The 288,358-nt window shown below is 36.7% G+C and overlaps 2 protein-coding genes across 2 annotated transcripts; both read left to right on the forward strand.

The window, feature by feature from the left end:
• Positions 1–216: 216 nt before the first annotated feature.
• TDRD3 (tudor domain containing 3) lies at positions 217–224,098 on the forward strand. Its single transcript, XM_059902581.1, has 14 exons — positions 217–890; positions 91,846–91,930; positions 96,454–96,519; positions 117,845–118,005; positions 122,318–122,459; positions 137,764–137,835; positions 139,930–140,079; positions 145,021–145,161; positions 149,320–149,476; positions 150,259–150,384; positions 171,774–172,624; positions 178,619–178,744; positions 218,059–218,184; positions 223,846–224,098. The coding sequence occupies exons 1-13, from the start codon at positions 850–852 to the stop codon at positions 218,173–218,175; spliced, it is 2,235 nt and encodes a 744-aa protein (XP_059758564.1). The 5' UTR covers positions 217–849; the 3' UTR covers positions 218,176–218,184; positions 223,846–224,098.
• Positions 207,741–210,456, forward strand: LOC132352393 (trimethylguanosine synthase-like). Its single transcript, XM_059902851.1, is given in 6 exon segments — positions 207,741–208,118; positions 208,120–208,359; positions 208,362–209,587; positions 209,589–209,719; positions 209,722–210,098; positions 210,100–210,456. Coding segments are annotated over 6 exon segments (2,544 nt in total). The 3' UTR covers positions 210,292–210,456.
• Positions 224,099–288,358: the final 64,260 nt, after the last annotated feature.

The following is a 288,358-nucleotide window of genomic DNA, read 5'->3' on the forward strand; positions in this document are numbered from 1 at the left end:
TGCCGGGACCTGGACGGGCCCAGTGGGAGAGCTACAGGAAAAACTAGCACCGACAGAACTCCCCGATTTTCCCATATCCCTTAAGTGCAGGTTTTCCCTGGGTTGACCCGTTCACTTTTATTGTAGTGTGGGACCTGAACAGTCCGATTTAGCTGTGGGGAGTCGGAAAAAATCCGATTATATTTCTTTTCTTTGTATCCGGGCAGATCGAAAAAGGGAGCAAATGGAGCGAATTTTCATAAGAAAGTAAACTTTTCTCCTGTGTGGAGTGGACTGGGAACACCCTTCCTTTGACTTTCCCTGTACGAAATGTGGCCTTATTAGTGCTTAACTGGAAGCGCTTTTCCGCCACCGCCCGAGCGTCTCAGCTCTAGCGCTGTCCTGCCCTCTCGGAGGTGGCCGCCTGTGGGCGCTGGAAACGCGGCCTTACTTTCTGCTGTACAAAGAACCGCCCCACTAGTTTCCACGGTGTGCAACTCAGAAAAGTGACCCCGAACGAAAAGCAACCGGCCTTCGGCGGAGAGGCCGTGCCGTGCTCTTTACCGACAAACTTGACCCGACCTGCAGGCCTCTGCCTGTCCTACGCGGATCGCTGCTGTCGGCGCGCCACAGCCTCACAGCCTCACGCCAGGCCGGCCCCTGCGGCCGCTCGGAAAACGCGGCGAGCGGAACCCGCACGCGGAAGCGCCGGGCGCACTGAGCATGCCCAGTTGCAGAGCCGACCAGAGGAGTTTTTTTCTTTTCTTTTTTCTTTTTCTTTTTCTTTTTTTTTTTTTTTTGGTCTCAAGCAGCAGGCCTTCTCCCCACCCCCACCCGAGCCCCCCACCACCCCCGGCCTAAGCAGCTACCATGGCCGAGGTCCCCGGCGCGGTGTTGTCCCAGGCGGGTTGGTAAGTGGCGAGTCCCATCGGCCGCGGGCGCGGGCCGGGCCGGAGTAGGGTTGGGGTTGGGGCGGTGGGGTGCGTGTCGGGGTAGGCGGAGGCCGCCGCCCGCCCCCGGTCTCTCCCCGGGCCCTCCGGGCCGGCTCCGCCCCCGGCGCCACGCGGAGCCGAGCGAGTTCCCCAGCTGCCCTCGGCGTGGCGGCGCGGCCTGGGCCCCGGGAGGCGGGCGGCGCGCCGGGGAGAGGCCGGGGGCCGCGGGCAGGGCGGCGGGGCGGGCGGCGACGCAGGCCCGAGCCGAGCCGCGCGGGCGGACCCTCAGCGCCACCGCGCCGCTCCGGGGGTTGTTGCCGCGGCTGGACGAGGGGAGGCGAGGGCTGGAGAACGGAGTGCGGCGGAGAGGGACGAGCGCGGCCGGAGCCCGCGGGCCCGCGGGAAGTTGAGGGCAGAGCACAGCCCGGGTTGTTGCCGGCCGCGTCTCCGTCCTCCTTATTCCAAAGTACAGGACGGAGCAGGGGAAAGCCGCTCTCTGCGGCAGACACACAACTTCTGAAGCTGAGAATGACCACATTAACTCGTGTGGATGCTCCGTAGAACTTTTCTTGAAAGGATGACGGTGTTCGGATTTTTAAAGACATGTTAAGATTTTAGGATCTGAAAACAATAAAAAAATTATGCGAATTAAGCAGTTTCTGCAACTTCGGCCATTAGGGTTGTAAACATCCAGTTTAATTTACTAACGCTTTAACAGGCCTGCATGGGCACAGTCTGGGATGAAGGGTGGGAAGGAGGTTGAAAAAGATTTGCCCCTGCTCTCTGGAAGTTCACTATCTTAGCGAAAAGAGGGGAAGGAGGCATTAAAACAACAAACACAAAAACGGGAAATTGTGGTAAACTGTACAGAGGTGCAGGCAAATGTGGTATGGAATTGGAGAGGAAGGAGAGTTAATTTCCTAGAGAAGTGGGCTTTGGGAGATGGTGAGGAAAAGGCTTTGTAGATACAGAGCCGCTGGAGATGAGGCACAGAGGTAGGAAAGTGCCTATTGGTTTGCAGAATTGATACTAGATCCCTATGGTTCCTGGAAGTAGAAGGGTGTCCAATGAAGATTAAGACCTTAAAAGTTTGTGGCCAGGATATGGAGCCTACAAGTACCTAAAGGATGGATTTGATTTTGTGAATTAAATTTTTGATTAGAGGGCTGTAACACCTGTGTTTTGAAGACGCTGTTCCTGGCTCTACTGGCACCTCATTTTACAGGTGAAGAGATTGAGGCACAAAATTGTTAAGTAACTTTCCAAAAAAAATGACATAACTGGAAAGTGGTGGAGTTGAATGGTGAGCACAGAGGGGCTGGTTCCAGCTCTGGTGCTTTTAACTGTTACTGTTCTGACAGTTTTTGCTTAGAACACTCTTGGCATAACAAACTGTAGCGTTAAAAACTCCTTTTTCAGTTTTATTTTTGTTCTTCTAACTGGAATTTCTACATTCAGTTTCTTTACCTCACAACGCTGTCTTGAAAAATCTTGGATCACTCTTTCTGAGTTTTTCCCCATTCTTCGTTTGATTAAGCCTTAGTTCTTCAAACTAGTTGTATGAATTCGTTTACAGTCTTTTACTGCTTTCCAACATGATCCCACCTGTGTTAGAAAGGCCAGTCTCAATATTTTGATTCCAAACACATACTAAATTGTTCTTTGGACTCTAAGATCCTTAAGGGTGGGTAAACTGCATCTTATGTTTCTGTATATCTGTAATGCCAGGGAGCTCACTACCTTGTAGGTTCTTTTTTTTTTTTTTTGAATTTTTGAATTTTATTTAATTTATTTTTTTATACAGCAGGTTCTTATTAGTTATCCATTTTATACATATTAGTGTATATATGTCAATCCCAATCTCCCAATTCATCCCACCACCGCACCCCCGCCCCTGCCACTTTCCCCCTTGGTGTCCATACATTTGTTCTCTACATCTGTGTCTCTATTTCTGTCCTGCAAACCAGTCCATCTGTACCATTTTTCTAGGTTCCACATATATGCATTAATATACGATATTTGTTTTTCTCTTTCTGACTTATTTCATTCTGTATGACAGTCTCTAGATCCATCCACGTACCTGCAAATGACCCAGTTTCGTTCCTTTTTATGGCTGAGTAATATTCCATTGTATATATGTACCACATCTTTATCCATTCATCTGTCCATGGGCATTTAGATTCTTTCCATGGCCTAACTATTGTAAATAGTGCTGCAGTGAACATTGGGGTGCATGTGTCTTTTTGAATTATGGTTTTCTCTGGGTATATGCCCAGTAGTGGGATTGCTGGGTCATATGGTAATTCTATTTTTAGTTTTTTAAGGAACCTCCATACTGTTCTCCATAGTGGCTGTATCAATTTACATTCCCACCAACAGTGCAAGAGGGTTCCCTTTTCTTCACATCCTCTCCAGAATTTGTTGTTTGTAGATTTTCGGATGATGACCATTCTAACTGGTGTGAGGTGATACCTCATTGTAGTTTTGATTTGCATTTCTCTAATAATTAGTGATGTTGAGCAGCTTTTCATGTGCCTCTTGGCCATCTGTATGTCTTCTTTGGAGAAAGGTGTATTTAGGTTTTCTGCCCATTTTTGGATTGGGTTCTTTGTTTTTTTAATATTGAGCTGCAGGTGCTGTTTATATGTTTTGGAGATTAATCCTTTGTCCATTGATTCCTTTGCAAATATTTTCTGCCATTCTGAGGGTTGTCTTTTCGTCTGGTTTGTAGTTTGCTTTGCAAAAGCTTTGAAGTTTCATTAGGTCCCATTTGTTTATTTTTGTTTTTATTTCCATTACTCTAGGAGGTGGATCAAAAAAGATCTTGCTGTGATTTATGTCAAAGACTGTTCTGCCTAAGTTTTCCTCTAAGAGCTTTATAGTGTTCAGTCTTACATTTAGGTCTGTAATCCATTTTGAGTTTATTTTTATGTATGGTGTTAGGGAGTGTTCTGATTTCATTCTTTTACATGTAGCTGTCCAGTTTTCCCAGCACCACTTATTGAAGAGACTGTCTTTTCTCCATTGTATATCCTTGCCTCCTTTGTCATAGATTAGTTGACCATAGGTGAGTGAGTTTATCTCTGGGCTTTCTATCCTGTTCCATTGATCTATATTTCTGTTTTTCTGCCAGTACCATATTGTCTTGATTACTGTAGGTTTGTAGTACAGTCTGAAGTCAGGGAGTCTTGATTCCTCCAGCTCTGTTTTTTTTCCATAAGACTGCTTTGGCTATTCAGGGTCATTTGTGTCTCCATACAAATTTTAAGGTGTTTTTGTTCTAGTTCTGTAAAAAATGCCATTGGTAATTTGATAGGGATTGCATTGAATCTGTAGATTGTTTTGGGTAGTATAGTCATTTTCACACTATTGATTCTTCCAATCCAGGAACATGGTATATCTCTTCATCTGTTGGTATCACCTTTAATTTCTTTCATCACAGTCTTTTTTTTTTTTTTTGAAAGGGGTCTGGAAGGAAGCCACCTGTTTGTTGATGATGGTTACTTGCAGGGAGGCTCTGGGAGCTGGGCAGGGGAGGTAATGGTGCAGGGGACTTCATGTTCTGTTCTGGATTGTCTGAATCTTTTTTTTTTTTTTTAATTTTTATTTATTTATTTATGGCTGTGTTGGGTCTTCGTTTCTGTGCGAGGGCTTTCTCTAGTTGCGGCAAGCGGGGGCCACTCTTCATCATGGTGCGCGGGCCTCTCACTATCGCGGCCTCTCTTGTTGTGGAGCACAGGCTCCAGACGCGCAGGCTCAGTAATTGTGGCTCACGGGCCTAGTTGCTGCGCGGCATGTGGGATCTTCCCAGACCAGGGCTCGAACCCGTGTCCCCTGCATTGGCAGGCAGATTCTCAACCACTGCGCCACCAGGGAAGCCCTCATCACTGTCTTATAGTTTTCTGCATACAGGTCTTTTGTCTCCCTAGGTAGGTTTATTCCTAGGTATTTTATTCTTTTTGTTGCAATGGTAAATAGGAGTGTTTCCTAAATTTCTCTTTCAGATTTTTCATCATTAGTGTATAGGAATGCAAGAGATTTCTGTGCATTAATTTTGTATCCTGCAACTTTACCAGATTCATTGATTAGCCCTAGTAGTTTTCTGGTGGCATGTTTAGGATTCTCTATGTATAGTATTATGTCATCTGCAAACAGTGACAGTTTTACTTCTTTTCCAATTTGTATTCTTTTTATTTATTTTTCTGCTCTGATTGCTGTGGCTAGGACTTCCAAAACTATGTTGAATAATAGTCGCGAGAGTGGACATCCTTGTCTTGTTCCTGATCTTAGAGAAAATGGTTTCAGTTTTTCACCATTGAGAATGATGTTTGCTGTGGGTTTGTCGTATGTGGCCTTTATTATGTTGAGGTAGGTTCCCTCTGTGCCCACTTTCTGGAGAGTTTTTATCATAAATGGGTGTTGAATTTTGTCAAAAGCTTTCTCTGCATCTATTGAGATGATCATATGGTTTTTATTCTTCAGTTTGTTAATATGGTGTATCACATGGATTGATTTGCGTATATTGAAGAATCCTTGCATCCCTGGGTTAAATCCCACTTGATCATGGTGTTGTATGATCCTTTTAATGTGTTGTTGGATTCTGTTTGCTAGTATTTTGTTGAGGATTTTTACATCTATATTCATCAGTGATATTGGTCTGTAATTTTCTTTTTTTTTTAGTATCTTTGTCTGGTTTTGGTATCAGGGTGATGGTGGCCTCATAGAATGAGTTTGGGGGTGTTCCTTCCTCTGCAATTTTTTGGAAGAGTTTGAGAAGGACGGGTTTAACTCTTCTCTAAATGTTTGATAGAATTCACCTGTGAAGCCATCTGGTCCTGGACTTTTCTTCGTTGGAAGATTTTTAATCACAGTTTCAATTTCATTACTTGTGATTGGTCTGTTCATAATTTCTTTTTCTTCATGGTTCAGTCTTGGAAGTTTATACCTTTCTAAGAATTTGTCCATTTCTTCCAGGTTGTCCATTTTATTGGCAAAGAGTTGCTTGTAGTAGTCTCTTAGGATGCTTTGTATTTCTGCAGTGTCCATTGTAACTTCTTTTTCATTTTTAATTTTATTGATTTGAGTCCTCTCCCTCTTTTTCTTAATGAGTCTGGCTAATGGTTTATCAATTTTGGTTATCTTCTCAAAGAACCAGCTTTTAGTTTTATTGATCTTTGCTGTTGTTTTCTTTGTTTCTATTTCATTTATTTCTGCTCTGATCTTCATGATTTCTTTCATTCTACTAATTTTGGGTTTTGTTTGTCCTTTCTCTAGTTCCTTTAGGTGTAAGGTTAGGTTGCTTATTTGAAATTTTTCTTGTTTCTTGAGGTAGGCTTGTATAGCTATAAACTTCCGTCTTAGATCTGCTTTTGCTGCATCCAGTAGGTTTTGGATCGTCGTGTTTTCATTGTCATTTGTCTCTAGGTATTTTTTTATTTCCTCTTTGATTTCTTCAGTGATCTTTTGGTTATTTAGTAACGTATTGTTTAGCCTCCATGTGTTTTTGTTTTTTACGTTTTTTTCCCCTGTAATTGATTTCTAATCTCATAGCATTATGGTCAGAAAAGAAGATGCTTGATATGATTTCAGTTCTCTTAAATTTACTGAGGCTTGATTTCTGACCCAAGATGTGATCTGTCCTGGAGAATGTTCCGTGTGCACTTGAGAAGAAAGTGTAGTCTGTTGTTTTTGGATGGAATGTCCTATAAATATCAATTAAATCTATCTGGTCTATTGTGTCATTTAAAGTTTCTGTTTCCTTATTCGTTTTCTGTTTGGATGATCTGTCCATTGGTGTAAGTGAGGTGTTACAGTTCCCCACTATTATTGTGTTACTGTCCATTTCTTCTTTTACAGCTGTTAGCAGTTGCCTTATGTACTGAGCTGCTCCTATGTCGGGTGCATATGTATTTACAATTGTTATATCTTCTTCTTGGATTGATCCCTTGATCATTATGTAGTGTCCTTCCTTGTCTCTTGTAACATTCTTTATTTTTAAGTCTATTTTATCTGATATGAGTATTGCTACTCCAGCTTTCTTTTGATTTCCATTTGCATGGAATATATTTTTCCATCCCCTCAGTTTCAGTCTGTATGTGTCCCTGGGTCTGAAGTGGGTCTTTTGTGGACAGCATATATATGGATCTTGTTTTTGTACCCATTCAACGAACCTGTGTCTTTTGGTTGGAGCATTTAATCCGTTTATGTTTAAGATAATTATCGACATGTATGTTCCTATTACCATTTTTTAATTGTTATGGGTTTGTGTTTTGTAGGTCCTTTTCTTCTCTTGTGTTTCCCACTTAGAGAAGTTCCTTTAGCATTTGTTGTAGAGCTGATTTGGTGGTGCTGAATTCTCTTAGCTTTTGCTTGTCTGTAATGCTTTTGGTTTCTCTGTTGGATCTGACTGAGATCCTTGCCGGGTCGAGTAATCTTGGTTGTAGGTTCTTCCCTTTCATCAGTTTAAATATATCCTGCCACTCCCTTCTGGCTTGTAGAGTTTCTTCTGAGAAATCAGCTGTTAACCTTATGGGGAGTTGCCTTGTATGTTATTTGTCATTTTTCCCTTGCTGCTTTCAATAATTTTTCTTTGTCTTTAATTTTTGCCAATTTGATTACTATGTGTCTTGGCATGTTTCTCCTTGGGTTTATCCTGTATGGGACTCGCTGTGCTTCCTGGACTTGGGTGGCTATTTCCTTTCCCATGTTAGGGAAGTTTTGGAGTATAATCTGTTGAAATATTTTCTTGGGTCATTTCTCTCTCTCTTCTCCTTCTGGGACTCCTATAATGCGAATGTTGTTGTGTTTAATGTTGTCCCAGAGGTCTCTTAGGGTGTCTTCATTTCTTTTCATTCTTTTTTCTTTTTTCTGTTCCATGGCAGTGAATTCCACCATTCTGTCTTCCAGGTCACTTACCCGTTGTTCTGCCTCAGGTATTCTACTGTTGATTCCTTGTAGTGTATTTTTCAGTTCAGTTGTGTTGTTCATCTTTGTTTGCTCTTTAATTCTTCTAGTTCTTTACTAAACATTTCTTGCATCTTCTCGATCTTTGTCTCCATTCGTTTTCCGAGGTCCTGGATCATCTTCACTTATCATTACTCTGAATTATTTTTCTGGAAGGTTGCTTATCTCCACCTTATTTAGTTGTTTTTCTGGGGTTGTATCTTGTTCTTTCATCTGGTATATAGCCCTCTGCTTTTTCATCTTGTCTGTCTTTCTGTGAATGTGGTTTTTTTTCCCACAGGCTGCAGGATTGTAGTTCTTCTTGCTTCTGCTGTCTGTTCTCTGGTTGATGAGGCTACCTAAGAGGCTTGTGCAGGTTTCCTGATGGGAGGGACTGGTGGTGGGTAGAGCTAGGTGTTGCTCTGGTGGGCAGAGCTCAGTAAAACTTTAATCTGCTTGTCTGCTGATGGGTGGGGCTGGGTTCCCTCCCTGTTGGTGGTTTTGCCTGAGGTGACCCAACACTGGAGCCTACCTGGGCTCTTTGGTGGGGCTAATGGCGGACCCTGGGAGGGCTCACGCCAAGGGGTACTTCCCAGAACTTCTGCTGCCAGTGTCCTTGTCCTCACGGTGAGCCACAGCCACCCCCTGCCTCTGCAGGAGATCCTCCAGCACTAGCAGGAGGTCTGGTTCAGTCTCCTATGGGGTCACTGCTCCTTCACCTGGGTCCCGATGTGCACACTACTTTGTGTGTGCCCTCCAAGAGTGGAGTCTCCTTTTCCCCCCATCTTGTCGAAGTCCTGCAATCAAATCCCGCTAGCCTTCAAAGTCTGATTCTCTAGGAATTCCTCCTCCTGTTGCTGGACCCCCAGGTTGGGAAGACTGATGTGGGGCTCAGAACCTTCACTCTAGTGGGTCGACTTCTGTGGTATAAGTGTTCTCCAGTTCGTGAGTCACCCACCCAGCAGTTATGGGATTTAACTTTATTGTGATTGTGACCCTCCTACCGTCTCATTGTGCCTTCTCCTTTGTCTTTGTATGTCCGGTATCTTTTTTGGTGAGTTCCAGTGTCTTCCTGTCAATGATTGTTCAGCAGTTAGTTGTGATTCCGGTGCTCTCGCAAGAGGTTGTGAGTGCACGTCCTTCTACTCCGCCATCTTGAACCAATCTCCTACCTTGTATATTCTTAATAAAGTCTGATACAAATTGACCTTGGATGCCCCGTGCTCCTGCCAGTCAGAATTCTCTAACCAGGGTCTCTACCTGAGCTTAGTGTTCTTCCTGTCTTTGTTATTTTGTTATAAATCCTCAGCAATGTTACATTTTGACATTTGCCACTTTGTGTTGGAATTTATTTGTTTACATGTTTCTTACTCCAGACTGTTCTTTTTGTGTGGCAGGGACTCATAAAGGCAGGAAGAACCTGTGGGGCTAACAAGACTATATATCTACAAGTTTGGGAGTAATTCCTGATGAGTCTTGAACCCACTAGACTTGTGAAGAAAACAAGAGGATGTCCTAGTCTTATCGGTGACTTGTATTAGATCTTATATTTAAGTAGATATTTATTATGTTAACATACAGAATCTCAAAGGTGTATGCAGAGAAGAGTACTGGAAGGAGAATTTTTGACCATAGAGCAGCTTTGACCCACTCATTCCAGTTCTGACATCCTGGTTTTGACTCTTGGGATTCTCTTTTATTGTCACTGACAAAATCATTTTTCTTAGTACTTAGTACTCACTTAATTACTTGAAGGACCTCAAAAGAAATAGATGCTAAAGCACTTAAACTATTATTGTCTGTTCTGTCAGCTTCACCTAAAATAGCAGGTTAGGGAAATATTTAGTGCTGAAAAGCTTATGTTTATGAAAATGTGATCTTCATGGGGTGCAAATGATCTGTATAGACTGATCTATATTCTAGTTTATGTTATTTTTTGAGCTCATTATTTTCTTTTAAGTCTTTAATCTTCATTATAACCCCCACAAAAATCTATATATTAAAATGTAACTCTCAATAGTAGCCACCTTGGAAGACTTTACAATAATGTTTTTCCTTAGTAGCCAGTAGCACAGAAGGTGTTAGATTTGCTGATCTGAACTGAAAAGTTCTAGAAACTTTTCCAGTATAGTGATTATGTTTAAATATTGCAGAAAATTGTACATTGGTCCTTTGTAATGCTTACTTATGTGTATGGAATAACTACTTAGAGAAGATATTTGATTCTAGATTTGTCTGCATAACAGATTTACTTCACTCTTTGCCTTTTGTTTTTTCTCTTGAGATTTCCTTAAGGGTGAATTTTGTACTTCTACTAACCTTTTGGATTTTTTTTTTTCAAGCCTTTCAGAACTTTTTTTAATAGAAACATATTAAGGAAACATAATCAGCTGTGTTTAATTTTGAAAAAGTTTTTTTTTTTTTTTTTTTTAATAGAATTAGTGATTGTATAGCTTAACTCCCTCAGTGTGCAAATAAGGAAGCTGAAACACTGGTATCAACAGTTTACTCAGAGATACAAGCAGCAGAACCATGAATACAGTCCAAATGTCTGGAATAAAGATTCAGTACTGATTTCCACCGAGTCCTGGTGACCATGTTTAATTTAAATTGTTGGTCAAATAAAACACATTTGAAAATTGGAAATTGAAAATTGGATTAAAGCATTTTTTGTGATGTGTAAATTTCCTTTCATGCTTATACTGAAGAGTGATGCAGTTGGAATCAAAGAAACCTTTACCTTTTGGTGGTTCACCTAATTGCTGATTAGGCTTATCTAAAAATCTGTTTAATTCTGTATTTTTTGAAGTCTTAAGAATATCTGAAAAAATAAGGCACTATGTTGCATGTATTTGCCTTACCCAGCAGTTTTGAGTTGAAGACACCGTAAGGAAGCATTCGAAGTAGTGTGTTTCCATTTTATTCTGAAAGAACATATTTTCTTAGAAACCCTGGGTTTCTAACATCCGAAGTTTAACTTGGTTGTGCTTTGAGGTGGGTGTTTTTTTGTTTTTGTTTTTGTGGGTAGGGCGGAGTTGGAGGGGGAAGAGAGGGTGAACACAAAGGTCTGCTTCTTATCTTGTCCCCCTTGAATTTCACCTTCCCTTTTGGAGTTCTCTCTCCTTGATTACTGGTACTACCACCATACTGATATCCTCTGGCCCAAGTGTATACCAAACTTCATTCCCTTGGTTTCACCTTTGAACAGCTAAGAAAGGCTACAAGTATAAATGTCTTTATCAAAACACTAGTAGAGGAGAATATTTATTTATGGGATAAATAGAGAAAAACAGATGCACAATGGCAGCATAGATGATAAAGTGATGGTTCTCTTGTCTTGAGGAGCATGCCCTGTTATTCCACATATTGCCTTGAGATAGCTGCTCCAGAGAGGTGAGACAACTTCAGGACATTTTGCTGGAATTTCTAATTCTTAGCTCTTGACCTGTCCACAGATGGAGAGCTGTTTTTTACATCCCGTCACCTAGAAACTTCCTCCAAAACACATCAAGACCAAGAAAGTCAAATTCCTGTTCTGTAGCCACCCCTGCACTTTTCTTGTTTGTTTGTTTTTTTCTGAGAAGCACACCAATTCCCCAGGAGATTGCTGGTAAATGAGCTCAATCTTCAAGTGAGAAACGCTCTCTGTAGCATCATAAATATAACTATACCTTTATATAATATACTGTTGGTAATAGTCATGCGTAAGAGTTTATGCAAAGGGTATCAGAAGTTCTGTTCCCTCATATTATTCCAGCATAACTCTTAGGCATAAGTGTATTTGTAAAGAATTTTGGTAGTTGTTTATAAGGTTATGTGCTAAGTGCAGGATTCTTTTATTTTCTAGAATTATAAAATACTTCATCATTACCACTTTGATATACATGTATTCTTGGTACTCTCGTTTGGAAAGGATCAGAAACATTAAGACACTCTTTAGGTGAAACAGAATAATAGACTGTGCTGAAGAACACTAGAAGAAACCAGCTGCTTTATATTTGGTTTTTGGGAGAGCTTATTGGAGACATCTTTCCATTTTGAAATATTTCATGTTTTTTTAATGAGCATTTGTTATTGTATCTTTGGTTTATGTTGTTTGTGAAATTATAATGTTCAAATGTAATAAATGTTGTTGACCTTCTGTCTCAAAATATGTTACATATTACATGGTTGCTTCTGTTGATATTGTAAAATGTCATTAATACACAAAAATGACTGTGTATTCTGTTAAACTGTGCAAGTTTTCAGGTTCGAAGGTGCTACTTGCAGTATTTTTTTTGGTGAATAACCTATAAATCTAGTTTTAACTGCCTGTCTTTGACTGCCTCAAGCATAAAGGGGGTATAAAAAGAAATTTGCTACCTCAGCAAGTTGAAAATAATTTTCTCCTCATACAGCAGCATTTGCTAAATCAAGTAAAAATTGCATAGTAACATTTCAATAGCCATAGAAATATAACTATATATATATATTTTGACTTATGCTTTCTTCTTTTGACAAAACAACAATATTGGCATTTTGTCTTATCATGTTAAGTCCCATGTATCTAGAAATTCTGACTTTTTGAAAGGTATAGAATCTGGAACTAGCTGAAGAACACTTTATCTCCGTATAATTTTTAGAAGAAGCAGACTGCACTTTCAGAAATGCAAAATTTTTCTTGTAAAAGTTGAGAAAACATTGTGAAGTCATAGAATGACAAAGAAAAGCAGAGAGATAGCAGGAAATGTGTGGTGATAAAGTAATAAAGTGAGTCAAAGATACTCATAGCAGAAGCACATTGTGATGTAGAGAAAGAGGAAAGAACCACATTGTGCTCTGGGGCTGGACAGAGCCTACGTGTACCTTAGTACTGTAACCTCTGCATGTTTCACACCCCTGCTCGATGGGTGTGAGTCTGTGTGCAAATGTGAGTGCTTCTCACTCATTTTACAGTTTTACAGCCTTTAACGTGGAAGACAAGTAGCTACCTTCATCTCAGTATAGTGCTACTGAAGGTATGATATCTTTACAACAATAAGTAAGTCTTTGCAGTAATGCAGGGAAATATGTAATCCTATAGTAATGTGTATACTGAAATACAAGTAATAAATATTTATACCTCTTATACCCAAGGCACTGTGTTTGTTGTTAGGATGATGTACAAGACAGGCAGAATTTAAATGTTATACACTGGTATTTTGCTTCCAGGGTGTTGTTGAGAGCAGTTAACCCCCACTTGGGAAGTATGAAAGGCTTTCTAGAACTAGTGATGTATAAGAGCATGTATAATGATGTATAAGAGTATGTATAATGCTCTCCAGCATTTGTTGTTTGTAGATTTTCTGATGATGCCCATTCTAACTGGTGTGAGGTGATACCTCATTGTAGTTTTGATTTGCATTTCTCTAATAATCAGTGATGTTGAGCAGTTTTTCATGTGCTTCTTGGCCATCTATATGTCTTCTTTGGAGAAATGTCTATTTAGATTTTCTGCCCATTTTTAGATTGGGTTGTTTTTTTTTAATATTGAGCTGCATGAGCTGTTTATATATTTTGGAGATTAATCCTGTGTTAATTCATTGGCAAATATTTTCTTCCATTCTGAGGGTTGTCTTTTCGTCTTGTTTATGGTTTCCTTTGCTGTGCAAAAGCTTTGAAGTTTCATTAGGTCCCATTTGTTTATTTTTGTTTTTATTTCTATTACTCTAGGAGGTGGATGAAAAAAGATCTTGCTGTGATTTATGTCAAAGAGTGTTCTTCCTGTGTTTTCCTCTAAGAGTTTTATAGTGTGCAGTCTTATATTTAGGTTTCTAATTCATTTTGAGATTATTTTTGTGTATGGTGTGAGGGAGTGTTCTGATTTCATTCTTTTACATGTAGCTGTCCAGTTTTCCCAGCACCGCTTATTGAAGAGACTGTCTTTTCTCCATTGTATATCCTTGCCTCCTCTGTCATAGATTAGTTGACCATAGGGGCGTGGGTTTATCTCTGGGCTTTCTATCTTGTTCCATTGATCTATGTTTCTGTTTTTGTGCCAGTACCATATTATCTTGATTACTGTAGCTTTATAGTATCGTCTGAAGTCAGGGAGTCTGATTCCTCCAGCTCCGTTTTTTCCCCTCAAGACTGCTTTAGCTATTCGGGGTCTTTTATGTCTCCATCCAAATTTTAAGATTTTTTGTTCTAGTTCCGTAAAAAATGCCATTGGTAATTTGATAGGGATTGCATTGAATCTGTAGATTGCTTTGGGTAGTATAGTCATTTTCACAATGCTGATTTTTCCAATACAAGAACATGGTATATCTCTCCATCTGTTGGTATCATCTTTAATTTCTTTCATCAGTGTCTTATAGTTTTCTGCATACAGGTCTTTTGTTTTCCTAGGTAGGTTTACTCCTAGGTATTTTATTCTTTTTGTTGCAGTGGTAAATGGGAGTGTTTCCTTAATTTCTCTTTCAGATTTTTCATCATTAGTGTATAGGAACGCAAGATATTCCTGTGCATTAATTTTGTATCCTGCAACTTTATCAAATTCATTGATTAGCTCTAGTAGTTTTCTGGTGGCATGTTTAGGATTCTCTATGTATAGTATTATGTCATCTGCAAACAGTGACAGTTTTACTTCTTTTCCAATTTGTATTCCTTTTATTTCTTTTTCTGCTCTGATTGCTGTGGCTAGGACTTCCAAAACTATGTTGAATAATAGTCGCGAGAGTGGACATTCTTGTCTTGTTCCTGATCTTAGAGAAAATGGTTTCAGTTTTTCACCATTGAGAATGATGTTTGCTGTGGGTTTGTCGTATATGGCCTTTATTATGTTGAGGTAGGTTCCCTCTATGCCCACTTTCTGGAGAGTTTTTATCATAAATGGGTGTTGAATTTTGTCAAAAGCTTTCTCTGCATCTATTGAGATGATCATATGGTTTTTATTCTTCAGTTTGTTAATATGGTGTATCACATGGATTGATTTGTGTATATTGAAAATCCTTGCATCCCTGGGTTAAATCCCACTTGATCATGGTGTATGTTCCTTTTAATGTGTTGTTGGATTCTGTTTGCTAGCATTTTGTTGAGGATTTTTACATCTATATTCATCAGTGATATTGGTCTGTAATTTTCTTTTTTTGTAGTGTCTTTGTCTGGTTTTGGTATCCAGGTGATGATGGCCTCATAGAATGAGTTTGGGAGTGTTCCTTCCTCTGCAATTTTTTGGAAGAGTTTGAGAAGGATGGGTGTTAGCTCTTCTCTAAGTGTTTGATAGAATTCACCTGTGAAGCCATCTGGTTCTGGACTTTTGTTTGTTGGAAGATTTTAAATCACAGTTCTAATTTCATTGCTTGTGATTGGTCTGTTCATATTTTCTGTTTCTTCCTAGTTCAGTCTTGGACACTTAAAACGTTCTAAGGATTTGTCCATTTTTTCCAGGTTGTCCATTTTATTGGCATACAGTTGCTTGTAGTAGTCTCTTAGGATGCTTTGTATTTCTGTGGTGTCTGTTGTAACTTCTTTTTCATTTTTAATTTTATTGATTTGAGTCCTCTCTGTCTTTTTCTTGATGAGTCTGGCTAATATTTATCAATTTTGTTTATCTTCTCAAAGAACCACCTTTCAGTTTTATTGATCTTTGCTATTGTCTTCTTTGTTTCTATTTCATTTATTTTTGCTCTGATCTTTATGATTTCTTTCCTTCTGCTAACTTTGGGTTTTGTTTATTTTTCTTTCTCTAGTTCCTTTAGGCACAAGGTTAGATTGTTTATTTGAGATTTTTCTTGTTTCTTGAGGTAGGCTTGTATAGCTATAAACTTCCCTCTTAGAACTGTTTTTGCTGCATCCCAGAGATTTTGGATCATCATGTTTTCATTGTCATTTGTCTTTAGGTATTTTTTGATTTCCTCTTTGATTTCTTCAGTGATCTCTTGGTTATTTAGTAATGTATTGTTTAGCCTCTGTGTGTTTGTGTTTTTTACATTTTTTTCCCTGTCATTCATTTCTAATCTCATAGCGTTGTGGTCAGAAAAGATGCTTGATATGATTTCAATTCTTTTAGATTTACTGAGGCTTGATTTGTGACCCAAGATGTGATCTATCCTGGAGAATGTTTCATGCGCACTTGAGAAGAAAGTTTAATCTGCTGTTTTTGGATGGAATATCCTATAAATATTAGTTAAATCTATTTGGTCTATTGTGTCATTTAAAACTTCTGTTTCCTTATTTATTTTCATTTTAGATGATCTGTCCATTGGTGTAATTGAGGTGTTAAAGTCCCCTACTATTATTGTGTTACCGTTGATTTCCTCTTTTATGGCTGTTAGCAGTTGCCTTATGTATTGAGGTGCTTCTGTGTTGGGTGCATATATATTTATAATTGTTATATCTTCTTCTTGGATTGATCCCTTGATCATTATGTAGTGTCCTTCCTTGTCTCTTGTAACATTCTTTATTTTTAAGTCTACTTTATCTGATATGAGTATTGCTACTCCAGCTTTCTTTTGATTTCCATTTTCGTGGAATATCTTTTTCCATCCTCTCACTTTTAGTCTGTATGTGTCCATAGGTCTGAAGTGGGTCTCTTGTAGACAGCATATATATGGGTCTTGTTTTTGTATCCATTCAGCAAGCCTGTGTCTTTTGGTTGGAGTATTTAATCCAGTCACGTTTAAGGTAATTATCGATACGTATGTTCCTATTACCATTTTCTTAATTGTTGTATGTTTGTTTTTGTAGGTCCTTTTCTTCTCTTGTGTTTCCCACTTAGAGAAGTTCCTTTAGCATTTGTTGTAGAGCTGGTTTGGTGGTGTTGAATTCTCTTAGCTTTTGCTTGTCTGTAAAGCTTTTGATTTCTCCACTGAATCTGAATGAGATTCTTTGTTGTAGGTGCTTCCCTTTCATCACTTTAAGTATATCATGCCACTCCCTTCTGGCTTGTAGAGTTTCTTCTGAGAAATCAGCTGTTAACCTTATGGGAGTTCCCTTGCATGTTATTTGTCGTTTTTCCCTTGCTGCTTTTTTTTTTTTAAATTTATTTATTTATTTTTGGCTGTGTTGGGTCTTCGTTTCTGTGCGAGGGCTTTCTCCAGTTGCGGCAAGCGGGGCCCACTCTTCATCGTGGTGCGCGGGCCTCTCACTATCGCGGCCTCTCTTGTGGCAGAGCACAGGCTCCAGACGCGCAGGCTCAGTAATTGTGGCTCACGGGCCCAGTTGCTCCGCGGCATGTGGGATCTTCCCAGACCAGGGCTCGAACCCGTGTCCCCCGCATTGGCAGGCAGATTCTCAACCACTGCGCCACCAGGGAAGCCCTCCCTTGCTGCTTTTAATAATTTTTCTTTGTCTTTAATTTTTGCCAATTTGATTACTATGTGTCTCGGCGTGTTTCTCCTTGGGTTTATCCTGTATGGGATTCTCTGCACTTCCTGGACTTGGCTGGCTATTTCCTTTCCCATGTTAGGGAAGTTTTTGACTATAATCTCTTCAAATAGTTTCTCTGGTCCTTTCTCTCTCTCTTCTCCTTCTGGGACCCCTCTAATGCGAATATTGTTGCGTTTAATGTTGTCTCAGATGTCTTTTAGGCTGTCTTCATTTCTTTCATTCTTTTTTCTTTATTCTGTTCCACAGCAGTGAATTCCATCATTCTGTCTTCCAGGTCACTTATTCTTTTTTCTGCCTCAGTTATTCTGCTATTGATTCCTTCTAGTGTAGTTTTCATTTTAGTTGTTGTATTGTTCACCTTTGTTTGTTGTTTAATTCTTCTAGGTCTTTGTTAAACATTTCTTGCATCTTCTTGATCTTTGCCTCCATTCTTTTTCCGAGGTCCTGGATCATCTTCACTATCATTATTCTGAATTCGTTTTTTGGACAGTTGCTGATCTCCACTTCATTTAGTTGTTTTTCTGGGGTTTTATGTTGTTCCTTCATCTGGTACATAGCCCTCTGCGTTTACATCTTGTTTATCTTTCTGTGAATGTGGTTTTTGTTCCACAGGCTGCAGGATTGTAGTTCGTCTTGATTCTGCCCTCTGCCCTACAGGCATTTTCTTTTAGTATGATCAGGTGTAGTCTTAGGGGAGAAAGCCATTAATTATATATTCAAACATATTGCATTTGTAAAGTATACTAGAGAGGAGAAGGGACATGGCTCCATAAGAGCTTATAAAAGGGAAATTTGGTGTCTTCATGGTGGTCAGAGAATGCTTCTATGAGACCTGGAGGATAAGTGAGAATTACACCAAGTAGGGGAAAAACAGCATATGCAAAGATCATATGGCAGTAGGGAGCATGATTAGTACAAAGGACTGAAGTACCAGTATTAGTGGAGGGCAAGACAGAGAGGCAGTGTAGTAAGGTGGGACTCGGCGATACCCAGGGACTAGATCATGTAGCCTGGTCCTTGTAGGTCACGGTAAGTTTCATTTTTATTTTTAGGCAACAAATCAGTCGAAAAGTTTTATTAGGGGGTGGGAGGATTGAAGTAGGAACAACATCTTAGTTACATTTTGAGGTATCCTTGCCTTGAAGAAAATGGATTGGAGCTAGGTAGGAGTAGATGGATGGAATGGTGGTGATGATTGAGATAGAGAGCAGTAGATTGATTTGAGAGATATTTATGAGGTAAAATCGACAGAACTTTATGCGAGTAAGAGAGAAGGAATTGTCAAGGGTTTGATTTCTTGGTTTCTGGCTTGTATACCTGAACTGAATACAGTACAGTTAGACTATTAGAAGGAGACCACATTCTTGAGGGGTGGATCTTGAATCGAAGTTGGGCATTATTTGAGTGTGAAGTGTCTTTGAGTCATCTAAAATAAGATGCCAGTTGGGCATTAGGAAATATTGGGTTGGCCAAAAAGTTCATTTGGGTTTTTCCGTAACAGCTTAGAAGCGAACTTTTTGGCCAACTAAATACTAATCTTGCACTCAGCAGAGAAGACTGGGTTAGAGATATAAATCTGTGGTCATTTGAGTATAGTTGATGGTGAAGCAGAGCATGGATGAGATCATCTAAGGCTGTACTGTCCAATGTAGTAGACATTAGCCATATGTGGCTACTGAGCACTTGAAAGGGGTCTAGTCCAAATTCAGATGTGATGTAAATGTAAAATACACACTGATTTTGGAGACTTATTACAAAAAAGGAATGTAAATATCTCTCATTAAGTTTTATATTGTTTATAATATTGAAATAATATTCTCAATATATTGTGTTAAAACATATTATTAAATTAATTTCACCTGTTTACTATTTAAAATATGGTTACTAGAAAATTTTAAATTACATATGTGACTTGCATTATACTTCTGTTAGACAGCAGTGATCTATGATCTAAAGACCAGGCTTTGAGTAGGAAGAGGCTAGGTTCAAGCAATGACAAATTTCAGCATTTTTAGAAGAGAATTAGCCTTTAAGGAGCTGCCAGAGGGGGAAAAAGCGTATGAAGTCATTGACTTTTCTAAGAAGAGAAAACGGATATAATCTCTTAAGAGTTCTGTGACAAGATTATTTGATTAGGTCATCATTAGTTTATTGACTTGCTGGTATTATAGATTCAGAGCAGATTTTAAGACAGTCTTTATAAATTTAAGGTATCTGAAGGTCATTTAAAAAAAATTCTCCCCAAATCCCCCCAGAACTCCTGTAAATATAAAATGCAAGTGAAACTCAGTTGCAGCTTTTCAGAAGATGTGAACATGTTAAGAAAAAACATTTTTATTTTGCTAAATTTCTAAGCAGGACCTTGAGAAGTTTGATAAATACCTAATATGAAACACTAAACGTAAGTATTGATGGAAAAAGTTGCTAAATAAGTTAAGCCAACATTTTATAATGGATATTGGAATTGATTCCATTCAAGTATTGTTTTGAGAGAGAGAGAGATTGTTTTTTTTTTTTTGGCCGTGCTGAGCAAAATGTCTGATCTTAGTTCCCGGACCAGGGATAGAACCCACACCCCCTGCAGTGGAAGCGCAGAGTCCTAACCACTGGACAGCTAGGGAGTTACCAAGAAATAGTTGATGTATGTAAGTTTAAGTGTCCAGAAAGTTGATAGGTAATCATGATAAAGTTAATGAAATAATTTTACCTTTTTCTCTAAATATATTTTTGATTTTATATTCAAGCTAAATGAATATTTTTCTTTTCTTATTAGTTAAAATAGCTTGATTGATGCCTTGTTATTTTGTAAGCTCCTGTAAGGCAAGGATCGAGTCTTTTCATTTTTCTGTAGTATTCGTAGCATTTAGCAGGGTGTGAGGTATACAGTAGACACTTAAATGCTTGTGGAATGAATGCTAGTGTCATCTTAATTAGTCTTGGTATCTTTCATCATATTGTTTTTGTGTTTTCCAGGAACACAAAATTTCTTCAAGCTTTTTGTAGAGTAGAAAATTCTTATTTCTGAAATGAATGTTGTGAAATGAAAAAAAACCCAACAGTTTTATAAAGAACGTAATCTCAGAAATATAGGAAATAATCTTACACAAATATTTCTCTATTGATACTTATTTCTAACTGAATATAAAGACATATACTTACAAGTTTAGATGTAAATTTTGAAATATGTTGATAAAATTTCTTTGCTTGGGACAACCAACTGTTTCTGTAGGGGCTTTGAAATGTTCTTTCTCAAAGCAATGTTAATTAGAAACTTTTCAGAGGCTCATTAAGTTAGTATATGTTTGTCCTAGGCCCTAATTATTTCTTTTTTTTTTTAAACATCTTTATTGAAGTATAATTGCCTTACAATGGTGTGTTAGCTTCTGCTTTATAACAAAGTGAATCAGTTATACATATACAATATGTTCCCATTTCTCTTCCCTCTTGCATCTCCCTCCCTCCCACCCTCCCCATCCCACCCCTCTAGGTGGTCACAAAGCACCGAGCTGATCTCCCTGTGCTATGCGGCTGCTTCTCACTAGTTATCTATTTTACATTTGGTAGTGTATATATGTCCATGACACTCTCTTACCCTGTCACATCTCACCCCACCCCCTCCTCATATCCTCAAGTCCATTCTCTAGTAGGTCTGTGTCTTTATTCCCGTCTTGCCACTAGGTTCTTCATGGTCTTTTTTTTTTTTTCCCCTTAGATTCCGTATATATGTGTTAGCATACTGTATTTGTTTTTCTCTTTCTGACTTACTTCACTCTGTATGACAGACTCTAACTCCATCCACCTCATTACAAGTACCTCCATTTCATTTCTTTTCATGGCTGAGTAATATTCCATTGTATATATGTGCCACATCTTCTTTATCCATTCATCTGTCGATGGACATTTAGGTTGCTTCCATGTCCTGGCTATTGTAAATAGAGCTGCAATGAACATTTTGGTACATGACTCTTTTTGACCTATGGTTTTCTCAGGGTATATGCCCAGTAGTGGGATTGCTGGGTCGTATGGTAGTTCTATTTGTAGTTTTTTAAGGAACCTCCATACTGTTCTCCATAGCGGCTGTATCAATTTACATTCCCACCAACAGTGCAAGAGTGTTCCCTTTCCTCCACACCCTCTCCAGCATTTATTGTTTCTAGATTTTTTTGATGATAGCCATTCTGACCGGTGTGAGATGATATCTCATTGTAGTTTTGATTTGCATTTCTCTAATGATTAATGATGTTGAGCATTCTTTCATGTGTCTGTAGGCCATCTGTATATCTTCTTTGGAGAAATGTCTATTTAGGTCTTCTGCCCATTTTTGGATTGGGTTGTTCATTTTTTTGTTATTGAGCTGCATGAGCTGCTTGTAAATCTTGGAGATTAATCCTTTGTCAGTTGCTTCATTTGCAAATATTTTCTCCCATTCTGATTGTTGTCTTTTGGTCTTGTTTATGGTTTCCTTTGCTGTGCAAAAGCTTTTAAGTTTCATTAGGTCCCATTTGTTTATTTGTGTTCTTATTTCCATTTCTCTGGGAGCTGGGTCAAAAAGAATCTTGCTGTGATGTATGTCATAGAGTGTTCTGCCTATGTTTTCCTCTAAGAGTTTGATAGTGTCTGCCCTTACACTTAGGTCTTTAATCCATTTTGAGTTTATTTTTGTGCATGGTGTCAGGGAGTGTTCTAATTTCATACTTTTACATGTGTCTGTCCAATTTTCCCAGCACCACTTATTGAAGAGGCTGTCTTTTCTCCACTGTATATGCTTGCCTCCTTTATCAAAGATAAGGTGACCATATGTGTGTGGGTTTATCTCTGGGCTTTCTATCCTGTTCCATTGATCTATATTTCTGTTTTTGTGCCAGTACCAAACTGTCTTGATTACTGAAGCTTTGTAATATAGTCTGAAGTCAGGGAGCCTGATTCCCCCAGCTCCATTTTTCGTTCTCAAGATTGCTTTGGCTATTCGGAGTCTTTTGTGTTTCCATACAAATTGTGAAATTTTTTGTTCTAGTTCTGTGAAAAATGACAGTGGTAGTCTGATAGGGATTGCATTGAATCTGTAGATTGCTTTGGGTAGTAGAGTCATTTTCACAATGTTGATTCTTCCAATCCAGGAACATGGTATATCTCTCTATCTATTTGTATCATCTTTAATTTCTTTCATCAGTGTCTTATAATTTTCTGCATACAGGTCTTTTGTCTCCTTAGGTAGGTTTACTCCTAGATATTTTATTCTTTTTGTTGCAATGGTAAACGGGAGTGTTTTCTTAAGTTCACTTTCAGATTTTTCGTCATTAGTGTATAGAAATGCAAGAGATTTCTGTGCATTAATTTTGTATCCTGCTACTTTGCCAAATTCATTGATTAGCTCTAGGAGTTTTCTGGTAGCATCTTTAGGATTCTCTATGTATAGTATCATGTCATCTGCAAACAGTGACAGCTTTACTTCTTCTTTTCCGATTTGGATTCCTTTTATTTCTTTGTCTTCTCTGATTGCTGTGGCTAACACTTCCAAAACTATGTTGAATAATAGTGGTGAGAGTGGGCAACCTTGTCTTGTTCCTGATCTTAGTGGAAATGGTTTCAGTTTTTCACCATTGAGGACAATGTTGGCTGTGGGTTTGTCATATATGGCCTTTATTATGTTGAGGAAAGTTCCCTCTATTCCTACTTTCTGCAGGGCTTTTATCATAAATCGGTGTTGAATTTTGTCAAAAGCTTTCTCTGCATCTATTGAGATGATCATATGGTTTTTCTCCTTCAATTTGTTAATATGGTGTATCACATTGATTGATTTGCGTATGTTGAAGAATCCTTGCATTCCTGGGATAAACCCCACTTGATCATGGTATATGATCCTTTTAATGTGCTGTTGGATTCTGTTTGCTAGTATTTTGTTGAGGATTTTTGCATCTATGTTCATCAGTGATATTGGCCTGTAGTTTTCTTTCTTTGTGACGTCTTTGTCTGGTTTTGGTATCAGGGTGATGGTGGCCTCGTAGAATGAGTTTGGGAGTGTTCCTCCCTCTGCAATATTTTGGAAGATTTTGAGAAGGATAGGTGTTAGCTCTTCTCTAAATGTTTGATAGAATTCACCTGTGAAGCCATCTGGTCCTGGGCTTTTGTTTGTTGGAAGGTTTTTAATCACAGTTTCAATTTCAGTGCTTGTGATTGGTCTGTTCATATTTTCTATTTCTTCCTGGTTCAGTCTCGGCAGTTTGTGCGTTTCTAAGAATCTGTCCATTTCTTCCAGGTTGTCCATTTTATTGGCATAGAGTTGCTTGTAGTAATCTCTCATGATCTTTTGTATTTCTGCAGTGTCAGTGGTTACTTCTCCTTTTTCATTTCTAATTCTATTGATTTGAGTCTTCTCCCTTTTTGTCTTCATGAGTCTGGCTAATGGTTTATCAATTTTGTTTATCTTCTCAAAGAACCAGCTTTTAGTTTCATTGATTTTTCCTATTGTTTCCTTCATTTCTTTTTCATTTATTTCTGACCTAATCTTTATGATTTCTTTCCTTCTGCTGGCTTTGGGGTTTTTTTGTTCTTCTTTCTCTAATTGCTTTAGGTGCAAGGTTAGGTTGTTTATTCGAGATGTTTCCTGTTTCTTGATGTAGGCTTGTATTGCTATAAACTTCCCTCTTAGCACTGCTTTTGCTGCGTCCCATAGCTTTTGGGTCGTCGTATCTCCATGGTCATTTGTTTCTAGGTATTTTTTGATTTCCCCTTTGATTTCTTCAGTGATCACTTCGTTATTAAGTAGTGTATTGTGTAGCCTCCATGTGTTTGTATTTTTTACAGATCTTTTCCTGTAATTGATATCTAGTCTCATAGCGTTGTGGTCGGAAAAGATACTTGATACGATTTCAATTTTCTTAAATTTACCAAGGCTTGATTTGTGACCCAAGATATGATCTATCCTGGAGAATGTTCCATGAGCACTTGAGAAAAATGTGTATTCTGTTGTTTTTGGGTGGAATGTCCTATAAATATCAATTAAGTCCATATTGCTTAATGTATCATTTAAAGCTTGTGTTTCCTTATTTATTTTCATTTTGGATGATCTGTCCATTGGTGAAAGTGGGGTGTTAAAGCCCCCTACTATGATTGTATTGCTGTCGATTTCCCCTTTTATGGCTGTTAGTATTTGCCTTATGTATTGAGGTGCTCCTAGGTTGAGTGCATAAATATTTACAATTGTTATACCTTCCTCTTGGATCGATCCCTTGATCATTATATAGTGTCCTTCTTTGTCTCTTGTAATAGTCTTTATTTTAAAGTCTATTTTGTCTGATATGAGAATTGCTACTCCAGCTTTCTTTTGATTTCCATTTGCATGGAATATCTTTTTCCATCCCCTCACTTTCAGTCTGTATGTGTCTCTAGGTCTGAAGTGGGTCTCTTGTAGACAGCATATATATGGGTCTTGTTTTTGTATCCATTCAGCCAGCCTGTGTCTTTTGGTGGGAGCATTTAATCCATTTACATTCAAGGTAATTATCGATATGTATGTTCCTATTACCATTTTCTCAAATGTTTTGGGTTTGTTATTGTAGGTGTTTTCCATCTCTTGTGTTTCTTGCCTAGAGAAGTTCCTTTAGCATTTGTTGTAAAGTTGGTTTGGTGGTGCTGAACTCTCTCAGCTTTTGCTTGTCTGTAAAGGTTTTAATTTCTCCATCACATCTGAATGAGATCCTTGCTGGGTAGAGTAATCTTGGTTGTAGGTTTTTCTCCTTCATCACTTTAAGTATATCATGCCACTCCCTTCTGGCTTGCAGAGTTTCTGCTGAAAGATCAGATGTTAACCTTATGGGGATTCCCTTCTGTGTTATTTGTTGTTTTTACCTTGCTGCCTTTAATATGTTTTCCTTATATTTAATTTTTGACAGTTTGATTAATATGTGTCTTGGCGTGTTTCTCCTTGGGTTTATCCTGTATGGGACTCTCTGTGCTTCCAGCACTTGTTTAACTATTTCCTTTCCCATATTAGGGAAGTTTTCAACTATAATCTCTTCAAATATTTTCTCAGTCCCTTTCTTTTTCTCTTCTTCTTCTGGGACCCCTATAATTCGAATGTTGGTGCGTTTAATGTTGTCCCAGAGGTCTCTGAGACTGTCCTCAGTTCTTTTCATTCTTTGTTCTTTATCCTGCTCTGCAGTAGTTATTTCCACCATTTTATCTTCCAGGTCACTTATCCTTTCTTCTGCCTCAGTTATTCTGCTATTGATCCCATCTAGAGTATTTTTAATTTCATTTATTGTGTTTGTCATCATTGCTTGGTTCCTCTTTAGTTCTTCTACGTCCTTGTTAAATGTTTCTTGCATTTTGTCTATTCTATTTCCAAGATTTTGGATCATTCTTACTATCATTATTATGAATTCTTTTTCAGGTAGACTACCTATTTCCTCTTCATTTGTTAAGTCTGGTGTGTTTTGACCCTGCTCCTTCATCTGCTGTGTGTTTTTCTGTCGTCTCATTTTGCTTATCTTACTGTGTTTCGGGTCTCCTTTTCACAGGCTGCAGGTTCGTAGTTCCCGTTGTTTTTGGTATCTGTCCCCAGTGGCTAAGGTTGGTTCAGTGGGTTGTGTAGGCTTCCTGGTGGAAGGAACTAGTGCCTGAGTTCTGGTGGATGAGGCTGGATCTTGTCTTTCTGGTGGGCACGTCCACGTCTGGTGGTGTATTTTGGGGGTGTCTGTGGCCTTATTATGATTTTAGGCAGCCTCTCTGCTAATGGATGGGGCTGTGTTCCTGTCTTGCTAGTTGTTTGGCATAGGGTGTTCAGCACTGTAGCTTGCTGGTCATTGAGTGATGCTGGGTCTTGATGTTGAGATGGAGATCTCTGAGAGATTTTTGCCATTTGGTATTACATGGAGCTGGGAGGTCTCTTGTGGACCAGTGTCCTGAAGTTGGCTCTCCCACCTCAGAGGTACGGCCCTGATGCCTGGCTGGAGCACCAAGAGCCTTTCGTCCACACGGCTCAGAGTAAAAGGGAGAAAAAAATAGAAAGAAAGAAAGAAAGAAAAAGACTATATTATAGTGAAGTAAAATAAAGCTATTATAAAGCAACGCTATACAGACAAAATCTCACCCAGAAGCATATACATATACACTCACAAAAAAAGGAAAAGGGGAAAAATTAATATATCCTGCTCCCAAAGTCCACCTCCTGAATTTGGGATGATTCATTGTCTATTCAGGTATTCAACAGATGCAGGCACATCAAGTTGTTTGTGGAGTTTTAATCCGCTGCTTCTGAGGCTGCTGGGAGAGATTTCCCCTTCTCTTCTCTGTTCGCACAGCTCCTGGGGATCAACTTTGGATTTGGACCCGCCTCTGCGTGTAGGTCGCCTGAGGGTGTCTGTTCCCCGCCCAGGCAGGATGGGGTTAAAGGAGCAGCTGCTTCGGGGGCTCTGGCTCACCCAGGACGTGGGGAGGGAGGGGTACAGAGGAGGCGGGGCGAGCCTGTGGCTTCAGAGGCTGGCGTGACGTTGCACCAGCCTGAGGCATGCAGTGCATTCTCCCGGGGAAGTTGTCCCTGGATCACGGGACCCTGGCAGTGGCGGGCTGCACAGGCTCCCGAGAGGGGCGGTGTGGAGAGTGACCTGTGCTCGCACACAGGATTTTTGGAGGCGGCAGCAGCAGCCCCAGCGTCTCATGCCTGTCTCTGGGGTCTGTGCTGATAGCTGCGGCTCGCGCCCGTCTCTGAAGTTCGTTTAGGCGGCGCTCTGAATCCCCTCTCCTCGCGCACCAGGAAACAAAGAGGGAAGAAAAAGTCTCTTGCCTCTTTGGCAGCTGCAGACTTTTTCCCGGACTCCCTCCCGGCTAGCTGTGGTGCACTAACCCCTTCAGGCTGTGTTCACGCTGCCAACCCCAGTCCTCTCCCTGAGATCCTACCGAATCCCGAGCCTCAGCTCCCAGCCCCGCCCGCCCCGGCGGGTGAGCAGACAAGCCTCTTGGGCCGGTGAGTGCTGGTCGGCACTGATCCTCCGTGCGGGGATCTCTCCGCTTTGCCATCTGCACCCCTGTGGCTGCGCTCTCCTCCGTGGCTCCGAAGCTTCCCCCCTCTGCCACCCGCAGTCTCTGCCCGCGAAGGGGCTTCCTAGTGCGTGGAAATCTTTCCTCCTTCACAGCTCCCTCCCACTGGTGCAGGTGCCATCCCTATTCTTTTGTCTCTGTTATTTCTTTTTTCTTTTGCCCTACCCAAGTACGGGGGGAGTTTCTTGCCTTTTGGGAGGTCTGACGTTTTCTGCCAGCGTTCAGTGGGTGTTCTGTAGGAGCAGTTCCACGTGTAGATGTATTTCTACTGTATCTGTGGGAAGGAAGGTGATCTCCGCGTCTTACTCTTCTGCCATCTTCTCTCCTCCGCCCCCTAATTATTTCTTTATACATTAGATATTTTATGAGATATGCTACAAATTTTTGTCTTTTTGATATTTTAGGATTGTTAGCTTCGGGTCCCTGGTTAGAAAGGTGTTAGGATGACAAGATTGTAATTCATTCTAGGACCTTTGATGAGGCAAAGAAGTAGGCATTTAGGCACTTTGTAGTCTAGTAAGCTGGCATAGGCTCCCAATCCACCTGAAGACACTGCCAAGCACACGTTGCTCTTTTGTTATTTAAATTATGAACACCAAAAAGGATCATGTATATGTTACTAGTTAGAATACAAAGCATGTGAAATAGGCTCCTTCTCAGTATACTTTTTCAGTGGCCCTTTCTGCCTGAGCTGAGAGCCCAAGTTGGTATAAAGGGGCTCCTAGTCTTAGTGGTTTACCATGATCTTTTGTCCAGGCTGCCTGCTGATTTCTCAGTCTGTTTCACTGTCACCTATGAGTAATAGTGAGATTTCTTCAGGGCTGTGTTTATTTGACTTCTTTTCTCAGTTGAGCTTCTTGGGGAGGAATGGGGTAGATTAATACCCATGCTCCATCAGAATCTTCTTTCTTTGCTACATTTGGAAGTTTTACAGGACCGGCATGTACTGTTTCCTTATTTTGGTTGCTGATAAATTTTTTGACTTGCTTTTTCTGGTTGTGGTTGTTTTCTTTGTTTTTACTATTTTTTCCCTTGTTCACTTAATTAGTTACACATCCATTAGAAGTTCTTATGAGCATATATTAATTAGGTGTTTCTTTGATAGTTAAAAATTGATAAATAATAAAGTATTATGTATACCTAGTTAATTGCTATACCAATACAATGAAATTTCGGTGCCCTTTTTTGTGTCTTTGTTTACATCCTTGTTGTTACAAAGTGATCACCTAACATAACTTTTAACTTTGTTGGTAGACATACCTAGCTGCTCTTTGCTACCATTATACTCATTACATTTTCTACCAGTTACATAGACAAGGTTTGTTTTGTAGTGATAGTTCACAATTAACTTTTATCTTCATAAAATTAGATGTAATTTCTTAACAAATTGAGAGTTTAACAAATTGAAATTTTGATCTGACATCATGAAAAAGATAATCCAGTGTAGTGGTATAGACTTTAATGGGTACAGTGTAATGAGAAAGGACTTAATATTTGAGTGATACATGACAGAAATCATGTATACATACTGAAGTCTGATTGAAAACGCAATAGGGCCTCGAAGTTTTTGCCAGTTTATATTTATGTGAATAAACATTTACATTGATATTATTTTAATTAAAATGCAAGAACTGGCCCAAGATACACACTTCTAACATTTAGAAACCGCTCTGTATTAGTTAGATTGAAGGCTAGGCTGCTGTAATAGAGGCCCCGCATTACAGAGGGCTCAAGAATGTAGCCTCTTTTTCTTCTGTCACAAAACAAAGTGGTGGGAAATTCTGCTTTGTGCTGTCATTTAGGGACCTGGGTTCCTTCTATCTTACTGATTCATTGTCCTCTTACCCCTGCTACTTCAAGTGAGGTCCTCAGACCAACAGCATTGGCATTACCTCATAGTTTATTTGTAATGTAGAATCTCAGATCTCCACTACAGACTTAGTAAATCAGTACCTGCATTTTAACAGGATTTTCTCAGTGTTTCTTCTGTACATTAAAGTTTGAGAAGCACTGCTCTAGGGCCTTGTCATTGTCATCATGGTCAAAGCCTTATCTGAGTTTCAGGTAACAGGAAAAGGAAAGACAGCGGAGAGCCATAGAGTCATTGTTCCCTGTTGGGGAAGGTGGCACACATCATGTCCTTGGTTTCCAAGAACTTTCGTCTCAATCTGCCTGTAAGGGATTCTCAGAAATGTGGTTTAGTTCAGTGATTCTCAGACTATCTGCCAGTTTTAAAAATATCCAGTTTCTCACAGATCAGTAATTTTGTAAACTGTGAAATCTTTCAGCACTGTCAGATTGCTTCTAAATGCTTACCTCAGTTTCTGTACTTATCCCATCATGGTGCACTAACAAAGAGTTTGAGAATTGCACTGCACTGATGCATGGACACATGGGTCATGTATTCCACCTGGATACACTTTGAATTTTTCACTCAGTGATGCTGTTCAAATTATGGTAATGTTACGTGAATTGGTATGAATGAATGAGGCACTGTATTTTTGGCCTTTCATACTTTTTGATTTGATTTACTTGCTAATATTCTTCTACTTAAAAAATTATATTATTTTATTTATTTTTTGCCACTCTGTGCGGCTTGCAGGACCTTAGCTCCTGGACCAGGGATTGAACCCAGGTCCCGGCAGTGAAACCACTGGACCGCCAGGGAATTCCTGAAAAATTATATTTTTTTAAATGATAATCTTATGTTTGTAAAGGACTTCTCAGCTTGCAAAGCCCTCTTTCCCTAATTATGTGTCATTCCATAAAAAGAAGTAGTATGTATGTATTATATTTGCTTATAAAAGGGTATTGTAAGCTTTCCTAGTTTAATCATGTTGCTGATACCTAGTATGGCACGTCATAGAAGGATGTTCATGTTTGTTATGAGATACCTTTCTAATGTATTTTGTAACTTTCTTATACTTTTAGTTATGAATTAATACGAACTAATATTAATTTACAGTTGGTGTTATGAGACTTACCTGTGTCATTATCATATTGGCTTGACATGGTTTGAATTATTCCTGCCTCAACATGTTTTGTTTTGTTTTTTTTAACATTTTATTGGAGTATAATTGCTTTACAATGGTGTGTTAGTTTCTGCTTTATAACAAAGTGAATCAGTTATATATATACATATGTTCCCATATCTCTTCCCTCTTGTGTCTCCCTCCCTCCCACCCTCCCTATCCCACCCCTCTAGGTGGTCACAAAGCACCGAGCTGATCTCCCTGTGCTATGTGGCTGCTTCCCACTAACTATCTATTTTACATTTGGTAGTGTATATATGTTCATGCCACTCTCTCACCCTGTCACATCTTACCCCTCCCCCTCCCCATATCCTCAAGTCCATTCTCTAGTAGGTCCATGTCTTTATTACCGTCTTACCACTAGGTTCTTCATGACCTTTTTTTTCCCTTAGATTCCATATATATGTGTTAGCATACTGTATTTGTTTTTCTCTTTCTGACTTACTTCACTTATGGAAAATAAAATTGAATTGGACTGTTGGTAGTCTTGTAAAATGTTTTACCTTATCACAATAACTTTCATGTGTAAATTGAATTATTTATAGTTATTGGTAATGCTTTATGCAAAAGTATATTTTAAAAATGTATGATTATGTATTTCTACATATTAAAGACACATACTTTTAAAGTGGAAAGTAGCCTAATGTTTGACTAAATGTTTTTGTTATATTCAACATGCTTGTTGTTGTTTTGGCCTGCCCAGTGTTGTCCTGCAGCACCAATTTTTTTCCCCCTCTAAGTACCCAGTGTACATGAACTAATAGGTCAGCAGAAGGTCTGCATTGTGAAATTGCCTAGAGACAGGCTTGCAAGCTTGAATCAATTTGTGTTTGAAACTGAGATTAATAAATTACATGGTTTTGAATAGTTAAAAATCTATATTAGAATTATTAATTAGAATTAAATAAGTAGAATTATATCACAAAACTGGATTATCATGAGGGATTACTGAGGAAAAAATATTACAAAAACACTACTATGTTCCCTTGATCTTCAATTAGATTTTTACCTACTTCTTTTTTTTTTTTTTTTGGCTGTGCTCTTGCGACTTGTGGGATCTTAATTCCCCGACCAGAGATTGAACCCAGGCCCTCAGCAGTGAGAGTGCGGAGTCCTAATCACTGGACTGCCAAGGAATTTCCAAATTTATACCTATTTCCTGAGAAGCAGTATGGTTGGTGGTTAAGACAAGGGCTCTGAAGTCCAAGTCTCTTGAGCCAGGGTCAATCCTGGTTCTGCCACTGAGCAGCTGTAAGCCTGATCACATTAATTAACTGCTTGCTGCCTCAGTTTCCTCATCTGTTAAATGGTGTCAATTGTAGCACCTATCCCATAGTATAGTTATGAGGATTAGTGAGTTAAGACACACAAAGTGTTTAGAACATTGCTTGTCATATGCTAAATGCTCAGTAAATACTTGCAGTTCTTCCTGTTGTATGTTAAGCCTGGACTCTCATAACTTATGTGATTTGCACATATATGGATTTCTGATATTGTTTCACTTTTGGGAAAAGTTGTCCTTTACTCTGTTTTAGAATACGTTATATAGTCTCTAAAAGGGTTCCTTTGATAAAGAAAAAAATCTTTATGTCTTAAGGATTTTAAGTTTCATAAGTATATTCTTATCATTTGGTAATCTTATAAATAATTAGTGTTTCAAGTTAAAGATAAAATGGTACAGATAGAATATTTATTTCATATAATATTAATTATTTCATTTGTAAAGGAAGAATAGAAAGACATTTGAGAGAGGAAACGATCAATATGCAGTCTCTTATTATGGATTTGAATTTAGTAAGTATTTGCCTTTTATTTTTGTAAATAAGGTTTTTACTTAAGGAGTAATGAGATGTCCTCCTCAAAAATTAAATGTTTGGAACCAGCTATGTAATATGTAAATTTATGGGACAATATAATTTTTTTAAAATTAAATACATTTTGAGAGAGGTATCTTCTGAATCTAGTTTTTGAAGAAAGAAAGATTGTGTAGCTTTACCTTAAGTAGGAAGTTGGCAAACTATGGCCCGTGGGCCAAATTTGGCCTGCTGCTTGTTTCTGTAAAGTTTTATTGGAACACAACCAGACCATGCTTTTGGGCTGTGGGACAGATTTGAGCAGTTGTGACAGAGATCATATGGCCTCAAAAACCTACAATTTTGGGCTTCCCTGGTGGCGCAGTGGTTGAGAGTCTGCCTGCCAGTGCAGGGGACACGGGTTCGAGCCCTGCTCTGGGAGGATCCCACATGCCGCGGAGCAACTGGGCCCGTGAGCCACAACTACTGAGCCTGCGCGTCTGGAGCCTGTGCTCCGCAACAAGAGAGGCCACGATAGTGAGAGGACCGCGCACCCTGATGAAGGGTGGCCCCCGCTTGCCGCAACTAGAGAGGGCCCTCGCACAGAAATGAAGACCGAACACAGCCAAAAAAAAAAAAAAAAAAACCTACAATTTTTACTATATGACCCTTCATAGAAAAAGTTTGCTGGTCTCTGCCTTAAGTAATTAGTAAAATAGATTAGTCCATTATTACTTAGAAAACACTGAAGTTTGCACAACTAGTACATGTTACTTGTCCAATATTTGTCAAAAATAACTTTCCAAAACAACGTCAGTTCTTGTTCTTGTCCTCACTACTGATGATTGGTATGAATGGTGCTGGCTTACAGATTAGTAAATCCTCACTATTTGATAGGAATGTGCCAGTACTTGCAATGGGGCTTTCTATCAAATACAGAATTGTTAGGTGTTTTTGAAATGGTCTAATGATTTTAATAGACCTTTTCCGTTATGTCCTAGGACAGGTAGAAATCCTTCATTGGTTTCAACTGAGAATTTCTATCACAGCTGGACAACTTTTGGATTTTATAGAAAACCTAGAGCATGGGTAGTTTTTAATCAAATCAGTACTGCTTAAGGGAAGGAAACGGTGTGAGGTTGAAAAACCTCTCAAAACATATCAATCCTGAGTAAAATATAAAAGTTTGTCTTTAAATAACAAAATATATGTGGTAGCCAATCATTTAAATTAGCCTGATTTATCTGTAACAAGCTGATTATTTTAGGTTAGAAATTGAACTTACGAAAAAAATAACTCCATGCCTTGATTTCACAAAGTTGGTGAAGTTTTCTAACAGTGGTCCAGGGACTAGGCATGAAGGGTCTAATAAAATGCAGTTTTTCAATATCTGTTGCCACCCTCATTCATATTTTTCCTTTTTGGAAATGTGTCCTCACACTTGTAGAATTACCAGTCCCACCATGTAGAGATTCATATTTGCTGGGATCCAGTGCACAATATCCATTTTTTGACATTACTTTGATTACAGAAGTTACTGTTTCATCAGAACTTTTACATTTCATCTAACTACTTTGGTGTGCTGGGGCTATAACTAATGTGGTGATTATAAGCAAACATGCCGTTTAACAAATGTAACCACTAACAGGCAAATGCCATTATTGAGAAAACTGGGCCTTGAATTTTAGCTAAGTTAAACATACCAAGGCAATCTTTATAGCTCATCCACACCCTTAAATCATATAATTTTGAAGAATACATTAGTTTTTCTGTACAAATCATGATTAATTTTACATATCAAATTGTGAGATGTAAACAAATAAAATTGCTTCCTTTTCTCAAATGGCCAAACTTTGTTTGGATGACTTGATGGATCTCCTGGGAACCACCCTGGTTCAGAGACCCATGGAAAGTTTTAACTCAGGGCAATGAAAAGATCAGATTTGCTGGGTTTAAAAAGATCACTCTGGCTTTTATTTCAAGCATGGGTTAATTGTCAGGCAGGGACAATTTGAAGAAAAACAGTCTTTAGAGGTAAATGTCATCAATGAATTTTTCCTTAGTTCCCTTAAGAATTGAAGAAATGGAAAACTCTGGTTGGCTGTCAGTGTCTTTGACTTGTCTCCCTACCCTACTCTGCCCCAGTTTAAAACTAAAATCAGTTAATACTGTTTACTCTGTTAGTGTTAGTGCTGGTTGTTTCTTGGTGTCCTTTCATAAGAGTTTATAAGTTTGTTGGATGCCTAAAAAATTGTGCTTTGTAAGTTGATAAGTAGTGATGTAAGATTTAACATGGTGTGCTGTCAAGTCATAGCAAAAATGACCTACCTTATTTCAACTGATCCCTTCAATAAATAACATATCTCTCTAAGTGTAAAGGAAGATGAGGAAGTCCATAATATGGTTTTTAGATCTAAATTTCTGAAAAGTAGTAGGGACATTATTTTTCTTAACTGATCAACCACTAATTCCATTATTATTTTAGTGCTATTTCCAGGCCAATATGTGAGTGAGGCTATATTTAAAACATTCGTTTAATAAGTAGATATTTATTAAGCAAGACTTTTTTTTTTTCTTTCAAGATCTGAATTTCTTTTTTAAGAAATTATTTTGTGAATGCCTTTTCTGGTATTTTTCTTTGGTTTGAAAGTTGCTGTTTTAATGTTGAGCACATGTGTGATTGTGTTCATATGTAGAATTCTTTGAACCAGTCTTTATATTACTTTCTACCTTTTTACCTTTATTTACTGTTCCATCTGTTGTCTGCTGCAGTCTGGCTTGTGCTTCTTCCATGCTACTGAAATGCTTTTGCTGAGGTTACCAGGGACCTCCCAGTGAAGTACCTTTCAGGCCTTTCCTTACTGACCTCTGCTACATGGGATGGTATTGGTCAACCTACTTGAAATTCACTATTCCTTGTATCTCCTAACACTGCAGAATTCTTGTTCTCTTCATCCCTTCCTGATTATTCATTTGCTGTCTTTTTATGGTATTCTTGTCCTGCCCTTCTCTGCCTTTTCTTATCTTTCCTGTTGGTACTACCAAAATTATGTCTTTGTTCCACTTTCTCATTCTGTTTACTTTAACTGATAAATCTCATTTGTTTTCATATTGAAACTAATTTTTATATGCTAATGATTGCTACTGCCTAGGCCTGTATTTGAAAAGGCACCCTTGTATATGAAACACTTGCTACTTAACTAGGTATCACAGAGGCACTTCAAACTCCCCATGCCTCTAACTGTGCTTCTCTTTCCCACTTCTTCTCTTTACACTTTGTCTTAGTTTGTGGCACACTCATCTTACCAGTCACATGAGAGTCATTTTTGACTCATACCATTCTCTTATATTTAAATTAGGTATTGGTCCTGCCAGTTTACCTTCTAAATATTATTCCACTTCAGGCCTTCATTCTTGGGAACACATTAGTAGCCTCCTCACTGGTTTTTTTGTTTCCTCTTTTTTAAAAGTATTTTTTTTTTAAACGTTTCTTTAATTAATTAATTTATTTATATTTATTTTTGGCTGTGTTGGGTCTTCGTTTCTGTGCGAGGGCTTTCTCCAGTTGCGGCGAGCGGGGGCCACTCTTCATCGCGGTGCGCGGGCCTCTTTCCGTCGCGGCCTCTCTTGTTGCGGAGCACAGGCTCCAGATGCGCAGGCTCAGTAGTTGTGGCTCACGGGCTTAGTTGCTCCGCGGCATGTGGGATCTTCCCAGACCAGGGCTCGAACCCGTGTTCCCTGCATTGGCAGGCAGACTCTCAACCACTGCGCCACCAGGGAAGCCCCTGTTTCCTCTTTTAAATCCATCTTTTCTATGGCTGTTAGTATGAGTAACCTAAAATAGTTGTCTAATCTTCAGATCTCTTGTTACATACAGGATGAACACTGTCTTCCTTACACAGGTTTATATGGCCTCTTGTTGTTCTTTCTCTGGCTTCCTTTCTTGCTCCTCTCTTCCTGTAGTGTGTGCTGTAACAACATCAACCTGCTTGTGAACCTTTTGTGTACATGGTATCTTGTGTCCTGCCATTGTACCATTTCTCATAATGCTTTTCTCCATTTAAGTTCATTCTTGCCTATCATTTTAAGCTGTCACCTGTTACCGGACTTCTTTTCTGATGGGAGGTCCTTCCTCTGAGCTCTTGTAACATTCTGGCTCTAACTCATTGGGTTATAATTATTTATATGTGTCTCTTCAGGTCAACTAAACATCACTGGAACTGAACTTATTCGAGGTCAGTGACCATGTTCCTTTCATCTTTGAATTCCCAGGACTAGAACAATGTCTGTCACAGAGTAGGGAGTCAACAAATGTTTATTGAATAAAGTGATTAGATTTATATCATGTTATATCACTTATATGTGGAATCTAAAAAAAATGGTTCAAATGAACTTATTTGCAAAACAGAAATAGAGTCACAGAAGTAGAAAACAACTTATGGTTACCAGGGCCGTAATGGAGGCTAGGGGTAAGTTGGGAGATTGGGGTTGACATATTCACACTACTGTATATAAAATAGATAACTAATAAGGACCTACTATATAGCACAGGGAACTCTACTCAAGACTCTGTAATGACATGTATGGGGAAAGAATCTAAAAAAGAGCAGATATATGTATATGTATAACTGATTCACTTTGTTGTACAGCAGCAAAAACTAACACAACAGAAACTAACACAGCATTGTAAATCAACTGTACTCCAATAAAAATTAAAAAAAGATAAAGTGATCGGACTTTTCTTGTTAAATTTCAGCATGATTAACATACATTACAATGTGCAGCTTTGAAGTGTTTAGTGCAATAGGTTTTGATAGTTGTATACACTTATGCAACCACCATCCCAAACAAGAGACAAAACATTTCCATCACCCAAGAAAGCTTTCTCATGCTCTGTCCTTTCCACTGGCCTGTTGCCCCCAGGTCTTTTTCTGACGTCTGACATCCTGAATTAATTTCTCCTGTAATTGGACATCATAAAAATGGAGTAATTTTTGTCTGATTTCTTAGAAGCTTAACATAAGGTTTTTGAGATTCATTCATGCTCTTGCCTGTAGCAGTAGTTCATTATTTTTTATTGTTGAGTAGTACTACATGTTTGAGTATAGCATAATTTTTAAGTCATTTTCCTCTTGATAGACATTTTGGGCTGTTTCTAGATTCCGGTTATTAGGAATAAGACTGTGACCATTCTTGTACAAGTGTTTTTTTGTGGGCATGTGTTTTCATTTCTCTTGGATAAAATATCAAGGAGTGGAAATAGTTGCCCATAGGGTAGATTTATGTTTACCTTTATTTCCAAAGTGGCTGTGACATTTTACACTCCAGCCAACAATGTATGAGAGATTTGGTTTCTCTATTTCCTTACCAGTGTTTTCAGTCCTTTTAATTTTAGCCATTCATGCTTGAGTGAAATGATATCACATTGTGGTTTTAATGTGTGTTTGCTTGATGACTGAAGATGTTGAGTACCCTTTCATGTGCTTATTGGCCGTTTGTATACATTCTTTTTATTTTTATTTTATTTTATTTTTTTAACATCTTTATTGGAGTATAATTGCTTTACAATGGTGTGTTAGTTTCTACTTTATAACAAAGTGAATCAGTTATATGTATACATATGTTCCCATATCTCTTCCCTCTTGCATCTCCCTCCCTCCCACCCTCCCTATCCCACCCCTCTAGGTGGTCACAAAGCACTGAGCTGATCTCCCTGTGCTATGCGGTTGCTTCCCACTAGCTATCTATCTTACATTTGGTAGTGTATATATGTCCATGCCACTCTCTCACTTTGTCACAGCTTACCCTTCCCCCTTCCCATATCCTCAAGTCCATTCTCTAGTAGGTCTGTGTCTTTATTCCCATCTTGCCACTAGGTTCTTCATGACCTTTTTTTTTTTTCCTTAGATTCCATATATATGTGTTAGCATACTATACATTTTTTTCTCTTTCTGACTTACTTCACTCTGTATGACAGACTCTAACTCCATCCATCTCACTACAAATAACTCCATTTTGTTTCTTTTTATGGCTGAGTAATATTCCATTGTATATATGTGCCACATCTTCTTTATCCATTCATCCGATGATGGATACTTAGGTTGCTTCCATGTCCTGGCTATTGTAAATAAAGCTGCAATGAACATTTTGGTACATGACTCTTTTTGAATTATGGTTTTCTCAGGGTATATGCCCAGTAGTGGGATTGCTGGGTCATATGGTAGTTCTATTTTTAGTTTTTTAAGGAACCTCCATACTGTTCTCTATAGTGGCTGTATCAATTTACATTCCCATCAAAAAATCTAGAAACAATAAATGCTGGAGAGGGTGTGGAGAAAAGGGAACATTCTTGCACTGTTGGTGGGAATGTATACATTCTTTTTAAAAAATTTTATCGAAGTATAGTTGATTTATAATGTGTTAATTTCTGCTGTACAGCAAAGTGATTCAGCTATATATATATATATTTTTTTTTTTTTTTTTTTTTATTTTTTGTATTCTTTTCCATTATGGTTTATCACAGGATATTGAATATAGATCCCTGTGCTATACAATAGGACCTTGTTGTTTATCCATCCTGTATATACTAGTTTGCATCTGCTAATCGCAAACTCCCAATCCTTCCCTCTCTCACCCCCCTGCCCCCTCACCAGCAACCACAAATCTGTTCTCTATTTCTGTGAGTCTGTTTCATAAATATGTATATATATTCTCTTTTGAAGTATCTATTTGAGTCTTTTGCCTATTTTTTTAAAAATTGGATTGTTGGATTTTTAATATTGATTTGTAGAAGTTGTTTATATGTTCTAGATACAAATCTTTTGACTGATACACATACTACGAATACTTTTTCCATCTATGGGTTTTCAATTTATTTTTACTAATGTTATTTTTTGATATTAGAAATGTTTAGTTTTGGTAAAGATCAATTTTATCAGTTTTTTCTTTTATGATTATTGCATTTTATGTCCTGTCCAAGAATTGTTGCCTATCTCAAGTTTGTGAAAGTGCTCTAAAATTTGCTTGCAGAAGCTTTAGGGTTATATTTAGGTATATGACCAAATTAATTTTGGTATGTGGAGTGGGAAAGAGGCTGAGTTTTATTTATTTATTTTTTTATACAGGTATTCAGTTTTATCAGTAACATTTGTTAAAAAGATTTTCTTTCCCTATTGGATTGACTTGGCATTTTGGTTGAAGATCTATTGACCATATTTTGTGCATCTATATTTAGTTTCTATTCTGTGTCATTGTTCTGTCTGACTATCCTCATGCCAATATCACAGTCTTGGTTAATGAAGCTTTATAGTAGTATTGATATCAATTAGTGCAAGTTCTCATCTCTTCTTTCAGTATAATTTGCCTATTCTTTTTTTTTTTTTTTTAATATTTTATTTATTTATGGCTGTGTTGGGTCTTCGTTTCTGCGCGAGGGCTTTCTCCAGTTGCGGCAAGTGGGGGCCATTCTTCATCGCGGTGCGCGGGCCTCTCACTATCGCGGCCTCTCTTGTTGCTGAGCACAGGCTCCGGACGCGCAGGCTCAGTAATTGTGGCTCACGGGCCCAGTTGCTCCGCGGCATGTGGAATCCTCCCAGACCAGGGCTCGAACCCGTGTCCCCTGCATTGGCAGGCAGACTCTCAACCACTGCGCCACCAGGGAAGCCCAATTTGCCTATTCTTGATCCTTTGCATTTCCATATGAATTTTAGAATCAGCTTACCTATTTATTGAACAAAGCTTGCTGGAACATACGATAGTTAGAAAATGACAGTAGTGTGGCTAACAACCTCCAAAATCGCCTCTCAAACTATACATATGAAAATTCTATGTAAAAGCATTCTCTCAACATTATGTGAAGGTGGAGAATGCTGAAACTATCAAATAGCTGAGGGTAAAAAGAAAGTTAACAAACACCAGTACCATTGTTCCACACATTCCCACTTCAAACTTGTCCCACTGTGGGGCTTGATGATTCAGGGCTATAGGAAAAGCAGAGGAGAGATGCCAGTGGCTTGAGGGTGAAACCAGAAAGATGAAATCTACCCTAAAACTGAAAATACTAAAGTACCTTGACATGTCAGGAAGGTATTTCAAATTATGCATATATTAAAGGGACAGGTTCCAAATAAAGGGCCAGGTGGGAGATTTAAAGAGATAGTTGTTGTACAATGGGCCAGGCATGCAACTTAAAGAGATAGATAGCTATATAAAGGAACAGGTATGTGATTTAAAGGGATAGACTCTATTTAAAGGATTAAGATTGATTTCAAAGAGCATGCACTATTCAAATGCATAATCTTACAAATACATAGCTTCTGGGAGACAAAAAAGGCAAAAGTGTAGGAAGTAGTTTCCTTTGGCTTTTGGATAGTGAAGAGGAAAAAAATAAGGGAAAAGTTAGAATCTTACAAGAAAACTGAATCACAAATTGGAGGATTTACAAAAACTACTTTGGCCCCTCGCTCCCCACCACTTAAGGAAACAGACCAACCAACCACCCCATTATAGTACCTGGTATTGATAGGAAAGGGTGACATTGGACTAGAAATACTGTAAAACAGGTCAACAGCACAAAAAATGAAAGAAAAAGTTTCTAAATCAGGAAATAAATTTGTACACAAATTAACCAAGGAAAATTCCCCACAAATACACACCATGAAGTATTAAAAAAACTGTAAATTGATACTCCAAACAGAATTAAATTTACTCTAACAAGCACTTGAGAATATGAAAAATCATTTTAATCAGAAATTCAAAAACTGAAAACACAAATGGACAATAAACAGGGAGAAATTAAAAAAAAGAATTGATGGAGTTCAGAAAAGAAATAGAAGAAAATGTCAAAATTATTCCAGAAATGAGGAATATATTACAAGGTGCCAAAGGGATAATAGACTAATATGAAAATTTAATGAGCATCAAAAAAAAAACAAAACAGGAAAATAACCATTAGAATTAAAATGACATAAGGGAGTAAAAAATATCAGAGAAAAAGTAGTGGAAATGGAAGACTTAGTTAAGGAAGGAATAATATTTGTGTTCTTGGAATCTCTGAAGAAGAAAACCAAAACAATTGAAAAGAGCTAATACCTGAAACTGTAATTCAAGAAAACTTTCCAGATAGAAAAGATCTGAATCCACACATTGAAAGTATACCAAAAACCTGGAAAAATTAATCCACAACAAGTAACTCTAATATATGTTAGTAAAATTATTATATTAATATATCAAAGATAATAAAATCCTTAAGACTCCATGTAAAAAAACCCAAATAACTTAGAAAAGCAAAAAATTATATAGTTAACCTTTGAACAATGTGGGGGTTAGGGGTACCGACTCTCCATGTGGTTGAAAATCCATGTGTAACTCATGGTCAGCCCTCTATATCCACAGTTTTGCATCTGCAGATTCAACTAACCGCAGATAGTATAGTATTACTATAATATTCATTGAAAAAAATCTGTGTATAAGTGGACCTGTGTATAAGTAAGCAACAACCCATGTTGTTCAAGGGTCAACTGTACTTGCATCAAACTTTTCAAAACCAACATACAAAGCAAGGCAAAGTGGAACAGTGTTTTAAAAAAAGTCAATGAAAAAATGATTCCAGATTTTATATACAGTGAAGCTGGCCTTTAAATATGGTTATATAAACATAGTTTTCAGCAAACCAGAACTTAGGGAAATCTCTACCCCTCAGTCTTTCTTGAGGAATCTAGAAGTTGAGCTTCATCCAACCAGCTGATGATTGGGAAAAATTCACCAAAAGGACTGATGATGAGCATTTAAAAAATGTATAAATATACGTATAACACTAAAACAAAGATTGGTGTGAGAATGGACTACTAATATAAAAGTGTTATATATTGTGACAGCATTAGAAATAATATAACTGGAAAACAGGAGGGAAATGGAGAGGGGAGGGGGAAAATAGGGCAGTAGGTATTTAAGAATATCAACAGTACATGATAAATCGTACCTTAAAAAGTTAAATGAGAAAACGAGACTCAAGGGAATTAAAAAAAGCTATAAGTACAAAGGCACCATGAAAACAAAAATACAGACCTTTGTAGAAACCAAAAAAACTTTTTTTAACAAAATAGCAAAGAATACACATCCTGTGGATAAAGAAACATGCTAAAAATAACAAAATACACAATTTATAAACTATGATGATGAAATTGAGACCAAATATATCAGTCATAACGATCAACGTGAATGGGCTTTACTCAAAAATTAAAAAAAAAATTTGGTTCATGTAACAAAACCCAATATGCTGTTTATAAGAGACGTAATGTGATTTAGAATAGCTGAAAATAAAAGGATGGATAACAGTATACCAGACAAACGGAAACAATATGAGAGCAGAGATAGTGATTTTTATATCAGATATGGTAGAATTCAAGTCCAAGAACATTAAATGTGACAGAGAAGGTTAATGCTTAAACCCACACTCCACAGTTAAGATGTTATACTTATGAATATTTAGTTTATTTATCAACCACCTTTCAGAAATAAAACCCACAGGAGATGTAGGGACACATAGATAGAAACATACCAATAATAGATTTTAATATACCACTTTCATTAGTAGACAGACGAAGTGTACCAAAAAAAAAAAAAAAAAGGAGGTAGAAGATCTAAATAATAAAGTCATTAAGATTGGTATTTGGTGCATACAGAGCGCTACACCTTGAAAACAGAGAATACATGTTTCTATTGAGTGCCCATGACACATTGACAAAATTGGTTATATATTAGGTCTCAAGACAATAATTTCCATAAAGTAGAAGTATTACAAACAATTACTGATTACAATGCAATAAAACTAAGTTTTACTACCAAAAGCAAAAACAGCCTCTTTCACCTGGAAACTTAAAAATTGATTGAACAACTCCTTGGTAAAAGGGGAACTAGAACAGAAATAAACAGACTTCCTGTTTAGACACCAAACAATGGAAACTTAGTATATGGCAAAGGTAATGTATCAGTCTGGTTCCAGTAAGGAGAGTGAAACCAACATGGTAACTTGAACAGAGAAAATTTCATATAAAAATTATGAACTGTAACAGGTGATTGGAATAATGAGGAGTTCTAAGAAGCAAAGAGAATTAAAAAAAAATAGCAATAGAGGATATAAGGAGCAGCTACTACGCCTGAGGAGGAAGAACTTGCCTTGTTCTGGGGTCTGAGATTCATTCCTCATTGAAGAGGGTACTGAATGGAAGAGAAGTTGCCGTGGTCCTGCACTGGCAGAACCTGCTGGAAATCACTCCTTTGGAACTTCTAGGTGGAACTTCTAAATCTACCTTCTAAGGTGTCAGGGAAAGCTGGTCACAGGGAAAGCTGGTCATAGGTAGTTTAAAAAGATTTTCTGTATTTACCTACATGTTTACCATTTCAGATGCTTTTAATTCTTTCCTGTGGTTTCATCTTGTATCATTTTGCTTAAGACCAATAACCTCTTTTAGCATTTCTTGTATTGTGTGTCTTTTAGTGGTAACTTCTCTCAGCTTTTATCTAGGAATCTCTTATTTCATTTTCCTTTTTGAAGGATATTTTCTCTGGCTATAGATTTATAGGTTGTTATCTCTTTCAGTTATTTAAAGATACAGTTTTATTTTCTCCAGAATGAATTGTTAGTGGAAATTCTTATATTTTTTCTCAGTATATAATGTCTTAATTCTCTCACTTCTATTAAGATTTGTTCTTTATTATTTTTTCCCCCAGCAATTCAACTGAGATGTGCCTTGCTGTTGTTTTCTTTGTGTTTATTCACTGTGAACCCCACAGTGTTGAGCTTTTGCATCTTTGGTTTGGTATCTTTCATCAGTTTTAGAAATTATGCAGGTGTTATCTTTTCATACGTTTCTTCTGCCTCATTTTCACTTCTGTTTCTTTTCTAGGACTCCACTGGCACTTCATGTTAGACTCTGTTATCTTGGATTTTCCATTCTGTTAATTTTCTACCTTTTTTCTTTTTTTAGTTATCTACTTCCTTTTTAACCTATGTTCAAGTTCACTAATCCTTTCCTCTTTTGTGTCATGTTTACTGTAAAGCCTATCTATGAATTCTTTATTTCTAACTTGTATTTTTTATTTTTAGCATTTCTATTTTGTATAGTTTATATATCCTTTGAAAATTCTCAGCTCTTCCTGCTTACTGTTCAGTTTTTTCCATGAGATCTTTTTATTTTTATCATAGCTAGTTTCAAGTTCCTGCCAGTTTTGACATTTGCTTTATCTATGGTCTGTTTCTACTGCCTATTTCATCTCTTGATTGTTTTATATATATATATATTTGCTTTATGGTATGCCATATAATTTTTGATTGCAGGCTAGACTTTGTATAAAAGAACTGTAGAAAATGAAATAAATAGTATTCATTTCCATACCCTTCTTCTAGATTGGGGAGAGGGGTGGGATGGGGAAGCCTGAGGTAATGAGATTTGAGGTTACGATGGCTTTTTTTCAGTGTTAGTTTGAGTCAAGTCACCACTGGTTTCAGGTGCTTTGAGGATAGGATCACAATTTTCTCTTCAACAGGACCTGGGATCTTAGCAGTGTTAACTTCCAGAGTTCCGCTCTTGCTTCAGCTAAGCTGCCAGCTATGAAACTGTGGGAGATCTGTTTCTCTGTTTTGCTGCCCAGCTTTCAGATTCATGATTCATGTTCTACTTTCTATGGCTCTGTAAGCCCTGTTGCCTGTTTAGTCTCTTAAAGCCTGGAGAGCCTTGGAGTAGTTTCTTTCAGCTCTCCTATCTCACTGCCTGTAGTTTAAAGCTTGGAGTTCCTGGAGATGTGGGAGTGAGGAAGATAGGAGGAGATGAGAAGTTCTTGCTTCTCTCTTATCCTGCCCATAGTTATTTGCAGTTGAAAGCCTGAAGTGTTCAGAGGGTACCTCTCAGATACCCTGCTCTGGACCCAGCTTTCTGCCTTCTGTACCTAAAAGCCCAGATTGCCTCTGATGGACTTTCTCTCTCCACCACCCCCCCCGCCACCTCCAGCTTTTGGCATACAACTCTTGAGCACTTGGTAAAAACCTGTGTGAGAGTTGGCCATTAATTGCAGACTTGCTTGTGGCTGTAAATCCTTGGGATTCTTATCTGTGAAGCCAGACTGTATGTGGCTGTAAAAAGTTGAAAGTCTGGCCGATTTGTCTTTCTTCAAGTGTGGTAAATTCCTCTTTCTTCAGAAAGAATGGAACAATTTTGTGTCTCTTTTATGAAGGACTCACCACTCTCTAGAATTTAGTTCATGTAAATTTCTTTGTGTCCTCATTGCTCTGATGGGTTTAAAAACCTGTGATTTTGTAGTTTATTCAATTTGTTTTGTTCATTTGGTTGAGAGTGACGGTCTCTTGCTGCTTTGTGGAACACAGTGTTTCTCTTTATATTTCTAATTTTGTAGAACTTTCTTAATGGTAAAAGAATGTAGAATTAATAACCAATGAATCATCCTCTTAATTTTTATAATTTCCTTACAGTTTCCTTAAATGTTTCAAGTTTTGTACACTTGAAGCAGAATATTGACTGGGTCTACTCTTAATTTGAAAAAAACGAAGGCTAGCTCATTGCCCTAGAATATCACTGAGCAAAGCAATGTTATTTTGAATGTATCTCTTGATAATTGTGACATGGAGGTTCTGAACAGGAAGCTACTTGGTCATGTTGTCCAATCCCTTTATTTTACCCATGGGAAAATATCTTTATGTTCTAGCTGGTCATAATGAGTTTGAGTGTGTTATCTAGTTATCTATAGCCATTGCTTTTTTGTCTTTTAGCACAATGTTTATATGTTTTAGACTTCTACTTTGTAATTTTTATCTGTGGTGAATATTTTGTTTATTCAGACTTTAATTTGAATTTTTAAATGTTTAGAAAAGACAGATTATTCCTCTGGAGTATTAATTATTAGTGTTTGTCTCTTCTGTAATATAAATGGGATATACATATAAATGGATTTGTGTTACATAGATATTTACTAAAACAGTACATAATATTGTGAATGTAGTGGGTTATTAAAGTATAGATAGTAGTTATGAATAATATTTTCCTTTGAATTGTTTTATGCAGCAGAATATACTTTTTCACAAAAATTGGACTTTGATATTAATTTTTTTATTGAAGTATAATTGACATACCATAATAGGTTCAGGTATACATTGTAGTAATTTGATATTTATATGCATTTTGAAATGGTCACCATGATGAGTCTAGTTACCATCTGTAGTCATAAAAAGTTATCGTAATATTATTGACTATATTCCCTATGCTGCACATTACATCCCCATGACTTATTTACTTTATAACTGGAAGTTTGTACTTCTTAATCCCCTTCACTTATTTCACCTGCCCCCAGCAATACTTTACTCCACCTCCATGTTTTATGTTTTTTACATCACAATTTACATCTTTTTATTTTGTGTACCCCTTAACATATTGTAGTTATAATTGATTTTACTACTTTAGACTCTTAACTTTCATACTAACTTTATAAGTGGTTGATCTACTACATACTGTATACCTGCCTTTACCAGTGAGATTTTTTTCAGTGATATTAATTTTTGAGATATATGATTCCAATGCAAATAATTTTAATTTCTTTTAATTATAAGAATAAGCTAATCTTCATTTCAGATATGTAACAAGTAGTTAGGAGTGAGTGGCCACTTGTTTAGTCAGAGAAAGGTAAAAATATAAAGTGCAGTCTTTCAGGAATAGATGCCAGCACAAGTTTTGTTTGATAGTTTTATAAATGATTGAGAGTGTAAGACAGCAGAAAAATTTTTAGGTTGCCAGAAGCTTTTCTAACTGGTAAAATGCTAATAAATTCATGGGAATAAAGATAAGGAGGATCTTTCAATGAGCACATATTTGCAATTAAAGGCTAAATCTTATTAAATATAAGATAAATATATTTTATGTATTTATTTAAACAAGTTACAGGCCCAGTCTTTTTTCTTCACTCTTTTCTAAGAAATGTTGACTGAGTTATAAGTGGCCTTAGATAACTAGAGTCTCATGTACCTTTTACAGAGAACATTTCAGTACTGTGACTTTTTTTTCTTGTATCTGCCATAAATATACTTACAGAATTTAAAGTTTCCTTCCACTTTCCTTCTACCTTCAGTTAGCTCTGCTTATTTCCTTCTGCCTCAAAACCTTTATGGTATGAAGTGAGGTATGATTACTGGGTCAGTAACCAGATGATACAGTTCCTTAGGCTAATAGAATAGTGTTCAGCCCTCCCTTCCTCTCTCCCTTCCTTCCTTCCTGTTACTTTCCATTTACAGTTATTATAAAATATTTCTATATTCTCTGTGTTTTACAATACATCCTTGAGCCTATCTTACACCCAATAGTTTGCACCTTCTACTCTCCTCTATCCCTATGTTGCCCCTGACAACTCGGAACCACTAGTTTGTTCTGTTTTCTGTGAGTCTGCTTTTTGCTATATTCACTAGTTTGTTCTATTTTTTAGATTCTCCATATAAGTGATATCATGCAGTGTTTGTCTTTCTCTGACTTACTTCACTTAACACAGTGCCCTCCAAGTCCATCCATGTTGCTGCAAATGGCAAAATTTCATTCCTTTTTATGGCTGAGTAGTATTCCATTGTATATATATGCCACATCTTCTTTATTCATTCATCTGTCAGTGGATACTTAGGTTGCTTCCATGTCTTGGCTATTGTAAATAGTGCTGCTGTGAACATAGGGGTGCATGTAATTTTTAGAATTAGAGTCTTCTCTGGATATATGCCCAGGAGTGGGATTGCAGGATCATATGGTAACTCTATTTTTAGTTTTTTTAAGGAACCTCCATACTGTTCTCCATAGTGGTTGTACCAATTTACATTCCCACCAACAGTGTGGGAGGGTTCCCTTTTCTCCACACCCTCTCCAGCATTTGCTGTTTGTACATTTTTCGATGATGGCCGTTCTGACCAGTGTGAGGTGATACCTCATGGCAGTTTTGATTTGCATTTCTCTAATAATTAGCAATATTGAGCATCTTTTCATGTGCCTCTTGGCCATTTGTATGTCTTCTTTGGAGAAATGCCTGTTTAGATCTGCCCATTTTTTGATTGGGTTGTTTGTTTTTTGATATTAAGCTGTATGAGCTGATTTTATATTTAGGAAATTAATCCCTTGTCGGTCGTATCATTTGCAAATATTTTCTCCCATTCAATAGGTTGTCTTTTCGTTTTGTAGATGGTTTCCTTTGCTGTGCAAAAGCTTTTAAGTTTAATTAGGTCCCACTGGTTTATTTTTGTTTTTATTTTCACTACCCTAGGAGGTGGATCCAAAAAAATATTGCTGCACTTTATGTTGAAGAATGTTCTGCCTATGTTTTCCTGTAAGAGTTTTTTAGCATCTGGTCTTACATTTAGGTCTTTAATCCATTTTGAGTTTGTTTTTGTGTATGGTATTAGAGAATGTTCTAATTTCATTTTTCTACATGTGGCTGTCCATTTTTCCCAGCACCACTTATTGAAGAGACTATCTTTTCTCCATTGTATATTCTTGCCTCCTTTGCCATAGACTAACTGACCATAAGTGTGTGAGTTTTTTCTGGGCTTGTTCTCCTGTTCCATTGATCTATGTGTCTGTTTTTGTGCCAGTACCATACTGTTTTGATGACTGTAGCTTTGTAGTATAGTCTGAAGTCAGGGAGCCTGATTCCTCCAGCTCTGTTCTTTCTGAAGGCTGTTTTGGCTACTTGGAGTCTTTTGTGTTTACATGCAAATTTTAAAATTATTTGTTCTAGTTCTGTAAAAATGCCATTGGTATTTTGATAGGGATTACATTGAATCTGTGGATTGCTTTGGGTAGTATGGTCATTTTAACAATATTGATTCTTCCAATCCAAGAATACGGTATATCTTTCCATCTGTTTGTATCATCTTCAATTTCTTTCATCAGCGTCTTAAAAGTTTTAGTAATAATTCTTTAGCCATTCTTTTACTGAGTTTGCCATTTCTCTCAGATACCATATTATTATGGTATTATTATTTTCTTATTTTATAAATGGGAGTAAAACAGTACTTTCCTCACAGGGCTTTTATGACAATTAAATGACATAATACATGGCAAATGATTAGTGTGCTATCTGACATTTAAAAGCACAGTAAATACTTGCTGATATTATTGTCATCACAGTTGTTATCATCATTAGCATCATCATCATACCCACCCCATCATCATTTCCATTTGTCTGTTCTGACAATTACCATCATATTTTACACACTACTTCTTATCACATTGCATTTAAACTTGTGCAGTAGCCTCCTAACTGATACTGTTACCTCCAGTTTCTGTCCCATCCATGTGGTTTATTTACGCTTTTCAGACAAATCTACCTAAAATAGAATTTTTAATCAGGACACTGCCCAGTTCAAGAATATCTCTCCATTGCTCATAGACTTAAATCTTGCTTTGGTATTTAAATAACTCATTTTACTTATTTAAACTTTATAGTAGGTTTTTATTAAATATTTGTTGAATAAGTTGAATCAATGGTTCTATTATAGCACTTAAAAATTAAGTTACAGTGCAGTTTCAGTGTATCTGTGGTTGATGTTAGTATTCTGTTTTCATTTATGTAAATTTTTTCTTGTAAAAGGTAATCATTGATTTTTCTAAACGTAATTGTTTCTAAACATGATTGTTAGAACTTCTATCCAAGTAATGTATCTTTATAGTTTAAAGAAAAATAAAATGATACTGAAGGACTTGTAACGAAAAACAGTAGTTCCTGGCCTAACCATCTCTCTCCCCCTCCCCCATCCTACTTTAACTCTTAAATATTTCTGATGGTTGTTGTCTTCTTTTAATATAATATGCTTTTATCAAGTTGTCTTGACTTTATAAGTTTTAATTTTATTTATCTGCCATATATGAATATTTAGCCTTGTTCTATGATTTATCTGTCCTCTCTAATAAATTATATTATTATTTTTAGGAGCCCATTACTTGCTTCCCTTCTTACTTATCTGTATTTATATAGTATCAAGGTAGATGATATGTATATTTTGTCATGTAACTACAATTAAATCATTCTTATTTTCCTAACTGCTTGACACTGTAGCTGCAATTAAGTTTATAGTGTTTTTATTAATATGACTATAAATTTTCTTTTTAAAAAATCATGTAAATAAGCTCTGATTTTATATTCTTTCTTAAACAGCCTTTTGTATCTCCTGGAGTTTCTAATTCCCATTTTTTTTTTCCTTGCATTGCTTGGTATTATCATTTCCTTCAGTTCTTTTAAGATAATCGTTCTCAATTAACAGCAATTTCCCCAACTCTCCACCTCCTTCAGGACACTTGGTAATGTCTGGAAACATTTTTGGTTGTCCCAACTTGGGGAGTGCTACTAGCATCTAGTGTGTAGAGCCCAGGACTGCTGCTAAACATACTGCTCTGCACAGGGCAGCTTTCTTGGGTTGGGTCCATTTTCTGGTTTTGTTCACTTTCTTAGTTTATTTCATTTCCTCATTAGATTACAACCTTATGGAATTTAATTTCCTATGAATGGGTAAAGGTAAATTTCCTGAGGTATTCCATATCTGAAACTATATTTTGCCCACACACCTGAGTGATATTTTGGATAGCTATGGGGTTATAAGTGGAAATCATTTTCTTTCATCTTTTTGAGGACATTAATCAGAGTAAATTTGGTGTCAGCCTCACTCTTCTTCCTTCTTGCCTTTTTCCCCCTTCTTTTTATTTTGTCTGTAAGTTTTTTAGTATTCCCTCTCTATATCCCTTGCATTCTGAAAATTCATTTACATGTCTGGGGTTCCCCCCCCCCCACACTTATTGTATTGGGAATTCTCCTTTCTTACTGGGTTTTCTCAAGTCATTAATTATGTCTTATGTTTGCTTTGGGAAATTCTCTTATTTATTTTTTTCTTTGCTAGTTTCTTCAATACTGCTTTTTGTTTTTAGAACTTTTATTAGGTGGATATAGAATCCCCCTGGATTAGTCCTTTACGTTCTCTTCTTTCTGGAAATAAATAAAGCAGAGAGATTAATATACTAAAATCAGTGTTTTCAATACCCAAAATTGACTATTGTTAGCTGGTTCAATGACTTCTTTTTTTTTAAATTTTTAATAAAAAAGGAAAGTTTCAGATAGAAGTTCCCTTTACCCACATGTTCAGTCTGATCCCCTTCTTTCCCTTTCCAGAAGCAACCCTGTTATTTTTGCATGTATTCTCTAAGGTCATTAAAGAGTGTATTTATCTATATGTGTGTAAATAAATAACATGTAGGATTGCTTAGTAGATAATTTAAGAATTTATATAGTTACTGTTTTACAGCCTGTTTTTCTGTCTTCTGTCCATGCTGGTGTATATAGATCTATTTGTAAGCTCCCATGGACAGTGCCTTTGTCTTACTAACTGCGGAATCCCCAGCACCAAGAACAGTATCTGGCATATAGTAGGTATGATATATGTATTTCTTTTATTTTTTGTTAACTTTTTTTTACCCTTTTAAAAATTTAAAATAATTTCTTATTTTTCTTTATTTTTTTAACATCTTTATTGGAGTATAATTACTTTACAATGTTGTGTTAGTTTCTGCTGTATAACAAAGTGAATCAGCTATACGTATGCATATATCCCCGTATCCCCTCCCTCTTGTGTCTTCCTCCCACCCTCCCTATCCCACCCCTCTAGGTGGTCACAAAGCATGGAGCTGATCTTGTGCTATGCGGCTGCTTCCCACTAGCTAGCTATTTTACATTTGGTAGTGTATATATATCAACACCACTCTCACTTCATCTCAGCTTACCCTTCCCCCTCCCCATGTCCTCAAGTCCATTCTCTACGTCTGTGTCTTTATTCCTGTCCTGGCCCTAGGTTTGTCAGAACCATTTTTTTTTTTAGATTCCATATATATGTGTTAGGATATGGTATTTGTTTTTCTCTTTCTGACTTACTGCACTCTGTATGACAGACTCTAGGTCCATCCACCTCACTACAAATAACTCAATTTCGTTTCTTTTTATGGCTGAGTAATATTCCATTGTATATATGTGCCACATCTTCTTTATTCATTTATCTATTGATGGACATTTAGGTTGCTTCCATGTCCTGGCTATTGTAAATAGTGCTGCAATGAACATTGTGATACATGACTCTTTTTGAATTATGGTTTTCTCAGGGAATATGTCCAGTAGTGGGATTGCTGGGTTGTATGGTAATCTATTTTTAGTTTTTTAAGGAACCTCCATACTGTTCTCCATAGTGGCTGTATCAATTTACATTCTCACCAACAGTGCAAGAGTCTTCCCTTTTCTCCACACCCTCTCCAGCATTTATTGTTTCTAGATTTTTTGATGATGGCCATTCTGACCGGTGTGAGGTGATACCTCATTGTAGTTTTGATTTGCATTTCTCTAATGATTAGTGATGTTGAGCATCCTTTCATGTGTTTGTTGGCAATCTGTGTATCTTTTTTGGAGAAATGTCTATTTAATTCTATCACCCATTTTTGGGTTGGGTTGTTTGTCTTTTTGATATTGAGCTGTATGAGCTGCTTGTATATTTTGGAGATTAATCCTTTGTTAGTTGCTTCATTTGCAAATACTTTCTCCCATTCTTCAAAATGTTGATTCTTCCAATCCAGGAACATGGTATATCTCTCCATCTGTTTGTATCGTCTTTAATTTCGTTCATCAGTGTCTTATAGTTTTCTGCATACAGGTTTTATGTCTCTTAGGTAGGTTTATTTCTAGATATTTTACTCTTTTTGTTGCAATGGTAAATGGGAGTGTTTCCTTAATTTCTCTTTCACAGTTTTCATCAGTAGTGTATAGGAAAGCAAAAGATTCTTGTGCATTAATTTTGTATTCTGCAACCTTACCAGATTCATTGGTTAGTTCTAGTAGTTTTCTGGTGGCATCTTTAGGATTCTCTATGTATAGTATCATGTCATCTGCAAGCAGTGACAGTTTTACTTCTTCTTTTCTGATTTAGATTCCTTTTATTTCTTTTTCTTTGACTGCTGTGGCTAAAACTTCCAAAACTGTGTTGAATAATAGCGGTGAGAGTGGGCAACCTTGTCTTGTTCCTGATCTTAGTGGAAATGGTTTCAGTTTTTCACCATTGAGAATGATGTTGGCTGTGGGTTTGTCATAAATGGCCTTTATTATGTTGAGGTAAGTTCCCTCTATGCCTACTTTCTGGAGGGTTTTTATCATATATCTGTGTTGAATTTTGTCAACAGCTTTTTCTGCATCTGTTGAGATTATCATATGGTTTTTATCTTTCACTTTGTTAATATGATATATCACATTGATTTGTGTATATTGAAGAATCCTTGCATTCTTGGGGTAAAATCCACTTGATTACAGTGTATGATCCTTTTAATGTGCTGTTGGATTCTGTTTGATAGTATTTTGTTGAGGATTTTTGCATCAACGTTCATCAATGATACTGGCCGTAGTTTTCTTTTTTTGTGACATTTTTGTCTGGTTTTGGTGTCAGGGTAATGGTGGCCTAGTAGTATGAGGTTGGGAGTGTTCCTCTCTCTGCTCTATTTTGGAAGAGTTTGAGCAGGATAGGTGTTAGGTCTTCTCTAAATATTTGATAGAATTCACCTGTGAAGCCATCTGGTTGGGCTTTGGTTTGTTGGAAGATTTTTAATCACAGTTTTAATTTCAGTGCTTGTGATTGGTATGTGTATATTTTCTGTTTCTTCCTGGTTCAGTCTCAGAAGGTTGTGCTTTTCTAAGAATTTGTCCATTTCTTCCAGGTTGTCCATTTTATTGGCATACAGTGGCTTGTAGTAATGTCTCATGATCCTTTGTATTTCCACAGTGTCAGTTGTTACTTCTTTTTCATTTCTATTTCTGTTGATCTGAGTCTTTTCCCTTTTTATCTTGATGAGCCTGGCTCATGGTTTATCAATTTTGTTTATCTTCTCAAAGAACCAGCTTTTAGTTTTTTTGATCTTTGCTATTGTTTCCTTCATTTCTTTTTCATTTATTTCTGATCTGATCTTTATGATTTCTTTCCTTCTGCTAACTTTGGGGTTTTTTTGTTCTTCTTTCTCTAATTGGTTTAGGTGTAAGGTTAGGTTGTTTATTTGAGATATTTCTTGTTTCTTGAGGTAGGATTGTATTGCTATAAACTTCCCTCTTAGAACTCCTTTTGCTGCATCCCATAGATTTTGGATCGTCGTGCTTTCGTTGTCACTTGTTTCTAGGTACTTTTTGGTTTCCTCTTTGATTTTTTCAGTGATCTCTTGGTTATTTAGTTGTGTATTCTTTAGCCTCCATGTGTTTGTAATTTTTACAGGTTTTTTTCCTGTAATTGATATCTAGTCTCACAGTGTTGTGGTCGGAAAAGATACTTGATGTGATTTCAATTTCCTGAAATTTACCAAGGCTTGATTTGTGATACAAGATATGATCTATCCTGGAGAATGTTACATGAGCACTTAAGAAGAAAGTGTATTCTGTTGTTTTTGGATGGAATGTCCCATAAATATCAATTAAGTCCATCTTGTTTAATGTGTTATTTAAAGCTTGTGTTTCCTTATTTATTTTCATTTTGGATGATCTGTCCATTGGTGAAAGTGGAGTGTTAAAGTCGCCTACTATTATTGTGGTACTGTCGATTTCCCCTTTTATGGCTGTTAGCATTTGCCTTATATATTGAGGTGCTCCTGTGTTGAGTGCATATATATTTATAATTGTTACCTCCTCTTCTTGGATTTATCCCTTGATCATTATGTAGTGTCCGTCTTTGTCTCTTATGACAGTCTTAATTTTAAAGTCTATTTTGTGTGATAAGAGAATTGCTACTCCAGCTTTCTTTTGATTTCCATTTGCATGGAATATTTTTTTCCATCCCCTCAGTTTCAGTCTGTATGTGTCCCTAGGTCTGAAATGGGTCTCTTGTAGACAGCATATATACGGGTCTTGTTTTCATATCCATTCAGCCTATGTCTTTTGGTTGGGGCATTTAATCCCTTTACATTTAAGGTAATCATCGATATGTATGTTCCTATTCCCATTTTCTCAATAGTTTTGGGTTTGTTTTTGTAGGTCTTTCCCTTCTCTTGTGTTTCCTGCCTAGAGAAGTTCTTTTAGCATTTGTTGTAAAGGTGGTTTGGTGGTGCTGAGTTCTCTTAGCTTTTGCTTGTCTGTAAAGGTTTTAAATCCTCTGTCGAATCTGAATGAGATCCTTGCTGGGTAGAGTAACTTGTTTGTAGGTTTTTCCTTTTCATCACTTTAAATATGTCCTGCCACTCCCTTCTGGCTTGCAGAGTTTCTGCTGAAAGATCAGCTGTTAACCTTATGAGGATTCCCTTGTATGTTATTTGTTGCTTTTCCCTTGCTGCTTTTAATATTTTTTTCTTTGTATTTAATTTTTGATAGTTTGATTAATATGTGTCTTGACATGTTTCTCCTTGGATTTATCCTGTATGGGACTATCTACGCTCCTGCACTTGATTGACTATTTCTTTTCCCATATTAGGGAAGTTTTCAAGTATAATCTCTTCAAATAATTTCAGTCCCTTTCTTTCTCTCTTCTGCTGGGACTCCTATAATTCAAATTTTGGTGCATTTAATGTTGTCCCAGAGGTCTCTGAGACTGTCCTCAATTCTTTTCATTCTTTTTTCTTTTTTCTGCTCTGCGGTGGTTATTTCCATGATTTTATCTTACAGGTTACTTATCCATTCTTCTTTCTCAGTTATTCTGCTATTGATTCCTTCTAGAGAATTTTCAATTTCATTTATTGTGCTGTTCATCATTGTTTGTTTGCTCTGTAGTTCTTCCAGGTCCTTGTTAAACGTTTCTTGCATTTTCTCCATTCTGTTTTTAAGATTTTGGATCATCTTTACTGTCATTACTCTGAATTCTCTTTCAGGTAGATGGCCTATTTCTTCTTCATTTGTTTGGTCTGGTGGGTTTTTACTTTGCTCCTTCATCTGCTGAGTGTTTCTGTGTCTTCTCATTTTGTTTAACTTACTGTGTTTGGGGTTTCCTTTTTGTAGGCTGCAGGTTTGTAGTTGCTGTTGTTTTTTGTGTCTGCCCCCAGTGGGTAAAGTTGGTTCTATGGGTTGTGTAGGGTTCCTGGTGGAAGGGACTGGTGCTTGTGTTCTGGGAGATGAGGCTGGATCTTGTCTTTCTGGTGGGCAGGACCGTGTCCAGTAGTGTGTTTTGGGGTGTCTGTGAACTTATTATGATTTTAGGCAGCTTCTTTGCCAATGGGTGGGGTTGTGGTTCTGTGTTATTAGTTTTTGGCATGGGGTGTCCAGCACTGGAGCTTGCTGGTCGTCGAGTGGAGCTGGGTCTTAGTGTTGAGATGGAGATCTCTGGGAGAGCTCTCACCGATATTTCGTGGGGACAGGTGGTCTCTGGTGGTCCAATGTCCTGAACTTGGCTCTCCCACCTCAGAGGCTCTGTCCTGACAGCCGGCCAGAGCACCAAGGCCCTGTCAGCCACATGGCTCAGATGAAAAGGGAAAATAAGAAGAAAGAAAAAAGTAAAATAAAATAAAGTAAAATGAAATAAAGTTATTAAAATAAAAAAAATGGTATTAAAATAAAAAATAAAAATGTAATTAAAAAAAGCCACCAAACCAATAAACAAATCCACCAATGATAACAGACACTAAAAACTATGCTAAGATAAACATAAAAATCTGAAACTAGTTAGTCACATACAGCAAACCCTAAGTCTACAATTGCTCCCAGAGTCCACCGCCTTAATTTTGGGATGATTTGTTGCCTTTTCAGGTATTCCACAGATGCAGGGTACATAAGTTGATTTTGGAGATTTAATCCGCTGCTCCTGAGGCTGCACGGAGAAATTTCCCTTTCTCTTCTTTGTTTGTGCAGCTCCTGGTGTTCAGCTTTGTATTTGGCCCCGCCTCTGCATGTAGGTTGCCCTCTGTCTCTTGTTTTCCCAGACAGGAGGGGGTTAAAGGAGCAGGTGATTAGGGCACTCTGGCTCACTCAGGCTGGGGAGAGGGAGGGGTACAGAATGGGGGGCAAGCCTGTGGCGTCAAAGGCCAGTGTAATGTTCCAGTAGCCTGAGGCATGCCGTTTGTTCACCAGGTGAAGTTTTCCCTGGATCACGGGACCCTGGCAGTGGTGGGCTGCACAGTCTCCTGGGAGGAGAGATGTGGGTAGTGACCTGTGCTAGCATACAGGATTCTTGGTGCCTGCCACAGCAACCTTAGCATTTCATGCTTGTCTCTGATTTTTGCGCTGATAGCCGCGGCTCGTGCCTGTCTCTGAAGCTCGTTTAGGCGGTGTTCTGAATCTCCTCTCCTCTGCGCACCCTGAAACAATGGTCTCTTGACTCTTATGCAGTTCCAGACTTTTTCCCGGACTCTCTTCTCATTAGCTGTGGCCCTCTAACCCCCTTCAGGCTGTGTTCACGCAGCCAACCCCAGTCCTTTCCCTGGGTTCTGACCTCTGAAGCCTGAGCCTCAGCTCCCAGTCCCCACCCGCCCCAGCGGGTGAGCAAACAAGCCTCTCAGGCTAGTGAGTGCTGGTCCGCACCGATCCTCTGTGTGAGAATCTCTCTGCTTTGCCCTCTGCACCCTTGTTTCTATGCTGTCCTCCGTGGCTCCGAAGCTTCCCCCCTCTGCCATCCGCAGTCTCTGCCCGCAAAGGGGCTTCCTAGTGTGTAGAAACTTTTCCTTCTTCACAGTTCCCTTCCAGTGGTGCAGGTCCCATCCCTATTCTTTTGTCTCTGTTTTTTCTTTTTTCTTTTGCCCTACCCAGGTACGTGGGGATTCTCTTGCCTTTGGGGAAGTCTGAGGCCTTTCTGCCAGCGTTCAGTAGGTGTTCTGTAGGAGGTCTTCCACATGTAGATGTATTTCTGATGTATTTGTGGGGAGGAGGGTGATCACCACGTCTTACTCCTCCGCCATCTTGAAGATCCTCCCAATATATGTACTTCTTAGGTAGAGTAATATAGTTTATTTTTAACTGCTAAGTAGTAGTCAACTGTATGAATATACCCCATTTCACATTTTATTAATTTACTCCCCTAGAGATTGACAGTTTAGGTTGTTTCTAATTTCCATTTTTCTTATTACAAACACTGTTGTAGAACATCCTTATATGCGTCTCCTTGTACTTATGTTTGAGATTTTTATCAAGAGTGCTTATCTAGGGTTGGAGTTGCAGGGTTGTAGAAAATAAACTTTATATTTATCTAGATACAACGAAATTACTTTTCATAGTTTCTTGGTTTTAATAGAATCATTGTTTTAAAACAAGTTCTCTTCATATTTTTTTTTCTTCCTTTAAGTGCTCTGCACCCTGGAGCAATAGTTTTATCTTATTTTTCCTTTCAGATTATCAACTTTTCAAAATGATTATGTGAGGCATCAGGATCCATTCTTTTGAAATCCTTAGAAGAGTTAACCTTTGATTTTTAAGTTATATTGCCAGTTATTCCTCCCTTTAAAAAGTAACTTATTGAGGTAAAATATACATAACATTAACCATTTTAAAGTGGACAATTTAATAGTTCTCTTCCATTTTCTGCTTCTCTTTTTTCTTTTACTCCCTGAGAGTTTTCCTTGATGTTTTCCAAACTTACTATTGGGTTTTTGATTTTGGTAAGTATTTTTAATTTGTAGGAATCCTCTTTGTTCTTTAATGTTTTTCATAACATCCTATTCTTTTATTCATATTTCTTTTATAGATGCTTAATAATTTTCATGACACTCTGTTTTTATTTGATATCATTCTTGACTTTCTCTGAGGTAGGTAATCAGAGATCCTCTCCCTTTCTGAATTATTTCTGTTTCCTCTAGTGCCATTTTTTCTTTTTTTCTATTTTTTATTCTTGGTCTCTGTTTCATGTTACAGATTTTCCCCAATTATCCATGGTATTTGGTTATTAGTTCACATTTTAGAATGAATGAGGAGAAAAAGTCTTTATCACTGGGAGGGGCTTTTAGCCTGAAAGGCTTTGCTCTGGAGTGAACAAGTGGATCACTTAATAACTCACTTTAGGACCGGTAAAAGCTAGAATTGGGGTGGACTTATTTGTTCTGTGGTACCTGGTACTCATATTTGCTATCTTGTTTCTTCCCAGAGAGAGCATTCAGTTTCTTTAAAGAAAAACTCTGTGTGTGTATTTCTTTCTTTTTTTTTTTTAGTTTTTGTTTTTGTTTTTGTTTTATATTGACAAACACTTGGTTGCCAGAGTTTGTGAGTCTGCCCTTGAGTAATGGAGGGTGAGAGAATGTTGACCATTTTCGTTCTTTACTTTTTTCCCCTCTTATTCCTCTCCTCTCCCTACTTCTCTTTTGTTTCACATATAATCCCACCCTGAATCCATATTCCAGTCTACTAAATAATAGACGTTTTAAAAATTTCAAGAAGTTTCACCCCAGTGATGGGTAAAGCCCCAAACTGAAATATCATAAGGCAGTGTGACTGTCAAATGCATGAAACACAACAAAGTGTCAAGGATGTCTGGATTCCGCTCTGAATAAGGAAATTAATAATGGGATACCTTACAGGGTTCTGTATCAGGGCAGGCCTTAACATTTTGGAATTCATCTGGGAAAAGAGGCAAACTGAATGAAGGGTACTTAGGGACTTTATAATTTGATGCCAGACTTTCTCAGGCTTGATTTTATTTATTAATTTTTCAAGCTCATTTATTAAATTCTTCTGTGAAACAGGCACTGAAGTAAGCACTTTCCACGTGTTATGACATTTTTTCGTCAACCTTGTTGAAGAAGGTAGTACTATTTTCATTGTACAGATAATAAACAGAGGGAGGCTCAAGGAAATCAACTAGTTCCTTTAAAAAATTATTTCTTTACATATGCCCTTTCACAAAATGTGTTCCATTTATCAGATATTTATTAACTACTTCTTGTGAGGCAAGCGTGGTACTAAGGATACCTTACCTTAAGGAACTCTGAAGTGGAGAGGACTGGTCTTTTATACAAGTAACAAAATACAGTGACAAATTGTGAAAGAGCAGTGATTGAGCAAAATGTTCAGCTGAAGCCCAATCCTGATTGAAGAAAGGCAACAGAGGAGGAGACGTTTAAATTACATCTTGAGGAACGACTAAGGATTTGTTGGAGATGGGGGGACGGAAGGGGGAAAATAAAAGGAAGTGTAAAGGTGAATGACATGGTTTTGGAGTAGTTGGTAACTTAGTGTAGTCTAAGGTAACTTGTTGGTCAGGGCCCAGTGGTGACATGTCTGGGAATGAGGCTGGAATGGATGACTGGAGCCAAAGTGTATGTAGTTGTCTTCCTGTATGCCTTGTAGATGACTTTGCTGGCTTTTTTTCCTTTGTTGGTCTTCTTTTATTCACTCAATGAACATGTATTGAGGACCTAGTACATGCCAGAAGTTTCTATTCTAGAGGCTTCTCTCTTCTCACTTACATGCTTGCTCTGGGCTACGTAGTATCTTATTAAACCTTAATTGCCATTTTCATGCTGACAGTTCTCCATTGTTTCTCTCTAGCTGAGAATAGTCTCCTGAACATCAGCCATCTGCAGGACATTTCCATTTGACTGACTTGCAGACATATCAAATCAAACCTGCCCCAAACTGAAATCATCATCCTTCTCCCAAAACTGCTCCTCACCAATGATTCTCACTATCCATTCTCACTCTCCCTCATTTCCCCTGAGTCACCAAACGCTATAATTTTTTTTGTCTAAATGCCTCTTGCCTCTGTTAATCTACATCACCCCCCACCCCCATCACTGCCCTAATCTAGTCCACCATCATGTTTGATTTGGACTGATGCAGTAGCCTTCCAATTGGTGTCAGTCTCCAGTATTGCTTCCCTCCAGGCTGGTTTTCTGTTGTATGCAGCCAAAAACATTCCTAGTTGATTCACGTGGTAGTTTTAAAAAAAGAAAGAAGCCTCAGTGAGGAAAGGATTATTTCTCAAAAGAAAGATTTTTCTCAATATTATCCTGAATCTTAAAATTCAAGTTTTATAGTGGAATGATGAAGTGCTTTCAAGGAAATGATTGAAGAAACAGAAGGAAAAGGAACAGCAAGGCTAGGAGGTGAACCTATAGTTGTTGGAAGCTGCTAAGATATATTGTGACTTCAGAAAGCTTTAATCAGGCCAGATGGGACATTAAAGATCATGTCTTTAGCTCTCTTATTTTATTTTATTTTTTTAATATCTTTATTGGAGTATAATTGCTTTACAATGTTGTGTTAGTTTCTGTTGTACAACAAAGTGAATCATCTATAAGTATACATATATCCCAATATCCCCTCCCTCTTCAGCGTCCCTCCCATCCTCCCTATCCCACCCCTCTAGGTCGTCACAAAGCATCAGCTGATCTCCCTGTGGTATGCAGAGGCTTCCCACTAGCCATCCGTTTTAGATTTGGTAGTGTATATATGTCAGTGCTACTCTCTCACTTTGTCCCAGCTTCCTCTTCCCCCCCCTGTATTCTCAAGTCTGTTCTCTATGTCTGCATCTTTATTCCTGCCCTGCCACTAGGTTCATCAGTACCGTTTTTTTAGATTCCGTATATGTGTGTTAGCATATGGCATTTGTTTTTCTCTTTCTGACTTACTTCACTCTGTATGACAGATTTTAGGTCCATCCACCTCACTACAAATAACTCAATTTCATTCCTTTTTATGGCTTAGTACTATTCCATTGTATATATGTGCCACATCTTCTTTATCCATTCATCTGTCAGTGGACACTTAGGTTGCTTCCATGTCCTGGCAATTGTAAATAGTGCTGCAATGAACATTGTGGTATATGTATCGTTTTGAATTATGGTTTTCTAAGGGTATATGCCCAGTAGTGGGATTCGTGGGTCATATGGTAGTTCTATTTTTATTTTTTTAAGGACCCTCCATACTGTTCTCCATAGTATCAATTGTATCATATATATCAATTTACATTCTCACCAACAGTGCAAGAGGGTTCCCTTTTCTCCACATCCTCTCCAGCATTTGTTGTTTGTAGATTTTCTGATGATGGCCATTTTGGCCAGTGTGAGGTGATAACCTCATTGTGCTTTTGATTTGCATTTATCTAATGATTAGTGATGTTGAGCATTATTTCATGTGTTTGTTGGCAATCTGTATATCTTCTTTGGAGAAATGTCTATTTAGGTCTTCTGCCCATTTTTGGATAAGGTTGTTTTTTTAGTATTGAGCTGCATGAGCTGCTTATATATTTTGGAGATTAATCCTTTGTCTGTTGATTTGTTTGCAAATATTTTCTCCCATTCTGAGGGTTGTCTTGTTTATGGTTTCCTTTGCTCTACAAAAGCTTTTAAGTTTCATTAGGTCCCATTTGTTTATTTTTGTTTTTATTTCCATTACTCTAGGAGGTGGGTCAAAAAAGATCTTGCTGTGATTTATGTCAGAGTGTTTTGCTTGTTTTCATCTAAGGGATTTATAATGACTGGCCTTACATTTAGGTCTTTAACCCATTTTGAGTTTAGTTTTGTGTGTGGTGTTAAGAAGAGTTCTAATTTCATTCTTTTACATGTAGCTGTCCAGCTTTCCCAGCTCTATTTATTGAAGAGGCTGTCTTTTCTCCATTGTATATTCTTGCCTCCTTTGTCAAAGATAAGGTGACCATATGTCCATGGGTTTATCTCTGGGCTTTCTGTCCTGTTCCATTGATCTATGTTTCTGTTTTTGTGCCAGTACCATACTGTCTTGATGACTATAGCTTTGTAATATAGTCTAAAGTCAGGCAGCCTAATTCCTCTAGCTCTGTTTTTCTTTCTCAAGATTGCTTTGGCTCTTTGGGGTCTTTTTTGTTTCCATACAAATTGTGAAATTTTTTGTTTTAGTTCTGTGAAAATTGCTATTGGTAGTTTAATAGGGATTACACTGAATCTGTAGATTGCTTTGGGTAGTATAGTCATCTTACAATGTTGATTTTTCCAATCCAAGAACATGGTATATCTTTCCATCTTTTTGTATCGTCTTTAATTTCTTTCATCAGTGTCTTATAGTTTTCTGCATATAGGCCTTTTGCCTCCTTAGGTTTATTTGTCGGTATTTTATTCATTTTGTTGCAGTGATAAATGAGAGTGTTTCCTTGATTTATCTTTCTGATCTTCCGTTGTTAGTGTTTAGGAATGCAAGAGATTTCTGTGCATTAATTTTGTATCCTGCTACTTTACCAAATTCATTGATTAGCTCTAGTAGTTTTCTGGTGGCATCTTTAGGATTCTCTATGTATGGTATCATGTCATTTGCAAACATTGACCGTTTTACTTTTTCTTTTCCAATTTGTATTCCTTTTATTTCTTTTTATTCTCTGATTGCTGTGGCTAAAACTTCCGAAGTTATGTTGAATAATAGTGGTGAGAGTGGGCACCTTTGTCTTGTTCCTGATCTTAGAGGAAATGCTTTCAGTTTTTCACCACTGAGAATGATTTTGGCTGTGGGTTTGTCATATATGGCTTTTATTATGTTGAGGTAGTTTCCCTCTATGCCCACTTTCCGGAGGGTTTTTATCATAAATGGGTGTTGAATTTTGTCAAAAGTTTTTCTGCATTTATTGATATTATCATATTGTTTTTATTCTTCAGTTGGTTAATATGGTGTATCACATTGATTGATTTGCGTATATTGAAGAATCCTTGCATTCCTGCGATAAAACCCAGTTGATTATGTTGTATGATCCTATTAATGTGCTCTTGGATTCTGTTTGCTAGTATTTTGTTGAGAATGTTTGCATCCATGTTCATCAGTGATACTGGCCTGTAATTTTCTCTTCTTGTGACATCTTTGTCTGGTTTTGGTATCAGGGCGATGGTGGACTCATAGAATGAGTTTGGGAGTGTTTCTCCCTCTGCTGTATTTTTGAAGAGTTTGAGAAAGATAGGTGTTAGCTCTTCTCTAAATGTTTGATAGAATTCGCCTGTGAAGCCATCTGCCCCTGGGCTTTTGTTGGAAGATTTTCAATCACAGTTTCAGTTTCAGTCCTTGTGATTGGTCTGTTCACGTTTTCTGTTTCTTCATGTTGCAGTCTTGGAAGATTGTACTTTTCTAAGAATTTGTCCATTTCTTCCAGTTTGTCCATTTTATTGGCACATATTTGCTTGTAGTAGTCTCTCATGATCCTTTGTATCTCTGCAGTGTCAGTTGTTACTTCTCCTTTTTCGTTTCTAGTTCTGTTGATTTGAGTCTTCTCCCTTTTTTTCTTGATGAGTCTGGCTAATGGTTTATCAATTTTGTTTATCTTCTCAAAGAACCAGCTTTTAGCTTTATTGCTGTTTGCTATTGTTTTCTTCATTTCTTTTTCATTTATTTCTGATCTGATATTTATGATTTCTTTTCTTCTGCTAACTTTGGGGTGTTTTTTTGTTTGTTTGTTCTTCTTTCTCTAATTGGTTTAGGTTGTTTATTTGATATTTTTCTTCTTTCTTGAGGTAGGATTGTATTGCTATAAACTTCCATCTTAGAACTGCTTTTGCTTCATCCCATAGGTTTTGGGTCGTCATGTTTTCATTGTCATTTGTTACTAGGTAGTTTTTGAGTTCCTCTTTGAGTTTTTCAGTGATCTCTTGGTTGTTTAGTAGGTATTGTTTAGCCTCCATGTGTTTGTATTTTTTACAGTTTTTTTCTTGTGATTGATATTTAGTCTCAACGTTGTGGTTGGAAAAGATACTTGATACAATTTCAATTTTCTTAAATTTACTGAGGCTTGATTTATGACTCAAGATGTGATCTATCCTGGAGAATGTTCTGTGTGCACTTGAGAAGAAAGTGTATTCTGTTGTTTTTGGATGGAATGTCCTGTAAATATTAATTAAGTCTATCTGTTCTAATGTGTCATTTAAAGCTTTTGTTTCCTTACTTATTTTCTGTTTGTATGATGTGTCCTTTTGTGTAAGTGGGGTGGTAAAGTCCCCTACTATTATTGTGTTACTGTGGATTTCCCCTTTTATGGCTGTTTGCATTTGCCTTATGTTTTGAGGTTTTACTACGTTGGGTGCATAGATATTTACAATTGTTATATCTTTTTCGTGGATTTATCCTTTGATCATCATATAGTGTCCTTCCTTGTCTCTTGTAATAGTCTTTATTTAAAAATCTGTTTTGTCTGATATGCGTATTGCTACTCCAGCTTTCTTTTGATTTCCATTTGCATGGAATATCTTTTTCCATCCCCTCACTTTCAGTCTCTATGTGTCCCTAGGCATGAAGTGGGTCTGTTGTAGACACCATGTTTGGGTCTTGTTTTTGTATCTATTCAGCTAGTCTATTTTTTTTTGTTTGGGGCCTTTAATCCATTTACATTTAAGGTAATTATTGATATGCATGTTCCTATTACCATTTTCTTAGTTGTTTTGGGTTTGTTTTTGTATATCTTTTCCTTGCTTTGTGTTCCCTGCCTAGAGAATTTCCTTTAGCATTTGTTGTAAAGCTGGTTTGGTTATGCTGAATTCTCTTAACTTTTGCTTGTCTGTAAAGCTTTTGATTTCTCCATTGAATCTGAATGAGGTCCCTACTGGGTAAAATAATCTTGGTTGTAGGTTTTTCCTTTTCATCATTTTAAATATATCTTGCCCCTCTCTTCTGGCCTGTAGAGTTTCTGCTGAAAGATCAGCTGTTAACCTTATGGGCTTCCCTTGTATGTTATTTGCTGCTTTTCCCTTGTTGATTTTAATATGTTTTCTGTGTTTAATTTTTGTTAGTTTGATTAATATGTGTCTTGGCATGTTTCTTCTTGTGTTTATTCCTGTATGGGACTCTCTGAGCTTCCTGGACTTAATTGACTGTTTCCTTTTCCGTGTTTAGGAAGTTTTCAACTATAATCTTTTCAAATATTTTCTTATACCTTTTCTTTTCTTCTTCTTCTTCTGCAATGCTTATAGTTTGGAATGTTGGTGCACTTAATGTCCCAGAGTTCTCTGAGACTGTCCTCAAGTCTTTTCATTATTTTTTTCTTTTTTTCCTCTGTGGCAGTTATTTCCACCATTCTATTTTCCATCTCACTTATCTGTTCTTTGCCTCAGTTATTTTGCTATTGATTCCTTCTAGAGTATTTTTAATTTCAGTTGCGTTGTTCATTACTGTTTGTTTGCTCTTTAGTTCTCTAGGTCCTTGTTAAATGTTTCTTATATTTTCTCTATTCTATTTCCAAGATTTTGGATCATCTTTACTATCATTACTCTGAATTCTCTTTCAGGTAGTGTCCCTATTTCCTCTTCATTTATTTGGTTTTGTGGTTTTTTATCTTGCTCCTTTGTAAGATATTTGTCTGTCTTCTCATTTTTTCTAATTTGCGGTATTTTAGGTCTCCTTTCCCTAGGCTGCAGGGTCGTAGTTCCTCTTGCTTCTGTTTTTGCCACTGGTGGTGGGGTTGGTCCAGTGTCTCATGTAGGCTTCCTGATGGGAGGTGCTGGTGCCTGCGTTCTGGTGGGTGGAGCTGAGTCTTTTCCCTCTGATGAGCAGGGCCATGTTAAGTGGTGTGTTTTCGGGTGTTTGTGAGCTTAGTATGACTTTAGGTACTCTGTGTGCTGATGTGTGGGTTTGTGTTCTTGTTTGTTGTTTGGTGTGAGGTGTCCAGAACTGGGAGCTGCTGGCAGTTGGGTGGAGCTGGGTTTTGGATTCAGATAGAGGTCTCCGTGAGAGCTCTTGGCAATTAATCTTCCCTGGGGCTGGGAATTCTCTAGTGGTGCAGTGTCCTGGACTTAGTGCTCCCACTCCAGAGCCTCAGGCCCTACTTCTGAACCCCACAAGTCACTCTTCACGGCAATAAAGGGCATTAAAAAAAAGAAAAAAAGACTAAGAAAACCCCAGACCAATGGTTAAAAAGTAAAATCAATCAAACAGAAAGAAGGAAACAGGCACACACAGAAAAGAAACAAAAATAGAACCGAGTAAGGTAAATAGCAAGAGGTCCAGCAGGCAAACAAAAGAACCCAAGAACGAAATCAAACAAGTAAGGAGAAAGCTGACAAAAACCCAGAAACAAAAAACAAAACCAAAGCAGAGTTCCAACTGAAGAATGAAGCAAAGAAACCAAAAAACCAGCAAAAATGATGTATATATAAAAAAAATAGAGCAAGGGGAAAAAAGACAGAACAACAGAAAAACAACGTAGAAATAGAAATACATAAAAAAAAGTAAAATAGAGGGTGTATTAAAGAAAAAAAAATGACAAACAACCCTGGGGAAATGGTAAAAAACAAAATCAAACAAACAAAAACCGAGATGAGGAAACACGCACACACATAAAAGAAACAAAAATAGAGCCAAATAAAACAAAAAGCAAGAAAACAACAAGACAAATAGAAGAACTCAAAAATGAAATCATACAATTAGGATTAAAACTAACAAAAACACATAATCTTAAAACAAAACCAAAGTAGTGTACCAAGTGAAGAATAAAGCAATGAAACAGAAGAAATGGATAAAAATGATTTAGAAAATAATAGTAATAAAATAAAATAAAATGAAAAGGAAAAGCCCAGGACCTCAGAAAAGCAAAGTAGAAATGGAAATATAAAAAAAGAAACGCAAAGAAACAAAACTATATTGAAGAAAGGAAAATAAATATGGGAAAAGAACACAGAACAACAGAAAGGCAAAGTGAAAATAGAAATGCATAAAAAATTAAAATAAAAATGTTATAAAACACGGAGATCCCAAAAGACTAAAAAAATCCAAAAAAGCAAACAAACAAGAAACAACAACAAAAGAAAGAAAAAGAAACCAAGAAAAAAAAAGCTAGAATCAACAACAGAATGAATCAAAACATAATAAAATTAATAGTAATAATTATGTTTCCCTGGGTGTTTGCTGTGAGTGTCCTTGTACACGCTGTGAGCCACAGCCCACCTCCGCCTCCCCAAGAGGCCCTCCTCTGCCTCTGGGCTGGCCTCTGGACCTGCTGTGTGCCCTGTGGGGACCACTCTGACTCTGATCTGGCCCAGTTCCTGCATGTGCTTGCCCCCAAAAGCCACAGCTGCCAGAGATAGACAGTTTTCATTTGTGGGAACACTCATTGTCTACTCAGATATTCCATAGATGTAGGGTCTTCCTAGCTGATCACGGGGATTTTATCTGCAGCTTGTACAGCGGATGGAAAGATTTTCGATCTTCTTCCTTAGTCACCCCGTCCCTGGGGTTCAACTTTGGTTTTATCCCCACCTTTGTGTGGTCCACCCGTAGGAGTCTGGTCCTGAGGCGGCCTTGGACCTCTTGGGTCTGCCTCTGTGAGGGCTGGGTGCAGAGGTGGTATGACTGCTTGGATCGCGGGAGCACTAGTGGTGCCAAATGCACAGGGAATCCGGCAGCAATGTGCTCAAGAGATATGGCCCTAGTGAGGGCCTTTCCTGGTGCCCGGCATAAGGCATGTGAGGACCAGCTCTTGTCGGGGTTTTTCTGGCACCTGGCAGTAGGCATGTGAGGGCCAGCCCTGAGAGGGCTTTTTATTTTTATTTTTTTAAATTGCTCTGCAGCCAGTGCGGGAGGGCCAGCTCTGAGGGGGCTTTTTTTATTGTCGTCAGCAGGTGCCAGCGTGTGGGGAGAGAGAGGCTGCAATAGTGCCCCTTCCCTCTGCCTGTGATTCAGCAATAGCACCCTGCTTCCTTGGCAGTCCAGTCTTCCTCCATAGGCATTCCCTGCTGCAGATTTCCTCCCTCCTGTCCCCTCACTTCATCTCCCCACAGCCAACAGCAGTTATTGCTCCGGGCCTGTTCTTCATTCCCCACACACCAGCTCCCAGCCCCCTTGCACACCTGTGAACACACGTCCCAGTCCGGGGCACGTAGGGCCACAGTATGGACCGTCTGTGTAGTTTTCACTCTGTCCTGTCTGCCTCAGATGGGCCACTTTTTCTTCCAGCAGCCTCAAATGCTTCCCTTCTGTCCCAATCTGTTTCCCTGTCGGAGAGGGGGTTTCCCCAAATTCGGGAATCTCTCTTCTCCTTCAGCTCCCCCACCCCGGGGTGCAGGTTCCATCCTGCTTCCTCCTTCTCTCTTCTTTTTTTCCATCCTACCCAGTTATGCAGGGATCTTTATAGTCCTTTCTGGTGTCCAAGGTCTTCTGCTAGTTTTCAACCGGTGTTCTGTGAGAATTGTTGCATCTATAGATGTATTCCTGATGCATCCGTGGAGAGAGATGAACTGTCCATGTCCACCTACTCCTCCGCCATCTTGAATCCATCCAGTTCTCTTATTTTATATATGACTAACCTAAAGCACAGAAGTGTGAATTCCTTATGTCCCACTGATTTAGTGCAGAATCCAGGTTTCAGACTCTAAGCATTTTTTAAAACTCTGGGTTCAAGTGTCATTACCAAGAGTATAGACTGGAGCCAGACTCCTGGGGTTAGCATGCCAACTCTGTCATTTGCAAGCTGTGTGTCCATGAACAACTTAATTAAGCTCTTTGTGCCTGAGGTTCCTCATCTGTAAAATGAGTAATAATATTACCTACCTCATAAAGTTGTCGTGAGGATTAACTAAGTTAATATACATAAAGCACTTAGACCAGTGTCTAGCAAGCAGTGTCAGCTGTTGTTGTTGTTGTTACTGTAAGGCATCCTGAGTTGAGTTATATATGTGGCCTAATTTATATATTGTGTTACTTCATACTTTCATTTTGAAATATAGGGAAATAGCCATTGTGCTTATAATACAGTTTTTATATTTTATAGGAATTACAGTAGATATTGATATTAGTGAAGAATATGGCCTGATTTCTCTGTGACTACCATATAGAATACTGAAAAGCTGCACTGAGATGTGGATATCTGGTGGTTGGCTAAGTTCTTCTGTGACTCACTCCCCCAAAGCAGCCATTCAGCAGATGTGCTTAAAATTTGTGTTTTAGCAAAATTACACATTACTATGTTGAGTCTTGGGTTACTTACAAATAGTTAAATCCTCAAATACTAAAATGCTAATACAAAATATGTTCTGAGGCTGTTAAATGAGAAAGTAGGTTCCCTTATCTAATTAACTCTTCATTAAAAAAAATAGAAAACAGCTTGTTTATTTCAGGTTCCTCAGAGAATTTAATATGTTATATTATCCTATCTTGTGATTTTCTTAAAGGGCAGTAAGATTTGTAGCAAACTTACTGGTCCTGAGGCTGGTTGTTTTAGCATATGGTGATCTACTGGAGTTTGTAGAATAATAATCAACTGCCTTAGAATTGTTTTAATATGCCTCATTTATGAGTGAGATCTTCCTTTATTAGGGCAGAGGGTGTTCAGTTGAGGAAGGCATAAAATTCACAACTGATACCTTTCTTACTTATTGCAGACTTTATGATGCTATATCCAGTTTAACGTTGCAGGTATAGAATATATTACTGATGCTGCAGTTTGGACATAGAATATACTTTTGACTACTACAATTTGTATACCTATCTCACAGCCCTGAGCTTTTTTTTTATCATGCAAGGTTTATCATTCTCATGAATGACTGATAGTTTTGTTGCTAATGAGAAGGAAAACTGAGGATTACATTTTTGGTGTCCTAGTTGCAGGGTTGTGTTCTTTCTAATCTCAGGCCATTATACCGCTTCCTCCTTAGAGCCTACCCTGATCTTTCCACACAGACTTAGCTGCCCAATTCATCTTATTCATATAGGGTACCTTAGAACATTTTTCTTTTTATTATAGTGTCTTGTTTTCATGTCTACCAGTTCACTGGATCATAGACTTCTTGAAAGTGGGTCTGAGCTTTTAACTTGAATTGCTTTTGGTGCCAAGTAAGTCCCAAATAAAAGTTTTGTGGAAGGAAGGAGAAAAGAATTCATGAGACTGACTGAATTAAAGGAGACAAAAAAGAAAAAAAAATCCTTTGTTAAACTTTTTGGCCATGTAAAAGGCCAAATTCTTGTGCCCTAATTGACATATGAGTACCATTACACACACTAGAAATATATTTGCATCTATATCCATTGTCAATGAAATACCAGATTTTTTAACAGATAGAATAACAAGGTTTGTCTTTAAAATTACCTGCACGATAAATGTACTGCAAAAATATGGGTTTCATATTTTTCTAAATTATACAAGCTAAAAAAATGGATTCACAAAATACAGTTTTGTCAGCATATAGTTTTTGTATAAGCATGCTTTTAGAATAATACTTCCTCAAACAACCTGACCTCTTGCTAGTTTGACTTTATTCATTTTCGGATTGTCACTACCATAATTGTTTGATAGAAATACACATATTTAGTTATCTGTATTATTTGATTAAATATCATCTTTGTTCATATGTACAGCTTTAAAGTGAGAAAAATGTTTTCATTGGAAAATGGTGATGACTTTGTGCTTATAAAGGTTGAGACTTAATCCAGCCCCCACCCCCCTTCTCCAGGCTGAATAGCCAACTATGTGGGAACCCAGCCCCATCCACCAGTGGGCCAGCACCAGCCCTGACCCTGCACCAGCTGCCGCAGCACCAAACCTTGCCCAACAGCAGGCCAGCACCAGCCCCAGGCCCCCTGAGCCCCACAGCCAGCCATACCAGGACCTGGTTTGGCCAACCAGCAGTCTGGTACCAGCCACAAGACTTCCTCAGCCCTACTACCAGCTGTGTTAGGACCTCACCCTGCCCACCATTGGGTGGGCAGCATCTGCAAGAGGTAAGGCCAGGCAGTCAACCAGGCTCAGGGTCAGCCCCACCTACCAGTGCATCCACAGTATTCAGCCCCACCACTACAGAAGGGCCCACACAGGCCACATGGGGGGAACCCCTAGAACATATAGGTCTGGTGGCCAGAGGGGAGTATGTGACGGGGTCCCATAGGACATCTCCTACAAAAGGCCACTTCTCCAAGATTGGGAAATGTAACAGACCTATCTAATACATAGAAGTAAAAACAGAGAATTAGGCAAAATGAGGTGACAAAGGAAAATGTTCCCAATGAAGGAACAAGATAAAACCCCAGAAGAAGAACTAAGCAAAGTGGAGCTAAGCAATCTACCTGATAAAGAGTTCAGGATAATGATTTTAAAGATGCTCAACAAACTCAGGAGAAGAATGGATGAACACAGTGAGAAGTTCCAAAGTTAACAAAGAGTTAGAAAATGTAAAGAAAAACCAGAGCTGAAGAATACAATAACTTAAATAAAAAATACACTAGAGGGAATCAAGAGTAGATTAGATGATACAGAGGAACAGATCAGTGAACTGGAAAACAGAGTAGTGGAAACCACTCAAACTGAACAGAAAAATGTAAAAAGAATTAAAAAGAAACTGAGGATAGTTTAAGAGACCTCTTGGACAACATCAAGCATATTAACATTCAAATTGTAGGAGAAGAGTGAGAGAAGAGGGCAGAGAACTTATTTGAATAAGTAATATCTGAAAACTTACCTAACCTGGGAAAGGAAGCAGATGTTCAGGTCCAGGAAGCACAGAGTCCCAAACAGTATCAACCCAGAGAGGCCTACAACAAGACACATTGCAATTAATATGGCAAAAGTTAGACATAAAGAGAGACTCCTAAAAGCAGCAAGGGAAAAGCAACTATTTACATACAAGGAAACTCCCATAAAGCTATCAGCTGACTTTTCAGCAGAAACTTGGCACACCAGAAGGGTGTAGCATGATATATTTAAAGGGATGAAAGGAAAAAAACTACAATCAAGAATAATCTACCTGACAAGGCTGTCATTCAGATTTGGAAGAGCAATAAAAGTTTTATAGATAAGCAAAAGCTAAAAGAGATAAGCACCACTAACCTGGCTTTACAAGAAATTTTAAAGGGATTTTATTAGTGAAAAGAAAAGAGCACACTAGAAATATGACAATTATGAAAGGAAAAATATCTTCTTGGTAAAGGTAAATATGCAGTAATGGTAGTATATCAACTATTTATAAGGCTAGTAGGAAGGTTAAAAGACAAAAGTAGTAAAACCATCGATATCCACAGTAAGTATTTAAGAGGTACATAAAACTAAAAGATGTGAAATATTATGTCGTAACATTGAACGTTGTGAGAGGAATAAAAATTCAGGATGGTTAGAATGAGTCTGAACTTAAGAGATCATCAACTTAAAATAATCATGTATATATATAGGTTGTAATATATAACCCTCATGGTAGCCACAAACCAAATATCTATGATAAATAGACACATAAAGGAAGTAATCCAAACATAATACTAAAAATAGTCATCAAATTACAAGGGAAGAGAGCAAAAGAAGGAGAAAAAAAGCAAGAACTACAAAAATAACCCCAAACAATTAACGAAATGGCAATAAGTATATACTTATCAATAATTACTTTAAATGTAAATGGACTGAATACTCCAATCAAAAGACATAGAGTGGCTGAATGTATAAAAACAAAAAAACAAACAAGAAATGAGACCCATATATATGCCACCCACAGGATACTTCAGATGTAAAGACACACACTGAAAATGAGGGAATGGTCAAAGGTATTTCATGCAAATGGAAATGAAAGCTGGGGTAGCAATACTCATACCAGACTAAATAGACTTTAAAACAAAGACTGACAAAAGACAAAAGGGATGTTACATAATGACAAAGGGATCAGTCCAACAAGAACGTATCACAATTATAAATATGTATGTAGCCAACATAGGAGTATCTGAATAGATAAAGCAAATATTAACAAAATGAAGGGAGAAATTGACAGTAACACAATAATTGTAAGGGACTTTAACACCCCCACTTACATCAATGGACAGGGCATCCAGACAAAGTTAATAAAGAAACACTACCCTTAAACAACACATTAGACAGGATGGGATAAATATATATGTATAAAACCTTTGACCCAAAAGCAGCAGAATACACATTCTTTTCAGTGCACGTGGAACATTTTCCAGGATATATCACATGTTAGGCCACAAAACAAGTCTCAATAAATATAAGAATCATTTCAAGCATTTTTTCCAACCAATGATATGAGAGTACAAATCAACTACAAGAAAAAAAAAAAAAACTTCAAAAAATAGAAACATAGATTCGATCCCTGGTCTTGGGAGCTAAGATCCCGCCTGCCATGCGGTGCAGCCAACAACAACAACAACAACAACAACAACAACAACAAAAAGAAATGTGGAGGCTGAACAGTATGCTACTATACAACCAGTGGGCCACTGAAGAAATCAAAGAGGAAATTTAAAAATGCCTTGAGACAAATTAAAATGGAAACACAACAATCCAAAATCTATGGGACACAGCAAAAGCAGTTCTAAGAGGGAAGTTTATAATGATACAAGCCTACCTCAGGAAACAAGAAAAAGTCTCCAATAAACAACCTAACCTTACATCTAAAGGAACTAGAAAAAGAACAGTAAACAAAGCCCAAAGTTAGTAGAAGGAAGGAAATCCTAAAGATCAGAACAGAAACAAGTGAATGAAGAGTAAACAATAGAAAAGGTCAAGGAAACTAAGAGCTGGTTCTTTGAAAAGATAAACAAAATTGGTAAACCTTTAGCCAGACTCATCAAGGCAAAAAGGAGATTGCCCAAGTAAATGAAGTCAGAAATGAAAAAGTTACAACTGACACCACAGAAATATAATGGATCATAAGAGATTACTATGAACAATGATACACCAATAAAATGGACAATCTAGAAGAACTGGTTAAATTCCTAGAAATGTCTAATCTTCCAAAACTCAATCAGGAAGAATAAAAATTTGAACAGACCAATTACCAGTAATGAAATTGAATCAGTAATCAGAAAATGCCTAACAAAAGTCCAGGGCCAGTTGACTTCACAAATGCATACTGCCAAACATTTAAAGAAGATTTAACATCTATCCTTCTCAAACTATTCCACAAAATTTTGAAGGAAGGAAAACTTTTGAACTCATTCTGTGAAGCCAGCATTACTCTGATACCAAAACTAGTGAAAGATACCACACACACAAAAATTACAGGTCAATATCACTGATGAACGTAGATGCAAAACTCCTCAACAAAATCCTAGCAAACTGAATTCAACAATACAGTAAAAGGGTCATACACCATGATCAAGTGGGATTTATCCCAGGGATGCAAGGATGGTTTAATATCTGCAAATCAAGTAATGTGACACACCACATTAACAAATTGAACAATAAAAATTACATAATCGTCTCATAGGTGCAGAAAAAGCTTTTGACAAAATTCAACATCTATTTTAAAAACTCAACAAAGTGGGTGTAGAGAGAACATAACATAATAAAGGCTATATGTGACAAGCCCACAGCTAACATCATACTCAACAGTGAAAAGCCGAAAACGTTTCCTTTAAGATCAGGAGCAAGACAAGGATGCCCACTCTTGCCACTTATATTCAACATAGTATTGCAAGTCCTAGCCACAGCAGTCAGACAAGAAAAGGAAGTAAAAGGAATTCACATTAGAAAGGAAGAAGTAAAACTATCACTGCAGATGACATGATACCATGTATAGAAAATTCTAAAGATGCGACCAAAAAACTGTTAGAACTAGTAAATTAACTCAGTAAAGGTGCAGGTACAAAATTAATGTACAGAAATTTGTTGTGCTTCTATACACCAACAACAAACTATCAGAAAGAGAAGTTAATAATTTATTGACCGGAGAAGTATTAATACATCTTTTGCTACCCGAATGTTATTGACTGGAGACATATCAATACGTTTTTAGAGAGTGATACAATTAACATCACCATGTGAAGTTGTTAGCACTTAAAATTGATCAAGGTTTCATTATACAACTTATGATTATCCTTATCATTATCATTCACATTTTGCTCTGTTTTTTGTCCCTATCTTGTATATTATAAACACAAGTTAATTACCGTAAAATTTTCAAAAATGGCACATCACGAAATTGAGTGAAGAATTTTTTGGTGAATTTTGTGCAGATACTTTCTCTGATTGTCCAAGTGACATATATACTAGTGTCTCAGAAGATGATAGTTCTTCAGAATATAGTTCTGATTCAGATGATGTGAATATTAGACCAACAAAAAGACAAAAAACCTTAGTGATTGACTCTGATGCGGAAAGTGAAAATGAAACGGTGCTGGAGAATGCTCCTTTGCTTCTACGGAAGAGTGGATTGAAGACAACGTTTCACAGAAATTGGAAGACTTTACAGGTGTGTCAGGTGTAACTGCTGAATGTAATAACCCTCCAAGTGTTAATGAAATAACAGAATTAATTTTTGGTAACGACTTTTTCGAGTTGGTCGCTTCTCAAACAAACTTGTGTCACCAACAGAATGAAGAATCATATAAAAAGTATAAGGCTTTAAAGTGGACTGATGTAACCCATAGTGACATGAAGAAGTTTCTTGGATTAATAATTTTGATGGGACAAATAATGTCACACTGGAAAGAATATTGGTCGACTGATCCCTTACTTGAAACACCTGTCTTTCCAAAGATTATGATGAGGCAAGGTTTAAACGAATAATGACATGTCTTCACTTTAACGATATCCCAGAAACTCCACTTCCTGCAGACAGAATTTCAAAAATTAAACCTCTTTTGGATTATCTTCTACCAAAATTTCAATCGACCTATATGCCCAGAGAAGAGCTATCACTTGAGGAGGCAATGATAAAGTGGACAGGACGACTCAGATTCAAAACCTATAATCCTGGAAAACTTACAAATTATGGAATTTTGGTCAGAATGGTTAGCGAAAGTGAAACTAGATATATATGCAACCTTGAGATTCACATGGTTGAAGGAAAGAAACTGCAAGAAACAATATTATCAGTCCTACAACCTTATCTTGGTCATGGCACCATATTTACCAAGACAATTATTACAACAGTGTGTCCACATCTGAAATATTGTTGAAAAATAAAACCAGAGTTTATGGTACTGTAAGAGAGAATCATGGTCTACCAAACCAATTAAAGGAGAAATCTAAAAATCTACAGAGGGGAGAAATGACATTCTTATGGAAGGGAGAAGTGATTCTTCTTATATGGAAAGACAAGAGGCCTAGTCCGCCTGGTGACAACTATTCATGACACCTCCATAGCATCTCCAGGAAAGGAAGACAGGAGGACTGGCCATCAGATAACTAAGCCCACTTGTATATTAGAGTATAATAAATATATGAAAGGAGTTGATCGATCTGATCAATATCTTGCAAACTTCAATATCCTCTGGAAAACACAAAAATGGTATAAGAAAGCAGGTTTCTATTTGAGTAATTGCAGTTTATTTAATGAATTTAAAATTTATTGTAGCCTTAATGCACAGAATAAAATGACTTACAAACAATTTTTGTTAGCAGTAGCTAGAGAATAGGTAACTGACCATTCTGGTGAATGTAGTGGTGGTCCCGCACCTGGTCCTTCTTGTGACATTTCTAAAAGAGACCCCCACAAAGATCCACCTTGTCGACTATCAGGTAAAATAAAAGAACATATTCTAGAGGAAATAATACTCACAGGACTAAAAAAAAAAAATGCTGCCAGAAAGTGTAGAGTCTGCTCTTCCAGGGGAAAGCACAGTGAAACATAGTATATTTGTAATAGATGTTCTGTTCCCCTACACAGAGGTGCCTGCTATACTGCCTGTCACACTCTATATTAGAATGCTGTAGTAAGACATGTTCAAAGTATCAAATAAATACATTAAGTGCAAAAAAGTTGTTGATATTTACTCAAACGCGGGTGTTTCAATATTCACTTGTATAACAAATTGCCAGCCACAGGCATTAGTTTCTACAGAAATCCCCTGGTCAGTAATGTGTTAAGAAAACAATCCCATGTGTATTTGCATCAAAAAGGATGAAATACCTAGGAATAAAGACCTGTACTTGGAAAATTACAAGGCATTGATGAAAGAAATTGAAGATGACACAAACAAATGGAAAGATATATCATGCTCATGGATTGGAAGAATTAATATTGTTAAAACGACTGTACTCCTCAAAGCAGTTCAGATTCAGTGTATTCCCTATCAAAATACCAATGGCCTTTTTTTTTTTTTTTTTAACAAAAATGGAGCAAATAATTCTAAAGTTTGTATGGAAACAGAAAAGACCCCGAATAGCCAAATCAATCTTGAGAATGAAGAACAAAGCTGGAGGTATCACATGCCCTGATTGGAAACTATACTTCAAAGCTACAGTCATTGAAACAGTATGGTACTGGCACAAAACAAGACATATAGGTCAATGGAATAGAATAAAGGAGCCCGGAAATGAACCCACACTTATATGGTCAATTAATCTATGGCAAAGGATGCAAGAATATACGATGGAGGAAAAAAACTGCCTCTTCAATAAATGGTTTTGGGAAAACTGAACTGCTACATGCAGAAGGCTCAAACTGGACTACTTTCTCATAACATATATGAAAATAAACTCAAAATGGATTAAAGACATAGATATAAGACCTGAAACTGTAAAACTCCTAGAAGAAAACATAGGCATTATGCTGTTTGACATTGGTCTTAGCAATTTTTTTCAGACCAGTCTTCTCAAGCAAGGGAAACAAAAGCAGAAATCAACAAATGGGACTGCATCAAACTAGCTTTTGCAGAGCGAAGGAAACTCTCAACAAAACACATAGCTAGCCTACTAAATGGGAGAATGTATTTGCAAACATTATATCCAAAACATACAAAGAATTCATACAACTCAATGTCAAAAAAAAAACCTGATTAAAAAATGAGCAGAGGATCTGAATAGACATGTTTCCAAGGAAGACATCAAGTGGTCAACAGACACATGAAAAGATGCTGAACGTCACTAATTATCAGGAAATTGGAAATCAAAATCGCAATGAGATATCATCTTACATCTGTCAGAATGACTGTTATCAAAGACAGTAATAAAGTGTTGCCAAGAATATGGAGAAAAGTGTACCTTCATCCACTGTTGTTGGGAATGTAAATTGGTATAGCTACTATGGAAAAAAATACGGAGGCTCCTCAAAAAATTAAAAACAGAACTATCATACAATCCAGCAATTCCACTTTTGGGTATTTTTCTGAAGAATAAAAAACACTAATTGGAAAAGATATATGCAGTCGTATGTTCACTGCAGCATTATTTACAGTAGCCAAGATATGGAAGGATCCTAAGTGTCCATCAATAGATGAGTGGATAAAGAAGATGTGATTTATAGAATCAACAGAATATTACTCAGTCATAAAAAAAATAAAGTCTTGCCATTTGTGATAACGTGTATGGACCCAGTTGGTATTATGCTAAGTGAAATAAGTCAGACAGAGAAAGAGAAATACCATATGATTTCACTTATATGTGGAATCTAGAAAACAAACAATACAAGAGAGAAACAGACTAATAGATACAGAGGAGAAGCTGGTGGTCACCAGAGGAGAGGCGTATGGGGGTTTGGGCAAAATAGGTGAAGTGGATTGGTAGGTACAAACTTCCAGTTACAAAATAAATGAGTGATGCAGATGAAATATACAGCATGGGGAATACAGTCAGTAGCACTGTAATAACTTTGGTGACAGATGGCAACTAGACTTTATCTTGATCATTTTGTAATGTGTAGAAATATCGAATCACTGCATTGTGCACTTGGAACCAACATAGTGTTGTAAGTGAATTATACTTCAATTAAAAACATAAAGAACTCATATAAGTCAATTAAAAAGAAAACCAACTTCAGTAAAAACTGGGCAGGGGAGCTGAATAGACATTTTTCCAAAGAAGACATTCATATGGCCAACAGACATGTGAAAAGTTACTCAACATCACTAATCCAGCTTTCCCACTTCTGGGTCATCCGAAGAGTATGAGCAGTAATTTGAGAAAATATATGTACACCTCTGTTCATCATGGCATTATTCACCATATGCAAGATATGGAAACAGCAGAAGTGTCCATCAGGGGGTGGATGAATGGATAAAGAAGATGTGGTATGTATGTACAATGTAATACTACTTAGCCATTAAAAGGATGAAATCTTGCCATTTCTGAGAATATGTGTGGACCTTGAGGGTATTATGTTAAGTGAATTATGTCAGATGGAGAAAGACAAATATTGTATAGATCTCATTCCAATGTGGAATATACAACAAACAAACAAAACCCCCCAAATAAATAAACAAACCAAACCAAAGAAAAACAAGCATGTAGATGTAGAGAACAGATTTGTACTTACCAGGGAGGAAGGAACAGGTGGGATCAACTTTATGGTGAAGGAAGGAAACTAAATTTTTGGTGGTGAGCATGCTGTTAGGGTATACAGAAATAGAAATACAATGTATGCATGAAACGTATTATGTTATAAATCAATGTTACCTCAGTTTTTTAAAATTGAGATTTAATTAATCTGTAACATTTTCTAATGTATATATGTCAGATATTATAAAATAATGCTTTATTGCTCTTTTAAAATTAAAAGTTATACCAAGGCTTCTTTATGATTAGATTAATGAAGATACAACTATTACATGAGTCATGTGTTGTTTCTAGACAGTGCACACACATGAGAATGAATACATTGATATATAAATATAAAATCATGAGTTTATCCTGAAAGTTCTATTTCTAGATACCATTTTGAACATTGAACATCTGCCAGTTTTGGTTTCCACAGAGGTCCTCAAACCAATCCCCCTCGGATGTTGAGGGACAAGCAGCTATTGAACAGTATGAGATTGGGAAATCTATGTTTGAAATAGAAGTTGGCCATGATCTATTCTTAAGTGAAAAGATGTATTGCAGAAACTTTTACGTATATGAGTCTATTTTTATAAACAAGTATTTCCTTCTAAAATCCACCCCAATTTATGTGTATGTGTATTACAAGGATATTGTTATAACGTTGTTAATAACATTGTTAATAATGTTTATTTTTTGGAAGAATTGGGGAGGGACCACTTTCACTTTTTATTATACCTCTGTAAAGTTGTATTTTTATTATTTATAGGCTTAAACTGATCAAGTTCACTGAACTTGATCATTCAGGGAGAGTTAATGAATCAGGACATTTTAAATTGAATAGAGGATGTTTTTCATAGATTCTAATGTAAAGGATGGCTTTTCAAAAAATAGGTTTTTATTTAATTGAATGAGTACTTTCAAATTACTTAAATTCATAATAGGTGTATCAGTTTCCTGTGGATGCTGTACCAAATTACCACAAACCAGAGTGGTTAAAACAATAGAAACGTACTCTCTTACAGTTCTGGAGTCTAAAAGTCTGAAATAAAGGTGTGTGTAGAGGGTCTAGGGGAAAATCAGTTACTTGCCGCTTACAGCTTTCTGGTGGTTGCTGGCATTCCTTGGCTTGAGACCTCATCACTCCAATTTCTGTGTCCATCTGTGTCTCTCTCTTCTGTGTGTATGTCTCAAAATTCCCTCTGCTGTTCTCTTATAAGGACACTTGTCATTGCATTAAGGGCCCACCAGGCTAATCATCTCAAGATCTTTAATTTAATTACATCTGTTTAGATCATTTTTCCAAATAAAGTAATATTCAGTGGTCCCAGAGATTAGGACATGAACATATCATTCGGGGTACCACCATTCAGTCCACTGCAAAGAGATGGGTATACATTTAAATTATGTTTTCTAAGCTGGAAAAAGAAAACTTTTAATTTATTTGCAGCATTTCAATTTCAAAAATTTAATCAACACCAAGCATTTTATATTTTAAGTTGCATTTTAAAGAAATGAAAATTAGAATTATTCATATTTATTGACTAAGATATATGTATGAGGGGCTATTTCACTCTTTTGCAAAAAAATTCATTTATATTTACTTAATTAACTTAGTAGCATATTTAAGTGACTGCCGTTTTTTATTTTAGGCATTCTAGTTTCATTTTAATTTTTGGAGAATTGTTATGCTATTAAATGGTAAGATATATGATGACATGCAATAGAAATGTAGGTATTTGTCATAATTGCCTATGATAATTGAAGTAGTAGGTTTTCATTTTTAAAGTTTTGAATAGATGGTATTAGTTTAAATAAATTATGAGTGTAAATTATAAGATGTCTAATTTTAAAACAGATATTAAAATTGTAATTTTAATACAATATAATTCTGCTATAGAATATTAAACTTATTACTTCCCAGCTGTTTCTTGACATCATTTTTTAAAATTTTGACATAAATGGCAGATTGAGCAAAAATGATGACAATGTATGTTGCACTGAAAATTCTCTTTGAGGCAGAAATATTTGCACAGTCTCATGGAATAAGTTTTTTTCTTATTGTTAAAAACTGTCTATTCATCCAATATGTAAAATTGGAAAAAATTAAATAATAAAAATCTTTTCATCTTGCTGACACCTTCCTTCATTTCTCAGTGAGCTCTATATGAAGAGCATGTTGGAAATATGTAGTTTAGGCTTTCTAATAAGGAAGGTTATACACTTTTGATTATTAGCTGTAGCTTTCAAGTCAATTCCTTTTATTGGTAGGCAGATTTCATTCTTTTCCTCCCTTCATTTTTTTTTCTTTCTTTCTTTTTTTCTTTTTTAAATATAGGCTTTTCCCCATCAAAAGTGGAATCATACTTCATGTGTTACTATTTTTTAATTAGTTACCTATTTTATACATATTAGTGTATATATGTCAATCCCAATCTCCCAATTTATCCCACCACCCTCCTCCCTTCTAATAACCCAGAAGACTTTTTTTTTTAACTATAGTAGATTCAATTGTATTAGTTTCAGAAGAAGGCATTTTTTAAAAAAAATTTATTTATTTATTTATTTATTTATTTAATTTATGGCTGTGTTGGGTCTTCGTTTCTGTGCGAGGGCTTTCTCTAGTTGCGGCAAGTGGGGGCCACTCTTCATCGTGGTGCGCGGGCCTCTCACTGTCGCGGCCTCTCTGGTTGCCAAGCACAGGCTCCAGACGCGCAGCCTCAGCAATTGTGGCTCACGGGCCTAGTCGCTCTGCGGCATGTGGGATCCTCCCAGACCAGGGCTCGAACCCGTGTCCCCTGCATTGGCAGGCAGATTCTCAACCACTGTGCCACCAGGGAAGCCCGAAGGCATTTTTAAGTATCATTATGTTTTGGAAATATTTTCCAGAATAGACACAAAGGGTACAGCGTTTAAGAAGGAAGAAAACTAGTTTTTATTTAGTATCTAACTTCATATGAGGCATATGCCAGGTATTTCATTTATTCTTAGAACAACTCTTAAAGATTGGCATTTTTTTAGAACAACTCTATAGATTTTTTTTTCTTTTTTAAATAGGGGAGGAAACAGGCACAGAAAGATTGAATAAATTGCTTTGTATCCCACATTTATTAAATGGTGAGACTGAGATTTGCATCTAGTTCTGTCTCACTAAAAAGTACAGATCAGATGACAGTCTCTCCAAGCTATTCATAACATGCCTTCTAATATTTTTTATCATATCTTAGATTTTAAAGTAACAACTCATGTAAACCTAACTAGGTACATGGTCTGGGGTTAATCCTGGGAGGCCTTTGGCCTGGCCTCTACAGGCCCTGATTCTGTATTGCAGTTGTCAGCACACAGGCATTAGGCCTAAAGTGAGTCTTTCCACCTGATGTATGGTTTTATAGCTATCACCTTTGTGCTGGAGTAGAGATGACAGAAATATCAAATCACATATTTAAAATATGATTTATTAAAAACTAACTTCAACTCTGCTTCAGAATTTAAGTATGAAAATGTTGAATTAGAGGAAGGACATAAATTAATGAAAGTAAAAATATCCAGGCCTTCATTTATACTTTAAAAATATGTGAGGGTTTGGTTTACAAAAATGAATAATAACATAGGTTCCCATTGCCACTAATCCTTGTAGTATATCATTTATGGAATTTCAAAGGAAGTTTTACTTGCTCAGATGTTAAAATAATTACTTAATATCAAATAAGCATTCCAGGGCTAATGTCTTCATGGGTTGGATTATGTATAGGGAAAATATTTTAAATAGCTGAAAAAGGATCATAAAAAATAGAAGTTTGTGATTTGTTGTCACCTGTCTTCCTATAGTTATCTTAAAATTGTCATACTTATTTGTTTTGATGTCAGAGAAAAACAACTATTGAAATAATGTTGAAAATACTCTTTGTAACTCTTCCACAGCAAAAAAGCATTAATCTCTAGTAATTTATGTGTACTTTTTATAAGTTTCTATTTCCAAAGGATGAATAGGAGAGAATAAGAGAGAAAATTGTCTATTGATATGCTTCAGTTGTTTTTTCCATGTGAGATATCTCTTGAGTGTCTGCTAAATGAGTTTCTTTTTAAAATCCTGAGTGATCTTTATAGCAAACACAAATTCTAAAATTATAACAGTCTATTTTATTTTTGATATATCTACTCGCCACCAAAAAAACCCAATAAATGTTGGAAACCTTTATTTGAAAGCCAGTTTAGTACATCTTTGGAGTCTTAGCTTCCAGTAATGGGCTGATGATATTATGCTTGTGAAGCAAGGTTGTCATCTAGTGGTGTTTTCAAGTAGTACATTCTTCAGAATTAGCTCTCTAAAACATCTTCAACATTTTAAAGGAAATGCTTAACAAAAACAAATCTAGGTTTCAAATTTTCAGAATTTAAACACTTTTAAATATTTTACATTATATATGACTTTACAAAGGATTATCCCTAGAACCTTTTCTGATGTCCATATCTTAATCTTTAATATTGGGCCCCCAGATTTTTGTCTGGCCACTGAAATGTTGAAGTTTGAGTAATACGGATGTTAATCATGATGTATCAAGGCATTTCATAATGCTTCACGTCTCTATTGAAGTTACTTGCTTAGAAAAAAGATCTTATGTAGTACTAAGCAGATTTTTTTTTTTACTTTTTGCATATTTATCCTCTCCATTTTTTTGCAGGTTAATTTTTTGAAACATTTGCACATAAAATGTTAAGGTTTTAATGATGATTTCTTTGCTTTTGGTGTTTTTATTTTTGTAATATAAAAATTTGGAAAGTTAGCATAGAAGAAATTAAAATAGATTTTCCCATGTGTAGAAAAAATTTAATATCATATTAGCTAAATGGTGGAAGTAATATACATTTGTGCATGCAAAGAAATCATAAAAACTAAAAACTGAAAAAGAGATGCATTTTTAAAGATAGTTTATATTTGAATAAAATAAATCTTACATAGAAAATAGTTCACTCACTGATTAAGATGAACACTAATTACTTGTTACTTAGAGTTCCTTTATATAATACATATCTTTATTTGATCCATTTGTATATAAACCATAGAGAAAATTAAATTTTAAGCTAGTGTTGACTCAGGTCCTTATTGTAATTGTTGGAATAAAGATTGTGGTATTCATTTTGGCATGGTAGGTGGCCACTTAACCTAAAGAAGGAAAGAAAATGGTAGTGATAGAAGTGGTACTTTTTTTTAGGGAAATGAAAATATTTTTCCTTTTTTCCTTTTTTGCCATTTGGGTCATAGGACTCCCCCTTCTGAATTACTTTTAATAGATTCTGATCCTCCTGTTTGCTGTGCTTAATACCATAAATTCATTCAACTTAATGCTGGTGTACCAAGTTATATTCTGGTTGGTGACTCCCCCCCGCGCCCCCTCGCCAATGTATTTATAAATTGTATTTAGTATGTTCATTTAGTCTGTACCAGGTTATTTGAAGCAAATTTTGTGCCCCAGTTTTTAAAAAAAATATTTATTTATTTGGCTGCGTCAGGTCTTAGCTGCAGCACGTGGGATCTTTCTTGCCACGTACATGATCTTTAGTTGCGGCATGTGGGATATAGTTCCCTGACCAGGGATGAAGCCCGGGCCCCCTGCTTTGGGAGCGTGCTTAACCACTGGACCACCAGGGAAGTCCTTGTGCCCAAATTTTTATTAGCCTTGTTACCTTAACTAATCTTATTACTCTGTGGTTCATAAATAGGAGTTCATAGGCCATTTTCCTTTATCCTAACGGAGGGAATTAGCAAATTATTATTTCAGTGTTTTTGACTGGGTACAGCAAAAGCCTATAAGAATAATAGCAAAAACCAAAATTTTCAGCAGGCATGTTACAGACCACTTACACTGTGGGGCTGGAAACAGGATATGCAGAGTGAATAGAGAGACCTTTGTTTGGGTAGTTTTTAAAAATTATTTTTTAATGCCCTGGGAATTTGCAGTAGGTTGGCAATGTTCATATTTGCTAAGATGAAAGATACCTTTTAATATAAATGATTTAAGAAATTACCTGTCAGGTTTTATTCTCTCCTGTCCCTCTATTGGCTTGAGTAATTGGGAGTTAGTTATTATTTTCTTTGTAGCTAAGCAAGGATTCAGTTATAAAATTCCCATTTTGGTATTTGGATAACGTATGTGGGCTAGTAATCTCAGTGTAGCAGCAAATAATCATGTATAGATCAGAGACCCCAAAAACCACATGAGGCCATGCGATTTGGGTTTTCTTCAGAGACAGTTAAGACCATCCTGTAGCAGTCATTGTCCAGATATGTCCTTTATTTTTTGATTGAGTCCCTATCCATTTGGGAAGAATGTTTTCACTCTTGATTTTCTTATTGGCATTTTAAAGAATTTTCATGTGTCGTCAGCCTAATTTGTATGCGTGATAATAGATTCCGTTTTTGATTATCTTAGGAATTCAGGTCTCAGTTCAGACTTGAATGGGCATTCATTGCTTGGACAGGTACAGGTAGGTGGAGGGGAAGAAAAGTTCAGTGTGCTGTTTTAGTATTTCTGGTCAATTAGAACATTTTTCCCCCTAAAAAATATATGTAGTCTGGAAATCTAGGTAAGGATGAGTTATCATATGTGCAGTTTGAAGATAATTTAGGCCAAAGTAAATGATTTGATGATAAATCCGGTAAGAACACTATTTACATGCATAAATATGTTTATTGCTGTCCAGGAGTCATACAAAGTGACCTAAAAGACAGTTCTTTTCCTCTTTTGCTTGAAAAGGATGTCAGCCATGGATATTATATCATTTGAGAGACACTTAGGGCACAACCCTGCATGTCAAAGACAAGTTGAAAGTGTATAAGAGCAAACAAACAGATAACTGAAATAAACTAATACAATTAATACGTACAAAGTGTGTGTGCTACATGCAGACTGAAGCCTGTTTTGTTTGGCTTGTACATTGCTTTGCAAAAAACTAAAAGCTAAAAATGAGAAGATCTGACAATGGCTGCTTAACCTATCCTCATACAGATAGTCACTGGAGCTGCCCCCTTTAGATGGGCATGTACTCTTCAGTTTGTTGCTGCCCTCCTCATTATGTGTACATCACAGTCAGTAATTAAGTTAGACTCAAGGATTTTACCTACTTCCAGAGGAATGGATCAAAGGAAAATAGGCACTCTTTTCCCTTGCAGTTAGGAATCCACTTACTGGTAATAGTGATCCACTATCTGGATCTAACAAGTACTATTGAAACAATAGTATTTGTTTTTATCACAGTTTTCTGTCAGTTGAGATTCTTGAACTGTAGTTTGGGAATGTCTGTTTTATATGCCCAAGTAACTTTAGAACATGAGGTAAAGATGGTTTTAGCAGTGAGACCCTTCTTATTAAATATATATTCATTATTTATAATAGGAAACCACCTCTCCCCCAAATTGGTGGATAGTAATTAATTTTAAAGCTTTTACTTCTTAAGTAAGAAGAGTTGCTCAGGATTAAAATTAAATGACTCTGAGAAAGCCAGAATTTTAACATTTATTTATGAAAATAAGAAGCACTTTCCAAAATCTTTTAAAACAAATTTGAGTGTTTATTAAACTGTGATTTAAAATGGAATTATTTGAAGGTAAAACTAAAGAGAAATATTAGTCTATTCTGTGAGTATGATGCAGAAATTTAGCCCTTTAGTGCCTTGCTTGTCAATAAAATGTATTCCGATGTATTTTTAGTTCAGAATAGTAATGAGTGGTTTTATAATGTTACTGTTCTCAAATCTCCACCAGAGGAGAAAAAAAGTGTGTGCTTTTGGGGCTGTTGTAGTCAACAAGAGCTCTCTGGGGTTTATTTCTTCTTTAAGGTCCATGCCCTTGGGTTTGCATGCTCGAAGACGGCACATGGGAACTGATTATGACTCACTTCCCTTGAGGTCCATCGTGCAGATGTGCACAGGGATCAGATCTGACACGCCTGTGCCAATTTTCAATTCCTTTTTTTCCCAGTGACCACATTAAGGCTGGTGAATTTTGTGTTGTTTTGTTCTTTCAGTTGCTGTGTTCCTGTAGTGCATCTTGAAGCTGATTGGGACATAATACCTTAGTTTTATCACTTTTTTTAATTCATTGATGATATTGGAGTCTTAAATGTTTACAAAAACAAAAAGATTAATTTGTAAATCTCAAGTTACAGTTAATTTAGATTTAGTCCTGTGAAAATGGTCCAGTATTGACAGAAGGATCACCAAGATATTACTGGGGAGACCTGTGAATGGGTCTCCTGTTTCTTGATAATTACAAAGTAAAGCTGTGAGGCTCAAGTCCTTTGATTTTTTTTTTTTTTTTTTAATGTGAAGGGTGAGGAAGGGAGACTTGTAAAACTTGGAAATTGAGACTGAGCCATATTTTATAATTTCTTATATTCAGGAAGCCTTCTCCAGGCATCGTTTGGAAGAAATCACATGATATTTGATTTATACATGGATGAAGTCAAATTTACACCCCCTTATCTCTTCTGCTTTCAGAATTTTTGTTAGATAGATGTTTCCTTTTTATATTTTGCAGGATAGGTATTTTTATTGTTGTAACAATTTTTGAATCTCTTAATAGTAGTTAATATTAGTTTCCTGATCTTTTACTATGAAACTAGGCCTATTCTTATTTAATATACTTTGGAGACACTGATTGAATTTGCCTAGTTGTGCTTTTTGTGTGTGTTGGTAAAGTGTCTACTTGATTAAGAAATTGATTTGTATAGATGTTGACTTCTGTTTATGAGAAAAAAATCATATTCCTGATATTAGCATTAGTTGTTGATAAATAAAAATAGTGTGTTGTAATGAAAAGACTGCTAAACTGGGAATCAGGAGACATTTTTGTTTTAACTTTGCATAGCTTAAGTTTGTATTTTGGAGCAAGTTTAGGTTAACATCTTTGGGCATTCTTTTCTTCATCTGTAAAATTGAAGAGTTAAACTTTGATTATTTTTTAAGATCATTTCCAGTTCATCTGACATCCTATAATCTTTCAATTCTAAAGAGTTGCCTTTCTAGAAAACAAAAGTATTTTATTAGTCATTGCATATTATTTCCCCACTGTAGGAATTTTGAAAGTTGTGTTTTTGTAATTACTCAGTCAGCATTTAATATAGCACCCATATCCCTCTATGCACTGTTGCTTCCTACAGTAAATAAAATTCATCTCAACCTATACTGACCTCTCATCTCTTCCCCATTTTCCAGCCGTAACGTTCCAAGTTATTACCTCTAGAATGTGCTTTATACTTTTTTACTTCCATGTTGTTGGTCGTACTATTCCCTTTCTGTACACTCTTTTCCATTCCGCAGCCACTTTGAGCACCCATAACATTTTGTTTAGTTATTTTGGCATTGTATGATAGCTGTTTACATGTTGTATTATTCTTTATGTGAGACTGTAAACTCCTTGAAGAAAGATGTTTATTTTTCATCATTTTACTGATCTTATTACTGATTCACATAGTACTTTTCACATAAAGGGGGAGTTAATTAATATTTGTAGAACTGAATTTGTAAGATGGTTAGTGCTGGATACAGTCAATGGCTGTGAATAGTGAAAAATTATCAGGGTAATAAGGAAATGAACTTAGCCATTCTGAATTAAAGCAGTGTTTTAGCCATCTATGCTGACTGCAAACAAACATTGTATTCCATGGTCACTCATGTACTATTTATTCCTGCCTCCCATCCATTCATTCTTACTGACTCATCTACCTACTTAACACTTCTATTTTTCTCTGTAGCCCACTTAACTCCTTGCCTTCATTCATCATTGTAGTTTAACACTGCCATGGTCTTCAACTTTTAATAGTATCTAATTTTTTTAACACATTCTTGCTTTGATTTATATACACTTTCCTTTCTTTTACCTCCTTGATCTTATGCATAGGTTTATCAGCTTTAATTTTCTATTGCTTTTTGTACTCTCCTATTCACATTTCTTTTCACTTGCCCTTTTACTTTTGAGAAATCATTCATCCTATGTTTCTTAAAGGCAAATGCTCTTTGGTTGCTGTCTTCAGGTAAAGTTTACATTGACAAGTGTCTTAGAATCAGCCTAAGGTTGAGGGTTGATGGTGGAATTGCTGGCCATCAGGAAGAGCCGGAGTTAGCTCTGTCAGACTAGCACTCCTGTATCTTTTTTTTTTTTTTCATCTTTATTAGATTATAATTGCTTTCCAGTGTTGTGTTAGTTTCTCTTGTACAGCAAAGTGAGTCAACTATATGTATGCCTATATCCCCTCCCTCTTGGGCCTCCCTCCCACCCTCCCCATCCCACCCCTCTAGGTAATCACAAAGTACCAAGCTGATCTCCCTGTGCTATACAGCAGCTTCCCACTAGCTATCTGTTTTACACATGGTAGTGTATATATGTCAGTGTTACTCTCTGAGTTCATCTCACCCTCCCCTTACCCACCTGTGTCTACAAGTCCGTTCTCTAAGACTGCATCTCTGTTCCTGCCCCGCCACTAGGTTCATCAGTACCATTTTTCTAGATTCCATATATATGCGTTAATGTACGGTATTTACTTTTTTTCTTTCTGACTTCCTTCACTCTGTATGACGGACTCTAGGTCCATCCACATCACTACAGATGACTCAATTTCGTTCCTTTTTATGGCTGAGTAATATTCCATTGTGTATATATGTACCACATCTTTTTCATCCATTCATCTGTCTGTGGACATTTAGGTTGCTTCCATGTTCTGGCTATTGTAAGTAGTGCTGCAAGGAACATTGGGGTACATGTATCTTTTTGAATTATGGTTTTCTCAGGGTATATGCCCAGTAGTGGGATCTTTTTAGTGGGAGAATGTCTACAGTGGCAATGCTAGCATCAGACCTTTGGTTAAAGGAGTATCTGATACTGATTACAAAAGATGCTGAATGTTAATGGGCATTTTTACAGGTGGACTTTTGGGGGGATGATATCTGAATTGTAGAATTTATCAAAGAATTTCAAAATGACTGTATTGGGTGTGGGTGAATTGGTAGAGATGATTTTTCCCCCCTTTGGATTCAATAATCTTTTTACTCTTGAATTAATTATTGTCTGCTACAGATGTATGGTTGGTTTGGACTGAATAAAAAAAAACAGAGGACAATAAGACAATGAGTAAAAAAAAACTGAAAAGAGACAGGAAAAGTAAAAGATGTAAGATAAAAAGTTGCCTATCTTTGTGCTATTTGGAGTCAGTAGTATTTATTGAAAGATTCTTGGGAACATTATGTTAGAGAAAGGGGACTTGAGAAGATAATGTGAGAAAGTAGCCCAGAAGAAAGTTTGTTGGACTATATTTAAATCTATGTTGTTTTTAGTTCTATTTTTATAGCACATCTCAATCTCTTAAGAGTTTACTGTATTACTAAATATTTAAGTCGGATATTGTATTTGTATAATAGTAAAGAGGAGCTCATTCATTCCTTAAGAAGTATATTGATGGTTAAATAGCTTTTCTCGGAAAACATATGGATACTTTTATTAACACAGTATCCCTTTAAAGATATAAAAGAGGAAAAATACGCATTGTCTATCCTGTTCTATCAGATAGTAAATAAACAACAGGGAGTATCCAGGGCTCTTTTTGCCTAGTATTTGTAGTGAAAGCATTTTATAGTAGAGAACAAAATTGCATGTAGACTTAAGAAAATAATTTTGGTTAATTTTGATTTTAGAAAATATTAAGCCATTTATTTTATTTTAACAGGTATCTTTCAGATGAAGGCATTGAAGCGTGCACAAGTTCTCCTGACAAAGTCAATATAAATGACATCATCTTGATTGCTCTCAATGTAGGTTTTATTTATTAACTTATAAACGTTTTAAATCTGGAAGCTATATTTATGAAAATATCTCATAGAATAAACTGGATTTTATGATGAGAAAAAATCATAAATCATCTTGCATTTTTATTGTTCATTTTAAGTTGCAGGAATGTTTGTTGAATTTGGTAATCTCATATAAGCCAATTATTAGAAATATATATTTCTTTAACATCTATTATTCAGAATTCAATGAAAAAGGGAAAAATGCAATTAAAACTCCTTTTTTTTTCACCCTGTGATCAGTTACAGAATTTCATTACATTTACAGTAGCTATGTAATAACAGTAAAAACTGATCATATTCATGAAAACAAATTGACATTTAATGTACATAGAAACTCTAGCTAGGTTATAGCTTCTTGACAGTTGTATTTTTTCTTTCAAAGTAACTTTTCCTGTTGATAAAAGTAGCATATATGGTACCATACAACTACTTCATAAAATACAGAAAAGTAAAATAATAAAACCAAATAATTACCGTTAATGTTTTGGTGTATATTTCTTTCCAAGCTCTTTCCCTCTACCCATTTGTATAGTTGTATCTTTTCTATAATTGGGATTGACTTTTGGATTTTTTTGAAGAGTTATAAAAATTGTTTGAAGTACAGATGTAAGTAAATTAATATTCTTTTTTCAATCTTGCAGTTACCCCGTGGGAGTTTTTTTTGTATCGCCTTTGCAGTCACAGTCTATTAATCAACTTCATATACTATGATACATAATCAATGAAATTCAGAAGAGAATTACTGTCTGATAAATCCATTATGTCACTGCAAAGTATGTTTAGCATAAAGCAGAAAGGGTGACAACTGATAAGAATATGTGAAGTATAAATATGTAACTGTATAACTTTTCAAATTACTTAAATTTATATTTATATAATTAAACTTGGGTTTAAACATAAAATTTATATTTTGAAGCCTGTGATTTTTTTAGCTGCTTTGAAATTTTATTCAATAAGACCAACAGGTTTTTTAGAAATTATGTGTGTTATCTGTGACTACAAATGGGAATATTTGCTAGACACTTTAACTTTCTTTGATTTGCACCCAAATTAGTGAATTTTATTTTCAAAAAATGGTATAAAGAACCCTAGTTTCTTTGTTTATTAAAAAAAGTCCTAAAGATGATAGGAAAAAGGCTTTGTGATAATCTTCTTTTTTATTTTTCTTATTTATATACATAGGTAAATAGCATTGAGCTATGTATAAATTGGGTATGAAACTAAGTAAAGTAAGTCAACATGAAGTATTTGTCCTGTGTACATAAGAGGTACATGATGATTATTATCTTAGTGAATTAATTTGTCTTTATAATTTTCTTTAAAATATATAGTTGAATACTGCAGTCCAAAGCTATTATGCGATATAATAGGATAAAAAAAATACTTTTAATCGGGATGAAGTCTACACCAGACAAATAATCTAAGTTTCAAGTTTATAACCTTTAAATAAAATCAGGTATATACAGTATTTCTGTTGAATTATTTTAACTTTCAAGTGATTGTGGGATGTTAATCACTAATTGAGAAAGACTTGCATTATTAGTTCTTATATATAACTTATTACATATTGGGAGAATAATCCATGCATAAGCTTGCTAATGTTCTCTTCTATCAGTGGGAACACACTGAATTTGTTCCTTTATCTAGCAGTGAACAAAGCAATGGTATGTATATGGTTTTGCTGCCCAGGGAAGTCCATTAGGCTATTATTGGGCTGCTTAGGAAGGTACTCTCTGCTTAGCATGAAATAAAATTCCAGACTCCCCCCCTCAAAAAGCAGGTGTTTACCATAAATCACATTGTTAATACAAATAATTTAGGCAGTGAACCACATTTTCTGTTAGGGAATGGTTCAAGTGCCAAGTTCCCAGATGACACCTTCGGGCCAACTTTGTAAGCAGGCCCTTCTAAAGATAGCAGCCTCAGAGCTGCTATGTAACTCTTTTCTGCATGGGTTTTTATGTTGAAAGGAGGGAGGTTCTTAATTTTTTTCCTCTGTAGAATGAGGAGTAAGGATATTAAGAAATAACCTTGAAATTCAGCATATAGTTTTGCGTCCAAATTCCTGAATTATTCAGAAAAAAATTAAATGATAGCCTAGTCTTAAATTACTAAATAATATGTAACAGTAAAAGTTTTAAAAGATTATTTTAAAATTTCTTTTAAGATTCTGTATAATACAAAATGATTTGCCAAATAGATATTCTGCTGAACTTACTTGAAGAAATAGTCAGGAATCTTGTGTGTGTGTGCACACGTGCATGTTATAGGTTAAATATTTCTCCTGCATAATTGCTTATTCACTATAAATGTATTTTTGGACCCAGTTATCCTAGTGATCCTGATATAACAGTGTCTGAATCGTAGAATTGCCTTTGCAGAACTCATAAATTGACTTTGAATTTAGGATGTTTAAAGATTTGGTAGGTCATTTTCATCTTGCTAAAAGAACAGTGAAATAACATTCCTTATATGTGTGTACGGCACTTTGAATACATTGTCTCCTTTTAGCCTGACAACAGCTTTGGAAGATAGAATTGGTAATATGTTTTCCATGTTACAGAGGAATAAATTAACTGGATTTAGAGAATTTCTGACGTGTCCCAGGTCATATTAGTTAATTACAGTATGTAGTAAATCAAAGTTTAGGATTTTAGTCTAGTGCTCATTTCTCATTTATATTAATGCCTCATTTAATTTTAATTTTAATTTTATAATTAGTGATAAAAACCAGAAATGAAGGACCATGATGTATCATAAAATTTTTATATATTCTGTTTTTTATACATATTTAAATATTTCAGCTTTTGAGTGACTTCAAGATAATGCTTATGTTTTTATGAACTGTTAGTTGTATTATTGACTTGTACACGTTCAGATGATAACAATATGCATGTTTTATATTCGCTAAAGTAAACATGATAGCTAACATTCATTAAATGCTTACTGTTTGCAAGTCATTGTGCTGAATGCTTTACATGCATTATTTAATCTTCAAAACAATCCTAATATAGGAAATGCTAGTATAGGAAAGTATTTTTTTCCCCATATGTTGCTTAGTATTTTCAAAGTCAAAGCCATGCAACTTGAGGTATGGTTTATAGTTCTTTCACTCTGTTATTGGGTGGAGGCTGCAAAAAGGATAAACCTGAAAAATTGTTAAACAAGTATTTGGATTTGGGGCTTAGTTTACCTGGCAGTTCCATTCAGTGAGTTTTACTTTAGGAGTGATCCTTGCATTACATTGAGAAATAAATTATAAATCATTGTAGTAAAAGACTGGAAAGGATCTGTGAGGGTTATATAACATGTATGCTTGTTTCTTAAGCTGACCATATATGGATATTTCAAATAAGAGGATATTCTATTATTGTAGGTGTTCAAAGAAGACTGTCCTACTTCTCTGTATGTATCCTTTTGTGATACTGTAATTTTAATCATCTAGTATTTTCTCCTTAAGTCTAATATAAATTTCTCCCTTATAAATGTTGTGATTAAATGCACTCTAAGTCTGTTTTGTTTTGCTCTTGAGGCAATGAAGAGCTTCTCTTTACTATATTTAAGGAATAACAAAACAGTACACATTTAGTTATTAATCTAACCTCACTATCTCAAGCAGCAAGATAATTTCTTAGCTTAAATGATTAGGCCTTTTTCATGAGTAGTATTAGTTTTCTTCTGAACAAATTTCTTACTATTCCTTTAGTTTTCACTTCTTAAAGAAGACAAAATCCTGAAAATTTCTGTTTTTTTATGTAGACTGTGTAGTTGAAGTTCTGTTTTTATGTCAGAAATCCTACAACTTTATCTTAGTCCTATGTTGTCCTTTTTATGTTTTGCTTTGGTTTGCTGAATAATATGTACTTACGAATTTTCATGTGGTTAGTCACTTGTTCACCAACTTCTGTTTCTGTAATTTGTTTAAAAAGCAAATGAAATAAGTATTTACTACAGTATAGTCTTACGATTTCTTGCTGTTGCAGTGGTATTGTTCTCTGGGATATTTTTATGTTATGTAGCTTTGTTATGTCATAAGTATCACAGCCTATAGAGTAATGTGTTTTCATGTCTCTGCATATCAAGGTTATATAGAATTTAGTTGTCAAAAATATACTCTGTTTATATGTTCAAAGTAGTCATTTAGTTTTGGATTGTGGCATTAATTTTTTAGTAAGACTATATAGTTTCATAAAATCAAGTTTTAGATTTTAATAAAGAAGACTTAGTAAGTTAAAAGGTTATCTAGAGAAGTATGACCAGATATAAATAAGGCCTTTGACGTACTTTAAACAATGTATGTATGGGACTGTGTTATTAGAAAAGATTGATTTTATATATATATATATATCTCATAATCAGTTGAAAGACATTTATTTAAATTTTGTTCCACATACCTTAAGTAATTTTATCTTTTGTTTGTGAGTGAGATTAGATTTAGATTCACTTTTCTCTATAATTTTATTTTAATAATAATATTTTTATTTTAGACAGACTTGAGAACAATTGGCAAGAAATTCCTCCCCAGTGACATCAATGGTGGAAAGGTGGAAAAGGTAATGAAAAATGTTAAGTTCCTAAATTATGCTAAGTACAATAAATATGAACATCTACTAAATTACTGGAATTATTTTTTGTCAATGAAGACTGCAACTTCAAAATATTTTGGAGGTGAACAATTCACAGAGTTATCATTATAGTGACTTCCTATACACATGGAAAATTACTAAAGCTTAAACTTTTAAACTTTTGGTGACTTTTCAACATTTAAAAAAACTTTTTTTTCAGGAATTGTAACTATGACACACTTACTTTACATGTGAGACTTACCAGATATTATTGGTGCTCAGGAAAAGGACCTTTTTGTATCTTTTTATTTTAGTTACCTGTTAACCATATTTGTTTAATGAACTTATTAATATAAAATTATAAGATTGGGAGAGAGTGTTAGGAGCAATTTGGCAAAGCCATGCATTTTGTTACTGCTATCATTTTGTGTAACACATATATGTATTCATGTTATGAATTTTTTCAGTGATGTTTTTAAAATACAAGGATACAGTTTTTAGATACCAACTAGTCAATCTTTTACTTCTTATTCATTTGTATTCAATTTCTTCTTTTTATTTGAAAATACATGTAAATTGCGTCAACCAAGAATTTTATATGTGCTACTGCTCACTTTTTGAACTATTACGGAACATCATTATCTGTAGTTTAAAGAAATACTTTGAATATATATGTTTTGTGTTTGAATAAGTATTCTTATCATTTTAACACTCAGATATTTAAGATAGTTGCTGTACCTCAGATATTTTAAATTTTAGATAATTTTAAAAGGTCTGAAATGTAACAACATATTTTTCACATTTTCCCTAATGCAATAGATGGTAATCATTTAGCTGGAAAGAAAACAAGAGTTTATTTTATAATTTACAGTAGTTTTTGAAGCAGATACTCAGAGAAGAAAGTTCTACAAACTCCTCAGCAATTCATTTTAATGTTTAACAACACTCTGTGTCAGCAAACTTTAATTGTATTTTAACCTAAATTTCTTTTGATGCAACTTGAAGTCCGTAACGTCTTCTTTATCTTCCCTCAGGGGAAATGGAGAACATCTGGTTACCTTCCCTTGTGAATAATTCTTCATATACTTGAAGACTTGTAAATGTCAGTACCACAGGTTTCTTCTTGCTAAAGCCATCTATCTTGGTTCCTCTGTTTATTCTGTCCCAGGCATTCCATTCATCTTCATTGTTCTTCTCAGAGTCCTCTCCAGTTCCATACATTTCTTTTTCTGGTTGTGGTCGTAGTTCTCAGACTTCAGCATACATCAGAATCATCCTGAGGCCTGGCTAGAACACACATTGCCAGCCTCTAACCTCTCCCACTCCCACGCCTCTGTCTCCATTCAACTGGGATAGAGCCCTAGAATTTGTATTATGAACAAGTCTCTGTGGGATGTTGATTCTGCTGGTCTGGGAAGCATAATTAGAAAACTTCTGGGGTATAGAACTCCAAATTAGGCAGCAATCTTGGACAGGTCTGATGAATGCACAGTTCTTTACAGGAAAAGTAACTAATATCAAAGCAGTGGCTGCGCATCCTTATGCTAGTTGATTTAAGAAAACTAGCATTCTGGATTATTGATTTTCCATTGTTTCTTCATGTGTCTTTAGGGATTCTCAGCACCTATCTCTACTATAAGCTCATGGGGAAAGATACTGATAAGAGTTTCCTCTGCTTCCTCCAACTTCTCAGAGCATTTTTTTTTAAAATACTTTTTTATCAGTTATCTATTTTATACATATTACTGTATATATATCAATCCCAATCTCCCAATTCATCCCACCACTGCCCCCCAGCCCCACTTTCCCCCCTTGGTATCCATACGTTTGTTCTCTACATCTGTGTCTCTATTTCTGCCTTGCAAACTGGTTCATCTGTACCATTTTTCTAGATTCCACATATATGCGTTAATATAAGATATTTGTTTTTCTCTTTCTGACTTACTTCATTCTGTATGACAGTCTCTAGGTCCATCCACGTCTCTACAATGACCCAATTTCATTCCTTTTTATGGCTGAGTAATATTCTATTGTATATATGTACCACATCTTTATCCATTCATGTGTCGATGGACATTTACATTGCTTCCATGACCTGGCTATTGTAAATAGTGCTGCATTGAACATTGGGGTGCATGTGTATTTTTTTTTTAATTAATTTTATTTATTTATTTATTTTTGGCTGCGCTGGGTTTTTGTTGCTGTGCACGGGCTTTCTCTAGTGTTGAGTGAGGGCTACTCTTCATTGCGGTGCACAGGCTTCTCATTGCGGTGGCTTCTCTTGTGGAGCACGGGCTCTAGGCATGTGGGCTTCAGTAGTTGTGGCACACGGGCTCAGTAGTTATGGCTCACAGGCTGTGGAGTGCAGGCTCAGTAGTTGTGGCACACGGGCTTAGTTGCTCCGTGGCATGTGGGATCTTCCTGGACCAGGGCTGGAACCTATGTCCCCTGCATTGGCAGGTGGATTCTTAACCACTGCGCCACAAGGGAAGTCCAAGGGGTGCATGTGTCTTTTTGAATTATGGTTTTCTCTGGGTATATGCCCAGTAGTGGGATTGCTGGGTCATATGGTAATTCTACTTTTAGTTTTCTAAGGAACCTCCATACTGTTCTCCATAGTGACTGTATCAATTTACATTCCCACTAACAGTGCAAGAGGGTTCCCTTTTCTCCACACCCTCTCCAGCATTTGTTGTTTGTAGATATTCTGATGATGCCCACGCTAATCAGTGTGAGGTGATACCTCATTGTAGTTTTGATTTGCATTACTTTAATAATTAGTGATGTTGAGCAGCTTTTCATGTGCCTCTTCGCCATCTGTAAGCCTTCTTTGGAGAAATGTCTACCTAGGTCTTCTGCCGATTTTTTGATTGGGTTGTTTGTTTTTTTCAATATTGAGCTGCATGAGCTGTTTATATATTTTGGAGATTAATCCTTTGTCTGTTGATTCGTTTGCAAATATTTTCTCCTATTCTGAGGGTTGTCTTTTCATCTTGTTTATAGTTTCCTTTGCTGTGCAAAAGCTTTTATGTTTCATTAGGTCCCATTTGTTTATTTTTGTTTTTATTGCCATTACTCTAGGAGGTGGGTCAAAAAAGATCTTGCTGTGATTTATGTCAGAGAGTGTTCTTCATATGTTTACCTCTAAGAATTTTATAGTGTATTGTCTTACATTTAGGTCTTTAATCCATTTTGAATTTATTCTTGTGTATGGTGTTAAGGAGTGTTCTAATTTCATTCTTTTACATGTAGCTGCCGAGTTTTCCCACCACCACTTATTGAAGAGACTGTCTTTTCTCCATTGGATATCCCTGCCTCCTTTGTCATAGATTAGTTGACCATAGATGTGTGGGTTTATCTCTGGGCTTTCTATCCTGTTCCATTGTTCTATATTTCTGTTTTTCTGCCAGTACCATATTGTCTTGATTACTGTAGCTTTGTAGTATAGTCTGAAGTCAGGGAGTCTGATTCCTCCAGCTCCGTTTTTTTCCCTCAAGATTGCCTTGGCTGTTCTGGGTCTTTTGTGTCTCCACAAAAATTTTAAGATTTTTGTTCTAGTTCTGTAAAAAATGCCATTGGTAATTTGATAGGGATTGCATTGAATCTGTAGATTGCTTTGGGGGTAGTATAGTGTTTTTCACAGTATTGATTCTTCCATTCCAAGAACATGGTATATATCTCTCCATCTGTTTGTGTCATCTTTGATTTCTTTCACCAGTGTCTTATAGTTTTCTGAGTACAGGTCTTTTACCTCCTTATGTACATTTATTGCTAGGTAATGTATTCTTTTTGTTGCAAGGGTGAATGGGATTGTTTCCTTAATTTCTCTTTCTGATCTTTCGCTGTTAGTGTATAAGAATGCAAGAGATTTCTGTGCATTAATTTTGTATCCTGTAACTTTACCAAATTAATTGATTAGCTCTAGTAGTTGTCTGGCCGCATCTTTAGGATTATCTATATATAGTATCATGTCATCTGCAAACAGTGACAGTTTTACTTCTTCTTTTCCAATTTGTATTCCTTTTATTTCTTTTTCTTCTCTGATTGCCATGGTTAGGACTTCCAAAACTATGTTGAATAAGAGTAGTGAGAGTGGACATCCTTGTCTTGTTCCTTATCTTCGTGGAAATGCTTTCAGTTTTTCACCATTGAGAATGATGTTTGCTGTGGGTTTGTCATATATGGCCTTTAATATGTTGAGTTAGGTTCCCTTTCCTCTATGCCCACTTTCTGGAGATTTTTATCATAAATTGGTGTTGAATTTTGTCAAAAGCTTTTTCTACATCTATTGAGATGATCATATGGTTTTTCTTCTTCAGTTTGTTGATATGGTGTATCACATTGATTGATTTGCGTATATTGAAGAGTCCTTGCATCCCTGGGATAAATCCCACTTGATTGTGGTGTATGATCCTTTTAATGTGTTGTTGGATTCTGTTTGCTAGTATTTTGTTGAGGATTTTTGCATCTATATTCATCAGTGATATTGGTCTGTAATTTTCTTTTTTTGTAGTATCTTTGTCTGGTTTTGGTATCCGGGTGATGGTGACCTCATAGAATGAGTTTGGGAGTGTTCCTTCCTCTGCAATTTTTTGGAAGAGTTTGAGAAGGATGGGTGTTAGCTCTTCTCTAAATGTTTGATAGAATTCACCTGTGAAGCCATCTGGTCCTGGACTTTTGTTTGTTGGAAGATTTTTAATCACGGTTTCAATTTCATTACTTGTGATTGGTCTGTTCATATTTTCTATTTCTTCCTGGTTCAGTGTTGGAAGGTTATAGCTTTCTAAGAATTTGTCCATTTCTTCCAGGTTCTCCATTTTATTGGCATAGAGTTGCTTGTAGTAGTCTCTTATGGTGCTTCGTATTTCTGTGGTGTCTGTTATAATTTCTCCTTTTTCATTTCTAGTTTTATTGATTTGAGTCCTCTTCCTTTTTTTCTTGATGAGTCTGGCTAAAGGTTTCTCAATTTTGTTTATCTTCTCAAAGAATCAGCTTTCAGTTTTATTGATCTTTGCTATTGTTTTCTTTGTTTCTATTTCATTTATTTCTGCTCTGATTTATGAAATCTATCCTTCCACTAAGTTTGGGTTTTGTTTTTTCTTCTTTCTCCAGTTCCTTTAGGTGTAAAGTTAGATTGTTTATTTGAGATTTTTCTTGTTTCTTGCTATAAATTTCCCTCTTAGAACTGGTTTTGCTTCATCCCATAGATTTTGATCATTGTGTTTTCCTGGTCATTTGTCTCTAGGTAATTTTTGATTTCCTTGTTGATGTCTTCAGTGATCTCTTGGTAATTTAGTAACTTGTTGTTTAGCCTCCATGTGTTTGTGTTTATGTTTTTTCCCCTGTAATTTATTTCTTGTCTCATAGCATTGTGGTCTGAAAAGATGCTTGATACAATTACAATTTTCTTAAATTTACCAAGGCTTCATTTGTGACCCAAAATGTCATCTATCCTGTAGAATGTTCTGTGTGCACTTGAGAAGAAAGTGTAATCTGCTGTTTTTGGATGGAATATCCTGTAGATATCAATTAAATCTATCTGGTCTATTGTATCATTTAAAGCTTATGTTTCCTTTTTAATTTTCCATCTGGATGATCTGTCCATTGGTGTAAGTGAGGTGTTAAAGTCCCCCACTATTATTGTGTTACTGTCAATTTCCTCTTTTATAGCTGTTAGCATTTGCCTTATATATTGAGGTGCTCCTATGTTGGGTGCATATATATTTATAATTGTTATATCTTCTTCTTGGATTGATCCGTTGATCATTATGTAGTGTCCTTCCTTGTCTCTTCTAACATTCTTTATTTTAAAGTCTATTTTATCTGATATGAGTATTGCTACTCCAGCTTTCTTTTGATTTCCATTTGCTTGGGATATCTTTTTCCATCCCCTCACTTTCATTCTGTATGTGTTCCTAGGTCTGAAGTGTGTCTCTTGTAGACAGCATATATACGGGTCTTACGTTTGTATCCATTCAGCAAGCCTGTTTCTTTTGGTTGGAGCATTTAATCCATTCACATTTAAGGTTATTATTGATATGTATGTTCCTATTCCCATCTTCTTAATTGTTTTGGGTTTGTTTTTGTAGGTCCTTTTCTTCCCTTGTGTTTCCCAGTTAGAGAAGTTCCTTTAGCATTTGTTGTAGACCTGGTTTGGTGGTGCTAAATTCTCTTAGCTTTTGCTTGTCTGTAAAGCTTTTGATTTCTCCATCGAATCTGAATGAGATCCTTTTCTGGTCGAGTAATCTTGGTTGTAGGTTCTTCCCTTTAATCACTTTAAATATATTGTACCACTCCTTTCTGGCTTGTAGAGTTTCTACCGAGAAATCAGCTGTTAACCTTTTGGGAGTTCCCTTGTATGTTATTTGTTGCTTTTCCCTTGCTGCTTTTAATAATTTTTCTTTGTCTTTAATTTTTGTCAATTTGATTATTATGTATCTCGGTATGTTTCTCCTTGGGTTTACCCTGCCTGGGACTCTCTGTGCTTCCTGGACTTGGGGGGCTGTTCCCTTTCCCATGTTAGGGAAGTTTTCAACTATAATATCTTCAAATATTTTCTCAGGTCCTTTCTGTCTCTCTTCTCCTTTTGGGACACCCCTAATGTGAATGTTGGTGCATTTATTGTTGTCCCAGAGGTCTCTTAGGCTCTCTTCATTTGTTTTCATTCTTTTTTCTTTATTCTGTTCCACAGCAGTGAATTCCACCATTCTGTCTTCCAGGTCACTTATCTGTTCTTCTGCCTCAGTTATTCTGCTATTGATTCCTTCTAGTGTATTTTTCATTTCAGTTATTGTATTGTTCATCTTTGTTTGTATGTTCTTTAATTCTTCTAGGTGTTTGTTAAACATTTCTTGCATCTTCTCAATCTTTGCTGCCATTCTTTTTCTGAGGTCCTGGATCATCTTCACTATCATTATTCTGAATTCTTTTTCTGGAAGGTTGCCTATCTCCACTTCATTTAGTTGTTTTTCTGGGGTTTTATCTTGTTCCTTCATCTGGTACATAGTCCTCTGCCTTTTCATGTTGTCTTTCTTTCTATAAATGTGGTTTTCGTTGCACAGCCTGCAGGATTGTATTTCTTTTTGCTTTTGCTGCCTACCCTTTGGTGGATGAGGCTATCTAAGAGGCTTGTGCAAGGTTCCTAATGGAGGGACTGGTGGTGGGTAGAGCTGGGTGTTGCTCTGGTGGCAGAGCTCAGTAAAACTTTAATCCACTTGTCTGCTGATGGGTGGGGCTGAGTTCCCTCCCTGTTGGTTGTTTGGCCTGAGGTGACCCAGCACTGGAGCCAACAGGCTCTTTGGTGGGGCTAATGGTGTACTCTGGGAGGGCTCACACCAAGGAGTATTTCCCAGAACTTCTGCTGCCAGTGTCCTTTTCCCTGTGGTGAGCCACAGCCACCCCCTACCTCTGCAGGAGACCCTCCAACACTAGCAGGTAGGTCTGGTTCATTCTCCTATGGGTTCACTTCTCCTTCTCCCTGGGTCATTATGCACACACTACTTTGTGTGTGCCCTCCAAGAGTGGAGTCTCTTTTTCCCCCAGTCCTGTCGAAGTCCTGCAATAAAATTCCGCTAGCCTTCAAAATCTGGTTCTCTGGGAATTCCTTCTCCTGTTGCCGGACCCCCAGGTTGGGAAGACTGATGATGGGCTCAGAACCTTCACTCCAGTGGGTGGACTTCTGTGGTATAATTGTTCTCCAGTTTGTGAGTCACCCATCCAGTGGTAATAGGATTTGATTTTATTGTGATTGCGCCCATCCTACTGTCTTGTTGCGGCTTCTCCTTTGTCTTTGGATGTGGCATATCTTTTTTGGTGAGTTCCAGTGTCTTCCTGTCGATTTTGCAGCAGTTAGCTGTGATTCTGGTGCTCTTGCAAGGGAGAGTGAGCGCACACCCTTCTACTCTGCCATCTTCTCACAAAGTTTTATAAGTGGTCTCTTCAGAACTTCCTTTGAATGTAGCTAACAAAAATAAAATATAACTTAGAATATTTGAATCTAGAATTTTCTCTGCCAAATTTTATCCTTTGAAATATTTTTAATGCTGATGTAGATTTAGCTTATACATAAAATGGAAAGATAGAAAATAAGCTGTCTTCACGTGAAACAGAAGTAGAGTGGGATATCCCCTTTCTGCTCTTCCCATTTATATTTTTCCTTCAGACGCCAAATAAAACTCTCTTCACAGTATTCGTGAAAATGTTCTGAAAAATAATTTTAATAGAATTTTTAGAAGCCAACACACGGGAATTACTCATTTTATTTGCCTTTGGTTAAAACTTCATACGTTGTATAAAAATATAACTGCTTTCAGGCAAAAGTAAATGTTTAAGGAATGTATTTTTGACATGAATTAGTTGTGCGTCTTTGTCTGTAAAATAAGACTAATACAGTAAAAGTTGCTTTATTTGTGCCTTTATTGGAAAGCTTTATTACCCAGCACTTCATCATGTTAATGGTGACATAATCATTAAGACATGGGTCTGGACACTAAAATTATGTAATAGTTCTTATTTAAAATAAATTTTAAATAAAAAATTTTAAATAAATTTTATTTTAATCTGTGCATAAGATAAGCAGAGTATTTGAATAAGTAATCTTCCTGTTCCTTGAACATGTCAGATTTTGGTATAAAATAATATTATTTTCTGATTTTCTTTTAATAGTAAAAGAATAATGAATGAAAGAAAGAACTGTATTACCTAGTGATTTTCCAAATACATCATACTAGAAACTAGTTTTGCAAAAACTAATTTAGACAGAAAATTTAAAGTGTGAGATAGACTAGCTGTCCCAGGAAGCAGAGACATGGTTTTGATGTGCTTCAGATGCGATGTGGAGAGGGAGAATAAAACACTAGGGGCTGGTAACATCTTGGACAGATACAGATTTTAGAATTATTGGGCTGGATTTAAATCCTCATTCTTCTGCTTATTATGTTTCTGTGACTTCTGGTAGTTATTTAATCTTGCCAGATTTTAATTTTCTTATCATTCAAATATTATGTCCCTTATGACATTGAAGAATTAAATGATGTAATCTATGTGACATCTTAAATGTAGTGCAATGTGTATGGCAAGTATTGAGCATTATGAGACATTTAGGATGGTATTTTTGTCCTGGAGATCTAAGAGTGCATGTTTATTACCTCAGTTTGTTATCTTGTTACTTAGAGATCTCCAAGGGAATGCAGTAAATGAAGTAAGGCAAATGGATACTTCATTATTGACTGTGTTTTAGCCCCAGCCCCTAATGCAGAACTTTATCACTAGAGCTAGGTTGATCTTAGTATAATAGAATCAAAGTAGGTCAAAGTCCTGCTCTATTTCTACTAAGTTCCTTGCCTGCCTGTGATATTACCACTCCTAAGAGAGAAAGCCAAAGGAAAAAGAATTGGAGAGCATTTGCCCCAGTGTTTAAGAAGCAAATCCTTAATAAGCAAGAGAAGAGAGGAGGCTGTCTTTTTAGGAGCTACTTCCATTAGTTTTGTGTGGGTCCTTTAAAAGAGCTGTAGTCCTGGGTCTTCCATCCCCCTTGGAAGCTTATTCATTAGGCCCCAGGCTCCATTCAGTGTACTAGAGATTCTGCAAGACAGAGCAGTAATCCTCTTTAGAAGCAGATTAAAGGAATGTAGAGAGGAGTCTTCAAACTTCTTCTCCTGAGAGGCCAAAAGTAAATGCTTACATGCTGTGTATTGTTATTATCATAATTAATAAGGCTTAGATAACAGCATTTTCAGCATTTGGAAAGGAAGTGTGGAGAGAGCTATGATCAGGTTGGAGAGATGGTAGGTCTGCAGTTAGGAGAAGACAGTTAATCCTGGAACATTGTAGTTACATCTGTTTTGTCCTAAGACAAACTGGGACCTTCAGAAGGGCATTGTCATCTGAAGTTTGAAACTGAAGTCTTAATAATTCTATTAGTTATCACTGATTATTTTGTGAGGAAGTAGGATGTCCAAAAAAACGCAAGTAACTTTGTTAGTAATTAATGTAATAGTTTTGTTCACATTCTTTTCTCTTTCCTCCCATTCTGTTCTTAATATTATTTTGCAATTCCCATATTTTCTCCATAAGGTTGCTTGTAACCTTGATGCAAAGGTTTCAGACAAATTTAAAGAGTAGTGAGAGTGGGAAGATGACACTTTTCTCCAGGGTTCTAAGCCTAAGCTAGATTTTCCCATAAGCAGTTTATGTTTGATTTTTAGGCCATAAAGGTTTTTAGAGTGGAGCAATATGTGCCGAGGAAGCTATATGCTGCAGCTTCTGAGTTTTTCAGGGCAGGCTTTGTATATCTAGATATTACAAGGTCCTGGAATATTTAGCTTGTAAGGTAAAAATCATGGAAAGAAGTCATGACGAAATGGTAGTAAGACTTTGCTTCCTATAAAACTGTTTAATATTTTTCATATTCTTCTCCAAGTTTAATATTTTGTTGTAGTTATTTTCATAGCTTTAGCCTCTGAACCAAGGTGTAGAAGTTAATTATAAAATATAGGTTAATGTAAAAATACTTTATTACCAGTCCAGCTGTGTGAGGACTTTAATGCATTACTGTGAAGCCCTAACAGGAAAGGCTTTCCAGATCTGTGTTTATTTTTTTCATCTAAGTTTTAGGACTGACAGGTTATATATGCATTTTTAAATGTGAAACTGTGATTAAAGGCCTAATTTTTCCGGTTAGAAGTGACCTTCTCAAAGCCTCAGCAACACCAACATCAACCACAAGATGGCTTCACTGCCTTAAAATTCAAACTGAATGCCCTCTCACCCTCAGACAATACAGAACTTGGATGTTTTCAGAAAAAAAATAATTGAAAAATGTTTTAAGTTAAATAAATTGTGTCATGTTTTATATATGTTAATAAATAATACGATTTACCAGTGTTTCTTTTAGTGAGTTATTAAAATTAAACATGCACTTTTAATTTTAGAAAACTAGATTACTAAAATTCTGATATTACTGTGCTTTATTTACAAGTGCTTATTGGTAATTATTAGTAGGACTTCTGTGTAGTTTAAAAACAACTGTACAAATCAATATATAGAATATATATTAGACACTCTAATGATAATTAAAAAACAAACTGTTCACCATTTTTTTTTTTTTTTTCTAATTCTCCCAGAAAATGAAAAGCTATAGCTGCGAAGGATGGAAATAGGCAAATGACACATTGAAAGAAGTGTTACTTTTGACTGGAGTCCCACAATGTTTTTCTTATAATTGATTGGCTGTAATTGCCCTGATTGAATAAGAGCAAATTATCTGCTGTGCTGTTACTTTGATGTATAAATTGATGTTTTTTCAGGCGATCTCAAGTTTGGGAAAACCTATTCAATATTATGTTGTCTTTTTGTCTATTACTAGACATTTATAATACCCTGTTTTTAAAATTTCTAAGGGGTAGAAACTTTTAGATCTTCTAGTAGGTATACTACCATGTTTATGATTCAGAAAGTTTTTCTTTTATTATTATTTATTTATCCATTTAAACTCTCTTCGTGTATATGAATATCAATTGAAAAATTTGAGATCAGGATTAGGGACTACCTTCCCAAAGCTATTTCTTTCAGTGTTCCTCTTGCTTTTAACCTGCTTTCTTCTTGACCTTTATTGGTACAAGCCCCTAACTTACCTAGGAGAACCCTGGTTTTCAGTAAATACTTCTCTTTCTCTTTATTGAGAACCTGCTTTGTGCCAGGTCCCATGTTAAATAATCTGTGTAATCTTCAGAACAGCATTGAAAAATAGAATTCGTTACCAACCTCTGTTTTACTTTAGAGATGAGGGAGCTGCAGCTTTTCTAAAATCATAGGCTTTTGTTGCTACAGGACCTTAATAATTGCCATGTGAATGGAATGTTCTTCCCTCGGCTGTCAGGCAAACTGCTATTTAGTCTTCAAATTCCAACTTGAATGCCACTTCTCTTCTAATTTTCTTGACCTCTTTTGAACAGAATTAATTTTTAAGAGTTAATATTCCTACTGCTCTTTATACCTACATGTTTTTAGTATGTAACAAATTTTATCATAGTTTTAGAATGTATGAAACAAAGAAGACAGACTTTGGTGTGTGGCATATCTGAGTTTGAATTCTAGTTCTACCTCTTACTGGCTGGGTAACCTCTGTCAAAATACTTTATCCTCTGCTCTCAATTTTCTCATTTAAGACACACAGATGATCCTAATATACTTTTTAGTTCTGGAGGTAAATTAAATAACTTATGTAGGACTTCCCTGGTGGCGCAGTGGTTGAGAATCCACCTGTCAATGCAGGGGACATGGGTTCGAGCCCTGGTCCTGGAAGATCCCACATGCCGCGGAGCAACTAAGCCCGTGCACCACAACTGCTGAGCCTGCGCTCTAGAATCTGTGAGCCACAACTACTGAAACCCGTGCGCCTAGAGCCCGTGCTCTGCAACAAGGGAAACCACTGCAATGAGAAGCGTGTGCACCACAACGAAGAGTAGCCCCCGCTCGCTGCAACTAGAGAAAGCCCATGCGTAGCAACAAATACCCAACACAGCCAAAAATAAAATAAATAAGTAAATAAATTTATAAAAAAAAATAACATGTAAAAATCCTGCTGCATTTTCTGGTGTATCTAGTAAGTGCTAAATAAATTATAGTAAAAACACAAGGTAATTTCTTTATCAAGCAATTTTTGAATGTATACATGTGCTAAGTGCAGGGGCTGCAGAGATCAACAGGACAGCCCCTGCCTTCCTGAAGCATATACCCTAATAAGAGATCAAGGAACCAACAATGTCAGTGTAGTGGAACAAATGCTGTGTCAGAAGTACACACAAGGGAGGGGCAGCCATCTCAGCTTGTTAAGCTTAGTGAGATGAGGTGGAGAGGTTGCTTTTCCTGCTAGACTGTTAGTTTTTAGACTTGTCATTCTCAATAAGGGAATAATAGGTAAATCCCCATTTGGGGGCATATTTAACATCTTACGGTAGGAGAGTGTATCTGGTGTGTGTATAAACGTTATATATGTATACACATGCATACACACATACACGTATTATTTATATTTAGAAAATAAAGCTACCCCAAAAAAGGTATTTTACTATACAAACTATAGAAGATAGACGTTCACAAAATCTTCTTGCCTGATAATAATACATGGAAGATAAGTAAGTTAACATTTATACTTCCTAGAACCTGAATTCTCTTCCTTTGTTTGGGGGAATTTCCCATTTTCAAAGTCTTGGTGGTGGAGAAGAAAATGCCGGATACTTTTTCCCCAGCCTCCTTTGCACCTATGCTGTGCACATGTACCTCAGCTCTACTAGTTCAGGTATAGCTGCATAGGACATGGGTTAGTCACACAAAAAAGCAGGAACTGTGGTGAATCCTCTCTGGTAGTGGCAGAAGCTACAGCAGGATTGAGTTTCTAGGGTAATAGCTGCCAACAGTGCTGGGGTCAGTGTCCAGGGCAAGTAAGATTGATAGTACAAGGTGTAGAGCTAGATGCTTGAGTGTGCTGGATCTAGCTTGTTCCAACTCATGAAGGCTGAATGTCAGCATCTCTTCCCTGTTTAGAGGTGAGTAGTTGAAATCAGCCATGGAAATTGGCAAATGCTACAAATTAGGGCTTCTTCTCTACCCTTCCTATCCCAAACTGTTTCATCAACATACTAGTGCTATTAAACTAGTCTGTGGTTTGATTTTCACTGTTATTCTTGCTGTGAAGGCTACAGACTTAGTTCTCTAATACTCCTGACACTTCTGTGAACTACCCAATGTCTTAATTTCAAAATGTTATGTAAATTATTTGAGCAATTTTAATGTAATATTGGATATATACAAACATATCTCTTTTGAAGCTTAAAAATGAGGTGAGCATCTGTGAAGCCTCAGCCTGATGTAAGAACTAGAACGTTACAATACCATTCTGTCCTAGCTCTTCCTCTCCCAAACACCAAGAAATGATTGCTGTGAATTTTGACTTTAGCTTTTCTTGACTTTTAGAAGAAATATTTTAGTTACATATGTAGTTATTTCTGTATAATATGTTGGTTTGTTTTTAAAAAATTTTATTTATTTATTTATTTATTTTTGGCTGCGTTGGGTCTTGGCTGCTGCACATAGGCTTTTCTGTAGTTGCGGCGAATGGGGGCTACTCTTACTTGCGGTGTGCAGGCTTCTCATTGCAGTGGCTGCTCTTGTTGCGGAGCACGGGCTCTAGGCACGCGGGCTTCAGTAGTTGTGGCACGCAGGCTCTAGAGTGCAGACTCAGTAGTCGTGACGCATGGGCCTAGTTGCTCCGCGGCATGTGGGATCTTCCCGGACCAGGACTCGAACCCATGTTCTCTGCATTGGTAGGTGGATTCTTAACCACTGTGCCACCAGGGAGGTCCTACTGTTTCGTTTTTAAGCTTTACAAAATGTTAACAGATTGTCTGCTGTAACTTGCTTTTATCATTCAGTGTGATGGCTGTAACATATGTCCATGTTGTATATACCTAATATTCATTCATTTTCACTTTTATATAATATTAAGCTATCTAAATATACCATAATTTACTTATTCATTCTCCTGTTGATGGATATTTAGATGTGTTTCTTTTTCCCTTCTTTCTTTTTTTTTCTTTAAATAATAGATGACTACTACTACGTCTAGGAACAAACTTGTATATTTTTTCTGATGCATGTGTGTAAGAATTTCTTTAGGGAATATAACCAGGAATTGAATTATTGTATGCTAGAGTAAGCCAGTGTTCAACTTTACCAGATAATGCCAAATTATTTTTCAAAGTGGTTGTACCAATTTGTATTACCTTCAGTAGTGTATGTGAGATCCCATTGAGCCATGTCTTTTGTGGCACTTGATATTATCAAAGTTTTCTAATCTTTTGGTTGTAACATACATTATTCTTCCTCAGGCTATTCTGTCCCTGATGACCGCCTTCCCCAATATACATTTTAGAATCAAATGATCAAGTTTCTTAGAATGGGTCAGAGTTTTGAATGAAATTGCATTGAATCTGCGTATCAGCTTAAAGACAATTGACATCTTTATGATAACTAATTACAAGTGAAATGCTGGTAAGCTGCCTCTCTGAAGAGGAAAAAATAAAGCCCTAATGTGTAGTAGTTGCCACTATTTGTAGTATAAAAATTCCTGCAGTGGCTGATTATAAGCTATACTATGAAATCACCAAAGCTGAAATTGGGAAGAAGTGCTCATAACAGGCACTTGTGAACTGGCCTGAGCTGGCTTCAGCACACCCTTGGATGTATCTCTTCATTTATTTAGTTTTGTCCATAAAGTTTTATAATTTATTGAAAGTATATAGGTTGTATATCTATATGCAAGCTTTATGCTCGGAACTTCCTATTTTTGTTGTTGTAAATGGTGTTTTTTTAAAAAATTACTGTTTTTTTCTCTGTTAGGGGTACATAAAAAGGTAACCAATAGTTGTATGCTAATCTTAACTTTGCTATCTTGTACTTATTGTTCTTAATAATATATCTGTGTATTCTTTTACGTTTTCTCTATAAATATGCCTTTTGTTGACACTTCACATGAATGGGATCACACAATATATACTTTGTTGTATCTGGCTTCTTTCACTTACTGTCATGTTTTTGAGGTGAATCCATGATGTAGCATGTATCAGTAGTTTGTTACTATTTATTGCTGAGTAGTATTCCATTGTATGGACTTTACTTTTCCTTTCCATTCTCTAGTTGATGGACATTTAGACTGGTATGCATAGGTCTCTTATTGTTTTTTCATTGCTAGTGAAAGTATGTTTGTGTTTTTATTACTATTATTACTCCTTAGATTGTTTATTTGCATTATTACTCTTTGCTTCCTGGTCAGTCTTGCTCAGTATCAGTTTCATCAGTCTTTGCAAAGAACCAACGCTAGACTTTGTTAACACTCTTTATTGTATTTTTAGTTTGCTATTTCATTAATTTATCTTTATTTTCTTCTTTCTTGTACCTTGTTTGAACTCATTCTGTTGTTCTTTTCCCAACTTGTTAGTTCGACTCATTTATTTACTTTTTTTCTAATATAACCATCTCGAGGCTATTAATTTTTCTTCTACCATTGCTTTAACTATATCCCAAAGGTTTTATGCATGGTATTTTCATTATCATTCGGTCCTAAATATTTTTCAGTTTATATTAAGATTTCTTCTTTATTTTAATAATAGAACATTATCTCTTTTTTTTCTTTTTGTTACAGATTTCTAATTCAGTTATATTGTGGTCAGAGAATTTGGACTGAAAGATAGCTGTATTTGAAATTTTATAGAGGCTTACATTATGGCTTGATATGTTTATATGTCACATGCTTGCTTAAGGGGAATATTTTTTCCCTAGTTGTTAGGTTCACAGTTCTATATAAATTCTCTAGATTAGGCTTATTGTTTTATAGTCTGTGTTTGATAATTCCAAATTCTCAACTCCTTAGAGTCTTAAATTTTTTTAAAAAATTAATATTTTTATGATTCTCATATTTTGTAGCTTATTTCCTTGTATCATATTTTCTTGTAATTTTATATTTCTTTATCTTTCTGCATGGAAATCTTGGGCACCTGAATCAGGAAAGCTGATAGAAAGGATTATTGAGCTAGTGTGGTGCTAGTAACTGACAGTGAGTTGAGATTCTGGCTAAGGTTAACTTTGCTACTTTTCCACAGGCCAAAAGCTGAGGCTCTCAATTGCAGTGTTGTTTCGATCAGAAGCAAACATAGATTTTCTCTGGAGGAAAATGTCCTCCAAATTGAGGCTTACCATAGATGCCTGCATAGGTGACATGGAGAAAGTTCTGAAATTTCTAACATTATAATAAACAATTTTCTTTTGTCCCAGTTTTCTTGAGTCTGATACTATCCTTAGGATGGTACAGAGTGTGACAAATGATACTTTTTTCTGATTTCTTCCTGTCCCACCCCCATGTTTATTAATATCAAATTTTGTTAAAATGATATTGAGTTATTTCAACAGAGCAAAAAAGTAGATGAGAAAGAGGGCATCATAAAAATTTATCCTTCAGGCTTTTAAAGCAGCTGTAGGCAGAACCACTATTTCATATTCCAAGGCACTTGAATCATTACCCAGTTGCTTGGATCCTCAGGTAGAGATGTGAATAGTCCAGCAAAAACTTCTCTTGATATAAATATGAGTGGATGAAAAAATGAGCCCTAGAAAATCTCTACTGAAGCCACTGGAAATGCTTTTGGAAGTAGTAACAGAGTAAAGAAATAAATTATGATTTTAAGTACTTAAAAAGGACTGTGGAGAATGAAACTTTTTTATTCTCTTAATTTTAACCCACTTTGCAATAATGATGGAAGATTTATCAGAACTTACTCATAGATTCCTTATGAGTATATGGCCCCGTTGCTAGTGTTGATGGAAAATGTGATGCTTACGTTGTTAGGTATAGATAGAGTGAGAAATTTATTTCTCAAGGAAATTGATAAGATTATAAAAAGAAATAGCTGGCAGATTTTTCATAGTATCATAGAATGTCTAAATTTAGATCGTTTCTTGATTCCTCAAAAATTCTGTTTTAACCATTTATCTGGGTGTGATCAGACTATAGATAAGTGGTTCCACATCACCCAAACTTTGGAGAGTCTGATTGTAAACAAGAATGTTATTTAATATGATCAATAAATTAATAAACTAATACAGTCATTTAAATCTGACATTCCATATCAATTGATATGACTAGTTAGGAGTTCAGATAATAGAGAGGTCCATCTACCTAGGGAAAGGAAGGAATGAAGCCTGGATGACTTTTTTCTGGCCCCAGAGAATATCTCTGGTGTATACTTGATATTGTTTATTAGAATTAGAGGTCTTTCTTCTTACCTATTTAAATTTTTTACAGTAATTTCTTTTACTTGCTCCTTATTGCTCATGTAAAGGTGAAATTAATCTAGGATCTTAACATTTTATTCTACTATTTGTGTTTTATTTAGATCCAGTACTTCCCTTTTTTACTACAGAGGATAATAAACTGAATATTGTAAACATAATAATGAAAAAAATCGTTATATCTGCAATTTTACTTATAGAATCTTTCTGAATTGTGGAACTAGTCTTAAGGCCTGTTGATTCAAATTGAGAATTGATTATAAAAAGACTGTGTGTAATTTGGGAGTTTCTAAGGAGAGTCTAATAAATAGTACCTTCTTTTTTACTTTGGTTCTGAATCGATTGAGAAAGAAAGAAGTGGCAGATGTGGGCTAAAGTATCAACTTTACTACTGATAAAAATTAATTTGGGAGATGTGGCTTGGTGGGATAGCCAAATGGATGCATTAATTGAACCACAAACCTGACAGATTTGTACACTCACTTATTGCAGTGCTAATCCAGTGAAAAGGCTGAGTAGGTACCTCCTCCTCAGGGTCCCTACCTAGATCCCAAGAAAGGAAGGGTGAGGATGAGCCCAGAATATACAGTATATTCTTCCCAATCAGATAAGTCATTTCATAAATGGGTGTGTTAGTTTCCTGAGGCTTTTGTAACAAATTCCCACGAACTTGGTGGCATAAAACAACAGAAATTTATTCTTTCACAGTTCTGTGGGACAGAAGTCAAAAATCAAGGTGTCAGAAGGGTTGGTTCCTTTCGGAGGCTCTGAAGGAGAGTCTGTTTCATACCCCTCTCATAGCTTCCAGTAGCTGTGGGCAGTCTTTGGTGTTCCTTGGCTTGTAGATGTGTAACTCCAATTTCTGCTCCCATTTTTTTCTTCCCATGGCCTTTATACCCAGTGTCTTTGTGTTTATTTCCCCTTCTCTTCTAAAGGAGCTCATCATTGTATTTCTCCTAATCCAGGATCATCTCATCTTTAGATACTGATCTTAATTAGGTATGCCAAGTCCCTTTTCACAAATAGGGTTATGTTTACAGGTTCCAGGTGGACATATATCTTTTGGCAGGGCCACTATTTAATTCACTAAAAGGGATGGAGAGGCCAGGAGTTGGAGTAATTAAATAAGTAAACTTGCTGCTTGCTAGGAAACATCAAGATCTGGGAGCAGGTGTTCCTCCCTAGCATTCCTAGCTTTTTGTTCTCATGGTCAACCAGTTGTAGGAGATCAGCAAAAATGGTCCTGTTCCACCTCTGTGATTGTGTTGTTGGCATTATCTTCAATTTGTGTTTCTTTGGCAGAATCTTTTAAAGCCACTTGTCCATTTTGTGATCATTAATGGTTAAAACTAGGTAATATCTGTATATCCATTTAACTGCACACAAATAAATGTCAGTTTGTCATAATACATTGAAAGCAAACAAACCAGTGAAGTTGCCATGTCAACACCCTTGAGATGTAGATTTCCCCAAATTCTATAAAGATGCCTTGTGACCTGTATGTCATATGGACTGAATGAGAGTGCCTTTGTTGCTCTGATTATTAAGTATTAGGAACATTTAATTTCTTTCATACTAAGAATTAAATAGAGACAATTGTTTTCCTCCCACACTTCAATGGATGTGCACTCCCTAGTATCATTGTGGAACACATAAGTCTAGATCACCACTGATTGTCTAATAGAACTTTTTGCAGTGATGTAGGACAGTCTGTATATGTGTTGTGCAGATAATGGAACACTCAATGTGACCAGTGTGACTGAAGTATTGAATTTTTTTTTTTAATTAATTAATTTATTTATGGCTGTGTTGGGTCTTCATTTCTGTGCGAGGGCTTTCTCTAGTTGTGGCAAGCGGGGGCCACTCTTCATCGCGGTGCACGGGCCTCTCACTATCGGGGCCTCTCTTGTTGCGGAGCACAGGCTCCAGACGCGCAGGCTCAGTAATTGTGGCTCACGGGCCTAGTTGCTCCGCGGCATGTGGGATCCTCCCAGACCAGGGCTCGAACCCGTGTCCCCTGCATTGGCAGGCAGATTCTCAACCACTGCGCCACCAGGGAAGCCCTGAAGTATTGAATTTTTAATTTCACTCAGTTTTAATTAATTTAAATGTAAATTTAAATAGTTATATGTGGTTAGTAAAGCAAAGGCTAAATATTTGTCAGTGTCTAGGCTAAAAATATTGGGAGTAGTAGAATATAGAGAATGATGAACATTATAAGAACTGTAACATGCCTCTGGTTTAATTTAAATGTCTTTATTTTAATGGCATTAGCAAAAGTAAAAGAAAAAGTTTATCCTGAATTAGTAGCTTATCTACATCTGTTAAAGGTTTTAGACTTATTTCAACTTAGAATTTTTTTTTCATACTTGAAAATTAGATGTAAGTTTCGTCTCTTTTCTCTAATTATATTCTCTAGGGCTAAATTTATAACAAAATTACTCCCTTTCAGGAAAGATACTGGTAAATATGAAGTAGAAATTTGTCAACCTGGGAACATGCTTACTCAAGAAATTGTGTAAATGCCATTTCACATTTCTCTTTGCTGAAAATAAAAATTAAACTAATGCATACAGAAAGATTTTACTTAAAAGGCTATAACAAAAAGTTTTTTTTTCTTTGTAAGTATGATACTACTTAATGGATATAATATTTTATAATGTAGAAAGTGTTACTTTATGTTAAATTTATTTTTCAGACATGTAAGCAGATTTTGCTCTCATTCCCCAGTTACAACATAAGTGTTTTATTATATAAAAACTTTTAACTTAATATTCAATAGCTAGTTAGCCCATCAATTTTCTTTTTCTCTTTGATTAAAATATGGCTAGATAGGACATTTATTCTCCTTACTGCCAATGCATAACAACATAGCATTAAACTCATTTAAAAAGGAAATGTGACAATAAGTCAAGTATAGTTCACACTTCTTAGATTTTATATAGTTTAAATTTTGGAATATGTACTTTTTTTTTTTTAATGCCAGAAGAAGGTGTACTTTAAACTTGATGTTTTTGAACAGAAAACATTCCTTTCAAGTGCTGCTGTAAAGTTGATGTCCCTTAAAAAATTACCAAGTTCTTTAATTCTAGAATGTCTGTTAATGTACATGGGTGGAACGGGGGGGTATATGTGAACAATTTAGAGCACATAAGACTGAAAACATCTTTTAATATACCTTTAATTCAGAAAAATAACTTTTTCCCTGGAGTTTTTTCCTGTTATTTTCTGAAAATGAATTCAGAATTATATTAAAAATATTCTTCAGGAGACTTTTTTGAAGTTTTATCTTTAAATACAAAAGAAAAAAAAAACCACCCTGATGTATATAACAGTTTAAATTTTGAACTTATTTAATTGAAGTTATCATTATAAATAATAAAGTATAACCATTAAGGAAAAGAGAAACATTTTAAGTGAAAACAAAGCTATGGCTAAAAGTGATATTTATTCCTTTGTCTTTTGACAGCTTGAAGGTCCATGTGTTTTGCAAATTCAAAAAATTCGCAATATTGCTGCACCAAAGGATAATGAAGAATCTCAGGCTGCCCCAAGAATGCTGCGTTTGCAGATGACTGATGGTCATATAAGTTGTACAGCAGTAGAATTTAGTTACATGTCAAAAATAAGGTAATTGGCACTTTATGGTGTATATTTGTTATAAGTGTTTAAAGGTACTGTTCACATTGGATTTTATTTTTAAGACCTTTGAAAAGAAGGAATGAACTCTTAAGTGCATGTTACAGTTTTTCAGAATAAATTAAAGAGTTTGTATTTTTACTTTATCTGTAAAGAAAAATAGTTTAAAATGGAGTTAGTTGCTCCTTACTTTTAAAGTTAATAATTAAAAACAGAAATTTAAGGTGTTCTTACATGGAAAGTAAGCTTTTCAATTTTATCACTAAATTTTAGGTCATTAAAATTTTTTCAGAACAAAAATTTCTTTAAATATGTTACAGTTTCTTCCTTGACAGTTAGTTGTATCCATTACACTGTTTAGCAGTCTAGAAAAGTTTATAAGCAAATGAGTTTTCTTGGGGGAAATGATTGAAGCTAGAGAGGTTTGTATGCCACCCCACTTTCTAAGAGGAGGAAGAACTCCATAAGGAAACATTTTCCAAATCTTTGTTTTGGCTATTTTTCATAAGAGGTTTTTAGAGTCATGCCTGTTGGAATGGAGAAAAGCAGTGAGAAGCAAGAGAAAGTGTCACCTTTATTCTCAGTGTCCCCATTAGATCAGTTTAAACTCTGTTTTCTGAGATGGGAATTTTCATTGGATATTTGCAAACCCCGCCCCCCTTTTCTTAGTCATTTTATATGCTGTGTTTGCTGCTCAGGGTCCTTTGAGCTTTTTCATTTAGTGTAACTGCCTAGACCTTGCTTCTCTCCTGCCCAAGAATTTATTCCAGCCTCTTTATCCGGTGCTGGAAGGACAAAGGTATTTAAAAAGAATTTAGATTTTGTCTCCAAGTAGCTTATATGACAAGGTAAGCACACAGCATACAGATTATAATAAATATATCAACTGAAATGAATAGAAGTTCAGAAAATTACCTTTACCTGGGGGAGTCAGGAATGGGACTTAAAATATGAATAGGTGTTTTGAGAGAGATGAGGGGGGAATAGCACATGCAAAGATATGGTACCCTGATAGCAGATGAGTGAAAAGTTACACTTGGAGGAGCATAGGTGATTGGCATTGTAGTATGTGGGAGGAGATGTGGTAGGTTGAGGCCTTGTATGCCATGTTCAATGATTTCTTTTTTTTTTTTCCTTCAACTAGTGTCTGCCTTTAGTGAGGGAGGCTTCTTCCTTAGAAGATATATTTATTCGTCTAAAATGTTGATTTTCATATACAAGGGGGGGTATATTGACTTTGTGATTATGTTGTCTTTTTTCTGTTTTTTTTTTTGTTTTTTTTTTTAAAGATTTATTGATTGATTGATTAATTGATTGCTATGTTGAGTCTTCGTTTCTGTGCTAGGGCTTTCTCTAGTTGCGGCAAGTGGGGGCCACTCTTCATCGCTGTGCGCGGGCCTCTCACTATCATGGCCTCTCTTGTTGCGGAGCACAGGCTCCAGACGCGCAGGCTCAGTAGTTGTGGCTCACAGGCCTAGTTGCTCCGTGGCATGTGGGATCTTCCCAGACCAGGGCTTGAACCCGTGTCCCCTGCATTAGCAGGCAGATTCTTAACCACTGCACCACCAGGGAAGCCCATGTTGTCTTTTTTTTGAAGAGTAGGAAGAGTCCTACTTTTATGGAGAAACTTCCATAAAAGGAAATGCAGCCTTTCCTCCTTTGACAAATTTAATCAGATCCCCTCCAAGGGAGTTCACAGATGCCTGAGAAGAAAGACTTGCCATGTAATGGCTCATTCTCTCATTTTACTGCTGTATATTTCTCTGAGGTAAATGAAAACATAGGATCAACCCAGAGAGGAGGGTCCCTTACGCTGTTTTCTTTTGTTGAATTTATTACAGTTTGACTGTTGAAAAAAAAAAATGTTGCTACTTTCTCATTCACTCATCATTGAAGTAGCATGTCTACTTTTGGTGCTGTAAAAACAACAGCTTACAGAATTGTTCTCACATATGAACAATTTGGGAGACCATTTTCAAAATAAGTTTGGTTATTGGTTATCTTAGAAGGAAGGTAGAAGAACTCACTAGAGAGGATAAACCAGGAACTGGTGTAGAATGTGTTTTCTCCACTGGACATTGCATTTCTCTGGGGTGCTTCTTTCCATTCATCTATCCTACCTCCAGCCCCACTTCTCACTGTATTTTTGTTTTTGTTCTGTTTTTTTTTTTTAATTTCAATGAAGAGAGAATAAAGGAACTTTGGAGTGCGAATAAAGTATTAATTAAACCACAGTATGCTCTCTGAGTAAGAGTTAGTTATGGCCCTGAAGGTGATATAATAAAAACTATATTAAAATTTTAGCACCTATTTATTCTTTTGTGGGAATAGAACTATAATTTAATTTTGTGAATAGAACTCTCTATCAATTATCTTAATGAAATTGTATGTCCAACTTCAAGTAATTCACCATGTTTTCCTTCTTAACCTGTTAGAGAAAGAGTTTGGGGAAGGTACAGTTATTTTACATAAAAAATTAGCTCATTATCTGCTTTCAGATTAGCTTTTAGTTTTAAAAATCACAATTTAAATGCCCCTGTAATTTGCTTGCTATTTTTTAAGGTCTTTTGTAGTTTCTTATGTTGCTAATTTGTGTTTTTTACATTTTCATTTCATTTCCGATTTACTAATGTGTTAGAAATTATTGGCGAAAATGGTTTTAAAGAACACATATTGGTCTTATATAAATGATGTAATTCATTAATAATTTCTTTAGAGATAAAGAGTATAGCAGCCTGGTAGCCTTGGTGCTTAGTTTTTTTATTTATCCCTAAATGATGACTATAGAGTTAGAAAATCTGTATCTGCTGATTACCTGGAATTGGGAAAAACTTCACTTAGTGTAAGTGTATTCAGTTGTTGTTGATCTTGAAGTTTGATAGATATTGTAGTAAGTTTCCTACATTTACCACCACACAGCTCTCTACTTAAGAGTTAGGTTAGGCAAGGCTGTCCATGACCATTTGTTTTCTAAGTTACATAGGATGACTAAGAATGATTAAGCTTGGAGTCCTCAAAATAATTTTTACCAGATAATGTCTTACTCCATATGGGCTCTTTGAAACCTTAAAAATAGGCATATTCTATTTCTTCTTGTTAATAACTATTTTATCAACCGTCTTTCTTAAAAATAGACCAGAGATACCAGTGCTTTCATTGATTTGCTATTGCACTTATCAGCACATGGTGAATTTTATGAGCTTTTAAAAATGTGACAATGTGAAGTCTTTCAGCATGATTTTCTAATTTATCCTAAGTGTTTTATGACTATCTTTATTCCTATTTGGAGTTCTTTACCCCTTGCTGAATGTGTGAAGAGGTGCAGTGGGGCTTGGTATATGTGCTTTTACTTTAGAATAAACCTATGTGATGAAATGGATTTCTTCCACTGTTTCCTTTATTAAAAGATTGATAGGAGGGTAAACATCTTTTCTCTGGTTTTTGTAAAAAGGGTCATGGTGTTATAATGTTTGCCCCACATCTGATAATGTTAACCTATTATGAAAAAATACTTTTGAAGTCAGTATGCTTTAGAGCAAATAACTCTCATTTGATCTTTAACTGGATAGTTAGCCAAAAAGAGCATTGTTTCGTGTGGATTACAGTAACTCATATAGGTGTTAAATGTCTAAGATTATTACTGGTTTGATATCTCTTCTGTATTGAAATTTAATTTTATAACATAGTATATCTTTGCAATAATGCACAAAGCTCAGAAGCGGACAAAAAGGGCAAATCTTACATTTATACAACATGGCATGGTTGAGAAAGTACTTTCATATCTTTTATTCTATTTATCTTTACCATAAGTTTGTGAGCTGTGATTTTTATTATCCAGATATTTTTTTATTTATTTGTTTGTTTGTTTACTGACTTACTTATTTTTTATTTATTTATTTATTTTGGCTGCTCTGGGCCTAGTTGCAGCACGCGGGATCTTCATTGCAGCATGCAGGATCCTTAGTTCCGGCATGCATACGGGATCTAGTTCCCTGACCAGGGATCACACCTGGGCCCCCTGCATTGGGAGCACTGAGTCTTACCCACTGGACCACTGAGGGGGAAGTCCTTATCCATATTTTTTTACATGTAGAAAAAAATTAAGGTAGAAAATGACAGTCTTATACCTGGTCTTCTGACTTCCTTCCTGATGACCTATTCACGCTATATAGCCAGTCACCTGAAAAATAGTTTTCACATTCGTGCATTTTGAAGAATTTTACCAGGTCACAGTATAAGACTGAATTCCAGTTTGGGGAAGGAGCTTAAATGTGTTTTAACTCTTTTTTTCCCTTTGCTTTAGCCTGAACACACCACCTGGAACTAAAGTTAAGCTTTCAGGCGTTGTGGACATAAAAAATGGATTCCTGCTCTTGAATGATTCTAACACCACAGTTCTTGGCGGTGAAGTAGAACACCTTATTGAGAAATGGGAGTTACAGAGAGTAAGTGTAAACTAAGAATGGTTTGAACTTTTAAACCACTACACTCTTTTTATTGTATTCTCTGTTTTAAGGGATCTTCCTATAATGGATAGTAAAATTAGTTCTTTATGCCAGAGTTGAATAGAATGGAACACAGTGATCTTTACAGAAACTATCTACCTTTGTTTAAGCATATTGTTCTTCTAAAACAGATGTCATTTTCAGTATTTGTTACATTTTATTACATATTTTAAAGGCCATTCTTTACTGACGAGTTTTCAAAACTGCCAAGATACCAGTTATAAGATATGTGTAATGTATCTGTATATAATTCTTTCTTCAGAAAACAAGTGTTTGTGCATATATATGAATAATGTATGTGTATTTGTCTTATCTACACACACACACACACACACACAGATACAAGTGAAAGCAAATTAGAATTTCACTATAATGAAAGGGTTCTTGTTGCATTTGTCTTCCTAGTCACATTAGTTGATGCTTTCACCATTTGTGTTAACAGTATCTTCATCCTCCTCGTCATCTAGGTTATCTAGTAATTGTCCTTCTACTTTGCTTCTAGCTACCAGTTTTACTGATCCTCTGCAGTCAGATCTCTTGTCAATCCCTTGCTGTCAGGTTCCATTGCCATTATTGTAGTTTAAGTCTCTGGCCTGGACTACTTGCAGTAGCCTTTTAACTGGTTCCACCATATATCCTTTCTCCATCTTCTAACTTATTGTACTTCTGGCAGATTATCTTCAACATAATTCAGGCCATGCTACACCCTGCTTTTATTTCACATACCTTAATCTGGGATTCAGGTCATTTATAATTTAGCACTAGTTCCAGCTTACCTTTTCAACTTTCTTAATTTTTTCACATAGGTTTTGTTTTAGCTAAATGGAACTACCTACTCTTTCTTTGATTCTCTAAGCTTTCCTCAGTTTCACTTTTGAAAAAGAAAAAAAATTTTCCCACTTTTAAGACATTCATCTTAGTTTCTCTCTCATCCCCCTGGTTTTAGACTCAAAACAAGTGCTCGTTTTTTTCACAAAATGAAATAATTGCTCCTTTATTGAATTCTTGAATACTTTATTCATTGTATTAAGAAGTATATTACTTTTTATCTAGCACTAAAATTATATTTATTTCTTATCTCCTTTGATTGTAAGCTTTTTGAGGTAAGAATTCTTGTTTGTGTTATCTTTATTCAATTCTACAAATATTTGTTGAACAGTGTGTAGGTCTTGAGCTGGGCTCCTGTATCTGTATATCATGTAATTCACCTAGCAGTCTTGTAAGAGAGTGTTATGTCCATATGGATCAGAAAATAGGCTTTAAGAACCGTTAAACTTATTTTATGATTAGACCACTAATAGGTGATGGATCTGAGCCTTCCTGTATATCCAGAGTGGTGGCCCTGAGTCTTATATGTAATAAACATCATAACAAATAATAGTGAAATAAATGAATTACAAGCACATAGAGCTAATTACTCTTTGAGTTAGAATTCATGTCTTTGTGCCACTCACAGATCTTGTCTGTTGTCTAAAGTGAGCCAAGGGGCCTAGCAATATTTCAAGCTTTTGGTATTTTAAGATAAATTACTCTTTTTCATCTTCTAAGTTTGAAAGTGCCTCTGTTTGGGATGTAAATAGGTAAGAAATTTAGGCACATTTTTTATTCCTTAGTACTCATTCCTTATGATACTAATGTGCTACACTTTGGGCTGCTGTGAAATATAAGATACTATTATATACTATATAAGATACTATGAAATATAAGATAATATTCCATAACTGCATTGTTTGATTGAAAATGTTGCACAAACAAGTAAATCAGAAATGGTTTGATAGTTTTATATAAATAGCCAAGTTTATGAACTTTGAATTTCCTGGAGAAATCCCACCCATTTCATGTGATCTTTTCCTTTCACAAGTTGATATATTGTATTTTCATTATCATTAGAGATTTTTAAAAGTGTGTTAAGATGTTGTTAAGTCAGACCAACATATTATACATAATTTTTACAACCCAGCCAGAACTACCTTACTAATTGTAAAGTCAGTCAGACATTCCTAGGAACTTCCTCACCTCCAGCACACACACATACACACACACAAACATATGCATGGATCAGTAGTAGTTTGACAGTTATTCTTGTAATGTTTTATTATATATTTTTGCACTTTGTTTCCTGAAAGCCATGCTAGTATTTCTTGTTAGGGGCCAGTAAAAATTTACATGAAAAAGAGTTTAAAAACATCTTAATATGATAATAGTTCTCTTTGGTTTTATAGTTTTTTTGATTTTGGTAACCATAGTGTTGTAGAAATCATGGAGAGTTCAAATTACTTGAGCATCTGGCAGGTGAAACACATAGAAATCAAATGTACACATAGAAATAATAAACCATAGAGTAAATTTTGGAAGTAATGGGGTCCTAGGCATTCTTGCAAAATAAATAGAGGGGAAAGAGAACATCGGATAGTATTTAAAGCATGTGTAGGTGTTGTAGTTGTAGCAAGTTGGTTATAGACAGGTGACGAAAAGAAAAACTCAAACCTCAAAGTATGATAAAGATAGGTTTTGGAGAGTTCTGTAGCAGATATAATTTGTAAAGTAATGTAGTTCTATAACATTTTAGTGCGCCCCCCCTCACCTCCTATGACAGATAATTTTTTTGTAATTTTTTCTGTTTTTAAAAATTATAAAGTATCCATAACAAAGTTTAACATTTTAATCATTTTTAAGTGTAAAATTAAGTGGCATTAAGTACATTCTTATTGTTACACAACCAGCTCTCTCCAGAATTTTTTATCTTCTCAAACTGAAACTCTGTACCAATTAAACAATAACTTCCCATCCGCCCCTCCCAATCTCTGGCCACCTTGTGCTCCAGCTACCTCATAGTAGTATAGTCATATAGTATTTGTCCTTTTGTGTCTGGCTTATTTCACTTAGCATAATGTCTTCAAGGTTCATCCATATTGTAGCATGTGTCAGAATTTCCTAACTTTTTAAGGCTGAATAGCATTCCGTTGTATGTGAATGCCACATTTTGTGCATTCATCCACTAATCGACATTAGGGTTGTTTCCACCTTTTGGCTATTGTGAATAAAGGTGTTATGAACATGGGTGTACAAATATCTGCTTGAGTTCCTGCTTTCAGTTCTTTTGAGTTTATACTCAGAAGTAGGATTGCTGGATTGCATAGTAATTCTGTTTAATATTTTGAGTAACTGCTATATTGTTTTCCACAGCAGCTGCACCATTTTACGTTCCCATCTGCAATGCTTAAGTGATCCAATTTCTTGACATCCCTGCCAACCCTTGTTATTTCATGTTTTTTGGATAATAACCATCCTAATAAGTGTGAAATGGAATATCATTGTGGTTTTGATTTGCATTTCCCTAGTGCGTAGTGATGTTTAGCATCTTTTCATATGTTTACTGGCTGTTTGTATATCTTCTTTGGAGAAATGTGTATTTAAGTCCTTTGTCTATTTTTAATTTTGTTGTTGTTGTTGTTATTGTTGTGTGAGTTTTTGATTTATTCTGGATATCAATTCCTTATCTGATATGCAAATATTTTTCACATTCCATTGGTTGCCTTTTCACTCTGTTGGTAGTGTCCTTTGATGCAAAAGCATTTTAAATTTTATTGAAGTTCAGTTTTACCTGGTTTTTTCTTTTGTTGCCTATGCTTTTGGTGTCATATCCAAGAAATTGCGAAATCCCAACGTCATGAAGCTTTTTCTCTATGTTTTCTTGTGGAAGTTTTATGGGTTTAGCTCTTTGGCTCTTAAATTTAGGTCTTTGATCCATTTTGAATTAATTTTTGTACATGGTGTAAGACTTTTGCATGTGGATATCCAGTTTTCCCAGCACCATTTGTTGAAGAGAATCTCCTTCCCCTATTGAATGACCTTATCTCCCTCATCAAAAATCATTTAACCGTACATGCAAGGGTTTATTTCTTTATTCTATTAGTCTATCTTAATGCCAGTACTGTTTTGACTACTGTAACTTTGCAGTAAGTTTTGTAATCAAGAAGTATGAGCTTTTTTCAGGATTATTTTGACTATTCAGGGTCCCTTGAGATCCCATATGAATTTTAGTATAGATTTTTCTGTTTCTGCAAAAAGCATTCTTAGGATTTTGATAGGAATTGCATTGAATCTCTAGACCTGTTTGAGTAGTACTGCCATCTTAACAGTATTAAATCTTCCAACTCATGACCATGTGATGTCTTTTCATTTATTGGTGTCTAATTTCTTTTAGTAATCTTTTGTTGTTTTCATTGTATAGATCTTCTTCTTTGTGTAATTTTATCCCTAAGTATTTTATTCTTTTTTATTCTAGTATAAATGGAAGCTTATAACTTGCAGTTGTTTTTTGCTTAGCCTAGTTCTCAGCAGTGACTTAAGGGAATTCCTATACAGGTTTCTGGAGCTTCTTTTCTGTACAGGGCTCTCTTTTTCAAAACTCTGCCCCACAGCTTCCAGTTATTTCAGCCTGGCTTGAGCTATGAGACATTTTCTCAACTCAGCTCTCTGTGCTCTCTGTCTGCATTATGCCTCCAAGCAGAAAGGCAGAGTTCACCTCTTGTTTTTTTCTCTTTCTCTTTGGGATTACAGTCCTGTGCTACTTCTTGCCCTATGTCTTAAAACAGTTGTCTCCTACATGTTGTCCAGATTGCTAGTTGTAGAGGAGGATTAAGTCTTGTCTCTTACACAGTAATAGGATGGGAAGTAGAAATCCTGTAATATGCTTTTAATTATATACTGTGTATTGAGAGATGGTATTATTGGCAGCTTATGTGAGCTTTTAAGGAAGTCATGGCATAAACTGAAATGATTTATTGCCCTTTGAATGGTCTTTTTCTTTTATCTAAATTAAAACTGGGGAAAAGACCCCTAGATAAGTTTATGCATTTGCTGTTTTTTGTTAAAATAGGTTAACATCTTAAATACAGCTTATCAAGAAATGTGATATTCATATACAGTTTAAATTGTTCTTTGATTAACTGAATATTATTGTTGTCTTTAGTCTTAGTTTTTTTATATAACTTATATAAAATACATAGTATTCTTTTTATAATGCAGGGACTCTAGAGTATGTATAAGGTACATATGGTAATTTTTTAACTTATTTTTCACCATTTAAAATATTTTAAATGTAACATTTTCTATAACGATAATCATTAAAAATGCACAAAAAGCTTTAGAGTTGAGAAGATGTATTACATGACAACCAGTGCTTAACAGATATATGTTAACACCTCAAAGACAAAACAGATATGAGGAATAGATGGGTGAAAAGATTCCTTATGGCATTTTTTTTTAACATCTTTATTGGAGTATAATTGCTTTACAATGGTGTGTTAGTTTCTGCTTTATAACAAAGGGAATCAGCTATACGTATACATACATCCCCATATCTCTTCCCTCTTGAGTCTCCCTCCCTCCCACCCTCCCTATCCTACCCCTCTAGGTGGTCACAAAGCACCGAGCTGATCTCCCAGTGCTATGCGGCTGCTTCCCACTAGCTATCTATTTTACATTTGGTAGTGTATATATGTCCATGACACGCTCTCACTTTGTCCCAGGTTACCCTTCCCCCTCCCGTGTCCTCAAGTCCATTCTCTAGTAGGTCTGCATCTTTATTCCCATCCTGCCCCTAGGTTCTTCATGACCATTTTTTTTCTTTAGATTCCATATATATGTGTTAGCATATGGTATTTGTTTTTCTCTTTCTGACTTACTTCACTCTGTATGACAGACTCTAGGTCAATCCACCTCACTATAACTCAACAAATAACTCAATTTTGTTTCTTTTTATGGCTGAGTAATATTCCATTGTATATATGTGCCACATCTTCTTTCTCCATTCATCTGTTGATGGACACTTAGGTTGCTTCCATGTCCTGGCTATTTTAAATAGAGCTGCAATGAACATTGTGGTACATGACTCTTTTTGAATTATGCTTTCCTCAGGGTATATGCCCAGTAGTGGGATTGCTGGGTCGTATGGTAGTTCTATTTTTAGTTTTTTAAGGAACCTCCATACTGTTCTCCATAGTGGCTGTATCAATTTACATTCTCACCAACAGTGCAAGAGGATTCATTTTTCTCCACACCCTCTCCAGCATTTATTGTTTCTAGATTTTTTGATGATGGCCATTCTGACCAGTGTGAGATGATATCTCATTGTAGTTTTGATTTGCATTTCTCTAATGATTAATGATGTTGAGCATTCTTTCATGTGTCTGTTGGCAATCTGTATATCTTCTTTGGAGAACTGTCTATTTAGGTCTCCTGCCCATTTTGGATTGAGTTGATTGTTTTTTTGTTACTGAGCTGCATGAGCTGCTTGTAAATCTTGGAGATTAATCCTTTGTCAGTTGCTTCATTTGCAAATATTTTCTCCCATTCTGAGGGTTGCCTTTTGGTCTTGTTTATGGTTTCCTTTGCTGTGCAAAAGCTTTGAAGTTTCATTAGGTCCCATTTGTTTATTTTCCTTTTTATTTCCATTTCTCTAGGAGCTGGGTCAAAAAGGATCTTGCTGTGATTTATATATCATAGAGTGTTCTGCCTATGTTTTCCTCTAAGAGTTTGATAGTGTCTGGCCTTACACTTAGGTCTTTAATCCATTTGGAGTTTATTTTTGTGTATGGTGTCAGGGAGTGTTCTAATTTCATTCTTTTACATGTAGCTGTCCAGTTTTCCCAGCACCACTTATTGAAGAGGCTGTCTTTTCTCCACTGTATATGCTTGCCTCCTTTTTCAAAGATAAGGTGACCATATGTGCGTGGGTTTATCTCTGGGCTTTCTATCCTGTTCCACTGATGCATATTTCTGTTTTTGTGCCAGTACTATACTGTCTTGATTACTGCAGCTTTGTAGTATAGTCTGAAGTCAGGGAGCCTGATTCCTCCATTGCCATTTTCCTTTCTCAAATTACTTTGGCTCTTTGGGGTCTTTTGTGTTTCCATACAAATAGTGAAATTTCTTGTCCTAGTTCTGTGAAAAACGCCAGTGGTAGTTTGATAGGGATTGCATTGAATCTGTAGATTGCTTTGGGTAGTATAGTCGTTTTCACAATGTTGATTCTTCCAATCCAAGAACATGGTATATCTCTCCATCTATTTCTATCATATTTAATTTCTTTCATCAGTATCTTACTGTTTTCTTCATACAGGTCTTTTGTCTCCTTAGGTAGGTTTACTCCTAGGTATTTTATTTTTTTTGTTGCAGTGGTAAATGGGAGTGTTTTCTTATTTTCACTTTCAGATTTTTCATCATTAGTGTATAGGAATGCAAGAGATTTCTGTGCATTAACTTTGTATCCTGCTACTTTGCCAAATTCATTGATTAGCTCTAGTAGTTTTCTGATGGTGTCTTTAGGATTCTCTATGTATAGTATCATGTCATCTGCAAACAGTGACAGCTTTACTTCTTCTTTTCCGATTTGGATTCCTTTTATTTCTTTTTCTTCTCTGATTGCTGTGGCTAAAACTTCCAAAACAATGTTGAATAATAGTGGTGAGAGTGGGCAACCTTGTCTTGTTCCTGATCTTAGTGGAAATGGTTTCAGTTTTTCACCATTGAGGACGATGTGGGTTTGTCATATATGGCCTTTATTATGTTGAGGTAAGTTCCCTCTATGCCTACTTTCTGGAGGGTTTTTATCATAAATGGGTGTTGAATTTTGTTGAAAGCTTTTTCTGCATCTGTTGAGATGATCATATGGTTTTTCTTCTTCAGTTTGTTAATATGGTGTATCACATTGATTGATTTGTGTATGTTGAAGAATCCTTGCATTCCTGGGATAAACCCCACTTGATCATGGTGTATGATCCTTTTCAGGTGCTGTTGGATTCTGTTTGCTAGTATTTTGTTGAGGATTTTTGCATCTATGTTCATCAGTGATACTGGCCTGTAGTTTTCTTTCTTTGTGACATCTTTGTCTGGTTTTGGTATCAGGGTGATGGTGGCCTCATAGAATGAGTTTGGGAGTGTTCCTCCCTCTGCTATATTTTGGAAGAGTTTGAGAAGGATAGATGTTAGCTCTTCTCTAAATATTTGATAGAATTCGCCTGTGAAGGCATCTGGTCCTGGACTTTTGTTTGTTGGAAGGTTTTTAAACATAGTTTCAATTTCAGTGCCTGTGATTGGTCTGTTTATTTTTTCTATTTCTTCCTGGTTCTGTCTTGGAAGGTCGTGCTTTTTGAAGAATTTGTCCATTTCTTCCAGGTTGTCCGTTTTATTGGCATATAGTTGCTTGTAATAATCTCTCATGATCCTTTGTGTTTCTGCAGTGTCTGTTGTTACTTCTCCTTTTTCATTTCTAATTCTATTGATTTGAGTCTTCTCCCCTTTTCTCTTGATGAGTCTGGCTAATGGTTTATCAATTTTGTTTATCTTCTCAAAGAACCAGCTTTTAGTTTTATTGATCTTTGCTATTGTTTCCTTCATTTCTTTTTCACTTATTTCTGATCTGATCTTTATTTCTTTCATTCTGCTAACTTTGGGATTTTTTCATTCTTCTTTCTCTAATTGCATTAGGTGCAAGGTTAGGTTGTTTATTTGAGATGTTTCTTGTGTCGTACCCTAGGATTGTATTGCTATAAACTTCCCTCTTAGAACTGCTTTTGCTGCATCCCATAGGTTTTGGGTCATCATGTTTTCATTGTCATTTGTTTATAGGTATTTTTTGATTTCCTCTTTGATTTCTTCAGTGATCTCTTGGTTATTTAGCAGTGTACTGTCTAGCCTCCATGTGTTTGCATTTTTTACAGATTTCTTTCCTGTAATTGATATCTAGTCTCATAGTGTTGTGGTCGGAAAAGATACTTGATACAATTTCAGTTTTCTTAAATTTACCAAGGCTTGATTTGTGACCCAACATATGATCTATCCTGGCGAATGTTCCATGAGCCCTTGAGAAGAAAGTGTATACTGTTGTTTTTGGATGGAATGTCCTATAAATATTTATTAAGTCCGTCTTGTTCAATGTATCATATAAAGCTTGTGTTTCTGTATTTATTTTCATTTTGGATGATCTGTCCATTGGTGAAAGTGGGGTGTTAAAGTCCCCTACTATGATTGTGTTACTGTCAATTTCCCCTTTTATGGCTGTTAGTATTTGCCTTATGTATTGAGGTGCTCCTACGTTGGGTGCATAGATATTTACAGTTGTTATATCTTCTTTTTGGATTGATCCCTTGATCATTATGTAGTGTCTTTCTTTGTCTCTTGTAATAGTCTTTAGTTTAAAGTCTATTTTGTCTGATATGAGAATTACTACTCCAGCTTTCTTTTGATTTCCATTTGCATGGAATATCTTTTTCCATCCCTCACTTTCAGTCTGTATGTGTCCCTAGGTCTGAAGTGGGTCTCTTGTAGACAGCATATATACGGATCTTGTTTTTGTATCCATTCAGACAGTCTGTGTCTTTTGGTTGGAGCATTTAATCCATTTACATTTAAGGTAATTATCCATATGCATGTTCCTATTACCATTTTCTTCATTGTTTTGGGTTTGTTATTGTAGGTCTTTTCCTTCTCTTGTGTTTCCTGCCTAGAGAAGTTCCTTTAGCATTTGTTGTAAAGCTGGTTTGGTGGTGTTGAATTCTCTTAGCTTTTGCTTGTCTGTAAAGGTTTTAAATTCTCCATCAAATCTGAATGAGATCCCTGCTGGGTAGAGTAATCTTGGTGGTAGGTTTTTCCCTTTCATCACTTTAAATATATCCTGCGTCTCCCTTCTGGCTTGCAGAGTTTCTGCTGAAAGATCAACTGTTAACCTTATGGGGATTCCCTTGTATGTTATTTGTTGTTTTTCCCTTGCTGCTTTTAATATTTTTTTCTTTGTATTTAATTTTTGATAGTTTGAATAATATGAGTCTCGGTGTGTTTCTCATTGGATTTATCCTGTATGGGACTCTCTGTGCTTCCTGGACTTGATTAACTATTTCCTTTCCCATATTAGGGATGTTTTCAACTATAATCTCTTCAAATATTTTCTCAGTTCCTTTCTTTTTCTCTTCTTCTTCTGGGACCATTATAATTCTCATGTTGGTGCATTTAATATTGTCCCAGAGGTCTCTGAGACTGTCCTCAATTCTTTTCATTCTTTTTTCTTTTTTCTGCTCTGCAGTAGTTATTTCCACTATTTTATCTTCCAGGTCACTTATCCGTTCTTGTGCCTCAGTTATTCTGGTATTGATCTCTTCTAGGGAATTTTTAATTTCATTTATTATGTTGTTCATCACTGTTTGTTTGCTGTTTAGTTCTTCCAGGTCCTTGTTAAATGTTTCTTGTGTTTTCTCCATTCTATTTCCAAGATTTTGGATCATCTTTACTATCATTACTCTGAATTCTTTTTCAGATAGACTGCCTATTTCCTCCTCATTTTTTAGGTCTGGTGGGTTTTTACCTTGCTTCTTCAACTGCTGTGTGTTTCTTTGTCTTCTAATTTTGATTAACTTACTGTGTTTGGGGTCTCCTTTTTGCAGGCTGCAGGTTCGTAGTTCCCGTTGCTTTTTGTGTCTGTCCCCAGTGGCTAAGGTTGGTTCAGTGGGTTGTGTAGGTTTCCTGTTGGAGGGGACTAGTGCCTGTGTTCTGGTGGATGAGGCTGTATCTTGTCTTTCTGGTGGGCAGGACCACGTCCAGTGGTGTGTTTTGGTGTGTCTGTGACCTTATTATGATTTTAGGTGGCCTCTTTGCTAATGGGTGGCGTTGTGTTCCTATCTTGGTAGTTGTTTGGCATAGGGTGTCCAGCACTGTAGCTTGCTGGTCATTGAGTGGAGCCGGGTCTTGGCATTGTGATGGAGATCTCTGGGAGATTTTTGCCATTTGGTTTTTTTGTTGTTGTTGTTGTTGTTATAAAAGTCTGTAATTTATTACAGATCATAGGATGGGGAGATAGCTTTTTTTAATTTTTGATTTTAGGTTTATTATAAAGTATAACTGCTCAAAGAAATCCAATATCCAGTGGATGAATTAATCATGTACTCACATACCTATACACAGATACATTCCTATACATAGAGATCATTGTTAAATATTCAGAGGGTTTACCTCTGGTCTCAGTGAAGAGGGCCACTCCCTCACCTTGATATCAGTATGGCTGAAATCCTGTTTACAGATCTCAGATCCTCAGCAATTCTAGACTCTCTGATTGCCCCCAGATCTTTTTTCTTCCTTTAATCATCAGTTTTTACTTAACAAAGTTGATTTCTGGATTGAGTTTCATTTTAAGAATAGAGATTTTAATCAATTAATCTGGTCATGTGTCTGATTAATTGACAAGACAAAGGCCTAGGAAGTGAGATAATTTCCCCCATCCTCTAAGGTCAGCTGAGTTTTGGCAGCTCCATTTTAATCCTGGTTAGATATACTTCATCAACCCTGCTTTCTTAGACCTTGCTTTCAGGTAACTCAGTACACATGTAAATCCAATGTACAACCACTTTGTATACCATTCTCTCCTTCCTTTCACTTTTTGTTGTTTTTTTTTTTTTTTTTTTTACTTATTTCGACATTATTTTTCACCCTTAGCTGGTTCATATCTATTCTACCCTTTGATTATATTTATTTATTTATTTATTTTTTAACATCTTTTTTAGAGTATAATTGCTTTACAATGGTGTGTCAGTTTCTGCTTTATAACAAAGTGAATCAGTTATACATATACATATGTCCCCATATCTCTTCCCTCTTGCATCTCCCTCCCTCCTACCCTCCCTATCCCACCCCTCTAAGTGGTCACAAATCACCGAGCTGATCTCCCTGTGCTATGTGGCTGCTTCCCACTAGCTATCTATTTTACGTTTGGTAGTGTATGTATGTCCATGCCACTCTCTCACTTTCTCCCAGCTTACCCTTCCCCCTCCCTGTATCCTGAAGTCCGTTCTCTAGTAGGTCTGCATCTTTATTCCCATCTTGCCCCTAGGTTCTTCTGACCATTTTCTTTTTTTTTAGATTCCATATATATGTGTTAGCATACAGTATTTGTTTTTCTCTTTCTGACTTACTTCACTCTGTATGACTGTCTCGCCATTTGATATTACATGGAGCTGGGAGTTCTCTGGTGGACCAATGTCCTGAACTCGGCTCTCCTACCTCAGAGGCACAGGCCTGATGCCTGGCTGGAGCATGAAGACCCTGTTATCTACATGGCTCAGAATAAAAAGGAGAAAAAAAGAAAGAAAAATAAATAAATAAATAAAATAAAATACAGTTATTAAAATAAAAATTATTATTAAAATTTAAAAAGTAATTTACAAAAAAGAGAGAAAGAAAGAGGAGAGCCACCAAACCAATAAAAAATCCACTAATGTTAACAAGCACTAAAAACTATACTAAAAAAACAAACAAAAAAAAGGACAGACAGAACCCTAGGACAAATGGTAAAAGCAAAGCTATACGGACAGAATCACCACAGATGCATAAACATACACACTCACAAAAAGAGAAAAAGGAAAAAATATATATATTTATCGTTGCTCCCAAAGTCCACCATCTCAAATTGGGATGATTCGTTGTCTATTCAGGTATTCCACAGATGCAGGGTACATCAGGTTGATTGTGGAGATTTAATCCGCTGCTCCTGAGGGTGCTGGGAGAGATTTCCCTTTCTCTTCTTTGTTCGCACAGCTCCTGGGGTTCAGCTTTGGATTTGGACCCGCCTCTGCATGTAGGTCACCTGAGGGCGTCTGTTCCCTGCTCACACAGGACGGGGTTAAAGGAGCAGCTTTTCTGGGGCTCTGGCTCACTCAGGCCAGTGGGAGGGAGGGGTATGGATGCGGGGGGAGCCTGCCGCAGCAGAGGCCGGCGTGACATTGCACCAAGCCTGAGGCCCTCCGTGCGTTCTCCTGGCGAAGCCGTTCCTGTATCTCGGGACCCTGGCAGTGGCGGGCTGCACAGGCCCCTGGGAGGGGAGGTGTGGAGAGTGACCTGTGCTTGCACACAGGCTTCTTGGTGGCTGCAGCAGCAGCCTTAGTGTCTCATGCCCATCTTTGGGGTCCGCGCTGATAGCCGCGGCTCACGCCCATCTCTGGAGCTCATTCAGGCAGCACTCTTAATCCCCTCTCCTCGCGCACCGCACAACAGAGAGGCAAGAAAAAGTTCTTGCCTCTTCGGCAGCTCTAGACCCCCTCCCGGACACACTCCTTGGTAGCTGTGGCGCACCAGCCCCCTTCAGGCTATGTTCACGCAGCCAACCCCAGTCCTCTCCCCGGGACCTGACTGAAGCCGGAGCCGCAGCTCCCAGCCCCCGCCCGCCCCGGTGGGTGAGCAGACAAGCCTCTCAGGCTGGTAAGTGCTGGTCGGCACCGATCCTCTGTGCGGGAATCTCTCCGCTTTGCCCTCTGCACCCCTGTGGCTGCGCTCTCCTCTGCGGCTCCGAAGCTTCCCCACCGTCCCCCGTCTCCGCCTGCGAAGGGCCTTCCTAGTGTGTGGAGACCTTTCCACCTTCACAGCTCCCTCCCACTGGTGCAGGTCCTGTCCCTATTCTTTTGTCTCTGTGTTTTCTTTTTTCTTTTGCTCTACCCAGGTACGTGGTGAGTTTCTTGCCTTTTGGGAGGTCTGAGTTCTTCTGCCAGTGTTCAGTAGGTGTTCTGTAGGAATTGTTCCACATGTAGATGTATTTCTGATGTATTTGTGGGGAGGAAGGTGATCTCCCCATCTTACTCTTCTGCCATCTTGAAGCTCCTCCTCCTTATGGCATTTTTGAAGGACTTTATAATGTGAGAAATTGCTTTTGCTAGGAAGTTATTTTTTTCATTTCCATAATATATTGTTATCTCTCTAATCATAAATATGATAGGGAAAAAAGAAAACTAAAATTAGTAGCGTTTGGAAGCTTTTTTTTTATTAAAGAGCAATCTGTTGAATACTTCTTTGAAGTATAAGTTGATTTTCAAAACAAGACTTTTATTAAGGAAATTTTACTGTAATTGAAATTAACCTCCATATTATAAACTATAACAGTCTGATCTCTTTAAACAGTTAGAAATCACTTTTATCTGTATTCCTATGAACTGTTTCTAGTTAACAGCACTTCTGACACCAAGTGTGGAGTTTTCTTTTCCACCTCAAGCAATTCTCCAGTTCTCTCCACTTGGATACCAGGTGGATGTCCTAAAATTTAATTCAGTTCTGACACTAACTACCTGGAGTTAGTACAGACCCCATAGGTTAAGTACTCAGTCTCAGAAGACTGCCCCTCACTTCAGGTGCCAATTGAAAGTAGTAGGTTCTGACGTTATCCACTCTTCTGTCCAACTTAGCTATAAATTAGGGGTTCTCAGGATCCCCTGCTCAGATTTGATAATTTGCTATAATGACTCACAGAACTTAGGGAAACACTTTACTTGCCATTACTGGTTTATTATAAACGATGTTATAAAAGATAAATAGCCAGATGAAGAGGTTAATAGGGCAAGATCGGGAAGCGTCCTGGACACAGGAGCTTCTGTCCCTGTGGAGTTTGGTGTGCACCACCCTTCTGGCACATGGATTTATTCACCAGCCTGGAAGCTCCCTGAACCCCATCGTTTATGGGGTTTTAATGGAGGTTCATTACATAGGCCCGCTTGATTTAATCACTGGCCATTGGTGATTGACTCAATCTCTAGCCCTCTAATCGCATGGTTGGTTTTTCCGGCAACCAGTCCTCACCCTGGAGCTTGCTAGGGGCCCATTAATAGTCACCTCATTAATATAAACTCAGGATGCTCAAAGGCGCTTATTACGAAGAAAAAAATGTGCTCCTTACCCCTGTGATTCAGGAAATTTCAAGTGTTTTAGGGTCTCTGTTCCAGGAACTGAGGACAAAGACCAAATATATATTTCTTATTATATAACAGTATCACAAATACGTTGTTTGCTAATAAATTTTTATGTCTAAAAATTTCATTTTGAAGATGATTTCCAAATAATATTTTTCTGTCAGATTATAGTTTTACTATGCATTAAAATGAAATTAATTAAAATGAAATTCTTGCTACCAAAGTTTATCATCTTTGTTGAGAGGTTTTAACTGTGTTTTCTTCTTATGGGAGCAACTTGGCAAATACTTCTGACAATCGTATGTCAGTTTGGGTTTTGGAAAGGGGAAGTAAGGGGAGAGCCTTTGCCTAGTTATTGAAGTTAGGAATAAGATATTTTATATAGTTTGAAATTAATAATAGAAGGCTTTTTTTCTATTTCCTATAAGAATCTACTAAAATGAGTAGATTCCTGGTACATTATAAGTATTGTTAAATATATTTTTAATGTAAAAAATCTGTTTTACAACTCACTTTTCTCACAGAGCTTGTCAAAACACAATAGAAGCAATATTGGAACCGAAGGTGGACCACCTCCTTTTGTGCCTTTTGGACAGGTAATGACTTTCATTATGGCAGATGAATTTTAATCAGCAAAAAGTGTTTTTCATTTGTATTCAAGCTGTGTTTAGTTTTGTGCTGAACTGTTCACTCAGAGGTCATAGGAGTTATATGGAAATATATTAACTACAGGAAATCAATAATTGTGTTTTTTTTCTAGTTATTGTAATTAAGTTTTTGTGTAGATTCTTTTCTCAAAAGCTGTTAACCCAAAGATTGAAACAGTTAAGAGACACACCTGAAATGCACCTTAAAATTAATTAATATCAGATGGTGGTGGGGGCATTTTTTTTGAGAGAGAGAGAGAAATGCAAAAGTAAGAAGACAAAAATATGCTATAATTTCTCACTTTGTTCATTAAAAACAAAAGAGGGAGAAAAAATAAAAGCATCAACAGAAAGATTGACAGGAGACAAAAGAGTGAGAACATGAGGCAGGGAAGGGCATCACTGCACTTTAGGAGAGCCTGCTGTCCCAGCGGTCCCTTCCGAGATTCTATTGTTCTGCCTTGATCCAAATGCCCATCTCAGTCAGGTACTTAATTTTATTTCCAGTTGGTATTTTCGTTTTCAACTACAGCAGCCCTGATTCTTCTCTCACATAAGCTAAAGGTTTTCCTTCTGTTTCCTAACTTTCAACCCCCTTGCTGCAAAATGTTACCTTGAGGTAGCTCCTCAGCTGACCAATATCTTGTGTCTTCCTGGTTGTGCTAAGCATCAAATTGCCTTTAAAACAATCTCCTCCAGCTTGTCCCTGCTTTATACCTGAAGAATCTGAGAATAATCCCTGTGGCTGCTTGCTATTTGCAACATGATGCCACTAAAATTTAGCTCTTGGTAATCTGCCTTGCATTTGTGCTGTATTTTCCTTCAAGAGTGCTGGCTCAAAGTGAAGATGAGTTGGGGACACAACAGCTAGGAAACAGAGACCTACATCTCAATAACAATTAAAAAAATTTTGGTATGAAAAACAGGTACCTAGTTGATCAGAAAATAAGTGGGTAGAATCAGTTGACTGGCATCCTCTTCAAAACCCTTTTTGGAGGGTCTACTCAAAATTACATAAGGCATTCTTGCATCGTGGCTATTTTGAAAGTATTTAAAACATATGTCATTTTTTATTGTGCTTTGGAACATGGGACAGTCAAGATAAAAGGAGGCATGATCTATGCTGATGATATTCTTATTTCTATCAGTGAAAAACCCCAAGAATGAAAACAGAGTGTAAACATTTTAATAATTTATATTTGAAAATAATAAATGCTGTGTTTGTAAGAATTTTCTTTCCCCTTAAACATTTTGATGATAATATTTCTTTCAAAAATTGCTCACAGAGACTTAAGATTTAATTATTTTCAAGAATTTGAAGTGTGTTTATAGCTTTTTTTGTATTAGGAAGTATATTAAAAGTTATAGCTTAAATAATATTTGTTTATGAAGTCCATTGTGAAAATCTGTTATTCAGCATCTTAGCCTTGAACATGGGCTAAAGACAGAATATGCTTGGCTGTGTGTTAGAATCAGCTATTTTATCAGCCTGATTAGGGGGAGGGAGTATGTTTTTAGCTTTTGGCTTATAAGTTGAGAGACACCTTTCTATATGTTAAAATAACTATAAACCCTCATGGATATTGTGGCATAATGTGGAAATCAAGTGCTTAATAAAAAACTGAATTTACTTCTTGTGCAATAGTCTAGACTGTTTGAAATTTAAAATTATTTTAAGTCATTATCCTAAAATGAAACTTAGATCTTTTGGTTTGATGTATATTTTAAATACTGGGTTGGCCAACATGTTCGTTCGTAAGATGTTATAGAAAATCCCGAACGCACTTTTTGGCCAACCCAAAATGTGCCCTGTTTTAGACTGCCTACATTTAGTGTAGCTTTCATTTACCAGTTACAATTACTTAAAAGTTACTTCAATTAGTTTTCTACCTTTATTTTTAAATCTATGGGAAATAATTGTATTTTTATGGGCTCTTAGCTGTTGTGATACAAATATTTCTTTTGAAGACATTACTTTCTTATGAAAAACTTGAATCTCTTTTGGAACTACTGAAACAATTTATTTTTATTTATTATTACCAGAAGTGTGTATCTCATGTCCAAGTGGATAGCAGAGAACTTGATCGAAGAAAGACATTACAAGTTACATTGCCTGTCAAACCTCCAAATGATAATGATGAATTTGAAAAGCAAAGAACTGCTGCTATTGCAGAAGTTGCAAAGAGCAAAGAAGTAAGAAACTAAATCGTTATGAATTTCTCTTATTCCTTGCCATTATGTTCTATTTAGATTACTCACAATCATTATTGTCTTTTCACATAAAGTAATTGAACAAACTTTTGACATTCTTTTTCCATATTCCATCAGTAGAAAATGCCCTGGTGCCTTTTGGAGTCTTATGGTTACACATTTACTCATAAAGATTTCCTTTTCCAATCTCCTTAACAATTCCATTAAGTTACCTTTGCTAGCAAACCACCCTTCTTTTCTCCCACTTTCTTTTCTTCTTAACAGTATACAAGTGAACACAACTTTTTTTTTTTTTTTTTTTTAATGGCAGAGGGTATCCCATTATTAGTTGGGATAGATGATACTTTTTGAGGATAATTTTCCCCTATAATAGAAATTTTTGAGGAATTCAGGTAAACATTAGAAGGTAAATCAATGGCTCAGGATTAACATTTTTGTCAGTTTTCATTCTTAAATCTAATGTATAGTAAAAAATAATTTTTATCTTTGGATTATATGTGCATTTATACATGCCCTCCTTTATCATTTACTACTGCTAGCCAAAAGGTTTTCTTTTCATTATTTTTAATTGCTTGCTTATTTGAAATAAGTTTTTTCTCTATTTATTAATTTTTAGATTTTGACAAGAAATTTTAGTTCATGAATTGGTTGCTTAGATAGACTTCTTAACCAGTGGTATTGAAATAGGTTTCTTTATTCAGAACCAGTAATAAATCTTAGCTAACAACTGTTTTCCTATTTAAATTCAAATTTTAAGTAGGAGACTTCTTGAATTTTGGTAGTTCTTCCTGCATTGTCTTTCTGTCATGTTTATGTAGGGGACAAGAGCACAAATTCTGGAATCAGGCAGACAGGAAACATATCCTGCTGACAATCTTGGATAGGTTACTTAAGTTTTGTACCATATTTTCTTTATCTATGAAACTGTGAGAATTAAAATTGCTAATCTTTAAAACATTTAGAATACTACATGGCACAGATCATGATATTGTTACTGAACTCCAGTTTGGCAGCTTGTCACTCAAGAATCCAATGCTGAGAGTGTTGGGTTAAAGGAAAGATAGCTTTATTGAGGAAGTTGGCAATCCTGGGAGAAGGTAGATGCATGTTCCAAAAAACCAACTCCCAACTCGCCAGGTTTTGCTTGGAGATTATATAGGGGAAAGAGGAAAGGGCTACGTGCTCATGGGGAGGGTGCTGTCTTCTATTTTCAGAGATGTTTTTCTTGATCACACGATTCCAAGTAGCTAGCAAGTCTCGCTTGTGGTTGGAACATTAAGTCATAAATCTTTGATTACCTGTTCCTGGAGAATAAGGAACAAGGATGAGGCCTACAGAATAACTAATCTTCAGTCTTGATATACATCAACAGCTTTCTTCATCCAACAAGCTAAGCTAAGTTAATGGTAAATAGGGTAGAAGTCAGGCATAGTAAGCGTAAGATCACAGCCATATCCTAACTAAGAAATAGAGTTGGAATAATGCCAAGAAGCTGAGAGCCCCTAATTATAGTCTCACTGCCTCAGTTACAATAGTCCTTTGCTAAAAGCCTTCAGTAAATGTGACTATTGCTATTCCTCAATGTTTTCTCTATTCTAAGACACTTAAAAATTATTTTTAATATTTCTGAAATTAATTCATTTTGCACAGTTTACATAAAATGCATTTCTTCTTTCCCAAAAAGCTGTTAAAATTATGGAGTTTCAGAAAAGGATATTGGGAGTATATCAATTTCTTAATGATTATAGGAAAGTTGTTCTTTTGATTTACATTTTTCTCAGACAGACTTTCTTTCCAAAATCTTGTTTGATGTCTATTTTCTGGAAGATGGGAATCAGACGAGTTAGGAAATTACTGAAGTAATCCAGGGGGAGAAAAGTTTTTTGTAGCAATGGCAGCTGTGTAGGTGGTGCAAAGTGTTCAGATTCTGGTATTTTGAAAATACAGCCATCAGAGTTTCTGAGAGATTAAAGATGGAGCTTGAGAGAAAAAGAGGTGTCATGAATGACTTCAAGGGTTTTGGCCTGAAAAATTGACAGGTTAGAGTTGCTTACTTTGTACTGGAGAAGACCGGGGTGGAACAGGGTGTTATTAATATAATTAGTATATTAATACTGAGGTACCTCTTAGGCATCCATGTGGTGTAATGTTTAATAGGCAGTGATACAGAGAAGAGTGTAGCTGAAAGGTGAGCTTTGGATTGGATGTATGCATTTGAAAGTGGTAGGCGTATGGATTATATTTAAAATCATGAGGTCAAATGAGATCACCAAGGGAATGAGAGCTGAAGGGAAGAGAAAAGGAGAAGGAATGAACCCTGTAGCATTTCAACCTTACCAGTTGAATGAAAGAAGTTGAACCAGCCAAGGTGTGACCAGTAAGATAGGATCAAAACAAGAGAATACAGAAATTATTTCATGGAGGATGATGTATTGAATTTATCAAAGACTGTTGAAAAGTCATGTAAGATGTGGCCTGAGAATTAATGTAGAGTTAGAGGAGTCATTCATTCTCTCCACATTCCTTTATCATTCATATAGATGGTGGTAAGATAAAGTTTAAGTGTGCAGATATCAGTGGGTGGGTTGATGTGGTAAAAATCTATGTAAGTTCTTTAGTGATTATTTCCATTTTTTCAGTGAGGAAGTAAGCATGGTCAAACGGGCACAATGAGGGAGAAGATGTTTGAGCTTTGAGGAGTGAGGAGAACATGTAAAATAGTGGTTTTTATTATTTGTATTATTTGTATTATTTGTCTACTTTCTTAGATTCTAGAATCCTATTACTGGATCATGAATATAATGTAACAGATTCCTAGATAGGTTTGGTGCCATGCTAAAGAAGATTGGGAGGGTGAATAGGCTAAGAAAATGTAGTAAGATTGCAAGACAGCATTAAGGCGCACTTGGGGTTTATGGTCGTGATGATGTCACAGATGCCTAATTCACATAATATGGACGGGATGGTGTCCTGTTACCCAACAGGACAACATCAGTTACCTTATGGGTAATGTTTAAGTTGTGATGTTTCTAGATATTTGTATGTTTAGTGGGTAACAACTGTTCTAAAGTAGTGAAAAGCAATTCTGAAAATGCTATTTATCCTATTCCTTAATCCATAAAATGGAAAGAAAATAATAAGGAAATGCCTCCAGAAGATGGTACTATTTCACTGGCACCAAAATAAAAAGCACTTTTGGAGTTACATAATTTAAATTCCAGAAATATATTTAATTTGGAACAGGTCAGGCTCCAGACTTTTCAGGTAACTATGTTCTAATATATTAAGCAAAACAGTAATATTGCCATCTGTTATGAGTGTTTACCATGTGCCAGTTATTGAATTCATCACTTCATGTTGATGATGTCATTTAATCCTCACAACATCCCAGTGAGGTAGGTGTTTTTGGGCCGTGCCATGCGGCTTGTGGGATCTTAGTTCCCTGACCAGGGATTGAACCCCTGCCCCCTGCAGTGGAAGTGTGGAGTCCTAACCACTGTACCACCAGGGAATTCTCTCATCCCTGTTTTAAAGATGAGAAACCCGAGGTTCATGGAGGGTAGAAGTTAAGTGACTTGCCTGAGGGCAGGAACTAGGAAGTGGCTCAGTACAGATTTAGTCCCAGCCTTCTGTAGCTCTTAAGCCTGTATTCTTACCTGTACTACATTGTCTCCCAATCTAATAAACTTTGTATCACATTAATATAAACTCACATTTTTCCTTGTGGTTATGTAAGCAATGACTATCAAGACATTCCAAAGCTATTTTTTTCTTTTTTTGCTGGGATTGCAGAAACCAAAAATTGAATGAATCCAGTAATGGGTCTTTGGTCTTTGAAGATGTAGTTTTAATTTTGATTTGAATTAAACTTAAATATTGTGGTGTATCAACTACCTAATAGAGATATTTAATATGTTGTCCATTGATGCTTATCTCACATCATTTTTCTATTTTTCAGGTTCTATTTGTTTACATTTTCATCTGATTCAAAATAATTTCCCTGTCTTATATAAATGTATATCTAGCATGTTTTCTTATTGTAATCATTTTAAGATACATTAAAAAATATTGATAATTATATCTAATAAAAATCAAGTCTTGGCTTCTGCTTTTATTAGCTCTATTAGAAAACTATAAAGATATTATATAACCAGATATTTAATTTAATATTGTACAAATAACAACTGCGGAATGCTTTTCAATCATGAATTTGTATCTTTCCAAACCGATGTTTTTTATGTTCTAGTCTTTCCACTGTAGTTTTGACAAAACAAAAATGAGATCAAATTCAAATTTGATTACACATATAATTATTCAAATAAGTCAGACAAAATAAGAAATATGGACTTTAAAGCTTTTATACATAGTTGGTAAGATAGAGCATATTTGGTAATTAATGTAAATAATAAATTAGTAATGAGAGTTTTAATCCCATGTTAAAATTTTTATTATTTGTCTACTTTCTTAGATTCTAGAATCCTACTACTGGATCATGAACATAATGTAACAGATTCCTAGATAGGTTTGGTGCCTTGCTAAAGAAAGCCTTGCCATGTAGCTGGATTTGTAACTCAGGTCTCATGATATCAGTCAAGTATTTTACCCTAGAATAATTTTTGACACCTAATCTCCATAATACTTGTACTATTTTCTTTTCTTTTATATTGTTGTCTACTTAAGTTTATTCTGATGATTTGCCTTGGAAATTTAAAGATTATAATCATGTAATTTTTTTATTGCCTCACCTGGACTTGTGAGATTATGACTAGTAGATATTTAGAAAGAATTAGTTAACATTTCATTTTTTTCCTGTAAACCATAATTAAGAAACTTAACTACTTCAGTTTTTAGTCATAGCTTAGTCTTTAGAGCTTTTTAAAATGTTATTTATTTACATTTCTTTTATCTTTCTGTTATCTGAAGACCAAGACATTTGGAGGAGGTGGTGGTGGTGCTAGAAGTAATCTCAGCATGAGTGCTGCTGGCAACCGAAATAGGGAGATTTTACAGAAAGAAAAGTCAAACAAATCAGAGGGAAAACATGAAGGTGTCTATAGAGAACTGGTAAGGCTGAAGAACCAACCACAAAGTTTATGTCTTTTTTTTTTTAATAGCCTTGGTTTTTTTAATTCTTTCTCAGAACCACCACTGGCTTTTTGAGTATATTATAAATAGGTGTCACAACTCTAAGAAGGCTTTCATTAAGGATTCCAGTTAATAATTTCCAGTTATTCCATGGAAAATTTGGATTGGTTGAAAAATAATTTACTTAAGTAAAATTTACGTTTTACTTAACTTTCTAATGTCTGAATGATGTCTTTTAGAATGGATTGATAAAAAGTCATCAAGTTAAACAGAAAACGCTCAATGGAAATTATATTCTAAAAGATGATGCATCAGAATCATAAAGTTATGGGCCGTTCCCTACCCTTCCCCACATCTTTTCTCAAATTTTGTCTAAAGTGATTTTGTTTTGTTGTGTTCTTTGGGAAAAATATATTGAAATGGTAAATGTATATTATAGACTCAATTGCAAAATATTCCTGGATTTTTGAGATAATGGGAGGAGTCAGAGATATTTCTGGTATGCTACAGTGTCCTCAGATATAAGGGAACTGACAGGAATTCATTTTCCTCTGCCTTTAAAGGTTAAATGACTTTGGGTGATTTTGTCTGTAGAGTGCTAAGACTAGCTTAAATAATGGGGTTTCATCATCTCATATAACAAGAAATTTGGAGATAGGTGGTTACAAAGATTGGTAAATTCAGCAGTATAACAGTGTTGGAGCTCTGGTGAGCATCTCTCTAGTTTCTTGGTTTTCTTCTCTGGGTTACAGGATTCTCTGTGTGTTAAATCTTCATGCAAAAAGTTCAAAGGCAAGAGGAAAGGAGATATTTATCTGGGTGTGGGTCTGTTTTATCAGATAAAAAAATAATTTTGGAAATCTCCAGTAAATTCCGTCTATGGTTCATTGACTAGAACTAGGTCACATGCCCACTCCTAAATCAATCACTAGCCAAGGAGAATAGATTTATAACAGAGCCAGACTATCTTTTCCTTGAATACATGACCATCTCTTTCTTTAAAAAAAAAGTCAGTTTTCAGGTTTGAGTGGATACAGCAAGTTGAAAACTACACAGTCTCTAACTCAAGAAGCTCTTAAACTTGAGTGAATTGAGAACCCTCGTCTGGGGATGTCTTGCCGTAGAACACCAAAGACCAGCAGTTTGGGATTGTTGTGAGGAGTAAAAACATATGAAGGGAGTGATATCACAAAGATGGCAGAATGGAAAGCTCCAGGAATTGGGCTGTCCACCAAAACAACTCTTAAGCTGACAAACATTGTCTGAAGCAACTATTTTACAACTCTGGAGTCAAGTCAAACTCTTGCAGCCTACAGAGTGGTGATTAATGAAGAAAGAGGCTGGTCACTGGCTGACCAGGGAGATAATGGAACAAAGACTCCAGTGATCACATATCACGAGGAATAAAATCCTTACAAAAGAAAATCTGGAAAAGTTACTAAACAAACTTACAGCTGCAGTCTTCATTAAGTAACAACAGCAGTCCCTGAGGAGGAGGGAGAATCTGATTTCCAAAATTACTATCAATACAGTATTCAGAATTTTCAGTTCTCAACAGAAAATTATAAAGCATACCATAAAACAGGAAAGTATGATCCACTCATAGGAAAAAAAAGAAATTGAAAGAAACTATCCCTGAAGAAGCTCAGGCATTGGGCTTACTAAACAAGAACTTAAATTAACTGTCTTAGAAATGCTCAGAGGTGTGAAGGAACCATTGACAAAGAGCTAAAAGAAATCAGGAGAACAATATATGAACAAGTAGGGAATATCAATAAAGATAAATTATAAAAATAAACAAAATAGAAATTCTGGAACTGAAAAGTACAGTAGTGGAAATAAATATTTCATTAGTCAGGGTCAACATCAGACTAGAGCAGGCAGAAGAAAGAATCAGTGAACTTTAATATAGGGCAATTGAAATTACCCAGTCTAAGATGCAGAAAGAGAAAAAAAGGAAGAAAAATAGAGCCTAAGGGACCTATGAGGTACCATCAAATGTACCAACATACACATTACGTTGTGTATGTTCTCTTCCCAATAGAAGAGAAAAAGGGACAGAAAAAATATTTGAAGAACTAATGCCCCCAAATTCCCAAATTTGATGAAATCTACAAATCTAAGAAGCTTAGTGAACTCCAATAGGATAAACTCAGAGACACACCAAGACACATAATCAAGTTGTTGGAAGCTACAGACAGAGGAAATCTTGAAAGCAGTGAGAGAGAAGCAACTCGTCAAATACAAGGGATCCTCAATAAATAAATGGCCAATTTTTCATCAGAAAGTATGGAGGCAAGGAAGCAGTGGGGTGATATATTGAAAGTATGGAAAGAAAACAAACTGTTCACCTGTAATTCTATATTCAGAAAAACTGTCATTTAAGAATGAAGGAGACTATCAAAAGGACAGTTTGAAATTTTAATGACCAGGAACCCTGTTCTTTTGCATGTTGCATGATATTCAGTTCTTTATTTTCAACAATTGAAAGAGGACTTGATTGGGATGTCAGTTGACAGGTCCTTAAAATAATTTTTGATAATAGGTGGTATAATAGGTTGAATTGTGTCCAATCCATCACTCCCGCGCCCCCCCCCCCGCCCCCACAAACAAGATAGCTTGAAGTCTTGACCACCAGTACCTTAAAATGTGACTGACTCTCTTTGGAAACGAGATCTTTGCAGAGATACCAAGTTAAAAAGAGGTCATTAGGTTGGGCCCTAAGCCAATATGACCCTAATTTAATCTCCTTATAAAGAGGGGAAATTTAGACACAGAGGTAGACACTTACAGAGGGAAGTTGACCTGAAGACACACAGTGAGAAGATGGCTGTGTGACTGGAGTGATACATCTGTAAGCTAAGGAATGCCCAGGATTGCCAGCAAACAACAGAAACTAGAAGAGGCAGGGAAGGTTCTTCCCTAAATCTGTCAAAGAGAGCATGGCCCTGCCAACAACACTGAATGAGAGTTAACTGGTTAACTGCAAATCATGTTAACAAGAAAGGTACAATAAGTTATACCAAGGTTGAATATTAATTGACTCTTGAGTGTGTTTGGTTAAATTCTATGTATGGGACAATATTCTTAATTAGATATTTACTTGGGAGATAATTGGGAGAGGGAAAGGCTTTGGAAGGATTTTTTTTTTACATTTAGATAAGTTTTTGAATAAGAAGGATGAATTATAGTTTTAATGTCCAGTCCTTTTTACATTTACTTTAGCATATCTACAGCGGGATGTAAATTTTCTCTTATGTGTCAACTCTGATCTGTTGATAGTTGCTACTATATTTAGAAAGGATTTTGGGTTTGGAAGTCACAAAACCAGGGTTTGAAAAAAAGTCAGGGTTTTAAAAACAGGATTTTAAAAAAAGTGCTGTGCTTTTAACAACGTCTACATGGGTATCAGAGTAGCTGTCTGCACCATGCCTGCCATGTGTAATGCTATCTTAAAGCCTATCCATCTTAACTCTTAAATGTATAAAAGTTAGTTATGTATTCCTCGGCTGGTTATGATTCAGTAAATTTCTTCATGGGATATGTTTATGTTACTTAAACAGTCCTTTAATTCTACTCAGGTCTAGATTTTTCAAGATTTGGGGTTCTGACATTTGTAAAGTAGATTTTTTTATTTGGGGTACAGGCTGTCAAAGCTTCATAGATAGCATTGCTAATAAATATAGAGCAGAGTACTGAAACAATAGAGAGTAGGAAAAAAACCAAGCTACTGAGATGGTACCATTTTGTTAGCCTCTTTTTATACTTTGCATTTTTGGAGAGGTGCTATATAAATTGCACTTCCTTAGGACAGAGAAGTATCAACCATGAAAATTTTTCATTGGGTAGTTTTCACTGCCTGTATTATTTTCAAAAGCCTTATTCTGACATATAAAATTTCTTTTTTGTTTGTTTTGTATTTGTAATGGTACAGAGAAAGTACTCAAGGCACAACCCCGCATATCACAGATCCTTCCTTGACTATTGGTATGAAAAAACAGCAAGTGATGTATTAATATCACATTTTTTACATAAACATCAGATGTAATTTTTAGTTAAAAAACAGTATGTAGTTAAAAACTTATACCTTGCTTGTTTATTGGCTATCAGCATAACTTTTCTCTTCGTTCCTTACAGGTTGATGAGAAGGCTCTGAGGCACATAACAGAAATGGGCTTTAGTAAAGAAGCATCAAGGCAAGCTCTCATGGATAATGGCAACAACTTAGAAGCAGCACTGAATGTACTTCTTAACAGCAATAAACAGAAACCTGTTACGGGTCCACCTCTGAGAGGTATAATTCATTAAGCAATGTGCCTGACAGTATTATTTGATTTTCAGAGAAATATATGTTGTCGACAAAGCCTGGGTTTTGTTGCTGTGAAGGCTATAACTTCATTTACCATTATGGTAAGTGGAAGGAGCAGCAGTTTGGGAACCACAGAGACTTATGTAGGTTATTCTTAGTCTCATTGTCTTCATCTTTATATAAAGTAGGTCTAAAACCTTACTTAACAAGGTCATGAATAATACAGAAAATATAAAGTAACTAGCTCTATTAACTATTTCTACAACTAGGCCATTTGTGTAAATGACTAATTAGTCTATAAACTTTTAATAATTAACAGGAACATGACTTTTATTTAATGTTATTTTAAAATTATTGTATGGTCAAATGTATTATGTGATTTTTCAAGTCCCAATCCTGTATTCTTTTAAAAAAATAAGTGGTTGCTCTACATCAGAGATTGGCACAACATTGTAAATCAACTATACTTCAATTAAAAAAAAAAAAACTGGTTAAAAAAAATCTTATAAAAATGATTTATTTTCCTTAAAAGATAATTTACATGAACAAATTCAAATTTCCAGATAGATCATTTACAGGATTAAAGGTGCTACTTAATATAGTCATTTAAAAACATTTTTGTTATACTGGATGTAGAATATACAGAAAAATATGAAAAGAAATATATATATAAAGTTCTACTTAAGATGTCTGCTGACTATATTTTAGTGTATATTCTTCTTTTGTTTTTGCATGTATAATGTATATGTCTTGCTTTACTTCTTAAGGTAAAGGAAAAGGCAGGGGGCGAATAAGATCTGAAGATGAAGAGGAACTGGGAAATGCAAGGCCATCAGCACCAAGCACATTATTTGACTTCTTGGAATCTAAAATGGGGACTTTGAGTGTGGAAGGTATGCCAACTTAAAGTAGATTTCTTTTTATTTAATTAATTTATTTATTTATTTTTGGCTGCATTTTCTTTTTTTTTTTTTTAAACATCTTTATTGGAGTATAATTGCTTTAAAATGGTGTGTTAGTTTCTGCTTTATAACAAAGTGAATCAGTTATACATATACATATGTTCCCATATCTCTTCCCTCTTGCGTCTCCCTCCCTCTCACCCTCCCTATCCCAGCCCTCTAGGTGGTCACAAAGCATGGAGCTGATCTCCCTGTGCTATGTGGCTGCTTCCCACTAGCTATCTATTTTACATTTGGTAGTGTATATATGTTCATGCCAATCTCTCACCCTGTCACATCTTACCCCTCCCCCTCCCCATATCCTCAAGTCCATTCTCTAGTAGGTCTGTGTCTTTATTCCCGTCTTGCCACTAGGTTCTTCATGACCTTTTTTTTTCTTCCCTTAGATTCCATGTATATGTGTTAGCATACTGTATTTGTTTTTCTCTTTCTGACTTACTTCACTCTGTATGACAGACTCTAACTCCATCGAACTCACTACGGATACCTCCATTTCATTTCTTTTTATGGCTGAGTAATATTCCATTGTATATGTGTGCCACATCTTATTTATCCATTCATCCGATGATGGGCACTTAGGTTGCTTCCATGTCCTGGCTATTGTAAATAGAGCTGCAATGAACATTTTGGTACATGACTCTTTTTGAATTATGGTTTTCTCAGGGTATATGCCCAGTAGTGGGATTGCTGGGTCGTATGGTAGTTCTATTTGTAGTTTTTTAAGGAACGTCCATACTGTTCTCCATAGTGGCTGTATCAATTTACATTCCCACCAATAGTGCAAGAGTGTTCCCTTTTCTCCACACCCTCTCCAGCATTTATTGTTTCTAGATATTTTTTTTTTAATTTATTTATTTTTATTTATTTTATGGCTGTGTTGGGTCTTCGTTTCTGTGCGAGGGCTTTCTCTCGTTGTGGCAAGCGGGGGCCGCTCTTCATCGCGGTGCGCGGGCCTCTCACTATCGTGGCCTCTCTTGTTGCGGAGCACAGGCTCCAGACGCGCAGGCTCAATAATTGTGGCTCACGGGCCCAATTGCTCCGCGGCATGTGGGATCCTCCCAGACCAGGGCACGAACCCGTGTCCCCTGCCTTGGCAGGCAGACTCCCAACCACTGCGCCACCAGGGAAGCCCCTAGATTTTTTGATGATGGCCGTTCTGACCAGTGTGAGATGATATCTCATTGTAGTTTTGATTTGCATTTCTCTAATGATTAATGATGTTGAGCATTCTTTCATGTGTCTGTTGGCCATCTGTATACCTTCTTTGGACAAATGTCTATTTAGATCTCCTGCCCATTTTTGGATTGGGTTGTTTGTTTTTTTGTTATTGAGTTGCATGAGCTGCTTGTAAATCTTGGAGATTAATCCTTTGTCAGTTGCTTCATTTGCAAATATTTTCTCCCATTCTGAGGGTTGCCTTTTGGTCTTGTTTATGGTTTCCTTTGCTGTGCAAAAGCTTTGAAGTTTCATTAGGTCCCATTTGTTTATTTGTGTTTTTATTTCCATTTCTCTAGGAGTTGGGTCAAAAAGGATCTTGCTGTGATTTATGTCATAGAGTGTTCTGCCTCTGTTTTCCTCTAAGAGTTTGATAGTGTCTGGCCTTACACTTAGGTCTTTAATCCATTTTGAGTTTATTTTTGTGCATGGTGTCAGGGAGTGTTCTAATTTCATACTTTAACATGTAGCTGTCCAGTTTTCCCAGCACCACTTATTGAAGAGGCTGTCTTTTCTCCACTGTATATGCTTGCCTCCTTTTTCAAAGATAAGGTGACCATATGTGCGTGGGTTTATCTCTGGGCTTTCTATCCTGTTCCATTGATGTATATTTCTGTTTTTGTGCCAGTACCATACTGTCTTGATTACTGCAGCTTTGTAGTATAGTCTGAAGTCAGGGAGCCTGATTTCCTCCATTGCCATTTTCCTTTCTCAAATTACTTTGGCTCTTTGGGGTCTTTTGTGTTTCCATACAAATAGTGAAATTTCTTGTCCTAGTTCTGTGAAAAACGCCAGTGGTAGTTTGATAGGGATTGCATTGAATCTGTAGATTGCTTTGGGTAGTATAGTCGTTTTCACAATGTTGATTCTTCCAATCCAAGAACATGGTATATCTCTCCACCTATTTCTATCATATTTAATTTCTTTCATCAGTATCTTACAGTTTTCTTCATACAGGTCTTTTGTCTCCTTAGGTAGGTTTACTCCTAGGTATTTTATTTTTTTTGTTGCAGTGGTAAATGGGAGTGTTTTCTTATTTTCACTTTCAGATTTTTCATCATTAGTGTATAGGAATGCAAGAGATTTCTGTGCATTAACTTTGTATCCTGCTACTTTGCCAAATTCATTGATTAGCTCTAGTAATTTTCTGGTAACATCTTTAGGATTCTCTATGTATAGTATCATGTCATCTGCAAACAGTGACAGCTTTACTTCTTCTTTTCTGATTTGGATTCCTTTTATTTCTTTTTCTTCTCTGGTTGCTGTGGCTAACATTTCCAAAACTATGTTGAATAATAGTGGTGAGAGTGGGCAACCTTGTCTTGTTCCTGATCTTAGTGGAAATGGTTTCAGTTTTTCACCATTGAGGACAATGTTGGCTGTGGGTTTGTCATATATGGCCTTTATTATGTTGAGGAAAGTTCCCTCTATGCCTGCTTTGTGCAGGGCTTTTACCATTAATGGGTGTTGAATTTTGTCGAAAGCTTTCTCTGCATCTATTGAGATGATCATATGGTTTTTCTCCTTCAGTTTGTTAATATGATGTATCACATTGATTGATTTGCGTATATTGAAGAATCCTTGCATTCCTGGGATAAACCCCACTTGATCATGGTGTATGATCCTTTTCATGTGCTGTTGGATTCTGTTTGCTAGTATTTTGTTGAGGATTTCTGCATCTATGGTTCATCAGTGATATTGACCTGTAGTTTTCTTTCTTTGTGACATCTTTGTCTGGTTTTGGTATCAGGGTGATGGTGGCCTCGTAGAATGAGTTGGGGAGTGTTCCTTCCTCTTCAATATTTTGGAAGAGTTTGAGAAAGATAGGTGTTAGCTCTTCTCTAAATGTTTGATAGAATTTGCCTGTGAAGCCATCTGGTCCTGGACTTTTGTTTGTTGGAAGGTTTTTAAACATAGTTTCAATTACAGTGCTTGTGATTGGTGTGTTCATATTTTCTGTTTCTTCCTGGTTCAGTCTCGGCAGGTTGTGCATTTCTAAGAATTTGTCCATTTCTTCCAGGTTGTCCATTTTATTGGCATAAAGTTACTTGTAGTAATCTCTCATGATCGTTTGTATTTCTGCAGTGTCAGTGGTTACTTCTTTTTCATTTCTAATTCTATTGATTTGAGTCTTCTCCCTTTTTCTCTTGATGAGTCTGGCTAATGCTTTATCAATTTTGTTTATCTTCTCAAAGAACCACCTTTTAGTTCTGTTGAACTTTGCTATTGTTTCCTTCATTTCTTTTTCATTTATTTCTGATCTGATCTTTATGATTTCTTTCCTTCTGCTAGCTTTGGGGTTTTTTTGTTCTTTCTCTAATTGCTTTAGGTGCAAGGTTAGGTTGTTTATTCGAGGTGTTTCCTGTTTCTTGAGGTAGGCTTGTATTGCTATAAACTTCCCTCTTATATTTGCTTTTGCTGCATCCCATAGGTTTTGGGTCGTCGTGTCTCCATTGTCATTTGTTTCTAGGTATTTTTTGATTTCCCCTTTGATTTCTTCAGTGATCACTTCGTTATTAAGTAGTGTATTGTGTAGCCTACATGTGTTTGCTTTTTTTACAGATCTTTTCCTGTAATTGATATCTAATCTCATAGCGTTTTGGTCGGAAAAGCTACTTGATACAATTTCAATTTTCTTAAATTTACCAAGGCTTGATTTGTGACCCAAGATATGATCTATCCTGGGGAATGTTCCATGAGCACTTGAGAAAAATGTGTATTCTGTTGTTTTTGGGTGGAATGTCCTATAAATATCAATTAAGTCCATCTTGTTTAATGTATCATTTAAAGCTTGTGTTTCCTTATTTATTTTCATTTTGGATGATCTGTCCATTGGTGAAAGTGGGTGTTAAAGTCGCCTAGTATGATTGTGTTACTGTCGATTTCCCCTTTTATGGCTGTTAGTATTTGCCTTATGTATTGAGGTGCTCCTATGTTGGGTGCATAAATATTTAATTGTTATACCTTCTTCTTGGATCGATCCCTTGATTATTATATAGTGTCCTTCTTTGTCTCTTGTAATAGTCTTTATTTTAAAGTCTATTTTGTCTGATATGTGAATTGCTACTCCAGCTTTCTTTTTATTTGCATTTGCATGGAATATCTTTTTCCATCCCCTCACTTTCAGTCTGTATGTGTCTCTAGGTCTGAAGTGGGTCTCTTGTAGACAGCATATATATGGGTCTTGTTTTTGTATCCATTCAGCCAGTCTATGTCTTTTGGTGGGAGCATTTAATCCATTTACATTTAAGGTAATTATTGAAATGTATGTTCCTATTCCCATTTTCTTAAATATTTTGGGTTTGTTATTATAGGTGTTTTTCTTCTCTTGTGTTTCTTGCCTATAGAAGTTCCTTTAGCATTTGTTGTAAAGCTGGTTTGGTGGTGCTGAACTCTCTCAGCTTTTGCTTGTCTGTAAAGGTTTTAATTTCTCCATCACATCTGAATGAGATCCTTGCTGGGTAGAGTAATCTTGGTGGTAGGTTTTTCTCCTTCATCACTTTAAGTATATCCTGCCACTCCCTTCTGGCTTGCAGAGTTTCTGCTGAAAGATCAGATGTTAACCTTATGGGGATTCCCTTGTGTGTTATTTGTTGTTTTTCCCTTGCTGCTTTTAATATGTTTTCTTTATATTTAATTTTTGATAGTTTGATTAATATGTGTCTTGGCGTGTTTCTCCTTGGATTTATCCTGTATGGGACTCTCTGTGCTTCCAGGACTTGATTAACTATTTCCTTTCCCATATTAGGGAAGTTTTCAACTATAATCTCTTCAAATATTTTCTCAGTCCCCTTCTTTTTCTCTTCTTCTTCTGGGAACCCTATATTTCGAATGTTGGTGTGTTTAATGTTGTCCCAGAGGTCTCTGAGACTGTCCTCTGTTCTTTTCATTCTTTTTTCTTTATTCTGCTCTGCAGTAGTTATTTCCACTATTTTATCTTCCAGGTCACTTATCCGTTCTTCTGCCTCAGTTATTCTGCTATTGATCCCGTCTAGAATATTTTTAATTTCATTTATTTTGTTTTTCATCGTTGCTTCGTTCCTCTTTAGTTTTTCTACGTCCTTGTTAAACATTTCTTGTATTTTCTCCATTCTATTTCCAAGATTTTGGATCATCTTTACTATCATTATTCTGAATTCTTTTTCAGGTAGACTTCCTATTTCCTCTTCATTTGTTAGGTCTGCTGTGTTTTGACCCTGCTCCTTCATCTGCTGTGTGTTTTTCTGTCTTATCATTTTGCTTATCTTACTGTGTTTGGGGTCTCCTTTTCACAGGCTGCAGGTTCGTAGTTCCCGTTGTTTTTGGTATCTGTCCCCAGTGGCTAAGGTTGGTTCAGTGGGTTGTGTAGGCTTCCTGGTGGAGGGGACTAGTGCCTGTGTTCTGGTGGATGAGGCTAGTTCTTGTCTTTCTGGTGGGCAGGTCCACGTCTGGTGGTGTGTTTTTGGGTGTCTGTGGCCTTATTATGATTTTAGGCAGCCTCTCTGCTAATGGATGGGGCTGTGTTCCTGTCTTACTAGTTGTTTGGCATAGGGTGTCCAGCACTGTAGCTTGCTGGTCGTTGAATGAAGCTGGGTCTTGATGTTGAGATGGAGATCTCTGAGAGATTTTCGCCGTTTGGTATTACGTGGAGGTGGGAGTTCTCTTGTGGATCAGTGTCTTGAAGATGGCTCTCCCACCTCAGAGGCACAGCCCTGATGCCTGGCTGGAGCACCAAGAGCCTTTCATCCACACGGCACAGAATAAAAGGGAGAAAAAATAGAAAGAAAGAGGAAAAAATAAAATAAAGCTATTATAATAAAAAACAAGAAAAAATATTTTTAAGAAAAAATTTGTTAAGAAAAAAATTTTTTTTAATTTTTTAAAATAAATGTATTAATTTTTTATAATAAAAACTAAGAAAAAAATTATTAAGTAACAAATTTATTAAGAAAAATTTTTTTTAATTTTTTAAAATAAAAAATATGAAAAAACTTATTACGAAAAAATGTTTTTTAATTTTTAAAAATAGAAAATAAAGAAAAAATTATTAAGGAAACATTTATTAAGAAAAAAAAATTTTTAAGTACAAAAAAAAAAAACGGACGGACCGAACCCTAGGACAAATGTTGAAAGCAAAGCTATACAAAGAAAATCTCACCCAGAAGCATACACATATACACTCACAAAAAAAGGAAAAGGGGAAAAATTAATATATCCTGCTTCCAAATTCCACCTCCTGAATTTGGGATGATTCGTTGTCTATTCAGGTATTCCACAGATGCAGGTACATCAAGGTGTTTGTGGAGCTTTAATCCGCTGCTTCTGAGGCTGCTGCGAGAGATTTCCCTTTCTCTTCTTTGTTCATACAGCTCCTGGGGTTCAGCTTTGGATTTGGACTGGCCTCCTCATGTAGGTCGCCTGAGGGCGTCTGTTCTTTGCTCACACAGAACGGGGTTAATGGAGCAGCTGCTTTGGGGGCTCTGGCTCACTCAGGCGAGGCGGGGTGGAGGGAAGGGTACGGATGCGGGGTGAGCCTGTGGCGGCAGAGGCCATCGTGATGTTGCAGCAGCCTGAGGCGCGCTGTGCGTTCTCCCGGGGAAGTTGTCCCTGGATCACGGGAGCCTGGCAGTGGCGGGCTTCACAGGCTCCTGGGAGGGGCGGTGTGGATAGTGACCTGTGCTTGCACACAGGCTTCTTGGTGGCGGCAGCAGCAGCCTTAGTGTCTCATGCCCGTCTCTGGGGTCCACGCTGATAGCCGTGGCTCGCGCCCGCCTCTGGCATCCGCGCTGATAGCCGCGGCTCGCGCCCGTCTCTGGAGCTCATTTAGGCTGCGCTCTGAATCCCCTGTCCTTGCGCACCGCGAAACAAAGAGGCAAGAAAGAGTCTCTTGCCTGTTCGGCAGCTCCAGACCTTTTCCCGGACTCCCTCCCGGCTAGCTGTGGTGAGCTAACCCCTTCAGGCTGTGTTCACGCCGCCAACCCCAGTCCTCTCCCTGCGATCTGACTGAAGCCCGAACCTCAGCTCCCAGCCCCCACCCACCCCGGCGGGTGAGCAGACAAGCCTCTCGGGCTGGTGAGTGCTGCTCGGCGCTGAGCCTCTGTGTGGGAATCTCTCCGCTTTGCCCTCCGCACCCCTGTGGCTGCGCTCTCCTCCGTGGCTCCAAAGCTTCCCCCCTCTGCCAGCCACATTCTCCACCCACGAAGGGGCTTCCTAGTGTGTGGAAACCTTTCCTCCTTCACAGCTCCCTCCCACTGGTGCAGGTCCTGTCCCTATTCTTTTGTCTCTGTTATTTCTTTTTTCTTTTGCCCTATCTAAGTACGTGGGGAGTTTCTTGCCTTTTGGGAGGTCTGACGTCTTCTGCCAGCGTTTAGTGGGTGTTCTGTAGGAGCAGTTCCACGTGTAAATGTATTTCTAATGTATCTGTGGGAAGGAAGGAGATCTCCGCGTCTTACTCTTCCACCATCTTGCCCCTCTTGGCTGCATTTTCATTGCTGCGTGCGGGCTTTCTCTAGTTGTGGCGAGCGGGGGCTACTCTGCATTGCGGTGAGTGGGGTTCTCATTGCAATGGCTTCTCTTGTTGCGGAGCATGGGCTCTAGGCACATGGGCTTCAGTAGTTGTCGCGTGCAGGCTCAGTAGTTGTGGCTCGCGGGTTCTAGAGCGCAGGCTCAGTAGTTGTAGCACACGGGCTTTGTTGCTCCGTGGTATGTCGGATCTTCCCAGACCATGGCTCAAACCCATGTCCCCTGCTTTGGGAGGCAGATTCTTAACCACTGTGCCACGAGGGAAGTCCCTAAAGTAGATTTCTTTTTAAAACACCAAACTTTATTTGGAATTGTACAAAAAAATGTACAATATACTGACAGTGTGAATGTCTACTCTGGGTATTTACAGATTTATTTAATTACAAATTTCCTGTTTGACAAAAGAACAGAAGAAAATTTTAATTGTTGCATTCTGAAAATATTAAAGCTTATTTTGCCCTCTAACTGTATGATGGGCAATATCACAAAACTCTTTCCCTCAGTTTACTAGATGACAGATTTAGCTATGAAAACATATTGTTATGTTAGAGAAATTACTATATAATTTTATATAACTTTTTTGATTGTGAAATTGGTCTATCTCTTTTTTCTCTACATATTACACATTGTATGATAATATGTGGTTATGGTTAGGGTTAAATGAGCACAGTGAGTGAGTATGCTCCCACATTGTGATATATTTCTTAGTATGATATATTTTAGTTACTAACATAATACTGAAATATATAATCATGTTAAATGTTTATTTTTTAATTGAAGTACGGAATATGATAAATATTTTCTAGAATTGTAAGATTTTAATATATGATTCCAAAAAGTTAGGGAAATATTCTTTTAGATTTAGTTTTCTCTTTCAGCTATATTTCGAATTAAATTTAAGCTCAGAGGGCTTCCCTGGTGGCGCAGTGGTTGAGAATCTGCCTGCCAATGCAGGGGACATGAGTTCGAGCCCTGGTCTGGGAAGATCCCACATGCCGCGGAGCAACTAGGCCCGTGAGCCACAACTACTGAGCCTGCGCATCTGGAGCCTGTGCTCTGGAACAAAAGAGGCCACGATAGTGAGAGGCCCGTGCACCGTGATGAAGAGTGGCCCCTGCTTGCCACAACTAGAGAAAGCCCTCGCACAGAAACAAAGACCCAACACAGCCAAAAATGAATATAAAGATAAATAAATTAATAAGAAATTGATTGACATTTTAAAAAAATTTTAAGCTCAGAGATAAAACGCTTTTATTATAAATTTGAAGTGTACAGATTTCATGAAAATGGAATCTTTTGTTAGATGACAAAGAAAAGATAATGCATTGTTTGAAAAACAAATGTTGGGTGTAGAATGTAGATGAGATTTGTAAGTAGACACATGTAAGAACAATATTTTCTTGCTTTTAAAGTATGATGAATTCATTTCCTATTGCTGTTTCACAAATTACCAAAAGGTCAGTGGCTTAAAACAATGCAGATATACTATCTCATAGTTTCTGTGGTTCAGGAGTTGAAACACAGCTTAGTTGAGATCTCTTATCAATGTTTCACGTACTAAAATCAAGATTTCAGCTGGGGCTGTGATCTTGCCTCACGCTTGAGGTCCTCTTACAAGTTAACTGGTTCTTAGCAATATTCACTTCCTTGTGGTTGTAGGACTGACATTCTTGCTTTCTTGTTTGATGTTTCCTGGGGAGTGCCTTCAGTTCCTAGAAGCCCTCAGGTTCTTGCCACATGACCTCCTCCCTAGGCAGTTCACATGTTTGCTTCTGCAAGGTTAGCAGGAGATTCTCTACTGCTTCTTAAAATCTGACTTCTAGATATTTTTGTCCCAACCTCCCTTTATACTATCCCAATCAGATCTCCTTTGATTTCCTTTTATCCTTCTGTCTCCCTACATTTGCTTTTGACTCCTAGAGTCTGTCCTAAATCATAATGAAGTTGAGACCAAGAATAGTAATTGTACGGTGACCTGTGTGTCTATCAGCTTTCTGTTCTCACAGAACACATCCTATACCAACAAAATTTAGTAATTAAGATACATGACATGAATAATGCACTCAAATCCAAACATCAGTGTTAGAGAGATTTACTTCTGAGGGGACAGAAATTTATAAACACATATGTTAATATTGGATATTGTTTTAGTAGACTGTTTTGTATTTACATTATTGTTATTAATATGATACAGAGTCAGCTAGAATGTGAGAAAGATATAGACATTATAATAGTATTTCACACCCTAGATTTTCACAAGGAATATAACCTGTGACCTTCATAAATCCCCAAATTAAAAAATTAGGTATTTCTAACATTTGTAGAGGCTCTTAAATTTTATCCAAATTCACATGTTCCTTTGATCATCCTAACCCCAGAAATTACCCCCTCCAACACATTAGAGATTTCTGTCCTACTTGATAACCACTATTCTCAGAGAAGCGAATTTCTGTTCTTTCCTAGAAGTATTGTGTGGGGAGGCCAGCTAACCAAGATGGGAGATAGGCAGAGGCTTCTTAGAGTAGGTGGCATTTAGACAGGTCAAAGGAGGAGTGTTGGGGGAAGGGCAGTCCAAATGTAGGGAACTGGAGGCAGCAGAACGCCAGTTCCTATGCCTGGGAGGTTATGGGAGAGGTGGAGGTAGAAGGCCAGATGTAAAAGTGGTAGTCTGGAGCCAGATCAAGAGGATTTTGTCCTAAGGAGTTTTTATTTTATCCAAATGACAGTGCAAAGCCATGAAAGGGTTTGTGGCATGACAGTAACAAAGTTTGGTGCTTTCAGAAAAAAAATTTGTCCATTGGCAAGGTGGAAAATGGGATTGAGACTGAAGTGAGGCTACAACTGTATGTGTTGTAAGAAATTATTCATTCTATATATGCAGTATTTTATGTAGTATTTATTTGTACCTGGTCTATGATAAGCGGCAGGGATACAAAATTCAATAAAATACCTCATTCAGAAAATTCAGGGAAATAGATGGATTTTGTAGCTCTTGCCCCAAAGAAGCTTACTGTTAGTTTGTGAGACAGAAGAAACCACAAACTTAAAAGGTCATAGGAATACTTATTAAAAAGAATATTATTATTTACTTTGTGTAAACCTTTTTATCATTTACTTAGTGTAAGCAACACTAAACAAAATATAAAGACTTAGCAGAGGTATTTTGAATACAATACTCAAATCTGATCTGGCATTTTTGTAACCTGTAATAATATTACATTCTTTATTTCAAAGTTTTATTGCCAAGATAAGGCTAACTAGTTGTTTTGAATGGCTAAGAAATCCTTTAAACAGGCAGCCTTGAAAATACTGCTTGGTTTGCTATTTCATTGTTTTAAATGTTTGACCAGAGAAACTTACCCTTTCAGTAATAGCTCTTCTCACCCTAAACTCTTTCTTTCATGATGCTGACATCGCATCAGAGGAGATTAATTATAACAAACATGAGCACAAACAGCGGGACAATAAATTGATACATATATGGACTGAAGATTATCATGCTTGTAGATGTTTCTTATGCAGGCACGCCTGGAAGATATTGCAGGTTCGGTTCCAGACCACCACAATAAAGTGAATATTGCAGTAAAGCAAGTCACACGAATTTTTTGGTTTCTCAGTGCATATAAAAGTTATGTTTATCCTATATTGTAGTCTGTTAAGTGTGCAATAGTATTATGTCTGGAAAAAGAATGTACATACCTTAATTAAAAATGCTTTATTGTTAAAAAAAATGCTAACCATCATCTGAGCCTTCAGCAAGTCATAGTAGTAACATCAAAGATCACTGATCACAGATCATCATAACAAATATAATAATAATGAAAAAATTTGAAATATTGTGAATTACCAAAATGTGACACAGAGAATGGAAGTGAGCAAATGCTGTTGGAAAACTGGTGCCAGTAGGCTTGCTTGATGCAGGCAGGGTTGCCCCAAGCCTTCAATTTGTTTAAAAAAAAGTGCAATATCTGCAAAGAGCAATAAAACGAGGTGTGCCTGTGTTCTCTTGGGTCTGTCTTCATGTAATCCTGTTACAATAAAGGTGACAGGATTAATGGAAATGATTGATGTGTTGTCCTCCTCAGGTATCTTGCAAAGATCATTCTGTTACTCCTTCTGTTATTAATTCTCATACTATTGAGGTATTCCTAGGTGAGCTGAGGTTCATAGTAAAATAAACAGTTGGGGCAAGCTAATGAATTGTTTTTCTGCTTACTTCATGATTTCATGTTTCTTTTTGGTTGAAAATAAAGCCCAGAATAACCTCTTACTTTTGTAAAATTGAATCTCCACTTTGGTTTTCCCTCAGAATTTGGTCATTGTTCCATAAATCTTATGTTCTAAAATTAACTCTGCATTGATGGGAGAAAATATTGGCCATTTTTCTAAGGAAAATCTAGAAAGCTTTTCAGGATAGAGTCTCCATAAATTTCAATGGTTAAATGCCTTATGGACAGCTAATGAAAATAACTATGGGCTTCTAATTTTATTCATGTTCATATCATCAGTGTCATTATTTGTGTCTGTTACAGACCTAAATTGATTATAAAGAAGTAATCATGATTCAATGATGTGTATATTTGGATTTTTTTTAATATTTGTTTCTAATTCAGTTGAATTATCAAACCTCTCTTGCTTGTATGTTTTGTATCATTTAAGCTGTCTGAGGATTTTGTTTAGTTCAGGTAACCCTAAAAGTCGTGTTTAGCTGAATAAGCCTAGGCCTGGATGGACTTGTTATGTCATATCAAATTCTGTGTAATGTGTTGGGCTTATTGGAAAAAAAATACTTCCTCTAAGAATGTGTTTCTTACAGATTTAATGCAGGTAAGTAACACATTTACTTTCACATTGTATTATGTAATTTCCTCTAAAAGAACAAAGGGCACTATCATTTCTTTATTCTGATTTTTAAAAATTTCCATCAGAGGTACAGGCTTACATTGGAGATAATGCGAGGTTGGTTCCAGACTACTACAATAAAGCAAACATCACAATAAAGCGAGTCACACAAATTTTTTTTGATTTCTCAGTGCATATAAAAGTCATGTTTAAAAAAAAAAAAGTCATGTTTACACTATACAGTAGTCTGTTAAGTATGCAATAGCGTTATGTCTAAAAAAACAATGTACATACCTTAATTAAAAATTACTTCATTGCTCAAAAATGCTAACCATCATCTAACGATTCAGAGTTGCCACAGATCTTCAATTTGTAAGAAACGCAGTATTGGCAAAGTACAATAAAGTGAAATGCAATAAAATAAGTAGTGCCTATAATTGATCATCACATGTACTTTTCCTAGAGATTTTCTCGTATCATTAACTTTTTTATTGTGTCTTTTAATTCAAGTCAAATGTAATTCTAGTTGACATTATTATCAATATTCTGAAAAAAATGAGGTTGGATTACATTGTTTTATGAGAGTAATCACTAAAGTGTTCTATGTGATATGTAATTTGATGTCAAGTTGGTTGATGTCAATATTCAATTGATGAGTTTGTGATAGGGTTGTGTTCGAAAAGGCTCATATATAGGCTCTTAAAAAATTTTGGTTTCATAGACTAGATAGAGTTCATGGCCAGATTATCAGGCCAACTTTCAACTTTACATATCTTAAGCTTATCAATATATTACTTCACTAATACATAACCACCATTTGAAACAATGCCCACTAGAAATATGTATTTTAAGTTTCAACTTGGGACGAAAAGAGTAGGTTTTATTCTTTCTATTATCATGGAAGATATCTGGGTTGGCCAGAGATAGAGGGAGGGGTTGCCTTAAGACAGTAACTTTACTGTTTTAACTTTTTACATCTAAATAAAACCAGGAAAACCTTCATTTTTCCAAATGGGGAACAAGAGGCGTTGTGAGAAAAGTGGACAGAGTAACTTTCTTAAATTCATGCTCCTCTGTTTCCTTGTTTCTATAGCTTATTTTGTAAATTAAGTATGTGTTACAAGTTTTATTTATGTTTCCCCATATTTTGTGTCACAATTTTAGAAAGTGGACTAGAGAATATGACCCAGTTGTATAAAGGGTAAACACTTAGAAAAATATGAACAGAATTCAAATAGAGATATTTTTTATGAAAAGGATAAGATTTAAATTAAACAATTATAGGAACTAAGAACTCATCCAACATTCATAAATGTTGGACATGGTCATAGGTGATCAAGCTTCCCCTTTCCAGGACCCAGTCTCATCTTCTACTTTTCCTCTTTTATTCCTTGGTTCATAGAATTCTGTAATCTCTCAAGAAGCATGATTATCTGAGTCACAGTCCTTTTGGCTTGTTGGTATAATTGAGAAGAGCACCTCATAGCTAGTTGCATCTGTGTCCTTTCTACTTTCAAGCTTGCCAGCTTGTTGCTTTCTTGTAGGACTTGCTGAAGGCAATAAGAAGTAACCAACACCTTTCATCACCCTGACATTTTCATACCAAGTTCTCTAAAGCATTGGCCTCATTAGTTAGGTGGTCTCAGTTCCAAGACAATAGGCTACAGTTTAACCAAACAATGAGGAGTGCCAACTTCTGTTAGGGGATGAAGCGGCTTTCACTACCCTGTACCCTTCCTTTACTAAACAAGTTTTACATTTTAAGTCTGTCACTTGTATCACTCTTTTTCCTGACACTAATTTCTGAATTAGTTTGCATTAAGCTGTAAGCCACAGAAATCCAAATATGCAAAAAAGTAATTTATTGGCTTATGTAACTGGAAGGTCTTTCTCTGTCTCTGAATTGTGTGTTGATGGGCTGTCTTCACGTGGTAGCAAAGATTGGCCCAGGTAGCACCAGGTATAGCATAAGGCCAACGTATATAAGGGGGCATAATGACATATAAAGATAGGCATGTAAAAACACTTATCTTAATTTTGCAAGCACATTTTTTCTGGGAAAAGATAAATACCTTTCATCATATAATTATTGATTCCCCAAGTTCAACTCCCAGTGGGGATGTTGGCATTTGTGTGTGTGAAGTGGCTGAAATAGGAGTACAAAGAGACTTGGATGGTCTATTTGACAGTTGTTGGTGTCAAATCTCCATTCATAATATGAAAAAGTAATAAAAAAAATATTTCTCAGAAACAATCAAATGGCCCTTATACCTGGAATATCAGACAGAAAAAGACCTTCCCATCTTCTAATGTCTATATCTGCCTCCTTCTTAGTCAGGAGAGCTTAGGACATCTTAATTGATTCTGGATTATATGTTAAAGGGGAGGGAGTAGTTATCACTGAAAGCAGAGTTCTGTTACCAAAAGAAGGGGAAAATTGAATGGATGCTGTGGCAGATAAATACAACTGATTCTACCACTAACTCAACTGATTCTACCACTAACTTAACTCACAGCTCTTGTATTTACTAGTTGTATGTCTTTGGGAAAGTTATATAATCTCTCAAACCTTCATTTCATTATTGGGAAATGGGGAAACAGTAGCACCACCTAAGTTTAGAGTTATTGAGAAGATCAAATTAGATTATGCATAAAAGTGCTAAGCACAGTGTTTGGCACATAGGCCTCCATATAATGGTAGTTCTAACACCACCACCACCACCACTGTCATCATCGTTACCATCATTGTGATTAGCAGTAGTAGCAATAGCATCCTCCACTCATTGTGTCCTCATCTCCTCCCCTACTACCCAACTTTAGGCCCTCATCAACCCTCCACTGACTCTTTGCAGAACTTTATCATCTCATCCTCCATTTTGCAAACAGTGATCTTTCAGGACACAAATTTGATCCCACTACCCCCTTGCTTAAAATGTTCCATTGACTCTTCTTGTTGGCAGAATAAAATTCAGATTATATTACATATACTATTTTTGTGGAGTTCTGTTTCTTTATTTTCTGTGGATTTTGTGAGAAGTATCATTTTTCTTGGTTAATGGTACTGCATAATTTCAAATTCCACATAATATTCAGATGTAATATATTTAGATGGTAGCAGGTATAATATTAATGGTTGATGAGTAATGCATATGAAGTCGCAGGCTTTTGATGGTTGGTAGGTGTCTTTTTTGGTTTTGTTTTATTTTCATTTAATCAAGTTTCAAGTCAGTTTAAATAGTTTGACTTATAGATTTATAGCTTGAATTTTAAAGAATGAAGAATAGGGATACAGGAAAGGAATGTGATAGAATGGTAACAGTTTAATTGGAAGGCCAGAAAACTAGGTCAGGAAGACAAGGAGAATGTGTATGTGTTAGGCTAGATGTTCTTGTGAAGGATTTCCTCAAGAAAGGATTGCCCATGTATTGAGTATCGTGTATGTTTACATCGCCCATGTATTGAGTATTGTGCATGTTTACATCCATTTGCATCAAACAACATTCCTCCTCATTTCCCTGTGCAACTGATTGATTGAAATTGATGGTGGAATGCTTACTTGAAAGCCAGGGATGAATGATTGCTATGTGAATAGTCATAAGCTGTTAGCAAAAGAGAGAAAATGTGTAGTTATCTACCCACTGCCTGTCACTTTCTCTCTATCCCTAACCACCAGTATGACCTTCCCAGTCCTTGATTTTTTCTTATAGGACTGATTTCTTTCTACCGTTCCTTTTTTTTTTTTTTTTTTTAAGTGTAAATTTACCCCACATATCTAGATAGTGCTTTAGGTTAACTTGAGATAATTGTTTCTAATTCTGTCATGTGGACTTGTTACCTTAACAGTGAATAGTCTGTACCAGTGATACTGTAGTCTATACTGGTATAGTGTCTGATTTTGAATAAGTACAGATAAGTACTGAAATTGAGAGTAAGTATTCAGAAACTCTTTTAGCAGTTTGTCAATGCCTCAATATTTGTTACTGCATTTTACAAAAGTGACAGTCAAAGGAGAGATACTCAGCAGGCAGTAGAATTTAGAGATTGAATAGAGCTGGAAGAGCCAGCAAAGGAAACTGAGAAAACAGCTGCCAAAAAGGAGGAGGAGTAGAAACAGAGATAAGGATGGGAAGTGTCCATTGGGTTTACATAGCATTAAGAGTGTGCTGGTGAATGTTTAACAACTGGCTCTGGGGGAAGAGGTGGGAGGCAGGGGAGGGATGCTCTGATTTTTAGCTTTTCCTGATTTCTGTGGTGTAAATATTCCACTATGGCTAATTTCAAGCTATCAACAATTAGCTAATTTCAATCTGCAACCAGATTGCAGATTTTCTGAAAATTTAATAATCAGTTTTTGTGCAATATTCAGACTGGCTCCAACACACCACTGATTGGAGACCTTGATAAAAATAGTGTCAGTGAAATAGTGTGGTTAGAAGACAAGCTGAAGGATATCCAGTAGATAAATGTTCTATGGATGTTAAAGTGATTATTTTGAAAAGAATGGTAAGAAAGGACGTATTTAATATAGCATGAAAAAGTTATGCTTTAGGCTTGGGGTGATGGGCAATTTCTCTTCCTATAACATAATATTTTTAAAAGGCTACAGTTTAATTTTTTACTATATGGAGAACATAATCATTTAATAACCACTTGTGTTTATATGTACCTGCTAAGAATGAAACATAGTTCCTTGTCTTAACCTTTTTAATCTAAGTCAGAATTCATACAGAATAAATTTATAGAGGAAGTAACTTTTTACAGAGGAAACAAAGTATAAATTTTGAGCTGATAGATAAAATTTTATAGCCAGAGTTTTGTGATCATTACAGAATATACACAATATCTAATGATATTTTACACAAAAGCCCTGATTTGTATAACTGAGAAAATTAGTTGAAAATTTTGATGTGAAAAAAAATGTAATCGGGTTTATATATAGATATAGAAATATGAGAAAGTGTTATGCTTCTGTTTTAATGTGAATTCATGTACTAATCAGTTAATACCATCTTTTTGTAACAAGTATCTTTAATGATTTGTTTTTATTTTACTTTATTTGTTGAAGGATTACTCAGCAATAATTTTAAGTATTCTTCTTGAATTAATGTCTGCATTAGTAGGTAACCTGTTGTACTGTGGTACTATGACTTTTTAAAAATAGTATCTAGCCCATAAATGGCCATTCCTTTGGTTTTGTGAAAGAGCTTTTGTGATTTCTGCATCGCACCAGAAATGAACAAATGTAGGTGATAAAATTATAGTTAACATGTTGGTTACATTCTGTTTTGTTCCTGTGGGCAGGCAGCTTGGCATAGTGAGAAAATCGTGGGCTTTTCCTTCAGTTACATTTGAGTTAAGCCCTGGCTTCAACATTTTCTAGCTGTTAGCCTTCCTTTTTGTTAATTCACTTGTAAAATGGGGATAATAATATTGCCCTTCAGCGTGGTTGGGAGAATTATATGAAGTAATGTAGTCAAAAGACCTTAAAGTAGAGTCAGGTACGTAGTAAAGTCTTGATTAAGTCATTTCTTCAGGTAGATGTCTCAGAATAAAATGAAGAGTCATCTTGGGAAACAAAATATACCTGTTTTTCTACTATAAAAAGCAGGTACAACTGTGACTGGAGAATGAATACTCTGCAAAGAAGTATTAATATTTTTAAGATACCTGCTTAATTAAGCACATTCTTATGTACAAACCTAAATAATTTGTGACAATTAATAAATTCGTTCTTAATGATCCTTGCATTTCAAATCATGGGGCTGTAAAACATTGTAATCAATTATCTTGTAAAGATGCATTTTGAAACTCAATGATCTGGTCTAATAGGAACATTTTATTACAAGGCAAATGAAACTCATGTAGTAGTCTTTGATTAATTTTATCATATGAACTTTTATCACTTTAATTTTTTAGATGTTTTCACAGTTTTATCTATTTTGTGATGAATTTTTCTGTAATTTTTTTGCTAATTTTCTTTTTTTTTTTTTTTCCTCCTATTTAATATTAAATGTTACCAGTTTCCATTTATGGTTTTGTTTCATCTTTCCCCTTCAGGTCATTAAAAAAAAGAAAAAAATAGTGATGCATTTTATTCTCCTTCCTATACAGAAGAGTGTCTCAGTATATTCCTATTAGAGTGACTGTAGACCTGGCCCCTGGTGCCAATTAGTATTTTGGTGGTTTGGAATCATCATGCCTCCTCAGGAAAGGTGGCAGAGAGCCGCTAGATTCCTACTGCAGAATTGAGGAGCTTTCTGTTTGACTTTTGGGCTATTTCTTAATTTATTTAAAATCACCGTTCCACAATTTAGTGATTGAGCATATTCTTTTATTTATTTAATAGATTAGTTCAGTTTCAAAATATTTACTTTATATCTGACTTCATTACTTAACTACCTAAGATAAAAGGTATTAGGTTTAAGGAAATCCAAGAATGATGAAACCTTTAAGGACCTTCCTTGGCTTACTGTTATTTTTATTTTGGAATGAAATGGATGTATATGAAAACTATGTTCTTTAAAAAGCACAATTTTATCTTCTGCCTCATTGAGTTTATTTTTTTAAAGGTGTTCTTATTTAAAAAGCAGTTTCCTTTATAGATTCTTCTCTCACTATATTGCCTCAGCATAATAATGCAAATGAAATATATTCTTTAGTAGTAAAATTGTTTTATTCTGTAATCTAATGTACATCTTCAGTTAAATAGATTAGGAAATCTTTAACTTTTTTCTTCTTTTAGAAGAACTGAAATCAAATTCTCCCACACCTACCAAGCCTAATTGAAGCCTTCATTCCGTATATATGGTTATTCAACTGCCATTTGTAGTCCAGGATACTCAGTTACTCTCATGATGACTTAAGTTATTTGTATTTCCTGATCATCATAGATTTTGGTGTCCCTAACTGGAATAATTTTGAAAAATTGATCCCTAAACACAGATCTAAAAAGCTTACTCCCTGAATATCTATTCAAACCTTGTTGTCAGGAAATAAAATACCTTCATATTTGATTTATTTTGGAAGCTGAAAAATTTCTTCAGTTCAGTATATAAAGGACTTTACCTCTCTCTATTAAATAAACCCCACAACACCTAAATGTTACGACTATTGTGGGGACTATTGATCGTATGTTACGACTACTGTGGGGACTATTGATAATGTGTATAAAGTGCTAGTGTGAGGTACCTAATACATAGCACATTGTCAGCAAGAGACGGCTGCTGCCTTTATTCTCTAATAATGACTGGACCAAATGCCAAAACATGCTTTCTGCTGAAAATGCTCATTTGTGTCCATTTTTCTTCTCTCTAAAGAAAAAATTAATATTGACTACAGTGGTTTAAAAATAAGATATTTGTGTTATATTTGTAAAGCCGATCTTGGGAAAAAGTGATTTTGTAAAAATGTCTCTGTAGATGGTCTTGGCTAGTATTTGAGACCTTGCATATTTGAAAAATCTTTATTCTTTGTCACAATTAATGGGTGGTTTGGCTGAATATAGAATTGTACTTAGAAAATAATTTTCCTTTAATTTCAAAGACATTTAAAGTCTGTTAGATTGCCTTCTAGTTTCCAGTGGTTCCATTGAGAAGTTTCTTTTCATTTTGAGCCTTGATCTTTAGTCTTGACTTGCTTTGTCACTCAGGAACTTTTAAAGGTCTTCTCTTTATTCCTGTTGATCTAAACATTTTATCTGGTACATTTTTTCCTCCAGTGGTTGTTTGGAAATGTATGGAGACAGTTTGGGTAGTCACAGTGACTAGGAATGCTGAGGGAGAATGCTTTGGGATTTAGTATCTGGAGGTCAAAGAAGTTAATTTTCTTGCAAATACAGGAAACATTCTCACCCAGAATGTCAGTAGTGCCCCTGTTAAGAAGTATTGTGACCGTGGGGAAATGTAAGAATAATCCTGATCTGCATATTGATTATAGTGTATGACAAGAGAAACAAGATGTGTACACCAAAGACCAGTCAATATGATTGGTAATAGTGTTATAGATATGCTACGTGAAACAATGGAGGAAGAAAGAGTAAGTGACACAGTACAAATTGAAGTAGAATAAAAATCATTATGTGAAATATAACCATCAGATTATGAGTATATATTTACCATGTTACTGATTTTGATTTCTAGTTGGACATTATCTGCACTATTTTGCTTAATCATATTTTTGACACTTTTTCCTGTATATTTCCAAGTAGTACCTGTTCTTAATTACTTTGATAGGTCTATAGTAAATATCTAATTGTAATCCAAACACTTGGCAATTCCAGATCCAGAAAGATTTGAGAAATATTTTTTTTTGCAAAGACTAGAACTTGACTGACAATGATAGCTATACATTTTAAATGGGACTGGGATTCAGAAAGGAGTTGAGCAAGGGTTGTACTTGTACAGTTTCATAGCAGCTTCTGTGTTATCAGGTTGCAGTTCTATTTCATTACTGTCTTGGGAAATGAATTACCAGAATAGCATATATAGATTGGCTATGTTATAACAGTGCAAACATTCAGTGACAAAGACAACTTGTTTTTGAATTATCCACCATTTATTCATGGTTCATATCATTGCTTTACTTCACTAATGTGGCTAACCAGGCAAACTGTACATTAGAAATACAGGACTCTAACAAAGCAAAGAGGGATTAAGATAATGAGGTGGGAAGATAGTGGAAGATGTTAAAATAGTAGTTTGATAATTAAGTATTAATGCAGAGTCTTCATTTTAATATGCATATGATATACTTTTACTTTTCAGAACCTAAATCACAGCCACAGCAGCTTCATCAAGGACAACACAGATTGTCAAATACTGAGCAAAATGGAGTAAAAGATAATAATCAACCAAGATATCTTCCTCGAAATGATACCAGACAGCCAAGAAATGAAAAACCTCCTCGTTTTCAAAGAGACATCCAAAATTCAAAGTCAATTTTAGAAGGCAGTGGATTACCTAGAAACAAAGGTTCTGAAAGACCAAGTACTTCTTCAGGATCTGAAGTATGGGCTGAAGAGAGAATCAAGTGTGATAGACCATATTCTAGATATGATAGAACTAAAGATACTTCATACCCTTTAAGTTCCCAGCACAATGATGCTGCATTTAAAAAAAGGGATAACTCTATGCAAAGCAAATCAGGAAAAGTTCCATCCTATGCAGAGGCAAAAGAAAATCCACTTCCTCAAGGATCCATAGATTACAATAATCAAAAACGTGGGAAAAGAGAAAGCCAAACAGCAAATACTGATCATTTTTATGATAGGAAACCACGAACAATAAATAATGAAGCTTTTAGTGGTGTAAAAATTGAAAAACATTTTAATGTAAATGCTGATTACCAGTATCCTGTCCGAACGAATAGTTTCATTGGTGTTCCAAATGGAGAGACAGAAATGCCACTGAAGGGAAGGCGAGTAGGACCTATTAAGCCAGCAGGACCCATCACAGCTACACCCTATGATGATAAAATATTTTACAATAGTGGACCCAAAAGAAGATCTGGGCCAATTAAGCCAGAAAAAATACTAGAATCATCTATTCCTATGGAGTATGCAAAACTGTGGAAACCTGGAGATGAATGTTTAGCACTTTATTGGGAAGACAACAAGGTATGCATGTTATAAAGTTATTAAATACTAATAGTACTGAATGTAACAGTCTAGTGAGACCATAGAAAGCCATTGCTTTGGGACTGAGTTGTGTTCTATGATTGTACTTGTTTGTAAAGTCTTTGAATAGATGTATACATATATAACTTATCAAAGGGAAAACAAAATATTTAATATTTTTTATGGATGCTTAGGAGTCCCATAGGATTTGGTTATGTTAGGTTTGATTTTCACTTGCATATCAGAAAAGTATTTTAAAAGTGATTAAGTGAAGTTGATGAGTTACTTCAGTTATCATCAACTGAACTATTAATATTTTCTTTCTAGTAAAATTATACTGATTCACAAGGAAGAAAATCAGTTGAATGGCACACAAATTCTGCAGATTTCATTTAATTTAAAGATAAATACACAGTCAGCCTACTTTAAAAAAAATTAAGAGCAGGAGGGTTAAGTATTTAGCTAATAATAAATAATTTAAGAAACAAATCATTTAAACAATCTTCAGTTCTGCATTATATTCTGGCTAAAAGGGAAAGAGGGAAATCGTGGAAAAAAAAAAAAACAAGATGAGGTTGAGAAGGAATACAGTGCATCAGATAAAAGAGCCTGGCTGAGAGGGAGAAGACCAACACAGTGCAAACAGGAAGGGGAAGAGGACAGAGGGACCGTCAGAGAGAAGGGCCTTTGTACGTGTTTCCCGTTCTGCCCAACATGCTCTTCCACCAACTACTCTTCTGATCCTTGAGGACTTGGCTCAGATACTTCCTAGAAGAAGCCGTTCTTTTCTGCCCCCTCATCCTTTCTACATTATTGTCTTCCTCAATCAGTGCCTTGTTCACTTTCTAAAACTTATCACATTTTGTAAGTATTTTTGGTTTTGGTTCCTGCATTGATAACTCTTTCCCCTACCATGATTTTAAGTTCCTTGAAGGCAGGACCATGTATCTCTAGTTTTTCCTCTATTGCCCTGTTCCTCTCATAGTGTAGGTATTTCATAATTATTTGTTGACTTTGTTAACTAGTTCATTCTCAAGGGGGCACCTACACAGGAAAAAAATCGAGTAGTTAGGGGACTGGAGATATTAGCAAGGTAATAAAAACAGAAGTGAGTTATAGTGTGAGGGACCTAGGTGGATGTGAGGATCAAGTCAAAAAATATTTGAAATAAATATTTCATATGTAGAGTAGTTTCAGTTGATAAGGGTGTGCCTGTGTGTGGCTAAAAGGAGTGGTGGAAGTAAAGTTAACTGAAAATTTCAAGGAACTGAAATTCAGGCTAGGAAGTGTGGTTGGATCTTTTAAAAGATGCTGTAGGGCTTGGGATCAGGAGGTGTTATCTAATGATAGGAGCAAGGAGGGGTCCAGGTACAACTAGATGGCATAGTCTTTTAAGGTTTTGGTATGAATGTGGGATAACATTTGTCTAGAAGCAGCATCTCTACTGTCAAGTTTTTATGCAAGGCTAAAAGCAGAGGAGGAGATAGCACTAGCTGTGGCTTTTCTTTTTTTCAAGAAAAGCAAAAGCCTTCCCAGAAATACCAACAGACAATTTCATTGGTTGGAACTGTTTCACATGGCTTCTCCTTGGCTATTAGGGAGACTTGGAAACCAAGTAGAGGTGTTCTTCACTATCTAGACTCTTACTCTTGCAGCTGAGACGGCTCACTTTCCAAAATACAACTATTTGATTTGGCTAGTGAGGGATTACTTATGCTTAACTGTTTCTCCATTATGGTAGAGGCAAGAAGTAGTTGGAAGTCAGTGTTAGTTTATAGAACTTACTTTGTCTACCTTAGAGGGAGGGTTTCACTTCTGTCAGATGCTTCTGTGAAAGGTTAAGATGAGGATGGAAATTTTATTTTGCATTGGACAGCATGGAGTTGATGGTGACCTTGACGAGCAGAGGAAGTAAATGATTAATAATTAATCATTAATAATGTTTGAAAGACTTGGTAAAAGACTCAGGCTTTCCATTGAAATCCCATAAGGATTGTGCCCTAGTAGTAAGTGCAAAATACAAACAAGCCAGTACAACGCCTAAAATCAACCCCTTACATGATTAAGGATATCTCCTTGTACTCTGTCTGCCTGCCCCCCAAAATATAATCCTCTTTTGGGGAAAAGTAACATTTTCTATACAGATCCTCTTCATAGTATTTCATCTACAATGTCGGGCATCCTATAAAAAATTATGAGGCATGGTTAAAAATACAAAGAGAGAGAGAGAATATGAAAGACCAGAAACAAATAAAGCAACAGAGAATAACAGACCTAAGATATTCAGATATTTCACTTAGACAAGTTCTTCAACAAATATTGAGTATTCAACAGACCATAATTGAGTAGCTGCTAAGTGTTAGGTGCTTGGGATATATCAGATAGTTTTGTCTGTGCTATTACCCAAATGCCTTCAAATACCTGATGAGATTGTTATTAAAGCTTTACTTTCAATTGTAATTTTCTCAGAAAATCAATGATACTGAATTCATCTATTGCCTCTACTGAATATATTCAAAATAATGTCATATAGCTTCTGAAAGATAGTGCCTAATATTTCCCAAAATGTTTTGAGCTTTTAGAGTATTCTTAGAATAATTGGATGATCGTCTAAGATGACTACTTTGAATTTACATGGATGTATACATTCAGTTTAGAGTGAAGGACTGTAGGCTCTGTATAGATGCACCTTTAAGCAAATAAGATAAATAATATTCACTCTCTGAAAGAGATGGCATTAGTTATCTTCTGAAACCACCTAATTTAAGAGATAACTTTTAAGTGTCTTTTCAAGAATAGGCAACTTTCCAATTTTCTAGCCAGAGACTAAGGTAAAGATTTAAGAAAAGCATTGTCTATAACTGTCATTAAGAAACCTTAATCTTAATTGCATTGTAATAATGTTTTAGAAATAGTATCATTTAAAACATTCCTCATGATATCTTACCTTCTCTCAAGCTTTACTTCCATAGAAGGATGTGAGCATTTGGGACAATGCTTTTTCTCCCTGTATGTCTGCCATAACTAGTTCAGCTCTTTCAGCCCTGTCAACTGGGATATTGTAACAGCTTCCAAATTGGTCTCCCTGCCTTAAATCTTATTCCTCTTAAACTTGTTACTGACACTGCCAACACTGTGATCTTGGTCTTAGAGCATGTCATTCTTCCTGGTTAAAATCTTTCACTTGTAGTCTTTAGCATGCATATAGAGCCTCTATCAGCTGGTCCTTACCTTCTTGTCCTATTGGTTGACCCTTCTCACATCATGCCGTAGTTAATTTAAAACCGCTTGTTGTTTCCTATACTTGTCTTCATGTTTTATGTCTCTGTAACTTTCCCTGGAACACCCTCCTCAGTTCTTAACTTGGCTAAATACTCTTCATCCTTGAAGACTGTATCCATTGTCATCTGCCCCAGGAAGCTTTTCTTGAACTCCTCAGCTTTATTAAGTGCCATATCACTACGCCTTTACTGCAGTACTTTCCACATTATATAGAAGTCATTTTTCACATGTAGTTCCCAAAAGGATGTCAAGTTATTTGTTTTCCTAGGATATATTATGACTGGCTGTCATTGTTGAACTTAACTGTTGAACTTACGTGAACTGACATTAATTATCTAAGAAGCTTACAACTGAAGCATGGGTCCAGAAATACAGCAGTTTACAGAACACAGACGTGTAAGGCTAAGAAATAAAGGAGGAAGGGAGAGATGTGAATGTATAATAAGAACTCTAAGATAAGGAAAATTCTAGCATGGTATCTCTAAATTTGCTAGCATCCAGATCTGGAAAGGAAAATACCATGGATTAACTTAATAACTTTTGTAATATGAAGTATACTAGTTAATCAGTGAAAACAGGGACTTCCCTGGCGGTCCAGTGGTTAAGACTTTGCCTTCAAACGCAAGGGGTGCGGGTTCGATCCTTGGTCAGGGAGCTAAGATCCCACGTGCCTTGGGGCCAAAAAACCAAAAAATATAAAACAGGAGCAATATTGTAACAAATTCAATAAAGACTTTAAAAAAAAAAAAGCATCACTTATTTAAAAAAAAAATCCGTGAAAGCAGGTTCTTTCCTGGTACACCCAGAGTAACTGCTATTTTAGAAGATTGTAGAGAATAAGAATTTTTGTTGTGTTTAGTATTTTTTGATTCTGGTGAGCCTATTAATGTTACTGAACTCAGGCTTGGCTGTTCATAGCTTGAAAGCCAAATCTCGAGAGGCAAGTGTTGGGTAAAAAGAAAGATGGCTTTATTGAGGAAGCTGGCAGTCCTGGGAAGAAGATGGACTCGTGTCCCAAAAAACTAACTCCCCATTGCTGATCGGGGGGCAAGAGCTTTTAAAGGGGACTTTCAGGGATGTACAGGTGTAGGGAGGGGTTGGTGGAGGGGAGCTACATGCAGAACAGTACAGTCAGCTCCAGCAATCATCTTGAAATTGGTCATGCAGTGATCTGATCATCATATGATTGTTTTAAGTACAAGTAATCTTCAACTCCAGCGTCGGTGTGTTCCCATTTTCTTGAGGCCAGTTCTTGGAATTGTGTAAGATGGAACAGCTTATGTCATGGCTACAGTCATCATGTGGTTAACTTTTTCTACCTGCTGGGGGTTTCAGTATCTGCAAAACAGCTCAAAGGATACAGCTCAGAATATTTATAGTCCTGGAGGAGAAACTAAAGGTCCTTGACTTTGCTTAATGGCTAAACTATGAATATTATTATTTTGTCTTGCTTGACTATTTTCCTTTGTTTCTGCATTTTCTCACTTCTCTGATTAAATTTATTCTTTGGCTAAAGTTTTTCTACAGACAAGAGGCAGGTGGAGGACATGGAGGGAGAGGGGTGTTTGTCCTGGGAAGGTCCCTACAAGGTCCTGTTATATTAAGAGTTACTGTTAGAGTGTTATATTAGAGCATCCTACTGCCCTAGTTTGAAGAAAACATTCCTTAAGAGTAAATAAGAGGTTTATGAGTTTTTCATTTCCATGTCATATTCACTAAGCAACGTTCAGACGTATAATTTGAGTCCTGAATGGGTTGACCTATAGTGGAGGGAATACTCCAATCAGTTGACCTACTCCCAGTTACCTCAACAGATAAATTTAAAAATTGTAGTTGTTATGTAAATTCAGTTCCTAGTGAGTTTGTTAATGTGTGTTGGTTCCAAGAGCCAAGGAACACTGGGTAAACAGATGAAATAAAAGTGTCCGGTCTTACAGTGTCTCAAATCCTATAAATCCTGGATATAAGTAATGTGCTTACTTTTTACCTGAAGACCCTCCTTCACCACAGCTGTCTGTATGACTGCAACAACGAGCCTTTTACTTTGGGTTTTTTTTTTTTTTTGTCATATATTTCTGTTTTTTAAATACATTGCTCCATACTTAAATATTCTGATTAGTACATAAGAATCATCTTACCAGTGTTAGTCAAAGGGCTTCAATGGCTAACAACAAAACATAACACTAGTTCTTTTTACACCCATTAGCATGTGGATGTTCTTCTCTATTGACCCTCTTAGTTCTGAAATCTTACTACTGCTCAGTATACGTATGTCAGAACTCACATGGCTGAGAGAATTTCTCTCTTTTCCTTAGCCAATTTATGATTATCCAAAGGTATGCTTTCTTTCTTAAAAATATTATTCTCTTAAAAATTATTTTCTTTAAAATATTGTATATTTCAAAGTTGCTAAGAGAGTAAATCTTAAAAGTTCTCATCATAAGAAAAAAAATGTTGTAACTATGTGTGGTGATGGATGCTAACTAGACTTATTGTGGTGATCATTTCACAATATATACATAGATCATTATGTTGTCCACTTAAAACTAATACAATGATATATGTCAATTGTGTCTCAAAAATTGATTTTAAAAACGAGCTTTCAAAAAATACAAATATTGTAACATTTTTGAGTATTTACATTTCCATCATGTATCACCCTTTGTAGACAATATTGATTGTCATATTTAAAACTCCTTTTTGTCTCCTCAGTTTTACCGAGCAGAAGTTGAAGCTCTTCATTCTTCAGGTATGACAGCAGTTGTTAAATTCATTGATTATGGAAACTATGAAGAGGTGCTACTAAGCAACATCAGGCCCATTCAGACAGAGGCATGGGTACGTGATCCAAATTCTGTACAAAGGCATAAGCTGTTTTGAAGGAAATACATAGCTCTAAAAGATTAGTCATAGTAATACGAAATTTGCCAGTGGAAAAATATTTTGAATTTGCTTAAAACCGGCTACTCCTAAAGTAAGATTTTAATTTAATAATTACACTGAACTACAGTAAAAATGAATGCATTGCAATTGCTTCTCTTGTATAATGCTTTGTTATGTTATGCTTTGGAAATAGGTGCCCTTATTTATATGTTGGCGAAAAATGTGTATATGTTTTTATGGGTTCTTATGCATATTTTGTTCTTTCCGAGTTTGTTACTTTAAATTTGACTAAATTATGTCCAACAGTTGTCAAATTTAAGTCTCTGTTGGATACATGTATATTCTTTATTATTTTAGTTACATGTAAAATTAAGAAAAACACTTTAAATTATATATGAACTCATACTCCATTTACTACACATATGTTTATATATGTATATGTGCAGATTAAATTTAAATATCTTTGTTTAATAATTATTTGATTAATTTTGTTGCCAAATGTTATGTCAAAGCTGTGATGATTTTGTTGATGTAATTTAGACTGTATTGGCCTCATGGAGTCCATTTTATACAGGACTTATGTGACTTTACATAGATAGATTCTCAGCTACATTTAGGCAAAAACAGGAGGACAAGGCATATTAGAATTTGTTTCATAAAGTTTTTTAAAAATTTATTTCCTTTCTGTAATTTGTGGATAGCTGTTAATAAACTTATCACTAGAAGCCTAATTTGTTGCTGTTTCCCTAAAATGTAAAAATATACTAGAAAACTGTATCATCTAGACAGTAGCCTTCATCATTGAAGCATACATTCTCATGAGCTGCTTTTAGTTTAGTTTCGCTTTGGTCTTTCTAGATTTTTCTGTCATGACCTCTGTGTCACTACTCCCTCTCGCCTCCCCAAAAAGGAAGATAAATAAAACAACAACAAAAAGCCTAGTAGCAGCAATCATATTTGGGTCCATAGATCTTTATTCTTTACCTTTTTATTCTAGAAAAATGATCATTTTCTAGGTAGCTTATTGTTTCATATTTTACAGTGCAACATTCATAGGTTTAAGAGATCCTTTCCTTCACTCTCATTCTCTAAAGTTTAGCTGCTTTTTCCCTAAAAGACTGAAATACCATCAATATCTAATTTATATCTTTTCTTAGAGAAACTTGATGTAACTATATCTTTTGCCCTTTTGATTCCCATGCGATGGCTGTTTTTATTCTCTTTTCATTTATTCTCTTTTTCATTAATACTCACATCTTAATGTAGTTTTGATGGTAAAAGTATTTATTGAGTCTGTATTTCTAGAAGTTGAACCCTAGTTTGCTATTCATCATGTGATCCCAGTGTTTTTGGCCATTACAGTCAGAGTCAAAATTAAATTTTTACATTTAGTGTTTTTTTAGGAGATTTAATAAAAGATTAATTTTATTCTTTTCTTCCTAAAGAAAAATTTAAGTTTCCTTACTTTGTTTCTTCTCTACTGCCTCTTTCTGTTCCAGAGTGGACATAACTGAAGAGCACATTTCTCATTCCTCACTGTAGCTTTTCCATTCAGAGGTGTTTGGTACTGAAGTGATCATTTTCTTTCTACAGTCAGTGACTTTTCCTTTTTTCCCCTTAATAGCCCTCATTGCTTTATTATTGATTTTAGGTCTTTGTAAACTTAGCTGGACAATAAATTTATCACGTGACAGCCCACATAGTGATTCTGAACCACAGCAATACTTTCATATTCTCCCTGCCTACTTGGGAATACTCTTCTAGGCTTTATTGTGCTATTTTTTTTTTTTTTACCTATTTACTTTTTCTGCAGTCAACTTAAAAATCTTTCATAAGATACGTGAAATATTTTTCAGGTAGAAGCAGGATAGTATTACTAAATATTTTGGAGATTCTGGTATTTCTTTTCTCCTATTTACAAGTAACCAAGTGATTGTTGATGTTTTATGATTTTGCATAAATTAATATAGCAAATATTTTTGGATCATGAACAGTGTTATTGAGGATAAGATCATCCTTTCTTCCTTATCTGTGTGAATAATTGACTTAGTTGTAGAAGCAGCTCCTTCTTGATAAATAGAAGCCACCAGCTTAACATATCTTAACCCATCTCCATTTTTAAAAAAATACATATGTGTGCATATACATAAAAAGCCTCTGAAGAAAAACAATCTATGTGGCTGTCAGTACATTTCACATAGAATTAGTGTAGAGTTCTCTTATCCACTGAGAGTGCTGATGTTGGGGTCTATGAGCACTTTTTCTTTTTGTAACTTGGGAATTGTAACAAGTTTTAATCAAAGCAAAACATTCACTATACCAATAAGGTAACTCTAATTGATAAGTCATACTAGAAAAATTAAAGAGCTGCAAAGGTATAGCAAGGTGTTAGAAGCCTTAGCACAATTATTCACTCACACTATGGACTGTGTAATTTTTAATTTTTTTTAACTCTTGCACTACATATGTACATTACTGTTTTTAATTATGAAATGATTTTATATATTTTATTAAGGTTTATGTTTGTTATTACCACAAGATTATGGAAAACCTCTTGTTTTCCTAAATGTGGCAATGATCATTCATTGAAATTTTTTTAATAGTTTGCAGGAAAAATAACCAAGAAGCCTGCATCTAAACCAAAAATCTTTATAGAAATCAGTTGTCTGTATTGTCTCTTAAAGGTGTAAGGATAAATTATTAAATAAAAAGCATGAAATGAGGTTCAATGACTAAGTAAATAGTCTCTTATATGGAAAATTAAAATAAAAATCAAGTTAATAGTTTAAATCTAACTGTTAATATTTTTCTCATGAAGTTTAAGAACTAATTGCCTTAAATCTGTCTGTAGACAAATTTCTATTTTCCCCTTCTATCTGGATGTACTTTTTTACTTCCAGAACATACTCAGTGATGATATTTTAGATGGTAAAAATATATGTTCTGATTATGATTAAATACTTTATTTCCTCCAAAATGATCTACTGAACTTTTTGTTATGTTATATCATACTTGATTTTTTTCTTCTAGCTAGATTAAACCTGGATCTTTTAACTATGGTAAAATATTCTGTCTTAATTTTAGTGTCTTTATTATAGTAAACTCTCTATCATATATTAATGTGAGATTCACAGCTCATTCTTAACTGGATAAATCCTCTAACTTTTTTTTAAATGTTCTTTGTAAATTGCAGGATTTTCCTTATTTTACCAAAGTAAATGAAGCATTATGGAATCTCATATTATGTGTAAAACTATGTAGGGAGAAAACCATAATATTATTTTATATTTCTGACCACTGTATGAGAAAACATTAGGGACAAAGGAAACCTATTTGTGTTTCCTGCAGGCGCTTTTCAAATTTATTCTTTTTAACTCTAAAACTAATATCAGGAAACCAGTAAAAAGATGCCACAGGCAATTTGGAATTACTGTAAAATACCCTGGCGTTGCTGCTCAGACAAATCTTTTGGGTTTTTAGAGTGTTGTTGCTTCTGAATCACTTTTCTAAACCTGGAAAGACAGTGTCAAGTCCTGATTTCCCAGAATATTTATGACTTGTATGCCACTGAGACTTCTATATCCCAAGAAATGTTTTAGAACATGCTGATTTCTAAACTTTCTTTTTAAAGGTTCATAGTATCAGGAAATGATCTTTGTTCAGTTAATGTTCCAACTAGAAAAATTATGATTGTATCGATAATGGTTAGTTCTAAGACCTTAGCATACACATCATCTTGGGCAGTAATTCTGGAAAGTGACAGATGGATTGTTATTGTCTTTTAACCTACCTTAAATGTTTTTCTGTAGCATATTTATTTATTCAACAAATATTCATTGTATGTATGTTAGGTGCTAGACATTGTTCTGGGTGAGGAATATATGTTAGTACTCAAAACACACAAAAGTCCTGCCCACAAAGTTAGAAGAAAGTTATATTTCCAGTTACGTGAAACAAACTTAAATATCTCATGGGAGTGTTCATTCTTACCTCTTGAAGCTTTAAAACAAGATATAAGTGGGAAAAATGTTGTTTACTGATTTTTAATTTAAATAATGTTTAGGTCTTTATTTTATTTCACCTTATTTGAAGATAAAATTATTACAGAAGAAAGAAGTGTCATTTAATGAATTTTATCTATTTAAAATTTCCTATCTGTTTATCTACTTGATTTAAAAAGTAAATTTCTTTTTAGGTGGGTTTGGGTTTCTTTCAAAAATAATTATAATGTATATTTTTTTCAGTTTTAGTGTACTTTAAAAAAAGAACTATCAGTTTCAAGTTTTACTTTTGAAGTAACTTTGTGCAAAATTTATTTTATAATGACATCCTGGGAAGCACATTTGAAAATTACCTTTTCAAATTCAAATAATGTTCAGAAAAAAACATAAAGTATTCTACCACTAATAAAAATATTAAAGAGAAACATATTATCCCCCAAATACCCCTAACCTATTTAATGAGGAAGGAGATTGAGAGTTGTGATATGTAAATTAATGAGTTAAAATGTATTAGAACAAGGTCATGTTAGTAATTTTAATGATATAGTAGTAAAGTTAGGCTATATCTAGTTTGTATTTGATATCAAAGATCATAATAGATATTAAAAGGAGGACAATTGTTACAGAAACCATTAACTTCAAAGGGAAATTAGAATTATGTAACAGTGAGGTTCTGCCAATTAGTATCCAGTAAAAAGTGCAGGCACCTATTTGATCATAGTCCAGAAGGTTTTTCATTTCTGATAATAAATTCTTAAATGAATTAGTGGGTATAATTTACCATACTTAAATTTTTGCACTAAAAGCATAATTTGAGTAAGGTCAGTGAAATACTGAAATACATTTTCTTCCACTATACATATTTTGGGACACTTCCCTTTCAGAGATTGCCATATAGGCAATGCTTATTTTCTTTTGCAGTATAAACACAGAGTAAATTAAAAGGAAACTGTACAGCTAGTTTCGCCCCATTTAAGAACATAATTTTCACCTTATGGGTGATGGAATTTGGAGGATTCCATATAATATCTTTAAGCTCTGTTTTAATAAAGTTTGGTTATATTTGATATGCTTTATTTATTTCTTAATCTATCACCCAGCTCTTCACAATTCCCACAGGAGGTTGTGGATTATACAGAAGGACTTTACTAGAGATATGAAAGCTGACATAGAGGGAGAGATGATTCATTCATAAATGATGCCATATACATTGATATATCAACTTAAATACTGTTGACATCTACCTCCTGAATCCCAAATTCAGTTTGTGAATTTGAGATTATTATGGAACCTAAGAGATTATTATGAAAATCTCGAAATCTAGTTTTGACCGGGCTATATTATTCAAGAGACATTTTATTTCACCATTAAATTAATACTAAGAAAATAGTATGCTATTTTAAGAACCTGTACAAAAGTACTGCTTGAATTTTGCTATCTGATAATTTAATGTATTGTAATCTATTCAAAGGAACTGTATATAAAAATATCTTTAAAAGGTTTCTGGGTAATCTGAGTTTTCCTTTATTGAGCAATGAAAGTACATCATGTTATTATTTCATATTCCTTTTTACTGAAGGTAAAATAACTCCCAAAGTGAAATAACATGGTAGGGTATTACCTAAGATGTGCTGTCTTTTTGATTTGTTTCTAACTTTAATTATAATTCATAAAACAATTTAAGCCTTATATTATTTAAATATTAATAATCAAGTTAGCATAACTGTTTGAAAAATCTTTTTTGTGTACATGAATAATACCAGTAGCTATTATGTTAATCTTTTATCTTCTAAGTCTCCCCTTTATTAATAGCAACTTAAAGGATGGACTCCTGAATTATGGTGCTGGTCAATTGAGAAGTAAATTCGAGATGCTTTAGATTTATGCTAAATGTTGTATAATTTTTATTTTTTCTTCAAAGTAGTCTTAAGGAGGCATCCTGGGTATGATCTACAGCTGAAGGGGGCTAAGATTGTCAGATGAACTTATTTTTTCCTTTGACATTTTTGATTTAATAGACCCAAGGTTTGTTCTCTTTCAAGTGTACATTTTATTTTTTCATTTACTTTACTTAACCCAGATTTTTAAAACTGTAATTTCAAACTGCACTGAATTTTACCATTCCTTCACATATGTATGCAGAAGACTTGCTAATATACTCATTGCACAGGAAATAAAGTAGTAAAATAAATGAATCTGAGGAATATTTTTGTTTTGTTTTATTTCTTGTTCCCAAAGATGTTAAAATCTTATATTGGGCATGTGACTTGACTAGGCACTCATGTCAGTATGTTTTAAAGATTTTTATAAATCTGAAGAGGCATCCTTCTTGAATTAAAAAAAAAAAAAACCAGTGCACACAGTTCTGTTTTAGTTTCTAGTGAGTTTCTGAGCCTCTTCCAGCTATACCTAAAAAGGCAGAAAAATATGTTGCTTATTGCGCCATAGACTTTATTCCCTTTCAGATGGAGCTCCTACAATGCATCTTTCCAATTCTAAAGTCAGTGGTTGTGAACTTTGTTGGTGATAGGCTAGAAGAGGACTTATGATACATATTTGATTGCGTACCATAATGAATCGTCAGTTGTCCATTTTCTTTTTTAACCTTACATGGTCATTTGTGTTTTTCTATACTCTTGCTTTTGTCACCTTATTTATTAGTCATCTCTCTGTGTTTTCATTCTATTTCTTAAACATCATTGTATACTTTTGACTTTGTTTTTTAAACTTTATTTTCTTTTCACATTTAGTGGGTGGTATCTCTTGGTGTATTTGGTTACCCTTCCTACTGATCCTAATTTCCTGAACTTTACTGGACCTATGCTGTTTGTTCTAGAATCATGTGCAGTAGGCTTCACTATCACACCTCTAGAAAAAGAGTGGAGTTGATCTGTCTCCTTGTGAGAAACACTCTGGTGTTAATAGCTTTCAGTTCCATTAAACTTGGGAAATACTGGCAAGAGTTTTACACCTTAGTTTGAAATAACTCCCTTAGTAGTGGCCTGTCGTGGCTGAGAGCTCCATTCAGAAGGGACAGGACGTTCTGCAACAGTGAGTACATTTTATTTGCCTTAAAAAAAAAAACAAACCATATAGTTTGTTAAGAGTAAACATAATGATAAGGTTCTAGTTAAGTAGCTCAGACCATCATAAGAATTAAAAAGTTATTATTTTTTTGTACGTACTTCTTCATGCCTAGTCCATCTAGCTCAGGGTTAGTTCTGTTTCCTGGTTAAATAAATTTGGAAATGCTAGGTTAAAAAATTAAGTATACTTTTTGATTACAGGACTTCTTTGAGCCAGTAACAGATTAATATGTATTTTAAATCTCCAAGAGAGACATATATAGTGTTTATTGCTTCACAAACTTATTTGCTCATGGGACCCTTTTTTTTTTCCTGTATAAAATTTGTTATAGAAAGTCTACAGGAGGTACTTTGAAAAACATCGTAGCTCTTTTCTTCTTTCTGGTTTTCAAATTTCACATTTTTAAAATAGGGTTAAGATTTATCTTCAGAAGCATTGTTTTAGATGTTCCAGACTTCTTCTTAATAATATAATATTTTACTTTTATGTTATAAATAGAGACTAAATATATAAAAGGCAATTTTTCCTCAAACATGTTCCATGATTCTTTACCTTTCTATGAATAGAGGACAAAATATACTTCTGAAAATTTATGTCCCTTCTAAGTACTTATGCCATTAGTAGTAGTGTTTTATTACATAAAAATAAAATTGAGATCTTCTTTTACATGTAATTATACACAACTCACTGGTCATTTAATTTAATTTTAACTTAACTCTAATTCTAGAAACATTTATGGATTAACTTTTTAAAATTTTCATTCATGAAAACGCCCATTGTAGCTTTTATAATATTGCTGTTTCTTTTCTGTAATTCTTGCCTAATAACCCACATGATATTTATATGTTTCAGCAGCAAGGCATTGTCATCATTTGTTTGGGTGTTGTATTTGTTATTCTCCAATAATCTAGTCTAAGGCAAAATCTGAAATCCTTTTTTTTGTTAAACTGACATTGACTACTGAATCAAAAGAAAGTATCAAAGCAAGTTAATTCCACTGAGTGTGTGGGCATTCTTAAATGAAGAAGAGGACTCCTAAAATACCAAAAATTCTGTTTTGTTTCAACATTTGTATTGCTCCTTTACTAATAGGCTAGTGTGTTCTCAAGCCTTTGACTAGTATTATTTCAGTTAATTAAAAGCTTGTTAAAAGCCTCAGAGGAAACAAACTATTAAACTTAACTGCTCTTGATCTTCTGTTCAAGAGATCAGAAGATCTCTCATTTTCCTTGTAACAGGTATTAAGATGAATTGATAATCTTGGATCTAACTCCAGAGTTCACTTGAGAGATCTAGAGGGGAAAAAATTCTTATTTTAAGAAACATATCCTTTCCAGGCACTTATAATTATAAACAAGGGCAGAATGTATGGTTGGATAATAGCTAGTGAAAGTGCAAAGGAACTCTATTAATAAGCAGTAGATGTATACTATAAGTACCATCTGTTTTAGAGCTTGAGGGGATTTGATTTTAAGTGAGCATATGAACTGACTTGGTGGCTGAAACAGTGGAAAGAGGTCAGTAATTATTTGCTGAATGATTAATGTAGTCCTAGTGGTCACCTTTATTACTTCAGACATGAAGCCTGAGTGTAACAGTTTAATATGATAGTTTTTCCACAAGTATTCTGAGTGCTTTTTGTAACAAAGCTACTTCAGAAAATAGATTGGCCTATATACGCAAGGGATTAAAAGGATATAAGACAAGTAGAAGATAAATTTCCTTCCTTCCAGAAGCCACATAATAAATATTAATAAGGCCTCTATCTGGCTGGTATGGTTCCAGTCTGGGAACCATTGTTGTCATGGTTCTTGATTATAATTTTGTTATGCCTGTTAAATGAATGGTATGGTGTGAAGGAAGTAAGTGGGGAAGGCCAAAGCTGACTTTTTACAACTAGTATTAACTTTAACAACTTTTTATTGGAATTTTTATTTTGCCTGAAGTGTGCTCATTTTTTCCCCCAGATCATGTGATTGGGAAATTAGGCTCAACCCTCCTGGTCATGCTTACCCAAGAGCTTATTATACAAAGTAAGATACTAGAAGTCAGTTTCATTCTGTTTCTATATGGTTCAAATTCTAAAATTTATGGACTTGTTATCTTTTTTTAATGTTGGTAGCCATTTTTGATACTATTTAATGAATGATTAAGGAGAATATAATGAGCATTTTATCTTGAAAAGATTTAAGTAAATAAATAAGGCTTAAAATAATGTGGAGAAAAGTATTCTAGTGTATTTTTTTCCTTATAAAGTGATCAGTTAATATGAATCTTATTAAGAATTCCTGAATTTGACCATCAGTACTCAAACGAATGTTAGACTTAATTAGATTTTTAAAATATGGAATTGAAGTCTTAAAGCAAATAGAAAAGGGAGACAGATCAAGAACTTGAGAGGAGTAGTTCAGAAAGCCTCTAAAAGCTTTGGGCACAAATAAAGATATCCCTGGTTGATCTTTTATGAGCCCTGATTAGTGTTAATGCATACTAAGCAGTTGGCCTTACTGATAGTAGTTCTCATAAATAGAAAGACTGTTAGAGACTGAGATGTAGTGGAGCTGATTACAAAATGATCTAGAAATGCTAAAACGTTGGTCACATGCCCAGTGCATTTAAATTGTATCCTTGTATTCTTAGGAAATAAGCAAAGCAAAGAAAAATTCTCATTGAATGTGTTTAAAATTAAAATATATAATTCCCTAAGAAAAATTAAGGAATGTTACAAAAAACTTGAGACTGAGAACTCTAAATTTTTTTTATAGAAAATTACTTATAAAAGCTACAATAAAAACATTTTAGATATAATTTAGAAATGAATATAAGATTTAAATTTCAGGAAGATTATATGAACATTTTCCTATTGATTTATTGAAAATACTTAAAATTGGCTATGAAAAGACTGAATATTCTATTCATTCTAATGATTATAATTGCTTTAATGAAATTAATGACTGAGGGAAGATATTTAAGATAGGAAAAAAAATGACCACAGAGTAGGTTAAATGTAGATTTGGTATCTTGATTCTTAAGCATTTTTCAAAATAATTTTCATAATGGTATAATTTAAAAGGTTTGACTTAAACTGCTAAACAAAAAATTTTTAAACAAACTGCTTTAAATAATTTCAATTATAAGAACAAGTTTTGCTTTCTGAAATGATAATTGCTATTCTTTGAAGTTCCAATAAATTTCACATAAATGGCAAAAATACTTCTGACATTGTCTACTGCCAGTTGCCATTCTTGGACCCAAGGCTGAGAAACATTTTCAGATTCTGTGTGCTTTATCCTGAAAGAATTTGATGAAAAGGGGTCACTGAGAGAGTGAAATGTCTGCTCTGCTTGGCCTTTGAAAGAAGGGGAGAGGGCAGGGCTAGTCTTGGGCAAATTACTTCCACCTCCCTTTTTGCCCCTGCTTCAGCTCCAGGGGAGCTGGAAATGCACAGAAGGAGTCAGAAGACCTGGGTCGAGTCCTGGCTCTGCCACTTACTACCTATGTGACTTTGGGTAAGTTATTTAATGTCTCTGGGTCTCAGCTTCAGTACAGGGTTGTTGTAAGGATTAAGTAATATGATCAAAGGAAATGTGCTTTGTAAACTCCCAAGGTCTATAGAAACTTAAAATTTTATTATCATAACCTGGCCTTCTTCTTCCCAGTTCTTCCGTAGTCTAGTATCCTTGGCTATGCATTTCTTAAGCAGCCCAAAATGACAACTCCTTTTGCTTTTCCCTGTATCCTCTCCATATTGGAACTCTTATTCCTGTCCTCTGCATGCTTCAGACTTAAGTATTCTAAGAATATTAAACGAGACTGGTTAAATTAATCTTCATTATAGAGTGTGGATTGTGTTGCCCCTTTTTACCCTTCCCACTCTCACCTTTCTTCTTTAATCTTCTCAGAATTGTGCACTTAGAAACGTCGAAAAATCTCCAGTGCATGGAAGTTCGCACAGTGTTGGCAGAAGTCCCTTAAATCGTGTTACCCAGATCACTTCTCCACTAGTTAGTAAGGTTGATTGGGTAAATGGGAATATGATTGTGTCTCTCGTCCTTTCTTTTCCTCTGTGGGAAAGGAGATGGAAATAGTTCAGAGTTAAAAGTTCTTCTGAAATCTCACTGATAAGCTAGATCCTAAGTTGAGGAATAATCATAGAGAGGAGACAAGGGATTTAGTGGCCATTTCTTTTTCAGCTCTTTGAGTTATATCTGACTTGGCCTCATCTTTGATTCTCAGTAAACTCTAGCCTACCCTCAGTCAAACTAAATTTATAACACCTGTTGTCTTTACTGGGTGCTTAGTTGATAGAGCTTGCATGGAGCTAAGGAGGAAAGAGAATTTGCCTTCTGCATCACATCTGGTTTCAGATCAAGGGATCTTTAAGAGGGCATAACGAGAGCTTATAGCTCTACTTGATCCAACCTTCCCACATAATCTAAGAATGCTTGATTTGGCTATGTGTCAATAATAGTAATAATAGCCCCTTATGTTAACTGCTTGCCATTAATGCCTAATTACCATGGAGCACAGTAACAGTTACTCATGTCATGATTAGATTAACTTTCTTAAAATTTTAATTTTATTTTATTTTTACAGCCTTGAACCATTGACTTATGCTCAATATGGTTTCTTGCTGAAGTAGCAGTGTCATCTTTCTTAACTAAAAATTAGAAATATTGAACTCTGGTGGCAATCAAATGCAAATTGAAACAATTAACTTCAGTGTTAAATGTGTGAATTAATGGGAAAAAAATTAAATGATAACGTTCATGCTGGCAAAGATGCAGTGACACGAGTGCTTTTACACATTGCTGATGGCAGTGTAAATTGGTGTGATCTTTCTGATTTTTTTCCAAGCCTTAAAAGTGTTCATTCCCTTTAAACTAATAATCCCACAGTTGTTAATCTCTGCTAGTGAAAGATCAAAGGAATAAGTGAATTTCTGAGCAGTGATCATTGCAGCAATAACAGGAAAAACTAGAAACTACTTAAATGCCTAACAATAAGAATGGTAAAATAAAGCATCATTCATCAGCTGGGTGAAATATTTTACAATTGTAATAAAAGATCATTATGAAGGCTCTAAAATCATGGGAAATATTTATGATGAGTGAATGAAAGCAATTTATAGAGTTGAGAATGCCCTCAAAGTAGTGGTTGTTTTAGTGTAGTAGAATTATGTACAGACTCTGTATATGTGTACATACTTATTTTTCAATTTTATAAACTTTCTATAATTTTGTATTACATTTTTTATTTGAAAAAGTAACAGCAAGCAAAATAAAATTAGCAAGAAGAAAGTTGATCATGATTAGGGAATTTTAGTCTTAAAAAAAATCCCTAAAATTTGCAAAAAAGATCTGAAAATATGGGAGTTTAAAAAAAGAAATATGAATAAAAACATAACTTCTTTCTGATTTTGCCCTTTGCCTTCAGTGAAGTTAACAACAACATGATTATGGTTTTCCATGATAAAATACCATGATCTTTGAACTTGTTCCTGTCTATAATTAGTAAATGAAATACTCCTACAACTAAACCAATAGACTTACCTATACAAATTACCACCTTCATTCAGTCTGTCCATACAACCTACTTTCCAATTCCTTGCAAAATTCTCTCTTAATCACTGTCCCCAGAACACTTCAGAATTCAGTCTCTCCCAAGTGCTTTCAAATGCACAGCAAAATACATTTCTCCTATGAAATGTTTATTTAATCCGTACCGGCATACCTTGTTTTATTGCACTTCACTTTATTACGCTTTGTAGATACTGCATTTTTTACAGGTTGAAGGTTTGTGACAACCCTGTGTCGAGCAAGTCTACTGGCACCATTTTTCCAACAGCATTTGCTCACTTTGTGTCCCTGTGTCACATTTTGGTAATTCTCACAATATTTCAAACTTTACTATTATATTTGTTGTGGTGATCTGTGATCAGTTATCATTAATGTTACTATTGCAAAAAGATTTCAACCCGCTGAAGGCTCAGATGATGGTTAGCATTTTTTAGCAATAAAGTAATTTTTGATTAAGGTATGTGCTTTTTTTTTTTAGACATAATGCTGTTGCACATTTAAAGACTACAGTATAGTGTAAATATAAATTTTGATATGCACTGGGAAACCAAAAATTAGTGTCACTCCCTTTATTGTGATATTTGCTTTATTGCAGTGGTCTGGAACCAAACCTGCAATATCTCAGAGGTATGCCGGTACTTACTTAACATTCATAATTTTGGGAATATGTTAGTATATAATTATGATACTTTGTTTGACTCTTTGTTCCTGTTTTAGTTTTTGATACACTATTAAAATATTAACTGTAAAGTGATATTTTTATATTTGAGGTTTTCTTATTAACTTATAATTTCAAATATATTTTAATCTGTTTCAAAAAACTTTTTGAGCACTTATTATGTGACTTTATCTCTCCACCCAGAACAGTGCCCAGCACAACACATTTCCTTAGAACGATTGCATGCCGGACAATGGCAATGCATAGATGCGCAGTCTCTACACTAAAAGAGTCAGACTAGCAGAGGAGCCCAGCAAGTAAAGCACCATAGATGGAGAGTGTTTAACTCAGTCAGGAACTGACTCATAGAAGAGGCGAGGCCTTCCCTAACTATCGTATTATAAAACAGCAATGCGCCATCACACAAACTCTCTATCCCCTTTGCCCGCTTTATTTTCTGCATATCCTGCCCCTCCTTCCAACCCCTAAGTGAAAGCAATGTGAGAACAGGGACTTTGTCTCAGCTAATACTTCAGCATTCAGAACAGTCCCTGAAACATAAGGCTTTCAATAAGTACTTGTTAAATCTGAATGAATGAAGTTTAATGTGAGTCTCGAAAGTTTTGAAGGACTTAGCTTGGGAAAAAAATGTGTGAGAGAATAGCAAAGAGTGTAGGAGGGCATGGTAGGGTGAGGTATTTTGGCAGCAGTATAGGTTGGGTGCAGCAAGTGTCAACAGATGAGGCTGGCTGCAAAGACAGGTGGCTTAAAGGATGGGGAGTCAGGTGGGTTACAGTAAGGAGTTGGAATATTTATATCTGAGAATAGGGACCAATGAGGGATTTTGGGTAGGGGAGTGTCATGATGTGATTTTGCTTTAAGAGATTATTTCCTGTGGTATAGAAAATGGGTTTCAGTGAAAGCAGAGAGCAAGGAGACCAGTTATTGCAATAGTTAAGGCAAGAGATGGAGACTTTGGAGTCATCAGAGTCTAGGCAAAAGTAAAGAGTATGGGTGAGATTGTGTGTAAAAAGAAAAAAGAAAGTGTGTAAAAAGAGAAAAGACGAAGACAAGGACCAACTTCCAGGGAATTTCACAGCTGAGGGGTGGGAAGGGACATTGAGAAGTAGCTGTAGCTTAGGAGGACAAGGGGTTGGGCAAATGGGGAGGGATGTTTAATCCACAGTATAAAATGCTGGAAAGGTCAAGGAAGATGAGAATTGAAAAGTGGCTGTTGGATGTGGCAATCGACAGGTTCTTATAACTGTAGAATGCACTTTCAGTGGAATGGTGGATGTGCATGGCAATTTGTGGTTTCTTGACAGTAAGTGGGACATAAGAAAATGAGGGTTAGGCTACTTAGAGGATCTTGGTTGTGAAGATAAAGAGGATAGAAGAAGAGAATAAGGAGTAAAGGAGCTCAGGGTGAAAATCCAAGCATGTTTACATCAAAGGCAGAGTGAAGAAAAGAGAGAGAGGTTGTAAAAATAGGTGTAAGGATTAAAAAAAATCCAGGCTGTCGTGAGAAAGTGGGGTACGATCACTTTGGGTGACTTTGGGTATGTTGAGTACTAAAGAGAAGAGAGGAAGGAAGTAAATACAGGTGTGGATGAGAGTAAGCTGGGTTTCAGGGAAGGAAGGTGAATAATTCTTCACTAATGAACTCTTTTCTGTCAGGTAAAAGCAGGTCATCTGTTCAAAGTAATGAGGTCAAGAATAGGAGAGGAATTTTGAAGAGAGATGTAAAGATTTAGAAACCACCCAGGAAAATGGGAGAAGACGCTGACCAAGAATGTATTTTCACAGCAGAAGTTTTCAACCCTTAGTAAAACTTATGTGCAAAGCATTCTGTGACAGTTCATGCTCAGTTTCTGGTCTTTTAGTAGCTGCAGGAAAAGTTTAAGTGGATATAAAAATGAGAAGAACTTTACAAGTTTATTAAGTAGAAACTAACAAGTTAACCACTCAGCCAATTTTCAGGAGAGGTTCTCATTAAGGACCTGATATTTGAAGGTCTGCACAGTCATAATGACTATATTATTGCCCTAGGACCTCAGCAGAATTCAGTATTGGAAAATGCCCTGTGAAAATGGTTTTAAGCTCTTGCTAGTAACATTAGTATAATCCTAGGAATGTTAACAAAAGTTTCAGGCCTTCTTGAGCTAATCTTCATGCCAGCTAGTGATACATTAAATAGATAAAAATATTAATTAGGTATTTGAACATTCGAAGACGCAATGACCCTGTGTGTGTTTGGGTGTGCAAGTGTGCAAGCATGTGAGAGACATCATTGTTTAAAAAATTGTGATAGTTACTAAAATGTTCATTTAGAGTGGCTTATCTCAGTAAGGAGAGAAGAAAATAAGGTAGAAAATTTTTAAACTCCTGTTTAATCTCTTAAAACTTAACCTAATGGGGGCTTCCCTGGTGGCGCAGTGGTTGAGAGTCTGCCTGCCAATGCAGGGGAAGCGGGTTCGAGCCCTGGTCTGGGAAGATCCCACATGCCGCGGAGCAACTAGGCCCGTGAGCCATAACTGCTGAGCCTGCGCGTCTGGAGCCTGTGCTCCGCAATAAGAGAGGCCGCGATAGTGAGAGGCCCGCACACCGCGATGAAGAGTGGCCCCCGCTTGCCTCAACTAGAGAAAGCCCTTGCATAGAAACGAAGACCCAACACAGCCAAAAATGAATTAATTAATTAATTAATTAAAAGGCAGCAAGAAAAGCTTTAAAAAAAAAAAAAACTTAACCTATTGACTTTTCTATTAACTGACCTATTTATAGAAGGAGATTTTCCTAACATGGACACAGTTTTAAATAAGGAAAAAAAATTTTAAATGCTCATCGTAATTTTTGCATGACAGTTATAAAGAGTTGTCTAGCTATGGAATTATAAAACAATCCAAATATGAAACCAGTTAAGAACATATGCTGTTCACAATCATAGAGTTAATTTATAAGCTACCATGGACTATTCTTGTTCTGCTATTGAAGTGGACAGCCCTTTCTCATTGCTACCATACCAAAATATTGATAAAGATTTCTGAAGAAAGAGCCTCAACAACTTATTTTCAACTTTCCTAAGAGAGCTTAGGAAAGTTATTTGTCTCAAAGTTTATGCCACAGAATGTGATAACACTCATTAAACAGAAACAATACTATGAGGTTTATCAAATTATGAAATTGATGAACATCCTTTATTTAAAATGTATTAAGTTCTTAGGTAAATTTAGGAACTTGCCAATTACATATACAAAGCAGAATTGTTTGTATTCATCTAAGCCTCTGAGGATAAATGTCTTGGAACATGTAATGGTTAATGTGAAGAATCTGTTGTGAAAATATTTGTATTGGTGAATTTTACTGCTTTATTATACTTTCCTTCTCATTAGTAATATTTTTCAGAAGGGTCTCCATGTCTGTGGATACCAAGGGTGGGGGACATTAAGTTGGATGAATTTCATAAAGACAATTACAGTGAGCCCTCTGTATCCACAGGTTCCACTGACCGTGTATCAAAAATATTTGAAAAGAAAATTATAGAAAGTTCCAAAATGCAAAACTGAACTTCACTGCACGCAGGCAACAATTTACATAGCATTTACATTGTAATAGATATTATAAGTAATCTAGAGATCATTTAAAGTCTACAGGAGGGTGTGTGTCAGTTACATGCAAATACTATACCATTGTATATAAGCACGCACAGATTTTGATATGGAGGGGCAGTCCTGGAACCAATCACTCATGGGTATTGAAGGACAAATGTACTGTATTTGGTAAGCTAGTAGGATTTGTCTCAGTAAAGAAGATTGCCTCTGGGCTCCTTTCTTCACTGGAAGAAAAATGAACATGTTGCTAATTGACCAGATTCTCAGCCTCACTTTTGTATTACATTGGTTATTAACACCAATAATTGTAAAATCACTTTGTAAATGTAAAGTGCCACATCAAGGCTCGTTTAGCCTTATGTGTTCTCAACCTCTGTAACTCACTAGAATAATGCAGTCAAATTGCTTGACTCAAACCAATAAAAGAAAAACTGTTGTATGTGACATTATAAAGAATAGAACTTTACACTTGTGAAGGAATAATGATAGCTAACTTTATTGAACACTTAATGTTGTACCCAACATTATTCTAAGCTCTTGACTTAACACTAATTTATTTAAAGTATAGTAGCTGCTTATTGATAGTGTAGCCATTTCAGGGTAGTTCATTCTCTCATTGAGTGATTCATAGTAGGCGGTGCTCAGAGTAGATAGCATTGTGGATAATTTGTGTTTTATAGTAAGAACTATAACACCTAAATGATATCACATCCATTTTGTTTTATAATTTCATGATGTATTTAAAATGTAAATGAGATGGAAAGCACTTGATTTTGATCTATTTATATAAGCCTTGTAAAAGTTTAACATGATAGGTAATTCTCTCCTTCAGCCTCTGCATCTACTGGGAGGTGTGGAAAGAGCATGGATTTTAGAGTCCAGCAGAACCTGGGCAAGATACATAATCTTTTGGTTGTCTTAAAGAACATAGTAGCTGCTCAATAAATATTTTGTTCAGTCATCAAATGATCAAAATGCCTGGCACATAGTTTCTTAATTACTTTTGTTTCCATTTCTTTAGTTTTCCTTCAAGGATTTAGAAATAGCAGCCTCCCTTATTGTTCACTTCCTCGAAGTGATATTTGTTGACCCTTGAAAGCCGCAGCAATTACTGATTGGAACTTCCAGATCAGGAGTTGGGTATCCATCCCAAATTACCCCTCTTGGAAGGAAACCAAAACTGCTTCCTTGTACCATCTTTTTCTTTGAATTAATTTTTTTCCTTTTATATGTCCTGTTAAAGTTTTCTTTTCTGTTTGAATGTTACTAGTATAACAAACTTTTGTATTAAGAGTCTTACAATATAGCCCTAATATAAAAATCCACAAGTCTTTTAAAGTAAACTAGTTTTTCTCATAAAGTGAAAGAACTGCAGTCCCTTTAAGCTAATAGTAATGCCTGCACAGTTATAAAAATTTCCATCATTTTCTTTCACACTTTTGAAATCCTATGGTTTATAACAGCCTTCATAAATTGGCGACTTCCATCCCAGCTCTGACACAGAATTTTTCAGCCTGTCCTGCTGTCAGTGTACCTGCTGCTTGACATTGACAGGATTCTTGTCAAAATCGGGATTTTGCATAAATTAGTGTTTAACCCCGGACAGGCTTTTCCTCCTCGTTTCAGTGCAGCTTTTAAGAGACTGTGCTGCTCTTATCCATAGATAATGAAAGTGAAATTTGACTATTTTATCATACGTTTTACACTCTGAAGGAGTACCGTAAACTTTACTAGTCTTATTTATTTTTCTTTTTTTTTAAATAAATTATTTATTTATTTACTTATTTTTGGCTGCGTTGGGTCTTCGTTGCTGTGTGCGGGCTTTCTCTGGTTGCCGCAAGAGGGGGATACTCTTCGTTGTGGTTCATGGGTTTCTCATTGCCGTGGCTTTTCTTGTTGCAGAGCACGGGCTCTAGGCACACAGGCTTCAGTAGTTGTGGCACACGGGCTCAGTAGTTGTGGCTCATGGGCTCCAGAGCGCAGGCTCAGTAGTTGTGGCGCATGGGCTTAGTTGCTCCGTGGCATGTAGGATTTTCCCGGACCAGGGCTTGTACCCACGTCCCCTGCATTGGCAGGCGGATTCTTAACCACTGCGCCACCAGGGAAGTCCTCTTACTGATTTCTCATTAAGCCTTAATTAGTAATTCTCAGTTTTACCAATTCTTGTACAATATAGACACCATCACTGATAGCCTACTGTCCCTTCTTGTCCAGAGGATCTATTTGCCTTACTTTTTATTTTAATAAGCAGCTTACATTGTATGTGGGGGAGAAAGTGAGAGGAAGGGGAAGGAGTTTCAAGTTGCATAAAGGAGTACACTTCAAATAATCTTATGGATGAATTTAGAATTTTTAAAAAGTTGATTGTTATACCTTAATACTTTCCAGAAGGTACATATTAAGCATTGTGGATAATTTGTGTTTTACAGTAAGAACTGTAGCACCTAAATGATATCACATCCATTTTGTTTTATTAATTTTATGATGTATTTAAAATGTAAATTTTGATCTATTTGTATAGGCACTTGATTTTGATCTATTTCTTGGGTATTTGAAACACCCAAGAAAATCTTTTGACTCTAATGCAGAGACTTTATACCTTCCTGATTTGTTCTTACCATCATTGTTCCAGCCATGGCTGAATGGAGAAGGAGCAAGAGCTTCATTCTTAAACTACAAGAATATTTACATATTTGGTAGGAACAAACATTTATTTGCTTTTCCTTTGGGTATGATGATAAGCAAATTATTCTCCATAGTATATTATCACTTCCCCCAGCCTCTGTTGAACATCTCAGATGTTTCAGGTGTGGAATTACATGTGACTAAAAACATGGTTCCTGAATTTCAATAAACCTAGAAATAGTATTATTACAGCAAAATATAATATGTTTAGTAGCCTTAATTAAATCAGGTGATATATACTGTCTAATTTTTTTTTACCTAAGTTGATGGAAATGAGTTTATCTCCCTTATTATTCTTGGAGAAAATCTTTTTGATACCTTTTCTTTCTTCAACAGTCTAACCATCAAAAATGATTGAAAAGAGAAGCTAAGCTTGGAAAGAAAATGATTTCTTTTTTAAAAAAGCTAACTCTTCATATACCAAACATTTTGAAATCTCAACATGAGGGAAAAAAACTCATAAATTTAAGCATACTAAGAGTAATTTATACTTAGGTAACAGCAAGACGACATGTTATATCTTTACCAACATATTGAAATAAATTAGAATAAATGATTGAGAAGGTGAAGATTGGAGTTCCTTCTATACAATGCCTGCTTATAATTGGAACATATACACCAGGCACCATATATGTCTTGACCTATGTTAACTGATTTAATAACTACAGGAACCCTATGAAATAATTATTAGTATTCCCACTTAATATGCATGAAAAAGTACAAATCCAAGTTCAGAGCCATTAAGAAACTTGCCTAAAATCATTGAGCTAGTAAGTTGTAGAGCTGATGTTCAGTTTGCAGACTTGCTGACATCATAGCACATGATTTTACACTTTACCTGTAAATAGAGATAAATGATACCAACTTACTTTTTGTATAATGTATATAAAAATCTCATCATAGCAGTAAGTTTGTACTCAATATGTGATACACGGTTTTGGTAAAGAAACTTTCAACTATTTAGTTCATTCAGTCTTAATTCTCTCTTAAAATTTAGAGAATTTTTAAATGAGAAGCAAAGATGTATATTCAAGAGGTATAAGCTAGTATTTCTCAAGGGGCTAGAGAGTAGAAAAAGAATCAACCTATTCCTTTAACCTACAGTTCTATTCCTAAGAGCTTAATCTTATACTGTGAATCTCCTTTTATCTTCTAAATTTCACTGGAATCTAGTTTCAGGGTTAAACTACATTTTAGCCACCCATGTATGTTTTAGGTGGTAATCCTCCAATTTCCACTAGGCAAAAAAAAAAAAAAAAATTACCAAGATAACTTTTTAGAAAAACTGACTTAATATTATATAGTTATTCAGAACACACCAATGATAACACTATGCCAAAGTAGTATCTTTCAATAGTGCATGTATTCAATTACAGTTAAATTTAAAACTTTAGGTTGGGAAAATAATTCTCTTCAAATACATGATGAAATAGACCTGGGAGTAGGCTGTAGACATTTCGTTTGATGACAAGTACAGTATGAGCAAGGAATGATCAAGCAGCTGTTAAAAACATTAAAGCGAGGTCAGATTGCACTAATGATTATATAGAGTTTGCTCATCATGGGAAATAGTAGTATTATGTTGCAAGCAGACCATACATGCAATATTATTCTGAATACTAGGTTACATAGAATAGTAAATATTAAAATGTATAAAGGAAAAGATGATCAAGATGATAGGAGATACTGGAAATAATGGTATTTGACAAATGATTCCAGGAACTGAGTCTTTTGATTTTAGAAAATAGAAGACTAAGGAAAGGCATAATACTTGTTTTAAAATAATTTAAAATCTTCCATATGGCAAAGGAAATGGGCTTAACTAGAAAACCCGGGTAGTTTGCACTTTCTAGAGAAGGATACAAAGGAGTGGGGTTGGCTGCCTGAGCATCCTTCACCACTTACTTGAAGGGGACAGAACCATCACACCACCTGTGTGTGACGTGTGGGGATGAATTTTGTACCTTGTAGATCAGATCATTGACTCCTGGGGCACCTCACAATTCTAAAACTACAGCTTTTATTAACAAGCCTGATAATTGATAAGGAATTTTGATTTTTTATTTTTTTGTGTTAGTTTCTGCTTTATAACAAAGTGAATCACTTATACATATACATATGTTCCCATATCTCTTCCCTCTTGCATCTCCCTCCCTCCCACCCTCCCTATGCCACCCCTCTAGGTGGTCACAAAGCACCGAGCTGATCTCCCTGTGCTATGCGGCTGCTTCCCACTAGCTAGCTATTTTACATTTGGTAGTGTATATATGTCCATGCCACTCTCTCACCCTGTCACATCTTACCCCTCCCCCTCCCCATATCCTCAAGTCCATTCTCTAGTAGGTCTGTGTCTTTATTCTCGTCATGCCACTAAGTTCTTCATGACCTTTTTTTTTTTTTTCCTTAGATTCCATATATATGTGTTAGCATACTGTATTTGTTTTCCTCTTTCTGACTTACTTCACTCTGTATGACAGACTCTAACTCCATCCACCTCATTACAAATACCTCCATTTCATTTCTTTTTATGGCTGAGTAATATTCCATTGTATATATGTGCCACATCTTCTTTATCCATTCATCCGATGATGGACACTTAAGTTGCTTCCATGTCCTGGCTATTGTAAATAGAGCTGCAATGAACATTTTGGTACATGACTCTTTTTGAATTATGGTTTTCTCAGGGTATATGCCCAGTAGTGGGATTGCTGGGTCGTATGGTAGTTCTATTTTTAGTTTTTCAAGGAACCTCCATACTGTTCTCCATAGTGGCTGTATCAATTTACATTCCCACCAACAGTGCAAGAGTGTTCCCTTTTCTCCACACCCTCTCCAGCATTTATTTTTTCTAAATTTTTTGATGATGGCCATTCTGACCGGTGTGAGATGATATCTCATTGTAGTTTTGATTTGCATTTCTCTAATGATTAATGATTTTGAGCATTCTTTCATGTGTCTGTTGGCCATCTGTATATCTTCTTTGGAGAAATGTCTACTTAGGTCTTCTGCCCATTTTTGGATTGGGTTCTTTGTTTTTTTGTTATTGAGCTGCATGAGCTACTTGTAAATCTTGGAGATTAATCCTTTGTCAGTTGCTTCATTTGCAAATATTTTCTCCCATTCTGAGGGTTGCCTTTTGGTCTTGTTTATGGTTTCCTTTGCTGTGCAAAAGCTTTGAAGTTTCATTAGGTCCCATTTGTTTATTTTCCTTTTTATTTCCATTTCTCTAGGAGTTGGGTCAAAAAGGATCTTGCTGTGATTTATGTCATACAGTGTTCTGCCTACGTTTTCCTCTAAGAGTTGGATAGTGTCTGGCTTTACACTTAGGTCTTTAATCCATTTTGAGTTTATTTTTGTGTATGGTGTCAGGGAGTGTTCTAATTTCATACTTTTACATGTACCTGTCCAGTTTTCCCAGCACAACTTATTGAAGAGGCTGTCTCTTCTCCACTGTATATGCTTGCCTCCTTTATCAAAGATAAGGTGACCATATGTGTGTGGGTTTATCTCTGGGCTTTCTATCCTGTTCCATGGATCTATGTTTCTGTTTTTGTGCCAGTACCAAACTGTCTTGATTACTGTAGCTTTGTAATATAGTCTGAAGTCAGGGAGCCTGATTTCCCCAGCTCCATTTTTCGATCTCAAGATTGCTTTGGCTACTCGGGATCTTCTGTGTTTCCATACAAATTGTGAAATTTCTTGTCCCAGTTCTGTGAAAAATGCCAGTGGTAGTCTGATAGGGATTGCATTGAATCTGTAGATTGCTTTGGGTAGTAGAGTTATTTTCACAATGTTGATTCTTCCAATCCAAGAACATGGTATATCTCTCCATCTAACTGTATCATCTTTAATTTCTTTCATCAGTGTCTTATAATTTTCTGCATACAGGTCTTTTGTCTCCTTAGGTATGTTTATTCCTAGATATTTTATTCTTTTTGTTGCAATGGTAAATGGGAGTGTTTTCTTGATTTCACTTTCAGATTTTTCATCATGAGTGTATAGGAATGCAAGAGATTTCTGTGCATTAACTTTGTATCCTGCTACTTTACCAAATTCATTGATTAGCTCTAGCAGTTTTCTGGTAGCATCTTTAGGATTCTCTATGTATAGTATCATGTCATCTGCAAACAGTGACAGCTTTACTTCTTCTTTTCCGATTTGGATTCCTTTTATTTCTTTGTCTTCTCTGATTGTTGTGGCTAACACTTCCAAAACTATGTTGAATAATAGTAGTGAGAGTGGGCAACCTTGTCTTGTTCCTTATCTTAGTGGAAATGGTTTCAGTTTTTCACCATTGAGGACAATGTTGGCTGTGGGTTTGTCATAGATGGCCTTTATTATGTTGAGGAAAGTTCCCTCTATGCCTACTTTCTGCAGGGCTTTTATCATAAGTGGGTGTTGAATTTTGTCAAAAGCTTTCTCTGCATCTATTGAGGTGATCATATGGTTTTTCTCCTTCAATTTGTTAATATGATGTATCACGTTGATTGATGTGCGTATATTGAAGAACCCTTGCATTCCTGGAATAAACCCCACTTGATCATGGTGTATGATCCTTTTCATGTGCTGTTAGATTCTGTTTGCTAGTATTTTCTTGAGGATTTTTGCACCTATGTTCATCAGTGATACTGGCCTGTAGTTTTCTTTCTTTGTGACATCTTTGTCTCGTTTTGGTATCAGGGTGATGGTAGCCTCGTAGAATGAGTTGGGGAGTGTTCCTCCCTCTGCAATATTTTGGAAGAGTTTGAGAACGATAGGTGTTAGCTCTTCTCTAAATGTTTGATAGAATTCGCCTGTGAAGCCATCTGGTCCTGGGCTTTGGTTTGTTGGAAGATTTTTAATCACAGTTTCAATTTCAGTGCTTGTGATTGGTCTTTTCATATTTTCTATTTCTTCCTGGTTCAGTCTCGGCAGGTTGTGCATTTCTAAGAATGTGTCCATTTCTTCCAGGTTGTCCATTTTATTGGCATAGAGTTGCTTGTAGTAATCTCTCATGATCGTTTGTATTTCTGCAGTGTCAGGGGTTACTTCTCCTTTTTCATTTCTAATTCTATTGATTTGAGTCTTCTCCCTTTTTCTCTTGATGAGTCTGGCTAATGGTTTATCAATTTTGTTTATCTTCTCAAAGAACCAGCTTTTAGTTCTGTTGAACTTTGCTATTGTCTCCATTTCTTTTTCATTTATTTCTGATCTGATCTTTATGATTTCTTTCCTTCTGCTAGCTTTGGGGATTTTTTGTTCTTCTTACTCTAATTGCTTTAGGTGCAAGGTTAGGTTGTTTATTCGAGATGTTTCCTGTTTCTTGATGTAGGCTTGTATTGCTATAAACTTTCTTCTTAGAACTGCTTTTGCTGCATCCCATATGTTTTGGGTCGTTGTGTCTCCATTGTCATTTGTTTCTAGGTATTTTTTTATTTCCCCTTTGATTTCTTCAGTGATCACTTCGTTATTAATTAATGTATTGTGTAGCCTCCATGTGTTTGTATTTTTTACAGATCTTTTCCTGTAATTGATATCTAGTCTTATAGCGTTGTGGTCGCAAAAGATACTTGATACAATTTCAATTTTCTTAAATTTACCAAGGCTTGATTTGTGACCCAAGATATGATCTATCCTGGAGAATGTTCCATGAACACTTGAGAAAAATGTGTATTCTGTTGTTTTTGGGTGGAATGTCCTATAAATATCAATTAAGTCCATCTTGTTTAATGTATCATTTAAAGCTTGTGTTTCCTTATTTATTTTCATTTTGGATGATCTGTCCATTGGTGAAAGTGGGGTGTTAAAAAGTCGCCTACTATGATTGTGTTACTGCCGATTTCCCCTTTTATGGCTGTTAGTATTTGCCTTATGTATTGAGGTGCTCCTATGTTGGGTGCATAAATATTTACAATTGTTATACCTTCTTCTTGGATCGATCCCTTGATCATTATATAGTGTCCTTCTTTGTCTCTTGTAATAGTCTTTACTTTAAAATCTATTTTGTCTGATATGAGAATTGCTACTCCAGCTTTCTTTTGATTTCCATTTGCATGGAATATCTTTTTCCATCCCCTCACTTTCAGTCTGTGTGTGTCCCTAGGTCTGAAGTGGGTCTCTTGTAGACAGCATATATATGGGTCTTGTTTTTGTACCCATTCAGCCAGTCTATGTCTTTTGGTGGGAGCATTTAATCCATTTACATTTAAGGTAATTATCGATATGTATGTTCCTATTCCCATTTTCTTAAATGTTTTGGGTTTGTTATTGTAGGTGTTTTCCTTTTCTTGTGCTTCTTGCCTAGAGAAGTTCCTTTAGCATTTGTTGTAAAGCTGGTTTGGTGGTGCTGAACTCTGTCAGCTTTTGCTAGTCTGTAAAGGTTTTAATTTCCCCATCAAATCTGAATGAGGTCCTTGCTGGGTAGAGTAACCTTGGTTGTAGTTTTTTCTCCTTCATCACTTTAAGTATATCCTGCCACTCCCTTCTGGCTTGCAGAGTTTCTGCTGAAAGATCAGCTGTTAACCTTATGGGGATTCCCTTGTGTGTGTTATTTTGATAGGGACTTTTAAACATGTTTTCTTTATGTTTCACTAAAGAGAAATAATTTTACTTCATTATGCAGACATTGTTAATATGGGTTGCTGGGTATGTATGGGATTTAAATGTGAAAATGATTATTACATTGTAATATTATAGGTAACTATAAATAATCTTATAGATAGCTGCTATAAGATTCAAAATTTTAATTCTTTTCCTGTCAATCTTATGTTTCTTAACTTTCACTAACCGGGTGAAAACATTAGCAAATGATTTTATTTCTGTACTGTTAGATATTGCAAACCTTTTCTTATATAAAACATGTCAAGTCATCTCCTTTCCCTACTCCAACACTCAGTACTTTTTAATGGCAAAGATCTGGCCTGTATTTTATCAATTTGACATGGAGATTGTTTTTTCTAATTCTGTTCCTTTAGTCTGTATTACAGGTCACTGAAGCATACCATAAGTATTTGTCTCAAGTGGTCAGTTACATAAAATGTACTGGGCTGACTGTTTTAGAATAAAAAGCAGTCTGGCATTATGATGTGGTAATTATTACTTTCAGAGAAAGAATTAGTTAATTCATTCTTAAAGTATATTGTATTAGTTACCAATTTAAGATGTAAAAATTGTATAACTTATGAGGGCGTGAAATGATTAACCACTTGTGATTAGTGCTCATAAGTTTTAACCATAAAATATTCTAAAACATATTTGCTCAATTAGCATATTTGGGAAAGCAGTTGCTTTTGCAAGGATAATTTATAGGCATTGACCTGAAAGCATAGCAACAGGCATAGATAAGCATTTTTCATTATTAATCATCATTGCTATACCTCCACTGTTTAAATAGTGTTTCTAATTGTTTTTTTTTTTTTTTATGGCATTTGATAAAACTTTAAGGGTATGGTATTGGTATTAAGGCAAGATGTTCAAAGAGGTTAATCACGTTTATTTTTAGCTTTTTCTTAAAATATTCATATTTTAGGCAAATAATGTCTTTAACTTTTGATTAATCATTTTCAATAATGTGTCTTTGCTAATTTTCTCCTTTTCTTTGTTTTATTTGCCCTTTTTCTCTATAATTAAAAAAGAAGACTTCTTCCTAAAAGAAACAAAAACAGTGGTAACAATGGAATGATTTATAATGTGAAATTATTAGTTTTTGTGTATAGATGTTTTTAAAATTTCTGAAGAAATAAAATGCAAGCAGGTGACAAGAGTCTTTCTCCTTGTATTGGCTCTTTCATTTACTTCAATGGCTTTTCCACTTTCCTTATCTGACCAAAGCAATTTGAGGAATATTCTTACAACAAACCTGATTTTTAGCAAAATCTGTGAGTCTTGATAGTTTAATTGAAGTGAACATGTATATATTACTGTCAAAGAATTTCTTAATTCAGAATAATAGGCAACATATATGGCTTATTTGCTAAACTCTTTTTAGCTATTATCTCATGTAATGCTCCTTGTAAACCTATGAGTTGATTACTGTTGTCTATGTGAGAAAACTGAGATGTAGAGAAGTTGAGTAACACATGTAGGAAGTGGTGGAGTCTAAACTCAGACTCAGATCTGACCTAACAGACTGAGGTCTTAAATACCAATGCCATGATAAGGTATCTCTCAAGGAAATCTGAGTAGATTGACATCTTTTGGAGCAGAAATATGCTTCCTACCCTGACTTCTGGACAAGCTTTGGAATCTATTTAACCTTTAACTTTAAAAGAGGAAATGAGTTGGAGAGAGGTACACATTTTTACAAATCATATATTCATTCTTTGGACTTCACTATGGCATTTCAACAAAGATGCTGACCATTAAATGTTGTTTATACTAGCCTCAGGGCAGAAGCCATCAACTTATTTAAAATTAGTCTTTAGCTAGCTATTAGAAAAAAATAAGCAAAACTGTCTGAAGTAAGAAATGTAAAATATACACTATGTGATGCCATGGAAAGAACTTTGGAGTGGACAGCCCAGGGGTCTTATTGAAGCATGGCCAGTTACATAACTTTGGGTAAGTTACTCTGAGCCTTAGCTTGTTCATCTGTAGAAGGATGAGATTAAGTAATTCAAAACATTGTTGCAAGGATTAAATGAGATAAAATGCCAGGCACATAGTAGAATAATCATTCATTCCCCTTTTTTCTATTCTAAGTTTTAAATAAAGTTGGGTGTGTTTTTGAATGGAAGAGTATCAGTACTTTTATTATTTGAAGTTTGATAAGGGTGACATTTTCTAGTCTCTTTTTTATATTATATTCTCCTATTTGAAATATGAATGTAGCCTTTTGATGTTGAGTTGCATTTTCTTGAGTGTCTAAGCTGCCAAAAATAGCTTGTTTACTTTGTATTAAATAGTAGAAGATCTTAACAATGTTAGAGGAAAGACAATGGTGAATAGTACTGTATTTGCTTTAACTGTCATTGAAACATCCAGTTTTCTTCCATGTTAAAGTTTAGTTGTCTTATTTAGGTAGTGCTTTAGTTGGCAGAGTACAGAATAAAACCCTTGAGGTAGGGATTCAGATGATTTCCTAATATCTGATAGAATCATCAATAATCCTTACCTAATTCTTATGTAACTTTAGAGAATATACTCTTTTCTAAAAAGAGAATATCAGAACACAGTGAAATGTCTCAGAGTTCTCCTGAAATTCTACATGATACAGGAATGAAAACATTATATTGCCGTTCGTCCCTGGCAGCCAGGTGCACCTCCAGTCCTCCCCTCGGTCCCCAGCAGCAGAACAGCGGCCGGGAGGCCTTCCAGCACCATTTGCCACGTGGCCACCTCCTCTGAGGTGCTACGATGTACTGCGAGAAGTGGAGCTCTGTGGTGGAGATGTGTCTCTTCCTTGAAGACCTGCGGGAGGGCTCCTGCATCCTCTGCCTCAGCTCCAGGGCGTTTGTGGAAGATTGGAAATTGTGCAGTTTGGGATTAAAAGGCTACTACATTGAAGACGATGGGAACAGTGCAGGAGAGCAAGCTACAGAAGAGGAAGAAGGCGGTCGTTCCCAGGGCACTGCAGAGTCACGTGACAGCAAAGACGTAGGCCCAGATGAAAGTGAACTAGATTCTGAGGCTGAACTCATGCGAAGTATAGGACTGCCACTTCAATTTGGTAGGGTGTCTGCACATAAGAATTTTGAGGTATCTATGAGTACTAGAAACAAAGTTAAAAGAAAAAAGAAAAAAAAAACATCAAAAGAAGTACTTAGATGAAATTAAGAGAGAATCTTGGAGACAAGAATGTGAGGAAGATGACATTTTGGCTTCAGATGATCCATCTTCATCTGAGAATGAGAACACCAGAAGGTATAAACTTCGAACCAAAAAAGATATTGAAGGTGAGAATCTTCCTGCTGAAAATACATTATCTCCAAAGCTGGAAATTACGGAGCTCTGGGAGAAGTACTGGAAGGAATACAGGGGGGGGAACTGCTGTGGCAAAGCTGGCAAGAAAAGCATACAGGTCAGACACTGTGCTCAGAACCCTGGAACATCCCTAATACAAAGGAGGAATGGGAACAGCATTATAGCCAGCTGTATTGGTATTATTTGGAATAGTTTCAGTATTGGGAAGCTCAGGGTTGGACTTTTGATGCTTCACAAAGCTGTGATACAGATACTTGTGGGTCTAAAACAGTAGTTGACAACAAGAAAGATGAAAATCGCACGAAAGCAGATGAACCTTCTTCTCCATCTTCATCAGTGGGTAGCGAAAGCTCTAGTTCAAGTGATAAAGATCATAATGAAATTCTTCATGGACTTAGTAATATAAGTCTGAATTCAGAGGAAGTAGAACAGAGCCGATTAGATCCCTCTGTGAGTTGTGATGGACATCAGTGTTTAAGTGAAGTTAAGAGCAGAAGAGAATGCCTTGCTTCAGGCCAAAGTGAATCATGTAATGGAGGAACCAAGGAAAGCAGCTTGTCTGGGAACAGAAGCACAAGCCAACCAGCTCAGGATTCACAAGAGTCATCAGAAGCAAACACCATCAAAGACAGACCATGCCTCATCGGCACTGATGGAGATGAGAGTGGCGAAGATCCACCTGAACAGAAGCCAAGCAAACTCAAGAGGAGCCATGAACTGGACATCGATGAAAACCCGGATTCAGACTTTGATGTCGACGGTTCCCTTCTAGGATTCAAGCATGGCTCAGGACAAAAATATAGTAGAATTTCAAATTTCAGTCACCGGCGGGTCAGGTATGTACACAAGAATGTGAAGTACAAGTCAAAGTACTTGGACATGAGAAGACAAATCAATATGAAAAACAAACACATCTTCTTCACTGAAGAGCCAGGAAAAACTCTTTTCAAGAAAAGCAAAACTTGGAGTAAGGTAGAAAAATTCCTAAAATGGGTTAATGAACCAATGGATGAGAAAGCATCACAGGAGTCAGTTTCTCATAACAACATGCAAGATACTTGCACAAGCAGTGGTTCAGAGGAACAAGAAGTGTCTGTTGAAAAAGGGGATGACCCACCGGAGACAAGTGAGCTAGAACCTGGAAAGCGTCGTGCCATGTCTCCAGCTGGGGAAGTGGGAACAGAGAAAACTGACAGGGACAGCACAGAAGCAGCAGTGACAGATGAGGGGGACTGCCCCGCCCAGGCTGCACCAGACCGCCTTCAGGTAGAAGCCGAAGCTGAAAGTGAAGAAGAATAAAAGCAAGAACAGAAAGGGAATTGGTCTGCCTCCTGAGATCACTGCTGTGCCTGAGCTGGCAAAGTACTGGGCCCAGAGATACAGGCTCTTCTCCCGCTTTGACGATGGGATTAAATTAGAGAGGGCTGGTTTTCAGTTACACCCGAGAAGATCGCTGAGCACATTGCCGGCAGGGTCAGCCAGTCCTTCTAGTGTGACACCATAGTTGACGCATTTTGTGGCATTGGAGGAAATACCATTCAGTTTGCCTTAACAGGAAAGAGAGTGATCACCGTTGATATTGATCCTGTTAAGATCGATCTTGCTTGCAATAATGCAGAAATTTATGGGGTAGCAGACAAGATTGAGTTCATTTGTGGAGATTTCCTGCAGCTGGCTTCTCGTTTAAAGGTTGATGTCGTGTTTCTCAGCCCTCCTTGGGGAGGACCAGACTACACCACTGCCGAGATCTTCGACATCAGCACCATGATGTCTCCTGATGGCTTTGAAATTTTTCAGACTTTCCCAGAAGATCACTAATAATAGCATTTATTTTCTTCCAAGAAATGCTAATATCGACCAGGTGGCATCCTTGGCTGGGCCTGGAGGGCAAGTGGAAATAGAACAAAACTTTCTTAATAATAGATTGAAGACAATCACTGCTTATTTGGGGGAACTGATCCGCAGATCAGCCTCTGAATCATAAGTGAGGTGGTATAGAGACCAAAAGATCATAGCGGTCAGAACACTATTCACTTGGAATTTCTTCTCTGTATTCACTGATACTTTGTACCCACAGTCAAATGGGTATTTGTACCCTAAAACACTTTTTCCCCACATTGATGGAGTACCATCCGGAATTTGCTTTTAAACATCCATTTATTTTATAAAGTTAGTGCTTTTTAAGTTTCTATTGAAAAAAATATGAAATATACTTTGTAATATAGAAGTTTATATTCTTTTTCTATTAAAATGACAGTGAAAGGAAGAAAAAAAAAAAAAACCATTATATTGTCAGCCATGCATTTTGGACCAGTTGCTTAGTAATTAGATTTTGAATCCGATTTTGTTTCTTGTCTTGAATCAGTGTGGGTGGTTGTTTTTTTAAATTTTATTTTATTTATTTTTTTATACAGCAGGTTCTTATTAGTTATCCATTTTATACATATTAGTGTATATATGTCAATCCCACTCTCCTAATTCATCACACCACCACCACTACCCCCACCACTGCCCTCCTTGGTGTCCATACATTTGTTCTCTACATCTGTGTCTCTGTTTCTGCCCTGCAAACCGGTTCATCTGTACCATTTTTCTAGGTTCCACATATATGCGTTAATGTACGATATTTGTTTTTCTCCTTGTGACTTACTTCACGCTATATGACAGTCTCTAGATCCATCCACGTCTCTACAAATGACCCAATTTCGTTCCTTTTTATGGCTGAGTAATATTCCATTGTATATATGTACTACATCTTCTTTATCCGTTCATCTGTCGATGGGCATTTAGGTTGCTTCCATGACCTGACTATTGTAAATAGTGCTGCAATGAACATTGAGGTGCATGTGTCTTTTTGAATTATGGTTTTCTCTGGGTATATGCCCAGTAGTGGGATTGCTGGGTCATACGGTAATTCTATTTTTAGTTTTTAAAGGAACCTCCATACTGTTCTCCATAGTGGCTGTATCAATTTACATTCCCACCAACAGTGCAAGAGAGTTCCCTTTTCTCCACACCCTCTCCAGCATTTGTTGTTTGTAGATTTTCTGATGATGCCCATTCTAACTGGTGTGAGGTGATACCTCATTGTAGTTTTGATTTGCATTTCTCTAATAATTAGTGATGTTGAGCAGCTTTTCATGTGCCTCTTGGCCATCTGTATGTCTTCTTTGGAGAAATGTCTATTTAGGTCTTCTGCCCATTTTTTGATTGGGTTGTTTGTTTTTTTAATATTGAGCTGCCTGAGCTGTTTATATATTTTGGAGATTAATCCTTTGTCCATTGATTCATTTGCAAATATTTTCTCCCATTCTGAGGGTTGTCTTTTCGTATTGTTTGTAGTTTCCTTTGCTTTGCAAAAGCTTTGAAGTTTCATTAGGTCCCATTTGTTTATTTTTGTTTTTATTTCCATTACTCTAGGAGGTGGATCAAAAAGATCTTGCTGTGATTTATGTCAAAGACTGTTCTTCCTATGTTTTCCTCAAAGAGTTTTATAGTGTCTTGTCTTACATTTAGGTCTTGAATCCATTTTGAGTTTATTTTTGTGTATGGTTGTAGGGAGTGTTCTAATTTCATTCTTTTACATGTAGCAGTGTGGGGTTTTTTTCTGCCACAAAATATTTGGTTAAAATAAATTATTAGTGGATGTGGTATATTAAAGAGATTATCTTAGAGCTGCTCTGAGGGAAAGAGGGATTATAATTCTGCATTACACTTTATTGTAAAATGGTATCTTATTTCACTCAAAGTTTCAAAAACAGATAAATTAGTTTATTATCATAAAATTTGCTTATTTTGCTTATGTTTAATGAAGCCTGAGAATTTTATTTTTCCCCATTTAGGTATAGAAAGTGAGTTTGTATTGTCAAATGAGAAATTTAATTCATAGAAGTCAAAAGCAGGGTTTAGACTTTCCCTGTGACAACACGCAAAGGCAACGGTCTCTGAACTGAGTCAGGGGCCTGTGTTCCCGTTCCTGTTCTTTCAGCAGCTCATTTTCTTTATATTAATCAACCCACTCAACCTAGCTGGTTCCTAGTGTACAGCAGAGGTTGAACCAGGTTGGGTTTTAGTTTTTGTGCTTTAGGGGTTACAGAACTTGGAAGAACTAAAAAAGAGAAAGCCAAGGGGATACTGCTCTCATGCACATGTAAAAACACCCACTGTAACCTGAGCCCATCTATTTTATATTGGAATTCTATATAAAATTTCATTTGAAAGAAGAGTGTCACATTTACCCCAAAAATAGATGATGAAAATGATGATTTTTAAAATTTAAATCTGCTCAATTAGATTATCCCCAAATCCTTTTCCAATTCTGGCATTCACTGTATCTGTATTTCTTGCCCTTATTACTTGGAAGCATAGTGTGAAGGGCAGACAGGACTATGAATCAGAAGACCTACTAACTCAGGTTATGGTACTAATTACTTGAGCAAATTATAGCTTCTTAGTTATTTGGACTAACTGTTCTTTACAGAAACTATCTGTTTTGTAGTCTGTGGTTCCAGGCTACCACAGACCCAGTTTATTTTGTGGTGGAGTTGTAAATATGGAATTGGAATATATTTTTAAACAAGAATAATTGGTAAACTAAGGTTCAGTGTTAATCATAATACTTCACTCCTGTAAGCACAGCTGTTATCCATAATCTTCAATTACTTTATTACTCTTCAATTTTCAGTTACTCTAATATAATAGAATATTAGTATAATTGATCTAAAATAGATTACTTAAAATATTTTAAGTTCTACTTTTGGAATCCATTATATGATTTTTTGTTTTTGTTTTTGAATGGGGCAGAGGTACTTTATTTCATTACTTGGACTAAAAAGTAAAATCAAAGGTCAAAGTTTTCCAGTGGAAACCAAGAGGAAATGTTATGAATATCCAAGGTATAATCAAAATTAAACACAACCTAGAGCCAATTCAGAAAGCTCAATAATCTTCAAAGTCGTTTTCATACATTAATTAATGCTGATGGCATCCCAAGGATGAAAGAAATTTAATTCTCATATTTTAGTTACGGGTAACCACAGGAAGAATCTGAATGGATCAAGATGTGCCATTTTAATAAGGCAGGTCAACAAATATTTCATCAAATATTAAGTATCTACCACGTCAGCAATATATGAGGCACAAAGTATCCCACTGATGTGGCCTACTTTACAGCCTGTTTTTTTTGGTTTGTTTTAGACTTTATTTTATAGAGGAGTTTTAGATTCACAGCAAAACTGAGAAGGGTACGGGATTTCCCATATACTCTTCACCCCCACACATGCATAGCCTCTTCCGTTTATCAACATCCCCCACCATCTATCAGTTTTACACTTGTTACAATTGGTAGACCTACATTAACTCATCATTATTTTCCAGAGTCCATAGTTTACCTTAGGGTTCACTCATGGTGTACATTGGGTTTGGACAAATGTATTGTGACATGTATCTACCATAATAGTATCGTACAGGATAGTTTCACTGCCCTAAAAATCTTCCTGTGCTTTGCGTATTCATCCTTCCATCCCCCCCCCCAACCCTTGGCAACCAATGATCTTTTTACTGTCCCTATTTTGCCTTTATTACATGATGTTTTGGGAAAGCAGGTTTGTCTTTAAAATTATTGTTTGCTTAGGTTTTATATTAAAATTAGTTTCTATTTCTATAAACTGACTACACAAGTTAACCAGACAGGCAAATGTGGTCTGGAAATTCATAAGTAATTCATACGTGAATCACTCAAGGAGATATGTACTCATTAAGATTTCAGCGTTCAAAATATTCAGAGTTCAAGGATTATTGTTGAGGGTACGTTGTATACATTTTGAATGCTGGCTTGTGTTTTTGTGACTACTATGCAAATTGTTAAAAGGAACTGACTAGAAAATTTTTTATTAAATTTCACACAAAATAGCTATTAGAGGTGACAGTATTAATAAGTTTTTCCAAGTTTTTTGTGAAGAGAATTGCCATCCCTGTTCCCTATTCCCACCAGTAATCAATAATTGTTTTCCCCTCACAAAGTCATGGCTGTGCAAAAATGCTGAAGAAATGGTAATGTAAGATAAGGCAATTCAGTAAGTTAAGTAAGTATGAACATGTTGCTGAAGCAGAGGAAAACATAATATTGTCAGCGAATAGAGACCTCCCCACAGAAGTTCCATAAACGCAGCTTTTACGCATTAGAGACAGAGGCAGAAGAAATATCCGAAAAAGGAAAAGGGAAAGGGTGGCAAACCCAAACTTCCTGAATTTCAGAATTATTTTCCAGGCTGTCCTGGCACTTAGGAATAGGAAGTTTCCTCCTCCTTCATTTACCTAACGAGCATCCTTGGTCTCTACCTACTGGATGTAGTAACAACTCCCCCCACCTACTCCTTCAGCTTGTAATAACCAAAAATGTCTCCAGACCCACTAGCTGCCAGTAGCACCCCTCAGATATAGCAACCAAAAATGTCTCCAGACATTGGCTACCTCCCCCGCACCCCCACTCAGTGGGGTAGGGAAATCACTCCCAGTTGAGAACCACCAGATCCACCACCTTCTTTAGAGTGGTGGTTTATATGCTTATCTGCACATCACCTTTATTTGTGGAACAGAGAACCTGACCCGTATTTAAATGTGTTTCACACCTCCTACTGAAGTATGTTCCAGGTTCGAAGTAACTGATTTACAATGAGCTTTTCCAACAGCTCATTTATAAATGAGGAAATAATGTATTTGTCTGTATTGTCACTCAAGATGTAGTTTGTACTAATGAGAGACTAAAAATGATATGCAGGAAAGGTGTAGTTGTGACCCGTCAAATGTGTTTTATAGGTGAAATTGTGTATCTCCTTTTTGCATTGGTGCTGTGACTCTTTTTTTCCTTTCAACATATCACTTCATTCATGTTTGGTGTCACAATGATTATTGCATATGTATCTTTTCATTAAAAGGAATAATAAACTCCTAAATATTGGCATAAAAAGAGGGCACATTTTGAATATTATTTATTTAGTATTTTAAAACCAGGTAAATCTGATAGCATGGTGAGCAAAAATCTGAGTCCCAATAAAATGGTTCTAAATCTCAAAAGCTTTGGTGAAGTTGGCATTGGTCAGTTCCATTTTTATGAACGTTATCACCAGTCTTTTAAAGAGCCTTGTCTGTGTCAGAAACAAAACGGCCCTGGTCTGGACTCTTCCTCTAGTGAGCTCTGTGACTTGGGAAAATCACCTCTCTGGGTTTAGAGATTCCTCATCTGTCAAACCTAAGGGGACAGACCAGGTAGCATTCCAGGACTGTGCCAGCTCAAAATACTGTCAGATTTTTTAAAAATGTTCATGAACTGTGAAATTAAAATTTTTTTTAGTTCTAAAGCTGTTACAGAGTAGTGAAACTAAAGGAAGAAGATAAAGGTATAAATTTTATTCAAAGATGACTCCAAATAAACTGATCTATTAAATTGAGGTGTGTGTTATATGGAAAGAATTGCTCATTCAGTGCTAAAAATTACTAGCTCTAAACTGTATGAAGTGGTTTTTGTGAGTAACCAGGTTTGCCCCTGACTACTCTGTGGGAAGAATATTTCAAAGTTAACAGAGCAAGATTGTGCCTTTGACAACTGAAAACCAAGCTGTCAGAATTATTTTTATTTTTTGCTTCCATTTTGTATAAAATGATTATGAAGACATCAAATAATGTGAAAGAAATCTCATGGTTGGTCATCTCTATAAAACCATTTAATTGGTTATGGCTAGTTTAGTCTGAGATTCTTTTAAACAGTAGAGATAGTTTTTCAAATAGCAGTGTCATATTTATTATATAAATCCAGCTCACTCACTCAGTAAATGTAGTGTCCTACCTTTAACACTATATTTTATTGATAAAGTATACAGGTTTTTAGATGTCCTCTAACCAGTTTTGCAGCTGGGTGTGGAGAATAATAATATTCCATTCTAATTCCTAGAATAATTACTTCACCTTCTACAGCAGCAAACATATTTTCATCCTTCTCAGTTAATATGCACAGTTTCAAATGTCATATGTCATAAAAATAAATAGTTTCTTTTCAAATTTAGCTATAAGATTTGACAATAATCATTCAGAGCAGTGACCATATTAATAAAAAATATTTCTCTTCTTTCCTCAGCACTTTAATTTTTCTTCCCACATTTTAATTGCTTTACTAAATTATAGACATAATATCTGATGCTTCTAACCATTTTGAGATTGATTATTAATGAAAGGGGCATAGAGAAAGGAGAACTAATCTGGAAGTTTGTCTCAAAAATGTTGTTATTGAGTTATGCCAGATATATTGTCAGATTTCTCTATTCTCTTATTTAGGTGATGATGGCCCCTTAAGGGTGATCATTAATTTTTGGCAATTAGTTTATTTCTTTTACATGCAGACTGAGACTTAAGAATTTAAATAGCAGTGTCTGAATCAAAACTCAGATTTATCTTCGAAGTATTAGGGCAAAGTCACAAAGCTTTCCTGGACTTCAGTGTCCTTTATATAAAATGGAGATAACGGTTCTTAAAAATACTGTGGAGAATGCCTATTAATGAGTGATATGTTTGTGCCAAATATTAAATATCATTTCTAAATAATAGGATTTGATCAAATTATCATAGCATCTTTCTACTTGCATCAAGTAAAATTGCAATAATTGATCTGTAAAAATTAAAGAGTAGAACTCAGTCTTTCATATAACTCCATTTGCTATTAGGGTCAAAGGAAAACAATCTTTTGGGACAGAAGATTCAATGATAAAGTAAGGAGGAGGAGGAGGAAATAAGATAAATTTCCTAAATCATGCAAATTATTGTGCTCTAATAATTCAGCTGGAATTTAAACTCTACTTTTGAAATAGATACTGTTTCTTTCATAAACAAAAATGAGAGCCAATTTTTTTCTCTCTCTGAAGGGAACATACTTCACAGCTGCATTAACTTAAAACACTAAAATAACAGGGTGGCAGCACTCAGTAAGAAACCAGTGTGGCTTTTGGCTACATTTCTGTTGCTTCTAAGTCCTTTTCAAATATTGTAATTAACTATACTGTTTCTGCTGTTTATTCTGCTTATACTAATGTATCCATGCCATTCCTTGAACTGCTGGTTCTACCCCCTTAGTAAGAAAGAATATGAGAAGAAAACAGTTTGCGTCTTACCGTGGTGATTGCTGTGTCTTGCATGAAGCTTTCTTTATATGTAAATTGTATTTCTCTCCTCATTCCAATCCATTATTTTCTCCTGTCTCTAGATGTAAGGTTCTTAACGATGTTGGAGATTTCATCAGATGAGGACAAACAGCTGGTGAACGTTCTCTGGCTCCTCAATCCCTTTTCCATATCTTACCAAAACCCCTTTCCATGATAAATACCTGGAAATATTTAGAAGCCCAAATATTCAATTAAAATTGTATTACATTGCTCTCTTTTCTGTGTTTTCACCACATTGTGTCAAGTCATTTGAGGAGATAGCCATATTATTATGTGGAAATAGTTTCCTTTTCTAGAATTTAAATTTGATTCTAATGTTACCACTATAAATTTCATTCTTCTATTAACAAGGACCAAAAGAGTTTTAACAATGTCCTTGCCTTTTTTTTTCTTTCCCCTGCCGCCCACTATTATAAAAGTTGACAGATGTGAATCCCAGGGCAGCTTAAGAGGGTATATCAAAATGGGGACCATAAAATGTATTTAATGTAGGAAACTTGGAACTGTTTTGAACATGTTAAATCACTGCTCTTTGCAAATAGGAAGAAGAAGCCACCTATGACCAAACTCTTGAATTCCGTAGAGGAGGTGATGGCCAGCCAAGACGATCCACTCGGCCAACCCAGCAGTTCTACCAACCTCCCCGGGCTCGGACCTAATGTGAGAAGGTAAAGTTGACATTGTGAGGAGCTTTCCATGTAAAGAAAGATACTATCATGTTAAATATATAAGTCCAGTTATATATAACATATTATATTATATATATAATAATATATATTATTATTATTATATATAAATATTTTATATATATATAATATTTCATAATAACATATAGACCTACCTCATTTTATTGTGCTTCATTGTATTGCACTTCACAGATATTACATTTTTTACAAATTGGAAGTTTCTGGCAACCCAGCATCAAGCAATTCTATCAGTGCCATTTTTCTAACAGCATTTGCTCACTTTTCTGTCTCTGTGTCACTTTTTGGTAATCCTCACAATATTTCAAACTTCTTCATTATTATTATATTTGTTATGGTGATCTGTGGTCAGTGATCTTTGTTGTTACTATTGCAAAATGATTATGACTCACTGAAGGCTCAGATAATGGTTAGCACTTTTTAGCAATAAAGTATTTTTAATTAAGGCATGTACATCGTTTTTTAGACATAAGGCTATTGCACACTCAATAGACAACAGTATAGTGTAAATATAACTTTTATATGCACTGGGAAACCAAAAACTTAGGGTGATTACTTTATTGCAGTATTCACTTTATTGTGGTGGTCTGGAACTGAGCCCTCAATATCTCTGGGGTTTGCCTGTAATAGAAGAAAACTAATGTTTTAAAACTACTTTCAATTATAAAGTATTTAAGATAATACCATAGTTACAAACTACTTTTTCTCCAAACCTTTCCCCGCAAATGCTATCCCTAATCCCCTTTTCTCTCCATACCTACTCTTTTCTATTGGAGGTGATGACAATCAGTGAAATGACTATAGATTTGAAAGCAGGAAGAAGATGAAAGAAAACAAAGGACTAAATAATTATCAACCTGGGTAATTGAGTTTATTTTTTGTTTAGTTGATTTCAGTCCTTTTTAAGAAAGAGGAACTGTTATATATATATCTTCAGGAATTGGATGAAGACAACATGACTGCTTATTGAGATGTAATTTTGGGGCCTTATGCTGTCAATCCAGAAACTTTCATCTTAGAGTTTCAGAAAGAGAGTTGGTATCTGAAAATCATCTTCAGTAGGAAGGAAGAGAAATATAACAAAGTCAGCAAATTATAGGACCAATCTAAGACATCTCATTTTGATGAACAAAGACCTTACTTCTTAATATGTTTTTAGAAAGAAATACTTTCACCATCTTTGGTAACATTTCTATCTTTTTCTTATGCCAGGGTTTTTGAATATTTTTTTTGAATAATTAGAGTTTTCCCGTTACAGCTTTTGTTATACATCACATAAGACTATTTTAGACTTTATATCTTTTTTCTTAGTCTCTTCTTAGTAGCAAGACTATTGAGAATTTTTAAGAAATTGTTCCCAGTTCCTTATTTCCTTATTTCCTTATTCCTTATTTCTTATTTCAGCTGTTCATTCCGATAATGCTGTTATCCACATTGTATTTTTCCCGTACTAAGTGACTCTCAAACCAGCCAATACTGTTTAGCACTTGAAATGCAGCTAGCCTGAATTGAGATGTGCTATAAATAAAAAATGCATACCAGATTTCGGACTTAGTTTGAAAAAAAACTCAATAATTTTTATTATTTATATATCAAAATGATAATATTTTTAATAGATTGGGTTAAATAAAAAGTTATTACAATAATTTCACCTGTTTATTTTTACTTTTTAATGTGGCTACTAGAAAAGTAAGAATTAAGTATGTCTCACATTATATTTCTGGACAGCACTGTTCCAGAGTCTTATATCTCCCGCAGCTTCCCCAAAGCTCTTTCATTGGTTAAAAATTAGTTCTGTCATCCTAAATGAGGAAATGTTTTCTTATATTTTCTAGCCCTTTGCTCCTTATGTAATAGTGTGCCTGGAGCAGAAGCCTGATGCTATTTGACTTCTGATTTACCCGAGTAAGCCAGTATAGCACCTTTTTCCTCTTATCGTTGGTTTTTCTTTGCACTTAATACAAGGCTGTCAAGTAAACAAACGTGACCTATTGTCCACAGTATCACAGAAGAGCTACTTCTTGACTTTGGACATTTTTCTGTAGCATGCAAGAATTGACCAAAGCAGAATCAAAGTATACGTAAGGACTTAGCAACTTTACATTGTGCACAGTTGAACATCCACTTTTAAAATAAGCTCAGTGTGCTTATAATTAAATCTTATTTAAGGTAAATGAAAACAGAATTCCCTGTTAGCTTCCCAGGGTCTTCTAAATGGTTTAAAACAGGTTTTAAAATGAGGCCAAAGGTTCTCAACCCTCTGATTGCTCTAGGACAGTGGATGCAGGACTCTAGGGCTCTTCAAGGGTGCCTTAGGGCTGTTGAAGGGAGGGCTAGAAGTAGAGAGAAGATGGTGGGAGTGAGTGAGAGTGTAGCCAATGGGTAGAACTCTCAGTCCTCTGGCCTCTTCTTTAGTGTCTTTCATATGTTTTATACATTAGGGTTCCATCAAAAATTTCCTTTGAAAAAGAGTACACTGCTTAAAAGTAAATTATAAACCATAGCCCTGGGGTAATTGTAGCTTATTCGTATCAAACTGTACAGTGCAAATTGTTCCTAATCAACTAAAACGTTACAATCTAAGTGGTTCTCTATGTTCCCTGAGCTAAAACTTCCATCTTTCCCAGATGCTTGCTTTGGATTATACTGTTGACATGGAAATCCTCACAGTAAGAAAATTAATTTTGGTGGGGGACAGTCCTATGATGGTATCACTAAAAAAAACCTCACTGCAGAATTTACTCTAAAAATTAATTAGTAAGACACATGTGATCTTGGTTGAAAAAACTTATTTATTCATTTTTGTACTTAGTTCAAACATATGTTATGAAAAATTATGAAGTAGAATTAAATATACTATCTTTGAATAGGAGATTCAGCAATAATTATACTTTTTGTTTTGTCACACAACTGAATATATTATTTTCTTTTTTTTTACGTTGATATATTTATTACTTTTTTTTCTTAAGATACAATTTTAAATGAAAGGTTTTTAACATAGGCCTTTTATTTTTTTATTATTTTTTAATACATGTTTATTGGAGTATAATTGCTTCACAATACTGTGTTAGTTTCTGTTGTACAACAAAGTGAATCTGCCACATGCATACATGTATCCCCATATCCCCTCCCTCTTGCGTCTCCCTCCCACCCTCCCTATCCCACCCACCCCTCTAGGTGGTCACAAAGCACGGAGCTGATCTCCCTGTGCTTCCCACTAGCTGTATATTTTACATTTGGTAGTTTTCTTTTTATTTCCTCATTCCTGGTTTCCATTTAACTTAAACATTTAAAAAGAAGATATACACTGTATCCAGCCATTTGACTCCCAGCAAATATAAGCATGAATTCTAATATATGCTGAAATTTTTGTAAGATTTTGTTATTTAAAATTATTCAAGATAGTGAGAAACACTTAAGACACTTTCTTTTATCACTTCTAAAAAACATAATTTCATAGTCATAATCTTTATGTTTTGGGTACTTTGCTGGGTGATGAATGACACATAGTAGCTGCTAAGTAAGTGTTTTTTAAATCAGTGTATTAAATCAAAGATTTAAAGTTGTTGATGTGTAATTTACATTCTTTGATTATCCTAAGAAGGTTTTTTTACAAGCCTTCTATACCATCGCCACCACCGCCCACCCCTACATACTCATATACTTCCCCAAAAGTGGAAAGGGAATTAGATTCTGCTTGAGCCTGGTACTAAGGACAACATCAATGCTTAGCAAAAGCAACAGATAGCTGGGAGTTAGGGCTCAGTGGAGGAGGAGGTCTCTGGGGGCAATGTGGGAAATAGGCCTAGGTCTGAGAAAGAGTTCTGGCAAGTCAGATTCACCCCCTGAGGGGACAGAGGGCCCAAAACCTCTAGTTCCTGGGCTCATCATTGTTACAGACAACTTAGAGATAAGAGCATATATGGATAGAGAAAGTATACATAGTTATTTAATCAATGAAAATGACCAGAACTATGTGCATTTGGAGAGGTTTCTGACATGATTGGAGTCCTAGGAATTAGATACCAGTTATTGGTGGTGGCAGAAGAGTATGGCTTTAGACACGTTAAGAGTTTGACTTTGATGTGTTCGGTGCTATCATGAACTTCTGAATAAGAATTATATGATTAAAATTAAGCTTAAATATTGCTGTTATGACATATATATACTGCTATGTATAAAATAGATAACTAATGAGAACCTACTGTATAGCACAGGGAACTCTACTCAGTGCCCTGTGGTGACCTAAATGGGAAGGAAATCCAGAAAAGAGGAGATAAATGTATACATATGGTTGATGCACTTTGCTGTACACTTGAAACTAACACAACATTGTAAATTAACAATACCTCAATTAAAAAAAAAAAAGAAAGAAATATTGCTGTTGGATGTAGGATGGATTACAACACCAGGAGGGAAAGAATCTAAGAAGCTATTGTGCTGGTCCAGTCAAAGAGTTACAGCCTCGTGTCCTGCTGTAAAAGGAGAGAAATGGCACACCTGTGTAGAAAGACCTTGTCACACACATCAGCAGGAAGCTCCCTAGTGCCATGGAGGTTAAGGCTAAGTATGCAAAGTGGTTTAATAAATGGTGACTCACTTTTAATTTCATTTCTAGTTTCTTATTTGTTTCATGAAAGAGTAGTCTTCACAGTTTTGCATATTAACCAGAAACCTTGAAACCAATAGCTAAGCATAGACTACTGTATAAATACCATGACTTTGTTTATTTTCTAAGGTCCAGGTTTTAGCACCATTTGTAGCTGGTAAAAGATGGATTTTTAAATGGCTTTTTTTTTTTTTTTTTTTTTTTTTGACAATCTAGATCAGCATCTTTTTGCAAAATTTTTCAAATCAAGGTCAGGGAAGTGATTGCCATAAAGGTAGCTATTATTACAGGACCCCGTGATGCCAGCAGGATAGACATTGTGTGAGGATAATAATAGTACCCAAAGCTCTTTATTTTCTAATCAGGAGACTACTTACCTCAGAAGACTTCTGCTCTGTTTGAATGCAGCCATGGGAATGCTACCCATCCCTGCCCAACCATTCTTTCATCCATGAGACTGAAATAGGACTGGAGCAAACAAGGCTTCTCTCACCACCTCTCTCAGCCTTTTCTGTTGTCACCACTCAGAGTGTTTCTACTAGCGTGGTATCTGATAAAGGTGGGAAGCAGGCAGGGGGAGGCGGCAGACTCAAGTAAATTACTTGTGAGACTAAACCAGCTCAAAGGTGTTCAAAGGGGAAATGGAGGTGGGTAAAATGGGGGTAGACGTGCATTGGCAGACTGCATCTTTTTTAGGTCATCCTCTGTTAAACTCTACTCAGTTAATCCGAATTCCTGAAGTCCACATGCTAGCAATAGAGGGACTAACAGTGACAGAGATGTACTTTAAGAATTTCTAGAAGAAAAAATTATTTTAAAAGATTTTGCTTTTTGTTTATATACTGATTTATAGAAATTATGTTTATGAATTAACAGTGTCCAATTTGCTCTACTTGTGATCTATTGATACTTATACATACACTTCACATTTACAGGTAAGTTTCAGCAGTGTATCTTGCGTATGGAAAAGTCAATTTGAGGGTTCAGTTTCACTTTCTTCCTCTCTTTTTAAATAGAGTCTTTGTGAAGAAAGGAGCTGTTGACTGAAACATCCCGGTCAAAACCTGTTGATAGACCTCCTACTTTCCCTTCAGAATAAGATGGAGCCATGGTGGATATTATTATTTGGAGAACTAAAAGACAGATTTTAGGGGAAAAAAATTCAACGCACATAAAGAATGGGGAAAAAATACAATAAATAAAGCAAATACCTTTTACAAGTGAAAGAATTTTTTCTTCTGCCATCAATAAAACCAGTGCACTATTAAATACATTGTTTTGCTCTATGTTTTATTTGCTGAATGTTATTTTTCTTGATCATCTGGTACTAACCCCATACTAATTGCCTTCTATAGAATGGCAATTACAGCATACTGATGCCTCCCTGTAATTACAGAATAAACTGACTTACACAGCTTGCCACATTTCTTACAAAACAACCTGAAGCCAAATAGCAGTTCTTAGTATGGTAACACTACTAAATATGACAGCAAAAAATATTCAAAACTTGTATATGTTGTTTTAGCACTCTATTAATGTAATTTGATCGAAAAACAGGCATTCCCTTCCTTATAAAATGTGCAGTGGATCTTTTAAGATGCATCTGGTTGCAAATAACAGAAAACACAGCTCAAACTGGCTTAAACACTAAAGTACTGACTGACTTCACTACCAGAAGCACAGTAGATTTCAGCTGGTTTAATTTAGCGACTCACAGTTGTCATGAAAGATCCTGATTCTTTACATCTCATTTCTGCTTTCTCTGGCATAAGCATTCTACAGCAGGCTGCCCCATGTGAGCCCAGGCTGGCTACAGCTTCCTGAGCTATTAAATCCAAGGATGGGGTCGGGGTCCCTTCCAGAAGTGCACTTAGAAAAGAAAAGAAGCTTTCACACTCAGGCCACATTTACCTGTATTGTGCGACTTTTCAACCTATGAACCAGAAACTTCAGCAAGGGTCTGTGGGTTAGTTTAGGCCTGATCCAAGTGTCCCACCCTTACAAGTGGGGGCCATCTGCTTTCCTAGAAGCATATTCGATTTGAGGCAGAGGATATATATCTGAAAGTCAGGATACTTGCCGAAAGGAGAGGGAGAGGTGTTGGAAAAGCAACCAGAATGTCCATTACAGAGAACCAGTACGTCTAAACTACAAACTCTTAATTTAATAGGACAAAAATAATAGTCTCAGTCCTATGAAGTAAGAAGTGAGTACTTAAAAAGAAATAAGGAGAAAGAAAGAGGGATGGAGGAAGGAGGGAAGGAAGGGGAAAATAGAATTCTCTGGTCAAAATAATTGACAAAATTTAGCATTTTGCTTTGAAGGAGAAGGCCTTGACATTTTCTCAGGGCCTATTAACTCTAAGTTTTGTTTCTTGATTAGCCCATGGTCAATTGTTTCTACAGTATCTTAATAAGTGAAAGAGTACAGGTGAGAAAAACATGGCTAATGGTATGGGTTTTTTTGTTTGTTTCTTTTACCATTGCTGTGCATCATAATCAACAAGGAGTTGGGTGGCCTGGGCATTGGTTTTTTTAAAAAAGATCTCCAAGTAATTCTAATGCATATCCTGGGTTGAAAACTAGAGGAAGGCCCATGGTAGTTTTGATGACTTTGACAACTGATAAGTCAATAAGGGAAGAGGCAGAAGAACGTAACTGAGGTCTGAGAGTAGCTTAAAGTACTGGTTCTCTGCACTTTCTTATTGATAGATGGGGACAGTAGTATCTAGTACAATGTTAAGCCTAGAATAGACTAAGTGGATGGCACTAGTGTTGGCTAGTGGTTGTCATGATAACAATCCCTGAGAAGAGTTCTGTGTGGTAATGTGTGATATACATGATTTGACCTGATAATCAAGAAAAGTTTAGATTCTAAAGCAAGTGAGGCCAGCCTATCTGCCCTGCTGATTGCTGGGTGCTGCTGGGGCACTGAGGGTGGGAGTGCCATTTCTGACACAGCAAGATGTACTTGGTTAAGTATACCAAAAGCTAAGCTCCACCATGACTTTCTGTTATTAAGGCTAGCTGTAGGTCTGGATATGTGGGTGGAGTGTGTAATAATAAAACAATTGTTAACTATTTGCTGAGGTTTTCCTAAGTGTCAGCACAGTGGTAAGCATTTTTCATTCATTATCTTTGTAATCTTCACAACTCTAGGACACTCTTCCCTCTTTTCCCCTCTTATTCTTTATTTTTGTTTTGTTTTGGTTTGCATTATGGTTATATTCTGTCATGTTAATTAGCCCCTTAGGTTTGTTTCACAGTTTGTTATTGCCATGAAGTGTGACGTTTATTTTTGTTGTTTCTTCCTAGTTCTATAGCAGATCTATCTCTTTCCCTCTCATGGCCTCTTCCTCTCTCACCTTCACTCCTTCCTCTCCTTCCTTTCCTCTTTTCCTCTTATTTCAAACCTTACTTTTTCTTTGAATTTCCATATTTATATTTTTAGCTTAATTTCTTACTTTTTTCTCCTTTCAAAAAAAATGGTTTTAAATATAGTTCAAAAATTATTCAGTAAATATGTACTGAGTACTACTCCCTGTGTTCTAGGCACTATGCTGTGAACAAGACCAGCATGATCTCGAATCTCACCAAGCTCCAGATGTAGCTCATCTTAGCAATTTGTTTTAGTATCTACATATTATCCTTTTCAGATTCCTTTCATTTCTTTATTATAAACTTCATTTCTTAAATGTATTTCATTGACTTTTATTTTTGCTAAACTACTAAAAATTATCAATTTTTAGTTTTAATATTTTACCTTCTGCTTTGCTTTTCAAAATGGTTTTAATTTTAAAATATTTTTCACCTCTGGGCCATGGACATTTGTTTTCTGAAGAAAGTCCTCAAGATAGGGGGAAGCACCTGAGGTTGTCTCCAAACTTTTGCCACTTCTACAAAGTAGGCCTGACCTAAAGGATGGTTAGCACTGGTAACCATTTTTTCCCACCCTATACCACTTCCACTTATTAAGATACTGTAGAAACAACTGTGGCCTAATAAATGAAGAAAACTCAGAGTTAACAGGCTCCAAGAGAATTCCTAAGACATACTCCTTCAAAGCAAAGTACTAAATTTTGTCAATTAATTTGGCCAAAGGATTCCCCCTCCACACACTTTTCCTCACTACTTCTGTCTTTCTCTCTTGCTTTCTCTTTCTTTCTTTTTTCTCTCTCTCTCCTCTTTCTTTCTCTCTCCTTTCTTTGTTTCTTTGTTTCTTTCTTTTCTTTCTTCTCTTCCTTTCTTTCTTTCTTTCTTTCTTTCTTTCCTCCCTTCCTCCTCCTCCCTTCCTCTCTTCCTTCCTTCATTCTTTCTTTCTTTTCACATAACTTCATAGGGCTAAGACTGAAGAGACTGTCTCTGTCACATTAAATAAACAGTTCGTAGTTTGCTGGACCTTCCAGGCTTAGGCCATGATGACAGCAATACCACCACACACACACACTCCCAGCCTCATGTGATTCTCTCCTATTTTTATATAGTTACATCTCTCATGGGCCTTTCTTTGTGACTCTTAACTAACTCATCATGGCTAACCCACTACCTGCAAGGAGTAAACATGGAAGGAACAAAGAAGGAAAATACAACTGATAGTGGTAAGAGTGGTGCTTCCACTGTGACTGGGCCAGAGTGTCTGTCAGACTTGCCAGCCCTGACCCTTGACTGGGACATACAGGAAAACAAGATCTTGGCCCATGTGTGAGCAAGCTAGGGTGTCAGTGCATGGCTTAGAGAACATTCAGTAGGCCCTGTATGTAGTCCCATTTCAGGAACATAGATATTTTATGCTGTTTTTCAAAAGTAAAAAATGTGTGAGAATGTTTGTCACTCTTTTCTATCTTGCATTCCATCCTTCCAAAGCAACTGAAAAGATGGTATTACCATTTTCTAAGATGAGAAATACTGCAAGAAACCAGGTTTTGTGTTAGCGGGGCAGAAATCTTACTATTATCCAAGCTTTATCACCTAGATAACTAAATGGGTAATTTAATATGTGGAAGTCATATTTATGTTTTTTCAAAATATCAAAAAAAATTTTTTTTTATAAATTTATTTATTTATTTATTTTTTGCTGCATTTTGTCTTTGTTACTGCGCACGGGCTTCTCATTGTTGTGCCTTCTCTTGTTACAGAGCATGGGCTCTAGGCGCACAGGCTTCAGTAGTTGTGGCTTTCTGGCTTCAGTAGTTGTGGCTCACAGGCTCTAGAGCACAGGCTCAGTAGTTGTGACACACAAGCTTAGTTGCTCCATGGCATGTGGGATCTTCCTGTACCAGGGATCAAACCTGTGTCCCCTGCATTGGCAGGTGGATTCTTAACCACTGCACCACCAAGGAAGCCCATCAAAAATAATTTTTTTAAATTCTTGAGGTGAAATGCTGCAGAAAAAGATATTCAGTAAAACAGCATAATATGTTTGCATAAAGGAAAAGACAAGGCCACAGACATCAGAAATGATTTTATAGAAACAGTGAAGAGAACAGGGCTAGGGTTAAAATTGTTTTAACTACAGAAGGAAAATCTTGAATTTGGTGGATAGTTTACATACAATGGGAAGGAGAAAGTACAATCAAGAGGAGTAGGTATTCAGCCTGAGGAATAGATTCCACATACGGCTGGGACAGGTCTTCCTCTGTGGGGTTCAGACATACTCATAAACCTGTGTTGTGCAGTGCCAGTGAATGCCTGGCAGACAACAGGTGGGTGGCAGCACAGGGCTAGCTCCAAGAGAGATCATGGACAAGCAGGAGGTCACACAGCACCCACAGGGTCCAACACTAGGAGAAATGTGGGCCTTAAGGTGCAGGCCAGGGTCACACACAAGAGCTCAATCCTCTAGGTTCCCCTTTTGCCAGGTTTGACAACCAATGTGGGGGGAGGGCCTGGCACATTACAGTAAGTCCCCTACATAGGAACCTTCAAGTTGCGAACTTTCAAAGATGTGAACGTGCATTCACATGTCCAATCACATAAGTCAGTTCACCTGTCTGGTGTACATTGTCATGTGCGTGCATCCTCTACAAGTGGTTGTGCTTTTGTGTGCTTCACTGTACAGCACTGTATACAGTAGTACAGTAACTTTATTTCAAGGCCAGGATGTCCAGAAGCAAGCGTAAAAGCAGCGGTATATAGCCAATTGTGTTAGTTGGGTACCTAGGCTAACTTTGTTGGACTTATGAACAAATTGGACTTATGAACACACTCTCAGAATGGAACTCGTTTGTATGTAGGGGAGTTACTGTACTTAAAATAACGTCACCGATACAAAGTTCAAGGTAATGGTCATAAAGATGCTCAAAGAACAAGGGATAAGAATGGATATACACAGTGAAAAGTATAAAGAAGAACCAAAACAGAGCTGAAGATATAATAACTGAAATAAAAAATACACTACAAGAAATTAACAGTAGATTAGATGGTACAGAGGAATGGTTCAGTGAACTGGGAGACAGAGTAGTGGCAATTGCCCAAGCTGAATAGAAAAAAGAATTTTTAAAAATAAGGGAGGTTTAAGAGACTTCCAGGACAATATCAAGTGTACTAACATTCACATTGTAGGGGATGGAAAGATATAACCTGCTCATGGAATGGAGGTATTAATATTATTCAAATGACCATACTATCCAAGGCAATCTACATATTCAGTGCAATCCCTATCAAAATACCAATGACATTCCTCACAGAACTAGAAGAAATAATTCTAAAATTTGTATGAAAACACAAAAGACCCCGATAGTCAAAACAATATTAAGAAACAAGAACAAAACTAGAGGTATCACACTCCCTGATTTCATACTGTACTGCAAAGCTACTCCAAAACAGTATCATACTGGCACATAATAGGCACACAGATCAATGGAACAGAATAGAAAGCCCAGAAATTAAGCCACATTTATCTGTGACAAAAGAGGCAAGAATATACATTGGGTAAAAGACAGCCTCCTCAATGAACGGTGTTGGGAAAACTAGACAGCAATATGCAGAAGAATCAAACTGGACTACTTTCTCACACCATATAAAAATATAAACTCAAAATGGATTAAATACTTAAATGTAAGACCTAAAACCATAAAACTTCTAGAAGAAAACAAGCAGTACATTCTTTGACATATATATATAGCAATATAACAGTATTTTTTTGGATATGTCAGGCAAGGGAAAAAAAGCAAAAATAAACAAATGGGGCTACATCAAACTGAAGAGCTTTTGCACAGTGAAGGACACTATCAACAAAATGAAAAGGCCACCTACTGAATGAGAGAAGATATTTGCAAATGATATATATAGATAAGGGGTTAACATCCAAAAATATACAAAAAATCATATAACTCAACATCAAGAAAACAAACAACCCAATTAAAAAATGGGTAGAGGAATTGACATTTTTTCAAAGAAGGTATACAAATGGCCAACAGGCACATGAAGAGATGCTCAACATCATGAAGCAACAAGGAAATGCAAATCAAAATTACCTTACACCTGTCAGCATGACTATTATCAAAAAGACAATAAGAAGTATTGGCAAGGAGGTGGAGGAAGGGGAACACTCGTGGGAAAGTAAGTTGGTGCAGTTAATATGGAAAACAATATGGAGCTTCCTCAAAAAATTAAAAATAGAACTACCATATGATCCAGCAATCCCACTCTCTGAGGTGTTTATCCAAAGAATACACAAACACTAATTCAAAAAGATATATGCACTCCTGTGATCACTGCAGTATTATTTATAATAGCCAAGGTATGGAGACAACCCAAGTGTTCATCAATAGATGAATGGATAAAAAAGTTGTGGTTTATAGATACAAAGGAATATTACTCAGCCATAAAAAAGAATGGAATCTTGCCAGTTGCAACGACATGGATGGACCTAGAGGGTATTATGCTAAGTGAAATAAGTGAGACAGAGAAAGACAAAGACCATATGATTTCACTTATATGTGGAATCTAAAAAACACAACAAATGGATAAACATAACAAAAGAGAAACAGACTCATAGATACAGAGAACAAATAGATGGTTGCCAGATGGGATGGGAGTGGGGGGAGGAAAGAAATAGGTGAGAGAGATTAAGAGGTACAGACTTTCAGTTACAAAATAAATGAGTCATGGGTGTGAAATGTACAGTGTAGGGAATATAGTCAATAATTATGTAATATCTTTGTATGGTGACAAATGGTAACTAGATTATTATGGTGATCATTTTGAAATGTACAGAAATATCAAATTACTATGTTGTGTACCATGAACTAACATGGTATTGTAGGTCAATTATACTTCAAAAACAAACAAATTCATAAGAAAAGAGATCAGATTTGTCATTACCAGAGAGGGAGGAAGGGGGTTGGGGGAATTGGATGAGGTGATCAAAAGGCATAAACTCCCAGTTATAAGATAAATATGTACTAGGGATGTAATGTACAATATGATAAATATAATTAACCCTGCTGTAGGTTATATATGAAAGTTGTTAAAAGAGTAAATCCTAAGAGTTCTTGTCAGGAAGAAAAAATATTTCTATTTCTTTAATTTTATATCTATATGAGATGATTGATGTTCACCAAACTTACTGTGGTAATCATTTCATGATGCATGTAAGTCAAATCATTATGCTGTACACCAGAAACTTACACAATGCTTTTCAATTATATCTCAATAAAGCTGGAATAAAAAAAGAACGTAGGGTTATAATCAACTGCTTCAGTAAGAGAGGCCTCTGAAAGGGTCTCTTGCATTCTCAAAGCAAAGCTTACTAATTTGTTTTAAGTGTTTCCTAATCTGAGAAATGACAAGAATGAGAAAGAGACACATTTGGGGAACATTTTTTTTCTTCTCATTCAATTTCTCTCCTTTGAGAGCACAGGTATGAAACATACTAGTAGCACAGTGACTGCTTTGAAAGATTTGGGATCCTTCTGGGCTAGAGAAATACCAAGAAAAACTGGGTTGCTACTTAGAGAATATGGGGCTTAAAGAGGTGCTATTTGTTTGTTTTGTTGTTTATTTGCTTATATTAGAGATTCTGCCCACAAGAGGGTGGGATGAAACAGCGGTCAAAGGGAAAATGGAAAGTTAAAAATAAGGATACAAATAAAGGAAAGAACTCTTAGGGAAATACTTGAAAATGAAGACAGGCCCTTTCAGCCCCCATTTTCCAAGAGGGCAGGTTGTCTGCATAATGGAGAACTCCCACCCCCACCCAGAACGTAGAAATCCTGGTATTAAAACTTCTTATGTTATGAGATTTTTTTCTGAGTCATCTGAGGGTGTTCTCTGGGCAGTAGCATGGATTCTTCTGGCACATGGTGAGGTCTTTTTTCCTTGCTAATTTTTCCATCTGCCTTCTTTCCAGATAATAGAAAGTCAATTTTATGACCATGGTTAGACTGACCATGTAGGTTAAAAATATCAAGACATTGCTTCCTGGTATTGTCAGGTCCACATTGTATAATCCAGAGTCACAGACATTATAATTTGAGAGAATTATTATGGCATCATATTTAGTTTCACATTGGGAGAATCTTAACAAGTCATATAAGACTCAATTCAGAGATTGCTGGGCTCAACCTCAATGAAACTTTTATAAAAGGCTTTGAGAGACTAGCTGCCCATCTTGCAGGGTCTAGATAGTTTTTAACAAAATAATAAATTTAGAACAGCAATAGTAAGGAAATGTAGCCTCATGAAAGGGCAGACAGAACTTTTTTTTTTTTTTTGATACCTATTTTTATGCCATCTGGTTTGAGAGATACAGAAATACCCATAATTTTCACAGGCTGTTAAATGCTTTGAGGTTTATAGGCAAAGAACAAAGTTAGAGGAATGTGGTGACATATTCCAACTTCAGGTGTCATATTCTTGCCCTTTTGTCACTAAAGAAAGGCAATTTTGTTAAAGTTCGAGTTCACAGGATTTCTGCTTTTGTCAGGATAGAGCAACAGGGGATGGCTTTACCTTCCTGCCTGACACACATAAAGAACTGGACTAAATACATGAGACATTGGAACTCAAGACATTGGACATGGGCAACAAGGTACAGTGACTCTTGAGAGACGAGAAGCAACTGGGTGAACCTTACAATTGCTTCAGCTTACTGCCTGGAGGAAGTTTTAAGGCCATGGTGAAGGGAGGGGGAACCCAGGTGGTACCTGTCAGTCTCTGTGAGTTGAGAGATAGAGGGGAGAGCTTAGGGAAGACAGGTTTGGTAGATTTTGCAGGGCAAAATACCAGAGAAATGGTTGTTTGACCTAAATCTAATATGTAAAACTATAAAAGGTCTGGGAGAAAACAGGAAATTTTCATGACCTTGTGTTTAGACAGAGTTGTTATGTATAACATCAAAAATATGATCCATAAAAGAACAAACTGATAAACAGTATTTAATCAAATTAAGAACTTATGCTTCTCAAAGACACTGTTAAGAAAATTTAAAAGAAAACAAGCCAAAGATTTGGAAAAAATATTTGCAAATTACATACCTGATAAAGGACTTGTATACATAATATATAAAGAGTTCTCAAAACACAATAAGAAATCAATCTTATTGAAAAATGGGCAAAAGATTTGAACAGTTGACCAAAAAAGATATACAGATGGCAAATAAGACATGAAAAGATGCTCAAAATCATTAGTCATTAAGGAAATGCAAATTAAAACCATAATGAGGTAACCACTACACACCTATTAATATGACCAAAATTGAAAAGACCCTCCATACCAAGCGTTGGCTAAGATTTGGAGGAACAGAACTCCCATACACTGCTGGTGAGGATGTAAATGATACAAACTGCTTGGAAAACAGTTTGACAGATTCTTAAAAAGTTAAACATATATATACCCATCGTATGACCCTGTCATTCCACTCCTAGTTATTTACCCAAGACAAATGAAAGCAGATATTCATACTTACTATTACTTGTAATAGCCCCAAACTGGAAACAACCCAAATGTCCTTTAACGTGTGAATGTGTAAACAAGTTGTAGTATATCCATAAATAAAATACCACTCAGCAATAAAAAGGAATGAGCTGATCAATAGTTCATGCAACAACAGAAATGAATCTCAGAATAATTATGCTGAGTGAAAGAGGCTAGATGCTCCTCCTTAGGGGGAGGGGAAAGGGAGGGACAAAGGGGGGGAGAAGAATTTCTATATGCCAATCATACCTCAATAAAACTCCTTAAAAATAATTGTAAACTCAATGTGGATGTTTTCTTGCTCTTCCCCTAACTCACTGAAATAATACTGGACACTCCTGCTGCATTCAATGAAAAAGTCACATCATAACTTTTTACTCTTCACTGGGTTGTGGTGACAGTATTCTGACAGATATAATTGGCTTTGTTAGAAAATATTTAACCTCAAAAATATTAATTCTTTATGATCGTTTTAGAGATATGGAATCTTTAAAATTGCCACTTCATTTGTAAAGCTCTTAATTCTCAGAGGCCAGATAGGTCATTATAATTATTGCTATTTTTGTTGTGTTAGTACTACTTAGACTTTTAAACTAACTATTCTTGGGGCCTGGGTTTTATATATACATGTGTGTACCTAAATTTTCTATTTTCAGGCTTTTACCTTTCAGAAGCCTCAGGCATTTCTTTAAAAGGACTAGGGTTTTTAATAGAAAACATTTGCTCATCTGAGCCCTTTTGTTTTTTCCTTTTATTTATTATACAAGTTTCAAGTACTGACAGAAGTAACTCTAGTACCTGTGGCCTAATTTGCTACTTAATAGGTACCTGTTTTAATTTCATAAATCCTTTAGGTCTTTAGGGAAAATAAACCCATAAGTGATTAGCTCTGGCATTTTTACAGTACATTGAATTCTTCTAAACTTTACATGGCATTTTTTCAAAATGAAGTAAGTTTTCCCCCTCCTATTTTACATTGGATCTGTATGACATATACATGCTAAAATAAATACAGTGGGCTTCCCTGGTGGCACAGTAGTTAAGAATCCACCCGCCAATGCAGTGGACACGGGTTTCGAGCCCTGATCCGGGAAGATCCCACATGCCACAGAGCAACTAAGCCCATGCGCCACAACTACTGAGCCCACGCCACAACTACTGAAGCCCACACCCCTAGAGCCCGTGCTCCACAACAAGACCGCAAGGAGAAGCCCGCACACCACAAGGAAGAGTAGCCCCCACTCACTGCAACTAGAGAAAGCCCGCGTGCAGCAACGAAGACCCAACACAGCCAAAACTTAATTAATTAATTAATTAATTAAAAAAATAAAATAAAATAAATACACTTAGGTGGTAGCATTTACACACTATCGTAACTCTTCTGTTCTTGGTACTCAGGTTTATGTGCACTGAACAAATAACTCATACATTTTGTCTTAACCTGTTGCTTTCAATGTATAACATGCTAAAACTCATAAACTCAGATGTATGTGATAATCACAAGGTTGAAGATTTTTATAACCATTTTATAGGAAACACTTTATTTTGAGATGGAACATGGTAATTTTTCCATGTCTTCATGGTATTTGCAAAACGATACCCTTTATATACAACTGTTTCCAACTAAATTCTTCTTCGTATCCCTTAAAAACCTTTTGGGAACACATTTCTTTGTCCTGCTGAATAACAAGGTCCAGGGAATTCAGGCCATTTACTATTTTCTTGTTCATGAACATGGGTAGAAACAGATTCTGGGTATGCTGGATTACAGTTTAGTCATCTCCTAAAATAACTTCCTCTGTGAATAATTCAATCAACTTAATACAAGAAAATTGTGTCATATGCTGTAAATAAGCTGCTTATATAAAACCAGCTTTTTCCAACAGGAATTGTTCCTTCCAGGTGCCATTTATACCACTTCTTGGAACTTAATTCTTGGACTCCTCACAGTGAATAGTTCCTACTTAAGTGTCATGGTCATGTCCAGTTGCTCAGTTAGTATTTCCTGGGTTCAAATGTTTCTACTTCAACCCCTGAATCTGATTCTTTACTTAGATTTTAGACACCAATAAAAGGAAGCTACTTATATTATCAGAGTAACACTAAAACACTGCACCAGTGGAATTACTTACTAATTCACATTTGTAAGAAAGTGGACACCTTTTGGATTGTTTATCCAACCCCTTTCTCTTGGCACTGCTTTTCCTCCTATCTTTCATAATTTCAGAAAGAACCACTGTGTTTGCATATTATTTACAGCAGGGAGGAAGTAGAATCATGAAGTAGCTGGGATCAAAGTCTCTACGCTTCTTGACCTTGTGAACTTAAGTAGCTTAACCTTTCTAAGTCTTTGTTTCCCCATTTGGAAAATAGTAGGACTTACTTTGTAGGATTATTGTGAGACAGAGAGAAGCAGCTGCTGACAGCCAGATGCTGGCCTGGAACTCAACTCTCTTGTTGCCCATAAACAATTTCACAGAATATCAACAGCAGAAAAAGTCACTTGGAAAATGAAGAAGCAAGAAAAAACAAAAACACTCTATAATCATGTCTGAATACCAAAAGAAACCAAAAAACAAAACACCAGAGAAATAATTTAAAGAGCCAAAACCAAAACAAGAATTTGTTCAAACCACAAAAATGACTGAACTTCTCCCTTTTCTGGCTAATTTGAAAGACTGCTGCTCCTTTACCAAGTAGAGTTTCAGCTCTGCTTCATTCATCCCACCACCGAGATAACAAGTATGAAGATATCCAATCAGAGAATTTTCCTGCTTCTTGACAACATCCAATGCTGAGCAAAGGCTACTTTTCTTGTACCATTCCAAAAGTCCCATAATACAAGGCCAAATCCTACTGTGTTAACCACATTGTCTGGTTTCTGTATTTGATGTTCTGACCACTGGGACATTGCTTTCATATGAAAACTAACCAATCCAAAGTCCACTTACCCTCATAAGATACTAATCCCCTGCCCTAATCTTCCCAGGGCTAGGCATCAGACAAATAGGGGCATCCTCTACACCCCAGAGTCCACTGAAATTATTTAAACTATTGTAAACCTGGTCAGCCCATCCATTCCTGGGAAAACCACAATACATGAAAGCTCTTCCCAGTTTCCCTCACTCTCTCTCTGCCTGCCACCAACCTTTGTGTTCTCTCCTGTGGCATGTCCTCCTATTCTTGGAAACTGTGCATAATAGACTATCTTTTCAATGGCACTTGTCTTCTAATCTGTTGTCCACACCAAATTTGAGTAAAACCAAAATCCCAGGTACATTTTAAAATACCTATAACAAGTCCTTTCTAGCACCTTCTTACTAAGATATCACACAGTTCTCCATGGCATATGGTCTCTTTCATTGCAATGAGCCAATAAACCAAGTTTGTTCAACAACAGGTATATTTCTGGAAGTCTTTGGCTGGTCCTTGGTTGATCATCAATGCTTTCCAAAGAAAGATCTCAATCAAAAGGGGGAAATGTGAAAGGAAAACCAAATTGGAGTTGGTATTGCTAAGAGAGCTCTCTAAAATGGAGTGGGGAGACTAATGAGGAAGTGGGAATTATGCACATCTCAACCCAGATGGAATCTGAACTTTTGATCACTTATCAGGCATCCAGAACAACTGCCCAAAGTTCCAGAAACTGAAGATACTTATTGGATCCTTACCCTAAATAACTTGTGACATCCTATCCTTTAAAGGCAAATCTTCCTTTTTGCATCACAGCTAATCATAATTCTTGCAAGGCAACTTTAACAACCTTGTGGATTTGCCTTTATGAGCCCCTGACTCATTCTCTTCCTTGGAACACTCTCAGCTTTACCCAAATCAGTGTCTCCTGAATTGTAATTCCTAAGACCCCAGATAAAGCTCTTTGTCCTTTGCAGCCTTGATGCTGATTATTGTTTGACATTTCATGACATCAGAAGTGGGATCCTAAGTGACTTACCTTTACCTCTGGTGCTGCCATGGATACTGATTATTGTTTGACACCGTCGCTAATTTTCTCAGTGTTTTATTAGGACCCTTCAAGAACTTGTTATATTTACCACAAATATAGAGATGCTGCTGCTAGTGGTGCCATGGGGTGGTTGTTATGCTTCCTTCTTTTGATCTTTTTTACTTGTGAGCTGTATTGCCCTCTATGGCACTAAGTTTGTTTAAGGTCTCAAGTCTTCCAATCTTTCAGGCTATGCTTTATAACATGTTTGTCCACATACTCCCTGAACATGAAAATAGAACAAAACCAAAAAACTATATACCTTCTAGCATACAGTTAAAGAGAAAAACTGCAGGCCTCAAATGGCGTCACTTATGCTAAAGCCAAACCTAGATTTAATACCTAACCTAACTGCAGTTTCAACTGTCACCAGAAGTATAAGCTTAATCACTAGTCTAAAATTTACTGGTCAGCACCACTGAGGTAGTAGGTCTTGTGGGCCCTCTTCATCTCCCAGAGGAAGAAGAGGCAACCTGCATGATAAAACCCTTGCCATTCTCTTCCCCCCAAAAGCAGATGTCCTGGCCTAAAAATAATCCTTTCTTTTCTTTTGCTAATAGCTCCCTTGTCCTACCCTTCTTTCTATAAAAACCTTCCATTTTATACAATCCCTCAGAAGGATCTTCCAGTTGCTAGAATGGATGATGTCTGATTTATGAATTGCCTAATAAAGCCAATTAGATCTTCAGATTTACTTGGTTGAATTTTGTTTTTAACAATATTGTTAAGTTGACATAAAAATTTTTTATATGTACTTTTAATATCTTTATATATTTATAACAGGGAAGAGCAAAATCGGACTCCATGTTGGATCTGTTTCTTTTACTTTAACGTCTGCTTTTCATTGCTTTTGTTATTATAATCACACATAATGGTCTGCCTCAGGGAACCCTGCCCCTCTGCCTGAATGTTAAACTGAAGTGCCTTTGTTCAGCTCACAGGGAGACAATCTGACCCTGCCCACCTGTGAATGGCTGCAGAAAAGAAGAAATTAACAGATCCCCTCCCTGTGGCTGGCCATTCCAGGAGATGTTTGCAAGACTTATGGCCTTTTTACTTTACTTCCCCACTTCCTCCCCCTCTCTGTTCTATAAAATAAACTGGCATCCAAACCCCAATAAGATGGTTTTTTGGAGACTTTAGTCTGCCATCTCGGTCAGTTGGCTTCCCGAATAAAGTCGTATTATTTGTCTCAACACCTCGTCTCCCGATTTATTGGCCGTTGTGCAGTGAGCAGAGCGAGCTTGGACTCAGAAACATATATTCTTCAAAGCCTTGGAGCTACACATTTAACTCATTCAGTTTTTGGACAGTGTTGTCCATTTTCCATCAGTTAGCCAAAGCCAGTCCTCAGGTCAGACCAGTCAGCCAAATAAAAGCATAAGGTTTGGGCTTCCCTGGTGGCGCAGTGGTTGAGAATCTGCCTGCCAATGCAGGGGACACGGGTTCGAGCCCTGGTCTGGGAAGATCCCACATGCCACGGAGCAACTAGGCCCGTGAGCCACACCTACTGAGCCTGCACGTCTGGAGGCTGTGCTCTGCAACAAGAGAGGCCGCGATAGTGAGAGGCCCACGCACCGCGATGAAGAGCGGCCCCCACTTGCCGCAACTAGAGAGAAAAGCCCTCGCACAGAAACGAAGACCCAACACAGCCATAAATAAATAAATAAATAAAATTAAAAAAAAAAAAAAAAGCATAAGGTTTGGGGGATCAGAAAGCACCTAACTTTATTTTCTTCCCCAACTCAAACAAACATGGCAATACCTTTCTTTTAAGACATTCACCTCACTTCTGAATTCTAAGATAGATGGGGGCTTCCCTGGTGGTGCAGTGGTTGAGAATCTGCCTGCCAATGCAGGGGACACAGGTTTGAGCCCTAGTCTGGGAAGATCACACATGCTATAGAGCAACTAGGCCCATGAGCCACAACTACTGAGCCTGCGCGTCTGGAGCCTGTGCTCCGCAACAAGAGAGGCCGCGATAGTGAGAGGCCCGCACACTGCGATGAAGAGTGGCCCCCGCTCGCCGCAACTAGAGAGAGCCCTCGCACAGAAATGAAGACCCAACACAGCCAAAAAGAAAGAAAGAAAGAAAGAAAGAAAGAAAGAAAGAAAGAAAGAAAGAAAATTTATAAAAAAAAAAAAAAAAAAGATAGATGGAGCCTGGCTGTGCGTTTGTTGTCATGATGAAAGAAGATAACTTGAGTACTTCATGGCCAAGTTCTCTTTGCTTAGCTGCTCCAGGATCCCCCTGCAAGTTGTAAAACTACCTCCAGCCACAAAAATATGAGAAGTTTTTTTCTCCACTAGATACAGCTGATAAGCTAACACAGACAGTCACCCCATTTACCACGTAAGTCACCCCATTTACCACGTATGTGTGACAAATGGTACTGTCAAGTCCCCTTACTTGAGGACTAGTTATTGTTTGTCTGAGAACTTGTATGTAATGGGTTCTATCTGTTTGGCTACACAAGGGGGTCGGATTTTTTTTCTGTCACTGCAATCTCTCACCAGACTGTCTGTGGTGTGTATCACATTCTGATTTAAATTTTATTCATTAATGTACCTGTTTTCTGTCTCCATTGCCTTTGTGGAGAGGTTTTCTGGGTTGGAAGAAGATTTATTTTTAATGCTATTTCCCCAGCAGGTGCAAATAGTTCTTTACACAGGTTCCCCAGGGTAAGTAGTGAGCCTGACCCCCCTGGGAACCCACAGCACTGGGGAAGCTCTGTTCCACTGCCTGCAGGGCCATGGGGTCAGCCTGTGAGGGCTCCCCTTGGGCCACAGGGTCACGTTGTTACCAAGTCCAAGCTTGCTCTGCTTACTGCACGACAGGCCAATAAATTGGGAGACGACGTGTTGAGGCAAGGAATAGCGACTTTATTTGGAAAGTTGGGCATCCAAGAAGACAGGGCTAGGGTCCCCAAAAAACCATCTTATCGGGGTCTGGATGCCAGTTTCTTTTATAGAACCGAGAGGGAGGGGAGGCGAGAAAGTAAAGTAAAAAGGCCATTAGTTTTTCCTGGCTTGGCCAGCCTGGGGGAGAGAATGTGTTGATTTCTTATTTTCTGCAGTCATTCACAGGTGGGCAGGGTCAGATTGTCTCCCTTTGAGCTAAACAAAGGCACTTTAGTTTAACATTCAGGCAGAGGGGCAGGGTTCCCTGAGGCAGGCCATTATGTGTGATTATAATTACAAAAGCAATGAAAAGCAGACGTTAAAGTAAAAGAAACAGATCCAACATGGAGTCCGATTTTGCTCTTCCCTGTTACAACGTCCTCTGACTTGCTTGTGGTAATCCAGGCACCAGGGCACCAGTTAGTGAATGCAGGGCCAGTACTGACATGACACACACTGCTTTTCCTGACAACTGCCTCTCAGAGTTGGCTCTGACAGCATATCTCAGCCTCCAGATTCCCTGGCTCAGTGGGCAACTTCCTCATCACCATGGGAACTGCTTTGTGGGAACTCTGTGATTTGGGCTGTGAAGGAAGGCTTCTTGAAGAATACTGCTGGGGCGACCATCCCTTGGGAAGGACAAGTCTTTTCTCTGTGATTTTTCTCTCTATTTTTTCCCCTCTTCAGAACTTGCCTTTGTCTTGTTTTGCTGACATGTTTTAAAATATTCTCTCAGTGGACATTAAAAGCTAGAAAAGGCCTCATCATGTTTAAACTTCCCTTTCCTCCTATGCACTTCCCTTCCCTGCCTGATCCTCACCCTGGGACTCTGCTTGCATCCTGGGCTCGGTGCTTCCCTGGGAAGCAGGATGGAGCTGGATGCTGGCAGGTCAGGGACATCCACACAGTCTGATTTGAGGGGTACTGAGCCCGCCCACCTCCAAAGCTCTAAATTCACTATTCTGGAACAGTAGCACTTTAAGCAACTTGCCTTTCAGCACAAAGAGGATCTCCAGATGAATGTGCACTTTAGAGGCTATATGAGAAGGGGGAAATGCTGGGTTCAGATCTCGGCTAGCTATTTGCCAACAGGGACAAGTTATTTTATTTTTTTAACCTCATTTTCTCATCTCTAAAATGGAGAAAATTACCCATCTTGCTTCTTGTAAGCCCTAAACTGGTGCTTTTAGAGTAACTAAGATGTTGCAGAGGCTCTGACCAGACAATATGCATTGGCTCCTCTTCAGGTGAAAAGCAGGCCCCTGAGGGTGCTGAATGAGAAACAAGGCTGAGGAGCTGGGGAAGAGCTAAGTCACCACTGAGGGAACACCTGGGTCAGCATGAAGGGAAAACCTGCCTCAGATGGGGGAGAGATATTGTGGGAGGAAAATCAAAGTGGAGTTGGTATTGTTAAGTGAACTCTCTAAATGGAGCTGGAAGGCCATTGAGGAAGTGTGACTTATTATTGTCCTAATGAAGGTATCCAGAACATCTGCCAGAAACTCAAGATACTTAAAAGAACCTTACCGTAAAATAACTGGTGACATCCTATCTACTTGTTGGACCCCCAACCCTAAAATAACTTGTGATTCCTTAAGGACAAATATTTTCTGATTCACATCAGAATTTATCACAGTTCTCACCCGGCAACTTTTAACAACCTGTGGACAAAGAATGTTGCCTGCCATTTCAGTAAACAAAGCATATTGCTGCCATAAAGCTACTGGCCACTGCAGCCACCACCAACACTGCACCCAGATGGGATTCACGGTGGAGAAAAACAGGATACTGACCCTAGATAGTTAAGATACCTATCAAAGGAATAATTTCAGTGAGCCCAGACTCTTGCATCTTTCATATATAGAAAGGCACTAAAATCATTAACTGGAGATGTCTGATTTTTTGTGATTAGCAATAACCTTTTGACGTTTGACTACGTTTTTTGTTTTGTTTTTCAGCAAAAACTCCTGTATATCCTGGCTCTCCCTTACCTCTTTTGAAAAGTTCCTCAGAGCTATCTGAGAGGTTGTTTCCAAGCTATAACCCTCAGTAATGCCCTGAATAAAACATAATTCTCCACTTTTAAGTTGTGTGTTTTTTTGTTTTTGTTTTTTTCAGTTGATAGTTTTGGCGACCAGTGAAGGGATTCAGAGAAGACTTCTCTCCTTTGCCTGAACTCTATGAAGATCTGGAACCTGGTACAAGCAGAGGCCTCTTGGGCCTGTCCGCCTCCTGAGGGAGTCCAGACACATGTGTGTGAGTCTCTCCTGGTTCTCAGATGTCCCATTATTGGCTAATGATCCTAGGTTTTATTCAGTCGTATTAAATTCCTCTCTGGAGGAGAAATTTATCCTTGAAACTTAGTTTCAAGAAGAGGTACCTGGGTGATCCTCAGTTGAAAGACACTGGGAAGATTTTTGCCTAATTTAGACAATGAGTAAGGTTGGTCTGGGTAATTAGATGGGAGATTGGCCTGGCATTTTTCCTTGAATTGGCTACTTTAATAGAGTTTGTTGGAATAAAAGTGACGATATATCTCATGAGAGCTTTCAACTGTGAATAAGGAACATCTTCTTCCCAGCTGACAAAGGTTTTCTCAGGGAACTGAGAAACTTTTGCAAGTGGTGGCAGCAAGTCCTCATACTGTGCAGCTGTCCCTATAGAGAAACCCACTCATTTTAATTAAAAACTTGCTCTGCTGCGGACACACATGAGACCTGGCCACTCAGTGATCTGAACACCCACAGTGGTCTTATACTACCCAAGGGAGAAACTGAGACATGTAAGAGGGCTGAAACTCCTAGAGGAGTTAAGCTCACAAACAGCACATTGGTCTACCACATGATCATCACTAGCAATTTATCTTGGCAGACTGACCTTGGAATGGAGAACAAAGTCTTCAAAACAAAAGAAAAGGAATGACAGATTGCCAGCTTCTAACTAATACCCCAGCCAGGCTTTTGTATGTATGTACAAAACTTATATTTACAAGGAAATCTTGCCCTGAAAATGCCCAAGATGTGGCTCTTTTATTATATACACAGTTAAGTTAGAGAAAACTGGCTTCATAATACATCTTTTCAGAATTCTGACCTTAAAGAAAACAAAAACCCTTACATCTCTCTCCCTGTGTCTTTGAGATGTAAATGTTCTACCTGATCTTAGGCATTGTTTGTTGTTGTTGTTGGTTTTGTTTTTTCCTTTTCTGTGTTTTGAGAGCTTGATCTCTGCCATCCAGAAGGTACACATATAGTGTACATTTGGCAGCCAGTGAAATAGACTGGGATTCTGAGCAGTGTTTTGTCTGGCTGTGCAAGCTCACAGGGGTCTTTGTCACCTTAACTTTTGTTGCATTACCTGTACAACAAAGGCCCTTTACTTTCTTAGGTGGTTTTGGGGAGTAAACTTTCTAGATCTTGTGAAGGCTGCATCCGTTGCACTCTCTTGTGGGGATGCCTCCTGTGGCCTGAGCTGCTATTTAGATACATTTCATCAATGACCAGATGATAGATCCTTTAAATTGAAAAACATTTCTAAATTGGTAAAGTTTTAGAGAGCCTTCATTATAAATAGCTGGTACCTATTGGTGAAAAAAACAAATTAGAAGAACATCATATATATATCTATATATCATATATATAGATATATATATATATATATTATCTATATATCTATATCTATAGATATATATATATTATCTATATATCTATATATATAGATATATATATATAGTTAACCTAAGAACTCCCTTAGTTTAAAACAAATAAAAAACCAATTTGAAAAGCCTTATTTGTGGTCTCCACTTCCCCTCAATGGGCCTTACAGATGCTAATAAAAACATTAGGATAATTAATGTTAACTGGGTTAACAGGGAAATAAGAAAAAACTGAAAAGAAAGTCTAGAGACTTCTTCCCAATAAGGTGGAAATTTTAAAGGAACTCATCTCAAAAGAATAAAAATCTTTAGATGGTTATTAAGAAATAAGACATTAAATAAAATGAACATTAATGGGATTAAAACAAAAGGTTTTTATACAACATGACCTAAGGTTGGATGGGCCAAAGGGACTCCCTACTGGTCCCAACATTAAAGGGCCCCAAACAAGTCCACTCTATTGACCCCAGTTAAAATCTATATATTTAAAAGGCTGGAAGAAAATTACACTCAGATATCTGATCAACAATTGCTTGGGGCAAAAGGCCAATTAATCAAGTTAAAAGATTGACAAAAGGACCTGAGTCCCTCGGCTCAACCTTTCACTGGGGATCCCAAAGCCTTTATACAAAAATAGATAAAATGGCTGGGGAATTAAAAGGAAAGCTTCTACGATTCCTTATAAGACCAAAGCTTGTTGATGGGGTCTTAATGGAAACTAAAGTTAAAGGTATTAAAGTTGACAGAATTGAGAAAATTTATAAAAATTGGTATACTTAAATGGGCTTTATATAAAATGGTTACATCACTTTTGCTTAATTATACTGTGTGATAGACGTTATGTCTCACTGAGGTGCTTCACCTCCCCTTGGTATTATAAGACAGGGCATATAAATGTGCCCTTCAGACAATAGTAATTAAACATACTAAAAGAAAACAACAGGATTACTTGAGCCTGCATAATATGAAATAAAAACTGAGAACTAATATTCAGGGGCTAATGAAAACAATAATAGAATTTTTTTTTGCTCTGGGTTTAACTTGTACCCTCAGAAAGAGGTCCTTTATTGAATGCCTTGTGCAAAATTCTGAAAGCATGATAAATTGATCCTTAAAGCTCTAGAACATAGAACTCTTGATTTTCAGTTTATTTGGGAATCTTCTCACTGATATAAAAAAGCAAATTAATGAAAATATAGTTGGGCAAATCAATCTTTTAATATCATTTATGTGGCAGACCAGTTCTTTGGGGAATTAAAGCAACTGTCTTTGTCTTGCAAATCAGAAATGTAGATACAGCCCACAATAACCTGCAACTGAGTCTAATTAGTTCAATCATGTAAAACCTAAAACCAAAGTTTTTTAAAAAAGGAAAAAAGTACCCTTTTAAAACTCAAACCACTGGAAAGACTCCCTAACACAAACTCTAATTCACAGCTTCCTTAAGAATTTATCAAGAACAAATATATATCTTAAAAGTCTTTTCCACAAATAGTAAAGACTTAGTCATCTGAGCAGATAAATTTAACGTATTCCAACGGTTCTTTATAAACTAATACGTTTATATTGTAAGACCTGATTCGTCACTAAATGTTAAAGTGAAGCTATGAGATCTCTAGTTTTGTCTGTTTACATGTCTGTGTGTACATTATACATATGAGATGTCTCTATCTCTGGAAAATATTATCAAAATTAAATTTATAGAAGAATTCTATTTAATTGACTTAAAAGTGTTTACAAATTAAATATTTCTAAATATAAAGAAAACTGACTAGAATGAATTTCAGGTTATCCAGGAAATATTCAATATTAAATTAATATTTTGCATTAAAACTAGCTTAAACTTATTGGGTTAATCAATACAGACATGTCTTACATTTATTATACCTAGGTTTACTAAAGGTCAATAAATTCATGTTATTTCTGTTACAGAGTTCTTTCAGAAAGGAGAAATTAACTTGGTATGATATTTTCATAAGTTATAAAATAATGGTAAATGGGATAAGAGTTTTCAGGTGAACTCTTCAGGAATAATTATGTTTTGGGTATGTCTATCTAAAATAACTTCTCCAGATTTTTGGTAACTTGAAATTCTAGAGTTTTGGTAAGTTAAGTTAAATAATGGGAATTCATTGAGTATCTAGGTCATTTCAAACAAGATAAAATAGTGGAACATTAATTGCTACACAGGTCTAAATTTACCTACTTTTGTCTCCTTATGAGAGGGAAACTGAAGATGTTTAGGTTTATTAGATGCACGTCTTATACCACATTGAGGAAAGAAATTATACAATGAAAAGGTGTACATTTCTAGAGGTTTTGGAATGTTCCTAAGTTTGCCAATCAAGAAATACTGGTATGACAAACAGTTCACAATTGCTTGCTGCTTGTAGGTTTTTGCTGGAGATCAAAGTTTTTAAGGGTTAAAATTGTAATATGTAATTAAAGCTACTGAAAATAATAAGGGAAACATTTTAGTATGCAAGGAAAGTAGGATGTGTGTTTTCAGCAAAACAAGGTATGAAGAATAGAATTACATCTTGTTAAGGGGAAAGATTAATTTTGTCCTATAGCTGGTTATTTCTGGATGGAAAAATAAGGGACAAACTAATATGGATACAGAAAGTTGTGGAAGGTTTATAGAAAGAGAGCCCTGAAAAAGGGTCCTTGTTCATGGTTAGTCTGGAATTGAATTAGGTAAATGAATTTAGTTATTGAGAGTGGGCTGGTGCAGGACTGGAGTTGGTTTCTCCCTCTGTTAAGAGAACAAAGTTTTCTTGCAATGTTGATCTACTTTTGATAACAGATTGTGAGTTTCTTTGCCTTCTAAATGATCTGTATTTGCCTTAAAGAAACTTTTATTGTCACTTTGGTTGAGTGAATAAGTATTGTTTCACAGTGACCTACAATCCTATTTGACCAACTGTTTTAAAAAACTTTTGAGGGGAATTCCCTGGCAGTCCAGTCATCAGGACTCTGTGCTTTTACTGCTGAGGGCCTCAGTTTGATCCCTGGTCAGGGAACTAGGATCCCACAAGCCACGCAGCACAGCAAATAAATAAATAAATAACAAATTTAAAAAATAAAAAAATGAAAACTTTTGATAATATTTTTTGACAGACTTCCCAAATATCAAATTCTAATTAAGATTCTTTTGACCTCCAGCTAACTTTGAGATGCTTCAAAGGGTCCCAGAAACATCTCAAAGAGAGATATAAACAATTTAGATTTATTTGGTATGTTAAATTACATAGGAACCATTGTCAAAGAAGTGGTGATAAAATCTTTGGTTATATTGTTTGGATAAATGTCCAAACAGATATTCCAAAATTTATGTGGAATTCCTAAAAGTCTGTTATGTCCTGGTATAATATTATTAGTCATAATTCTAGTTATTATCTTAAAATGTATGTCACAGAAATAACAAAGTTTCTTGTCAATTGCATTATAATCAGATCTTTAAGCATGCCATTGTAAGTCTTTTGTCATTTATAGACAATCATTGTTTTACTCTGATATTTTTATAAAATTAAGATCTTCAAGAAGATTCATAACAAGGACTTTTTGACAAATATGAGTTTCTGATGATTCTCAGATCATATCACTGAACTGGTAAGAAATTTTAAAATTCTAATGGAAAACCTGATGGTTCATCCAGATCAACAGGAATTAATTACATGGGACTGAATGAACTGATCAATATGATTTATAATTTTATGACATTTTAACTGAAAAATACTGGCATTTAATATTTGTTTTCCAGGAAAACTTTCCTCTTATGTTAACTATGACCTACAACAAGCTGATAAAGTGTATTTTTGTAAACAAAGATGAAACATTTATCTTTTTCTCTCTACCGGATCCCTCCAGAATTTTGTTTCTACAGCCAGCTTTCCTGTGGACTTGATGGCTTATTGCAACCAGATTACAACTAGTTATACTAACCATTGTTTTAATTTGTTTTCTCTTGTTTTCAAATTGCTTATGCCTTGTGCCTGTCTCTGCTGTACTGTGACTTTATTAATGTTACAGCTGTATTACTTATATCCTGTCTATTTTATAAGATTGTTGTCTCTTGCATTACCCAATGTGTAACCAGGCATCCAACAAAAGTAATGATGGCTAAGTGTCTCGAGGCAATCAATCACATATATAACTCTACATAGAATAATTTTAATAGAGCAACTCTAGATATGGGAAGAAGCAATAAGGGAAGACATTTCCTGAATCATAGTAGATTAGTAAGACAGGTGATCCAGAGAATTTTAGATTATAAACAGGGCCTAATCCAAAAATTAGCACTTGAGGGGTCTATCACCAGAATATTTGCCTGATCTAAGAATGAGCCTTCTTGGCATCATGGGACAAAATTGGTCATGAAATGCCTCCCAAACATTGGTCGAATTTATGACCAAGAGGAGGCACTATGGACCAAGAATGGTACCTGCCATTTCAGTAAACAAAGGATATTATGGCCATAAAGCCAGCAGCCACTTCAGCCGCCCCAAACAGTGCACACAGAGGGGAATTCAGGATGGAGAAAAACAGGATTCTGGCCCTTGATAGTTAACATACATTTCAAAGGAATGATTTCAATAAGCCCAGACTCTTACATCTTCCCATACATAGAAAAGCACTAAAATCATTAACTTGAGATGTCTGTTTTTTTGTGATTAGCAATAATCTTTTAATGTTCGACTACATTTTTTTTTTTTTCAGCAAAAACTCCTGTATATCCTGGCTCCTTCCTCACCTCTTTGGAACAGTTCCTCAGAGATATCTGAGAGGCTGTATCCTGGGCTTAAATCCTAAGCCCACCAAATAAAATGTAGTTCTCAAATTTTAGGTTGTGCATTTTTTCAGTTGACAAACCGTGTGGTCTTTATAAGCCCCTGACTCTTTCTATTCCCTGGAACCCTCTTTAAGTTTTACCTGAATCTGTGTCTCCTGAGTTGCAATTCTTAAGACCCTGAATAAACTCTTTTCTTATTTGCAGCCTCCTGCATTGTGTTTTGGTTGGCAGTATAGAGAAAGAGTTATGGAAGAAACACTTCTACAGCTTCATAATTTTACCAATCTTAAGGCACAAATATTGTATCAGATCTAACTGGCTTATTTTCTGTAGGTTGTCACATGTGTTGAATTAAGAATTTAGAAAATGGATAATGGAACGAATGTTTACTTTGCTCTAAGATGCAGTTTGAGATGTGGACATTTTTTGACAAAATCCAAGGTTTAATGATGTATACAAAATAGACTTTTTCAAGAAAATACCAGTCTAAAACCCCATATATTTAGTTTTGAAATTTAAAAATCTCTGAAAAATTTATTGATAAATTTGTGGCAAACATTTTTGGCAGCAAAACCTCACCAGAAATGACACGAAGTTTCACATAGAACTTATTTATCCCACTTAGTGTCAATATTCATATTTCACGGCAGAAATATTAATATTAGATATGGATGCTGCTTCTGTAAAAAATTAATAAACAGAGACCTCAATTAAATAGACTTGAGAAACCGAAGGGGGAGTGCTTACACCCTGCCACAATAGCAGAGCCCAACAGGAAGAAAAAAGAGTTTTTCTTTCCTGGCAAGGACTCAGGCAATGAAAAGCTGTGGACTCTGTTTAGTATATCCCTCCCAAGTTCCTTTTTCTCTGTGAAAGCATTCTTCCTTCCTTGCTGGGACTTGTAGGTGGCTCACCAGGATTGCAGACCCTGAACTGCAATGCACTGTTGATTCTGAATAAACCCATCTTTGCTGGGGAAATATCTGACAGTCTATTGTTTCAGGTCAACATTTCATATGCCATTTGAGGGTGTCATGTAATATAGTACTCTATTACTTTACTAACATCCAAAAAATTTCGAATTCAAAACACATCTGGCCCATAATGTTTCAGGTGAACTATTGTGGACATAGTTTCATCACAGTTAATTCTTGAATGTGGAAAAAATTTAGTATAATTTGTAAGACAACATTGGTGTGTGTGTGGGGGTGGTGTGTGTCCTTTTACAAACTAATATCAATATTTTTCCTACAACTTTGCAAAACATTAGGAGCATTTTTTTCACATGCTCTGTTATCATATGAGATACAGATATATTATCCATCAAATATATCTTTTTTTTCAGGATTCATAATTCCGCTACCATAATCACTATACTCAAGTATTAAAGAAAGAGCACCTGAATAGGTCTTCGTCCCAGGATCTTTTGCTTTACCTCCATTCTTATTCCAGTGAACTATCTGGACAACCTAGAAGAAAACTAAGTGTACTTGTAAGTCTCAGCAGTAGAGTGGATCTTGGCGGAAGACACTCCATAGTGTAGCAGAACTGGTTATAGTGGAACTTGGTAGAATACACTTTAGTTGTAGAGTACAGCTTTGGAGATGGCAGTTGGAAGTTTGACTCTCATGTCCACCACTCCCTGATGAGACATTGTTCACAGGTGAGCCTCAGTTCAGAGGGCATAATAATCATACCCACCTGAGAGGGTGGTTGTGAGGCTTAATGGAAATAAGATACATATCAGATGGTAACTGCTCTGGCAAGAGCCCAGTCTAATCATCCAGTGCCTGGCATTTTATTTATTTATTTATTAAAGATTTATTTGTTTATTTTTGGCTGTGTTGGGTCTTAGTTGCATCAGGCGGGTTTCTCTCTAGTTGTGGCACTCAGGCTTCAGGGAGTGTGGACTCTGTAGTTTGTGGCATGCAGGCTCTAGTTGAGGCACAGGAACTCAGTAGTTGTGGTGCACGGGCTTAGTTGCCCCGTGGCATGTGGGATCTTATTTCCCTGATCAGGGATCAAACCCACGTCCCCTGCATTGTAAGGCTGATTCTTTACCACTGGACAACCAGAGAAGTCCCCCGGCATTTTTTAAAATTGAGGTATAACTGACATAACATTATGTTAGTTTCCAGTGTACAACACAATTTGATATTTGTACATATTGCAAAATGATTACAACAATAACTAGTTAACATCCATTACCTTTTTTTTCTTGTGATGAGAACTTTAACAATTTCTCTTACCACTTTCAAATATACAATACAGTATTATTAACTATAGTCACCATACTGGACATTACGTCTCCCTGACTTTTTCATTTTATAACTGGAAGTTGGTACCTTTTGACCAACTTTGTCTGTCTAACCCCTCCCCTCCTCACTCCCCACCTCTGGCAACCACCAGTCTGTTCTCTGTATCTATGAGCCTGGTTTTTCTTTTTTTTAGATTCCACATATAAGAGAGATCATACCAGCAGTGTCTGGCATTCTTGGCTCTAAACTGAGCCCTCTCACATGTCCAATATCAATGATGTCCCATATATGACAACTATCCCATACTCAGGCACCACAGGTTTCACCATTCCCCCTCAAACCCATTGTCTGTTATGCTTTATGCTCCAAGGAATCACCTGTTGCCACTTACTCCCAGTCGTTTGCTGTCTGAATGATCCACTTGTTTTCTATTGTCAGTTTCAATTCTCTGCTGTGTGTCTTCACCCACTGAATGGTCTTTATCTTCTTTCTCCCTAGTGAGGGTCAAAAGAAGACCTAATAAAGTTTACTGAACAAATTTCAGGAGAAAAATCTTAATACTGCTTTATGATCCAAAATTAAAATTCTCAAATTGCATTGTATATTCTAAAGTACATTTTAACAAATAGCAAGGCAGAATTTGCCAGGTTTTTTAAGTACTAAACAGCAACTTATTGTCTTTTGAGAATTCATTTAACTAGCACTTTCTAACAATATATGAAAAATTTGATTTTATTATTAAATTCAGATGTAATTTCATTTAAAATTATGACATTTAAATGTACTGTTTTAAAGTGGCTAAATGCAATTAAATTTCTTACAAACTCTAATTATGTTTTAAGGAAAATAGAGGCAAAAATAAATTTTGATTTCCATGCTTACTGTAAAATCAATTAAACAAATTAAAAAAGACCAAAGGAAATCTTGCAGATATTATGCTTCTGCAAATAGAGACCCAAATCCTGCTCTACAGCTGAATGTTTAAACCCTAGTTTCCCTGCTAACATTGTTGTATTAGTAAGAATAAGAGAGGTGTTAATGAATCCATCCACCCGTCCATCCATCATTTTATTCATTCAGTCAGTCACTAGTTAAAACTTAACTAACTTTTGAGACTGCTAGATTATAAAGGAATTAACATTATGAGACTATCCTTGCAAAGTTTAAGAAAGAAAATGAGGTATGGTGCAATTGAGGAAGAATAGAATTCTTTGAACTTGGTGGTAGCAATTGGAAGGATAGAGATCATCTTTAAAGGAAGAAGAAGGACAGAAAAAAAAAAGCAAGGGCTTTGAAAGCAGAAGACCTGAGTTAAATCCGGTGCTACTCTTTGCTAGCTATGTGACCCAGGGCAACCTGCTAAAACTCTCCAAGCTTTAATTACCTTGCCTATAAAATGAGAGATATAGTTTTACCTCACAAGTTTGTTCTGAAGATTAACTGAATTAAAATAAGCATATCACAGTACTTTGCACATAGTAAGTCTCAGTAAATTCCATTTGTACCCCACTCAACTGATTTCTTTTAGTTCTGATCTATTTTATTAATATTTAAGTCTCTGGATTATTTCATTTATTTAGTCATTTAAACATTCATTGAATACATACAGTATGCCTGGCACTGTGATAGGTGCTGGGAATCCAAAGATAAATAATTCAAAATCCCTCCTGCTGGGTATAATCATTTACAAGAGGAGAAATACCAATAAATAAATCAGTACAGTAGAGGATAATAGAAGAATAGAACAATGCAGGGGTCCAGAAGAGAACACATTGCCCCTGCCTAGAAGGTGAGGGCAGGTATATATTATAGATCTGTGGCTGCCTTGGCAATTTCTACTCCATAAACATGTCCAAATGGAGACTTTTTTCAACCAAATAGTCCTAGTAATCATTTAAAGAATCCTCCCATTTATTAGACACCAATGAAAAGTGGTAAGGAAGTCCCGACAACAGGGGAAGGCAGAATTGCCAAGTCCAAGTGACTGGGTTAGTATCTGTGTTCCATCCTTTATTAACTGTGTGCCCTTACGCGGGTAATTTAGCCTCTCTGAGCATGTTTCCTCACCTGGAGATAATAATTGCACCTACCTCATTGACTACTAAAAGAAAAAAAAATTATGTGAAACATTGAACTCTGTGGTATTAAGTAGTCATTATCAGCTGTTGTCTAAGAATTCTCACAAACATTAAAATAGATGGTTTTCTTATTTAAAAAACATGCTCCATTTATAACAGCAAAAATAAAAAGGCCCATTCAAGCCTGTTACTCACGAGTTCTCTGGGTTATCTGCTCTCCCTCTGTGGGACACACTGCTACTTTGGGGAAGTATATTAGTTCCAGCAGCAAGAGGACCCAGACAGAAAGCTCTACTATTCCCTGTCCTCATAAGTTCACTCACAGAAACAGTTACCCCACTATAAAGTGGGAAACTGGTCTTAGGGAGGTCCTAGAAGCAGAAGCCCCTGTGAAAGCGCCTCTTTGAAGGACATAATTGTGTTTTGATTCAAAATTTAGTTATGACCATTCTGAACACGATTTCCCACGAGTCTGTACAATATAAGCTCTTTTGAGATTAAATTTATTTACTTTTTATTCTTCCCTACCACCTGGCACGATGCCTGATACGTAAAAGATGTTCCCAAATGATGGTTAAACGTAAAAGTAAAGTTATATATATGAATGCAACTTGCACCAAAGCCATGTTCAGGAATAATTTATTAAAACAATATTTTTTAAAATCACTTTTTAAGTTGAAGTATTTAAATGCAAACATGTCATTCTCTGGTACCAGCTGGGTGTTTGGTTTCTTTGGCTTTGTTTTCACATCCCCAGTAACCTGGACATGGACGCAGACACACACATACTTGTTCTTTGTTTAAGCACATGGTGCTGGTGGTTGAGGTTTGGCTTTGGTTTTCGGTGTCACAAAGTCGGCTCCTGGACTGCAGTACGACTCCGAGCTCAGAGGCAACAGGGACAGATGCCAAAGCCTTAACTTGCGAATAATCTCCGCTTCCTCCTCCCAGGAGCTCACATAATTCATGGATCTGGAGAGGCCTGCCACACCTTTTGGCTGCATTAGGTTGTAATTCATCTTCACAACCAAAAGATTCCAAATGTAAAGCCCAAACTACTCGGAAGCTGCTCTAACGAAATGATTCTGTGGCCTAGGGCATCTACCAACCTTCCAGGTGGGCCTGAGCAACCCACAAAACATTTCACCCCCAAAGGGTTGTGAAGAGTATTACCCATTCTTACAGGCCATCAAATATAGGTTGGGCTTGACTCCACTCTCAAAGGGGAGGGAGGACTTTGACTCATTGTAATGATTGCATCCTACCCGCCCCACACCCCCCAACCCTCTAGGCGCAGGACCCAGGTCGGTCCCTGACTTCACAAGCTTTTTTTGGCACAGACAGCAAAGGCTTCGGGCCGCTTTCCACTTGTCACTTGCCAGCAGGCTGCAGCCAGTGTGCAGTTCAAGTGCCTGGCTTGAAAGCGATCCAGCGTAGTGGGCTGTGGGTTTGAGGTTTGCCCTCACTCGTTCTCACCGTGTGTGGGAAGTTCCCCTGGGAAATGAGGTGGTGGCTTGGCACGCCAGACTTTTCAATGATCTTCCGCTGTGGGTCTGAGGCCAGCTCCACCAGCAAGTGGAAAGCGGCCAGCCTCTCTGAGGAGGCTGCTGCCAGTTATTTTCAAATGCAGTTCAGTGTGTGTTCCCTTCTTGCAATTCTCACGTCTGAATAGGGCAAGTTGTTTGTCTCTTTTTCTTTCTTCCTTCCCTCCTCCCTCCCTCCCTTCTTTGTTTTTTTTTGGCCACGGGATTGTAAGTCCCAGTTTGCATTTCCTGATTATATTCCCTTTGTCAAATTTGCAACATAACCTTTCAGATCTGGCAGCATCACCTGTTAAAAATCTCCTTACCAGTAAATACTTGTTAAAGGACTCCATTTCCCACTTCCCTCCCTGTTCAGGGTCTTATTTCTAATTAGCATTTGAATATTTCTTTTATTAACATCAGAAATTTAACTATGTACATATTTGAAACCTGAACCCATTAACTCTATAGATCCCTTGAAAATGCTGTTTGCCAGGTGTGCAATCACAGTGAATGCGCAAAAATGTCATACAATTAGTTTTTAAAGCTTACCTTAAAACATGCTGAGGGACTAGCTTTTTAGGTAGAGAAAAATAACTCCCTAGGCATTAGAAGAAATAAGGAAAATGCATGAAATGAGTGAGAAATGAAATTAAGGGGATTATATTCAAAGGAAAGATATTGGGGAGAGGGAGACCTTAAAAGGAAGGAAGGAAACGGAGACTTTCCAATGCAAACGTGAGCAGATTCCATTTGTCAAGAAAGGCACGGGTCAGAATGGTCATCATCAAAAAATCTAGAAACAATAAATGCTAGAGAGGGTGTGGAGAAAAGGGAACACTCTTGCACTGTTGGTGGGAATGTAAATTGATACAGCCACTATGGAGAACAGTATGGAGATTCCTTAAAACATGAAAAACAGAACTACCATATGACCCAGCAATCCCACTACTGTGCATATACCCTGAGAAAACCATAATTCAAAAAGAGTCATGTACCACAATGTTCACTGCAGCTCTATTTACAATAGCCAGGACATGGAAGCAACCTAAGTGTCCATCATCGGATGAATGGATGAAGAAGATGTGGCACATATATACAATGGAATATTACTCAGCCATAAAAAGAAAGGAAACTGAGTTATTTGTAGTGAGGTGGATGGACCTAGAGTCTGTCATACAGAGTAAAGTAAGTCAGAAAGAGAAAAACAAATACCATATGCTAACACATATATATGGAATCTAAGAAAAAAAAAAAAAGGTCATGAAGAACCTAGGGGCAAGATGGGAATAAAGATGCAGACTTACTAGAGAATGGACTTGAGGACACGTGGAGGGGGAAGGGTAAGCTGGGTTAAAGTTAGAGAGTGGCATGGACATATATACACTACCAAACATAAAATAGCTAGCTAGTGGGAAGCAGCCACATAGCACAGGGAGATCAGCTCTGTGCTTTGTGACCACCTAGAGGGGTGGGATAGGGAGGGTGGGAGGGAGGGAGATGCAAGAGGGAAGAGATATGGGGACATATGTATATGTATAACTGATTCACTTTGTTATAAAGCAGAAACTAACACACCATTGTAAAGCAATTATACTCCAATAAAGATGTTAAAAAAAAAAAAAAGAAAAGAAAGAAAGGCAGAGGCTGCTGGCTCTTCCTCTGCTCTTGTGTTTCCTGGGTCTTGTCTATCCTGATTCAGTCACCCCTCTTCTGCATGTACATAATCACCTCCTCCTTGTGAGTCTGTTTTCTTATGTGTTTAATTTTATGCTTCAATTATCATCATGGTTTCTTAAGGTTTCTCTCACCAGACTACAAGCTCCTCAGGGGCAGGAATCATGACAATTTCTAGGACTACTGGTAGGACTAGGGTTAGTTGTTGGGAGGGTAACAGTGTCGGTGGATATGACCCCCTTCAAAGGAGGACTTCTATCCTGGCTGCCACAGTGCTGTCAGTCAACAGCTTCAGCGCTCAGCCCATCTGAGACCAAGGTCACATCATTCCTGGGTGGCCGATCTGCAGTGACAAGGGCCGCCATCCTGGGTCGGCTTGGGGGAACTCTGAAGGGCCGCTCTAACTCCCGAGCTTCTCCATGGGCTTGGCTGAGCTCTCAGGGGCCTGCCTCACCACTAGACTTTTCTCTGTGTCCACTTGTTTCCTCCCCTCACTTCCACAGATGTTTATCCTAAGGGCACTCACCAGTGAAAGAGTGTGTGTCCTGGAGAGCTCCACCTGCAATCACTTTTAGCTGAGGATACAAAATAATTAGGAAGTGGAGGTAGAGATTTTAGGGGGCAGTATTTTAATATCTTACATAGTGTGGAGTTCTAGAGTATAAACAAATGTAAAGACCAAGAAAATAGTACTGTCTGCTGGAAAGAATAATCATCAGGAAGTCCCCAGACTCAGTGCTCACGCCGGCTCTATTAAGAACTGAGTGTGTGTCATTGGGATGGTCACAGCATGCCCTGGGCATCCCTCCTCTTCTTCAAAGGGAAGGAGTTGGAACAGAATATCCCCAAAGTTCCTCCCTTAGAAGAAACAACTTGGCTGTGAGCAAAAGGTTTTCAAAGATGACTTCAGAACTGTACATCCAAGTGCAAACCTGAAGGAAAAGAAAATGTACCATTCAAAGTTGGAGGTGGTGATGTAACATCCCTCTGAGACTGTCATTCTGACAACTTGCAGATGTGTGTGAAGAGAGATTCCTTTGATGGCTGCTTGTCTAGAGGTAACAGATGCCTTTCAAGAGGAATGAGGAGAGAGGACGAAGAGGGCATGGGCTGGCAGACAGTGGGGATTAGGATAGAAGCACCATGGGAGAGTAAATCAGATCATAAAAAACATAATCACTGACATTTAAAATGAAGAGATTGACAAAGAGGGACATTTTGTAGTCACAAAAGTAAAACATTGCCAATCAAGAAGTTTGGCCCCAAATGAAAGTTGGAATCTTATTCAGTTTATTTCATTTTGGTTTCAGGATCCTCTGGTTTATAGGTTAACTTTGGTCAAAACAATAGTCATTCAGCAAATAATTAAATGCCTGCTTTTATCAGCTAGGCTTCTTTGATGCACTTGATAAAGGAACAAAATAATAAAAGAATTTATGGTCATGATAGAAGGTGGCTCACAGAATAGAAGGCAAAGCTGAACCAAGCAGGCCTCCAAGACGAGACCCAGGGAAGCTCCAAGGGTCTAACAGCAGGAGCTAGAGAGAAGCTTTCCTCGCATCCATGCTTCCAACCTTTTCACCCTGTGAAGATTTAACTTTCCAGGAAAATGGGAAAATAACTAGCTTGAGTCAATTCTCACACCTTGGTTGGAAGGATAGGACCCCTTGACTGACAGTCCTACCACAATTGCATACACTGGGGGAGGGCCATTCCCCAAAGGGAAATCAACGTTCTGTAACCAAAAGAAGGCACAAAAGACAGATGCTTGCCAGCAAAAATTTCAGATGTTCTTCCCCTCTAGGTATTGCTCCAGTAATGGCATATGTTGTTGAGAGGCATGGACATGAGCCTTGTTTTCAAGGAGCGTATAGTCTAGTAAGAAAGTATAATAAGGGTATGACAGATACTGTTAAATCAATACTTACAGCCATTCCAAGCTTATTTATTTATTTATTTATTTATTTGCCCAATTCTACAGTTTGGCAAACACTTTCCCAGACTCTCTAGCAGCTAGGAATGGCCAGGTGACATAGTTTTGGCCAGTATGTATGGGCAGAAATCTGTAAGAGGGTTCAGCGGGGAAAAAAAAAAAAAAAATTTTTTTTGCTTTCTCTGATAAAAGGGACAGATGCCTCTGGCACTGTCCTTTCCTCTTTCTTCCTACTTGAGACATGATGTCCGGTGCTACAGCAGCCATTTTGTGTCCATGGGGATGAAACAAACATCAATTAAAATAGTGGAGGAGAAAGAATGAGCAAGCCTAGAGCCTTAATAGCATCATTAAGAGGCTTCCTTGTTATTAGTAATTCACTGTTTTTTTGCTACTTGCAGCTGAATGCATTTCTACCTGATATACAGAGAACCTTATTTAAACTATGGAGTCTGGGATGGAATTTCTGAGGAAGTGAATGGGATATAAATAGGTGTTATCTAAATAGCAGGTGTGAATTGGAAGGAAAAGATGAGCATTCCTGGTGGTCTAGGAGTAGGAACATCTGTGCCCACTTCCTACATAATACATATGGCCTGGACCAGGCTAACTTTTCTCAGGCCAGTTTAATTCCACAGAATCCACCTTCTCCTCCTTTACACTAAACTTAGGGAAAATGTGGCCTTTTTTTATTCAAGGAAGATCCCTCCACTGAGGTCTGACGCAATTCTCTCCCAGCTATTCCAGGAAATTATTAATTATTCTTTCTGTTTTTACAATATCTCCCCCTCTACCTGCTCCATCCTCATAGCCTGCCCATATTCTCAAGTCTCACATTAAAAAAAAAAGAAAGAGCCTCTTCCAGCTACTGCATTGTTTTTCTTTTTCCCTCGAAAAGTGTACTCTGTCTTATATTTACCTCCTCACTTCCCTCTAACTCTGTGCCTATTGCTGTTAGACAGCTACACTTCACCACTGCATGAAACTGTTCTGAGAAAGGTCACTGTCATTAGAAGGTAATTTCTTAGAGGGCAGGAGTCTTCTCTGTTTTGTTCCCCACTGTGTGTTCTGTCCCCAGAGTAGTGCCAGGTAAATAACACCTGCTCAAGAAATGAAAAAAATATCTTTCTAATCATCAAAGCAAAGAACTTTGCCTTATTATCTTACTTAACTTGTCAGTAGCCTTGTCATTTTTGACTACTTCCATCTTGAAACTCACTATCTCTTGGTTTTGTAACTTAATTATTTCTCTTTCTCTTTAAAATTTTTATTATGGAAAACTTTAATAAATGGATATAAATGTAAGAAAAATAAAAAAATGAAGGCCCGGAAGCATCACCCAGCTTCAACTCACAGCCAATCTTGTTTCATCTAAACCTTCATTTACTCCCTCTGATATTAATTTGAAGCAATTCCAGACATCATTTCATTTCACCCATGCATATTTCAGCTTGTACTGCCAAAAGAGAAGAAATATTTTAAAAAGCATAACTGCAGGACTTTTCCCTGGTGGTGCAGTGGTTAAGAATCCGCCTGCGAATGCAGGGGACACGGGTTTGAGCCCTGGTCTGGGAAGATCCCACATTCCACAGAGCAACTAAGCCCATGCACCACAACTACTAAGCCTGAGCTGTAGATCCCGTGAGCCACAACTAATGAACCCGTGTGCCACAACTACTGAAACCTGTGTGCCTAGAGCCCATGCTCTGCAGCAAGAGAAGCCACCTCAATGAGAAGCCCACACACCACAACGAAGAGTAGCCCCCGCTTGCAGCAACTAGAGAAAGCCTGTGCACAGCAGTGAAAGACCAAACGCAGTCAAAAATAAATTAAAAAAATAATAATAAAATTTAAAAAAATTAGGGGAGAGGAACCAAGATGGCAGAGTAGAAGGACGTGCTCTCACTCCCTCTTGCGAGAACACCAGAATCACAACTAGCTGCTGGACAATCATCAACAGGAAGACACTGGAACTCACCAAAAAGATACCCCACATCCAAAGACAAAGGAGAAGCCACAATGAGACAGTAGCAGGGGCGCAATCAGAGTAAAATCATATCCCATAACTGTGGGTGGGTGACTCACAGACTGGCACTTATACCACAGAACTTCACCCACTGGAGTGAAGGTTCTGAGCCCCACGTCAGGCTTCCCAACCTGGGGGTCCGGCAACGGGAGGAGGAATTCATAGAGAATCAGACTTTGAAGCCTAGTGGGAATTGATTGCAGGACTTTGACAGGACTGGGGGAAACAGAGACCCCACTCTTGGAGGGCACACACAAAATAGTGTGTGCGTCGGGACCCAGGGGAAGGAGCCGTGACCCTGGGGGAGACTGAACCAGACGTACCTGCTGGTGTTGGGGGGGTCTCCTGCAGAGGCGGGGGGTAGCTCTGTTTCACCGTGGGGACAAGGACACTGGCAGCAGAAGTTCTGGGAAGTACTCCTTGGCGTGAGCCCTCCCAGGGTCTGTCATTAGCCCCACGAAAGAGCCCAGGTAGGCTCCAGTGTTGGGTTGCCTCAGGCAAAACAACCAACAGGGAGGGAACCCAGGCCCACCCATCAACAGTCAAGTGGATTAAAGTTTTACTGAGCTCTGACCACCACAGCAACAGTCAGCTCTACCCACCACCAGAGCCTCCCATCAAGCCTCTTAGATAGCCTCAACCACCAGAGGGCAGACAGCAGAAGCAAGAAAAACTACAATCCTGCAGCCTGTGGAACAAAAACCACATTCACAGAAAGATAGGCAAGATGAAAAGGCAGAGGGCTATATACCAGATGAAGGAACAAGATAAAACCCCAGAAAAACAACTAAATGAAGTGGAGATAGGCAACCTTCCAGAAAAAGAATTCAGAATAATGATAGTGAAGATGATCCAGGACCTCAGAATAAGAATGGAGGCAAAGATCGAGAAGATGCAAGAAATGATTAAAAAAGACCTAGAAGAATTAAAGAACAAACAAACAGAGATGACCAATACAATAACTGAAATGAAAACTACACTAGAAGGAATCAATAGCAGAATAACTGAGGCAGAAGAACAGATAAGTGACCTGGAAGACAGAATGGTGGAATTCACTGCTGCGGAACAGACTAAAGAAAAAGAATGAAAAGAAATGAAGACAGCCTAAGAGACCTCTGGGACAACATTAAATGCAACAGCATTCGCATTATAGGGGTCCCAGAAGAAGAAGAGAGAGAGAAAGGACCAGAGAAAATATTTGAAGAGATTATAGTCGAAAACTTCCCTAACATGGGAACGGAAATAGCCACCCAAGTCCAGGAAGCGCAGAGAGTCCTATACAGGATAAACCCAAGGAGAAACATGCCGAGACAGATAGTAATCAAATTGGCAAAAATTAAAGACAAAGAAAAATTATTGAAAGCAGCAAGGGAAAAATGACAAATAACATACAAGGTTAACAGCTGATTTCTCAGCAGAAACTCTACAACCCAGAAGGGAGTGGCATGATATAATTAAAGTGATGAAAGGGAAGAACCTACAACCAAGATTACTCTATCCGACAAGGATCTCATTTAGATTTGATGGAGAAATCAAAAGCTTTACAGACAAGCAAAAGCTAAGAGAATTCAGCACCACCAAACCAGCTCTACAACAAATGCTAAAGGAACTTCTCTAAGTGGGAAACACAAGAGAAGAAAAGGGCCTACAAAAACAAACCCAAAACAATTAAGAAAATGGTCATAGGAACCTACATATCGATAATTACCTTAAACGTGAATGGATTAAATGTTCCAACCAAAAGACACAGGCTTGCTGAATGGATACAAAAACAAGACCCATATATATGCTGTCTACAAGAGACACACTTCAGACCTACGGAAACATACAGACTGAAAGTGAGGGGATGGAAAAAGATATTCCATGCAAATGGAAATCAAAAGAAAGCTGGAGTAGCTATACTCATATAGATAAAATAGACTTAAAAATAAAGAATGTTACAAGAGACAAGGAAGGACACTACATAATGATCAAGGGATGAATCCAAGAAGAAGATATAACAATTATAAATATATATGCACCCAACATAGGGGCACGTCAATACATAAGGCAACTGCTAACAGCTATAAAAAGAGGAAATTGACAGTAACACAATAATAGTGGGGGACTTTAACACCTCACTTACACCCATGGACAGATCATCCAAAATGAAAATAAATAGGGAAACAGAAGCTTTAAATGACACAATAGACCAGATACATTTAATTTTTATAGGACATTCCATCCAAAAACAGCAGATTACACTTTCTTCTCAAGTGTGCATGGAACATTCTCCAGGATAGATCACATCTTGGGTCACAAATCAAGCCTCAGTAAATTTAAGAAAATTGAAATCATATCAAGCATCTTTTCTGACCACAACGCTATGAGATTAGAAATCAATTACAGAGAAAAAAAACGTAAAAAACACAAACACACGGAGGCTAAGCAATACTTCACAAAATAACCAAGAGATCACTGAAGAAATCAAAGAGGAAATCAAAAATACCTAGAGACAAATGACAATGAAAACACGATGATCCAAAACCTATGGGATGCAGCAAAAGCAATTCTAAGAGGGAAGTTTATAGCTATACAAGCCTACCTCAAGAAACAAGAAAAATCTCAGGTAAACAATCTAACCTTACACCTAAAGCAACTAGAGAAAGAAGAACAAACAAAACCCAAAGTTAGCAGAAAGAAAGAAATCATAAAGATCAGAGTGGAAATAAATGAAATAGAAACAAAGAAAACAATAGCAAAGATCAATAAAACTAAAAGCTGGTTCTTTGAGAAGATAAACAAAATTGATAAGCCATTAGCCAGACTCATCAAGAAAAAGACAGAGAGGACTCAAATCAATAAAATCAGAAATGAAAAAGGAGAAGTTACAACAGACACTGCAGAAATACAAAGCATCCTAAGAGACTACTACAAGCAACTCTATGCCAATAAAATGGACAACCTGGAAGAAATGGACAATTCTTAGAAAGGTATAACCTTCCAAGACTGAACCAGGAAGAAACAGAAAATATGAACAGACCAATCACAAGTAATGAAATTGAAACTGTGATTAAAAATCTTCCAACAAACATAAGTCCAGAACCAGATGGCTTCACAGGTGAATTCTATCAAACATTTAGAGAAGAGCTAACACCCATCCTTCTCAAACTCTTCCAAAAAATTGCAGAGGAAGGAACACTCCCAAACTCATTCTATGAGGCCAGTATCACCCTGATACCAAAACCAGACAAAGATACTACAAAAAAAGAAAATTACAGACCAATATCACTGATGAATATAGATGCAAAAATCCTCAACAAAATACTAGCAAACAGAATCCAACAACACATTAAAAGGATCATACACCACGATCAAGAGGGATTTATCCCAGGGATGCAAGGATTCTTCAATATACGTAAATCAATCAATGTGATACACCATATCAACAAACTGAAGAAGAAAAACCATATAATTATCTCAATAGATGCAGAAAAAGCTTTTGACAAAATTCAACACCCATTTATGATAAAAACTCTCCAGAAAGCGGGCATAGAGGGAACCTACCTCAACATAATAAAGGCCATATACGACAAAACCACCGCAAACATCATTCTCAATGGTGAAAAACTGAAAGCATTTCCTCTAAGATCAGGAATGAGACAAGGATGTCCACTCTCACCACTATTATTCAACATAGTTTTGGAAGTCCTAGCCACAGCAAATCAGAGAAGATAAAGAAATAAAAGGAATCCAAATTGGAAAAGAAGAAGTAAAACTGTCACTGTTTGCAGATGACATGATACTATACATAGAGAATCCTAAAACTGCCACCAGAAAACTACTAGAGCTAATTAATGAATTTGGTAAAGTTGCAGGATACAAATTTAATGCACAGAAATCTCTTGAATTCCTATACACTAATGATGAAAAATCTGAAAGAGAAATTATGGAAACACTCCCATTTACCATTGCAACAAAAAGAATAAAATACCTAGGAATAAACCTACCTAGGGAGACAAAAGACCTGTATACAGAAAACTATAAGACACTGATGAAAGAAATTAAAGATGATACCAACAGATGGAGAGATATACCATGTTCTTAGATTGGAAGAATCAATATTGTGAAAATGACTATACTACCCAAAGCAATCTACAGATTCAATGCAATCCCTATCAAATTACCAATTGCATTTTTTACGGAACTAGAACAAATCATCTTAAAATTTGTATGGAGACACAAAAGACCCCGAATAGCCAAAGCAGTCTTGAGGGAAAAAAACAGAGCTGGAGGAATCAGACTCCCTGACTTCAGACTCTACTACAAAGCTACAGTAATCAAGACAATATGGTACTGGCACAAAAACAGAAACGTAGATCAATGGAACAAGGTAGAAAGCCCAGAGATAAACCCATGCACCTATGGTCAACTAATCTATGACAAAGGAGGCAAAGATATACAATGGAGAAAAGACAGTCTCTTCATAAGTGGTGCTGGGAAAACTGGACAGCTACATGTAAAAGAATGAAATTAGAATACTCCCTAACACCATACAAAAAAATAAAGTCAAAATGGATTAGAGACCTAAATGTAAGAGTGGACACTATAAAACTCTTAGTGGAAAACATAGGAAGAACACTCTTTGACATAAATCACAACAAGATAGTTTTTGATCCACCTCCTTGAGTAATGGAAATAAAAACAAAACAAATGGGACCTAATGAAACTTAAACGCTTTTGCGCAGCAAAGGAAACCATAAACAAGACAAAAAGACAACCCTCGGAATGAGAGAAAATATTTGCAAACGAATCAACGGACAAAGGATTAATCTCCAAAATATATAAACAGCTCAGGCAGCTCAATATTAAAGAAACAAACAACCCAATCCAAAAATGGGCAGAAGACCTAAATAGACATTTCTCCAAAGAAGACATATAGACGGCCATGAAGCACATGAAAAGTTGCTCAACATCACTAATTATTAGAGAAACGCAAATCAAAACTACAATGAGTTATCACCTCACTCCAGTTAGAATGGGCATCATTAGAAAATCTACAAACAACAAATGTTGGAGAGGGTGTGGAGAAAAGGGAACCCTCTTGCACTGTTGGTGGGAATATAAATTGATATAGCCACTATGGAGGACAATATGGATGTTCTTAAAAAACTAAAAATAGAATTACCATATGACCCAGCAATCCCACTACTGGGCATATACCCAGAGAAAACCATAATTCAAAAAGACACATGCACCCCAATGTTCATTGCAGCACTATTTACAATAGCCAGGTCATGGAAGCAACCTAAATGACCATCGACAGACGAATGGATAAAGAAGTTGTGGTACATATATACAAAGGAATATTACTCAGTCATAAAAAGGAACGAAATTGGGGCTTCCCTGGTGGTGCAGTGGTTGGGAGTCTGCCTGCCAATGCGGGGGACATGGGTTCGGGCCATGGCCTGGGAGGATCCCACATGCTGTGGAGTGGCTGGGCCCGTGGGCCACAATTACTGAGTCTGCGTGTCTGGAGCCTGTGCGCCACAAAAAGAGAGGCCGCGATAGTGAGAGGCCCACGCACCGTGATGAAGAATGGCCCCCACTTGCCGCAACTAGAGAAAGCCCTCGCACAGAAACAAAGACCCAACACAGCCAAAAATTAATAAATAAATAAATAAATAAATAAATTTATAAAAAAAAAAAAAAAAGGAACGAAATTGAGTCATTTGTTGAGACATGGATGGATCTAGAGACTGTCATACAGAGTGAAGTAAGTCAGAAAGAGAAAAACAAATATCGTATATTAACGCATGCATGTGGAACCTAGAAAAATGGTATAGATGAACCGGGTTGCAGGGCAGAAGTTGAGACACAGATGTAGAGAACAAACGTATGGACACCAAGGGGGGAAAACTGTGGTGGGGTGGGGATGGTGGTGTGCTGAATTGGGCGATTGGGTTTGACATGTATATGTGATATGTATAAAATAGATGAGTGATTTAAAAAAAAATAAGAAAAAAAAATAAAAGTTTTTCTTTTTGGGGAAAAAAATTAAAAAATATTAAAAGTATAACTGCGATATCATCATTATACATAAAAATTAACAAGGATTCCTTAGTATCAGCAACTTCATTCTTTCTTGATTTTATTTTTAACTCTTTTGATTGTTTTTTTGGTTAGCGGAATATTTTTCTGTTTTTATTTCTTTTACCTGGACCTTATCTTACAGGTAAATTGAGGAGTTGGAGCCAGGCCTGGTCAGGCTCTTCTGAGATCTTTTGAACAGTATCCAGTTTGCAAGAGTCCTGCACCTCTGCCCTAGTGAGAAGGGAAGCTCTCAGGGCATGCACTGCCTGCAGTTTGTCCACCTCTGCCATGCCTGGGCAGGCAAGTTAAGTTCACGGTGGACTTTTAGGGAGCCCATATGCTTTGCTCAGTAATCAAGCTGATGCTTTGATCTTCAGCCATCTGACTCCTGTGTCTGCCTCTCAATCAGTACTGAACTCAGAAGGCAGAATGATGTTAAGCCCCATCAACCTAACGTTAGTATTATTTAGAAACATTGTGGTAAATACCAGAAGAAAGAGCTAAGAGTTGAAAGTGATTGCTTCTGAGGAGGGAAGAAGGCATAGGAGGTGGGTGGGGGCCAAAGACTTCTTTTTGACTTAAACCTGTGATATGTGACTCTTTAAGGTATATACAATGTGTTGATAAGTACAAAAATTGATGAACACATATATCATAACATACTAAAAATACATAAAAATTCAAAATCCCCTCCTCATACCTGGCCCTCCTCTTAGAGAGCATTGCCATCCTCCAGAAATCTAGGAGTTCTCCTTCTTCTCTTTCTGCTTTTCCCTCCCAGATCTAGGTGATGACCAGGTCCTTCTTAATGTGTCCTGCGCCCATTACCACCCCTGCATCCCCAGTGCTCTTGCTTTGTTCATGCTCCTGTCTATCAGCAGGACCATTGCAGCATACTTTACATAAATTATCTGTTATGGGTTGAATTACATTACCCTGAAGTTCCTAAGCTGAAGTTCCAACACCCAGTACCTCAGAATGCAACTGTATTTGGAGATGGAGCCTTTAAAGAGGTCATTAAAGTAAAATGAGGTCATATTTACGGGCCATAATCCCACAAATGAGTGAGTCCTTTTTTTTTTTTTTTAATCTTTATTGGAGTATAATTGCTTTACAAGGGTGTGTAAATTTCTGCTTTATAACAAAGTGAATCAGTTATACATATCCATATGTTCCCATATCTCTTCCCTCTTATGTCTCCCTCCCTCACACCCTCCCTATCCCACCCCTCTAGGTGGTCACAAAGCATGGAGCTGATCTCCCTGTGCTATGCGGCTGCTTCCCACTAGCTATCTATTTTACGTTTGGTAGTGTATATATGTCCATGCCACTCTCTCACCCTGTCACATCTTACCCTTCACCCTCCCCATATCCTCAAGTCCATTCTCTAGTAGGTCTGTGTCTTTATTGCCGTCTTGCCACTAGGTTCTTCATGACCTTTTTTTTTTTCCCTTAGATTCCATATATATGTGTTAGCATACTGTATTTGTTTTTCTCTTTCTGACTTACTTCACTCTGTATGACAGACTCTAACTCCATCCACCTCATTACAAATACCTCCATTTCATTTCTTTTTATGGCTGAGTAATATTCCATTGTATATATGTGCCACATCTTCTTTATCCATTCATCTGATGATGGACACTTAGGTTGCTTCCATGTCCTGGCTATTGTAAATAGAGCTGCAGTGAACATTGTGGTACATGACTCTTTTTGAATTATGGTTTTCTCAGGGTATATGCCCAGTAGTGGGATTGCTGGGTCGTATGGTAGTTCTATTTTTAGGTTTTTAAGGAACCCCCATAGAGTTCTCCACAGTGGCTGTATCAATTTACTTTCCCACCAACAGTGTATGAGGGTTCCCTTTTCTCCACACCCTCTCCAGCATTGATTGTTTCTAGATTTTTTGATGATGGTCATTCTGACTGGTGTGAGATGATATCTCATTGTAGTTTTGATTTGCATTTCTCTAATGATTAATGATGTTGAGCATTCTTACATGTGTTTGTTGGCAATCTGTATATCTTCTTTGGAGAAATGTCTATTTAGGTCTTCTGCCCATTTATGGATTGGATTGTTTGTTTTTTTGTTATTGAGCTGCATGAGCTGCTTGTAAATCTTGGAGATTAATCCTTTGTCAGTTGCTTCATTTGCAAATATTTTCTGCCATTCTGAGGGTTGTCTTTTCGTCTCGTTTATGGTTTCCTTTGCTGTGCAAAAGCTTTGAAGTTTCATTAGGTCCCATTTCTTTATTTGTGTTTTTATTTCCATTTCTCTCGGAGCTGGGTCAAAAAGGATCTTGCTGTGATTTATGTCATAGAGTGTTCTGCCTATGTTTTCATCTAAGAGTTTGATAGTGTCTGGCCTTACATTTAGGTCTTTAATCCATTTTGAGTTTATTTTTGTGTATGGTGTTAGGGAGTGTTCTAATTTCATACTTTTACATGAACCTGTCCAAATTTCCCAGCACCACTTATTGAAGAGGCTGTCTTTTCTCCACTGTATATGCTTGCCTCCTTTATCAAAGATAAGGTGACCATATGTGCGTGGGTTTATCTCTGGGCTTTCTATCCTGTTCCATGGATCTATATTTCTGTTTTTGTGCCAGTACCAAACTGTCTTGATTACTGTAGCTTTGTAATATAGTCTGAAGGCAGGGAGCCTGATTCCTCCAGCTCCATTTTTCGATCTTAAGATTGCTTTGGCTATTCAGGATCTTTTGTGTTTCCATAAAAATTGTGAAATTTTATGTTCTAGTTCTGTGAAAAATGACAGTGGTAGTTTGATAGGGATTGCATTGAATCTGTAGATTGCTTTGGGTAGTAGAGTCATTTTCACAATGTTGAATCTTCCAATCCAAGAACATGGTATATCTCTCCATCTATTTGTATCATCTTTAATTTCTTTCATCAGTGTCTTATAATTTTCTGCATACAGGTCTTTTGTCTCCTTAGGTAGGTTTATTCCCAGATATTTTATTCTTTTTGTTGCAATGGTAAACGGGAGTGTTTTCTTGATTTCACTTCCAGATTTTTCATCATGAGTGTATAGGAATGCAAGAGATATCTGTGCATTAATTTTGTATCCTGCTACTTTACCAAATTCATTGATTAGCTCTAGCAGTTTTCTGGTAGCATCTTTAGGATTCTCTATGTATAGTATCATGTCATCTGCAAACAGCTTTACTGTTTACTGTGACAGCTTTACTTCTTCTTTTCCGATTTGGACTCCTTTTATTTTTTTTCTTCTCCGAATGCTGTGGCTAACACTTCCAAAACTATGTTGAATAATAGTGGTGAGAGTGGGCAACCTTGTCTTGTTCCTGATCTTAGTGGAAATGGCTTCAGTTTTTCACCATTGAGGACAAAGTTGGCTGTGGGTTTGTCATATATGGCCTTTATTATGTTGAGGAAAGTTCCCTCTATGCCTACTTTCTGCAGGGCTTTTATCATAAATGGGTGGTGAATTTTGTCAAAAGCTTTCTGTGCATCTATTGAGATGATCATATGGTTTTTCCCGTCAATTTGTTAATATGGTGTATCACGTTGATTGATTTGCATATATTGAACAATCCTTGCATTCCTGGAATAAACCCCACTTGATCATGGTGTATGATCCTTTTAATGTGCTGTTGGATTCTGTTTGCTAGTATTTTGTTGAAGATTTTTGCATCTATGTTCATCAGTGTTATTGGCCTGTAGTTTTCTTTCTTTGTGACGTCTTTGTCTGGTTTTGGTATCAGGGTGATGGTGGTCTCGTAGAATGAGTTGGGGAGTGTTCCTCCCTCTGCAATATTTTGGAAGAGTTTGAGAAGGATAGGTGTTAGCTCTTCTCTAAATATTTGATAGAATTCGCCTGTGAAGCCATCTAGTCCTGAGCATTTGTTTGTCGGAAGATTTTTAATCACAGTTTCAATTTCAGTGCTTGTGATTGGTCTTTTCATATTTTCTATTTCTTCCTGGTTCAGTCTCAGCAGGTTGTGCCTTTCTAAGAATTTGTCCATTTCTTCCAGGTTGTCCAATTTATTGGCATAGAATTGTTTGTAGTAATATCTCATGATCGTTTGTATTTCTGAAGTGTCAGTTGTTACTTCTCCTTTTTCATTTCTAATTCTGTTGATTTGCGTCTTCTCGCTTTTTCTCTTGATGAGTCTGACTAATGGTTTGTCAATTTTGTTTATCTTCTCAAAGAACCAGCTTTTATTTTATTGATCTTTGTTATTGTTTCCTTCATTTCTTTTTCATTTATTTCTTATCTGATCTTTATGATTTCTTTCCTTCTGCTAGCTTTGGGTTTTTTTTATTTTTCTTTCTCTAATTGCTTTAGGTGCAAGTTTAGGTTGTTTATTCGAGATGTTTCCTGTTTCTTGATGTAGGCTTGTATTGCTATAAACTTCCCTCTTAGAACTGCTTTTGCTGCATCCCATGGGTTTTTGGTCATCGTGTCTCCATTGGCATTTGTTTCTAGGTATTATTTGATTTCCCCTTTGATTTCTTCAATGATCACTTCGTTATTAAGTTGTGTATTGTCTAGCCTCCATGTGTTTGTATTTTTTACAGATCTTTTCCTGTAATTGATATCTAGTCTCATAGCATTGTGGTTGGAAAAGATACTTGATATGATTTCAATTTTCTTAAATTTACCAAGTTTGATTTGTGACACAAGATATGATCTATCCTGGAGAATGTTCCATGAACACTTGAGAAAAATGTGTATTCTGTTGTTTTTGGGTGGAATGTCCTATAAATATCAATTAAGTCCATTTTGTTTAATGTATCATTTAAAGCTTGTGTTTCCTTATTTATTTTCATTTTGGATGATCTGTCCATTGGTGAAAGTGGGGTGTTAAAAAGTCGCCTACTATGATTGTGTTACTGTCGATTTCCCCTTTTACGGCTGTTAGTATTTGCCTTATGTATTGAGGTGCTCCTATGTTGGGTGCATAAGTATTTACAATTGTTTTATCTTCTTCTTGGATCAATCCCTTGATCATTATATAGTGTCTTTCTTTGTCTCTTGTAATAGTCTTTTTTTTAAAGTCTGTTTTTTCTGATATGAGAATTGTTATTCCAGCTTTCTTTTGATGTCCATTTGCATGGAATATTTTTTTCCATCCCCTCACTTTCAGTCTGTATGTGTCCCTAGGTCTGAAGTGGGTCTCTTGTAGACAGCATATATATGGGTCTTGTTTTTGTATCCATTCAACCAGTCTGTGTCTCTTCGTGGGATCATTTAATCCATTTACATTTAAGGTAATTATCGATATGTATGTTCCTATTCCCATTTTCTTAAATGTTTTGGGTTTAATATTGTAGGTCTTTTCCTTCTCTTGTGTTTCCTGCCTAGAGAAGTTCCTTTAGCATTTGTTGTAAAGCTGGTTTGGTGGTGCTGAATTCTCTTAGCTTTTGCTTGTCTGTAAACGTTTTAATTTCTCCATCAAATCTGAATGAGATCCTTGTTGGGTAGAGTAATCTTGGTTGTAGGTTTTTCTCCTTCATCACTTTAAATATGCCCTGCCACTCCCTTCTGGCTTGCAGAGTTTCTGCTGAAAGATCAGCTGTTAACCTTATGGGGATTCTCTTGTGTGTTATTTGTTGTGTTTCCCTTGCTGCTTTTAATATTTTTCCTTTGTATTTAATTTTTGATAGTTTGATTAATATGTGTCTTGGTGTGTTTCTCCTTGGATTTATCCTCTATGGGACTCTCTCTGCTTCCTGGACTTGATTAACTATTTCCTTTCCCATATTAGAGAAGTTTTCAACTATAATCTCTCCAAATATTTTCTCAGTCCCTTTGTTTTTCTCTTCTTCTTCTGGGACCCCTATAATTCGAATGTTGGTGCATTTAATGTTGTCCCAGAGGTCTCTGAGACTGTCCTCAGTTCTTTTCATTCTTTTTTCTTTATTCTGCTCTGCAATAGTTATTTCCACTATTTTATCTTCCAGGTCACTTATCCGTTCTTCTGCCTCAGTTATTCTGCTATTGATCCCTTCTAGAGTATTTTTAATTTCATTTATTGTGTTTTTCATCATTGCTTGGTTCATGTTTAGTTCTTCTACATTCTTGTTAAATGTTTCTTACATTTTGTCTATTCTATTTCCAAGATTTTGGATCATCTTTACTATCATTATTCTGAATTCTTTTTCAGGTAGACTGCCTATTTCCTCTTCATGTGTTAGGTTTGGTGTGTTTTGACCCTGCTCCTTCATCTGCTGTGTGTTTTTCTGTCTTCTCATTTTGCTTATCTTACTGTGTTTGGGGTCTCCTTTTCATAGGCTGCAGGTTCGTAGTTCCCATTGTTTTTGGTATCTGTCCCCAGTGGCTAAGGTTGGTTCAGTGGGTTGTGTAGTCTTCCTGGTGGAGGGGTCTAGTGCCTGTGTTCTGGTGGAAGAGGCTGGATCTTGTCTTTCTGGTGGGCACGTCTATGTCTGGTGGTGTGTTTTGGGGTGTCTGTGCCCTTATTATGATTTTAGGCAGCCTCTCTGCTAATGGATGGGGCTGTGTTCCTGTCTTGCTAGTTGTTTGGCATAGGGTGTCCAGCACTGTAGATTGCTTGTCGTTGAGTGAAGCTGGGTCTTGATGTTGAGATGGAGATCTCTGAGAGATTTTTGCCATTTGGTATTACCTGGAGCTGGGAGGTCTCTTGTGGAACAGTGTCCTGAAGTTGGCTTTCCCACCTTAGAGGCACAGCCCTGATGCTTGGCTGGAGCACCAAGAGCCTTTCATCCACACGGCTCAGAATAAAAGGAAGAAAAAATAGAAAGAAAGAAAGAAAGAAAGAGGATAAAATAAAATAAAATAAAATAAAATAAAGCTATTATAATAAAAAATAAGTAAAAAGTTATTAAGAAAAAATTTATTAAGAAAAAATTTAAAAATTAAAAAAAATAAATTTATTAATTTTTATAATAAAAAATAAGGAAAAACTTATTAAGAAAATATTTATTAAGAAAATACTTTTTAAAATTGTTTTAAAATAAAAAAATTATTAAGAAAAAAATTTTTTTAATTTTTAAAAAAATAAAACATAGGGAAAAAATTATTAGGGAAAAAATTATTAAGAAAAAAATTTTTAATTAAAAAAAAACAAAACAAAAAAAAACGGACCGACCGAATCCTAGGACAGATGGTCAAAGCGAAGGTATACAAACAAAATCTCACCCAGAAGCATACACATATACACTCACAAAAAGAGGAAAAGGGGAAAAATTAATACGTCCTGCTCCCAAAGTCCACCTCCTGAATTTGGGATGATTCGTTGTCTATTCAGTTATTCAACAGATGCAGGTACATCAAGTTGTTTATGGAGCTTTAATCCACTGCTTCTGAGGCTGTTGGGAGAAATTTCCCTTTCTCTTCTTTGTTCTTACAGCTCCCGGGTTTCAGCTTTGGATTTGGACCCGCATCTGCGTGTAGGTCGCCTGAGGGCGTCTGTTCTTTGCTCAAACAGGATGGGGTTAAAGGAGCAGCTCCTTCGGGGGCTCTGGCTCACTCAGGTGGTGGGGAGGGAAGCGTACGGATGCAGGGCGAGCCTGCCGCGGCAGAGGCCGGCGTGACGTTGCAGCAGCCTGAGGCGTGCCATGCGTTCTCCCGGGGAAGTTGTCCGTGGATCACGGGAGCCTGGCAGTGGTGGGCTGCACAGGCTCCCGGGAGGGGCGGTGTGGATAGTGACCTGTGCTTGCACACAGGCTTCTTGGTGGCGGCAGCTGCAGCCTTAGCGTTTCATGCCCGTCTCTGGGGTCCGCGCTGATAGCTGCGGCTCGCGCCTGTCTCTGGAACTCGTTTAGGCGGCGCTCTGAATCCCCTCTCCTTGCGCACCACGAAACAAAGAGGCAAGAAAAAGTCTCTTGCCTTTTTGGCAGCTGCAGGTTTTTTCCGGGACTCCCTCCCGGCTAGCTGTGGTGCGTTAACCCCCTCAGGCTGTGTTCACACAACCAACCCCAGTCCTCGCCCTGCAATCCGACCGAAGCCCGAGCCTCAGCTCCCAGCCTCGCCCGTCCCGGCGGGTGAGCAGACAAGTCTCTCAGGCTGGTGAGTGCTGCTTGGCACTGATCCTCTGTGCGGGAATCTCTACGCTTGGCCCTCCGCACTCCTGTGGCTGTGCCCTCCTTCGTGGTTCCAAAGCTTCCCCCCTCTGCCACCCGCAGTCTCCACCCGCAAAGGGGCTTCCTAGTGTGTGGAAACCTTTCCTCCTTCACAGCTCCCTCCCACTGGTGCAGGTCCCATTCCTATTCTTTTGTCTCTGTTATTTCTTTTTTCTTTTGCCCTACCCAATTACGTGGGGAATTTCTTGCCTTTTGGGAGGTCTGAGGTCTTCTGCCAGCATTTAGTAGGTGTTCTGTAGGAGTTGTTCCACGTGTAGATGTATTTCTAATGTATCTGTGGGAAGGAAGGTGATCTCTGCGTCTTACTCTTCCTGGGCTATCTTGCCCAGACCCCTGACTGAGTCCTTATAAGAAGAGATTAGGACAGAGAAAGACACAAGGGGAAGATCATGTGAAGTCAAAGAGAAGACCATCATCTACAAGGCATGCAGAGAGGTCTCAAAAGAAACAGTCCTGCTGACACCTTGATCTCAGACTTCAAACCTCCAGAAATGTGAGAAATTTCTGTCGTTTAAGCTGCCCAGTCTGTGGTACTTTGTTATGGCAGCCATGACAAACTAATATGTCATCTCTCTGCCTTCCTTGACCATGATCTGATTCATCTTCCAAACAATGTTAAAGGAAGCTTCTAATAATGCACATCTAATCATTATTTCCCTGCTTAAAATCCTTAAGTGACTCCCTATCACTGCTAGTTAAAACCTAGCTCCTCAGCACGAGATGGAAAGTCCTCATTTATCTTCTCTTGCCTCACTCTTCTTTTGCTGAAGCCCCTGGCTTAGTGGAGTACTTGTCCTCCCGAAGGTGCCACCTTAAGCTTTACTATCTCTGCAGGTGTATCTTCCTTTCCCAGAACACCTTCACCTTTCTCACTCCCCTTCTCACTAAGACTCTCAGGTCAAGCCCATTTCCTCTGGAGAGCCTTCCTCAGCCCCTCCCTCCAGATAGAATTGACTTCTTCTTTCCCTTATGTCCACTCTGGACCTTATATAGAATTCATCCTAGATTTACAGCATTTTTATTGCCATTATCTTATCTTACTCATCTAGTCCTTAAAAGCAGAGACTATGTTGTAACTATGTGTACAGGACCTAACATAATTCCTGACACATACTAGGTGCTCAAAAAATGTTGACCAAATAAATGCATCTGTAAAATCTAAATAATTATGTTAGTATAGCATACTTCAAGAAGCGATTCTCCTATAATATATGTTGAAATTTTAAACAATATAATTACAATGTAAGTAATTATTTTTGAACTCTTAAAGATGAATTGAAATTGCAATTTTTTACTTAATGGTGAGTTTGAATGTGCACTGATAATGAGTCATTTCCAACCCTTAAAATTAGGTTGGTTCTTCTTAAAACACGGAATCAAGAAAATATATTGCTGGAAAAGGTATTAGAGATGATCTGATCCAAACGTTTCATTTTATCGACAATTGAGACACAGACTATCTGCCGTCACACAGCCCACTGTTACCACAGCCAGGACTTTGATTTTCTGTCTGATGCACTTATCTTGCCTCTGATGAAAACAGAAACACGGCAGTTAAATTGGTTTGAGGAAAAGGGAATTTAAAGGTAATTCAATGAAGAAAAAAAGCCACCCAATTTACATTTATAAAAGTAATAGAAAGACTCATGTTGTTTCTAAATAAAATGTTGTGAATGAACTTCATCCAATATTGATATATCCTTTGGCAGTGGGACAACTTTGAGTATTTATTTGTTATTGTGAAAAATTACATTTGAATAATGTATGTAACAAGATGTATATCCAAATTGCCTTTGAATAATGTATAACAAGAAACGTTTTCTTTATATGTTTAGTGCCTTTCTTTCAAGGAACTACAGGACAAATGCCTTATGCACTTCAGGTTAGGTGTGGCTTGTTGGGTACATGCTTTTTCACTTAATCTTCACATTTTTGATACCACAGCAATGGCTTGAGCCTATAAGAATAGTACTCAATAACCCAAGGGACAACATCTTGACAAAGTAACAAATTTACATTATCTACCTATCCATCAGCAAAATTTAGAAGCACAATCTTGGAATTGAAGAATGGGTGAACTTGAAGTTGCCTTTGTTGGTGGAATTCAGATATTTCTGAACTTTTGGGGGAGTCTGTAGGTCCAGTAGTCCATAGGCTTCTGTGTGCAGGCCTATTGTGGTGCCCCAGTGACAATGCATGGCCACAAATGAGAATGCTGAGCATTCTCTCCACTGCTTCCAAAACACAATGTCCACCTCAGCAAGGGCTGTGGGGAATGCACCACAGCTTTGCTGCTTTGGAGGTTCAGGAGCTTCATCCATCCTTGGCATAGGCAGTGGGTGGTTACAGTGGTTGTGGGGCTGGCAGCAGGGGTGGGTGGGAGGTGCCCTCAAGAATGATTATGAACAGCAACCATCAGCAGGGCAAAGACCTGAAATGGCTCTTCATGAACTCATGGGAGACACTCCTGAAGACTTCTCCAAATTACTGGGAAAGACTTTCAAGGGGTGCAAAAGGTCCTATATTAGTACAGTGGGATAGAACTCATTCAATCATTGACAAATCTGGGTTGGGCACTCTTCTTGGGGTTGGAGATGTTGCAGTGAACAAAACAAAGATTTCTATTCTTGTGGAATTTACACAAAGTTTGGAGGGGGTGGAGATGATAAATGCTATGGACTGAACTGTGCCCCCCTAAACTTTACATGTTGAAGCCCTAAGCCCCCAGTGTGATAGTATTTGACTCTGGAGCTTTGGGGAGGTAACTACATTACACAAAGTCATAAGAGTGGGACCCTCATGGTAGTATTAGTGCCCTTTAAGTAGAAACACCAGAGAGCTTGTTTCTTCTCTTTCCACAAGTGAGGACACAGTGAGAAGGTAGCTGTCTGCAAGCTAGGAAAAGGGCCCTCACTTGGAATTCCCAGCCTCCAAAATGGTGAGAAATAAATTCCCATTGTTCAAGTCACCTAGTCTATAGTATATTTTGTTATGGCAGTCCAAACTGATTAATACAATAACAAATAAATATAATATTACCTAGTATGTTAGGCAGTGATATGTGTAATAAAATATCTTAAAGAGCAGAATAGTGAGATTATGAGTGTATTTGTGGGGAAAGTAGGTGGTCAGCATAGGAATCATTAAGAAGGGGGTATCTAAACAAAGAATTGAAGGAGTGAAGGAATTAGTCAAGCAGGTACCTGAGGGAAATGTGTTCTATTCAGCAGGTATAGCTAGAACAATGGCCCTACGGTGGGAAAGTGGTTGGCATATTCTAGCAACTCCAAGGAGGCCAGAGTGGCTGGAGGGGAATAACAAGAGGGAGAGCAGAATGACACAAGGTCAGAAAAATGATCTGGGACTGGATCACAAGTGCCTTTGTAAGGTCTTGCTTTTAGTGAATGGAGAGATACTGTGGAGTTTTGAGTAGAGAATGACAGGATCACATTTATTGATAAGTTTAAAAGGATCTCTTGGACTGCTGTGCTGAGAATAGTGTCCAATCTAGGAGGCCAGCATGCAGTCATGTAGATGGAAGCTTGGACCAGTTGGCAGCAGAGGAAGTGGTAAGCAGTGGAAGTCTAAGACTGGTTAGATTCTGGATATATTTTGCAAGTAAAGCTAAGACAATTTGTTGGGCTAGAGAGAGGGAGGTGTCAAGGATGGCTGACTTGAACAATAGGAAGGATGGAATTGCCATCAGATGAGTTAAAAAGATGCAAGTGGTACAGATTTGGGGGGTTCAGGAGTTTGGTTTGCCCATATTGAGTTCGGAATGTCAAGGCTTGATTTTCAGTTAGTGTGAACTCATGAGTACCTCATGTAATGAATCCTGAGGGAATCTGGGTTACATTCACAACATGCCCTTAAAATAGCAAGTTTTGAAGGAATATTTGCAGAAGTGGCTGCTGTGGCTTGTTAGAAGTTGGATGCCTCCATGACACAGTTTGATAAGTGGCTGGATTTTCAGCATTGAGTAATGACATCTCTCTACAATCTAAAAACTTTGTAAAAAGATCTGACTTCTTCCAAGAAAAAACTATTTTGGACCCACTTATTTTCTTTAATAAAATTGTCTTTTCATGTGTTTGCCTCTCCCTTTTGATGATGAGCTCTTTGAAGGCAGGGACTGTGTTTTCTTTATTCTTGTTTTCCAAGCAATTGGCAATCTAGTGTCTAGAAGCAACCAGTAAATGCTTATTGAATGAACAAACAAATGAATTTTTGTCTACATGAAAATCAATTAATCATTTTGCTTAAGTAAACTATTTTTAAATATTTAAAGTCATCTATCTTCCACTTAATGTCCTTAATTAGTTCCAATAAAACAGGGCATAAAGTAAAAAAAAAATTAAGCAAAATATTATTACTATATGCAAATGTATTGTGGGTAAACACAGTGTATTATTTTCTCCTACTGAGGTCTGTCTCAAGGGAAAATCTATATATTATGTGACTGATAAAATGGATGCTCTGCCTTGCTATTCAAAGTATTGTCCTCAGACCATTAGCAATGGCATCTAGAGGAAGCTTGTTAGAAATGCACTCTCAGGCTCCAGTGTATACCTGTTGAATCTGAATCTGCTTTTCAGCTAAATCCCCAGGTGATTCTTATGCCCATTAAAGTTTGAGATGCATTGCTCTAGAGTAGGGGTTGGCAAACTACCACCTGTTTTTGTAAATAAAGTTTTATTGGAACACAGCCATGTCCTTTGGTTAAGCATTGCCTATGCTGTTAAGGTGCCAGAGCACCAGAGCTGAGTAGACATAGTTGCAACAAGGACCGCATAGCCTGCAAAACCTAAAATATTTACTATTGGGATTAACATATATACACTAATATGTATAAAATAGATAACTAATGAGAACCTGCTGTATAGCACAGGGAGCTCTACTTTACTTCACTGTATAATAGAAACTAAAACAACATTGTAAAACAACTATACCCCGATTAAAAAAAAAATTTACTATTTCACCTTTTAAGAATCGGTTTGCAGACTCTGCTTTTGGATTGCAGGGTTGTTATGGGAAAACTTCCCTGAGAGATCACATGCCCAGTGTGAATGTAGTGGCCTAAATACAAATGTAAGAATTTATTTATTTTTTATTGGGAAAATTGTTCAATGATTTTGAATGCAAATACGAATTCTTCTGAGGTAATACCAGATAATATAAGGTAATTGTAAATACCATTCATGTTCCAAAAATTTTTGTTAATCTTTTTCTGATTATAAAAATAATACTTGCTTATTATTGGGATTTTGAAAAGCACAGAAGGGATGAACAAAAGAAATACTGCCTAGGTTTTAACACACATTTTCCACATAATTAGAACAATACCATTATTGTATATTATATTCTGATTTTTCACTTATCATGTTGCAAGTCTGTTCTCAAGACATGAAAAATTATTTTTAAGCATCATGCTTAGCAGTGCCTAATCTTCCATATTGTGGCAATTGTTTAGTTTTCTTAACGATTCTCCTATGGTTGGCTATTTAGATCAATAACTATTTAAGAATGCAACTTAGTGCTTATTATAAAAGTGACTAGCAAACGATGTGCTCTGGCCATTCTACTAAAAAGCACAGGGAAGCAACACAGGATGAAAGTCCAAATTAATTAGCCCTTTAGTATTGATGTGTCTTTGTATGTATAGGAGAAAGAAATGATTTAGGAGACAAAAGTAATTGAACATCATGGAAAATAAAGATAAAAGCTGAATCCCTTAATAAAAAATTATGTGATTTGTGAAAAAGAGAAAGCATAACAAACACAATGCAGTGAGGATAGTTTTGACACAACACAAATGAGAAGACATTATGCCCTGAATTGTAAGATTAAAAAACAAGGCTAGACTACCAACAGGCAATTAAAATATCATTTCCCAAACAACATGGCATTTACAGGCAAAATAGGCTATTCCTTCCTGTTGACAATATAGCATCTTGTAAGTTAGTGAGTCTCCAGGCCGTGGTTTAGTTACTTGACTCAGATAAATATGCTCACCTCGCTTTGATAGGTGTGAACTTTCTCTGAAATAGCACTGAGGAAAGTGCAAGAAGACCACCTGAGGACATGCTCCTTGGGCCTCCGCAAAGCTGCCTTACCTGCCTTACCTGCCTTACCGGCTCTCAGTGGAGATCTGCTAGATCCATTCCTGCAGGGGGCAGCTGATCTCTGTCCTAGGAGAAATTGTCATCATCCACTGTGCTCCTTATGTGGATTTACTTATTTGTTCTGAGCCTTAGACTACAATTCATCCTCACCCTCTGGAATGAACTTTTGGCTCATGCCCTTCAGCTTGGATTTTAACCCCAGCTGGCTAACCTGGAATATTTGCTCCCTACTAGCTGCTTGGAACTCTGGACTCTGACCTTAGCATGCTCTTGTGATTTGTAGTGCTCACAAGCCCTTCCTTGGAGAACCCGATTTTCTAAATGGGATTGTGAATTGTATAGCAGTTAATCTAGAAAGTCCACAGTCCTATGTCCACCTGAACTAACTGGTAATGAATGGTTCATGGCTTGCTGATGGACACTATCAGGATCAGAATGATTTCTGCAGTCTGCTGTGTTACCATTAAATATACAATGGAAGAAGCAAGTCCTCACTCAGAGAGACAGTTGCAGAACTCTCTTGGCTCTGTGGTTCAGCAGTGCTCTAAATTGGAAAGAGGAGGGTCTGGTCCTGCAGTGGTTAGGAAGTGTGTTAGTTTCCTAGGGCGGCTGTAAAAAAGTACCACAATCTGGCTGGCTTTTGACAATAGGAATTTATTCCCTGACAGCACTAGACCAAAATCAAGGTGTTGCCAGGGCCATGCTTTCTCTGAAGTCTCTGAAGGAGGATCCCTCCTTGCCCCTTCAGCTTCTGGTGGCCCAGGTGTTCACAGGCTTGTGTGGCATAAATCTGCCTCTGTGGTCACATGGCATTCTCTCCTGTGTCTCTTTTCCTTCTTTTAAGGGGACTAGTCATATTGGATTAAGGATCCACCCTACTCCAGGATGATCTTATTTTAACTAATTACATCTGCAAGGACCCTATTTATAAATAAAGTTACATTCTGAGGTATAGGGAGTTAGAAGTTCAACATATATTTTGGGGGACAATTCAAACCATAACAAAAAGGTAAAGCAAATGAGTGTGCAAGAAATTATGCCTTGTTTGCAGGCTGAATTTTTAGGAGTATTCTTCACTTCTATGATGAAATAAGATCTATTCCATTTTTCTTGAAACAATTAATTCTCTTGTTCTACTTTTCTTTTTCCTCCATGGGTATAGAGAAATATTTCATTTTCTTTTTATTGCTACCTTTAAAAATATACTATACTATAAAAAATTGCAAGTGCAGTAGTGAATGGCAACTAATATGGGTCTCCATGTCAGGGAGACATTAGAGTGTAGTGAAGAAGATTTTAGCAAATTTGCGTGTGCATATGTCTTTAAAGAAATAAAGACATATTTAATAAAGTTGAGCTACTCAGCTCTTGCAGACTCCTGCTAAAAATAAACATGGGCCCAGTGATGTTCCCTTCTGTAAATGGATTATATATCCTATGCTGTGAACTCAGGCATGTGATATGTGTCACTACCAGGCAGAAGCTTTAAGAACAGTGATGGTTCTGTTATGTTCTTTTTCCTTCCTTTCAAATCATGGGGACATGTTTTGAGATAAAGCCTCTGTCAGTCTCCTTGAGTGATAAGATAAGCAGAGGCCCTTTCAGCCCATTGAGAACATATAGCATGAGTAAGAAATAAGTGGATTTTTTCTTTAATGTTGAGTTTATGGTCATTTGTGTCTCAAACTAGCCCATCTTGACTGATACAAACCATAAACTTTAATTTTTATGTGAAATCTCCTAATTTTTACATATTACAACCAATGAAAATTTCTAAAAATGATACTTTTTTTTCGTCTTTTAAATAAGTTTATTTATTTATTTTTAGCTGCGTTGGGTGTTCGTTGCTGCGCGCGGGCTTTCTCTCGTTGTGGTGAGCATGGGCTACTCTTCGTTGCGGTGCCAGCTTCTCATTGCGGTGGCTTCTCTTGTTATGGAGCATGGACTCTCTAGGCGTGCAGGCTTCAGTAGTCGTGGCACGTGGGCTTGGTAGTTGTGGCTCCTGGGCTCTAGAGCGCAGGCTCAGTAGTTGTGGTGCACGGGCTTAGCTGCTCCGTGGCATGTGGGATCTTCCCGGACCAGGGCTCGAATCCGTGTCCCCTGCATTGGCAGGCGGATTCTTAACCACTGTGCCACCAGGGAAGCCAATACTTATTTTTTATGAAAATAGCACATACTGGTTAAAAAATCGCATGGTATAGAAAATGTATACTGTAATAAAATAGAGACAGGTCACCCTCTCCCACTCCTGACTTCTCCCTGGAGTGGGTCATGTTCGTCATGTCTGTGCACATTGTGCTCCTATGGTTGCCCTTAGCAGGTCCTGTGTTAGGGCCCCTCTATCCCGGTGCCTCCTCCTCCTGTGTCTGGTTCCCTCATTTGCTCTGTTGAAGTGCAGCTGCCGCTGGCTTTTAAAGTGTGTGAGAGGGACATTTCTTGTCTTTGCATGTTTGAAGATTTCTACTTTCACATGTATTTAGTAGTTTGGTTGGGTAAAAGAACTTGAGCATGAAAAATATTTTTTTCACTCAGAGTTTTGAAGGCCACCTGACTGGATTTTAGCATCTTATACTATTATCGAGGATTCCAAAGTGATTCTGATTTCTGATTCCTGATCCTTTGGGTGGTTTGAGTTTCTCCTCTGTAAAAGCTCTCTATTCTGGTTGTTCTGAAAGTTCATGTTGATGTCTGGGGCCTGGGCATTTTTTCATTCGTGGTGCTGGGCACTTGGTTGGCCCTACGTATGAAGACTCCTGAATGGGAAATTTTCTTGTATTAATTTCTTGATAGTAACCTCCCCACCCCTTTTTGGAATGTCTTTTTTTCTGGAATCGTTGACTGTGGAATCCCCTGGGCTGATTCTCTGACTTTCTTATCACCTCTTCCCTGTTGCCTATCTGTGTATCTTTTTGCTCTGCTTTCATGGGGATTTCCTGGCTTTATTTTCCATCCCTTCTATAGATTTTTAAAATAATTAATTAATTATTTTATTTTTGGCTGCGTTGGGTCTTTGTTGCTGTGCGTGGGCTTTCTCTAGTTGTGGTGAGCGGGGGCTACTCTCCATTGCAGTGCATGGGCTTCTCACTGTGGTGGTTTCTCTTGTTGCAGAGCAGGGGCTCTAGGCATGAGGGCTTCAGTAGTTGTGGCACATGGGCTTAGTAGTTGTGGCTCGCGGGCTCTAGAGCACAGGCTCAGTAGTTGTGGCGCACGGGCTTAGTTGCTCCATGGCCTATAGGATCTTCCTGGACCAGGGCTCAAACCTGTGTCCCCTGCATTGGCAGGCAGATTCTTAACCACTGCACCACCAGGGAAGTCCCTCTTCTATAGATTTTTAAGAAAAATTTCAGCTTTCATATTTTAAAATTTCTGATCTCTTTCTTGATCTCTGATTTTTCATTTTTACAGACATATATCTCATCTTTCTCTGTTTCTTCTGCTCCTCCCATTGAATTGCTTTTTGGAGTCCTTAAGTTTTTAATATTTTTGTTTGTTTTGATCTCTTGAATGTTGTAGGATTTTCTCAAATGTTTTGGTGCTCTTTGGCGGTCTATTGATACTTAAAGTGAAGCATTGAGAAGCCGTTTATAAGTTCTATATGCAAGGGCAGGGTTGACTGGTTGGTGGGTTTGCCATGGGGTTATTGGGCAATATCTGATTTTTCTTTGGAGCTCTTCAATGTTAACATCATTATGTCTTTCCTTTGGGGTGGTTCAGGTTTTCAGAGAAGACTTCCTAGTTGTGTGTGTCTGGCTGCTGGTGCTCTAGGACTAGGCAGGAGAAGAGAAGAAGGCTTTGAACTTCTCAATAGTTCTGTATGTAGACTTTCAATAATCCCCCTGCCTTAGCCCTACACTGAACAGATGTCCCTGAGTCTAGGATGGCTCAGATTCAATTCCCCAAAAGAGTAAACATTTGGTCTTCTTGGTGGGTTAGCATAAGGGGAATTGCCTAACCACACAGACTGGGAAAGGGGACTTGAGGGTCCAGTTGCTCCTGAAAGAGGCTTTCCATCCATCCCAGTATTAAGACTTCAAGTGCACTTTGAACTCTGTGTTGCTTCTCAGGTCTAAGACCTTCTAACTTTCCAAAAAGCAGATTGCGTGAATACTACTGTTGCCAACTGAAGGCACTTAAGTTTCAGCTTTTTCTTTGTTAAGTTTGTTACCACCCCTCAATTCACTTTATGTCTTCCAAAATTTTGTTGACATCTCTTATGCTTTACCACCTTTCTTCCTGTCCTCTTAATCATCAGGGTTCATACTATTTTTATTACTTTACTATCACTTTAGTGACATTTTATGAGGGAGTGGATATAAACACATGTGTTTGGTCTGCCATGTTTAACCCTAATTGAAATTAAAAACAAATAAACCAGAACTATACACTGTCTGGGCCTCCTTATCTTGTGGGCTGCCAGTTTGTGATATCAGGTCTAAATTAATATTTTGTTTCTACTGAACTTTATCTCTGATAAACATGACTCTAAGCAAGTAACAAATTGGAGTCTAGAGGTTTCTATATTCATGAAGTATTTGTTTATATGGGTTACTTGTCTATTTTCTCCACTGGTTTTATTTTAATGTCTTACATAAATATACCTATCAGGTGAAGAGTCTTCAATCCTGACATCAACATCTTTGGCATTCTGAAACAAATCAACAATGTACAGCATTACTTGAATGTCTGGTATAATTGGGACCAATTGGATTCTACAGCTATGGATGCTTTTATGTTGAAAATCTCTGCACCCCCGAATGATTAACAAGGCTTAGCTAATGCCTATCTTGTTTCTGCGTCAGTGGAAGTTCACGATAATGGAATCTGACTGGTTTAATGTTAGTGAATCACACTCCATGGCCAGGTGCCTGCCTTTTGTCTTAAACACTAAAGTCAGACTTACAGCTCTGTCATTAAGCAGATGCTTTGCCTCACCACTCGTCTTTCAGTTGCAGAAAATATGTTTCATTGCAAAATTAAATTGGTATGTTTGTCTAATTAACTGTGAGAATCTGGACAAATTCTTTCCCTCTCTTCTGCTTTTATTCCATAATCCTATTCAAAACCAGATCCCAGAAGGAGAGACAGCACGTCCTCACCAGCTCAGCAAGCCTTTTGTGAGGCAGAGTTTCTTTCATTCCAGGCTCTGCTGCTCTAACAAAGAGGCCAGAAGGTGAATGGTGACTCCAGTGGCCAAGGGAGTCTGATCTGCTCTCACATCCTAATGTCCTAATGTGTGAGGCCTGGGGATCCCACTTCATCAGGAATCTGTCTAAAGAGAGGTCTCATAACACACTATGTTGTGTAGTATGACCAACCAACCCAGTTTGCCCAGGACTCCGGAACATCTCAGGACACAGGACCTTCAGCGCTAGAACCAGCGGAGGTCAGTCAGCCTGGCTGTCTCAGGCCAGGGATCACATGCAACATTTTTGGCTGAGGACTTACCTGAGTGCCACACTAGGTGGACGAATGCTGGGCAACAACTGGAGAGGCTGGCATCGGGAAGCCAAAGACCAAGCTGCCCACTGCCCAGCTCTCTGTCGGATCTGGGCAGGGTGCGGCCTTGGCTTGTTGGGTAACTTCTGCTGTCCCCATGTGGAGAGCTCCGCACTCCAGCAGCTCTTGCTCATTTCAGCGTCCCACCACTAGCGCCCTATTCAATTACAGGATGTGGAATGCACTGCGGTTATGTTTCCTGGAAAGAGGCATAGCACCTACATTCAGAGTAAGAGCAAATAATTTTAAATAACCTAGTGCTGTGAATTTTTATCCATACGTTTTGATAGATTTGAGCACTCCGAGAACCATGCACTTACTGACTACAGTCAGCAAAAAAGAAAGAACCAAACCCAAGAAACAAATGGCAGGGATTTGTTTCCACTCCCCTCTCTACACCTGGCTCCTCTATACCTGGCTCTGTCGGTCTGTCAGGAAAGTCTTTCTGCAGGACGGATGTTGCTCACTACCAATGTCACATCATTGACCACCTGGGCTCCCGCTTTCAGGAGCTGTTCTGGCCCAGGAGAAGTCCCAGTGAGGTGTCGGGGCTCAGAGTGCCCTCCAAGGGAGCACTCCTGCTTGGGGCCAGGTCTGCACTGCATGGACTTCCTGCTTCTCTCCATCAGAGCAGGGGGTCACTTCCCATGTGGTGGTTTTGCTTTCATTAAATTAGTTTCTCCTAAGGCTTATTCAGAGACAGGGACTTAATTATTATTGGCTCAATTACCCTATCTTACCTAGGAATTAAAACACTTTTATGACCAAGTAATGCTAACAAGTTCCAAACGCTCTCTGATTCACTGCAATAATCCAAAACATAATAATTAGAATATAATGAATATGAATCTCATTCTTTCTTACCCCACAGTGTGATAATCACAAACAGAACTTAATAAATCATCTATATAGAGATAAATGCTAGACTCTTCCCTGTATTATTGTCATGAATGCATTTTTAATTATTTGATCTGCTCTATGAATTAAAAGGGGAAACAGAACAAACATTTATTGAGCACCCATTGCATGTCAAGCACTATTATTTAAACAATAGAACTGTCGTATCACCATCTTGTATGAGTAGTTGAGTGATTCACCTAAGACCACACACCTAGTAATATAATATAAGAGCTATGCTCCACCTCTCACGGGCCTACCACAGAGCTCACCTACAGCATGCTGAGTGGTGCTAGCCCTCCTTCTTGCTCTGTTTTTGGGTGTTCCTAACACAAGGTATGTGAGGAGGTCAGGGTACTTCTCCAACAGAAGTATGAGAGACAGGGGGAAGGCAGTGGAAGGAAGATGGCAACTGGGAAGGTTAATTGAGTGTCAACTTATCTGGGCTAAAGGATACCTAGATAGCTGGTAGACATTATTTCTGGGTGTGTCTGTGAGGTTGTCTCTAGAACAGGTTAGCAATTCAGTCAGTAGATGTGAGTGGGCATCATCTAATTCACTGAGGGCCTGAATAGAACCGAAAGGTAGTTTCTCTTGAATTCACTTGAGTTGGGACATCCATCTTCTCCTGCCCTTGGACATCAGCACTTTAGATTCCTGCGCTTTGGACTCAGACCTGGATTTCTAACATTAGTCTCCTGATTCTCAGGCCTTTGAACTGAATTACACTATATATATATGTATATACATATATATATGTATTTTTCTCCATATTCCCCTGTATCTCTCTCTTTCCATATGTATATATATATGTATATATATATATACGAACACACATATATAAAGAATGATGGCTGTATTAATTGGGGTTCTCCAGAGAAATAGAACCAATAAGGATATCTCTCTCTCTTTTTCTGATGTCTGAGTCCTTCTCTGTATTATTCAAAGTCAAGCTTTCCAGCTTGATGTGAATGCTGAACTAGACCATAAATATTCATCTCCTTTGATTCCTTAACATTTGTCTAATTCTCTCTCTTGTTCATCTTGTGCTTTGCAGTTTGCCCATTTTCCACTA

Source organism: Balaenoptera ricei, chromosome 18 (genome assembly GCF_028023285.1).
Source record: "Balaenoptera ricei isolate mBalRic1 chromosome 18, mBalRic1.hap2, whole genome shotgun sequence".
In the NCBI taxonomy this organism is placed as follows: domain Eukaryota; kingdom Metazoa; phylum Chordata; class Mammalia; order Artiodactyla; family Balaenopteridae; genus Balaenoptera; species Balaenoptera ricei.

Bases quoted from the DNA above. Each gene is read 5' to 3' on its own strand.
- TDRD3 (XM_059902581.1), top strand. From the start codon at position 850: ATGGCCGAGGTCCCCGGCGCGGTGTTGTCCCAGGCGGGTTG. The intron at 96,520-117,844 runs GTAATGAAAAAT...GTCTTTTGACAG, and splicing joins ATGGTGGAAAGGTGGAAAAG to CTTGAAGGTCCATGTGTTTT. The intron at 140,080-145,020 runs GTAAGAAACTAA...TGTTATCTGAAG, and splicing joins AAGTTGCAAAGAGCAAAGAA to ACCAAGACATTTGGAGGAGG.